The following is a 218,841-nucleotide window of genomic DNA, read 5'->3' on the forward strand; positions in this document are numbered from 1 at the left end:
CTTTGAATTGTGGCTTTAAATTATTAGTCTAAAGGCTGAAAAGTAAAGTCATCTTTGTCTTCACACAAAAATCTTACATTAACTTCACACATTAAGATGAAATAAAGCCTTATATATTTGAACATTTATATGGAATAGGTGTGGAAGGTGTGAACTATGTAGAGAAACCTGTAAATATATTTGGTGTACAAATACATTTTTATCTTCCTGTTTTTAATTCCTGAATATATAGCCAGAATTGGGATTGCTGTGCCATATGATAGCTCTATTTTGAGAAGCTGCTATAATTTTTTTCCCATAGTGACTGCAACAGTTTACAGTACCACCAACAAAGGGTTTCAATTTTTTCATATCCTTGCCAACTTTTTTTCTTTTGGTACTGGGGACTGAACCCAGGAGTACTTTACCACTGAACCAAGTCCCTATCTCTTTTATTAATTTTGAGGCAGGGTTTTGCTAAGTTGCCGAGGTTGGCCTCAAACTTGTGGTCTTCCTGCCTCAGCCTCCTAAGCCACTGGGATTACAGGTGTGTGCCACCGCACCCAGCCTTTTTGGGGGGACATGGGGGGGTGGAGGGGGTAATGACTCTCATAAAGAATATGGGATGCTCTTGGAGTTTTGATTTGCATTTCCATAATGATTTAATATACATATTCTTATATGCTTTTTGGCTATCTGTCATCTCTGGAGAAATGTCTTTTTAAGTTCTTTGCTTATTTTTAAATGGTATAGTCTAGCTGTAGGAGTTCTTCATTCAAGATATTAACCTCTTATGAGATATTGTGGTTTGCAAATATTTGCTCCCATTTGTAGACTGCCTTTTCATTTTGTTTCACTTTGTTTTCTTTGCTGCACAGAAGCTAAATTTGATGCAGTGTCACATTTTTGCTTTTGTTGCCTGTGCTTTTGGTGTCATATCCAAGAAATCACTGCCAAATCCAGTGTGGTGAAACTTTCTATGTTGTATAATTTTTGGTTTAGATTTTTGTTTTGAGTTGATTTTTGTATACAATGCGAAGTTAAGGTCCAACTTCTTTCTTCTGCATGTGGATATCCAACATTTATTGAAGATATCCTTTCTCCATTATGTAGCCTTGGCATCTTTGTTGGCGATTATTTGACCATGATAGAGTTTATTTCTGTTTTTTTTTTCTTCTTCTTCTAATCTATTTTCTTTTTCTTTTTCTTTTTTTTTTTTGAAGAGAGGAGAGAGAGAGAGAAAATTTTTTAAATATTTATTTTTCAGTTTCGGTGGACACAACATCTTTATATTTTATTTTATGTGGTGCTGAGGAGTGAACCCAGCGCCCTGTGCATGCCAGGCGAGCACGTTACCGCTTGAGCCATATCCCCAGCCCCTTCTCTATTCTTACACAGTGTCCTGCTTTATGCCTTGTCAGAGTTTTTGATAGCCACCTGGCTCTCTTGGCTGCTATTTGCATGGAATAACTTTCCATCCTTTTCACCTTCAGCTTATGCATGTCCTTGTATTTAAAGTTATTCCCTTTAGATAGCATATAGATTTTTTTAAAGTTTATTTAGCCACTTTGTCATTTAATTAGGAATTTTAATCCATTTATATTTAAAGTAGTTACTGATAGGGAAAGACTTTCTATTGCTATGTTGTTTTCTAAGTCTAATAGTTATTTTGTCCACTTTTACTCTTGCCACCTTACTTTGTGTTTGATTTTTCTTTTCTTTCTTTTTTTTTTTTTTTAGGTGATGTGTTTTCATTCCCTTTTCATTTTGTTTTGGGCATCTTTTATAGATTATTCTCTTTGTGGTTACCATGGGAATTACATAAAGCATTGTGGTCATATTTCTTGCACTTTAGGAGTCTTGTTAACAAGAAGTCGGGGACTAATCTGACATGATGAAGATTTGGGCTTACTTTTTCTTCTGTTAGGTGCAGGCTCTCTGCTTTAATTCCTAGGTCCTTGGTCCACTTTGAGTTGAGTTTTGTGCATGGTGAGAGATAGGGGCTTAATTCATTTTGTTGCATATGGATTTCCAGTTTTCCCAAAAAAGCAGCATTTGTTGGAGGAGGCTGTCCTTTCTCCAATATATATTTTTGGCACCTCTGTCTAATGAGATAACTGTATTTATGTGGGTTTGTCTTTGCATCCTCTATTCTGTACCATTGGTCTACAAGTCTATTTTGGTGCCAATACATGCTGTTTTTGTTAACTATTGCTTTGTAGTATAGTTTAAGGTCTGGTATTATGATGCCACCTGCTTCACTCTTCTTGTTAAGGATTGCTTTAGCTATTCTGGGTCTCTTATTTTTCCAGATGAATTCCATGACTGCTTTTTCTTTTTCTATTAGGAATGTCATTGGGATTTTGATTGGAATTACATTTAATCTGTATAGTGCTTTTGGTAGTATGGTCATTTTGACAATATTAATTCTGCCTATCTAAGAACAAGGGAGATCTTTCCATCTCTAAGGTCTTCTTTAATTTCTTTCTTTAGCATTCTGTAATTTTCATTGTAGAGTTCTTTCACCTCTTTTCATTGATTTCCAAGTTTCTTTTTTTTAGGTTATTGAAAATGGGGTAATTTTCCTAGCTTCTCTTGCAGAGGGTTTGTCATTGATGTACAGAAATGTCTTTGATTTGTGGGTGTTGATTTTATATCCTGCTACTTGCCAAATTCATTTATTAGTTCTAGAAGTTTTCTGGTGGAATTTTTTGCATCTTCTATGTATAGAATAATATCATCGGCAAATAGTGATAATTTAAGTTCTTCTTTTCCTATTTGTATCCATTTAATTTCTTTCGTCTAATTGCTCTGCCCAGAGTTTCAAGAACTATGTTAAATCAAAATATTTTCAAAGTGAAACTCAAGATATATCACCTTTGCTTCTAGATTAAAAAGCTAGTTGATAGTATTGTTCCTTACAAAATTGTTTTATTTAAAAGTACCATTTTTAAATCAGATTCTGTGGTATTACATAGACTATATTTGACTAGTGGATGTCATCAAGCAGACTGGACTGCTCTTTATCAGCCTTTTTGGTTCCCATTTACTTTTCAAAATCCAAGAGAGGTTCTATCCTAAATTGGTCTACCATGTACACAATATTAGTCAGTTTCAACTGTAGTTTTACCCTATGCCTGTTCAGTTAGGGTTGCTTATTCAGGTTTAGCATCTGCGTAGACGAAAAAGAGTGCTGAACTCTAGGGAGATCTGAGTTTTAGACTTAAGTTTTATCACTCACCTGTTGTCTCTTGATCTCATTAAATCCTCAACTCCTCCACTTCCTGTTACTGGGGTTTGAACCCAGAGATGCTACATACCCTTACCTGAGCTACATCCCAGCCCTTTTTAAGACAGGATCTCACCAAGTAGCCAAGGCTGGCCTTGCATTTGCAATCCTACTCCCTCGGTCTCCTGAATCTCTGGGATTATAGGCAAGTGCCATCTTATCTGACTTAAATTTCTTTTAATTAGAAAGTACATACTACTTGAACCTGACAATCCAGTCTTCCTGGAACAGCATTTAATAGGACAGTTTGTGTTGAATAGTAACCCATTATAAGAGTACAAAGATTAGTCCTTGCCAGGGTGTGCTTCTTAACAGATTTTACTCCTTTAATATCTATATTAGACTGGCCACAGTGAAGGGCCTTTTAAACATTGAGAATGAAGTTTTTCACCCTGTGAATAAAGGAACCTGGAAGTCAATGCTTTTTTTTTTTTTTTTTTTGGCAGTGCTGGGGGTGGAACCCAGGGTTTCATGCATGCTGGGCAAGCACTCTGCTACTGAGCCACACCCCTGTCCCTTTTAGTTTTCATTTTGAGATGGGGTATGAGTTGCTGAGGCTGACATCAAACTTGTAGTCCTCTTTCCTCAAATACCTTTGCTGCTGGGATTGCAGGTATGTACCATGGCACCCAACTCACATGGGACACTTCTATCCTGGCTCTGGTAGATGGGGGTCCTTCTCTAACTGGGTGCTGTGAATCACCTATTTTTTGGAAAACTGACACATTTCAAACTTTGATTCCATAAAACTTTGCTCCAGGAGCTCCATTCTGCTTTGGTTATTTTAAGGATAACCTCCCATAAATGTTACTAAGCCCTTTCCTCATTTCCTTAGAGCATAAAAAGCCTACATCTAACCTGTTTGGAAACCTCAATGCATGAAATATCAATTTTTTTTTAACCCTAAAAACAAAAGTTGTATTTATTGCACCCTTACCTACTGATCAAGGAAAAAAGAGAGCCAGAGTATTAAAACCATAGTGATGTTTACCTTTGACCTTGAGAATCTTGTGTGAAGATTTTGGGCACAGCTGCTTTTATACCCTTAACCAGATAATCAGGAATGTTGTCCTCCACCCAAGCCTGCAGTTCAGGTGGGATGCAGGTAGAGTAGTGAAGGAGGAAAGGGACACCCATGTGGCCAGCCAGATGAGTCAACCCAGGTGATCAGTGGGTGACAAATATTAACAGCTAGATGGCCCTTACATCTCGTTGTTTGCCTTTGAAAGAGCAGTGTGAACTCACCAAGCTCTTTCCTCATAGGACCTGGGGCAGTCTCCTTAAATATTCCAAGAGATGGATTTTTGTGTGCTCTTCCTACATTTTGTGTTTAACAAATATCTTGAAGGGAGGGGCTATTGATCATTCTCCTTAGAGCACTGTCTTGGTTACAATGCAGAGATCTAATAATAAGATTCCATTACCTTTGCAGGTTCTTTTGGACACCTTAGTCCAGTGCAGTGGTAGTGTTGCAACTGTAGCTAAGCAGAACATTTCCCTTTTGTTACAATGTGTCAGCACCTGTGAAGCCTTGCTGTGGCAAGTGTGGTGCTAGTGCCTGGTCTGAAACACTGCTCCTGGTCTTCTGGTTCAAACTCCATTCCAAGCTTATTTCTTCATACCAGATTTAAACCACAAACTTGGATTCATGTCTGTACATTTAGACTTTGTTTCCACCTGTGCTTACCACTCCCACCCACTCCTGGCTTGAACCTCTGATGTGACTTCAGCTGCCAGCTGAGACATTGAGTTTTGTATTGTTGCATAGTGCTTAAGCACTATGGGAATCAGATCTCATCAGCTTTAAACTGCATGTTGTTATGTATCAACATTATATAATTTAACTTCTTGGCTTTCTTTATTTGTAAAATAGGCTAGTGACACCTAATTCATGGGGTTGATGTAAGAATTAAATGAGACTACGAACATGGCCTTTTAACATGGTGTTTGGTTCCTAATAAGTAGTTACAGCCTTTTTCCTGTTTGATGAATTATTGTCCATTCCTGCCAAATTGAACTGAAGCACTGGACTCTGACCTTGACTTTACCTTTAGTATTGCATTCCTCTATCTAAACGTCTGACCTGGACCTACAGGTGGCTTTGTGCTCTAGCCATCCTACTCATCAGCAATCTCCAACTTTTGGTTGCAGTATCTGGACCTTTATCACCAGCTCAAATCCTTATTTGAATGAATTCAGTGTAGGGAGTACTCAGATCCCTAAAAGACTAGACTGAGTTCATATTCACTTTTTGGGTTTGCCATAAGTAGCCTGCATTGCCACCCTGCCCAAACAAGTATCTTCACTTGGAAGCCAAAAACCCCAGGGTCATTTTTTTGAAAGCTCACATCCCACCCATCAATGAATTCTGTGGCAGTATCCAAAATCTGACGTTCATAGCTGCCACATGATTCCCACCTATAGGACTATCTACTGCAGTAGCCTCCTAACTGGTCTCCCTGTTATGACCTTGACCATCTACAGTTTATTCTTAATATAGTAGCCAGATTGGGCATTTTAAATCCTAAATCAGACCATGTCACCCCTCTAGTTATTCAAAATTTGAATGACTTTTTCCCTTAGTAAATGCCATAATCTTAATTGAGGCTTAACAAGGTATTTCTCTGCCACTCTTTGTCAATCTGTCTCTCACAGCTCCAAATCACACTGGCTCATGGTTGCTTCTACCTTAAGGTGTTTACCAGTTGTCACTGCCTAGAAAGTTCTTAGCTCAGAGAGTTCTTCATTCTTTCAAAAGTCTCTGTTCAAACATCACCTTATCACAGCAGTGCCATACCAGTGCATGTAAGATAGCACATATCCCAGCACCCTTGTGCTTCTGCCCTGCTTGATTTTTCTTTCTAGCACATAACCACTGAAATGTTATGTCCTTCATAAATTCTTTCTCCCTCTACTTAAAAGTATAAACTCATTACTGCAGTTTCTGGACCTTTCTCACCAGCCAGGACCCAACACCTAATATAGGGCTTGGTATTTATTGGTTGAATGAAGGCGTGAAGGGGACCATGACGATTGTCTTCCAGATTCCTTCTGCATTGATGGTACTCTGGTGCAAGGACACCAATAGTTCTGAGGTTTGCTTACTTTGTGGATAAGTCATTCAACTATAATTTGCAGGGGGGAATCTGTAACCTTGGGATGACTCTACAGAACCAGTAAGCTCTTCAGTTGCTGTTCTAAGAGCAGTTAAAAATTCTCGGAAAACATAAGTCTGGTCTGGCCAGTTTATTATCCTTAATTGCATTTTCAAAAGTGGGTGCAGCTCGGGTTAGCAATTGTATTGCTCCTGAGTCAGCTGCTTGACTGTTTCCCTGTTCTTGTCAGAATGACTGTACCTGTTAGGATTGCACAACATGTTCTTGACCCAGTTAAGATCTTGCAATGCTGTTTGTTTTTCACTGTCTCTGCACTATCCTTGTTAATCGTAACCCTGGCAAATGAGCCAGGCCTGGATTATATGTCTAGTTAAGGATCACTGGTGACCACCTATGCTAGCCTTAGCAAAAAGGAGCAATTTCTCAGGATGCAAGAGTGACTCATGGATCATGGATCCCAAAAACAAGAGTCACAGGAAGGACCAGAACTAGGCTTCGGGTCTCTGCTCCTCTGCTTTGTTCATTCACGGTCAACTGGGATTTCTGATCCAAAAAGCTGGCGGAAGACAGGGCTCATTGCTCCAACTTCAATCATTACAACTCTATATAGAATTCTTCTGTCTGTCCATCCCTGTGTTTCCTTCTCCCAGTTCAAAGTTTCTCTGAAAAGAAATCACATTGGCCCACCCCAAGTTTAGTTAGCTGTTGCCAAGTGGCAGGGTTATGTTAAAAAAGCAGCATTAATGGGGGTTAAACCTTGTTGATGTGAAGTGGAAGGCAGACATTTTTAGCTAGCTGTCAATGGACCTGTAACATGGTAATAAGCTATCTCTTATCTATTGGTCAGCTTTCAGACATACTCTTTAGGTTACAGTTGCTCAAACTGGGCACACTGGGGCCCCAGGCATTGATGCCACTAGTTTCTCTCTTGGCTGGCCTTGCACATGATGATCCTCCTACCTTAGCCTCCTGAGTTGCTGGGCTAATAGGCATGTGTGATCATGTCTGGCTTAAAAAAGAATTGTTTTTAAAAAGTGAGGTAATGTTGAAATAAATTTTCTCATATATAATAATGTAACCCTAAAAAACTTAACCTGAGTTATTGGTTAGCTACCTTCATGCACCCCAAGAAAAAAAAAGGAATTCTAAGACTTATAACAAGAAATTAGAATGTTAATATTGTATCATCTGGATTCATAGATATCATATGAGTTATCTTATACATAATAATCAATTATTCAAGTTGAGGGTTCACAAATTATACATCAAAAACTTGAAGTTGTAATGTCTCAAAGAGGGACATACAAAGACACTCGTGATTTCCAGGTCTATGATTTGGAGTCTCATTCTCGCATGGCGTTCTAAGTGGTGTTGTTGTTTAGAGTCTGCTTCCATGTGTACTCAATGTGTCTAGGGCTTTCCTCAACTGACCAGTGGCTGAATACTAAGACATCAGGATGTTCTTTTATTTTTCACTTTAAAAAACAAGTAATAAGCTTATTGTTGAAAGCTAGAAGATGCAGGTAAGAAAATGAGGAAAATAACTATTATCCCATCACATGGGTATAATTACTCTTAATCACTGTTAGTATTTTGGGCTTTTCCATCTAATCCATGCTTATTACTTTATTTTTCTATTTGGTAAAAAGTAAAAATTCAAAGGTACCTGAAATAATAATTTCCTCTTTTCCTCTCTACACTCTCTCTTCCCTCCAAATATCCTAGTCTTCACAGGTAACCACTTTGAGGGCTTATTGTATATTTATCCAGAATTTTCCACACATATACAAATATATGCACTTAATTTTTTAAAATTGGAATATTATATGTACTGTCCTGCAATTTTTCTTCTCACATTTCAAGCATCTTTCCATATTAATGGTAATTGAGATATGCTGTTTTTAATGCCTCCCCAGTGTGCAGTTTTGAAGATAGATTGTCACTTATGTAACTAATTTCCTAGGAACGGATATTGTTTACTATTACAAATGCCACTGTAATAAATATTCTTCCTGTGCTTTTTGATGCATTTCTGAGGATACACTTCTAGAAGAAATTCTGGGACAAAGTTTGCTTCCACTGAACATTTTGATAGATCCTCCCAGGACTGCCTTATATCCTGTCTATATCAAAGTAGCAGATCGATTATTTTCAAAATCTGGAATTTCTGAGCTGAACTGTGCCATACCCACTGGAATTGCTGTTTAGCATTCCCCAAATTGCCTTCTAAGTGGCTGCACTATTTTGCTTATTTTTCCCCTTTCTGGACTGCATGGCATATTATTGGGGAGTTCATGATTTTCTTTTTTTTTTGAAGGACACCCACTAAATATGCCACACAGATTGCAAAAATCCTCTGTGACTTTGTATGTTTATAATAAATTATAATTGAAATGAAAAATTTACATATAAATTTTATAATGTCTTCATATGTATTTCAACATATAACTCCATATTTTAAAAGGATACAGAGAAATGTTCTTAAGCATATTAACAGGGTTGTACAATTATCACCAGAATTGCAGAACACCTTCGTGTCCCTTAAGAGAGACCCTGTCCCTATTAGCAGTCACTCCTCAATCTGTACCCCTCCAATCTCCATGCAACCACTAGTGTGCTTTCTCTAGATTTGCCAATAATGTGTTCATAAATAATGTGGTCTTTTGTGAATGGCGGCTTTCATTTACCTTATTGTTTCACTGATACAGTAGCATGTATCAACACTTCATTGCCTTTTTTTCCTGAATAATATTTTATTGTATGGATGTATCAATTTGTTTATCCATCACTTGGTAGACATTTGTATGGTTTTTACTTTTGGCTATTATGAATGATGCTGCTTATATGTTAATATTCAATTTTAAAATTTTAAAAAAATTTTTGTTGTAGGTGGACACAATACCTTTATTTTATTTTAATATTTAATTTTTAGCTTTTAGGTGGACACAATATCTTTATTTTACATTTATGTGATGCTGAGGATCGAACTCAGTGCCTCAGGCATGCCAGGCGAGCACTCTCCACTGAGCCCAAGCCCCAGCCCATATTAATATACAGTTTTTGTTTAGAAGTATGTTTTTAGTTCTCTTGGGTATTTATCTAGGAGAATTATTAGGTCACATGATAATTTTTTGAGATGTTAGACTCTTTTACACAAAGACTGTACAAATTTCCCTCCCGACTATTGGTGTATGAAAGTTCCAATTTCTCCATATCCTTTGCAAAATTGGTATTGCTGTCCTCTGAACTATAGCCATACCAGTGGATGTGAAGTGATATTTTATTGTAGTTTTGATTTCTACTTTTAAGATGACTAATGATGTTGAGAAATTTTGTGCTTATTGACCATTTGTATATAGTTTTTAGAGAACCGTCTCTCCAGAACCTTTTCTAATTGCATTTAATTGTAAGAACGCCTTACATATTCTAGATACAAATTCCTTATCAGATATATGATTTGCAAATATGTTATCCCATTCTATGGGTTGTCTTTTTTTTTTTTTTTTTTTTAGTTGTAGATGGACACAACACCCCCATTCCGTCTATTAATTTTTTGTGGTGCTGAGGAGCGAACCCAGTGCCTCACACATGCTAGGCAAGTGGCTACCACTCAGCCACAACCCCAGCCCCTGGGTTGTCTTTTCATAGGATAAATTGGGGAATATTTTTCCCTCTTCTAGTTTTAGAACAGTTTGTGAAGGATTGTTATCAATTTTTTGAATGTTTCATAGACTTCACCAATGAAATCATCTGGGCCTGGCTTTGTGGGAAGTTTTAAAATTATTGTTAGATTTATTTTTGTATGTGATGTTAAAATGGGTCTCTAATGTTTTTCTAAACAAATGCCAGTTGTCCTAATGCCATTTGCTGAATAACCTACCTGTTCCTATTGATTTTGAATGAACAAGTTTTGGAGATCATTTTGGATCTTGACTACAACTTTACTCCTATAAGTTACAAAGCAAATTTTGTTTATTAGTGGTTATAATGTTGGAGTCTTGAGAAATTCTTTGTCCCATTATAATGTGGGACATCAGGAAAACAGAAGGGACCAGGATATGGATCATAACTTCCCTGCCATCACAGTCGATGTGTTGGTGTGGTTGGGACTGCATACTTGGACCACCAATACCCCAGAGGCGTGTCTAGTGGGCTGGGAACACATCTCAGACATCTGCCCATCCACACACAGGTTCAAGCCAGGCCAGAGGTCACCACCCAAGTCTGCTGGCATGGATTCCAGCAGACTTGGGTGTTGACCTCTGGACTTTGGAGTCTGCTTGCTCTGTTGGGCCTAGCATGTTCTCTGTACCCCACCCTACCTTTGCCTTGCTGTTCTTCTCAGACTTTGGACTTGGCATCTTAACACACATCACAGTGGCCACACTTCCCTCCACCCTTGGGAGCAGTGTCTGGGACTTCAGATCTGGACACTTTTCTCCCTCTAGCATGTGCCTTTGCTTATCATCTGTAGAACTTGCCCTGACCCTCACTGCCATGATCATCCCACAACTGCTCATGATTTAGTCTGAATACATTTTGCTGGACCATGATGCCCGGGAAATATGACCCTCTGTTTGTCCCTGTGACATTCTGTCTCCTGATTCTATTGCGCATAGTAAATGCATATGAAGTCATGGGAGTAAATGAGAGCAGGAGGGCATGGTGAGAAGGGACCAGAACTGAGCCCTGTAGAACAGCAACATTCAGAGTCGAGAGACAGGAGGCACACAGCCAGCAATGGAGGCTGAGAAAAAGTGATGTCAAGGGTAGGCAGAAAATGAAGAGGACAGAGTGACTCAAGTCAAGAGATAAGAATTCTTCAAGCTGGGCATGGTGGTACATGCCTGTAATCCCAGCAGTTCCAGAGGCTGAGGCAGGAGGATCGAAAGTTTAAACCCAGCCTCAGCAACTTAGTAAGATGCTGTCTCAAAATAAAAAAATTAAAAATGCTGGAAATATGGCTCAGTGGTTAAGTACCTCCAGGTTCAATCCCCGGTACCGCCCCCCACACAACAACAAAAAAATCTTCAGCATGGAGGGAGGTGGTAGCAGGTAATAGTATCAAATGCGACTAAGAGAATTCATACTTTATGCTGATTGAAAAGCACCTAATGGATTTGGCCACCTAAAGATCATTGACTATCACATTTATATTCACGATCAAGTAACTATTGAAAGCCCCTCAAGGGCTCTCCAGTACCCTCCAGATAAAGTATCCTTCACACCAGTACCATCTTTTAACACTTCCACTCACCCAGGCTCCAGCAAAACAGAGCTATTGCAAGGATAGAGGACACATTCTCTCTTGTCCCTGTGCTGTTCCCTCTCCTACACCCCTTTCCTCCTTTCAAACTCCCTCTGTCTTTTAGGTGCTCAAGTATCATCCTCCAGGAAGCGTTCAGGCTGGGTTGGATGGCTTTCTTCTTTCTCTTCCCAACTGTGCTGGTATAGGTAAGGTTGTCTTGTCCACCTTCCTCTCCCAAACCTCTGGTCAGGGCCTTTCCCACTGATCTCTCATGAATGCAATGAAGCAATTCTTGGTAGTGGAGGTGGGGGTGCATCCTGCTTCTGACCAGGTAAGTAGACACTGGCAAGCCAAACTGGCCACAGGCCACAGGCCACAGGCTTTGGTTTTGTTTAAGCTGTAGGCTAGGTTTGCAAAGAGACTTGGGCCAGGAATGCAATTCCAGGTCATTAGGTTACAAAATTTCCAGTGCCATGAGGTCAGTGGCTTTCCACAGCACTACATCTGTCTCCCCACACATCATGGCCTCTGCATCCTTCCCCCACTCCCTCACATTACGTCCCTTCCCTCCTGCATGCACCTATCTTTTACAATTGTCTGAACCTGGTAACTCATACTTGCTTCTGCATTTATTAATCCCCTTTGGATCATCCCTTGCCTTCAGGTCTTCTGTGAAAAGGTCATTGTGAGTTTGCTGCTCTGGCTGGATGGCTAACTCTCCGAGGGCAAGGAACATCCTTGCCATTGCCCAGCCTAAGCCTTGCTACTCGCTTGTCAACTGGTTTCAGGGAAAATCAACTTTTATATTTTTAGTAACCAAGGAGGCAGGCATTAGGATGCCAAAATCTTCAGACCATTCTGACATGGTTCTTAGGCATGGTGACAGAATTACCTATGCAAGATTTTTCCTTCACAACACTAAAAATCCGACTCCAGGCTCATCTGCCACCTTGAGGCCAGGTGCCCCCTTGTGGAAAAAGACCCTCTCTTCAGAAAGGTCAAACACCACTCAGAAACCACACACTGCCCCTTGCAAAAAATTCTTCCTAGGGCTGGGGTTGTGGCTCAGTGGTAGAGCGCTTGCCTAGCATGCGTAAGGCACTGGGTTTGATCCTTGGCACCACATAAAAATAAACAAATAAAATAAAGGTATTGTGTCCATCTACAACTAAAAAAAATATATTAAAAAAAAATTCTTCCTGGGATTAGAAAGTAGCTTAAGTGCTTTTTAAAACGCAATAACGTATATTACTTTACTTTTGATAATAAAACCATAACTACTCATAAAGTTCAGTAAGTTGTAATAAAGAACAACACAATAACAAGCTCCAAACCCAAACCAAATCCTACCTTCCAAGAGAGCTAGTGGGGATATTTTAATGTCATTTATTCACCTAAACCTTTTTCTATGAAAATAAAGGAAATATGTAAAGAATAGGAGTATATACATAACACAGAAAGTAAAATACAAATGTAACAGCTGAGGTCCCTCCTCCAGGCGAGCCCTTGTCCTGGAAGTCTTCTGACTTATTGAGCCTGCAATCACCCTGGCTCACCCTCAGCGCTTCCAGCTTCCCCAGCCCGTGGCTTTCGTTTTCTTTAATGCCTAGCACCTTTCACCTACTGCACAATTTTCTTATTATGTTTATTATGTGTCTGTCCCTTACCTCTTGAATGTAAGAACCAAGAAGATGGATCTTCGTTAGTTCTGTATCCCAAATGTCCACAACCGTTCCTAGCACACACTAGGTGTTAAATAATGATTTGTAGAAGGATGATTTAACATTGAATATTATGAGTCTTCCATTTTTCATTAAAAAATTTATAAACATGGGCTTGGACTGTAGCTCAGTGGCAGAGCACTTGCCAAGCATTGTGAGGCACTGGGTTCCATAGAACAAAGGTATGCTATCCACCTACAACTACGAAAAACTATTTTAAAATAAGGTGCAAATGTGTAATAACTGGAAAGTGTATAATATTCCATTCTTTGCCTCTATCATGATTCATTTGACCTTTTCCTTATTATAGATTGTTTAGATTGATAGTTTTTCATCATGATAAATAATATTTTGACTTTTTTTTGTATGTGTGTGGGGCCGGGCATTGAACCCAGGGCCTTGTGCATGCTAGGCAAGCATTCTACTAACTGAGCTATATCCCCAGCCCCTAACTTCTCTTTATTTTTTATTATTTTCTTAGAATAAATTTCTAAAAGCTTAATTCTGGGTCACATAGTATTAACATTTAAAGTTTTTCTGATGGCCAATATAAAATTCATTTTTATAAAAATTATGCCACATTACAATGTATCACCCAAGTATACTGATATTGAATATATTCTTTTATCTTTTCAATCTTGGCTAATATTCAGGCCAAAAAAAAATTACACCTCAAATTAAATTTACATGTCTCTGATTTTTATTTATTTATTTATTTATTAAAGAGAGAGAGAGAGAGAGAGAATTTTAATATATTTTTTTTTTTTTTAGTTTTCGGCGGACACAACATCTTTGTTTGTATGTGGTGCTGAGGATTGAACCCGGGCTGCACGCATGCCAGGCGAGCGCGCTACCGCTTGAGCCACATCCCCAGCCTTGTCTCTCATTTTTCAAGTTAAAAACATTTTCATGAATATTGGCCATTTGATTTTTGCTTAAATAACATGCCAATTTATATATTTGCCCATTTATAAAAATAGAGATTTGTTTCCTTTTTGAACGACACTAGTGTAAAAGTGGTCCACTTTATGCTTTGACTATAGCCCCTGCTGCTCTGCCACTGCAACTTATTTTTGTTTAATTTATTTATTTATTCTTATTTGTTATATATAATAGCAGAATGCATTTCAGTTCATAGAACACAAAAGAGCTCAATTTTTTATGTCTGTGGTTGTACACAAGTAAAATCACTCCATTCGTGTATTCATACATGTACTTGGGGTATTGATGTCTATTACATTTCACCATCTTTCCAACCCCTATATCCCCTCCCTTACCCTCCTTCCCCTTTGCCCTACTAAAGTTCCTCCATTCCTCCCATGTTCCCCCCCACATCCCCATTATGGACCAGCATCCTCATATCAAAAAACATCTGGCTTTTGTTTTTTTGGGATTGGCTTACTTCACTTAACATGATATTCTCCAGCTCCATCCATTTACCTGCAAATGTCATGATTTTATTCTCTTTTGATGCTGAGTAATATTTTTTTTTGTGTGTATATATATATATATATATATATATATATATATATATCACAGTTTCTTTATCCATTCATCTATTGAAGAGTATCTATGTTGATTCCACAATTTAGCTGTTGTGAATTGTGCTACTATAAACATTGATGTGGCAGTGTCACTGTAGTATGCTGTTTTTAAGTCCTTTGGGTAGAGACCAAGGTGAGGGATAGCTGGGTCAAATGGTGGTTCCATTCCCAGCTTTTTTTTTTTTTTCCCAAGGAATCTCCACACTACTTTCCAGATTGGTTTCAGTAGTTTTGATTTGAATTTCTCTAATTGCTAGAGATGTTGAACATTTTTTCATATATTTGTTGATTGATTGTATACCATCCTCTGAGAATTGTCTGTTCAGTTCCTTGGCCCATTTATTGATTGGGTTATTTGTTGTTTTTTTTTTGGTGTTAAGATTTTTTGAGTTCTTTATATATCCTAGAGATTAGTGCTCTGACATGTGTGTGGTAAAAATTTGCTCCCATTCTATAGGCTGTCTATTCACCTCACTGATGATTTCTTTTGCTGAGAAGAAGCTTTTTAATTTGAATCCATTTCATTTATTGGTTCTTGATTTTATTTCTTTTTAAATTAATTTATTTTAATTAGGTATATATGACAGCAGAAATCATATCGATTCATTGTACACAATTGCACAACTTTACATTTCTGTGGTTGTACACAATGTAGTATCACACCATGTGTGCAGTCATACATGTAACTACGGTAATGATGACTATTTCATTCCACCATCTTTCCTGGCCCCATGCACCCACACTCCCCTCCCTCCCCTTTGCCCAATCAAAGTTCCTCCATTTTTCCCATGCCTCCCCCTCCCTGTTATGGATCAGCATCTACTTATCAGAGAGAACATTCAGCATTTGGTTTTTTGGGATTGGCTTACTTCACTTAGTATGATATTCTCCCATTCCCTCCATTTACCTTCAAATACCATGATTTTATTCTCTTTTAATGCTGAGTAATATTCTGCTGGGAGCCATTAGCCAAGTAGGTATGACAATTTCCTTGCCAGCGTACCCCATGTTGCTGACATGTTGCAGTGACATTGAATGTAGGTGACCTTGCTCAAGGACCAAGGCAGATTAGGGTGTTCCCGGTTTTAAGATAATCGTGTTTAGGGCGTTCCCAGTTTATGTTCCAGGTTTAAGGTTTAAGATTATTCCTGCTGGGAATAGGGCGTATCCTGCTGCCTGAGTTCCCCTTGAGTTCTCACGGGATTCAGACAGTATATTTTGGAGATAGAAGCCCAGTGGAGGTGGATTTGGGCAGAGAATGTGGATTTCCCCAGAACGTGAGTTCGGGAATAAAGAGTTGCTGTTTGAATCTACAAGCTGTGTGGTGGCTCGTGATTGTGTGCCCAGCCAGACTGCGGCATTTGTGCCCAGCCAGACTGCGGCAATATTCCATTGTGTATATATACCACAGTGTCTTTATCCATTCATCTATTGAAGGGCATCTAGGTTTCTTCCACAGTTTAGCTATTGTGAATTGACCTACTATGAACATTAATGTGGCTCCGTTAACTATAGTATGCTGATTTTAAGTCCATTGGGTATAGACTGAGGAGTGGGATGGCTGGGTCAAATGCTGATTCCATTACAAGTTTTCTAAGGAATCTGCATACTACTCTACAATTGGTTACACCAATTTGCAGTCCCGCTAAAATGTATGAGTGTGCCTTTTCCCTCACATCCTTGCCAACATTTATTGTTGCCTATATTCTTGATAGCTGTCATTCTGACTGGAGTAACATGAAATCTTGATTTGCATTTCTCTATTTACTAGAGATGTTGAACATTTTTTCTTTTTTTTCTGATTTTTTTTTTATATTTTATTTTTTAGTTGTAGTTGTACTCAATACCTTTATTTTATTTATTTATTTTTATGTGGTGCCGAGGATCAAACCCAGGGCCTCGAATGTGCTAGGTGAGCACTCTACCGCTGAGCTACAACCCCAGCCCTGAACATTTTTTCATATATTTGTTGATCAAGTGTATATCTTCTTTTGAGAAGTGTCTGTTCAGCTCCTGAGCCCATTTGTTGATTGGGTTGCTTTTTTTTTTTTTTTTTGGTATTAAGGTTTTTGAGTTCTTTATATATCCTGGAGATTAGTGCTCTATCTGACGTATGTGTGGCAAAAGTTTGCTCCCAAAATATAGGCTCTCTGTTTACCTCATCGATTGTTTCTTTTGCTAAAAAGAAGTTTTTTAGTTTGAGTCCATCCCATTTATTAATTCTTGATTTTATTTCTTACACTTTAGGAGTCTTGTTAAGGAAGCTGTAGCCTAATATGACATGATAAGAATTGGGCCTACTTTTTCCTCTATCTAGGGTCTCTGGTTTAATTCCTAGGGCCTTGATCCACTTTGAATTGAGTTTTGTGCATGGTGAGAAATAGGGATTTATTTTCATATTGCTGCATATGATTTTCAGTTCTTCCTGCACAATTTGTTGAAGAGACTATCTTTTTCCATATATTTTTGGTGCCTTTGTCTAGTATGAGATAACTGTATTTATGTGGGTTTGTCTCTGTGTCTTCTATTCTGTACCATTGGTCTACATGTCTATTTTGGTGCCAATACCATGCTGTTTTTGATACCATAGCTTTGTAGTATAGTTTAAAGTCTGGTATTGTGATGCCCACCTGCTTCACTCTTCTTGTTAAGGATTGCTTTGACTATTCTGGATATCTTATTTTTCCAAATGAATTTCATGATTGCCTTTTCTATGTCTATAAGGAATGATGTTGGGATTCTGATTGGAATTGCATTGAATCTATATAGCACTTTGGATAGCATGACCATTTTGACAACATTAATTTTGCCTATCTACGAGCATGGGAGATCTTTCCATCTTCTAAGTTCTTTAATTTCTTTCTTTAGTGTTCTGTAGTTTTCATTGTAGAGGTCTTTCACCTCTTCTGTTGATTCCCAAGGTTTTTTTTTTTTTTTTTTTTTTAGGCTATTGTGATTTCCTAATTTCTTTTTCAGAGGATTCATCACTGATATATAGAAATGCATTTGATTTATGAGTATTGATTTTATATCATGCTATTTTGTTGAATTCATTAATTAATTGTAGGTGTTTTCTGGTGGAGTTTTTTGGATCCTCTAAGTATAGAATCATGTCATCAGCAAATAATGAGAGTTTGAGTGTTTCTTTTCCTCTCTGTATCCCTTTAATTTCTTTCATCTGTCTAATTGCTCTGGCTAAAGTTTCAAGGACTATGTTGAATAGAAGTGAAAGAGGGCATTCCTTTCCTGTTCCAGTTTTTAGAGGGAATGCTTTCAATTTTTCTCCATTTAGAATAATGTTGGACTTGGATTTAGTGTAGATAGCTTTTACAATGTCGAGGTATGTCCCTGTTATCCCTAGTTTTTCTATTGTTTTGAACATGAAAGGATGCTGTATTTTGTCAAATGCTTTCTCAGTATCTATTGATATAATCATATGATTCTTTGAATCTATTGATGTGAGGAATTATATTTATTGATTTCCAGATGTTGAACCAAACTTGTATCTCTGGAATGAACCCCACTTGATCATGGTACATTAATTTTTTGGATATGTTTTTGTATGCAATTTGCCAGGATTTTACGAGAATTTTTGCCTCAATGTTCATCAGGAATATTGGTCTGAAATTTTCTTTCCTTGATGTGTCTCTGCCTGGTTTTGGTATCAGAATGATACTAGATTTGTAGAATGAGTTTGGAAGGGCTCCTTCCTTTTCTATTTCATGGAATAATTTGAGGAGTATTGGTATTAATTCTTCTTTGTAGGTTTTGTAGAACTCAGCTGTGAATCCAGGCTTTTCTTGGTTGGTAGGCTTTTGATGGTATGTTCTATTCCTTGCTTGAAATTGATCTGCTTAAATTGTGTATGTCCTCTTGACTCAGTTTGGATAGATAATATGCCTCTAGAAATTTGTTGGTGTCTTTGAGGTTTTCTATTTTACTGGAGTATAAAATTTCAAAATAATTTCTAATTGTCTTCTGTATTTCAATAGTGTCTGTCATGATATTTCCTTTTTCATCACAGATTTTAGTAATTTGGATTTCCTCCTTCCTTTTTTGTTAGAGTGGCTAAGGATTTGTCAATTTTATTTATTTTTTTCAAAGAACCAGCTTTTTGTTTTGTCAGTTTTTGAATTGTTTCTTTAGTTTTAATTTCATTGATTTCTGCCCTGATTTTAATTATTTCCTGTCTTCTACTACTTTTAGTGTTGGGTTGTTGTTCTTTTTCTAGGGCTTTGAGATGTAATGTCAGGTTTTTAAATTTATTGACTTTTTCTTTCAATGAATGAACTCCATGCAATGAACTCCTCTTAGCACTGCCTTCATAGTGTCCCAGAGATTTTGATAAGTTGTATTGGAGTTCACATTTACCTCTAAGAATTTTTTTTAATCTCCTACCCAATGTCTTCTGTTATTCATGTGTCATTCAATAGCATATTGTTTAGTCTCCAGGTGTTGGAGTAGCTTCTCTTTTTAATTTTATCAGTGATTTCTAATTTCTTTCTTATGATCTGATAGAATGCAGGGTAGTATCTCTATTTTTTTGTATTTGCTAAGACTTGCTTTGTGGCATAACATATGGTGTATTTTGGAGAAGGATCCATGTGCTGCTGAGAAGAAAGTATATTTGTTCCTTGACAGATGGAATATTCTATATATGTCTGTTAAGTACAAATTATTGATTGTATTATTGAGTTCTATAGTTTCTTTGTTTAGTTTTTGTTTGGAAGATCTATCCAGTGGTGAGAGAGGTATATTAAAGTCATCCAGTATTGTTGTGTTGTGGTCTTTTTGGTTCTTGTATTTGAGAAGGGTTTGTTTGATATATATAGATACCCCATTGATGGGGGCATAGATATTTATGATTGTTATGTCTTGTTGATGTATGAATCCCTTAAGCAGTATGAAATGTCTTTCTTTATTTCTTTTCACTAGATTTGGCTTGAAGTCCACTTTATCTGATATGAGGATGGAAACCCCTGCTTATTAACGTGTTCCATGTGAGTTGTATGTTTTTTCCCACCCTTTCACCTTTAGTCTGTGGATGTCTTTTCTTGTGAGATGAGTCTATTGAAACAACATAATTGGGTCTTTTTTGTTTTTTAATCCAATCTGTCATTCAGTGTCTTTTAATTGATGAATTTAGGCCACTGATATTCAGGGTTGTTATTGAAATGTGATTTGTATTCCCAGAAATTTTGGTTTATTTTTGGTTTTTAACTTAACTTGGTTTCTCCTTTGATTGGCCTTTTCTTTAGTGTAGTTCCTCCCTTTGCTGATTTTCATTTCCTCCTCATGGAATATTTTGCTGAGGATGCTCTGTAGTACAGACTTTCTAGTTGTCAATTCTTTTAACTTTTGTTTATCATGAAACATTTTTATTTTGTCATCAAGTCTGAAGCCTAATTTTGCTGGATATAAGATTCTTGGTTGGCATCCATTTTCTTTCAGAGCTTGGTATATGTTCAGGATCTCCTGGATTTTGAGGGTCTGGGTTGAAAAATCTGCAGATATCCTAATTGGTCTCCCCTATATGTGATCTGATTCCTCTCTCTTGTGGCCTTTAAGATTCTGTCCTTATCTGTATGCTAGGCATTTTCATTATAACATGCCTTGGTGTGGATCTGTTGTAATTTTGTACATTTGGTGTCCTGTAAGCCTCTTTTGTTTGATTTTCCAATTCATTCTTCATGTTTGGAAAGTTTTCTGAAATTATCTTATTGAAGAGATTGTGCATTCCTTTGGTTTGAATCTCTGTGCCTTCCTTTATACCAATAAATCTTAGATTTGGTCTTTTGATGCTATTCCATAATTCTTAGATATTCTGTTCATGGATTCTTATCATCTTCACTGTGTAGTCAACTTTATTTTCCAGACTGTATACTTTGTCTTTATTATCTAATGTTCTGTCTTACAAGTGATTTAGTCTCTTGGTGATGCTTTCTATTGACTTTTTTATTTGGTTTATTGTTTCCTTCATTTCAAGGATTTCTGATTGGCTTTTTTTTTTTTCCAGAATCTCTAACTCTTGAAGTAATCTTTTGTTACCTTTATTTGTTCCCTTCTCTCTTTGTTGTTGTGATCTATGGTTGCCTGTATTTGCTCTCTTATCTCTTTGTTGGACCGATTAATTTTTGCCTGTATTTGCTCATTTAAGTGTTTCTTTAATTCACAGATCATTTCTTAAAAATATTCTTTTTTAGTTGTAGATGGACACAATACCTTTATGTTATTTATTTTATGTGTTGCCAAGGATTGAAGCCAGTGCCTCATACATACTAGGCAAGCGCTCTACCACTGAGCCGTAACCTTGGCCCCTCACAGATCATTTTAATTATGTACATTCTGAACTCCTTCTCTGACGTTTTATCAACTGTGCTGTCCATGGGTTATGTTATTGTAGTATCTTGTTTTGTTTGGGACACTTTTTCCCCTTGTTTTTTCATGTTATCTATGTATCTTCCTTTCTTGCAGTGCAGATCTGAAGTATTACAGTTTCTGCCCTATATGTTATAGTAACCGTGCATATTATCTCTACCTCACCTTGGTGTTGAGCTTCCAGAATCTGCCAGTGACCTGCGACGGATGCTACTGGAACTATAGGTGGTGGCGGCAATAGTAATTGATCTGTTTAACTTGTGATTCAGTTTGGGCAAATCATGACTCTAGAAAGTTGTCAATGCCTTTGATATTTTCTATTTTATTAGAGTACAAATTTTCAAAAGAATTTCTAATTATCTTATGTATTTCTGTAGTGTCTGTTGTGATATTTTCTTTTTCATCTTGGATGTTACTAACTTGAGTTTTCTCTCTCCTTCTCTTCGTTATCATGGTTAAGATTTTATCAATTTTATTTATTTTTTAAAAGAACCAACTTTTTGTTTTGTCAATTTTTTATTGTTTCTTTTGTTCCAATTTCATTGATTTCAGCTCTGATTTTAATTATTTCCTGCCTTCTGCTGCTTTTGGTGTTGATTTATTCTTACTTTTCTAGGGCTTTGAGATGTAATGTTAGGTTACTTATTTGTTGACATGTTCTTTTTTTTTTTAAGGAATGAACTCCATGCAATTAACTTTCCTCTTACTACTGCCTTCATAGTGTCCCAGAGATTTTGATATATTGTATCAATGTTCCCATTTACCTCTAAGAATTGTTTTTATTTTTTAGTTGTAGATAGACACAATATCTTTATTTATTTTTATGTTGTGCTGAGGATCGAACCCAGTGCCTTGCATGTGTGAGGCAAGCGCTCTACCACTGAACTATAGCCCCAGCCCTAAAAATATTTTAATCTCCTCTTTGATGTCTTTTGCAACCCATTGTTCATTCAATAGCATATTATTTGATTTCCAGGTGTTGGAGTAGCTTCTTTTTTTTATTTTATAATTGATTTCTAATTTTATTCCATTATGATCTGATAGAATTCAGGATAGTATCTCTATTTTTTTATATGATAAGAGTTTCTTAATAAATGGCAGCATATATTATGCCACATAATCTATGTGCTGCCGAGAAGAAAGTGTATTCACTCCTTTATGGATGAAATATATAACTGTTATGTCTTGTTGATGTATGGTTCCATTAAGCATATGTAGTGTCCTTCTTTATCCCTTTTGATTAACTTTGGCTTGAAGTCTACTTTATTTGATATGAGGATGGAAACCCCTGCTTGTTTATGTGGTCCATGTGAGTAGTATGTTTTTTTCCCAACCTTTCACCTTCAGTCTGTGAGATGAGTCTCTTGAAGGCAGCATATTGTTGGGTCTTTTAAAAAATCCAATCTGCCAGCCTATGTCTTTTGATTGGTGAGTTTAGGCCACTAACACTTAGGGTTATTATTGTGACATGATTTGTTTTCCTGGTCATTTTTGTTTATTTTTGGTTTTTGACTTGACTTGTTTTCTCCTTTGATTGGTATTTCCTTTAGTGTAGTACCTCCATTTGCTGATTTTCATTGTTGTTTTTTAATTTCCTCCTTATAGAATATTTTGCCAAGAATGTTCTCTAGTGCAAGCTTTCTAGTTGTAAATTTAACTTTTGTTTATCATGAAACATTTTTGTCATCAAATCTGAAGCTTAATTTTGCTGGATATAAGATTCTTGGTTGGCATCATTTTCTTTCAGAGCTTAGTATAGGTTGTTCCAGGATCTCCTGGCTTTGAGGGTCTGGGTTGAAAAATCTGCAAATATCCTAATTGGTTTCCCCTATATATGATCTGATTCCTTTCTCTTGTGGCTTTTAAAATTCTCTCCTTATTCTGTATGCTAGGCATTTTCATTTATAATGTGCCTTGGTGTGGATCTGTTGTGATTTTGTACATTTGGTTCCTATGAGCCTCTTTGTTTGATTTTCCAATTCATTTTTCATGTTTGGGAAATTTTCTGAAATTATCTCATTGAAGAGATTGTGCTTTCCTTTGGTCTGGAACTGTATGCCTTCCTCTATCCCAATAATTCTTAAATTTGGTCTTTTGATGCTATCCCATAATTCTTGAATATTCTGCTCATAATTTCTTACCATCTTCACTGTGTGATCAATATTCTTTTCAAGATTATATATTTTGTCTTCCTTGTCTGAGGTCCTGTCTTCCAAGTGATCTAATCTGTTGGTGATGCTTTCTATTGAGTTTTTAATATGGTTTATTGTTTCTTTCATTTTGAGGATTTATATTTGTTTTCTTTTTCAGAGCCTCTATAACTCTATAGAAGTAATCTTTTGCTTCCTATATATGCTTATGTGGCTCTTTATCAAAATGATCTCTTGCTGCCTGTATTTGCTCTTTTATGTCATCTTTAATTCAGAGAACATTTTAATTATGTGCATCCTGAACTCCTTCTCTGTCATTACTTCTGCTGTGCTGGCCATGGATTCTAATAATATAATGTCTTGGTTTGTTTTGGACACTTTCTTTCCTTGTTTTTTTTGTTTTTGTTTTTTTTTTTTTTTTCATGTTGATTTTGTGTCTTTTAGCACTGTGGATCCAAGGCATTACAGTTTTTACCCTATAGGCTTGTAGTGTCCCTGCAGGTTTTCAATACCTCTCCTTTAAGAGGGAAAACAATGTGAACAGATCCCAATACAAACAATATACAACCTTACAACAAAGAGCTGCTATTAAGACGTTTATGGTTTTATCACAATATACAGAAATGGTGAGTTCAATTATTATCCACAGTATAAATAGTAGGTTTGCAAAGGGGTCTACAGTTTCTGGTGGTGGACAAAGAACCAGGGGTAAGGTGTAGGATGAGATGTTGAGGTGGTAGGAGGTGAGGATATGGAGTTAATTAGATCTTTGAAAGTGTGAAAGAGGAATCTAAAGAAGTTGGTTAGTAGCAGGAGAAGAGAGAGAAAGTGATTTTGGGGAGACAAGCAAGTGGGAAGACAGTAGAGTACAAAAGACAAACATAAATGTCAAGAAAAATAAAAAATGAAAAAATAGGAGGTGAAGAATATACAACACCACTGTATATACTATTCAGACATCCCAGTCCTCAATAGCCTAATTCATGAAAAGTACTTGGTTTCACAAATGTTGGGGATGTGTGGGTTGGAGGACAGAGAAAGAAATCTTGAAGGAAGATACAAGGATTGTTTTTCCTGGAGATCAGTGTCTTTCCTACTTCCTTCCCTTCTCATCTAGTGGGTGGGCTTGTCTGTTGTTTGCTGGTGTCTTCACCCTCAGGATGGTGAAGGTTATTAGGGTGGGAGGGTTGGTCTTGGGAGCAGAGCTCCTGGAAGTGGGATATAGCAATTGCTGGTCCCCAATGGGAGACTGCACCCCATGGATCTCCTTTGGGGCCCACTCGTGTGATGTGGGCGCCTGGTCTTATCTCCTTATATTGCCTGTAGACCTTGCAATTCCTGGTCTCTAATTTAGTATCTAAACTGTATCTCGCTCACCCCCTCTCATTCATTTCCCAATCAGGAACCTTTCTCTCTGAGGTCTTGTGGGCTGGGATCTGGGGGCTGCACACCTGTTGTGGAGAGATGTTTTATATTGGGAAATTCAGGACCTGGTTTTGTGAACTATGGATCAGCCACAAAACCTCATGCACTGTGCAGGGTTAGCAGCTGCTGGGGAGAGTGGGTAGTTGGAGACTTTCAGTACCTTGATATTGCTTCTAAGCCCCAGCAGGTGTTCCAAGCTGGGGGTTTCCCCAACTAAAGATGGTGACAAAGGTGTCCCAAGATGGAGGTGGCTGCTCTCAGCGATGGGGTGTTGGGTTGGGTGTGGCCTGGTGGTGGCATTGAGCAGCTTGTTCAGAGATGCATCTCTGTGGCATACAGTCTTGTGGACAACAGCTGTCTCTGAACCCAGTGCAGTATCTCCAGGTGCAGGTTACCATGTGTAGGGGACTGCAGCAGGGGTTGCAGTGCCCCAAGATGGAGGCAACCGAGGGAGCCCCATGTTGGTAGATGGACGTCCACACGGGAGTGGCAGCTGGAGTTCCTGAACAGGTGGTGGCCAGGAGTCCCGCATGGGTGCCGATGCCAGTGGTTCTACTCGGGCACCTGGAGATCCTGTGTGGACGAGTGGCTGGGAGTCCTGTGCTGAAGCTGAGACCTGGTTACCTGCACAGGCACGAAGGCCATGATTCCTGCATGGGAGCAGCCGTAGGGGGTCCTCTAATCACTTACAGAGAAACAGTATTCCCACCACTTGAATCCCAAGTCCCAGAGTGGCACAGAATTCCCAGGTCCCAGAGTGGCACAGAATGCAGCCTCCCTCTAGCCCACCATCTTGGAAACAGTGCCCCCCACAACTTATTTTTAAAAGGGGACTTGTTTTTTTTCTCTTCCTCTCTCTGCTCCTCCCTAGTATCTCCCCCTCCCTAATCTCTGGGGAAACAGGATCACCTTTATTCCTAATCCAAGACCCTTAGCCATGCTAGCGAAGAGAAGAAGAGAGAGAACTCAAATTACTAACATACGGGATGAAAGAGGCAATATCACAACAGACACTTCAGAAATACAGAAGATAATCAAAAATTATTTTGAATCCTTATACTCCAATAAATTAGAAGATAGTGAAGGCATAGATAAATTTCTTAAGTCATATGATCTGCCCAGATTGAGTCAGGAGGATATAGACAACCTAAACAGACCAATATCAATTGAGGAAATAGAAGAAACCATCAAAAGACTACCAACTAAGAAAAGCCCAGGACCGGATGGGTATACAGCAGAGTTTTACAAAACCTTTAAAGAGGAACTAATACCAATACTTTTCAAGCTACTTCGGGAAATAGAAAAAGAGGGAGAACTTCCAAATTCATTCTACGAGGCCAACATCACCCTGATACCTAAACCAGACAAAGACACTTCAAAGAAAGAAAACTACAGACCAATATCTCTAATGAACCTAGATGCAAAAATCCTCAATAAAATTCTGGCCACTCGGATACAAAAACTTATCAAAAAAATTGTGCACCATGATCAAGTAGGATTCATCCCTGGGATGCAAGGCTGGTTCAATATACGGAAATCAATAAATGTTATTCACCACATCAATAGACTTAAAAATAAGAACCACATGATCATCTCGATAGATGCGGAAAAAGCATTTGACAAAGTACAGCATCCCTTTATGTTCAAAACTCTAGAAAAACTAGGGATAACAGGAACATACCTCAATATTGTAAAAGCAATCTATGCTAAGCCTCAGGCTAGCATCATTCTGAATGGAGAAAAATTGAAGACATTCCCTCTAAAATCTGGAACAAGACAGGGATGCCCTCTCTCACCACTTCTGTTCAACATAGTTCTCGAAACACTGGCCAGAGCAATTAGACAGACGAAAGAAATTAAAGGCATCAAAATAGGAAAAGAAGAACTTAAATTATCACTATTTGCAGATGACATGATTCTATACCTAGCAGACCCAAAAGGGTCTACAAAGAAACTATTAGAGCTAATAAATGAATTCAGCAAAGTGGCAGGATATAAAATCAACACGCATAAATCAAAGGCATTCCTGTATATCAGCGACAAAGCCTCTGAAATGGAAATGAGGACAACCACTCCATTCACAATATCTTCAAAAAAAATAAAATACTTGGGAATCAACCTAACAAAAGAGGTGAAAGACTTATACAATGAAAACTACAGAACCCTAAAGAGAGAAATAGAAGAAGATCTTAGAAGATGGAAAAATATACCCTGTTCATGGATAGGCAGAACTAACATCATCAAAATGGCGATATTACCAAAAGTTCTCTATAGGTTTAATGCAATGCCAATCAAAATCCCAACAGCATTTCTTGTAGAAATAGAGAAAGCAATCATGAAATTCATATGGAAAAACAAAAGACCCAGAATAGCAAAAACAATGCTAAGCAGGAAGTGTGAATCAGGTGGTATAGCGATACCAGACTTCAAACTATACTACAGAGCAATAGTAACAAAAACAGCATGGTACTGGTACCAAAACAGGCGGGTGGACCAATGGTACAGAATAGAGGACACAGAAACCAATCCACAAAACTACAACTATCTTATATTTGATAAAGGGGCTAAAAGCATGCAATGGAGGAAGGATAGCATCTTCAACAAATGGTGCTGGGAAAACTGGAAATCCATATGCAACAAAATGAAACTGAATCCCTTTCTCTCGCCATGCACAAAAGTAAATTCAAAATGGATCAAGGAGCTTGATATCAAATCAGAGACATGCCGTCTGATAGAAGAAAAAGTTGGCTATGATCTACATACTGTGGGGTCGGGCTCCAAATTCCTCAATAGGACACCCATAGCACAAAAGTTAATAACTAGAATCAACAAATGGGACTTACTCAAACTAAAAAGTTTTTTCTCAGCAAAAGATACAATAAGAGAGGTAAATAGAGAGCCTACATCCTTGGAACAAATCTTTACTCCTCACACTTCAGATAGAGCCCTAATATCCAGAGTATACAAAGAACTCAAAAAATTAGACAATAAGAGAACAAACAACCCAATCAACAAATGGGCCAAGGACCTGAACAGACACTTCTCAGAGGAGGACATACAATCAATCAACAAGTACATGAAAAAATGCTCACCATCTCTAGCAGTCAGAGAAATGCAAATCAAAACCACCCTAAGATACCATCTCACTCCAGTTAGATTGGCAGCCATTATGAAGTCAAACAACAACAAGTGCTGGCGAGGATGTGGGGAAAAGGGTACACTTGTACATTGCTGGTGGGACTGCAAATTGGTGCAGCCAATTTGGAAAGCAGTATGGAGATTTCTTGGAAAGCTGGGAATGGAGCCACCATTTGACCCAGCTATTCCCCTTCTCGGTCTATTCCCTAAAGACCTAAAAAGAGCATGCTACAGGGACACTGCTACATCGATGTTCATAGCAGCACAATTCACAATAGCTAGACTGTGGAACCAACCTAGATGCCCTTCAATGGATGAATGGATAAAAAAATGTGGCATTTATACACAATGGAGTATTACTCTGCATTAAAAAATGACAAAATCATAGAATTTACAGGGAAATGGATGGCATTAGAGCAGATTATGCTAAGTGAAGCTAGCCAATCCCTAAAAAACAAATGCCAAATGTCTTCTTTGATATAAGGAGAGTAACTAAGAACAGAGTAGGGTCGAAGAGCATGAGAAGAAGATTAACATTAAACAGGGATGAGAGGTGGGAGGGAAAGGGAGAGAGAAGGGAAAATGCATGGAAATGGAAGGAGACCCTCAGAGTTATACAAAAGTACATACAAGAGGAAGTGAGGGGAAGGGGAAAAATAATATAAGGGGGACAAACGAATGTCAGTAGAGGGAGCAGAGAGAGAAGAGGGGAGGGGAGGGGAGGGGAGGGGAGGGGGGATAGTAGAGGATAGGAAAGGCAGCAGAATACAACAGACACTAGTATGGCAATATGTAAATCAATGGATGTGTAACTGATGTGATTCTGCAATCTGTATATGGGGTAAAAATGGGAGCTCATAACCCACTTGAATCAAATTGTGAAATATGATATATCAAGAACTATGTAATGTTTTGAACAGCCAACAATAAAAAATTAAAAAAAAAAAACAAAAAACCATGTCCTTGTTATTGGATTGGCATGGGGACAAGGATAGAGCTTTTGATAACATGAGCTCTTTATATATTTAATATTAACATTTACATCTTGTTAGATTCATCACTCATTTTGTCCAGAGTAACTTTCAACTTAAAAATTTTTTTAAACATTTAGGTGTTAAAAAGTTCTTTTTATACTTGAATTTACCATCGTTTTTCCTTCGGTAAGTATCTTCCTTTTTTTTTTTTTTTGGTTTTGTGGGTTTTTTTGGGTACTGAGGAATGAACCCAGGGGCAGGGATGGAGCTCAGGGGCGCTCAACCACTGAGCCACATCCCCAGCCCTATTTTGTATTTTATTTAGAAACAGAGTCTCACTCGGTTGCTTAGGGCCTTGCTAAATTGCTGAGGCTGGCTTTGAACTTGCAATCCTCCTGCCTCAGCCACCCAAGCTGCTGGGATTATAGCATGCACCACCATGACCAGCTTGCTATTTTTATAACTAGAAAGTTGTTCTAAATGTAGAGTTTTTTGGCTTTTATTTGGTTCTTATGTTTATTATTAATTTTTAAATTTATTTTGATTTACAATGTAAAAGACTATCTCAGTTGATTTTCTCCTGGAATGATTGAACTTCCAAATTTATTTATCAAATAAGCCTTTCTGATTGATTTCTGATTATTCCACTTTCATTTATAAAGTATTTAAGTATATTAGGAACTATTCTTTAGGGTAGATATTGATTTGCCAGTTTGTTGCAGCATTAGTACCATACTGTTTTGAATATTATAATTTTAATATTTGTATCTTCAAGTTTCTCCTTATTAAAAAAATTTTCAGCTACCTTCCATTTCTCCAAATTGAAATGAGATACCTAGAAGGGGATTCACTTCAATGAATTCAACACATACTTGGGAATATGTTCAGGCTGAGGATATCACCTCTGCACTGTCCTCTGCAGTTAGTTGACAGCTCACCACCTCCAGAGATGTGATTCTGTTTTAAAGATGAGTGAGCTAAAGTAAAACGAAGCTGGGCTTCAGCTCCAAGAATGTCTCCTTGAGCAATTGAGGGCAGGGTAGAGCACGAGGAAGGGAGGACATGGCTTCCTGTGCCTCTGGTAGGGGTCTGGTTCAGGAAGGGCCCTGAGCCTGCACCTGCTTATGCCCTCATGGATTTCCTGAGTCAGATCCTCAGTCAAGCTAGTTCCCTGAATTTTCTGTTTTTACAGAGTTTGAACACAGTTTCCAAATATATTTGCCAAAAACCCTAAATCAAAACAACTCCCCCTAAACCACACAGTTCCACACAGAAAAATCCAGATCTCTAACCTCTGGAGAGAAAAAAACCTCAAAGAATCTAGTTACGTTAGGGGTTCTCACTTAGCAAAGATCAGTGGGGACTCCCCTTTAGATGAGTCATACGTTCCCTGACCCATTTATTTTCTGGCCTGGCCTTGTAGGCTTCTGAGGGGACAGTCCCCAGGGTTAAGGGACCAGGAACAGAGCTGCAGGTCAGTCCCCACTTCATTGATTCTGAGATAGCAATTTAGGATAGAGAGAGAGAGATACTGAATCTTAAAGGAAACACTCACTGCCACTGAGATGTAGAAAGCATAGTTGTAAATCTTGAGCAAAATGCCTTGGCCCGTGACCTTTAAAAATAAGGGAAATACAGAAGTGCAGGGGAAACTGGTAGAAATTTTGCTGCTCCACCCTGGCTCCATCTCCAGACTGGCCCCTGATATAGCCCTTCTATAAATATTGGACCCCCAGTGCAAGTCAGGGCCACTTCTCACTCTAAAGACAGCCCACATTCTCCCTTGAATGTGTAGTTGCTTTCCTAAATAAACCTCTGTCTCAGCCTCTGTCTGGCTTGTGCTGAACTTCTTTTCCTTTGCACTAAGAATCCTGCTGATTCTGAGTTGAGTTCCCGCTGTCCTCTGGGAACTCCTCAGACCCTTCCCTGGAGACATCTCTTCCACTTCAAGCTGGGAAGTGCCTCATGAGGTTGTCGTGTGTCCTGCTGCTGATTCCCTGGGAGATGCTCCTTGCTCCGTCAGCATCCCATCCATCCCTGATCTCTGCTCTGCTTTCTGACAGAGAACAGCAAAGTTTGTCTTTCCTGGCCTCAGTGGACTAGGTCCCAGGAAACACCTACTGATGTCCACAGTCCTTTGGATATTTCCATATAAGCAAGCATCTACTCCATCTTGTGGGACAAAGAGGTTGGGCCTCACAGTACCCCTCACCCTTCATTTCATGGGATTCCCAGCACAGAAGCAACTCCATTGATTGAACACCACCTAACAGCAAAGGCTGTCCAGAGTCAACCCAGCACCACCAGGGCCTCAGAAATCAGACTTTTAATGTCACTCTTGCTGATTTGTCAGAGGTCTTTGAAGCTGAAAGCATCCTTGGCAGTTGCTGAGGTCAACCCACTGAGGACTGAGGAAGGCACAAGTTAGCTCTCCATTGTCTCACAAGATTTACAGCAGGTTTTTTTCTTGCATACATGTAAGAATAAAATACTGGTTAAATAACCTATGAAGCTAGGCACAATGGTGCATGCCTGCAATCCCAGAAACTCAGGAGGCTGAGATGGGAGGATCTCAAGTTTGAGACCAGCCTGAGCAATTTAGCAAGACTCTCTCTCAAAAAAAAAAAAAAAAAAAAAAAAAGAGAGAGAGAGAGAGAGAGAGAGGTGGGGAGGGGCTGGGGATGTAGCTCACTGGTAATGTGCCTCTGGCTTCAATCCCCAGTTCCTAAATAAATAAGTAAATAACCTATGGCAAAGCAGAGAGAGGCAAACACTATATGATCTCACCATATGTGGAATTTTAAAAAGTCAAACTCTGAGGTAGAGAGCAGAATGCTGGTTACCAGAAGTGGGGGTGGGTGAGTGGAAAGGGAAGCCAACAGCTAGTCAAAGGGTATAATGTTTCAGACAGGAGGAAGAGCTTCTGGTGTTCTGTTGCAAAGCACAGCTACTAACATTAATAAGAATGAATTGTATATTTTAAAATTTTAAAAAGATTTTAAATGTTCTCACTGAAAAGAAATGATAAATGTATAAGGTAATGGACATCCTAAATAGCCTATTTAGTTATTCTATAATGCACAGATGTAGTAAGACATCATATTGCATATGTAAATATATATAATTATTGTTTGTCAATTTAAAACAATATTTTAAAAACTTGGGCAGATCTCCTCTGGGATGTACTAATGGTAATATCTCTAACACCATGGAGTAATATATTAAATATGTTATTAAGTAGAAAAAGCAAGGTTAAAAACAGATAAAATGTGGCATATCCATATACTGGAATATTATTTAGCAATAAAAAAAAATACTGGTACATGCTACAACATAGATTAAGCTTGAAAACATGCCAAATGAAAAAAAAAGGGCCAGCAGGTGTGCTGACACCTACCTATAATTTCAGCAACTTAGGAGGCTGAGGCAGGAAGATCATAAGTTTGAGGCCAGCCTCAGCAACTTATTGAGTCCCAAAGCAACTTAGCAAGGCCCTGTCTCAAGATGAAAATTTTTTAAAAAGGGCTGGGGATGTGGTTCAGTGGTAAAATGCTCCTGGGTTCAATCCCAGTACAAGGAAAGAAGGAAAGCAGGGAGGGAGGGAGGGAGGGGGGGAAGGAGGAAGGCAGGCAGGCAGACCAAAGGTCCCATAGGTCCCATACTATATGATTCCTCTTACATGAAGCATCTACAATAGCAATTCCATAGGGAAAGAAAGTACCTTAGCAGCTGCTTAGGCTTGTAGTGGGGGAGTTGGGAGAAACAGGGTTGATGGGTACATGATTTCCTTTTGGAATAAAAATATTCTAAAATCGATTATGGTGACGTTTGCATGACTCTGAATATATTAAAATCATTGAGTAATACTTAAGGTTAATTGTATAGTATGTGAATCAATAAAGCTAAATATTAAAAAGTTAAACCTGGAAAAAAAGCAAGTTAGAGAAGTGTACAATATGCTCTTGATCTCCTTAGAAGGGGTGCTAAAACTATAATGAAAATTCACATCAGAAGGATAAAACATAAAACAAAACTTTTTTTTCCCCTTTTTTTTAACCTATGGGGAAAGAGAAGGGATAATAGAGTTGAAGTTTGGGGGATAGAAGCCAGAATTCTCTGAATAGACTTTCTAAATTTGTATTTGAAATCATGAGAATATTTGAATCATTTAAAAAACAATTCAAAATGAACTCCTACTTTAAAATCTGGAACAAGACAAAAGATATCCACTTTCACAATATAGTGCTAGAAATTCCAGCTACAGCATTTAGGCAAGAGAAGGAAGTAAAGGTATAAAAATAGGAAGAAAGAAATCAAATTATCGCTGTTTGCAGATGATATGATCCTGTATTTAAAAGATCCAAAAAAGATCCAAAAAACTCCACCAAAAGACTGCTAGATTAGCTGAGTGTTGTGGCACATGCCTGTAATCCTAGCAGCTTGGGAACCTGAGGCAGGAAGATTGTGAGTTCAAAGCCAGCCTCAGCAAAAGCCTGATGTTAAGCAACTCAGTGAGACCCTGTCTCTAAATAAAATACAAAATAGAGCTGGGAATGTGGCTCAGTGGTAGAGTGCCCCTGAGTTCAATCCCTGGTACTCGCCTCTACAAAAAAAAAAAAAAAAAAAAAAGACTGCTAGATTAGCTAGAGCTACTAAACAAATTTGCCAATCAGGTTATAAAATCAACATACAAAAATCAAATAGCTTTCCTATATACTAACAATAAATACACCAAGAAAGAAATCAGGAAAACAATCCCATTCATACTAGCCTACACATAAACAAACAACAATAACAAAACACTTAGGAATAAATCTAACTAAGAAGGGAAATGAATTCTACAATGAAAACTATTGAACATTGAAGAAAGAAAATTGAAGAAGACCTCAGAAGGTGGAAAGATCTCCCATGTTCATGGATAGGCAGAATTAAGATTGTTCAAATGGCCAAATTACCAACAACAGATTGAATTCAATCCCCATCAGAACACCAATGACATTCTTCACAGAACTAGAAAAAGAGTCCTAAAATTCTTTTGGAAGAATAGAAGATCCAGAATATCCAAAACAATTTTAAGCCAAAAAAGCAATGCTGGAGGTATCACAACACCTGACTTCAAATTATACTACAGACCTAGAGTAACAAAAACTACATGGCAGTGGCATTAAAAACAGATGCATAGAACAGTGGTACAGAATAGAAGACACACAAGCCAGGCACAGTGGCACATGCTTGTAATCCCAGTGGCTTTGGAGGTTGAGACAGGAGTATCACGAGTTCAAAGGCAGCCTCAGCAATGTCGAGGCACTATACAACTCAGTGAGACCCTGTCTGTAAATAAAAAATACAAACAAGGGAATGTGGCTGGCTCAGTGGTTGAGTACCCCTGAGTTTAATCCCCAGTTCCAAAAAAAAAAAAAAAAAAAAAAAAAGAATAAAAGACACAGACACAAACCCACGCTTTTACATCTGATCCTTGACAAAGATACCAAAAATATACATTGGAGAAAAGACAGCCTTTTAAAAAAATGGTGCTGGGAGCATGGTTGTCCATATGTAGAAGAATGAAACTAGACTCTTATCTCTCACCCTGTAAAAAATCAACTCCAACTGGATCAAAACCAAGGAATTAGACTAGAAACTATGCAACTCCTAGAAGAAAATGTAGGGTCAACACTCCAGCAAATAGGCACAGTCAATATGCCAAGAGGTAATAAAAGGGATAGTATCAAATTAAAAAGTTTCTGAACAACAAAGGAAATAAGAATGTGAAGAGAGAACTTACAGAATGGGAGAAAATCTTTGCTAGCTATTCTACTGAGAGAGGATTGCTATCTAGAATATATAAAGAACTCAAAAAACTTCACACTCATTAAATCAAATAACCCAATTAATAAATGGGCAAATGTACTAGACACTTTTCAAAAGAAGAAATACAAATGGCCAACAAATGTAAGAAGAAATGCTCAGCATCATTTGCAATTAGAGAAATGCAGATCAAGACTATACAGATTTAATCTCACACTAGTCAGAATGGCTAGAATACAAATAAGAGTAAATGCTGGAGAGGATATAAGATATAGAGAAAAATGAGCACTGTAGGTGGGACTGTAAATTAGTACAACCACCATGGAAATCAGTATGAAGTTCTCAAAAGACAAGGAATGCAACTATAATGACTTAGTGATGCTGCTCCTTGGTATTTATCTTAAAGAAAATTAAAGGCATCAGGGATTGGGGGTTTACTCAGTGGCAGAGTGCTTGCCTCCCATGTGCAAGGCCCTGAGTTTGGTCCTCAGCCCTGAAAAAGAAAAAAAAAGTGATAAAGAATTAAAGGCAGCATGCTATAGTGATATGTGTAGACCCATGTTTATGGCAGCACAATTCACAACAGCTAAACTGTGGAACCAGCCTAGGTGTCCATCAACAGATAACGGATAAAGAAAATGTGGTACATATACACAATAGAGTTTTATTCAACCAAAAAGAAAAATGCAGTCATGTCATTTGTAGAAAAAAGGATGGTACTTGGGAACATTATTGTAAATGAAACAAGCCCAAATTAGAAGGTCAAGGGTCATGTTTCATATGTGGCAGTTAGAGAAGAAAATGGAAAAGAAAGGTGGGGGTGATCCTATGAAAATCAAAGGGAGATCAGTAGAATAGAGAAAAAGGTGGGAAGGGAGGTGGGGATGGAGTGGGGAGGGTGGAGAGGAAGACTGGTCAAATTCTATTGTTGTGTGCACATATGACTATATAACAACACATCCCATCATTATGAACAACTGTAATGCATCAATAAGAAATGAACCCTAAGCAATTAGAAGCAAAATTAACTTCATATCAAGTTTATGGATAACTAAAGGAGAAAGAACACTTCTTGGTGTTTGAAGGAACAGAGTTTTAAGGAAGTATACTGATCACAAGTCCCTAATAGGATTTGTCCTAGGGACAAAAAGAACTGCAGAAATATCCCAAACTATTTTTAGTAACTACATCATTTTTGACGCAGCAGTATGCTTATCTTGACATTGTTGGATATATATTGCACAGAAAAGCCAATGAACGTTTGTGTATTGAGAAGTGGGATTTTTAGCATAAGAAATAGAGATGATTATCAGTAAAGTTAAATAAACACTGTATAACCCTGAACTGGAATGGAAAATACCAATATGACCTCATAATGTTTTCCTCTGTGTGTGTGTGTGTGTGTGTGTGTGTGTTTTGTACTGGGGATTGAACCCAGGGGCACTTAACCACTGAGCCACATCCCCGCCCCTTTTTAGATTTTATTTAGAGACAGGGTCTCGCTAAGTTGCTTGGGGCCTCACAAATTTGTTGAGGCTGGCTTTGAACTCATGATCCTTTTACCTCAGCCTCCTGAGACACTGGGATTACAGGCACCACCACACCCAGCTCATGATGTTCTCTTTATCCTTATTTTTTTTACATCTTCTTCAGTATGAGGGATTGAACCCAAGGGTGCTTTAACGCAGAGCTACACCCCCAGCCCTTTTGGAGACAGGTTTCACCAAATTGTTGACTCTAGCCTGGAACTTGAAATCCTCTGGTCTCAGCCTCCCAAGTAGCTGGGATTACAGGCACACACCGCTGCATCCAGATTTTTTTTATCCATATTTACTAACCTTTACTTTATCACTTATCCATCTACCATCTGTCATCCATCTCTATTTTCCTAGATCTGACCAGTGAAAAGCTTTGCCTATGTACATGGCTTTAAAACCTCACTTCTCATTTTCTACTGTGTTTATTTTCCAGCTCTGTTCTCCTGGAAACCTGGTAACAGCGGAATGTCAGTTGTGTTACTAGGCAACGTTGCTAGTGGTAAAAATGACCCACTGCATCTGGACAGCGAGGGTAGTGAATGAATGCAAAGAACTGGTGGGAAGCTGTGGCTTCTGAGTATATGATTCAGAGCTAGATATGTCCCTTGAGGCACCATGGGAGCTATTCCTGTTAAACTATTACTAGAAATATCAGGTAATGGGGAAATGAGGCTTTAATTTGCTGTTTATCTGAAGTTCCAATATAACTAGGTATCCTGTATTTTATTTGCCAACCCTATTTGGGGACAAGGGGCTAAAAAAATGTCCTCAGCTACCGCCACTAGTATGCTGTTTCCTGCCCTTGAATTTTTTTTTTTTTTTTTTTTTTTTGGTTTTGGTACTGAGGATTGAACCTGAGGCACTTAATCTTGGAGCCACATCCCCAGCCCTTTTAAATATTTTATTTAGAGACAGGGTCTCACTAAATTGCTTAGGGCTCGATAAGTTGCTGAGGCTGCTTTGAAGTCACCATCCTCCTGCCTCAGGCTCCTGAGATGCAGGGATCACAAGCATGAACCATTACACCTGGCTGCCCTTGAATCCTTTTTCTAAATGAAGTCAATATCAAGTGTGGCCTACTGTAGTCATGTGAGTCTAGAGGTCTAGTAGAACCTGAGAATAACTTCAAGGAAAGCATTGTCACCTGGAAAGAGTAACCAGCTCAGGGATATTAGCACCTTGAGAACCCAGACTGTGGTCTCTAGATAACTGTTTCCTATTTAAAGGCAATGGCTAATTCAAGACCACAGGCATGTGTTTCAGAGGACTTAGGAGCTTGCATGGAGAGGCTGTGATGAGCATAAATGAAGATATGGGGAGTGAGGGAGCATGTAGAAGAAAAAGGATCAACCATACGATTGAAAATCGTTTAAGCTCGGTGATGGGTATGTGAGGATTCATTATGTTATTTTCTCTAAAATTGTTTTTGAAATTGTCCATAATAAAGGTCTAAAAATAATAAAATAAAAAATGGTTGTACCAATTTCCACTCTGTGCAGGAGGGGTATAGAAGCATAATGACAATTTTAAGTGGCTGCATGGAAATGAAATATCATAAGTCATTTATATGTTCTATTATTTTAAATATACTTCAAAGACAATTTGTTTTATATAGGCTGGGAGTTTTGAAAAGTTTGCATATAAAGAGGACTTGAGTTGTAAAAAATTGCAGGGACCCAATTGTACATAAATATAAATGAGTAAGTAATCAAAAACTCTAGGTTCAGCTGGGTATGGTGGCGCACGCCTGTAACCACAGCAGCTCAGGAGGCTGAGGCAGGAGGATCACGAGTTTAAAGCCAGCCTTAGCGAAAACGGGATGCTAAGCCACTAAATGAGACTTTGTCTCTAGATAAAATTTAAAATAGGGCTGGGGATGTGGCTCAGTGGTTGAATGCTCCCGAATTCAATCCCAGGTCCCTCACACCACCACCCCCACCAAAAAAAAAAAAAAAGAAAAAAGAAAAAAAAAAAACCCAACCCTTTAGGTTCAATGAGTAAAGAGCTAAGATTCAGAGAAAATATCAATTTTACTCAAAAGAAGATAAGCTGAACCCCACTGGTAGTCAGGGGATGCTCGTGCCTCTGTATTCCCTTTCTTCTCTCTTCTAGGATCAGACAGGAGGTAAATCAAGCACCTTGGGTCCTCGGAAGACCACTTCTGTGGGGCCAGAGGCAAAAGCACCTTCCTGCCACTGCACATCCAGGGCTGCTGGGTGGCAAGTCAGGGCTCCACCTCACTGCAGGGGGACCAGACCACTGAAGCAACAGCCTAGGCTGTGTGGCCCTGCCCTAGACTGGAGAGGAGCCAGACTTTTTAAGACTTTGAGAGCTTTCTCTCATTCCAGCAGGTTGCCTTGGGAGAGCAGGGCTATATCTGGGTGTCCTTTGTCAGGAAGCAGAACTGCCCAGCACATTCCAGCCAGTTGCTCAGTCTGTGCCAGTCACCGGGCTACACTTGGCCCATGAAGTGCCCTCTCCTTCCTTCACTCTAGCACCACTGGCTGTCTTTTGGCCTCTTGTTTTGTCTATCCCCCCTCCCAACTTCCACCTCCATGTAGGGTAGGCCCTTGGTCTCAGAAGAAAGTCTCAGGAGTCAAAGGCCTCCCAGAGCAATTGCCAGTCTTGAGAGTTGCTCACAGTTACTGGAAAGCTGCTCCAGAAATATAAATAGTTGTGGTAAAGTCTGTGGTCAGAGCTGTCAAACCACAGTAAACCCAACTTCTCTCTCTTCTTTCTCAGATGATTTCTGAGAAATAGTCTTTACTCATTGAATAGCAAGTCTGTCTCTAGTGGGGGACACTTGTTTCCTAATAGTACACAGAGGACACAAGAATCTTGTGGGTGGGAAATGTCCCAGGTGCCTTCTTTATTTGACCTTTATCAGAGGAAATAAATTTCTTAGCCAAATTAGGCATTTTCTGGATATGCAGTGGGTGCTAAATATATATCTTCTAAATCAAATTTACTCTTACTTGATTTTGGGGGTGATGGAAACATACAATTACAATCATGCTGAAATGCATGTGTTTCTAGGAAGCTCCCAATTTTTAAGATGAAATAATCTTTGTGTTTTTATGCATTCTTTTTCTTCCTATTTCAAACCTTTAATTCCAGGGTGGTGTGCTGTGGGAGCACAGTTTGCAGGGTGATTATTTCGGATGAACATACGTAATAGGGAAGAGCACAAATGAATATGACTGTATTGTAGAGAAGAGCTTTTAAGTCTTTTCTCTTTAGGGCTGTTTAACAAATTCCACTGCTTAAATCAGTCCTGTGCAATTCTCTAAGCTCATGAAGAGCAGATGTGGCTTTGTGTGGTGAGGTTTCACATGCTCTCCCCACGTGGCCGATGGCACCTCATCTCCCCAAGCTCCTCTGTATATGTTACTCTGCCCACTTGGAAGGAAGTTCTACTTGGTTCTCCTAACCCTTTTCTACAGATTTTCTGAAGACACCAAGAGGGACCTGGGTGTTCTCCTGTCTCATCTTAGTTTCCCCACCTTGATAAGACATGGTTTCACATGACATCCATGATCTCAAGTCTCTCTCGTTCCCTCCCTTCAGTCAACCATTTATCAAATACTTACTGCCTGCAGAAATGTATCAGTTTTGAATATATTTGGCTCAAAGAACAGAAAAAAATCAACCTCCAGAAGCTTAGAAAATGACGATTCATTTTTCTCATGTAACAAAAATCCAGGGGACATGAAGTTTTTTTGGTTTGGTTCAGCGGCTAGAAAACATTGGGGATAATGTCTGATTATTTTGCCTTTCCTTTGTGGGCTCAACATAACTATTTCAGTTACATATTTATATTAATATTATAAGTGGTTTCATATTTATCCATATGAACTCATACTTAAGGCAAGGAGAAGGAAGAAGGGACCATGCCAGCATTGTCGTTCCCTTTGTATTAGCCAAGCAAAAGATTTCTCAGAACCCAGTTACATACCTTCACTCACATTTCCTTGGCGAGGGTATGTTATGTGACCACATCTAGCTGCAACTGTGAGATGGGAAAGCCACTACTTAGCCTTTCCAATTCCAAATGTGGAATCAAAGAAACAAGAAAGTTGAGACTAGGCAAAGGTGAGTCAACCCTCTGGGTCTGCAATGAGAGTCCTCCAATTGTATTTTTGGGTTTTTTCTTGGAACTTAACATGTCTGAAGTCAAGTTCCGCATTCCTTTTCCTCCAACCCATCCTTCCAGTTTCCCACACCCTAGCTCTGTTTCTTGCCTTCTGTCAAGGGTTCTCAACTCTAGACCTTGTAGTGAAAAATAGAAGGGGAAGACCCTTGACTAAAAGGCAAAAACAAGTCACTATGACTCAACTCCACAAATGACTTGCTTTGGGATCCTAAGTAAATTATTTGCAGCTTCTGAGCCTTGTTTTTTTTCTCACCTGCAGCATACCTTCTAAACATTTTTACTGCATCGGAATATTGAAAAATTTGGCTGAACTAACTACACCTGAAAGTTCCTGGTACAGCATCTGGCCCATATAGATGCCCACAAACCTTTGTTGCATAAAAAAACAAGGCTGTTGGTGTACATCTATTGGTCTGGGATGCCAGCACTCCTTACCCACCTCTCTGGTAGCATTACCCTTTTCAAGAATCCCCTGACTACATCTTGCAGTTATATATGGCTGGCTACTCACGGTGCCCCCACTCTTGGTCAAAGTGTGAGCACATGATCCTGTCCTGACCAATCATATCGCCCCATCGCCTCACACAGTGATCAGTGTGTGACAGGAAAGGCCAATGAGAGAACTTCTCTAAAAATCATATGTGTACCAAGAGACATTTTCCTTGGCCATTGGTTCCTCTGGGATTGTATAAATCTGAGGCTGCTTTTAGCCCTGGTATTCCCTTTCTCAGTCACACTGTCACCAAATTTTTAATATGTGCTGTGTGTTGGTTGGTGTGGATTTGTTGACAATTGGTGATAAATACTGTGATGGGGAGAAAGGGCTACTGGAGGTTATCTGCTCAAGACACAGGATATTGGTGAACTAAAGGGGTTAAACACAACCAAGAAGGCAATTAAGGGAATCCAGGAACATATGTGAGGGAAAAAAATTGCACTGAGTAAGATGTTTGCATTTTAAGTTTATTTTCAATGGAGGGATAAAACAAATGGCTGCGACTTGCTCCAATGATGGTTCCAACCTAAGTTCATCACCAGGGCTGCATAGAGTACGAATCAGCCGAAGCATGTGCATATGTACACACATCTGGAAAGCACAATTATAATTTACTGAACTTGAACAGTGCACCTGGCCATGATGGAACAATGGTTAAGGCACAGTTTTTTCCTCTGGCTTCTAAGCACCTCAGGCCATCTCAGTTTTCCTCCTGTCTCACCGCTTGCTCCTCTGGGGCAGTCTTTGCCGGACTGACTTCTCTACTGTCAAGAGTCACAGCCTCCCAACAAAGCTCCTCATTACTGCTCTTGCTCCTCGGTTTGTGGTCAGTCTGAGACGATCCTTGAAATCACATCATTTACGTGAATCCAAAACTGAACTTCTGAAGTCCCCTCCCTGCCCCCAACCCCCCCAAAAGACTTGTTTTGACTTTTGTCTCTTATTTCTCAGAAAATCTTATCACTTCCAAACTCAAAATATATCTAGAATTTGACATTTTGTCACTGCTAGTGTTAAAGTCATGACTATTTACCAGCTGTGTCAATTCAGTAGCCTGCCCACTAGCCTTCCTTTCTCTGCCCCTGATGATACCCTGTACACACAACAGTGTTAAGATTTAAATCACATGTCATTACTCTGCATCAGTCCCTGTCCCTCCTCAAGTGACAGCCTAAGTCCTTACCACATCTCAGAAGGCCACAAAATCTGCACTCTCTACCTCCCTCCTTGCCTCAGCTCAGCCCCTGGATTCCTCTGGCTCATTTTGTCCCCCGCCACACTGGTCCTGATACAATTCCTCAACATGCTGCGCACGCTTCTTTCTCAAGGCATTTTTTTCCATTTCTTCTACTTAGAGAGTTCTTCTCCCAGATGTTCTGCCTGGCTGGTTCCTTTGAAATGTTAAAATCTTATTTTCAGTGAGAACAACAACGCCTTCCCACGGACTCCTGGGTTCCCCTTACTCTGCTCTGCTTGTCTTTTTCTCCCCTATATAACACATTTCTTTCTTTTTTTTTTAACTTGCTTTGTTTTTTTCTGTATTTTTTATTGGTGAGTTAAAATTGTACATAATGGTGGGATTCATTGTTACATATTTGTGCCTGCAATATAACAATAGGATTTGGCCAGTATCATTCCCCACTATTTTCCCCTTTCTTCCTCCATCTGTGACAGGGAAGGATCTCAGGATAACAACTTTGGATTCTACAACATTCAGCCCAGCCAGATCACCTGACAGTGGAGTACACTGATAAGCATCCTTAAAGTTTTCAATCAGCATTTTACTTAGCCCATGTTTTTTAGATACAGGCAAACAATCTAAAATTACCAAATACCCAAGGAAAGACTCTAACATGAAAGAAAGAAAGAAAAACAAACAAAAAAATTAAATGATAACAAATGGTGGGAGGTGCAACTGGAACAAAGACTGCAAGAAGAATATTTAATAGCCCCCGAAAGATTATGCATTCAAGAAGCAAAAAGAATATGTTATAAGAAGGAATATTCAGAAAACAAAAAAAGGTCTAAGAAACTAAGAACATGAAAAGGAAAAAGAAAGATAAAATTGGAGAAATCTAGTACAAAACAAAACTCCAAAACCAAGATGTAGGAAAATAAGAAAAATCAATGAGACAAAGTAAACCCAATATCCAAATATTAAGAGTAGTAGGAGCAATAACACAAAAGTAATAAGAAGATCAATGGACTGAACCAAGTAAATCTCCCAGGATAGAAGAAAATGAGTCTCCAGATTGGAAAAGGTTTTATCTAGTCTCCAGAACAGTGGATGAAATTATACACCTGCATCATTGTGAAATTTCAGAATCCAGGGATCAAAGAGAAGATCCTGTAGGCTCCTGGAGAGGAGAAGAAAAGAAAAGAAAGAAAAAGAAAAGAAAGGAAAGGAAAGGGGAAAGGAAAGGAAAAGAAAAGAAAAAAAAACAGTAATAAAGGACTGTGAGCGCCAGGCATGGTGGCATACACCTGTAATCACAGCAACTCTGGAGCCCAAGACAGGAGGATCACAAGGTTGAGGCCAGCCCGCACAACTTGGCAAGGCCCTAAGCAAGTTAGTGAGACCCTGTCTTGAAATAAAAACTGAACAGGACTGGGGATGTAGCTCAAGGTAGAGAGCCTCTGGGTTCAATCCCCAGTACCCCCTTTGTCCCCCCCTCCCCCCCAAAAAAAGATCAGGAATCAACACTAGAAAGGAAAGAAACATGGAAAAATCTTGGAAACCAGAGGAAAATGGAGAGGCCCCTCTAAAATTCTGAAGGATAATAATGGACAATTTTGAATCCAGACGAAGCATTAATCAACTGCAGGGGTGAAATAAAGGTTTCAAAGCAAGGCTTCGAATATTCACCTCCTGAGTGGTCATAGTCAGGAAGATATCGGAGGGTGAGTTTCACCAAAATGGGGGGGTAGAGCAGGAAAGGCCAGTGAGGCATAGAAATAGCACCAGAGAAAAATGAGGGGAATCCTGGGTTTGTGACTCTGAGGGAACAGGATGACGATTGTGTGCCTGGCACGGAGGTAGTCAGTCCTGATGTGAGATGGGGAGAAGGTTCTGGTAGGTTCTTCAGGAAAATCAAACTTACAGAACACCCCATGTGAATAAATGCCAAGAGGAGATTTAAACATCTGATAGAGAATTTAAGGATGGATTACTGAGAAGTTTATAGAAAGCGAGTGCCAACTAATCAAGTAAAAAAACAAAAAAATTAAGGCAATTATTAACTCAAGGAAATGAAAGTGCAAGCACGAACTAATCATAGTTGGTTCCATGACTCAGCTAGGAACAACACACAAAAATCATAATGTAAAACATGAATATTGATTGAACTAAAATTATAATTATATTGAGTAGAGTTGGGGAATGGAAATTGTGTATGTGGCAAGAGACGGGGGTGGGAAGGATGCACCTATCACAGTGCAAAGACAAGTGACAATGTCACTAAATGCAAAAACATCAAGAAATAAAATCCAAGCACCCTACTTAAAGATAGAGCAAATCCTGAAAGAATCTATTTAAAGACTCGAAAGATGTCATGAGAGTGGGAAATGGAGGGAGGAGCCTAGGAACTGTTTTTCCCCAACAGACCTGATTAAAATATTTGATTCTGTCAATTGTAATTCTGAAAAAGTTGGTATTCATCTAATTCAAAGTGCATGTGCCTATTTTAAGTCTGTTAATAATGAAATCTTAACTAGGTTAATTAATGTGATTGAGCTCAAATAGAGTTTTATGAAAGGGTAACTATCAGATATTCGTTTAATGCTGTGGCTCAGCCCTAGATGTACAAGCAAGCACTGGCTGCAAGTTAGAGCCATCTGAGGAACTTTTAGAACTAGTCATGCCATGATCCACCTAAACCAATAAAATTAAATCCCCAGGACCAGCAGAGGCAGCCCCAATTTTATATGTACTTTTCATATGTATTCTAATATAGTCTAATGAAGACCTGAGGAAATATTTTTAGATTTACCTCTACATTTCTTTAAGTGCCACTCATGGGCTGCTCAATCAGGGGCATAGACTATTGAGGAGTTCTGGCCCCACTTTGAGGACAGGAAGGTGATGCACAAGACAAACTCCACCTCGGAAGCAGGACTGGAACAGGGTCTCCTGGCTCTATGGGGAAGTCAAGGTCAGTATTACTATAATCCCAAGGTCAGAAGAACAGTGACCTCTATGGCATTGGCACAGGATAAATTATGAGGGCTCAGGACATGCATTTATTCTTTGTCTTTGCATTTTCCAAACTTGTGAGGAAAACCAAATGCTGAAAGATTCTCTCTTTATGAGGTGGCCAGAACCTGGGTTAACCTGTTACTTAAACACAAAAGAAGAGAAAACCAAACCTTCAAAATAATTTTTAGCACATAATAAATTCAAATTTATGGCCCCTTCACAATCCCATACTTCTCTTTGAACTGCTAGGACCACCTTTTTTTTTTTTTAAAAAAATTGTTTTTTGGTTGTTGATAGACCTTTATTTTATTTATTTATATGTGGTGTTGCGAAATGAACCCCGTGCCTCACACATGCTAGGCAAGTGCGCTACCGCTGAGCCCCAGCCCCAGCCCCAGGACCACCTCTTATTAGTCATGGAGGCATGATGGCCCTAATTCATCTTATTTTTAAGAGCATGATTTATAGTCAAGCATTACATCAGTAGAAACTTAGTCTCCACTTGACATTTTTTTCATAAATCAATTGCAGAAAATAGCAAGCTCATGCCAGGATACCCAGGACTGTAGCAGGAAATCAAGATCACTATCATTATAGCCCAAGTCAAGAGGAATGAATGGCCTTCTGTGGCTCAACTCTTAGGATAGTTAGGGAGCCCTTACCTGAGGCATGGGATGGACACTAGGTTTCAAGCAGAATGGAGGGTCCCACCTAACTGAACCAGAGCCTCTTCCTATTTCCTTGCAGGCATAAGGGACCTGCCTGAGGCAGGGTCTGGATCAGGACTGGGCTATAGGAGCTGTGGCTAACGTTGTAAAGGTTTTACATGCAGGCCGTGTTCCAAAGGCTTTGTGCATATCACCACCACTGATGGGCTTGCGTGGATGACGTTAGATGACTTGTCACAGGGCTCAGAATGGCCAAATAAGAGCCAAAATTTACAGAAGGTTCACGCTGGGACAGAAGTAGATTAAACCTCCACAGAGAAAAAGGGAATAGCAGTGTCTGGGAGGAGGTAGGAAGTGGAGGCAGTTTGCGTTACAGTCCCCGGGATGAGTGTCACAATGCCACGTAACTACTTATACTCTAGGGGGCGATGGACTCCACCTCCCCAGCAGGCAGTGCCCAACCCCAGACAGTGGTACTTTGCCTCGGGATTTTCATCAACTGCAGTCATCCACATTTTCAATTCCTTTGAATTTCAAAGATTAGATGTTATTTTTTAGTTATGAGGTGTCCCCTAAAAGCTCATATGAGAGATAATGCAAGAAAGTTCTGAGGTGGTTATGAGAGCCTTAACTCAATCAACACATTAATTCACTGATATGAATTAACTGGGTTTAACTGTAGGCAGATAGGGTGTGGCTGGAGGAGGTAGGTATGACTTTGTGGTTTATGTTTAGTACCTAAAGAGCAGAGCTCTCTCTGCTTCCTGGTGGCCATGTCCCCAGCTTCTTTCCTCCTCCACACCCTTCAGCCCCGACGCTCTGCCTCACCTCAGGCCCGGAGCAGTGGAGTTGGCCCTCTATGGACTGAGACCTCTGAAACCATTAGTGCCGAATAAACTTCTAAAATTGTTCTTGTCAGGTCTTTTGGCCACAGCAGGAAAAAGCAGACTAAAACACTAAGACATGGTGAAGAAACAAACTGGCACTGTTAGCTAGTTGAGCAGAATCTTAACAGGTGTGGAATATCCCACAGCACAGGATGCAGGCTTGGTGTGAGAAGTGGCCAACCTTCATGGCATAAGCAGAGCACCATTTGGCTGCAGAAGGGGCAGAGGACCCTGTCTTCCAGCAAGTCAGCATGTGTAGTCATGTGGTCCAGGAAGCCAAGGGAATAGGGGCAGAAGTCTTCTATTTTAAAGAAACAAGTTGTATTTTCCTCAGATCTTGCTTGGGTAGAGATGAAGAGTTTCCTTTCCCCTTTGGGTGGTGTGACAGTGGTCCACTTTATGCTTTAATCCGTTTATGCTGGATGCTCTGCCACTGAGATAAGAGCAAAGGACTGATAAATTAGAGAATAAATGATTGGGTCCCTAAGATGGGGGCTAATTCAAAAGCAAATAAAATGCTAATACCTCCAGAACACTTCTCCCTCCTCAAAACCTATTGCCAAGTTACCTGCCTGCAGGGAAGTGTTCCTCCCAGCAGAGTTGTTAATGAGCACCTCCTGGGTGGCTCCTTTCCCATCTTTCGTCATTCCCACCTTTTGGCCAGGTAGGCAGGATGGCAGAAAGGGGCATGAGAAGAAATCTATAAAATCTATAAAAGGGCAAGACACCCCCACTCCTCCGGGCAACAGCTCTGGACCTCCTCCTCTCCAGAGGAGTCTTTCTCTCTGTTCTATCTTTTAATTCAAACTTTTTGACCTTGCCTTGGTGTTTCTCAGGTGTTTAATCTTCCACACCAGGGATACAAGGATCCAATCCTGATTTTCAAGACCAGTTTCACTACTGTGACTTATTTTTAAAAGGATGCTTCTTTCTCTTCCTCACTCCTCCTCCCTAATCTCAGGGGAAACAGGATTACATTTCTTCCCCATCCTAAGCAGAGTTATTTGTTCTTGAGCACACACCACTGGAAGTAAGTACTTCGAGGATGACACACGAAGACAGAAATGACTGTCTTCCATATTAATAAGTGAATTACAACTCCCGACAGAGAACGTGGATTGTAGCCTTTGAATCACCCAGTTCCCTCATGGGCAGAATGTGAGGATGGCCTTAGGCCTGAGCCTAAGCAACTCTATTTTAGAAACTCTAGTTTGAAACTTGGAGTATCACCAGGCATGCCTAACGGAGCCCCCCCAGTATGGCCCTCAAGCACAAACAAGTCACTTCTTCCCACCCTGACAAACTCGGAGTGAAGTCTCTGTTGTGCTGTCCTCCCCTGAGAAAATTAGGGTGGAGACCACCAGACTGGATGTTTTAACCCCAGGGTAAACGATGTCACTGAGAGACCTGGAACTGATAAGGATTAAAGGGGGGGGGTCAAAAGCCCCAAAATTTCATATAAATATTGGAGCAAATGAATAGACATTAAGCCAGCTGACACTGATGCACACAAGCCTGAGAGCCTGATGAGGACCTGGACTGACATCCCAACACTTGTCATCATTTGCCTGATCCTCTGCATTTTCCTCACCGCTCTCAAACTCTGCAGCCTCATCTTGACCCTGGTGAAAGCCAAAATTCTCCCTATGACCCTCTCCTCAACCGGCTGTCAGCTCCACCCCAAGAGAAGCCTGCCGTGGTTCTGATCTGATCACCATGGTCTGAGTGAGTGTGCATCTGCTGGACGTAAAGCCTAAGGCTTGAGACTTTTGATCTGATACTTGAACTTAGCATGCAGAGGGAACGTCTGTCATGAGCCAGTCATGATTAAGGGTATTTGTAGTGCTTAGAATCAATCTAGAATTGTTTGCTGTGAATTGATTATGTCTACCGAAGTGCCTAGCATTAAGGATTGTCATTTTCTTGATTAAGAACCTATAGAGTGAAATTGTATTGAGTGATTTGAGTGAATAAAGCATTGACTAGGGCAGAAATGCATGGACATTCTTTATCTCTACCCTCGATTACAGATGTCGCACCTTTTGCCCCTCTTGACACAGAATCATAGCCTCTGGGACAGGTGTCCCTTGTGCTTCTCCTTTGCTAGCAAAGCAATAAACCTTCTTTTTCCTTTTTCTCAAAGGCATGACCTCATTATTGGATTGGCATCGGGGACAAGGACTGAGCTTTTGGTAACAGTGGGAATGTGTAATACTGTGAAGAATAGTGTAGCCGTTCACGTAACCCAGCAATTCCATTCCTAGGCATATACCCAAGAGAACTAAAAAGGACCACACAAAAACCCATGAAAGAAGGTTCCCAGCAGCGTATTTGTAATAGCCAGAAAACAAAAACAACCCATGTGTCCATTAGCTGATGAATGGATAATAAAGTGCTACATTAACATAATGCAGTATTAGCTCCTAAAGGGATTGAGTACTGACATGTGCCACAGTGAGGATAAACCTGGAAAATACTATGCTAAATGAAAGAAGTCAGACAAAAAGTCATGAGTTATCTGATTGTTTACATGAAATGTCCGGAATAGGCACATCCATAGAGACACAATAGGGTAGTGGTTGCCAGAGAGTGTGGGGAGGGAGGATTTGGGAGTGATTGATAATGGATCTAGAGTGTCTTTTTGAGGTGATAGAAATATCTGGAATTAGATAAAGGAAATGGTTGTATGACACTGTTAATACACTAAAAACATGGAATTATCAGTGTGCTTTAAAATGTTAAAAGTCATTGTTAAACAAATTTATTGCAATAATAATGAACAGAAAAACTGAAAAATATACTCTTTTCAACAAGTTGTTATAAAAATAATGTCCAGCAAGTTTATTTTATATTGGTGGTGTTGGCAATCAAATCCTTGTCCTTACTAGTATTTCAGTAATATTTATATTTTTGTACTAGGGATTGAATCCAATGGTGCTTTACCACTGAACTACATCCACAGATATTTTTGAGACAGGGTCTAAGTTGCTGAGACTGGCCTTGAACTTGAGGTCCTCCTGTCTCAGCCTGCTGTGGTGCTGGCATTGTAGGCATTGACACCACTGTGCCTGGTGTCAGTAATATTTTTAATTTCCAAAACCTTTATTATGGGAGATCTTTTAAATGGTTGAAGGTCTTCCAAATTGGAGGTTTCTGTGTTTTCCTGTGAAGTTTTTTTTTTTTTTTTAATTGAACCCACAGTGCTTAACCACTGAGTCACATCCCTAGCACTCTCATCCCCTTTTTTAAAAAGTATTTTTTCTAGAGACAAGTTCTGAGTTTCTCAGTACCTTGGTAAGTTATTGAGGTTGGCTTTGAACTCATGATCCTCTTGCCTCAGCCTTCCAAGTCCTTGAGATTATAGGCAGGAGCCTTAATCTTTTAAAGTTTCGTTTTAGTTGCTTCTTCGATTCTGTTTTCTTGGGAGTGTTCTTTCTGCTGTTTGTTACTTCTATGCAGTTAGAATTTTCTCTCAATGTTTGGTGACTCTTGGGGGTTAGTTACTAGTTATTGACAAGGATCTAAATCAGTAGTGCTTAATCCTGGCTGCCAAGCAGGGTCATCTGGGAATGCTGTAGGTGGCAGGGGGACCAAAAATATTGGAATTTGGGGGGAGTTGGGAAGGACTGGCATTGACATAAAGACCCCATGTGATTCTTTGTGCAGTGGAGTCAAGAGCTCCTCATCTAGATTGGCCAAGGTTTTTGGGGCCAAGTGTGAGCCCTTGCATCCGGGCAGGAACTCTCCTTAGGTGTTGGAGAGGACATGGAGGAAAAGGACCACTTGTCTGCAAATAGGGGCTGTGTGGCCATCTGGGTCTTCTGTGACCTATGGCCCTCCCTGGCTGAATTCAGGGCTCCCTCTGGGAGCCTCCCTTATTACTACTCTCATTTCAGGAAGCTGTAATTATTTCTCAATCCACTGGGACACACCTAGAGCCAGATGTTTGGGGTGGGAGACTGGCTGCCCCTTGACTCTTTATGCACACCCCCCACCCCGTCACAGGACCTTGCTTTCCCATCTTACCATTATTCCACAGTTTTGTGGGAGGAAAACATCACGGGTTTTGAAGATGCTCTTTATTTCTGGAAGCAGAGCTAGAGATAGAGATCCTGGGTTCCACTGTCAATTCGCTCCCAGTGACATTGAATCTGGATAATCCATTCTCTAATAGCACCCCTCCCTACTTTGCTAATGTTGATTATCAAATTGTAATATACACATATACACACATTTGGGCTGGGATTGTAGCTCAGCGGTAGAGCGCTTGCCTAGCATGTGTAAGGCACTGGGTTTGATTATCAGCACCACATATAAATAAATAAATGTCCATTGACAGCAAAAAAATTAAAAATATATATACACATATATACTTATACACACATATATATGTGTTTACAATAAATACATACCTTTTGGTATTGGGTATTGAACCCAGGGGCCATTAACCACTGAGCCACATTCCCAGTTTTTTAAAAATATTTTATTAGAGACAAGGTCTCACTGACTAGTTTAGGGTCTTGCTAAGTTGCTGAGGTTGGCTTTGAACTTGCGATCCTCCTGTCTCAGCCTCCTGAGCTGCTGGGATTACAGGCATGTGCCACTGTGGTCTTTCACAAGCTGTCTGTGGGCTGTGTGTGGACTGTTGTGCATAGTAGTCTCATGGGGGGATAAGTCTGACATTGGGAACTCCCTGTGGCACTCCCCACAGGGATTGACCACCTGATGCAGGTGAACTTCCCCCCTCAAGCTCTGCCAAAGATCCCACACAGCACCTGAGATGGATGTGACCTACCAAGATGCCAATCAGCTTGTTGACTGCAAGACATCATAAGCAAGACTCAGCCCTTGATCTATCAGGAGCTTCACTTTCTGTAAATATTTCTGAGTATTTGAGCTTTGTTTTTATTACTAATTATTTGAGATTGTAGGTCTTAGGGTGGCTTGGATTATCCTGGGCAGAAAGAAGACCCCTTAATGAGAGGCTGGCTGTAGTCCCCTTGATAGTGCCTAGTCCCAAACCATTCTTAATTTTGTTTTTAATTTGTAAAGTTTATTTTTTACAATGAATCTTCTTCTGTGGGAAACCAGTGACAAAAGATGAGTGTCTGTACTGGGGTCCTAAGCAAATACAGAGGATATGACAGCACACCATAACAGATACACGGCAACCACCGAGAAGCAAGTCTCACAGAATAGTCAGAGAAAGAGAACTTGGGTGTTCTTATAAGCTATTTTGACAAGGCAAAGCCAGGATACAGGTTGTCCCAGATCCACCTCATGCTGAACAATTCTTCTTCAAAGGTCTGTCTAGTACAACCAGGGGACTGGTTATTAGGGCCTCATATTACATATAAAGCCATGATATTCAAAGATGGGAATCACTTGCTTAGAGCTGACAAGTGCTAAGAACAATAACACTAGTTTGACATTCAGTACTTGTGTACTAGGCTCTGGGCTAAGAACTAAGAGAAGACTTGTTCCATCATCAAAACAACCTCAACTTGTAAGTACTATTGTCAACAGGCACTTTCTCCCTGATGAGGTAAGAGAGGTTAAGGGAGGTTAAATAACCAGGTGTTGGGATTTCTGTCATGGTTCTCTCTAATCTACTCTTGAGTACGACCATAAGTCAAGGTAGCCACTCTCTAGGAGAACCTGGACCAGGAGGTTCTGGTGTGCCAGTCAGTGAGACCCAATGAGGAAAAACTGAAATGAACGAAATAGAAGAAATTTGTTACTTACAGATCCCAGAGAACTTGGGAGCACTGACAGGAAGTCTGGAGGCAAGAGCAGGAGAGTTGTGGGACCATTCCTTTATTAAGGCCCCAGGGGCTTTACCTGTTGGGCTTTCCCGTGGGCGTTGTGATTGGCCAAGTTTTAAGTGACTCTGGTGTTATCCTTGTCAATGGTTGTTGGGCATGTTGCGTTTGGTCAGTGCAATGAGGAACAAGTGGCTGTACCGCAGTCTGTTGGGGAGGAGAAGTTTCAACCAGGCCAGCCCTGGTGGGGTATGGCTGGGTTTGGAGCAATTTATGTCGATGCCAAGGCAAAACAAAACTATATTAAACACATTTGACAATTTGGCCACTGTCATTCACTTGAAAAGTGGCAGAGCTGAGGGCAGAGCAGGCAGGGTCCAGGGTCCAGGATCCAGCCCAAGTCTTCTGAGTTTATCTCCAGCATGGAACCTGGGAGTAAGACTCAGTGGACAGCACAGTGGCTGAGATAGCCAACTCAGAGGTCAACTGCCCTTTCTTCCAGAGCTGGTCACTTATCAACCGAACCTCTCAAAGTCTGTTTCCTCAGAGGAGCAGGGCTCAGCTGTGCTGAATATCTGACAATTAACCCTTCTAAGTTATTGATACTCATGAAAAGAGGCAGAAAGGAATACACAGAGGAGAGCTTAGATAAAAGAAAAAAAAAAGAAAAATTATGTACACCAATAATTCAGTTTTTAAAATTCCCCAATTAGCCATTGAAAAAAAAATCCAGAAAAAGTCAAGTTGATTTTGCCAATTTTCAAATCAGAAAGCAGAAGCTCAAGGGATAGAAGGGAAAGTGGGAACATGATTTTCTCAGTCCTCTTCTTACACGACCCATCAGGTTCCACAGTCGATCATGTCTTGAACTTGAGATGCTTTCTTCTCCTAACTTTCAGGGCTGCAGTCTGGTGAGGAATTTGTAACTGTCGATAACATTGATGTTATCCTTAACTCTTTAACTCCCACTGAATAAATATTACTTTTGAAATCCAGCCTATAGATTTGAGTCCCTTCCTAGTATTAGTTCTATACAAATAAAAAGGATGTGTCCCGTGGCAGAGTGCAAGCGTTGGTCACAAGAGTGAGACAGAGTCCTGAGCACGAACAAGGTAGCTCAGAAGGCAGAGGCAGTAATGACACATATGCGTAATCAGTAGGAAAGGGTGCCCTGTGACCATCTGGAGCAGGGGGCCTCAGAAGTCCCTGTTACCTGCTTAGGAGCTGGAATGGGAGTATCTGATTAGCATTGCTGCTCAGATTCTTTCCCTGATCTTCTACCAGATGCTGCAGTAGGTGCTGGGTGTACAAATGAACCAAGTAGGGCATAGGCTCTGCTCTCAGGAGCTTATGGTCAGATGGGATGAAACAAATCCAGGGCTACAGTTTGAGTCATATTTTACTAGTTTACTCCAAGTAGCAGAAATGCAGATGGATTTGAGGTATGTAAGGATAAAATGTGCCAAAAAAGAGCTGGAAAGAGATTCTAAGTTCCTAAAGAAACACAGGACCAAGAAAACCTTCTCTACCACTGACCTACATACCCGGCCATTTTTATTTTTTTATTTTCAGAAAGTGTCTAAGTTCCAGAGAATGGCCTTAAACGTGCTATCCTCCTACCTCAGCCTCCTAAATTGTTGCGATTACAGGCATGCCCAGTGAGGGCAGAGAGATTTTGATGAGGAAAGAATATGTCCTGGGAGTGATACCAAATACTTAGGTATGTGCTGGGAAAAGCAGCAGGGAGATAAGGAAGTGGGGTCTCAAAGGACTCCCAGATTACAGGGAAAGTTCAACTGGGGGAGGAAATTGAGTTTGAAGCAAACAACATTCACCTAGAAGGCCCAGCCAGCATTTAGAAATGCAGGAAAAACTTGAGATAGCAACACATAGCCTTCAAAGTAGCCAAGGAATGGAGCCTCAGGCCAAAAGTCCTTACCTCCAAGACCACAGGGCTGTCACATTGAGATATGCTATTTGAGGGACCTACTATGTACAGGCTGACGGGTGATATCACTAAAAATTTGCACCCGAGAGGCCTGAACTTCCACAGCATCCCATGCCACGTCATGCTAATCTTTCTTCCTCTTAGTAGGCCAGACCACTTAGCTTATGGAGCGAGCTAGAAAACAAGTGATTGCCACATGAGAAAAATACTTCTTTCCTGTGGCTAGATATTCTATTTGGAAACACTTCCTGAGACTGCCAGGCTCACCACATGGTAGTCAGCACTGCTTACCTTCAGGAGACAGTTTCTTGCCTCAGAGGATTAGTGCAGATGTATTTAATCCCTAACGGACTCAAAGAACTGAGAGTCTAGGTTAAATTCTGACCAGAGTAATATCTCCGTCTCTTCTTCCTTTTCAAGTGGGGGGAAAATGCTAAAAGAAAAGGCAGCATCTATTGACTGGAAATCAAGGGAGATCCTGGTAGACAGGGGAGAGTTATCACAACTATTTATGAATTTATGCAATTAACTAAGAAGGTAAGGTGTAAGTGTTGGAAAAGGAAGCTAGTTAGAACTAATGAGCATTCCAAACAGCCAGATTTAGACTCTAAATTTCTTTTTATAGCAGTCATACCAAATACTTAGGACTCAGGACTGAATAGTTTCATGTGTATCAACAATTGGTTTAAATAGAAAAGGAAATCTGGGTCCCAGGTAGTTTTGGGCATAGTCACATCCTGAGACGGGAGCTCTAACACCAGAGCAGTTTCCTGGGGGGGTCCCTAGCATTCCGTGTGGTCTTCCCTTCATGTAGGCTCTCTTCACGTGGTGCACCAGAGTCTTCCCCACAGAAACCCAGGGGCCGAGTCCTGTTAGCTTGGCTCAGGAGTGGGCTCTGTCAGGCCAGATATGGATCGTGTTTCCTCACGTTGGGGTGGTTTAAGTGGGGAAGAGTGGAACCCACCAGAGCCACATGGTCTGAGAGGAAGGAAGATGCCCATAAGAAAACTGAGGTGTTTGCTGGGCATGATGGTGCGTGCCTGTAATCCCAGTGGCTTGGGAGGCTGAGGCAGCAGGATCGTGAGTTCAAAGCCAGCCTCAGCAAAAGTGATGTGCTAAGCCAAATCAAAACTACTCTAAGATTTCATCTCACTCCAGTCAGAATGGCCGCTGTTAAGAATACAAGCAACAATAAGTGTTGGCGAGGATGTGGGGGGAAAAGGCACACTCATACATTGCTGGTGGGTCTGCAAATTGGTGCAACCAATCTGGAAAGCAGTATGGAGATTCCTTAGAAAACTTGGAATGGAACCACCATTTGACCCAGCTATCCCACTCCTCGGTTTATACCCAGAGGATTTAAAAACAGCATACTACAGGGACACAGCCACATCAATGTTTATAGCAGCACAATTCACAATAGCTAAATTGTGGAACCAGCCTAGATGCCCTTCAGTAGATAAATGGATAAAGAAAATGTGATATATATATACACAATGGAATACTACTCAGCATTAAAAGAGAATAAAATCATGGCATTTGCAGGTAAATGGATGGAGTTGGAGAATATCATGCTAAGTAAGCCAATCCCAAAAAACCAAATGCTGAATGTTTTCTCTGATATATGGATGCTGATCCATAATGGGGATGGGTGGGGAGCATGGGAGAAATGGAAGAATTTTAGATAGGGCAAAGGGGAGGGAAGGGAAGGGAGGGTACATGGGGGTAGGAAAGATGGTGGAATGAGATGGACATCATTACCTTAAATACATGTATGAAGACACAAACGGTATGACTCTACTTTGTGTTCAACCAGAGACATGAAAAATTGTGCTCTAGATGTGTAGTATGAGTTGAAATTTGTTCTGTCATATATAACAAATTAGAATAAATTAATTTAAAAAAGAGAATTCCTTCTATAAGTAGGGAAAGAACAAAGAACAGACCACTATCTTTGGATAAGGATGACCTTCTTATAGAAGACCCAAATACCAAAAGCCATAAAGGAAACATTTAGGATTACAACTTTGGCAAGAATGTGAAGAGCTAAGCATCCACAACTTTGGACTGGTAGAGCCAATTTGAATAATAAATTAGTGGAAGCCAATTTTGGATGGGGGGGTGAGGAATTGAAACCATGGGCACTTTGCCACTGAGTTACAGTTTCAGCAGAGGCTGCTCTTGAATTTACAATTCTGCCTCAACCTCTCAAGCCATTGGGATTACAGGTGTGCACCACTACATGCAGAAGTAGCAGCCAAATTTACACACACACATAGAATTCTCTAACATAATCAGCATCTGTGAAAGGGTATGCACATATACACAAGAAATCCATGCAACCTTGCTTCTAATAGCCTGAGGTAGGAGAAACACCCTAAGGCACCTAGCAATGGAGGGATAGTTAAAGCAGCTAATCCTGCCATAGGGGAGAATACTGCATAACAGATCTGCATGGCAGAGCTTCATGCTCTGAAGTACAAGAGCTCATAAGACTAAGTCAAAAGAGCATGTCCACTTTTATATAATGCAAGTATAACAGTGGCCAGGAAGGCCTAGAGGGACATGGCACAGCTGATCACCTTGTAAGTGATGGGTTGATTGCAGAATGGAAGGTGGAACAGAGGAAAATGATTTTTATGAGCTTGTGTGGTGATTAAATGATTTAAAATAAAGCATTGTTACATATTATATATTTAAGGAGGCAATGAAAAATGGTCATCGAGTTCCTCATAAAAACAAAGGAGTATTGAATCACAGGGAAAACCAACTAAGTTTCTTTAAAAATATACATTTATTAAAACTTTGAAGTTACTTAAAATTTTGTTCAAGTCAGAGGAAAAAAAACAATATTAGCTCTATAAACCTAGATGTCCCAGGAAGTAGATATCAAAGGATTTAGGTTTCAAAGAATTCAATTTCAAAGAATTCCTTATAAAAGGATTAATATCACATTCCTTGTTGCATGGGACTTAGGTTTCTCTGAGGATCATTTTGCCCTGAAACCACAGCCATGGTGAGTTACCAGCAGAAATGGTGGATGGAGAGGAGAGGTTTCTATTCATTCATCCAAATGCAGCCAAGAGCACATTTCTCAGTTAATGGAATGCAGTTTCTTCTGCAGTTCTTTGGAGCAAAGAGCCTTTAGACTCCCTACTTCCCCCACTCAGAAAAGAGCCTCTGTGGCTTAGTCCTCACACCTGAGTATATGCTGAAACATTGGCTGAATCATCACCGCAGGACATCATCACCGCAGGACTCCCTGTAACATGGGGGTAAAAATGTCTCTGGGCGGAAGTTTTCCTGAGTTCTTGTCTTCTTATCTAAAATTGTCACTTAGCTGGTCATGGTTAACAGATAAAAATGGGTTAAAAATGTTAGGAAGTACGATAAAATCGTTTGCAGAAATAGATGAAGATAGTTGCTAAAAGGCACGACATAAAAATCTGGACCAGAAGATTTCTCCAAAATGTTAGTGGCAAGGGTGTCCTAAAGAAGTCACAAAAGCCATCCTACAAGGGACAGAGAGAAGAGAAGAATTAGGTTTCACAATGCTCAAAACCTGAGCTCAAATACACAGGAGAGGCTGGGTGTGCAGCCCAGTAGTAAAGTGCAAGCATAGCAATGCACAGGCACTGCATTCAATCCCTAGCATAAAACCAAAACCAAGCAAACAGAAATATTAAAAAACCCAATATGCAGGAGGTTCTAGATTAAACAGTAAAATAACTCTTGTATTAAAAAAGAAAGGGGATTCTGACAATAGGCAACTTGTAACTAGGAACCCATCAGAATTTGTAAGAAGTCCAACATAGTGCACAGAAGCAACCATTTAACTTTGTCACCTAGAGCGGGAACACTCTAAATGGAAGAAGGGAGACTGCCATGAGTAATCATGCTCTTTTCTGAACAAAGAACCTATGCTATTAGGGAACTGCTAAATCACTAGATTAAAAAACTATCACCTGAGATAATAAGGCAAGAGGCTCCATTTAGGAAGGGAATTAAACTCCAGGTTGTGGCATTTTACTTCTAGCCAGAAAATAAAGGTAAATCCTGTTTACCCAGTAGGATAATTTCCCACTTCTTGATGTTAAGAGATTATTCCTTAGTCACTATTGATTAGCAAAAAACAAAAACAAACAAAAATAAAAACCAACACCCGCCTAATTTCCTCTTTAGGTGCAGAGAGCCTCAGGGGTTTTCAGAAACTCAGATAAGGGAGTTCTCTTGCCTTCACTAAGGCCAACATCAGGAATAATGCAGAAGTCAATGCTCACACTTCAAGTGACTTCCTCCCCAAAGGTACCCCATCTGTTACCAGAGGAAGGCTACATGGAAATTGACAGACTAATTTTTTTTTAAATTACCAGTTTCTATAGTTTAACTGTATTTATCCTGTAATTTGGGTCACTCCAGTCCTGATTTAAGACTGGTGAGAAGGGGATGAAAGAAACAAGGGGTCTAGCTCAGAATCCAAGAGTCATACTGTGGGCTTAAGTGGTCAGCTTTTCTTGGTTCCAGGAGCTGAAAATTAAGAATCTCCAGTGTAGTGGCACACGCCTGTAATCCCAGCAGCTGGGGAGGCTGAGGCAGGAGGATCTCAAATTCAAATCTAGTCTCAGAAATTTAGTTAGGCCCCAAGCAATTCAATGAGACACTATCTCTAAATAAAATATAAAAAAGGGCTGGGGATGTGGCTCAGTGGTTAAACACCCCTGTGTTCAGTCCCCAGTACCAAAAATCATCATCATCATCATCATCTCCAACCGAAAGTCAGGGGCCTGGAAGGTCCCATCAGCAGGATTCAGGGGATTAGAAATGAAGGACACCGTGTTGGGATCCCCACTGGTGACCACACACCCTGCCGGATCTTTCTCCAAAAGTCATTTAACAAGCAGCAGGAGCCCAGCCCTGGCCTGGGCTGCATTATTGTTGACTTTACTAGTTGGGAATCCCTACATGAGTGAACCCTGCAGACCTAACAGAGTTTCCTAAAAGCTAGTTAAGGGGGAAGGTCAAAGCTTGCAGACCCAAGTCATGCTCAATTAATTGGAGCCGTCTAGCAAGCTCAATTTCTGTCAATCTGACTGCCAAGAGAAGAAACCCCGGACATTCACCATCCTTTCCCGTGCTGCTGAACCCAGACTTTTCACTTTCAGAGAACTCTCCCCCCCACCGGGGCTGATGGGTCGGGGTCCCCCTCAGTGCTAGCAGACCTGTGCTGCGCGGTGCTCACCCAGCCGCCTTGAGCCTCCAGCCAGGCGCGGTGCCGCCCCACGAGCTGAGCACAGAGCAAGTCCACGAGACGCTGACAGTCCAGGGCAGCTTGGTCCCGGGTGTGCGGCCCGTGGGTGTCCTGCGGCTTTCTCTCCAGCAGCGTCCCTGCGAAGGTCACAAGCATCACCACACGGCCCCAGTTGAGGGCCTGGTTGTCGGAAAGAACAGCCTCTGCCATCTGTGCCATCAGCTCGACACGGTTACCTGGGTGCCCGCGGTAGAGGGAGAAGAAGGGCTCGTATTGCTGTTGTAACCGGGCGGCCGCGGAGCGCAGCAGGGCGGCCTCGGGAGTGGACGGGGGCGGCTCGGGGGTGCCCGGCTCCCGGGCACAGTACTCCAGGTAGTCGGTCAGCAGCTCGGCGGTGCGCTCCTGCAGCAGGTCTGCCATCCTCTGGCCTCCGCACGGGGCCTCGACCCCCGCCTTTTCTCTAGAGCCCACTGCGTCTGCCCCAGCTGGCGCCAGGTTCCTGTTTTTTCTAAGGTCGGGAGAGAAGCCTTTGATGGGAATCCCACTTGCACCTGTGACATTCCATAAGCGAGTCCCAGAGGTTTGCGGGAGTTCGCGTGTGTCTGTAGAAATCAGGAGCAGTGCGAGACTGGGATTATTGCTTAGTTCTGGGCCTGGGGATTAAGAACCAGAGCTGACAGTCCAGAAAGCTGGGCATGGCTCTTGCCTTTCCTTTAAGGCCACACACAGCCCGCACTGACTGCTCTCCAGCAGCCATTAACCAGCATCTCTAGATTGGAAGAATGCATTCAGGTGTGTGTTGATTTCTTTGGTTGGGTGTGGCAAAACGGGCAGGAAACAGGGCTAATTCTCCGGGAGGCTGCTACAGTGCTGTATTCATTTGCAGACGTTAAGAGCCTGTGGGGTGCTAGGCCTTTCCCTCTTAGCACTGGAGATGTGATGAAGAACAAGACATATGGTTCCTGACCTCAAGGACCTTAACTTCTAGAAATGGGTGGACACAAAGGAATGGACCATTTCTTTAATTATAATTATCACTATAATAGGAGAAGTTGAAGTATTCAGTTATTAGGAGGCAGCTCCTCCTTGCACCACCATTCCTATATTGCTTAGAGTTCTCATTTCTTTTACTGACCAATCCCTCATTATTCCAATCTCCTGATACAGTAAAAAATCTTCTATTAAACTTTTTCAGTTCATATTACTCTATGGTTTCTTTCTCCTGATTGGACTCAGACTGATATAGAATTGGTACTAGCAGTGACATTTCTCCAGTTCAGTGGTCTGGAACATGTTTTAATACCCCTTCCAGAGTGAAAGACAAATTGCTACATCTGCATCACCTACAAGAAAAAATAAAGAGGGGTTGAGGTTGTGGCTCAGTGGTAGAGTGCTTGCCTAGCATGGGCAAGGCCCTAGTTTCAATCCTTAGCACCACATAGAAATTTATTTAAGTAAAATAAAGTAAAATTAAGTAAAATAAAGGTATTGTGTACAACTACAACTAAAAAATAAGAAAAAAATAGTGAAAGAAAGAAAAAAGAGACACAGCATTTATTAGTTATCTTAGTGCATTCAAATAACTATAACAGAATACCATAGACTAGATATCTTATGAAGAAGGGAAATTTGTTACTTAAAATTCTATTGGCTGAAAAGTCCAATGTCAAGATGCTGACAGATTCTGTGTCTGACAAGAGCTCACTTTCCTGGATCATGGCAGTTTTCTTACTGTGCCCTTACATTGCAGAAAGGGTAAATGAACTCTATGGGGCTTCTTTTATAGGGGCAGTAGTCCTATTTATAAGGGTTCCATCCCTTGATCTAATCATTTTCTAAAGTCCCCCATCTTTAATACCATCATGTTGGGGTTTAGAATTTCAGCATGAATTTTGGAGGGATACAAGCATTCTGTCTGTAGCAGTAGGCCATTTAGGTTTCACAGGCAACATATACCACATTTGAGTGTTCTACTTCAACCCAGTCTACAGGCTGGTGAATTGGGGACTGCAGTAAAAGAAAGCTGTGCAGAACATGCAGGCTGCCATGAGGCTACTCCACCTCTTGGGTCTTATGATCCAGCAGATCTAATGGTACTTGCTGTGTCAAAATATGCTGTATGCAACCTCTGGTAAGCACTATTAGGCAATGGTTGGAGATCACTAGAATTTTAGCAAATTCTATTACTTCTTCTGAAGATGACTTTTCTCCTTTTGTGAAGTAGGCTGTGGCTTTCTACTGAGCCTTGGTAAAGGCTATAGGCCTAACCATAAAGAGACTACACAGCTTGAGTCCCATCTGAACTCAATGTTGTCTAGACTACTGAGTCATAAAGTGCCGCAGTCCGGCTGCAGCAAAAAACTGGGGGGGGGGGTGTGACAAACAACTTGTGTACATTGATACAGCAGGAGTGGGAGCTGTTTATTGTAGGACAGGAGGGGTATATATACATTCCACACAGCTTATCTTAATTAACATAAACTAGATACAGCAGTCAACCAATAAGGAATCTCCACACTTAAGGGCTCGCTGGCGTTACTTCACAAACCACTCCCTCTGGCAAAATGCCAGGTGCCATCTTGACTTGTTTACAGAACTTAACAATAAAGCTGGATGTATAGAGCAGCAATCTGTCATCAAATGGGAATGGCATATGAGAGACTGAACTCAGGCAGGTTGAGAAGGAACAAGTATATAAGCAGGTTGCCCAGACTCCTTCAACCCCAAGGTGCTTTGCCTTGTGTATGGTCTCTTGGGGTGTTGTTTAGGGCCAGCTGATCGAGGAAAACTCAAGCCTGGATTACAGATGGTTCCATATGATAAGCTATTTCCATATGAAAGTGGATAGTGCCAGGCATGGTGGCACAGACCTGTAATCCCAGAGACTTGGGGGGCTGAGACTGGGGGGCTATGAGTTCAAGGATAGCCTCAGCAAATTAGCAAGGCCCTAGGCAACTTATTGAGACCCTGTCTCAAAATAAAAAAATAAAATGAGCTGGGGACTTAGCTCAGTGGTAAAGCACTCCTGGGTTCAATTCCCAGTACAATTAAAAAAAAAAAACTGAATAGCTATGGCATTCACTCACACTTAGGGGTGACTGTGAAGGACACTGGCAAAGGAAAATTTACTCAGTGGGCAAAAATAAGAGTAGTATGTTTGGTTGTCTACTTTACCTGGGGTGAGAGATGCTTAGAGTACAGATCTACACTGATTCATAAGCATTCCTGATAGTTTTCCTAGATTGTCAGAGCCTTTAAAAAAAAAACAAAAACAGGAGTGAAAGACCAATGATAAGGAAATACTGGGAAGATGATTATGGCAGGAGGCCTCTGAATGGGCATAGACTGTGAAGGTATTTGTGTGCTGTGCGAATGCCTGCCAAAGGATATCCACTGCAGAGACTCAATCAGGTGGACAAAATTAAGCACTCTGTGAAATGTCAGTCACTCTCTACCTAGCTGTTTGCTCAGTGAGCAGGAAGGTCATGGCATCAGGGACAGAGGGTATGTACAGATTCAAAAACATGGAATTTCCACTATAGAACTTGAGCTGGCTAATGCTACTGTTAAGTGCCTGATCTACCAATGGGAAAGATTCCCATCAGAGTGAGCCAAATGAGATATGTTGTAAGAGAATATAAATCTATACTCATCAAATTCCTATCTGAACTGGTTTTGATATCTTGTTCCCTCATTAGTTATTGAGTTAAATAAAAGTTTTGATATTTATTTTTTTATAAAAATATCATATATGCAAGAGAGTCATGATTCTACTATTCTGAACAATATATTTTAACAATAAGCACAACTTTTCTTAGATTTAGAGTAGCTTGAGAGTGAGTGGGAAATATCTGGTCCTGCCATTGGTAACTCTTTTATCAGTAGAACTAAACAATAAATAAATAAATTATCCCCCACACAGAATTTCCTATTCACACATAGTGCCAAGAGGCAGTTTGTAGTCAGACATGATTAAAATCCTGGCTCTGCAGCTTTGAAGCTGTGCAATCATGGGCAAGCTATTCAGCACTCCTGACCTTGATTTCCCATCTCAAAAATGAAGATAAGGAAATGTCTGCGTCCCGGGACTGTGGCCAGGAGTACATGAGTTGGTGTATGCAGAGTGCTTAGCACAGTGCCTGGCATGCTGTAAAAGCTTGGTTTTGCAGAGAAGTTTTTGATATTCATATGAATTAACCAGGGCTCCAACCCAGGCTCATTTGTTTTACTCAAACACGACATACAACTGTCTTATCTATGTGATTTCTGTTTTTTTTTTTTTTTGAAATTTTGCAAAAAGCTTGTAGCTGCCTTTTATTTTTCTGCATTTTTAAATAAAAGCTTTACTGAGATATAATTTATATACCATAAGACTCACACCTTTAAAGTATATAACTCAGTGATTTTAGTGTATTTAGAGTTGTGCAATCTCACCTCCATCTAATTTCAATACCCCAAAAGAAATCTATTCAGCAGTCAAACTCCACCTCCAGCCCTAAGTAACCACAAATCTACTTTCGGTCTCTGTGGATTTGCTTATTTGGACATTTCGTATAAATGGAATCATATAATCTATGACTCTTTGTGTCTTTCACTTGGCACAAAGTGTTCAGGGTTCATCCATGAGGTAGCATGAGTCAGCACTTCACTCCTTTTTATTGCTGAATATCCATTCAGCTGTTGTTCAGCATTTGGGCTATTTCCACTTTTGGCTATTATAATGCTGCTATGAACATATGTGTTTGGGTTTTGTGAGGACAAACTTTTCATTTTTTTTTATTTTATTTTATTTTTTTTTAGTTACAGATGGATGCAATACCTTTATTTAATTTATTTATTTCTATGTGGTGATGAGGATCGAACCCAGTGCCTCACACATGCTAGGCAAGTGCTCTACCACTGAGCCACAACCCCATCCCTAAACTTTTCATTTCTTATGAGCAGAGACCTAAGGGCAGGAGGCTGCCTGTTACTGTGGAAAACACATAGGCTGGAAACAGTGACCTCAACTTTCATGGTTTCTTGTTTATGACAAAGTCAGGCATCCACAGTGGTGTGTTGGTTAGCTAACCTCAGGTTCAGAGACAAGCACTTCCTGTTGTCAGTTTTCACATAAGTGAGATACCATTCTTACATTCAGTTATTTGTATTTATTTATGTGGGTTAAATTAACCATAGCACCATTTCTGATCCTGTCACCTCACTGGAGGCTCTGCATCCTTTATGTAATACAAAATATAAAATAACTTCATATCTTTCACCAGAATTAGCCTGAGTTAGCCCACAGGGGGCCATAGTCCCTGTGGCTGTTAGCAGTTCTGAAAGCTGGCCTGGCTCCAGACAAGTCCTGTCTAGAAATGAGAAGTCAGGGGTCTGCTCTGAAGAGTGACCCAATTCTCACTCACAGACAGGATCTGGAGACAAGAAGATCCCCCAGGGGGCTTCCTCATCATAATCCTGGCCCCCTTTGTGCCTACCCAGTGCAGCCAGAGGAGCCATATTTCACCCTGCTGTTGACTGGGAAGGTTCTCAGCAGGCAAGTTTAGGAAATGAAGATCTACAGTAAATCCCTGTTCAGTCAGTTCTCCAGGCCTGGGAGAAACAACATGGCCTCAACCCCTGCCTCTGTTAATCTTCCAACCTATCATTGCTCTCCCAGGATTCTAGAGGTCCTCCTTAGAAAAGGTTTTAAGCAGGTCACAGGCTCCAGTTTCTCTTGGGCCCTTCTGACTGCCTCTCTGGGACCCTCTGTGACTTCCCATGCTGCCCAGGGCTGCCCCAAGCCTCCTCTGAAGGCCTTTCCTAGAGGCTAGCTCTCCTTATTTATCCTGGTTTCTTCTTTTCGAAGCTCTTCTAAGGCCTTAATGACCCCCAGGGAGTTCTCACTCAGAGGTGCCTGAAAAGGGCCCACTAGCTTCTTTTCTTTCTTTTTTTTAAAAAATATTTATTTTTTAGTTGTAGTTGGACACAATACTTTGATTTTATTTATTTTTTATGTGGTGCTGAGGATCGAACCCAGGACCTTGCCTGTGCTAGGCTATCACTCTACCGCTGAGCCACAACCCCAGCCCCTAGCTTAAAAGTATGAACCAGAGCCCCTGAAGGGGTGAGAGGGAGGAAGCCAGGAAGGGGATGAAGAGAGGAGAGAAAAGATGGTGAGGGGAAGAGAGGAGGAAGAGAAAAGAGGTAGGGATAAGAATAAGAAGGAAGGAGAAAGAGGGAGAATGAGTAAGAGGAGTGAGAAGGGAGAGGGAAGAAATAGGAAGGGGACTGGGAAATGACAGAGAGGGGGCCAAAGTTTTGAGTAGGCACTTCACCTACTTTACTACTGTCCCATTTCATAGATGAGGAAACTGAGGTTGAAAGATATTTAGAATTATCATGTATCCTGCATAAGTGATAGAGCTGGGAACCCAAGGTCCTCATTCTTTGTCACCATACCGCCCCTCCTAACTTATGGAGGAACCTAGTGTCAGTGGGGCCAACTTCTAGCTAGCTGGAATTACATAAGCCCAGACACACAGGCCTTTCCAAGGCCTAGAACCTTGTGCTGCCTTTAAACCACCAATCACCGAGAGGAGGGTGTGGAAAGGGTTGGAGGGGAGAAGAGAAGTGGACATGGAGTGTCTGCTTCTGGCTCACCCCAGAACAGGGAAGGTCACTGGGACCCCAGGTTCTCACAGGCCGACTGCTTTCTCTCTAAAGCAGCTGATATGATTTTGTTCCACAAATATGTCCCACAAACACTGTTGACTCTACACATCCTTTCTGCCTAAAGTTTCTCTCTGGCTGGGGAGGAGGTTCCCTGAGGCTCCTTTCTTGCCTGGGACACATCCTTTTGGCCCCTTCACCACAAATGGTTCAGCAGGTTGTCCTCAGGTCTGCTACAAAAAAAGAAAAATTGATTCAAAAACTACACTCAGTATTATTTTCAATATGCAAAATACAATTTATTACATGGAGTTTACCCTTGAGTCTCCACATGGCATAGTATATTCCAAATAAAGAATTTCACCAATAAATACTAAACAGCACCCACTGTGAGAACATGGACTTTGGGGAGAGGTGGCTTCCTGCCCAAGGCATTCTGTGGAATACTTTCATCTGGCCTTGAAGTTGCTCTCTTGGTTGGAAAATCTTGGGCTACTTTGCAGGTGGACTGATGATGCTTCCACCCCCAAACATGGACACTTGAACTTGCTTCCCTGAGTGCAGTGGGCTTTCCTTTGCCCTGTGTTTCTTCACTTCTGGAAGCTAGCAGGTCCAGGTCAGAGTAGAGACACAGGTGTGTGGAGAGGGAAGGGGGTGACAGCTCGAGGTCAGTGAATCCCAGGCAAATTCTGGGATGTTCAGGAGCAGAGCTCATCCCTTAGGGTTGACCCTGTCAGCCGTTGGACGATTCTAAAACATGGCTCCTCTGAACCATGCTCCCTCTAACCCTGAGCTCTCAGGAGGCAGGAAGAGGCCATTAATCTTTTCCTCTCTACCCTGGCCCTGGTGTCTTATAAAACCCTTGGTAAATATTTGCTCTGCAAATGATTAAATACAAGTATTGTGTTTATTTAAAGTGAGTTTATAGAACAGCTGGTCTGCTTGATTTTGACTGGTGGGCCCATCATGATGCTTGAATAGTTTTGAGGGTGGGCTTGGCACTCCCACCTCCCCAGTGCTTATGGGAGTCCAGGCCTTTCCCATGGCTGTTCCAGCTCCAGCTGTGCAAGGGCCTCTTGGAGAAGCAGGCCCTGGGGCTGGGCCGACAAAGCCAAAACTACCACTAGGAAAAGGGCTGGGCAGAGCAGAGAGGGGACTGGACAACTCAGGGGATGTATACAAATAGCCTCAGCACAGCAAGCACCTGGCCGGTCAGACCCCAGGCCACCCACAGGGCAAGCCTCACCTAGGAAGGATTTGGGTCTCTGAGGTGACCTTTCAGTCCCCTAAGTAATGTATCTTTTTGTATCCACCTCTCCCCCCCTTTTTTGACAGGGGTCTGGCTATCTTGCCCAGTCTGATCTTGAGCTCTTGGACTCAAGCAATCTTCCTACCTCGGTTCCTGAGCAGCTGAGACCATGGATGTGTGCCACCGTGCCTGGGCACATGTGAACTTTTTGAATGAGCAGCTTACTAAAACAAATAGATCTCTACACCTTAAAATTAAAACAAAGAAAGGGAAAGAAAGAATAAAAGGAATCTCATAACAAAAAGTACTTGGCATCTTCTAGAAGGAACTGCTGAATTTCAAATAAAGACAAAATGTTCTTTTGATATTTTTCTCTAAATATATGATGAATAAATACATTATTATTCAAGATCTATCCATCAATCTGTGTATGCAATTACAATTGCAGTGCAATATATATGAATATAATTTATATGGAAAAGATCCACTTTGATCCAAGTGTTTCCACTAATGCTACTAATAGGTTTTTAAATAAGTTTACTGTCCTATGTTCCCACACAGGAAGGTTTTGCTTGCTCTCAGAAGCATTGTGTTACAGACAGCATTCAGCTCTTCCCTCAAATGAGGAAAAATGCCCTAATACATTTATTTAGGCATATACAACATCAGCAATGTAATTCATGAATCAAACATCCTGTCTGTTTTATGCATATTCCTGCTTCATTTATAACAGTGTACACAGACAAAAATGTTTTATCTCAAAAAAGATGACAGGAGACTGAAAAAAGATAATTTTATAATAAAAACACATTTTTAAAAAGTGGTTTTGTCCAATAACATTTGGAATTGGAATTTTGTTCTGTCACAGGCCAATTAACACATTCCTCCTTAGACAGTCCATAAAACCAGCACTTCTAGAGCAAGGTTCCAAAAGTCACAGTGTACGCTAAGAAAAAGCAGATTTTAAAGTGTTCTGAAAATGAATTTGATTCAAGGAAGTAGTATGAAATATTCAATTGCTGAATTCTATGGGCAACAGAATGAGTTGAATTATTTAGAATAAACTTGAAGTTATTTAGAATAACCTTAAAAATGGATAAACTTTATAAATAGGTCAAAATGAAAAATACTGTTCTTCAAAGTATTCTTGTAGTGCTGAAGGCTCATGAGAATGTATTTCCAGGGGTGGTGGTTTTAGCAGTGATGCTGAAGATGCTTAGTGAGTTTGAGCTATGCAGCTGATCTCTTAAGCTAAACTGCAAGAAACCCTAAGCTCTTCTAGAAGGTCTGTCTATTTACAGGTGAAGATTTCACATTCCATCCTCAGGTACGTATGTGTGAACTGTGAGATGATGATTATGCCCAGACCTGTGAAGACAGATAATTTTTAATTCCTTAGTAGTTAACAACTTGTCTGACTTGAACTTAAGGAGATAAAATCAGTCTATCCACTTGTATGCACACGGCACACGCATGAACTCACTCCATCCAAACTAGGGTACTCACGTGCCTTAGGAGGAAAACATTTCATTCCCAGCCACCTGAAGGTGCTTCTGGGGATCTGACTCCCCTGTCTCTTAGTTAATCATCCATAGGCATCTGTGGCCTCTTACTAGAGACTGGTAGCTCTTTCAGATTGAGATCTGAACCATCTGTACCCCAACAGTTCACCGTGTTCGTCAATAAGACACTTAGATGAACTCACAGAAAACTTTTTGTTTTAGGAATTTTGTAAAAATTCTTTATGTCTATTTATCCTAAAACTAGACATTCCATTTGCCCACTTTAGAAATAATGTCCAAGTCTCAGGACAACTCAGAGCATCAAATGACTGTTTACTCTACCAGTCTTTGAAATCCTTCCCTCACCCAGGTTCCAGCAATCTTAAAACTATCATGCCACAGACATGCCCAATCCTAACCAACTGCCTCTGTCCTAAGACCTGCCTTAAGCCAGACCCTCACATGTGCCTCTGCCCTCCCCTTCTGAGATGCTACTAAGTCTCTGTCAAGTTTGTGATCCTTCACACTGACGTGTGGAATAAACTTGCTTTGCTTGATGAATAGGCTATTTTGATGATACTTTGAGGGAGCCAAAGGTGGACAAGGTCATGGAGCTTGAGAATTTGAAGAAAGCCACGAGGGCTTGTTTCACACACACAATTTGTAAGACCATTTTAGGGGCTTCACAGGCTTCCTAAAGTGTCTGTGGCCTGTGTCCCTTGTCATAACAAGGTCATCAGTAAGAAGAACACAGCAAAACTGGGAGGAGAGGCTAGAAATCTGGTGTGCCAAAGGTTAGGATCACAAGAATTGTCCCTCAGGGTCAAAGGCAGCATTGTGGATTATTGAGCCCAGCTATCCCTCAACTTGACACCGATACATGGTTGTCCAATCTGTGCTTGAACACCTACCTGTGCGGATGGGGCCCTCTGCACCTCCCCACGAAACTCCTTGCCTCTATGGCTGCCCACAGAGCTGAAGTGATTGCTGCCTGGCTGACCGGCCCATCTCAGCCTGCTCTGCCCTCTCTGCTTTAAGGAAGGCTGGTCACTTCTCCCTCCTGTCACACACAGAACAGTAGAAACACATTTCACTTACTCTCAGGGTATGATCCCATGATCCTGAGCAGAAAGCAGTCCCATCAGGAGAAACTCGGAGAGTACTGACGCGGTTTTCGTGCCCAAACAGGATGGAGACTCGGGTGCCTTTGAGAACATCCCAGACGTTGATGGTATAATCATTGTATCCAGCAAAGAGCAGGCGACCTTCAAGTGGGTGATGTGATGGTTATTAAACCAGTTTCCTCCCTCCTGCTTTTCTTCCGTCACTCACTCGCACATTCATTCACTTATTCATTCAATCAGTAAATAGTGACTTAGGCCACGATGTGCCAGGCCCTGTGCTTTGCCTTTGGGATTTAAAGAGGAAAAAGCACAGTTGCTGGCCCCATGCTGGATGTGCGGCAGAGAGAAATAAATCACTGTAATATCATGTGACCATTCTGTAAGGACTTACGTGTATGTACAGGATATGGGACCCTAGAGGAAGGGGGACCAAGGGGCAAGGCGGACAAAAACAGATCATTTTGCCAGGTGTGGTGGCGCACCCCTGTAATCCCAGCTACTTGGGAGGCTGAGGCAGGGAAATTGCAAGTTCAAAGATGGTAAAGGCAATTTAGCAAACCCTGTCTCAAAATTAAAAATAAATAAATAAATAAAAAGGGCTGGGGATGTAGGTCCGTGATAAAGTGCCCCGGGTTCTATCCCCCAGTATCATACAGACACAGACACACACACATACACACAAAGGGCAGTTGAGGAAAATGGCACAAATGACAAATGTGAGTTTAACATAATGGTTCACAGAAAGTTTAGTTAGTGGGAAGCTTGACAGAGAGCTGGGTTGCATTCAGGTCCTGTCTTATAATCCTGGGGAAGTTTCTGAAATACAATCTTACCACTGAGGGAGAAGTCCACGCTGGATGCTCCGAATATGATACTCTCTTTGGAATAGATGGCGACCTCCCTGTCTGCTCGGAGGTCATAGAGGCGACACTGAGGTACAAAGAAACAGACAAAAAAGCACTTACTTTTGGCTCCACTTTGGTGACATAGTGACCCCAGAGCTTCTGGTGGGAGCTGGTGGCTTATATGGTTTGACAGATGAGGTAAAAAAATCTCTTTAGCTTTCTCTTCTACTATTTCATCCCTCAGTTTTGACTTCTATTAATCTCCATGGATCATTAGAAACCCAAACAATCAGTACATGCAGAAAATTTCTTCAGGTACAAAAACAAAAATGAAATATATTTTCCTGATAAAGGAAATATGGTTATTGTAGAAAATTCAAAAATATTTAGAAGTGCATGAAAAAGGAAATAAAAGTCACCCCAAGTCCTAGAGATATGCTAATGTCTAGATTGTTTCCTTCAGTCTATTTCTATTTTATATGTGTATATATAAATGGGGTAGATTTTTAAATTTTTTATTAGTTATTGGTGGACCTTTATTTGTTTATATGTGGTGCTGAAAAATCAAACCCAGTGCCTCACACGTTAGGCAAGCACTCTACCACTGAGCCACAACCCCAGCCCAGGGTAGATGTTTTATTATTGTTTATAGTAACATTATAAGCATTATTTAATTATCATTAGATAATCTTCAAAAAATTCACATGGTTGTCAAACATCCCTCATGTTGATATGTTAGAATCTTTTTGGTCACACCCTGTTAAGTGCTTGCTTGTGACTAATTTTTCTCTATAAATAACACTATCGTGCTGCCTTGTATAGTGGTGTACACCTGTAATCTCAGTTACTTAGGAGGCTGAGGCAGGAGGACTACAAGTTCATGGACACCCTGAGCAACATGGTGAAGATCCTGTCTCAAAATAAAAAAGGTGTGGGATATAGCTTAGTGACAGAGTGATTGCCTAGCATGTGAGAGACCCTGGGTTCAATTTCCAGTACTGGAAAAGAAAATCTATTGTGAGCATTCTTATGTAAAAATCTTAATACACCTCTGAAAATTTCCTTAGAATAGTCAAGAGGTAGAATTTCTAGAATAGAATTGTTCTCAAGAAATGGCATGCCAAGTCAAAACACAAGGATGTCTTAAAAGCTCATAATTTCTACTGAAAATCTTCCCTTCAGAAGGGTGGTACCTACAAGCCTTACTGGGGTTTCTCCAAAGATCCTCTGCCTCACCAGCTCCACCCCTGGGCAATGCTTGGCTGATCCAACAGGCAAAACAGGCATCTGAATATATTCAAGTTGCATTTCTTTGATTATAGATGAATTAAAAAATATTTTTAGGTATTTATTGGCCATTTTGGATTTATTATTTTGTAAATGGTCTATTGTTATCCTATATAATAAATGAATAAAGGTCCATCAAATGTGGTATTCAGCTTATTGATTATGTAACCTCTTCACATCTAAAGTATTTTTACTTGGTCTATCACATACATGGCAAGAATTTTTCCAAAATGTATGTCCTATCTTTTTTTTTTTTTCTGGCACTGGGATTGAACTCAGGGGCACTCAACCACTGAGTCACATCCCCAGCCCTATTTTGTATTTTTATTTGGAGACAGACTCTCAGTGAATTATTTGGTGCTTTGCTTTTGCTGAAGCTGGCTTTGAACTCTCGATCCTCCTGTCTTAGCCTCCCAAGCTGCTGGGATTACAGGCATATGCCCACATGCCTGGCTATGCCCTTACCTTTTGTTACATATTTTTTGATATAGAAAAGCTTATGATTTTCATTATTACCAAAACTCTTAATCTATTACCTTGTAATTTTTTATAGCAGCAAATCAGAATGAAACCTATTATTTAACAAGATATTTAACGTGTTTTTTTTTTTAATTTTTAGGAACAGGGTCTCACTCTGTTGATTAGGCTAGCATTTAACTCTTGGGCTCAAGTGATCCTCCCACCTCAGCCTACCAAGTAGCTGAGACTTACAGGTGCATACCACCAGGTCCTACTAATACTTGACATTTTTGAGGGCAGCCAAAATATATTTTTGCCCTCAAAAATTGATAAACATAATTTGCAATTAGTATCAAAGCCTTGAAGCTGGGTCTACTTTTGGCTCAGCAAGTAATATCTAAGAGTTCTAAGGAAATAATAAGAAAGGTACACAAACATTTACTTAGAGCAGTATTTTTAACAGGGAAAAGAAAATGAGAAAATCTGTCCATAAATCAAAGCCTGGTTAAATAAATGCTGGCATGTCTATATGTGGAATGCTATTAAGAAAAATATAATGTAGACAAATATTTACCAGTATGAGAAGACGTTTATAATCCACTATGTGAAAAAGGCAAATTATAAAGCATTTTGTTGAAGAGACAAAAGACAGGAATTTATCTAACTGATTTTTGTCTTAGAGATATTAAGGTAATTTAATTTTTCTCCTTAAAAAATTAGGTTTTTGGGGCTGGGGCTCAGTGGTAGTACACTTGCCTGGCATGTGTGAGGCACTGGGTTCAATTCTCAGCACTGTGTATAGATAAATAAAATAAAGGTCTATCAACTACTAAATTTTTTTTAATTAAGTTTTCTTCACTGAATATACATTACTTTCATAAGAAGCTATTTTTTATAAGACAAAATTAATTTAGCATATCTCTCTTTCTCATAGGAAAAGTTTTTCAAGAGCTTAGAAACATACCGTAGCATCATCTGACCCTGAAGCAAAGGCGTCTCCACTGGGATAGTACCTGCAGAGAGAGTTTGGATAGAAAGCATTTAATCCAGAATGGTCATTACTGTCCCTTGACACCCATAAGAGTCCTCTGGGATGGCTGTTCCAGGAAGACCCTCCCATGTTGCTCATCCAAAATCAGAACCTCCACCTCTAGGGACAGAGGGACATTCGTTAAAGAGACCTGAAGGGAGGCTTCTATGGCAGGTCCAGTGACCTCTAGTTTTCTTCTCTGTCAACAGGGGACAGTGACACTGGCCTTGCAGAGTATGAATGAGGAATAAATGAAATATGTGTATTTGCATCAGGCACTGAACACAGAGCAGGTGCCCTGTAGATGTGGTTTCCCTTGATCACATACCTATTTCCCGAGAGTGGGCTCAGAGCTCAAGGATAGCCACGTTCAGCTGTCTGTGCTGTCATGTACTACATGTAGCTGTATCTTGCCTAGCCTTAGTTTCTTCAGCTAAAATTGAGGATAATATCACATATTCCCTGTTGGGAAGACCGAATAAGACCCAGCATGCAAAGAATTTCACATGGTGCTAAATAAAAAGCATTCAATAAGCAACTATTACTGCCATGTTCACTCTTCTCAATGATAGGTAGGAAAAATGCGTAGATGATGGGCTGTGGGCAGAATCAAAACAGAGGTCTCCAACCTCCACTCTGCCAGCACTCAGAGGTGTCCCCACACCTCCTGCTGCACCCTCTTTCTTGTACAAATGGCCTATATCCAACAGCTCTATAAAGGCTAGAGCAGAAGATCTCTTAAAACAGCTTATGGAATTACCTCTCCTACCTGGGGGAGTTGAAAGTAAAGACATTTGGCAAGAGAGAATGAAGCTTGACTTTGTGTGACTAACTTATACCAGTCTGAAAGCAGGGGATGGAGAACAGAAAGGCTAGATGGCATGTGCTAAGAACTAGAAGCTCTGTTCCAATCAGTCTGTTGTCTTGTGAGCTCATATTTTTGAAAGTACTAGAGATTCATGGAGTCTGACACACCAATATTCCAATGTCAAATTAAAATGATATCTAGATTATACTTCATTTGGGACATCATGGGCTATGATTTCCTTCTGCTGGCAGGAAATTTAGGGTTCAAGTGTAAAATGGATTATCTGTAAGTGATGTTTGGTGTGTCTGTCTCTTTCCCTCCCTGTCTCTCTCTACTATTGCTGTGGTTAAATATGAGCAGGGTTTTTGGTTGTCAACAAACCTAGGAGGTGCTACTAGAATTCAGTGGCTGGGGCATCCAGGGATGCAAAATGTCTTACAAGGGCCAGTCCCTCATGATGAAGAAATGTCCTACCTAAAACACAAGTAGAGTGCCCCACTGAGAAACACCAACTCCCCTCTTGGCTCCTGGCAGAATGAAAACTATGTTCTAGTTTTCCTGCAGCCAGACTGGCCATTTAGTCTAGTTCTAGCTAATGGGATGTAAGCTGAAGTGATACCTTCAACCCTCCTCTTCTCACCCGCTGGGAAGGAGACCCAGGGGAAGGCAAGCTGGGCCAAAGCACCATGCTAGGAACAACAGGGTTTCAAAGAGACAGAGTGGGCCATCAAAGCAGCTCAGACTTCAGTGTGACAATAAACTTCTATCTTGTTTAGTTACTGTTACTTGGATCTCTGTCACATGAGCCCATGTCCTAACCATTCCGTGTATAGCCAAGGGCATGCTAAGAGACCAATGACAACACTTAGTGTGACCTTAGCTTTGGAGGGACAGTATTCAGTGTTTGCCCTGGCATCCTGGACACAGCGTACTGGATCAATCCCCATAAAATCTGCCTGATGAATCTCAGCATCAATTTATAGCATTCTATAAAATAAGTTAACTGGGATTGCACTCTACACAGAAGGAATGTCCACTTGATAGGTTATATTTTGTCTTTACCGACAAGAATAAGGTCTATTTCTCTACTTATCAATATCTTTAAAAAATTTCTTATATTAAGAATTCATAAATACTTAATGTTTGGTTGTATTTACCCCTCTGATTTCCTCAGCAGAGGAAACGGATGAATACATTGGCCATACAGTGTGGCCCCTGTCACCAGAGGACATCTAACTCAGTTCTGGGAACTCTTCAGATCCTGAAGAGATCTGGAGACCTGAGAGTCTGATGAACATTAGAGGAAGGAGTCAGGGTAGAGGGCACAGCGTGGGTGAGAGAATGTGCACTTTAAAACTGTACTTCATTATCATTTATTTTTGAGGCTTTATCTTCCATCATGCATCTTACTCACTTCATTTGCTCTCTGTAGTGTTTCTAGATTGATTTTCCTTGATTGTCCAGGTAACTACTACTCATTTGCAAAAAGGAAGTCTCTTTCTTTTTCCTTACCCCACATTTGACAGCAGGGAGTACTGAAGTAAATAAGTATTCTTTTGTTCTTGCTTTTAAGAGAAACAAGTTTAGTATTTTCCCACTAAGTATAATGAACATTCTTGGGATTCTGAGTATAATGAAGATTCTTTAAATACTATCTCAACAGTGGTGTCTTCCATACATGTCACATCCTGACCTCTCCCTTAGAATCCCATTCACAGATTCTGCTACCTACTTGACATCTTCCTTGGATATCTACTAGGCATCTCAGATTGAACTAGTCCTGAACAGAGCTCCTAGATCCATGTGCAAAAGCATCTCCTTCCTGCACTTCCTTTAGTCTTCCCTGTCTTAGGAAATGGATCACTACTTACTGCCCGGATAAAAGATTTTTGTTCCCTAAGTTCAGGGTTCTCTCATAATGCATCCTGTGAGCGTGCAGGTATTATTTGGCTCTCTGTATGTCACCCTGGGGTGACTTGGGCTTAAGTAACCAGCACAAACATGCTGATACTCTGGATATTGCCACTGCTGTTAATATAAACTGTCCTTCATCTTTGAGTTGTATCTTCTAGCAGCATCTATGAGTGATGGCAGCCTAACTTGTTAACTTTCAGGTAAGTAAAATCTCAGACCCTTGATAATTCTTGACATTTCTCTGTCTCCATCATGTCTTCCTTACCTTCAACCACCATTTCTTTCTTGAATTCACACAACCTTCTAAGTGGTCATCATACTGCCATTCTTGCTCCCCTATGATCTATATAGAGTGTTCTTTTCAAAGTGAAACATGATCCTGTTAGCTACCCTGCCCCTAAACTCTCCAGTGGTCACCTGGCCTTTTGTTAGGTCCCTCGACATCTCATTTCTGTGTTCTTCCCCCAACTCTTCCACCTGCAGCTTGGCTCTTTTATTATTCTGGCCCCGATTTCAGTGTTTCCTTCTAGTAGAGGCTTTGACTTTTTATCTAAGAAATAGCCCATCCCATCATATCTCCCTGTCTTACTTTTCTTCATAGCATTTATTGATATCTCAAATTAAACTGCACTTTTATTATTTATAGTTTATCTTCTCTAGCAGAGAAAAGACCTTGCCTATGCTTATCTTATTCACTACTGGCAATCTCAGTTATGAGAATGATGTCTAGTATATTAACACTCAGTAAATATTTGCTGGATGCATGAGAAATACTAATTCAACTTAGGGAGAATAGCGATTATTCCTAAAGAAATTAAATCAAAACTCTCCATGTGACCTGGAGCGCAGATCATTTCTATCACCTTCAGCCTCTCTTGCTGAGTAGTCCCTCTCAGCCAAGTAGATGAAGCCTGAAGGTGGTTCCTGGGCTGGGGACAACCCAAGCCCAGGTAATACTGACAGGACAGAGAAGTAACAGGAACACTTTGCTTACTGACCTGACACTGTTGATGTCAGATTCGTGTGTTTCAAAGGCCTGCACACACTGGCCAGAGCGCATGTCCCACACCATGGCTTTCTTGTCACATCCCTGCAAATGTAAAATTACTCAGAGTTATGGCACTGCAAGGACTGTCTATAGACAGAGCAGGAGTCCCAAGACATTTTTTCTGAGAATAGCTACTTTTCTCAACCAATAAACCCTGAGAAAGTTACACTAGGTCTTAGAATGGGAAGGAGCAAGGCAGGGGGGCACCCAGCTTTCCCCGTTAGCATGTTTTCTTCTTTCCCACATTTCTGAATGGAGGTGACTCTCCAGAGCCTCCTTCTCACCCTCCTTCTGGGCATTTCCCTGCCCTTCACTTCCCCTTCCCTTTATCTGTCCACCTTCCTAAGCCCAGAGGACAAGGCAGGCAGACGGTGGTGCATGGTGGGTTCTCTCTGCTGTGACACTAATGAGTGGGTCAGCAGGGCTAAAGCTGAGCAGCAAAAGTACCAGCTCTGTCTGAGGTGCCCTTGGGCCACCTGCAGCTCAGCAGCATGCTGGGCTGGGAATTGGCAAACAAGAGCTTAATCTTGGACCTGCCATCTTAGAAGAGGCACCTGCTGGGCTTCCACCTCAGCACTTGGAAAGGCACCACACAGAGGATCATAAAATGAGCCTTTTCATACCATGCTATCAGGATTCTGGGAACAATTTGATAAATTCCTGCAGAGCAATCCTGTTACCAAGCTTAAGTGGTAAAATGCAGACCCTCAACAGTCAAACAGAAGCAATGGTTTAAACTTGATGTCCAAGTTGCGGCTTCAACGCAGAGCAAAGGGTTCAATGAAGCAGCATAGGGGCTATCTCGGGGAGACCTGCTGGGGTGCAGCACTCCTAGTGTTGCTGAGATGAGGACAGTAAAATCAGGAGTGTCTTCACATCTTTAGTGGACAATAAATCAAATGGAGTCTAGTGCTCTAAAAGATAATATAGTCTTCAGTAATAATGATAATTTAAAAAAAAACCCCTGTATAGTTGAGCAGTGATAAACACAGTTATATAATCACAATGGGATAAAACCTACAGATGGTCAAATACCCATGAAGAAAACCAGGGTCCATGCCAATGATTCCCGGGGCTGAGGCATAGGCAGCCTAAAGCAAAGAACCTTATGTCTCTCAGGAGCAAAAGTCATGGGACAGACTGTGTGTCACTGTCCTTACTCACCACTGTCTTCTAAGTGAGGTGAGTCAGGATTGGGGGTCAGGTTGGCCAGCTCTGTTCTGACCTTTTCCTGGGCTGCCACAGAAATGCCTCAGCACAACACAGCATGAACTCTTCCATCTACTGCTGGTAATGTTTCGAGGAAGTGGGGGTAGTTCTATTGCATATTATGATAAATTTATAGGTGAAGATATTTGAAATCAGGTAGTGAATCCAGGAGCCAGGTAGCCTAATTCCTAGTCTAATGCTGCACTGTGTTATGTGGCCTTGTCTTTCAACTCTGAGCCCTCAAATACTCTGGTCCCTGTACTCTGGAGCGGGAGGGGGTCGGTGGCCAATAGACACAGGGCTGGAAGAGTTTTCGACAGCTCTGAAGTTCTGAGCACATCTCTGTGCCACCTCACCTCAGTAGCCATTGCACCTGTGTGGTACCTCATCTCTAGTGCTAATACTGTATGGCAGATATGCACCTTGAGTTGAATCATTTACATGGGAGAACATTCCAGATCTTTCTTTAGATGGCTGAATGTCAGCAGCAGAACAGAAGGGGGCCTGGAGCCAGTGTTGCCATTGTGGTAGGAGCTGGGGTGGTATAGGGAGCTGAGGACTCTTCCTGCAGCTCCTTCTACGGAAGGAGCAAGTCTGGTTCCATGAATGCATAAGAACTGCCACCACAGGCCTCCCTAATGGACAAAGGACCATAAAGATTTTCCTTGGGTTTTTACCCCAGACACAAAGGTGTTTCCGGTTTCTGAGGGGGCCAAATCCAAGCAGAGGACATCAGCCCCGTGCCCATGGAAGCTCTGCAGCAGCTGCCCGCTCTCCACATCCCATAGGGCGCATGTGCCGTCGCCACTGGCTGTCAGGATCTGTCAGCAGAAAAGGACAAGGGAGAGTGTTGGGGGAAGTTCATCAGAGGCTTAAAATTCTCCAGAAGTCTGTCCAAGCAGCCTCCTTAGACAGACAGACAGACACAGACACAAACATACACACACTCCTTGGTGGATCTAGATGCAAGCACAGAAATCTCTCTTGTAGGAAGGTCTCTGGCACCAGCACAGTCATTGAATCATAGATATCTGTGCCTGTTTTCCTCAAAATGCCAGTGGTCCCACTGTGGTACCTACAGGGCTCCACCGCTGGCTGCATGTAGGAGGTGCCCTATGGAAACCTGTCAAACAGATACCACTATTGTGCAGGCCAGACACTAAAGTGATTCTCAGAGGTGCCCACAAACCACTGGTCTGCTTGCTGATCTAAGAAGTCTAGAGTGGGGCTTAAGAGCCCATATTTCTCCTACACTCTCGGTGAGGTTGTGGCTGGTCCCTGAATTGTACGTAGAGCAACAAGGACCTAGGCAGCTGTTTGTCAGGTGCATTCTCCTGCTGCTGCTTCTGCCAGAGCAGGATGTGGCTCTAGAAGCTCCCCAGGATCGCTGATGCGTGCTGGAGGACACTCATGCACACACAGGTTCAGTAAACATTTGCTACGTGCTGATGATGTCTGGGCCTTGTGCTGGGGCATTAGGACTCGCAGAAAGATCCTGTGATGGTATCTGTTTTCCCAGAGCTTGATTTAACAAGACTGGAGTGAGAATGGAACCAACATAATTCCCTTTTCTGTGTTAACTTGAGGACCAGGCATTGTTTTGTTACTATGCTAGACAAAACTAAGACCATTAAAAGGACCTGGATGCTTGCTCTAGGAATACCTGCTCCTGGAAGAAAAGACTGTGAACCAAACAGACTTCCTTATCAAGACTAACCATGTACTCATCAAGACTCCAAGACCTTCACTGTGCTCACCAGTCCACAGCTATCATATCTTAAACAAGTTTCCCATCAGCCTGGACCCTGAAACATGGGGAGAACCCTCCCCTGATAACCCCATTTGAGATACAACAGATGTGATGGAGCTGAAGTGCTCCCTAACTGCAGGGGTCTAATAAACTCAGCTCTGCTTGACAACATGTTTTCCTGATGGTTGCCTGGGGGCTGAAATCATCACCAGACAATGCAATGATCACTGGCAGCCATGTGAGAAGTGCTGAGATGCAGGCAGTACCTGAAGAGCCCTGACCCAGGGACAATGTCTTAAGTGGCCTTACAGGAGTGACAGCTGGCCAGACCAAGAGAATGGGAGGGAAGGGTGACCCAGGAGGCGAAGGTCCGCTCTGAAAGAAGATGAGCTGCACCAGACTGAGGACCTCAGACTGTAGGTGAGTAGCTGTGGAAGCTTCTAGCAGAAAGCAAGAGAAAGGCACCTTCCAGGAAGTCTGCTGGAGGCCAGTGCAGCCACCCAAGTGGCCTCTGTGCAGCTGCCAAGCACAGAGGATGGCCAGAGTTCAGGGGAGCCCTGGTGCCAGGGAAAGGCCTGGGTGGAGGTGGAGTTCTGGTTGTCACCACTGCCAGTGCATGGGAGGCTTGGGCTGTGGCTGAGCACAGCCTACTGAGGTTGGGAGAAAGCTGGTAGGGACTCACAGGGCTCATGGCCCACTTAGGTCCTGCTGGTTACATCACAGAGCCCTGGAGCCTTCTTTGTATGCAGCAGAATAGGCGATCACCACAGTTAAGTCCTGAGAGCAGAGCCTCCTACTCCTCACCTCTGGCTGCCCCACAGGGTCAAGGTGGCTACTTAGGGCCAAGGGAAGGACACAGGGACATAGCCCCTCCAGGGCTGTCAAAGCTGATGCGCTCACTGTTCCCATCCCTCTGCTAATTTCCAGGACTGGTGAGTTCTCCCTCCTCTCCCCTCCTTCCCCTTTCTCTTGTCCCTTCTTATATGTTAGATCTATCATTTAAGTGTTTTTTGTTGTTGTTGTTTGTTTTTTTGGTAGGGATTGGACAGATTACAAGGAGGGGAATCTGTTCCCACCCTGGCCTTACTGTACTGTGTTGGCTTGGGTTTCCTGATGGAGAGTCTGGGGAGGCCAGGATCTCCCTGAAGCCAGGAGAGGATACTCTGAGGTTCCTCCCCAGCTCACCTGCCTCCTGGGCAAAGCCGCTGAGGCCCCACTCAGGGGCAGCATTCAAATTCAGGGGATCTCCAAGGCTGCAAAGCCCCTGCACCTGTGCTCAGCGCTGCCTCTGGCCCTGACATCCCTTGGGAGGCCTGTGCACATTCAACAAGGTGACTTAGGTTGGTAAATGTAGCTCATGAACCCTTAGACTTGAACCAAATATATATATATAATTTATTTATTTAAAAAAAATTTTTTTAGTTGTTGATGGACCTTTATTTTCTTTGTTTGTATGTGGTGCTAAGAATTGAATCCAGTGCCTCATGCGTGCTAGGCAAGCGTGCTACCACTGAACCACAACCTCAGCCATATATATATATATATATATATTTTTTTTTTTTTTTTTAATTTTCCATCCCTGGTACTAGGGATTGAAACTAGGGCCCCATGCATACTAGGCAAGTGCTCTACCACTGAGCTACATCTCCAACCCTTGAAATAAATCTTAATTTGGGTACCAGTGTTTTGAAATGTGCTCCAGATCCTTTCAGTCTCTCCTGGCCCACACCCACTAGTGGATGCTCCAGTCTTTTCCTGTCCTAACACTTGCAAAGGGTCAATAACATGACTTTTTATGGGACACTAGTTCCAAATAATCTGCTTCAAATGATTACCCCAGCCTAGCTCTTTGAGAGATTTTTATACCATACTCTTTCACCAAAGAAAGAGTTTTTAAACATCCAAAGTAAATTCTTAATAGGGAATTTTTTTTTGTTTTAAATTTTTGTGATTTTCATTATAATGTAAACAAAAATAAATTTTAAAAAATTCCAAATATTTATTCAGACAAATGCACTATACCAAATCCTAAACTCACTGTCACTTGTTTGTTATGGAATGTGGAGTCATAGCAGCCACTTTAGTTTTTGTTTATCATCCTAGATCCTAGACATGGAAGACAGCTATAAGACTCATTAGTTCAGTGGTACCAAACCATGAATCACCCATAACGCTTTGTGTAATATTACTGAAATAATATCAGGTAATATTTATTGATATTTACCAAGAACTATGTTATTTTATATAAATTATCTCACTTAATCTTCAGAAAACCTTAGGTGGGAAGAATTTACTATCATCCTTACCTGTAGTGAGAAAAACAAATGACACAGAAGTAAAAACCTTACCTGGCATCACTATCTAGAACACCAGGGAGCTAAGACCTAGCCCCTGCATTGCCCCCTGGGCTTGCCCCCTAGAGGAAGGCAGCAGGGACTTCCCTCCATCTCCACTAGCTGCAGGTTAGAAAGTACTTTCTGACACAGGTGTCCCCTTAGCTCCTACTGCCAGCACCTGTGACAACAGAGTGAAGGGGATGGGTCTTCACCAGAGGGACCTCAGATGGTTTCAACCCACTGATCTTGAATCCCTCAGAGCCTCTCTTTATCCAGACTAAATGTCCTGTGTTGCTTTGGCTGACCCTCAGGCTCAAGGACATTTAGCTATGGCCATTGCTGGTTGCAATGCCCCCTACTGCGCAGGTCTGTGAGACTCAAACAACAGGTGCTCGAGTTGCCCATTGGTGGCACCCCAAGTGTGGACATTCCTTCCACCAGTGACTGAATAGTTACAGATACCTGGACTCCCTACCTCCAGCCTCACCTCTCTCCTGACATCAACCAGCTGAAGTCAGAGCAGCCTATGGACTCTCCTTAAACAACCCAAATCTGACTCACACCTACAATGGTTCCTTCTATAGGGCCCATCCCTGGGCTCTGCCACTGCCAGCCTCTAGGGCTGCTTTCTTCCCATGGGCTCCCTCACACACTGTGGCGGCCTGAGGGGGCAGCCATCCCTTCTCACAGGCAGGGCACGTTTGTGATGCCTTCTGGCTCTGAGCTCCCCAGTTTCCCCCACTGTCTAACCATTATTGATTCTCTTGGAGGTTTCTGAGGGTGAGACTGAGCTTTCTGCCCCAGAGTCAGGTGGTATCTGTCAACAGGGTGGTAGGCACTTAGGCAGGATTGCTGAGTAAGTGTGAAAAAACAAACCATGGAAGGCTTTTTACAACTTGCTAAGGAAAACAGTGTAAGTTTTAGGGTTGTATTGCTTTTGCTGTGGTTTATTGAAAGTAGGGCACAAATTTAATATCAGAAGCATTTAGATTTTGCAGTTGTTAAAACAGGAATGTAAAGTTGGATATGAGATGTGTGAGGAGCACCACCCCGAAGCTCAGCCAAGTTTTACACAAGTAAGTGCCCTAAAAACTCCATTCAGACCAGGAGATAGCAAGTCCCACCGCCCCAGAAGATTCCCTGCCTACTTACCTGCATGTCAGAGTTGGTGAAGCTGCAGGCCGACAGGTAGTTGGTATGCATAGCTACAGACTTCTTTTTGGCAGCCATGTTCTCATTTTTGTCAAATGTCAATGGGTACACAGAGCACTTATTATCCAAACCACTAGCACAGAGGGAAACAAGCATCAGGGTGAACGCAGATGAACAGGATATGTGTACTGTCTTTTTTGTATACACTCACACAACCTTTTCCTTAGCAGTATCACACACTGTAACCTTCCCCCCAACTTTTACTTTTAAGATTTTCAAACCTGCAGTAAAACTGAAACAAAACAAAAAACCTTATATCAGAATCCTTCACCTACATTCATTAAGTAATATTTTGTCATGTTTGTGGGAGCAAATTCTGAACCCTGGGAATGCAAACTGCAGACATGACTTTTTATTTCTAAATACGTCAATTTGCAAATTTACATCTCCTAAAAATTATAATGGTCTCATATATATCTACTACATCTTTATCACATCTGGAAAAATTAACAAAAATTCCATAACATTATGTAATAAGTCATCCATATTCAATCTTCCTCAGTTGTCCTCAGGATCCAGAATCCAATGAAGGTTCACATCTTACATTCAGTTGTTACAATTGTTTAAGATCTTTTAATCTAGAACATACTACCTTTATGTTTTGCTCATGACAGGAGATCTTAGGTCAACTATTTTATAGAAGGTCACACACTCTGGATTTGTCACATTGGTTGCTCAAGCACAGGCTGAGAGTCCCTTAGCCAAAATGCTTAGGACCAGAAGTGTTTCAAAATTTAACTTTTGAAATATTTGCATATTTAAAAAATTCTGGGGAGGGGACCCAGGTCTAAACATCAAGGTCTTTGTGTTTTATATACACATTATACACATAGCCTGAAGGTAACTCTATACAATACTTTTAGTGTACCTATGTGTAGACTGTGACCTGAAATAACAATAGTAACAGATCACAACACAAGGAGAAAAAAGTCTATAGGTGTACAGTAACACTGGGAGAGGAGATTCCTCCTTCCAGAAACATACCAGCCAATAGAGGTAGAATTTTTCTACTTGTGGTATTATGTTTCAGAATTTGGGGTACTGTGGACTTCATTATTTCCAGATTAGGGAAATTCAACCTGTATAATATTTTTGGAAATAATAATGTAAAGGTGATGTTGGGTACTTCTCTCTTGTTGCTCCACTTCAAAAATCTTGTGATACCTGTTGTTCTAAGATTGGTGATGCTTACTTTGACTACTTAGTGAAGGTGGGCCTCCACCTTCCTCTCCAAAGTAAAGGTCATTAGTTGATCACAAGTAATAATCTGTGGTGTGGTATTTTGAGACCATGAAAATATCCTCTTCGCCCAAAGCCTTTCATACAATGGCTTAGTGTGATCAGCCTTGCTTGAATCAAATATTACTGTAGGGATACAAAATGGTGACCTTCTGATTTGATAATGCCTTTTGCATTTATCAGCTGATTTGTTTCTGGAAGGAAGAATTGCCTCCCCAGTGTCACTGAGCACCTACAGACTTCTTTTCTCCTTGTGTTGTGATCCATTACTATTGTTATTTCATTTAAATAATTATTTCAAATCGTCCCAAATTTGGAGTCAAGTCAGCTCTTTTTTTTTTTTTAAATGACCCTCAATTGGTCCTTGAACCTTTCCTCCCTTCCTCTCCCTTCTCTCCTACTCTTCTTTCTTGTGCTAGGGATTGAACCTACAGGATGTTAAACACATGCTCTACTACTGAGTTACATTCCCAGCTCTTTCCTACTTTCTGGAACAGGAAAATATCCCAGGTTTATTATTTTTCTGCACCAGACCTAACATCAGCCTTTAACCAAGGATCCCTGTTTCCCTTCAGTAGGGAACAAGCATGGGGTCACTCTTTCTGAGGCTCTGGGGAAGCTCAGGGAACCCTCTACCTTTCCAGAAGTGGAGCTGTATGCTTGGGTGGTTTATTATTAGCAATCTGCTCTGGCAAGCTTGTTCACAGATGGTGCGGTTGAGAATGATTTGCAGTAGGCTGTGGTGATGAGCAAGTGCGCCATGGGGCAATGTTCTCACCTGAACCTTCAGTTGGGGACGTGTCTTCCCCAGCCTGAAGTCTCATAATAATTTCTCTGTAGCTTTGTTGGAACACTTAATACTTAAGGTTATTTGCATCGCTAAGAGAAGCAGAGTTTTGCAGAGTGATGCACTTGGTATTGAATCTCTGCTTTAGCACCCAACTAATTTTGTGACCTTGGTTGTTTTATAAAACATGGCATAGGGGTGGACTTGTGAGGATGCCATGGTCAGGGAATGTTATGTTAGATTTGCCACCAGAAACTTCACCACAGTTGCTCATGGTAGTTCTAGGGAAGGTCTGGGGGAGGGGGAGACACTACACTGAGGATTCAGTATTTCCCAGTTTAGTCTGTTGCTCTCCCATCCATCCCCAATTAAAAAAAAAAATGCTTTCACAAATATGCACACTTTCCTCTGTTTCCCTTCTCTGAGCGATCAGCAAGGTAGCAGTACAGGTACTGACCATCCCCATTGGCCAGGGCCAGGGAATCAGATGACTCAGATTAGGGCACCTGTGAGCTCTCTCTGAACTGTTTCTGTACCAGTGTAAGGCACCAGGAAGCTATGTACCAGGGCCTTTCACAATCCTTCCCTCCTGTCCCCCTGCCCTCATCGAAATCCTTTCACTGGGTTCCACTTAGTGAGGGTCATAATAATAGCCTACAGCTTCACTTTTCAAACTATTATTGAAGACATTGTTCATTCTATTATTATCTGCATTGTAAATTACAAAAGAATCTACCCAATATATTTTTTACCCAGTATATTCTTTCTAAAATTTAGACCTGATACCTAATATTTCAATATCAAACACTAAAGAATTATGTGACCCATACAACTTTAGGCATTTGCCAAAATACATACCCAATTAGAAAAATTACTCTAGGATTTTTAAACTGTATTTATTATACCTACTAAGTGGTGAAGAGCTGACCTGACCTAAGAGAATTTTTTTCCTTTGCTCCTGGGAGGTGATGTCTGGGCCCCTGGAATGTCCTGCCCGGTAAATGTCTTTGTTTGCCTGAGGGGCTTTGGCTACTAAACAATCTCATAATGTGATTTATGACGAGAGCTTTGGGATATGTCAGTTCCAACCCCAAGAGGAACTGCAGACTGAAGGTATGAGCTGGAGACTCATGCAGGCAATGTCATCGAGCCCCAATAACCTGGGACACAGACGGCCTAAGTGAGCTGCACCAGCTGGGGATCTTCTGTGGATATTACCACACTGTGGCCAAGAGAAGAGGCCCTGGGGAGAGGATGATTGGAAGCTCACCCTTCCCAGACTCTACCCTACGCCTTGTCCCTTTGGATGGTCTGGTTTCTACCCTGCTGTGATAAAGCTAAGACAGGAAGTACAGCGCCTTCCAGCCTGAGGGTGGTTGTGGGGACCTCTGAATTTGTGGTTGGCACCTGCAGTGAGGACAGCCTTGTGGGGACTGTGCCTCCTAACTGTACAGCCAACAGAACTCCTCTGCACCAACCTTATAATTGTGGCTGCTTCTCTCTCCCTCTCTCTCTAAATGTGGCCCGTATTTGGCACATATATACGTCTATTTTTTGTAGCCACGTCATATTCTTTTAGAAAGAAAATGGGATGAATTTTATATAAATGAGCACCCAGCTATAAAATGGAGACATGACATACTTTTGTTAATTAAAAAGTTAGAAAATATGAAATACACGTGTATGAGCTCTAGGGACTCATGTGGTCTTGACACTTGGAAGGAAAGAGTGAGAAGATGTCCCCAAGACAGCTGCACAAAGGGAGCGGACACTGGTGAAGATGGTTGGTATGACTCTGGCTGGGTGACAAAAGTTTTTCTAGGGGCCCTGAGTTTTCCCTTTTAAAATGTCTTTTTTTCTGATTATAAAAATAACATATGCTTATTTAAAAAAACCTAAAAGTAGAAAATATTATCAAGAAGAGGAAAATTTCCCATAGTCTCATCATCCAGAATGAACTACTATCACAATGGCTACAGTTCATCCCAGTCTTTACTTTGTCTCTTTTTTCAAATATGGCTGAGAGAAGCATTTTGAATGGTTCCAGAATTGTTTAACACAGGACAGGAAATTATGTATATTTCAATTCTAGCCATGTAAAACTGAGCTCCAGGAGAGAGGAGAATAAGGCACAATTTTCCTAGTAACTTTGATATTCTTTTCACACACTGTAATTGAGAACTTCTCTTTTTACTGCTGTATAATATTTCAATCAATTCATATACCACAATTCACTCATTTTTTGATGAATACATTGTTTCCTTTCTTATTTATTTAAAAAATGCTAAATAAATGTTATTGTTTGCATGGCTTTTGTACATTTTGGGTCATTCTTTTCAAACGAATTACTAAATGTGGTCACTGCAGCAAAGCTTACAAATTTTTCAAGGCATTTGAAATATACCACCAACCTGCTTTCCAAAATGTTTGCACCAATTCACAGTCCCACCAACAGCAGCTGAGAGAACAGGGGACAGGTCTGGACTTACACTTTTGTCAATGTGCAGTGAGAATCATCATGAAAGAGAGTTTTGTGGGTTCTTCTTTGATAAAGTTCAGGGAAGGATTTAACCCATTGTTAACAAGTAGTAACAAAACTTATAAATTCTCATTTGTTTGCTTGTTTTTGCCAATAGAAAAGTATTTTGTGACTAACTGGAAATCTGAAAAGCTTACCCGCAAGCTATGGCACATCCCGACGGGGCGTAAGCACACGCCATCACCCACGTGCAGGGCATAGTGACCGCGTGCTCCTGAAACACAGCATGCATCGTTCCAGAGTGAGCGACAGGCTCTTCTGCACAGGTCTTAACATTTAACTTTTACAAAAGAGTTCCCACTGAGTCACCTCATAGTCTCAAAGGGGAGAGCTGTAGGACAAAGGTGGGCTTGGGACTGACGAAGGGTCTCAGCCTCCCATCATCAACTAAACTATGTCCTATATTCTAAAAGTAAAAAATCTCAACTAGAAAAAAATATTAATATGTTTACTTCTTTCTAAGTATTAATTAATATTTTACTCTTTTTTTTTTTTTAATTTTGGTACCAGGAACTGAACTCAGGGATTGCTTAACTACTGAACAACATTCCCAGAACTTAGAACTTTGTTTTTTATTTTGAGACAGGGTCTTATGGCCTTTCTAAGTGGTGGAGACTGGCCTGGAACTTGTGATCCTTCTGACTCAATCTCTAAATAGATGGGATTACAGGTATATGTCGGCATGCCTGGTAATATTTTATTTTTATTCATTATTTTGGTGGTGGTGCTGGGGATTGAACCTAGGACGTTGTGCATGTGAGGCAAGCACTCTACCAACTGAGCTATATCCCCAGACCAATATTTTACTTCTTAATGTTACATTCCCTTTGTTCTTCTGCTTCACTACTGGGGTTCCTTTTCTTTGAATCTGAATATGTATCTGCATCTCCTTTCAGGTAAGTATTTTACCTTACTGACTCTGATTTCCATTTTCCATGTAGAAATTTGCTTACTGGTGAGTAAGCATAAGTCTCTGCTCACTATAGGTCCTGAAACCATTTCTGGAGAGGGGTACATGCATGGGGGTGACAGGAGGAGGAGGGTGATCTTGGGTTGTATGCATGGATCACAGAGAACCTGTAAATGGAAGCATTAAGAACTAAGCAGACGGGGCTGGGTTTGTGGTTCAGTGGTAAAACACTTGCCTAGCATGTGTGAGGCCCTGGGTTCAAGTCTCAGTACCACATATAAATGAAAATAAAGGTCCATTTACAACTAAAATAAATATATATATTTAAAAAAAATAACTAAGCAGAACATCCCTGGCTTTTGCCTGGTGGCCCAGTCACTATGTTTTCCTGCATGCAGATAAGCAAACAATAAAAACCATATCTCTTGGACACTCGCGTCATGATCTTAATTCCAAGGAGCACAGGATATTGGTCCTGGTTTTGACAGTAACAACATATGCAACCCCATGTGGAATGGACATTTTTCCTGCTTGTCCCACGTTGTCTGCCTATGAATCGAGGGATGGGACTAGACGATTCCCAATGGACATTAGAGGCCAGGTGTTCTTTTCTGTTGTGAATCTCCATGTTTCTGTGGGGAAACACAGACTTCAATACTGCCTGCCAAAATCCTGTTGTCACAGTCTTGCAGCCTTTCAGATGCTAAGAATAACCCACACCCTCCAATGAACGGAGCTGAACTGGCCGCTCTCAGCACAGGGCCAGGGCCCTTTTGCTTACCAGTAATGGCTATGTTCTCTAAGTAGCCACACAGCATCCCTGAAGCTCCCAGAAATCAGCCCGTGCCCTATGCCTAAGGTGCAAATAGAAATGATTGCACCCCTCGGTGCAGAAGATGCTGAGGGACGCCAGGAGAGGCTGTGGCTTGCAAGGAGGTAATGTGTAAGAAAGCCTGTTTAGATTGCTCTTTTTATTATTCTCCAGGAGCCTGACCATTAAGGACTCTGTTCTACAAAATGGTTCTGGTCCCTCACTGGATTAGATCATGTAATAGCTGCTTACCATGACATTTACTAACACAGTCAATGATGGGGAGCATGGATGCTATTCAGCTGCCCCTGTATCAGGAGCTATAGGTCTCCTTTTCTTATATGGCTAAGAGGAAGATCTCCTTTCCAAATAAATATTGGAACCCATATTTAATACACAGTTCTCCTACTGCAAACACTGTATGATACAGGCATGCAAATGCCTACGCAGAGAGCTCAGCCTATATGTTATGTTAAGTCTAAATCTAGACCTAATTTTAGGCATGTGTGCCCAGACCAGACTCCACAGTATCACATGATGGTTCAGTTCAGTCGCACAGCAGCCTCAGCTTTCCACCTGTTCATTTCCACTGCTGTGGAGTCTGGCCCAAGGTACAAGGGGAAGAAATGACGGAGGATTTTGGTACTTCCCATCATTACTTGGAAGAAAAATAGTAAAATGCAGTGGGACATGTGAATGTGGCAGTTTTCTGTGCTATGCCCATTCCCACTTTAGCAGTAGTGCCCTCTATAGTAACTACATGTTCTTCTCAGGGTGAGGGAGTTCTCGAGAGAGGAACAAATGCTGCTCTGGGCTGGCTGAGCTGCTCAAATGTGGCTGGGCTTTCCCTGGGCTTCCATGTCTAGAGGCTGAGTGGTCACTCACAGTGGGGCCCTGGTGGAGGATCAGGATAGGGCACCTTCAAACCAGGCAGGATACTGAGATTCCCTGATGTGCCTGGGAAGGAGGCCTCACCTTGTTGGTGGTGAAGGAGTCCCACACGATCACCTTCCCATCCTGGAGGGAGAAGAGAAAACAGTTCAGGGGCTGGCAACAAGTTCTCTCAGGTAATTGCTGAGAAGTCTGTGTCAAGCTGCGTCCAGCAGGACAGTGAAGTGGAAAGCTGGTGCAAGTACCTGGTAATCGAGATCCGCCAATCTACTCATGAAAAAAATGGAGGTGGGGAGAGGCTGAACTTCCCAAGCTGGCGAAAGGCCCAGTTTTCAACCCTACATTCTCTGAATCAACCTGAGTACAGAAAGCAAGGCTCAGATGCTTCTTCTATACTGCTGATCAACCTACACAAGCTGTTGGTATAGCTGTCATTCCCCCCTATTCTAAATGTCCAAAAGTTAGGGGAGTAAAAATTTAAAATTACCTTTAGGTGCCTGACAGGTAAACAATAAATCTCTACATAATCTCCAATACTTCATCCCCTCTCCCATTTCCTTGAAGTTCATGTTCCCTGCGGTCCACTTCTCCAGGTGCCCAAGGACAGCAGAGCTCCCCACTCTGAGATTTCACACCCAGAACAATGTGCAATATGCTCCTATAACAATGGGGAGCCCTTTGGGCAGTTGTTCAGTGAACAAAGAGCACCCCCTGTCAGGGAAGCTGTGGGCTACTGATTTCACAAACAATATGGTTACTTTCCTTGTGACTGCTGGTACCCATGCTGGGGGTGTAGGGCATGACCACCTTGCCGTCTATTTGTAGTATAAACCCACTGGAGGTAAATCTATGAGTCCTGCCCCCTACAAGCATCCACCTGCCCAGATCATGACGGATAGTGGAAGAGGGTGGACAAGTTGGCCTCCTTAAGTGCATGGTGTTCCTGCACATCCTCAGGGATGGTAAATCTGCGCTCTCTGTGGCAGGCTCAATTTTTGAATCACTCAAGCATTTGGAGCCAAATCTGCTGAATGAGCTTGGGGGAAATCAGAAGAAAATGCCACCTACAGGCAGAAGCAAGGTCTGATTTCTAAAGGGATGCAGCTTCTTGCTTCACATGATCTGATGGAAAATTTCTGGATTAAGGTGTGTGGTTGAGGAACCTTGAAGCTAAGTCAAAGTTGGTCATTTGGGGCCTTTCAGGATCCCTAAGTGCAGTGATTCTTCTGGTCTGAATTCTGACTAAATGGCCAAACACAAAGTGTGGGTAGCTCAGCTAAGCCTTCTGTGCCTTAGTCCTCCGTGCCTAGAGCCTCCACAGACTGTTGTGGGGAAGAGTACTGATGTCACCTCACTTCCCATGTCCATGGCTTCCTCCCCCTCCCAGCCCACTGATCTCCCTGTGTGCTCTGGAATTTCATTAAACTAAATGTGGTCCCCTCCATGAGCACAGATTTATATACCAGGGGCCTACATGCCTGGAGAGATTGTGCCTTCCACCACAAAGCCTAATCCTACCCCATCAGGGTGACTAATCTCCTGCCTTTTAAGGGAGAAAGTTGCTAATGAGTCAGTCTGTTGCAGAGCTTTCCTGAATTTTCCAGTTTCCTCCCCACACCCACACGCTCCTCCTCCTACCTCTCTGCAGCAGAGGAGGATGTGCGGGCCTGTGCTATTGTGGCCCTGGCCTTCCCACTTGCAATAGGTGGTGCATGAGCGATAGAAAAGCTGGTATTCCATATGCTTGTAAGGATTTAAAAATCCAAAGAGCTAGCTAGGTAGCACCATGTACATCTGGATAATCACTTTGTGAAAATAAACATTTGAGAAAAAAGAAAGGTTAGAAAGAAATGCTGCAAAATAATAACAATGGTTGGGACAAGGCAGTGGGAAGAAAACCTTTTTGTTCTATTTTTCAGGGCTTCTTTAATATGCCTAAGTGATAAATTTATTATTGTCAAAAATACAAAGCAGGTAAATGTAACATGTTAGGTTTGTAGATAATATATGGTAATAACTGTCCTGTCCAATTGTAGGCTGACATAAATGTTATAGCTTGTGGATAATCTAGGATATGTAATTTTTATACTTACAAGTTATTAAGAAAAAATAAATCTTCTTTTAAAAAAGCTGAGCAAAAGCCAGGGGTGACAGAAAACCTACACTGACCATAAAAATCTGATTTATGGAATATCTTATTGAACTTCAGTTTACAGTTTTATGTGTAATACATATAACATAAAAACATGTTTAAAAAAAAAAAAAACAGATGTAAAGGTTACTAAACTGTGGGAGCCAGCCTCCAAGCACCTCCCCATCATCCCAGGTGATGATATTCACACTCCCTAACAGAATCCTCTTCCTCATATCAGGCCTGTTCTGTGTGAACCACAGAATACATTATAGGGATGGAATGTCATCCTAAGGCTAGGTCATAAAAGAGAGCATGGCTCTGCCCCTGTTTCCCTCTCCTGGGTCACTTGTTCTGGAACAGACTATCTATGTTTTGAGTAGAACTACAGATAGGTTCACATGGGAAGGAATGGAGGCCTCTGGTCAATAGCCAGCCATGTGATCAATGCATCTTGGAAGTGAGTCTGCACCTCAGTTAAGGGGTCAGCTAACTGCAGCCTCATCAATGTCTTCACAGCAACCTTGTGAGAGGCCCTAACCAGAATCAACACCTGGATGCTTGATTCTTAGAAACTGTAATAATAAATATCTGCTGTTAAAACAGTTGCTAAATCTTGAGGTAATTAGTTATGCAAAAATAGATTATAAATTGATAAGTTGTAAAACAAAATATATAAACTACAAAAAATAAAAATGAAAAAAACAATAATTTCCAAACACACATCTTTAATTTATTAAGATATAAGAATTGATAAACTCTTAAAATTAAAGAAAGTATTGGTGGAATCTCAATCACTTATGTCCTTGATTCGGGGGTGAAAAAGACTTTCAAAACTGCATTTGCTCACAAATAGGACCTTGTAACATGTTCAGACAGAAATAATCTTAAATGGCTCATGAAAGAAGTCAAATACAATCTACAATGTTCCAACTATTACCAATTTCAAATCTACCCAAAATAGTGAAGTTCTATAGTGTGCAAGAGAATTCTTTCTGCTAAATCATGTCCTTTGGAGAATAAGCCCCCCCATAAAGATCAGAAGATGGCTTTTGAAAAGGACAGCTCTGCTTTCTCTTAGCTACAAAAGCAGAAGGCTGCTCAGGTCACTCTCCAGGTGCAACGTACCTGTGAGGAGCTCACGATCCTCCTCTTATCTTTGCACCAGTCCATGCAGAGAACTTTGTTCCCATGGCCTTTGAGGGTCCTTCTGGTCTTCATGACAAACTGGCCCAGGGCCTCCACCCGCTCTGCCACCTGGTGCACTGGAATGACAATGCCACAATCAATCTTGAGCCCCAAGCTAACTCAGCAATGACACTGGCTTTGCGGGGGTGAGGATGCTGTGCATCATCTGTGTCACAGCTTGATTGTCCTATTCTACACATTATGCCTTTGCAATACTCCCTTCTAAGGTCAGTTCTGGGTATGGATAATACAGTCATGCTCTCTTTGTGTTTAAGGTCTTCCAAAGTACTTCAAATAGGTGCATATTGAGGGATTAACAAGACGCCATATTTGTAGAGCACTCTATAGAATCCTCCCACTTAAGGGCCTTGGCTCTGAGAGGTGGGCAGGCAGGCAGTGGAGACTGCTATCCCCATTTAACAGGCAAGGACGTGGAGGCTCACAGAGGCTCTTTGAATCATACAAGTTCATAGGACTCACTGGTAGCCAGATGGGGACTTCTGGTCATTTGATTATCACTTTATACTCACAAGGAAAGCTGACCTTATAAAAATTGTCCCATTAGGGCCATCCTGTGCACCTTGCTGCCTGACAGAGGCACCATGTCTAACTGATCCTCGTGTCTAGCACAGGCTTGGCATATGGTAGGTGCTGCAGCAAGAATGAAGGGGAGGACCACCAAGCAAGCTGTCAGCAGAAGGCACACCTGTGAGTTTACTGCAAATCTTGGAGTCCTCAGAGAGAACAATGTAATGGCCTAAAAGTCTGAACACATCCTCTCCCTATGTCACCACCTACACCAGGGACGAAGCTCCCAAGGTCAGCTTCCCATGGCCTTGGACCACATCCTGAGACCCAGGGAGAGCTTCCTAGGGCTTAGAGAGAGGCTATGACTGATGAGTCTAAGAGAGAGAGAGACAAGTTCACAGGGGCAGAAGAATCACAGGGGCCAGCAAGCCCAGGCCTTTCATCACACAGGTGAGGAAACTGAGATCTGCAGGGAGCACGGGTTCTGCTGCCATGGGCAGCAGTCGAGGGTGCCCCTCCCTTTTGGGTCAGTGAGAAGTCAGTCTCCTACCCCCACCTTCTCCTCTTAACCCTCTTGGTAGGCATTCCTGCAGACAGGTGGGGAAGGAAGGGTAATCTGGACCAGTGGACAGCCTAGGAGGGGCACGGTTCCTTACAGACAGAGCAAGGAGTGATGAGAGGCAGGGAGGTTGACCTGCTCCCCCTAGGAGTGTGGGAGGTTGATGGGGAAGGGGAGGGAGCAACCTGCCAATGGAAACCAGTGACAGGGCAGAGATGTGGTTTGGGCTGAATGACAATAGCACCCTTCTGGCAAAACCATCTTCCCTTGCCTCTCCCTAAACACCACAGTGTGCAAAGAGCTATCTTCAATAATATTTAATGATCACAATCAGAAAATTATTGCTGAAATAATACTACTGTCTAAGCTAAAGACTTATTGAGATGCTGCCTATTGTCCCAGCAATATGCTTTATAGCAAAGGAAAATCCAAGATCGAGTGTTACATTCATGAATGCTTCTCAGCCCCCAATTATCTCACTCCCTAATTTGTTTTTTCCTGATGCTTATTTAGGATTAGGTTTGGCTAAGGCATATGTGGCAGGGATGTGGAGTTCCTGGGGACACATGTTGCCATCAGCCACTGCTATGGGCGGTAACCTTCATCATTTGTTTAAGGTAGCACCTGCCAGGTTTCTTTTTCTTTTTTCTATCTTTCACTATCTTTGTAGTGAACAAGTGTCTTGTGGGGATGTATTCTGAGACTGTATAAATACCATGGTATTCCTCAGACTCTGATGTCCTTATTGTGAATCTCATTAATTTCTCCTGCCTACCCTAGTTATTGGGCTGCTGATTAGAAAGTGGTGACTTTTCTAAGTCCACCATCCCTTCTGCATATATTAGTTGGTTTTCCAATCTGAGGAGGTGCTTTTCCTCCTCTCACATTTATTTATTCATTTATTTATATTAGCATGAATTCTTACTGTATTCAATAGGTATTTATAATCCATTACTAGCGCTATTTACTTTGATGCTGAAACTGTTCTCCTTGCCCCCTGGGAACCCCTTCTGCAGGCCTGTGACTTCCTGACATGCCCCACCGTCCTTGGTGCACTTCCCACTCTGAGCTCCTGTTGTTCTTTCCCTGTCCTGGAATCAGTCACTTCTCCAAGAAGTCTTGGTTCCTCTTACTTGCCCCACTTCTGTGTGATGAAAGAAAAGAGTTGTGCAAAAAAGTCTTTGTGAGAACTCAAAACTGGAAAACACTTGCTACACTCTGAAGTGCTCCATTATGCCATTGCTCCTGCTGAAACACTGAATTACTGCCACCAACAGCATGGCAGTCTTATTGATACACTGTTCACAAAAACACTTGAATGAAGTTTAAAAACAGACTGATGTTTCTGAATTCTTACAAGCCTTTTACACAAGCCTGTATCATCAGTTCAGCATTGTGAGCATATTCTATTTTAATATTTTACTGATATTATACTGATATTACTGCTGCTTCTTTCAAATTCAGCATTAGGACAGCCATAGCTTTTTAACATCCCCCTTAAAAAAAGAGATGACTCATCAACTAAAATAGAGCCCTCCTTACATAACATGAATTTGAACATATCCCAACTATTAATTACTTTTTCTCACTGCATTTTCCCTTCCCACATAGAGATTCACTCCCAACCCACTCCATCCTGTTTCTGTCTGCCAAGTTTTGCAACCACTGAATTCAAGATTTTCTTAAAAGTTAAATATCAGAAAGTAAAAGGAGATCTGAAAATGAGCTAAATATGTTTTGTATTCTGTTTGGGGGAGCTCAGTCTGGGGTACATGTGGTTTCTTTTTTGCCTTCTGATGAACCATCCTTCCAGGATATAAGTTTTAAAATGAATTTTTTTAAAGAAATGATGACCACAACCGTCTGGTTTCTGCAAGAAGAATGGCAACCTGGTGGAAAATTCCACTAGAAGCTAAACTTCAGGAAGACAGGGGTGCTGTCTTGTTGGAGGCCCCCTCGAGGCATAACCGGAGCAGGTAGTTCCGAATTCTGACCATGGGTTTAGGCTGCTGGGGTCAAAGCCAGGCTCTGCCACATGCCAGCTGTGCAACCTTGAGTATCACCTTCCTTGTCCCACCTTGCTTCTCTCGTGGGGTTGCCGGAATGACTACTCAAGCCTGGCCAAGGGAACACGGGGTAATTAGCTGTGATCTTCTCCAGCTCAGGTACCCTGGAATACTTTTTTTTTTTTCCCTGATAAAATATTATAGGTTTATTTAAAACTTAATTCTCACCTTGAGTATGCAAAATACAAATTCCACAAAAATGTTCATTTTACTTTGTAGTTTGCAAATATGCAAAATTGAAGTATGCTTAAATTTATGGTACATATCGATTAAGGTAAAGAACTATAGAGAAAAAAAAATATTTGTTCTGCTTAAGGCATACTTGGGAATAGATCATTGTACAAATTGTTGCACATCTGAAAGCACAGTGCATAACAGACCATCTGCATAAAAATGTAAAAGAAAGAAACCTGGCGTATTCCCAGTAATACTTAATTGACATATTCATAGTGCTTAGTATTTACTACACTTCAATCAACTGTAGCAATTCTAAGCAGCAGTTTTTGATGGAGCAACCAAACTTGTAAGCCCCTTTCCCTGCTTTTTCTGTACCTCTCTTACACTAGCTCTTAGCTCTCATTGCTACATCAGCTGCCAAGCAGCTCCTCCAGTCATCAGGGCAACTCATGAGCACTGGGGGAGATACACTTGGTTTCAGGCCCACTTCCTGATCTGCAGAGGAACTCAACATGCAGCCCTTTATTTGGGGTGGGTACTGGGGATTGAACTCAGGGGCACTTGACCACCAAGCCATATCCCTAGCCCATTTTGTATTTTATTTAGAGACAGTGTCTCACTGTGTCGCTTAGTGCTTCACTACTGCTGAGGCTGGCTTTGAACTCCTGTCTCAGCCTCCCAAGCCACTGGGATTACAGGTATCCGCCACCACGCCTGGCACATGTAGCCTTGCTAAAAGTTCCTTCTAAATGTTGGCCTTTTTCTGTCCCTTGAGAACTTGGACTTGACCTTTACTACACACAAATCTTAATGCCGTATACAGACAGCTTAAGCTCTCTCCTGGATGATCCTGGTTCAACATGTGCAAGGCTGCCGGATGGCCAGATGTATGAGATTCTGTCTAGGCTCTCCCTGGAGTTCAGAGTCAGGGGAAGAGATGGAGCCATAAGATAACTTCAACCTAACATGTGACTTGCTAAACTAGACGTGTGGACACAGGGAGTATCTGCCCCAAAGGGTGGGTGTTGCACTGGGCTTTCTGGGGTGATATTTGAGATCAGAAAAAAGGACAATAAGATGATTCAAAGGTAAGAGGGACTAGGTGGGCACTCTAAGCTGAGGAAATGGCAAAAGCTAAGGCCCAAAGGTATTATATTAGTTAGGTTTTTTTGTGGCTGTCACCCAAATATCTGACAAGATCAGAGGAAAAGTTTTTGTTGGACTCCTGATTTTGGAGGGTTAGGTCAGCCGACTCCATTGTTTTGGGCCTGAGGTGAGACAGAAAGCGTGGCAGAAGGGCAGGAGTGGAGGAAAGCTGCTCAGCTCATGGCAGGGTCAGGAAGCAGAGAGGGGAAAGCAAAAGGGCCACAGGGCAGACGAACCCTTCCAAGGAACACCCTCAGTGACCCACCTTGCCCCACTTGCCTACAGTTACCACCCAGTTAGTCCATTCAAACTAAGACGGACCAGTGAGGTTATAGCTCTCATCATCTAACAAATTCACCTCTGAATATCCCTATATTAACACAGGAGCTTTTGGGGGGCACCACATATCCAAACCATAATGGTCAGTATGAGATAAGCAAATGTTTTTAGGGCAGTACAAGCAACTTAATCACAGTAGAGGACTAAGGGTGAAGAATGGGCACAGGCAAGTAATGGCTTTGTATACCCACAACAAAGCTCCCCCAGGGACAGCAGCCTGTTGGGGAGTTGTCATCAGGGGCATGACATGGTCAGATCTGCCTTTTCATGACTTTCTCTGGAGCAGTCTGGAAGAGTGTTGATGGAAACCACACTGGAGGAGGAATCCAGTTAGGAGACTCCTTTCCTTGGCAGATCCCTCTCACTGCTCTTCTCTATGGTCCCTCCAAGATGTGCCTGAAACAGCCTTGAAGCTACTCCAATAGGGGCTGCTCCCTGGCCCCATGCTCTCCTTCCCATGTCCCTGAAGTGGGTGCTGTCATTCTCCAAATTATGAGGGTGATAGAGTTTATCCAGATGGGGCCTTAGAGACAGCTTATAATTGTGGCAAAGACTAACTTTTCGCCAAGACATAGCTTCCTCTCAATTTTCAGAGGATAGTTTTGCATTTATTTTATAATCTATGCAATGTGATCCTAAAGCAAAATGTACAGCATGCAGATCCACCACCAGAATTCAAACGATGTAAATTTACAAAGTGAAAATATGTGACAGGATCCTTCTGATCATTCCATAAGGCCACCAACAAAAGGACCAGGGCAGGAAGAAACTCCAAAATGTCCCTGAAAATGAACGTTCTGAAACTGAATGCTCATTGTAAACAGAGAAGATAAGTTCAAACACAAGTGAGATGTCTTAGATGGAAAGACAGAACTATTAAAAAAGACACTGAATTGTTTTCAAAGGTTTGTACTAATACAGTCTTTTAATAACTACCATTTAGTAGAACAAGAATCAAGGAGGAAAATTATTCAAAACTAATTTTTGAAAACTCATTCAGTCTGGTTTTACCCTAGGTAGAATGGGATGGGATAAACTCACACCCCTCAAACATAGGTTTGAAGGGAAAACATTTACAATCACAGTACCTTTCTTGTTTGTGTCAGATTTTTTTATGGTATGTCTTTATTTTATTTATTTTTATGCAATGCTAAGGATCGAACCCAGTGCCTCCCATGTGCTAGGCAAGCACTCTGCCACTGAGCTATAGACCCAGCCCTCCCATCAGAGATTTTTGAATTGCTTTAAAACCATACATTATCCACAAAGAAATTCCATCCCCAGTTCCCCGATTAAAAGACCGAAGAGTTAGGTTGTAGTGCAATCTTGAAGACAGTCCAATATAATATTAGGTTAATGTAAAAACTAGGCTTGAATTCTACATCCAGTACAGTCCCAAGTGTGCTATAAATATATACACAAACATAAAAATAAGCTATGAACTATATCAAAAAATTGAAAGGCACTATTCTACATGGTGGAGTTATGAAAGATTTGTTTTCTTATGTATTTCTAAATTCTCCACAGTATTAGTTTATTATAACAGTCCACTAGAAACACTTACATTAGCTGGCACATGTGTAATTATGAATGTAGAGCAAAAGGCAGGGGAGAGGAAGTGCAAGGCAGAGGGCTCTTGTTCCCAGCAAGAGCAGCAGGAGGAGGCCGAGAAGCAGGAAGAGGGGGATGGAATTCTAGAAGCCTCTGTAAGTAGAGCATGGTTACTTAGGACACAGAAAAGTAAATGAACATATTTGCTTCAGACTAATCTAGAAGTATAGTTTTTCCTAGATTTCCCCCCTAAACCATGATATCAGAATATCCAAGGCTGCAGCCATAAAGCATTAGAGAATAAAACTTTTCAGGTCAGGTGCAGTGATACATGCCTGTACTCTCAGCAGTTTGGGAGGCTTAGATAGGAGGATGGAAAGTTCAAAGAGATGTGGCTCAGTGGTTAAGGACCCCTGGGTTCAATCCCTGTTACTCCACCCCCCCAAAAAAGAAAAAAAAATTTCACAAAATTATATCTAGAAGAGACAGAAAAGTCTGTAGCCTCTGATGATGAATTCTGAGATTCACCCAAATTTAATCTGGATTTGTTCTCAGAGAAATTAGTTTCAGTTGCTTTGTTACTTAACAAAGGAAGCTGCTGCAAGGAGCCGGGAACCTGGATGAAGCTCCCACACAGTCCAGGAGGCTATTATGTATATTGGATGAAATGAACACTGTGTCCTTCCTGCTCTGTCTGCTGTCTGTCTGTCTTCCAGATCATTCCTCAGCCTAATTTCAAATTAAACAGTCTTTAAAATTGAACTGTCTCCCACCTCTTTCTTCCTTGATCATATTTCCCATTTCAGGATTTTTTCCTATTTATTAAAAAAGGAATAATGTGCTGATGGGTATAAAATGAAAAGTGTCTCCATTAGTGCATATTAATATGGCTTGTTTAAGCTAAGGAAATCAGCTTACATATACTTTTTGGCACATTTTTTTTTTACTTACTAAAAAATGAACTTCTTTTCATACACGCATACATGGATTTACTTTTCATTCTTTTAAATGCAAATCTCAGCTTTCTAAAAGTCAAGTACAGTGAAGGAAGAACTATACCCAAAGCCTGTATCTTGGCTTTCCTTCCTGTTCTGCTCTGAAATCACTGCAGCAATCTGCCCTTTCATCTGGAAGGGATGGGTTTGCTGGGAGAAGAAAACTCTGTGCTGGAAACGGAGGATGAAGCAGGAGACCCTAATCCCTAAAACCTGGGATTATGCTACCTTAAATGGCAAAGGGACTTTGCAGATGTGATTAAATTAAGGATCTTGAGATGGGAAGATTATCTGGGATTATCCAGGTGAGCCCAATTAACCACAAGGATCCTTTTAAGAGGGAGACAGCAGGGTCCAAGTTAGAGAAGGGGATGTGACATCCGAAGTTGTGATCAGAATAATGTGGTCAATGAGTCAAAGAATGCAGGTGGCCTCTAGAAGTGGGGAATGGCAAGGAATGGAGTCTCCTCTAAAGGCTCCAGAATGACCTCCTTACTGATTTTAGACCTCTGACATCCAGAACTGTTAAATTAATGTTGCTTTAAGACACTAAATTTGTGGAAATCTGTACAGCAGCAAGAGGAGACTAATATAAGCTATAGCCATGATTGTAAATGCCTTAGAATCAATCAAGGAAGCACTCACCCATAGCAGAAGGTAAGTAGCAGGTGACAAGGGAAACATCTAGGGAGAAGCAGGAAGCTCTGGAGGAGTGTGGGGAGAAGTAGAGTCCCCTGGAGAACAGGGCCTGGGCTCTGAGTTTGAGGTAGGCTGAATTCTCATCAGATGATTCACATTAGCTATTTCTGTGTTGCATGTTGGTCAAGGGCCTGACTTGGGGATGAAGGTCCAAAAGCATGGACTAAAGGGACTAAAGGCTAAAGGGATGGGAGTTGAAGAACCAAGGCTTTGGAGTCAGGAAACCTGAATTTTCCCCTCCAAATTTATGAGCTCCAATTTTGTTGCACTAACTTTTCAGGCAAGGATCTGAGATAACAGTAGGGTGACTAACCATTCTGGTTTGCACAGGACTGAAGGGCATTTTAAAACCCAGTCCTAGACAAACTGGGATGAGTTGGTCATCTTAGAGCTTATGGTATAAAGGAGTCTCAGAATAGGGAAGGGGTTACAGTGCAAAAGTGCAAAATGCAAAAATGTACAGCATCCAACACATACTGCTCTGGGGAATAAACCATGACCCTCTGGTGTACAGCCGTATACCCTAACAATACTACAAATCTTATGTGTCTGGTTTCATGTTCTCAATTTGCTGCAAACTCCTTAGACTCCACAATGGGACATGTCTGTTTGGGCCATCATGAAGCAGGCAGGTAATCTCAATGGGGTCTGTGTGTGTCAGAAACAGATCTATCAACTAAGAAGCTGCCTGCCACATACTGGTTGCTCTGGGAGATACAGGAAAGTACCCGATGCCTGTCTCTGCTTTGGAGAGTAAGCCAAATTCAGCTTCTGCTCCTCCCCAGCTCGACAGACTCTTCTCCCCCAACCCTAGGCTCTTGGCCATTTGTTTAATGGAGAGAGAGCCTAGTGAAGGCAGTCTAATTCCCAAATTGAATCCTGGCCATCCTCTAACTAGTAGCATGATCCCGAGCAAGTGTTTTGGCTTTGCCAAGCCTGTGTATTCACCCTCCCAGATGGGGGATACTAGGTTTCCCTACATACAGGGAAAAATGAGAGCACAGCTGTTTGATCTTAGCAGGGGCACCAGCATCATGTTTCCAAACTGCAGATTACCCCACCTTTCTTCCCCTTTCCCACCCTGAGTGCTGAGGGATGAATGTGCTTCTTGTAGAAGGAAGCAGGATTCTGGGGTAGAGTGTGGTGAGAACAGCTAAAGGGCAGGCTGTGGGACCAAGGCAAGCTCTGGAATCACCTGGGGCTTTAACTTCCAGTAGGAACTGGAGAGCGGTGAATAATGGGGCTTTCCACAGTATCTGATAGGTTGCTGCAGAGAATCCTGTACCCTAGGCATTGATATCTCATGCTTCATGGCTCTCCCTCAAGCTGTCTTATTCTCCCACAAAACACAGCAGGTAGAGTTATCCCATTCAAATTAGATCAGGCCTCTCTCCAAACCCCGCAATGGCTTCTCAACTCACTCAAGGTCATAAAGCATTAGTCCCCACCCAACCCCACAAACCTCCCGCCAGAAACCCCACTCTTTCTACTCTGCCCTTTGTGTACTCCCTCTAGATGCTCTGGTCTCCTGGTTCTTCCTCAGACACATCAAATACTCTTCCCCTTCCTGGGCTTCGCAATAGTGTTCTTTTTGCTTGAAATGCTCTCCCGTACCAGCCATAGTACTCATGCTTCCGTTACTTCAGGAGGGATTTTTGAAGATTCAAAGGCCCTTCTCCAGGAGGCCTGCCGATGCCATCTTCTCTGAAGCCTTCTTCTGCTCCCTCATACCTCATTCCCCACTTTCCCCCTTTTCTCTCTAGCCCATATCATCTAGCCTATCACTGGTTTTACCTATTGGTCACCTGACTCCCACTTGAGAATGGAGGTTCCACGAAGGAATTCATTCGCTGCAGTATCCCCAAGGGCTGGCAACAGGGCCTGACTTCATGGGCTGTCAAAATGTGTTGAGTTGGTAGAGTGCTTGCCTTGCATGCACAAGACCCTGGGTTCAATCCCCAGCACCACACACACACACAGTGTTGAGTGAATGGGAGACTTGGGCATGTGTAAATGTCAACAGAAGAGGTCAGGGGAGATGGAATAATCGACAGGCTGTGTTAACTGAAGACCAGAGATGATGAGAACCTAAGCCTGGGGGATGCAGGGAACTGGTCCAAGCCAGGAGGGGACAGATGTGAAGGAAAGTTTGTAAGTGTGAACTGAGAGGTGGTAGTGGTGTGGAGGGGTCAACTTACTGGCTTCTATTTTCTGTGGAGGAGGAAGTGAGAATACAGAGATGGGGGAGAGAGGAGTCAGAGTCCTGCACAGAGGTGCAGAAAACCTAAAACTGTCATGGTGGGGAGCTGACCAGGGAAACTGCTGAGCAGCTCTGGGAGCCCAGGTGACTTAGTGAGTAGAATAATAATGGTATTCATGTGCTTCCTGGTGCTTTTCTCCAGCAGCGTCAGTGTTCAGGAGCAGGAAATGAAGGATTCATCCAGAGCTGAGGTTTTACCAGGCAGCTCTGATGAAGAGACAGGAAGGCCAGAGTTAAGGTTATTGGCAAGATTGTTGCTGAAATGCTGGACCAAAGCATCCATGCTGAATTTATAGGGAAGAGAAGAATGGACAAGACTGGGAGACTGAAAGAGAGAAAAGGCGGGGTCCTAAAAGATCTCTCCTGGGAGAAACTGCTAAGAGCAGGTTGCAGCAATTAAGAGTTCTGGGAGGAGGAACACTGACAAGATCCCAGGTGCATATGGAATAGGAGGTTGTGGTGGAGTGAGGGTCTTATGTCATAAGGGCTACCCTTGTGAGGCTTAGGATCAAAAGCAAGACCCAAGACACAGTCTTAAGAAATGCCTAAGTTAGGCTGGGGTTTTGGCTCAGCGGTAGAGCGCTCGCCTCGCACGTGCAAGACCCTGGGCTTGATCCTCAGCACCACATAAAAGTAAATAAGTGAAATAAAGGTATTGTGTCCAACTACAACTAAAAAATAATAAATATTTAAAAAAAGAAAAAAAATATGCCTAAGTTCTTAAGAAACAAGGGAGCCTGGCTGGAGGTCAGGAGATGACATATGAGAAAAGAGAAGAGATCAGTGGGTGACAAGAACCTTAAAGGAAAAAGGTTTTACAAGGTAATGCAAGAAAAGTGGTTTAGAAGCTGCAGGGAATAAGGGAGAACACATATGGGAATAGACCCTTCCACTGTGGATAGAGAACCCAAAATTTGGGCCCATCCCTGGATGGTACCCTGCTCTTGGCAGGCCAACAGCAGCGTCCACTTTTGGAATGAAAATCTACCCTCTGGGGTTGCCTGTTGAAAAGATACATCTCATAGTTCTGGCCAAGGAACAGGTGAATAATGGAGGGAAAGAGAAAGTGGAAACTGGTGCCCACATTTCCTTTCTTCTTGTCTTGGATACAGAAATGATATGTGGAGCTGAGGCACTCATATTATAGTCATGGGGCAAAAGTCAGTGCTGTTAAGTGTGGAGAAGGCAGGCAGAGAGGCCTGGGTCCCTGATGGAATACTGAGAAGCTAAACCTCTTGTAATATAAGAAAAATAATTCCCAATTTACTTAACTACATTATTTTGGGTCTATGTTTAATTATAGTTAGACACATTTCTAAACTATATAGGGACTTAGTGAATCTTTTACTTACAGAGGCCCGGAGGAAAGCGTTACTCAGCAAGGGGAGCTGCTGTCTCCTAAGCCAAACGGTAGGAGATAAGACCAATGTCCCAAGCCTGGCCCTTAGCCCAAGTTCTGCCAAGGAGGAACCATTTGACCAAGAAAAGGAAAAGCTTATCTGGCCAAGTCATTGAACCTGGCTCTGTAAGTCAAGTGCTCCCTCAAAAAGATCAGAACTGGCTCTGAATCATCGTGGTGGTCAGTAATGTAAGTTTATTTAACACTTCTATTGCCCTTTTTTGCCAGTCTCTGCATCTGCGAGAGCTACTCAAACTGCCTTAAACAAACTAATGGTTGGATTTGGTTAGTTTCTGCGGCTTCCCTGCAGTGCGGACAATAGAAAAGTGAGGTATGAAATGGGTGTCTCCATCCTTGTAAATGCAAAACTAAAAAGGACACAACAGTGATGGAGAAGCCAAATAAAGATTTAAAAATCAAAGCAGTTTTATCCCTAGGCCGCGCCCACACGGGCTCTCAGCACTTGTCACCACTGGCATCCTCTTACCCCGCCCGGGAGGGGCGGTCTGCATCTTCCAGGCAGGTGATGACCAGAACCGGTGCCAGATCCTCTGCCAGCCAGGGACCGGGACTCTGCAAGGTGCCCTGACCATCCAAGGCCCACACCCCACGCCAGCGCGCCTGGGCCCGGCCTCCACCTGCGCCGCGCGGGCCTGGCTGCCCGTCCGGTTCCCCCGGCCCCCTCCCGGTCGCAGCCCCCGCCCCGGCCCGCACTCACGCTCCACGTCGTGCAGCTTGGCCCGCTCCTCCTCCAGCTTGCCCTTGAGGCTCTCGGCCTCGCTTTTCAGCGACGCCAGCGTCTCGTTCTCCTGCAGCCCGTCGGTTGCCATCTTTGCGCGCGGACACGGCCGGGAGGGAATCGCCGAGCGGGGATGCGGTGAGCGGGCGGAGAGGCCGGGCGGGCGGGCGCGGAGCCGCGGCGGGCGCAGCTCCAGCCGCGGTGACCCCCGAGCGCCGCCCCGCGGCCCCGCCCTCCGGCGATGACGCGGGCAGCCGCGGGCCGGCTGCGGCGCAGACCCCCTCCCTCCACCCGCCTTGCCCGCGCCCCTCCGCAACCCCACACTTGTGCCCCGCGGGGTGCCGCGTTAGCGCTGCTGCGCCCACAGCACCCGGGAGAAGCGAGCTAGGGTCGTGCCCATCTTAGTGGCGGGGGGGGGGGGGGACTGAGGCTCAGAGATGAAACGTGACTTGCGGGAGACCTACGCGGGGTGAAAGGTCACGTTGGGGTTGTAACTCTGGACTCCCAGCTCCTGAGCGGGGCCTTGGTGAAGTCCCAGAAATACCGTCCTTTCCCTCCACCACTCCCAGGGACTTGATTCGCATCTGGTGGCTCCTGCTTGCAGAGAGGACAAAAAAGGAGAGGGCCAGGAGGCCTGGCCCACGCCTCTGATACTTGCTCTGACAATGGCTAATTCTGCAGCTTCCACCCCAACAAATCTTTTTTGTTGACTCAAATATACAAAAACATAACTAGTTCTGGCTGCTGAGAAGCTCAGTGGTCTCTGAGACATTAGGAGGCCACCCTTAGTTTTGCTTTTCCTTTCTTCATTGGGCAATCTGGCTCCTGTCCTGGGGGCCGCGGAAGGGGTGGTGTGGGTCAGAGGGCCTCTGTGCACAGGCTCAGCCACGGGGCTTCTAAGCTCCTGTTCAGCCATTTGGCTAAGGGTGACTTTTGAGAACTCTTCCTCACCCCTAGAATGAAGGGTTGCTACATTTTTCTTAAGAACTCGAATTAGTGTCTTAGGGACAACACATCACCCTCTCTCTCCCAGGCATACTTCGCTGTCCTAAGGGCTTTAATGAATAACTCGCTTGATGCTCCCAAGAGTCACCCTGAATGGGCACTATTATCTCCATTTTACAGATGTGGAAACTAGGCACAGAAAAGCTCAGTAATCACTCAGGGGTCACACTGCCAGAAAAAGGGAAAGGCAGGATTTGGACCCAGCTAGTTTGGCTACATCAACAAGCCTTTGGACTTGGGTGTGGACCATCCAGCCCAAGCCTCCTTTCTTCCCCTTCTCTGAGGCATTCTTAGGTGAAGAATGGGAAGGAAAATCAAGGTTATATATCCTGGAGAGGACAAATGGGGTGTGAAAACTCTTAGCAGGCTTCTCCATACATAGCAGATGATCATTAACTGCCAATTCCCTTCTCCCTGCCAATCAATATAGGTTTATTCATCATTTATCCTTAGCATTTAGCATAATACTGGCATATGGTTGGTATTCAGTTAATGCTAGTTTATCGAGTGGGTATATAAAACAATATATAAAATATAAATGTATATATATATATAAATTATGTCATTAAAATAAGTACATAAATTATGTAAATAGAGAAATGTTTTTATACTATTCAAGTATACATTTAAAATAAAAATAAAATGTGAAGGCAAACTATTACATCTGTTTTTGATCTGAAGTGCCACAAGATTAAAGGCTGGCTTAGGCTCTGTCTACATTGAACTTCCTGGGAGCAAGTGTTGGCTCTGAGATGTGGCCTGGAGCCATCTACTTCTCAGTCTCAGGCTCCTCTTCTGTAATGGGGTAGCACCTTCTTTAGACAATGTAGAGCATTCAGAGCAACAAGTGGCACACACCTTAATATTGTTGAAGCTGTTTGATACATTTGAATAATCCACAGGAAGTAACTTAAATGGGACAATAGATTATGGGGTGCACTTCCCACAGGGCTATCTCAGGAGGCCCTGGCAAGGAAGCATCGTTTCCTAGTATCCTTAGACTGATGCTTCTGAACCCACTCTGGGTTGTGTGTAGCCCAGGGTCTCCCTGCCTGTGGAGACTGTGGTGGGTGGCACTTGACACTGGTGTTCTCTGTAAAATAAACCCCAAATAACCTCCAGTCTGGAGAATCTACCATCTAGAGATGAAGTCATGATTGCAAAATGCCTTCCTGTACTTTGGTGTTAACTCCCTTTTAGAAGTGGGGAACCTGGAGATCAGAAAAGTTGGGGTCAGCTACATTTCAGCTGCGGTTGAGTTATAGAGTCACCCCTGTTCATGAAAAGGGTCCTTTGAGGGGCTATGTCTACATGATCTAGAACATCTGGATGAAAAGCCAACTGTCAGTCACTGGATGTCTCCTCAGCCATAGGAATATTTGGGAACCCCCAAGTGCTTGTGGTGGACATGGCTGGTGCTTGACCCCTGGAAGAGTCCTGGCAGGGCCTCTGAGCTGGGAAGAAACTCCCATGCAACAGAGGGATTCTGGGCTCCTCTGCCCACAGAGGAAGTTGTTTAAAACCAGAAGACTTAGATTAATCAACAGAAGGAGGGTAGCCCCCCCACCCCAAGCAGGTTTGTTTTAAGAACTGAATGCCTGCAGTTTTACAATTTGCAGAGCCAAGTTTAGAAAAAAAATGTACTACAGGTAGAGTCCCATTACATGGAGCCCCAAGAGACATCAGAATTACCATGTTGTACCAAAATCTTTTTATGTTTACTTGCCATTTGCTTTTTGGGAGTGATTTTTTCCCCATATTTTTTATTGGTGCATTATAGTTGTACATAATGGTAGGATCCATTTTTACATATTTGTACATGCACACGACAGCAGTTTAGCCATGTAATTTGGCCAATATCATTTCCTGTATCCCCCTCCGCTTTCTGTACTAATCTTTGGAAGTGAATTCTGAAATATTTATTTATTAATTGTAGTTGGACACAATACCTTTGTTTTATTTATTTATTTTTTTAATGTGGTGCTGAGGATTGAACCCAGGGCCTCACATGTGCTAGATGAGTGCTTTACCACTGAGCCACAACCCCAGCTGCCCCCCGCACCCCAAGTAAATTCTCTTTTCAACTGAGTAGAAGCCAGGCATGGTGGTGCATGCCTGCAATCCCAGCAGTTTATGAAATTGAGATAGGAGAATCATGAGTTCAAAGCCAGCCTCAGCAATGGAGAGTTGCTAAGCAACATGGTGAGACCCTGTCTCTAAATAAAATACAAAATAGGGCTGGGGATGGGGCTCAGTGGTCCAGGCCCCTGAGTTCAATCCCTGGTCAAAAAAACAAATTCTTCTATTCTATTCTATTTCCTCTGCCCTCCCCGCCACCCTCCCCTCCACATACATACATTTTTAAAAAATTGGTTGATATTGTGGGAATTTCCAGTTGGGGTTTTCTGGATGAGTGCTTTACCACTTTTCACCAGGTGGGGGCTGTGCTCAGCCACACTATTTAGCACAGTTTTGCAAATCCTCTGAGACATGACTAATGCCTAGAATTTTAGCCATGCTGTTGGACACGTTTACTGCAAGATCTGAAATGTGTGCGTTAACCACCTCTGGTGAGGACATGATTTTTGTATACTTTGAAAAACAGCTCACATATTTATTGAATGTTTTTTGTACTGGGGCTATTGAAACACCTTATTAAATGAATTCATTGGAGCTTCACAGATTCCGCCTGATGCAGATGATAATAATGTTCTTATTTTCCACATGGGAAAATGGGCTTCAGGAGAGTAATAAGAACTGGTGGCACCTCCACCTAGAACACAAGCAGGACTTGCACCTTATAGTCAAACACCAAAGTCAACACCCTGTGCCCCTGTACCACACTGCCTCACAAGCCTGGGCATGTGTTCTGTAAATTGATTCTATGGCAACTAATTTTTCACAGGACTGTCATTAAATATTGTTCTAAGACAGGTAATTCACAGTTAAAAAAATAGTAGCACTTACAAGTTCTACACATATTGAGCAGTAGCTGAGTTGTTGTGATTTCTTGAAAACTGTTCTCAGAGCTCTTTGTTTGAAACATTTGTCACAGGAGCCAAATACATTAACTAAGAAGGTCTGATCACACATCTTTCACCCAAGGTGTTGCTGAAAGGAAATAAGAAAGGGCAGGTATGAGAGAAAACCAGTGCTTTTAGATTTGTAGCACCTCTGCTTCCTTCTATGATGGTAGCTGCTTAGACCTATACATGTGGGATAAATCACAGCAGTTAATTTGTAACCTTTGATTTATTGCAATATACTGGGTCAACACCTGAGAAAGCACCAGGGGGTAGTGTTCTTTTTAAGTCAACATGTCTAACTGGTTGTTTTGGTGACTTGCGGAACCCTCTCAGTGGATCTTTGCAGCACAATATCAGTTCTGTGGGGTTTCAGGATGGAAAACATTGTTGTAATGAATACTAAATCTAAAATTTTAAAAACCATTCCTCCTCTCTGGGTGAACTTTTGGAGTAAAGACAAGAATCAGGAAATGGTGGAGTCTGATCCCAACCAAAAATATGAGGCCGAATTAGTGTGGAGTTGGTTCCCTGCAAAGCAGGCATCCCATTTATTAACAGGAAGTCAAACATCTAGGTCCTAATTTGCACTCAAAAGTCAAGGTGGGCCCAGGCCACCCAAGGGAGGGCATCCTTGGGGGAAATAACACCATCTAGTGGCTGAAGATACAGGTTCTGGCTGCCCAGATCCCAGCCCTCTGGTCAGGTGAGTTCCTTTACCTCTCTGAAGCTTTTATTTGCTAGTCTACCAAATAGAAATCTCAAAATCTTTCCTCATAGGATTGTTAGGTGAATTTTAAGATGCAATGCTTAAAGCACTATCTCAAGGTCAGAAATATAGGGGGTGCACCATTGACGTCATGCTAACCTGTGAGTGGTAGCAACAGTAACAGCAGCAGCTTTGTGGAAAAAAAATAATGCAAAGAAAAGAGCAAAAAGAGCCTATGGCAAGACTTGGTGAAGGCCCAGACCAAAGCAAGGCAGTGGGGTGGCCTTAGACCATGCTTAGAAAGGAGCAGGAGAGGGGGCTTGGCGGGAGAGAGGGAAGAAGAGAGGAGATATCTACAATATGGCCTAGGTTTCTTTTGGGAATTCTGAAGGACTGTGATGTATTGTTGGAAATAGGACAAGGCAGTTAAGTGGGGGAGTTTAGTAGGTGATCCAAAGAGGGTTAAGATTCAAAGAAATGACTCCTTGAACAGATATCTGGGGGCTCTGATCTGAGACTTTCTACACAGCCACACTTGAAAGGGATGTTTTTGTGGGGGAGACGACAATGGGTACACTTCTGAGGGAAATGTCTTGTAGAGGTCACCATGGGGCTGGAGAAGGAATGGGAGCTCATGAGTTGGGGGAACTTCCATAACAAAGGGGCAGGGAGGGGCACAGCACTTGAGCACTCTAGGTGACAGAGGAGTAAAGGGCAGTCCCTTAGAGAGCGAAATTACAAGGCAATCACTTACTGACTGCCACAGAGCACTTGGCCCTAGCCTCTCACAACTGCCCCAGGAGGGAGGGAGGCAGGACATCTGTGTCACAGCTAAGGAAATGTGGAGGGACTACACAATGAGGTCAGTGATGGAGCCTGAGCCTGGATGTAGTTTTACTGCAGAGCCAGTGTGATCAAGTTGTTTTGTTTTGTCGTGAAAGGAGAGTTTGCCCATCCTGGGGCTCAGTAAACATCGTCTCCCACTCCCCTACCCTGCAAAGGCTGCCGGTTTTAATGTCAGGCTGAGGACACCCAGTAATAGCATTAGAACAGGCTTTAAGCAGGAGAGCAACATCATTCCAGTGGATTATTCCAGCATTTGTGCTTGCAGAAGTAGGTCAGAGTGAAATGGACAGCAGGGCAGCCAACAAGGTTAGGAGATTATTTCCATGTTACAAAGGAGAGGAAATGAACGTTGGGCAGAGCAGTAGCTACAGGAATGGAAGGCAAGAGCAGCCCAAGGGACTTGAAAGAGGGAAGAGGAAGTGATGGGAGATTAGGAAAATAGAAGCAGAAAAAATCGCCAATGTTCTTATTGTGGGTAGAGACAACATTTTTCTTCTCTATGAATTTTAATTTTCTTCTCTATGAATTTTAATTTTTTTCAAATTATAAAAACTACTTATAATATTCATTACAAATAATTAGGAAACTATTTACCTATATGGCCTACACCAGCAACTGACCTGTTAACACTTTGTTTTCTTCTAGTATCTTTATAAGCATATATGTGTACACTCCTTATATACTATTTTGAACTTCTAGATTTTGCTTAATATGTGTTTTCATCTTTGCATGTTATTCTTTCTTTCTTTGGTCCTAGGGATCAAACTGAGGGCTTTTGGTGTGCTAGGCAAGCACTCTACCACTGAGCTACACCCCCAGTCTGGGAACACCAGTTTTTAATGGAGATCTTAAGTTTTGAGTCATTTCAGTCTTAAGTCATGTCTCATAGCTAGAATTCTAGGCCTGGGTGGTTAAAAAGGGGAATACTATAAAACAAATCCAAAGTGTTTTTAAACTACATATGTTACTCGTGTTCACTGTAAAAAGTCTGAAAAAAACTCAAAAAGGTTTAAGGAATTAATTACTTATAATCCTCACTACCAGAGGGGCTCCTTTTCATATTTTGATATATATGAGGTAGATGTTTAAGATCATTGGGGGTCATACTGTTTATGTATATTGTTTCTATTTCTATATCCTGATATTTTCATTTGGTATTTGTCATGAGCCATGTTTCATTTTAGTATGTTTCATTATACATATTGTCAATAATCCTTTTTAGGATGAGGGAATTTTTCACAACTAGGGCAAATACCTCAAAGAATATTTTGACAAAAAAAAGTAAAAAATGCTCCCATTTTCACTGAACTTAACTCTGTTAATACTTATAGATTTACCTTTTTTGGCAATAGCTTCAGTATTATTCTATACTATGGAGTGTCACAGTTTATTAAACCATCCTCCTATTGTTGGAGACATAGGGTATATTTCGGTTTTTACTTTAAATGTAGTACTCCATTAACTCAATTAAAAATGGGCCAAGGACCCCTCCTGCACTGCTGGTAATAATGTAAAGTGGGGTAGCCATTCTATAATAGTGCAACTGTGGAAAAAAAAATTGTTATTACTCAGAAAGTTAAATATAGAATTGCTACTATATGGCCCAGCAGCCCAATTCTAGGTATATACCCAAGATAAGTTGGGAGAATTATTACTAGCTAAAAAGTAGAAATTACTCAAATATCCACCAGCTAAAGAATGGATAAATATGTAGTATATCCATATAGCAGATTGTTATTTAGCAATAAAGAAGAATGAAATCTGGTGTGACATTGATGAATGTGGAAAATATTATTTTGTGGGAACTGTCTGAAAAAAGACCACATAAGATCCCGTTTATATGAAAGGTCCAGGATAGGCAAAGCCATAGAGACAGAGAATAGCTTAGCGGTTGTTGAGGGCAGGGGAGGGAGGGGTGGAACTGGGAGTAACTTGCTTGATGGCTATGCAGTTTCTTTTTGAGGTGATGGAAGTGCTCTGGAATCAGTGGTGAAGATTGCACATCCTTGTACATATGCTGAACACCACTGAATCTTTTTAAAATGGTGAGTTTTAAGTCATGTGTTTATATCTCAATACAAATTATTTTAAAAATGGGCAAAAGACTTGAACAGGCACTCCTCCAATAGTCAAAAATATAAAAATGTGCTGGACATCATTGGTCATCAAAGAAATGCAAATTAAAACCACAGTGTGATACTACTGCTTACATATTGGAATACTTAAAATAAAAAATATGGCCATATAGAGTAGCGGTAAGAATGTGAGGAATTTAACTGTCTTTCCTTGCTGGTGGGAATGCAAACTGGTACAATTACTTTAAAAACTGGTTGGTTGGACCTACTAGTGTAAACATGCATATAGTCTGTGATTCAGCAGTTCTACTCTTGGGTATGTAGTCAACAGAAATGAATACTTATTTCCTTAAGAAAATATGAATAAGAATGCTCTAATACCTTTATTCATACAAGTCCCAAGCTAGGAAAATTAAAATGTTCACCAGTGGTAGGCCAGAAAAATAGTGATCTGTTCAGACAACAAAAAAATGAATAAACTGTTGATACATGCAACAACGTGGATGTATCTCGCAGGCTCCCTACAGCTATAACACGTTCAGTGTCAAAAACCTTCTATCATATACCACAATTTCTTTATCCATTCATCTGTTGTTGCACACCTAGGTTGGTTCCATAGCTAAGCTATTGCAAATTGTGCTTCTATAAATATTGATGTGGCTGCATCATTGTAGTATGCTGATTTTAAATCCTTTGGATATATGCTGAGGAGTGGGATAACCAGGTCAAATAGGGATTCCATTCCTAATTTCAGAGGGATTGCACCAATTTGCAGTTCCACCAATAATGTATGAATTCATGCAACTTGAAGAAAATGAGAATATACAACAACAAATAAACTATAACCCAGGTTCCCACTATATAGGAAGCCCCTGGGAACCTTGGTCTGTATGCACCTGGACACCCTGCTTAGCTTTTAAGAAAACCTGAGTACATTCACCCGTGCTTACCTTCCACAGAGTCACACTTGGAACCGACCAGCCAACAACCAACTGACCAACTAGGCAGGAAGGTGAGAAGTTTCTGCTGCAGTGTGAAGGTGTGAAAGCCACTGGCCCCTAATCTCCTTATGTAGGTATTACGCTCAGGCTTCTTGTTCCTCTCCACCTGCATGACCATGCTCACTCTTGGGCATTCACTTACCCCTTGAACCTCCTGGCCATTCACATGGCTAGGATCTCAGTTAATCCCTGAGGACCACTTCATGGGCCCAATTCTTTGCCCTCTGTAGGATGCAAACTTTGGCATGTTTGATCCCATGAATCTGCATCCACTCCACTGAGCAACCCTGGGACTGCATGTGGTCAGCATCTCTCAGTGTTGCCCCCACCCCCTTCAGCTGTTCAGAACTGATCAAGATTATATGGTGAGTGCTTTCCCCCTCCCCTTCTGTACCAGTAAACTCATGGGCCTCTACAGGTCTCCTTGTCTCCAAGCAAGATCTGTTCTTTCTCATGACTGACTGCTCTCCCACACTTTGGATCCCTGCCACCTCCAAAAGGACTTTACTCCTTCAGTTCTCTCCCATCTCACAAGCATGAAGATAAATGTGGGGTGGATGGGGTATGACCTCCAGTGGCCCACAGGACAACAGAAAAAAAATGGTTAATGTTATTGGTTTACAGCCCAGAATAAGCACTAACACATAGGCATGAATCCTGAGGTGGGAGACAGAAAGGGAGAGTGTGGGAAGGTCTAGACAGGGCACCAAGGCTCAGAAACTGAGACGATTCCCTGCCCAATAGCCCCTCTTTTTGATGCACTCTCAGAGCCCCATGGAGACACAGCCAGAGCCAGTTAGGATGTTTACTTCTTCTCTGAATATTTCATATACTTTAAATGAGATATTTTGAATCTATAAAGATTCTAGTATCTTTCTTACAACCCCTAAAGAAGGACATAAAACTTGTGCACTGAAGACTTATAATCTAGCAACTATAAGAATCTGACCCAATTCATCTTGTAATTTATTTTATTGAAGTATTATAAAGTTCCATTTCTCATTGTTTTATATACAATGTATTGAAGTGAACTAAAGTAAATCATTTATAATTTGAAAAGACATTAGTACATAGTAGGGTGGCATTGCTTCATCATTATGTGTTATTCCCACTCCTGAGATGTACGTCTCTAGTGCAGAATCACAGTTTTGCCTGAGACCTTGTCAGAGGCACAAGGGGGTCTGGGATTCCTCGGGTGTATAAGAAAGTGGTAGATCCACAGGTCACAGGTCAGGAGTATACATCAAAGGAAACTTTATGATCTGAAGGGAAGGAATGAGAAGGTTTGGGGCATAAGAAATAGCCAGTTTCCATAAAATCTGGGAAACAGATTTCTCAAAAGGGAAAACTGACACAAATCTTCAGTTACTTTTATTTACTCGTTGGTACCAGGGATTGAATCCAGGGGCCCTTAACCACTGAGCAATGTCCTCAGCCCTTTTTTCATTTTGAGACAGGCTCCTGCTAAGTTGCTTAGGGCCTTGCTAAATTGCTGAAGGAGGCTTTGAATTTTCAATCCTCCTGCCTCAGCCTCCCAAACTGTTGGGGTGACAGGCCTCTGCCACTGCACCTGGCGTCTTCAGTTACTTTTAGTAAAAAATTTAAAAATATATTGGGGTGCTGATTAGGTACAGAAAAACACTTAGGTTGCCTTTTTTAAACTTAGTTTTAAAAGTTATTGTATAAAAATATTAAACCATGAAAAAGTATGGCAAATATGTTGGCAGATACAATTTAAAGAAATATTCTTTCAGAGAATATGGTAATTGGCACAGCAACTAAGTCTTGATAATATATTTGTTTTAAATAGATTATATATAAAATACTTCTTATGATTAATTTGAGATTGAGTATTCTCTGAAAAATTAGAGGAGTCTGAAATAAGAAAAAAAAATATATATATATATTTATGCTGAGCTGTTTTTAGTAAAACTTAAAAAAAAAAAAGTCATTGAAATCCCTCCCCTCCCAGTAGGCATAGGGAAAGGGGACTTCGGGTGGGTCTGGTGGCCAAATAAGACTATTTCTTGGAAGACACAGCCATAGAACCAATTTGTGGCTTCATAAATGTCCCTGAGCTTCACAGGAAACTCAAAAACGTTAGAAACCACTGGTCCCCAGATCTCATTGCCTAGTGTGGAGCCCTGTCATAAGACAGATTAGATCAAAGGCATCTAGAAGAAAATATGATCCTTCCAGGGATTCCAGTAAAAGCCAACTGAGATTCTGAAGTGAGATAGGGCCTTTCCAACCACAGCTGGCACATGTGGATTCTTACAAAATGACAGCAGCAGCAGCACCACCACCACCACTGTGAGACAGAGATGTGGCCAGTTGGGAAGAACTTTCTTTTCTTCCTGAAATCACATTCCAAAGCATTTCCAGTTTCAGGGAATAAACCGTGTTCTTCATCTGTGACTTCACTCAGGCTTGGAGGAACCAGTGCATTGACCTTTTCTCCTGCTATAATCTATTGAGAAAGCCTAGCTTGAAACTGCTGGGGATCTGAATCATTTCCAGAGCATGTGGAGAGGCAGTAAAAGGAAATGTGACTTGAAAGAGGTATTTGGTATCTAACATCAGCTGTGATGAATCCTCCCGGCTATTCAGAAGTGCCTGAAATCAGAACCAGAAGAAAAGTGAGTATGGAAACCAGCGCATTCAGCTTCATTGCTACCTGGAGGTCAAGAGCAGAGAAAACCCAACAGCTGCAGCTTCAACGGAGAACTCCTGTCCATATCCTGTCATCTCACACTGTTCAGCACCTCAGCTCTGAGACACAAGGTCTGTCCAGCTCTCATGAATCCTTTTGTTCCAGAAGTGAATTTCCCAGAGGATGGGCTGACTGTAAATCTGTTTTCTATTCTTACGTATTCTCATGGCATAATTCTAAGTGCAAACTTTGGGTCTTATGGCTGCTTTATATTCTTAAAAATTATGAGGACTTCTCACACCAGTCAGAATGGCAGTCATCAACAAATTCTGAAGAGGATGTGGAGAAAAGGAACACTTACACTGTTGATGGGATTGTAAATTAGTACAACCACTATGGAAATCAGCATGGAGGTTCTTCAAAAGACTAGGCAGGAACCACCATATGACCTAGCAATACCACTCCTTGATATTTATCCTAAATAATTAAAGTCATCATTGTACGGTGATATACGTATACCCATGTTTATAGCAGCACAGTTTGAAATAGTCAAACTATGGAACCAGTCTAGGTGTCCATCAATGGATGAGCAGATAAAGAAAATGTGGTATATACACAATGGAGTTTTATTCGGCCATAAAGAAAAATGAAGTCATGACATTTGAAGGAAAATGATGGAACTAGATAACATTATGTTAAATGAAAAATCAGAAGGTCAAATGTCACGTTTTCTCTTACATGCAGAAATTAGAGAGGAAAAAGAAAAGAAAGGAGGGGGCAGATCTCATGAAAACCCATAGGGAGATCAGTAGAGGAATGGGACCCAGGAGTGGGAGGTGGGAAGGGAAGGAAGAAGTTCTGAGGAGTGATATTGGCCAAATTATATTGTTACAATATTGGCATGTATAGATTTGTAGTAACAGATCACATCATTATGTACAATTATAATGTACCAATAAACAATGTGGAAAAAATTTATGAGGACTCCAAAGAGCTTTTATGTATGTGGCTGTAATTATTGACATTTATTGTATCAATAATTAAAGTAACAATTTAAAATATTCACTAATTCATTGGGATAATAATAAATCCAGTACATGTTACACATAACATTTTCAATGAAAAAGAACTAATTTTCAAAAAAAAAAGACTTAGAAGTGATATTTCCTATTTCTATAAATCTCTTTAATGTCTGATTTAATATAAGACACATGACGTAAGATATTATATCTGCTTATGCACTCGATCTGTTGTGAGATGTTATTTTGGTTGAAGTAGATGAGAAAAATCCTGCCTCATCCAGGTTATGTCTTTGGGAAAAGGAAGGATTTTGCAGACCTAGGAAGCAGTCTCAAGGACCCCTCCCCCCACCCCAGAACCTTCAAACCAAACTTGGGGAACTGCTGTCCTAGTTCACTGGGGAAAGAAACTTTAGGGATTACATAAGAAAACCAGATATGCAGGTCCCTGTTTCTATTCAGCTGTGCCCATCTGTGCTGTATTTCAAGACCAATCAGAAACAAGATGGGCTGAAAGATCAATCACAGCAGCTGAGACCCAGTTTGAGTGTTTTCATTCCCTTCCCACCAGGACTAAAATGGATTCTGAAAGCTGGGAACATTTCTATTGCCTTTGAGCTGGGTGTCTTTCATTTGCACGTATGGTAAAATGCACTTTAACCTTGGATTTCAAATTAATTATGTATCAGTGGCTTATATCATCCTTAACAGGTAAAATTAAAAGGCACATCCTGAAGAATCTCACCTGTACTTTTCGAACAAAGGATGGAGTCACTCTTTTCTCGAAGTCATCTATAGGTGTGTATGAATTAAGGATCTTTATGATCTGCAAATATCACATAACATGGTATTAGACCACGAAAGACAACACTCTGATCATGTAATAACAGTCATGGAATTTTGAGAACCACAGTTCGTTCTTTTATACTGTCATTTGGCTCAGGAATCATGTTTTCTATTTCCAAGAAAAGAGAAAACAAGGGGAGAAGGGTGTAGAAGACAAGCAAATACAAATAACATAATTAGATGACAGTAAAGGAACCCCCCTTTCCAACTTCCCTGCCTCCCATGTGAGCACCCTTCACACATGCACATGTATGAGTTTAATGGCCAGAGAGATATCACATACGTGTTTGTGTTTTGAGGCTTAGAGTTAGAATCTAATATATATTTAGTAGGCAAAAGGGTGGGCCCTGGGAGACAAGTGTGCTCTGTGAACACAAAGTCCAGCGCAACCCGGCTGACTGAGCCAGGAAAAGCCATGGCAATCCATGATCTGTCCTAGAAGATCCAGGGAGGCACTAGGGAAGGCTGGTCACCTGCACAGCTGACAATGAGGTGCAGCGTTCGTAGATCTCCTTGGCATCGCTGTCTGTGGTCTTCTTGACCTGGAGCAACCAGGCTGCCTGAGAGAGGGGCTCCAAAGTTTCCTTGGCTAAGCTGTTCTGCAAATTCTTATCTTTAAGCCATTCTTCTAAGTAGCTGATGTTACACCTGGAGTGAAAGGCAGAGGAGCACAGAACACTTCAGGGAAGATGCCAAATCCCCCAGTGTGTCCCACACAGTTTACAGAGATCTTAGGAGCTGGGTGCAGCAGTCTCATCTCTAACAGGAGGGGATGGATGAGATGACCAGCTTTCTGGATCCATGGTTCTAAGGGTCATGTTGGTCTGAAGTAAGGAGCTGGAATAGCTATGCACTTGAGGGAAATCTGAGTAAAGAAAAATGACTACAGTAATTTTCAAAGTTCAGTTTTGAAAAATCTATAAAAGGACCAAAACAGTAATATTTGAAGAGAAGATTTCTGTAGGATAAAACATTGATTTCTTTTCCTGAATTGGCAGAAATGTTTCATTTGGTTGGAAACTGCTTTCGGTCAACTGGGTTTTCATTCTTGTTTCTGTCGCTAATTATTACAGGTTTACGAGTTAAGAGGCACTGATTTTAGCGCCACCAATCACTGTTGAGCTTAGGAATTCATCAGCTTCTCTGGATATGATGAAAGTGTGGAGAACATTCATACATTGCAAACACATTGCTAATGGGAAGGTAAAATCACACAACTGCTGGGAAAGTAATCTTGTAGTTTCTAGAAATTAAACATATAGTTACTGTATGACCCAGTGCTACAGTTTGGATCTTGGATGTCCCCCAAAGACCCATGGTCCCTAACAGGTGGTGCTACTGGAAGGTGGTGAGACCTTTAAGAGGTGGGACCTAATGAGAGGAAATTGGGTCACTGGGGGCATGCTCCTGAAGGGGATCCTGGGATCCCGGCCCTTTCTCTTCCTCTCTTTTTGTTTCCTGGCCATCATGCACTCTCTACCATGATATACTGCCTTGCCACAGGCCCAAAAGCAATAGATTTCTCTATCTGTAGACTGAAACCTCAACCATTCTGAGCCAAAATACAACTTTGCTCTTTATAAGTTGATTACCACAGGTATTTTGTTATGTTTTTTGACAAAAAGCTAACATACCAGTGATTCTAATAATAGATATATACTCAAGAGGACTAAAAATATGTCCATATAAAAAACTGTACAACAAATATTTTAGGTCCATCAAATGGACCTAAAATTGTGAAAACAACCCAAATGTCATCTATCAACTGATGAGTGGGTAAGCAAATCGTAGCATATACAATACAATGAGATATTTTTCAACAAGAAAAAAATATTAGGAGTTGATATCTGCTCCATGGAAGAAATTCCTCTTAAGTGAAGGAAGCCAAACACAAAGACAGCATATTTTATGATTCTGTTGATTTAAAAATGTTTAAAAATACACAAAATATGTAGTGAAAGAGAATATATAAGTGGTTGCCCAGGTTGGTGAGAGTATGTTGGGGTGGGGTGGAGTGTGGGTGGGGGAAAAGAGTAGCTGCTAATGTGTATAAGATTTCTTTTTGGGGTTGATGAAAAGATTCTAAATCACATTGTGGTGATGCTTACTCAAACCGCTGAACTATTTGCACTTTAACTTGGAAGAGCACTACGATATGTAATATCAATGAAACTGTTAATAAAAAGTTTGAGTATTAGACATCAATTAGGTGATCCTGAAGGTCGATCTCAGTTGATCATTGAAGTTATCTCCAAGGTCAGTTCCAGCTGTGGCCTTCCAGATTGGCAACTCCCCATGTGGGTCTTCTCTCTAATTATGAACTGGGGCAGTAATGCTGACTTATGTGCTCCATAGGGACGGAATGAGTACATTGGTCTCCTTTGTTGCATTGTTGCAAAGAACTAGTTTGAGTTCTTATGACTTGCAGTTTTTATTGCAACAGATTCTTAATGGACTTCCCATCTCACCCCTTCCAATCCACCCTATTCAATCCTGCCGTAATCCTTTCTAATTCTGAACTCAGCATGCTAATCCTCCCATCTGTGAATGTGTATGCGGTTCTGGTTCTTGGGGAGAGAGAATAAGCATATTCCATCTTCTCTCTCCCACTGAATGGGGTATAAAACCTGGACAGACTGCATGGAGCAGCTGTCTAAGGTCTCTGAAAGGTAAAAAGTAGCAGGTGTATTGAGGAAGATGACCAAAGTTTAAAACACTTCCAAATTGACAGTGAGTTTACCAATTTCTCTCCCATTCACTGGCTTGAACTCAATGCAGCCTGAAACTCAAAAGTGGGATTAAGGCTGGGGTTGTAGCCCAGTGGTAGAACACTTGCCTAGCATGCCTGAGGCACAGGGTTCAATTCTCAGCATGGCATATAATAACTAAAATAAAGATCCATTGACAATTAAAAAAATAAAAAAAAGTGGGCATTAACAATAGGGGACCCCTGGTTCTGGCTGAAGAGCTAAAAAGGAATTCCCAAGGCTGAGAGAGGGAGGGTGGAAATATCCTGCTTTTATATTTAGTTCATCACCATCATCATTATTATCCATAAGACAACTATAACATAAAGTAGGGAGCATAAAGGGGCTTATGTAAGATTTTTATAGTCCACTTGACATGGTAAGATTGATTCTCACTAAAAATTCTTCAAAAAGATATGGTTAAAATGCACTAAGTAAATTAAAAGAGATACTAAAAAATGTTCAAATAACACTAAAGACAAAAAGAAAAAAAAGAAAAAGAAAATTGGAGAAACAAACAACAACAAACAGAAGGATACTGGGAGTGGGTGGCACACACCTGTAATCCCAGTGATTGGGGAGGTTGGGGCAGGAGGACTGCAAGTTTGAGGTCAGCCTCAGCAATTTAGTGAGCTCCTTAGCAACTTAGTGATACCCTGTCCCGAAATAAAACATAAAAAGGGATGGGGATGTAGATCAGTGGTAAAGTGCCCCTGGGTTTAATTCCCAGCACCAAAAACAAAAACACAAAGAACAAATAGAAAATAATGAGATGGTAGACCTAATTCTAAATATATCAGTAATTACATTAAATTAAGATGGTCTAAATATCCTATTTACGGAGCACAGATTGTCCTGTTGGATTTTAAAAAGTACCCCAACACCCTAATATATGCTGCCTATGAGAAACTCACTTTGAATATGATATATGTAGATTAAAATAATGGGAAAAATATACTATGAAAATGCTAATCAAAGAAATATGGAGTAGCTATGTAATTTCAGATTTAAAAAAAAAGAAGACTTCAGGGAAGAGGAAATTACCAGGAAGGGATAAAGAGGAACATAACATAATCATAGGAGGGTCAACTTACCAAGAAGACAAAACAATTCTTAATAGGTGTGCATCTAACAAAAGCCTTCAAATAACCACAAGCAAACACAGACAGATTGCAAGGAGAAACAAACAAATCCATAAGTATAGTTGAAGACTTCAACATTTCTGTACTAATTATCAGAACTGGTAGAAAAATTAGCAAATATATAGAGCTGAACCTATTCATCAACAAACTGTGTTGATTTGATATTTTATTCAAACATTAACCCAATGCCATGATATGCATTCTTTCCGAATGAACATAGAACATTCACAAAAATGGACCATATTCTGTGTTATAAAAGCAATTATAACAAATTTAAAAGAATTGAAATCATACAAATTATGTTTTTCTTAACTGTTAATAAATTTAGAAATAAAACTGGGAAAGTCCTGAGCAAAGTGGGATGGTTGGTCACTCTGGTGTCATAATCCATGCCCTTAGTCCCTGGGAACTACCGTTCTACTTTCTGTTTCTAAAGCATGTTCTGTGACCACCATGGAATTAAATTAAACATCAAATAACAGAAAGATGATAAGAAAGTCTCCAAACACCTGGAGATTAAACAACACAGATGACACTTGGGTCAGACAGTAGGCCTTAGGGAAACTTAAAATAGATTTTGAATCGAACAAAGATGAAAATATAAACATACCAAAATCTGTGGGTTGGAGCTAAAGTAGAGCTTAGAGGGAAATTAATAGCATTAAAGGCTTATGTGGAAAAAAAAGAAAGGCCTCAAAGTCAATCATCAAAACTTCTACTTTAAGACACTAGAAAAAGCAGAGCAAAATAAATCAAGTCAGCAGAATGAATGAAATAATGATGATAATATGAGAGATCAAGAAAATTAGAAACAAAAGTAGAGGAAAATCAATGAAACCAACAACTGGTTCTTTGGAAAGATCGATAATATTGACAAACTTATAGCAAGACTGATGAAGGAAAAAAAAGAGAAGTCACAGATTTCTGATATCAATTACTCAAAAAGGCACAACATTACAAATCCTGAAGAAATTAAAAGCATAATAAAAACTTATTAAGAGCAACTCTATGCATGTAAACTCAATAATTTAGATGAAATGCACTGATTTCTCAAAAAGCAGACAACCTGAACTCACCCAAGATGAAATCTACAATCTGCATAGTCCCATGACTATTAAATTGAACTCATATTTTAAAGCCTCTGAAAAAGAAAACATCTACTGTAGCTGCTGAGGAGGTAAAGTATGCATGGCTCACCAGGCCTTCCACTCTCTGTCTCTAAAAAGTTCTCCCATCATTCCTGGGTGCACAGTTCTAAAGGGGCTTTTCATTCTCTGTCTTTAGTTTTTCCTTCATTTCAGCTTGTGCTCATTGAGCTACTTCTTGATCTGTTAAAATCCTACCTGTCCTTTAAGACCCAAATCAATGCCTTTTATATTCTCCCCATATTTCCTCAGGCTAGAAAGCAAGGTATTTACTTGGGCCACATTTTCTAGTTCCTGTTCTGGCAGCCAGAAAGCAGAGTCAGTTTTCAAGCTACTCTATGCACTATATATACTTTTCATTGATTCTGATTTTCTACTTGTTTTCATGTTTTGTTGCTTATATTCATCAAAAAATCTTTTGCATGCCTTGCTTATGGCAGGTGCTTAAATATATGAATAAGTGAATGTTGTTAAAATGTACATGCTACCCGTCGCCTTCTAACTCTGGCACCACCTCTAGCTTGCGGAGTTCCAGCCCAAGGAGAAGTGGGGTAAGTAAGCAGGCCTTTCTACCGTGGCTCTTACAAAGTTACTCAGTGGTTGAGTGCCTCTGAGTTCAATTCCCAGTTTGAGTGCCTCTGAGTTCAATTCCCAGTGAGTCATGCATCTCACTCATGTCTCCTTTTACTCAAGTCCCCATTCAGTTTAGGTGTATGGCTTTAAAGAGGGCTGCAATCTATCTCAGAGGGCACAGGGCATCTGCTTAGAGCTTGCAAAATAAACAGAACTCTTTACTTTCTCAATGAAGAGAAAAAAACCCTGCAAAGGCCAGTCCTTCTGAACACTCCTTTGCATCTACAACCTGGTGTTATGGGAATTTGTCAGCCAGCTTTGTGGGGCTGCCCAACTCCAAGTTTCACTAGTCTAAAGAGATATGATGGATGCCTTACATTTATTTCTAGGCTCAAAAGACTCTGTCACCTTCCCTCACATTACCATCATCACCACCCCCAGCTCTCAAATCACACACAGGTGCCCACTTCCTGTATACATTCTCCGAATCATAAACATCTCCCCTGTAGCTCCACTGTTACTCCTTTGCCCACTTCCCTGCCTGGAAGTTCTTCTCCTTCAACTTTACCACTCAGTGCAAACTCTCTGGCTTTCTCAGTTTTCCAACCACAATAATGTCTTTTCTCTGAAGCATTTCCTGCACCACTTGCTTGTGATTTACATGGTTGTATTGAATTGTTATTTAGCTGCTTTGAGCTTCTCAAAGGTGGAGATCCTATAGACTTTTCCACTGTTCCCTGTGTTCTCAGCCTGGTTTCTCCACAGATAAAGTGGCCAATACTGGTAGAGTGTATGGTAACCCTGGAAGGCCAGAATTTAAAATATACAATTACTGGTTCTCAGCTACAGTCACTATGCCAGAGCTTCAAGATGGTGGTGTGGGGGGTGGGGGTGGGGGACATGCCACCATCAACATCTCCAAGGCTCTAAGTGTCCTGCGCACTCCTACAGTACCACCCCTGTGCATCTGATGCTGGGGTGTGTGTTGCATCTACACTGGGAATTGAACTCAGAGGCACTCAACCACTGAGCCACATCCCCAGCCCTATTTTATATTTTATTTAGAGACAGGGTCTCACTGAGTTGCTTAGCACTCTTTCGGGCCAGCCTCCCCAGATTAGCGGCGGTTTATGGGCTTTACCTTATCTGCATCCCTTTCCTGCAGGAGCACATGTCCTTGCGCAGGAAGAGGCTATTCAGGGTGACTGCCCCAATCAAGAAGAACAGTTGCTTCACTGCCTGCCTCACGAGCTCCGGGTCCAGGCCATTCTGGCACATGGTGGTGTAGAAATAGCTCAGCTGCTGCAGGATGGAGGTCATCGTGTAGGCGTCCGTGTCATCAATGCTGGATGACCGCTTCCGGAAGCCCGTGGGCTTCAGGCCGGAGATGCCCTGCAGACTCTCATACTCCAGCATGCCGGGCACTAAGGGGAGAAATAGAAGCACTTCTCACACAGGGGCACGTCAGAGAACATGTCCCACTGCCTTTGTGTGTCTGACGAAGGAGATGGCACACTTTCTTACAAGAGTCAGTGGATGTAGTTGAGATAGAAAAAGCAAGAGTCAAGGATTTGGGAGCATGGGGGTGCTGGGCAGGGGTGGGGGGATACAATGGACAGCTCTCCCGCAGGGCCAAGCTCCTTACAGGCTTGATGCCACTCTTAACTCAGAGGAAGGAGAGCTGTTCAGCAATAACTCAGGGCCTAAGGCATTTTAGTTTCAGAAAACTGAGCAAAGTATACAAGAATTTAAATGGGACTTTTAAAGCTCCAGAAATAGCTACCTAAGAAGTAGAGAGATCACATCAATAATAGAAGCTCCCATGTTTTCTTTCAGGATGGATCATCTTTACAGAAAGAAAACTACCAGCTGTGTACTATTATTAATGGAATCATTTTGAGCAAGAAAAGAATGAAAAGGTGTGCATTTATGTTTTCTTGGTTTTTAAAATTATGTTACTCATAATCAAACATTCCTAACACCAAGCCTATGTTTTAAAAAGTTTCAGTGTTACTATGAATATTTTTTTGGTCATCAACTCTCTTCTTACCTATTATTGGTTGGATGTTATTTTCCATTATGATAATGAACTGATGATATATTCGTATGGCCACATCACTAAGAATCTGTCTGTATTCTGAAAGGTCAAAATTGTTCAAGCAATTCTTATTCTGATGTGGACTGTTATGCTTCATAAATTCCTGAAAGCAATTTTGAGCATATTGATATTAGAACACAATAGATACGTAGAGAATTGAAAGTACTATCTCTACTAATGATATTATAATCAGCATCTACTATAGCTTGTACACCTTAAAACTTCATGTCTGCTTTGTTTCAAATGAGTCCTTGAAGTTTGGGGTAATATTTATTTTCTGTTAAAAAATGACACCATTTTCCTTAATGATCTTCCAGTCATCCTGTCACTGCACTTCCTTACAAACATGCCCTGGAGCCTGGGACTAAGAGGAAAACAACTCCCACAGAAGCTCACAGAAAAAACTGCAAAGCTCCCAAGGAAACCAACTGCTGTTTAGAGGTCTTTAGATGGAGTAGCCTTACAATTACAAGGTCTAGATCAATTTGAGATGTTTTAAAATGTATATTATGGACTGAATGTCTGTGTCTCCCTCAAATTCATATGTTGGAGCCCTAATTCCCTCTAATAGGTGTGGCTATACTTGGAGAAGGATCCTTTAAGGAAGTAATTAAGGTCAAGTGAAAGCCAGGGTGGGTCCCTGATCTGATACGATTGGTGTCCTCATAAAAAGAGACAACACAGGGCCCACTCACTCACCCTCTGTCATTCCCTCTGCACACAGAAAAGGACACAGGGTGAAGGTGGCTCTCTGAAAGCCAGGTACAGAGCCCTCATCAGGAACTGACAATCTGTCAGGATGGTGAGAAAACAAGTTTCTATTGTGTAAGCCACCTGGTCTAGGGTATTTAATTTAGTCCCAAATACACTAACACAATATATTTAATACGTTCAAAGAGATTTAAAAAATTAAAAATAGGACATTATGATAAGAGGTAGTGGGAAAAAACAACAGAAATTTAGAAATAAAAGTATAGTAAGTAATTGAAAAATTACTCAAACTTAGAAAAGAGAACTCCCTATGTGGCTAAAGGACACAAAGAAAGAACCCTAAAATAAATGGTGTTGAATAATATCCTCTTCCATTATCATCTCACAGATGCCAGTTTGTCTTAACTAGACTGATCCATGGTACCTCCTGCCCTTCCTCTTACCCCTTGGTGATTTTTAGTCAGATTTTTTTTTAAGTTGGAGATTCTTATTTCTCTTTTTGTTTTCTAGTACTGGCAGGATTATTTTTATGCTTTATTTTACCTTCACTTCATTGGAATGATTGGCTATCCACATGGAATAAGATATGAGATCATTACCTCACACATTATTTGGGATTGATAAAAATTGCACCAAGTTTGGAGAGGTAAAACCATAATTGTGGACTCTAAATTCTAAACTGTAAAATTCTAGGAGGGAATATATTCATGATCTTGGGTAGAGAATTCTTAAGACACAAATCATGAAAGAATAGGATTAATGGATTTAGTACATAAAAATAAAAAAAGAACTATGTATGACAAAGGACTCCATAAAGAAAATTAGAAAATAAACCACAGTACATCCATCATAATATGTAAAAACTTTCTACAAACCAACAAGAAAAACATCAGCTCTAAGAAAAATGGAGAAAATATGTGATTAGGCAATTTAAAAGGAAACACAAATTACCAATAAGCCTCTGAAATGATGCTTGACCTCACTAGTAATCAAGCAAATAAGATTCAAGTAAAAATGTATCATTTTATATTCATGAAAATTGGTAAATAACAACATGTTAATACTAAATGTTGAAGGTCTGAGACATTGGAAGCTTCAGACATTGCTGGTGGGATTATAAATAGTACAACCATTTTAGAAAGCCACAAAACCCCTAAGGGGCACTTTGTTTTTTTCATTCAATGAAGTTTTTCTCTGTGAGTTCTTGAAAGTGAAGAACTACTTCATGGCATCAGCTCCAAGAAGCAGAGTTGGATTGTAAAGGAATTCTATTTACAAATCGTGGAAAAACAATCAGAATCTATAGAGAACAGCTCACAAGAAATAAGCACATTGGACCAGAGGCTATATTTTGGAGTCATAATACCAAAAACTTTGAAATGTCCCAACCAGAAGGACGTGGCCTATGGTGTACACCCGAGTGTCTGACAGGGGACATGCCTCTGGTCTCTTGGGTGAAGGGGAAGCCAGAAGCCAGTTGGAACACTGGCTGTCTCTGGAGATGAGTGTCCCAGTTCCTAACCCCTATGTGAGCTCTGGATCAGGAGAAGGTCAGAGGCCAGCAGTCAGCACAAGACACAAAGCAGGGCAGTATCCTACCTCTTCTCCACTGTACTGCTTCAGGCAGTTGAGGAAGTGACACGTATTGGAAAGCCAAAAGGACAGCATCTCAAAGTCTTCTAAATGGTCCTAAAAAAATAAGATAACGCTGGACTTGGTGATGACTGGTGTGTCTGAGCCAAGAGCAGATGTATCTTACCTGTTTGGTTCATTGTTGGCTTTTGAGCAAAATTAACTTTTACTTTTATTCACTAAAGCCTCGATCAAATTTATGCTGTAATAATAAGAGCTTCTATTTCTATAGTAGGTGCATTTTGCAACATAGTTCTGTGCCAATTATGTCTGTAGTTATGAAGCCTGCAGAAGGCACTGCAGGAATGCCTGAGAAATGTCAGTCTCACATTCTGAACGGGAGGACAGATATAACAGATGTAGGAACAGATAAATAGGTGGTCAAGTGCCCACATGATTGATGTAGACCATGCTGCAAAAGCTCAGAGGACAGAGAGATGATGGGGAACCACAGGGGGTGAAAATCTCATGAGAGAGGTGGAAGGATCTGCTTCTTAAAGCACAGGGTGGAGAGAGGAAAGCCGTGGAGAAGGAGAGCAGGAGTGAGCAAGAGGCAGAGGCACAGTGATCATGATCAAAGAGGTACAAGGAAGACTTGGAAAATCCTGGAATTTGGAAAACAAGGGAGAAGTGTTTCAAGAAGACGGGTGATAATACTTTAGTCAATTTCAGGAGAATAAAAACCAAAGCAATACCATTGGATTCAGTGGAGGAGTTATTTTAGGTATTTTAATAGATTGTGGGGTACTACATCTTTGTCATTCCAGATTGCAAGGAGTGATAAAGAGAATTGATGGAGGCTCCTAGTAGAAGCACTTTGGCAGGCAGAAGGGCGGAGGAAAAGGAACAGTGGCTGAAGAGGACATGTGGCCCAGGTGAGCACTGGTGTATTGGAGGTGGGGCAGGGGCAGGTCCTAGGCACAGACAAAGGCAGAGGGAGGTGTCCATGGAGAATTTGAGACTGAAGTTGCTGGCAAGAAAGGGCTTTTGTAATTCTCATGCCAAGCATCTTTTGGTGTATAAATATTTAGCTAAACATTTCAGAGCATCAAGATGAGATAAATATTGTGTGCCTACGGCTGGAACACAATGTGAGTTTGTCTTGTTTTAAGAAAACTCATTTATGAAAACATGAATAAGGAAAATGTCAATTTAAGGAAGCCCTTTCAACAACATTCCACTGACTCTATGAAGATAGTGACTATAAAGAGTATAGCACAAAGCAAATGCTCATTTTCTTTAACACCAGATGAAAAATGAATTACTGGTACAATTTTTTTTTCTTGGAGGAGAGGGGGAAAATGCCCATATTCTGACCTCTCAAACATCTACTTTTTAAAAATAATTCTTTCCTTTTGTTAGAGTAATTTAAATAGGGTTTAACTCTTCGAGAAAATATATTTTGGGGATGGGGTTGTGACTTAGTAATAGAGCACTTTCCTAGCACATGTGAGGCACTGGGTTACATCCTCAGCACCACATAAAAATAAATAAATAATATAAAAGTATTGTGTCCGCCTACAACTAATTTTTTTTTAAAAAGAAAATATATTTTGCTAAAAGTGAGGTAAGTATTCCTTCAACTAAAACATTCAAATATATCCCAACATCAAATGGTGCTTCTCTTTTGGAGGGGCATGAAAAACAGTGGATCTATATTTTATTGTTCCTTTTTCATGTGGATCAGTATGTTATAATAGCTAGAAACTTGGGCTTTTAACTGAAAACTGGATGGTTATTTCCTAGAAAGAGAGAAAACAGATTTGGTACTAACTCCACTTACTGTGGTTAATGGAATTTTCTAACTGAACACACATAAAGTCCAGCTTTGTACTTTATCAACCACCCTACCCATGCTCTGGTAGCTGGATATCCCAGGATCCAGGTTGAACCAAGCATTACCTAAGAGCTCTTTTTATACAGAGCTTCCACCCCTGTGACAAGGATCTGGTCTGTTTAAAAAGATATCTGAGTCTTAGTTACAATTATTTTCTCATTTATCACTTAAGAGTTTCCAGGAAAAAAGAAAAAAATAAATCCAGTAAGTGCAGAATGGTTTTAGGAATATGTTGCAGCTGGAAAGGAAATTGACAATGAACTATATCTTATTGTTACATCAGTATTCACATAACTCTTTTCCTTTTTATTGTCACTTTTTTTTTATTGCCTACATGTCACACCATGAGAAATTTAGATAGTAACTTCTGATTACGCACTACACATACAGGATCTGTATCCCATGGTGGGACATAGACAGATAGGCATGGATTCCCTACCACCCAGCAGCAAACTCCTGTTGGTGTAGTTGCCCAGTCTTTCCATTGAGGAGAATGTCCTAGGGATTGGCATTCAGCAAGCTGGAAGGAATCTGGGTCCCTGCATGACTGTGTGGAGCACAGCCTTCTTCCAACATAATGGCTCATTATGAGAAGAGGAAAACCTCCATTTTCTTTCATGCACTGCATATTTGGGATGGGTAGATGGGAGTGGTCTCTCAGCTACAGTAGCTTAGCCTTATAAAGCCACTAACCTAACAAAGACACAGGTCATCTTCATTTCTGGACTGGGGAGAACAGTACATTATGTGATTTTAGGAGGGAAAAGTGTATCATTGCCAAAGGAAGAGATGAGTAATTTTTCACTTCTTCCCATTCCTCATCATTCATGCTTGCTACACTGTTAGAACACATATGCCTCACAGCTGGTAATCTCGAAGCTATTCTATTCTCCTAAGGGAATAGAAGTAATGAGGTAGTAGGTCATAGGTTGTAGTCTCACTGGTAAGGTTTTGAGGTGCTAGGGGTTGAACTTAGGGCCTCATACATGTTAGACAAGAGCTCTACCACTGAATTATATCCCCAACCTTATTTATTTTATTTTGAGACAGGGTTTCACTCAGTTGCCAAAGCTGGGCTAAACTTGTGATTCCCCCTGCCTCAGTCTCCTGAGTAGCTGGAATTGCAGGTGTGCATTTCCATACTTAGCACTTCTGAGATCTGTTGACAGATTCTTGTCCACTTGTCTTTCCCTGACAGCTTGACCTCTTTCATTAGTTGGGCCTCAAACTGGTTTGAGGAATTATGTGGCTCACTCAAGACTGGACACTAAGGGTAGGTAAAGAATGGGCATCCAGTTGTTCCCATTGGTGCACACCGAGGGCCAATGTCAAAGGCGATTCCTTACCTTAACCACCTGCTTGATGCCATTAATGGTGCTGTTCATGAGGGACTTCAGCATGTTGGCATCATTTAAAGAGTCTGCATAGCGTACACACATGAACAGGATGTGAGCCGGCAGTCCGGGGATCATGTTCACAACCACACCACGGGGCTTCAGATCTGGAGCAGAGAGAGCCAGTGAGGACCAGAGCTGATGGGTCAGCTCTCCTCCTGAGGACCCTTGGTTGTGGGCAGGGGATTTGGTCATTTTTCTGCACTTCATGCAGAGCCTGAACACTCAGGGGTTTCTTTTCTCTTTGAGGAATTCCTTCTGGGTCCTCTCTCTGGTGCCACCTGCTCCTCTCATTTCTCATTTTCAAAGCACTCTCTCTTTTTTAAAAGTCCAGATGAACGACAGAAGTTGTAATTTTCCTTGGTGTGGAGACCCTGGATTTTTGATCCCCAATAGAAAAAAGGAACCCAGTATCATAAACCCCTACCTCAATTTCTTTGATAAGGATGAAAAATGATCTCAACAACCACAAGAAACCACCTTGAATAGGAAATCCAGGGACATAACAGTGTAGATGAGTCGAGCCTGGTCTTGGGTAGAAGAGAATGGCAGAGTGACAGAATGAGGCTGAAGGAAAGACAGGCTTCATAGAAAAGGAGCTTGTTGCTGCTGCATTAAGCCATGGGAACAAAGAAGAGGCCACTACTCATGGTATGCCAGTGAGGGTAGGGAAGGGAAGGGTGGGGGTACTTCATGCTCTGAGGGGGTCATTCTGAAGAAGAGGAAGTAAGACTACCCCTCAACTTTCTATTTAAAAATCTTGGGACTAGCTACCAGGAAGGCAGCTTTTCTCCCTTCTCCTGGAAAACCACTTGGAGACTGTGGAAGATTGATTCTAAGACCACTAACCCTCATGCAGTCTGGGATGTTCCTAGAACTGGGGTTTGGCTGGGCAGCTCCTATCACAATGCCTGTAAGTGGATTTCTCAGCAGAAGTCAAATAGTGCACAGAGCCACAATTATGACCACTGTGGCTCCTGTGCTGAGACCCAACGATGAAGGCAATGTTTGGAGATATTTTTATTGTCGTGACTAGGGGTTGATACTGGCTTCCAGCAGGCGGAAGTCAAGGATGTGGCCCACCTCACTCCCTCAATAAGGAGTATCTGGTCAGTAGTGCTGAGGCTGAGAAACTGCAAGCTAGAGGAAGAAGCAATGAAGGAAGAAAGAGGAAGACATGGGACTTGCCCTGCCCAGGACTTTGGCATTGACTGATGTTTGAGTTTTCACAGAGAAAGCAAGAAAAGCAGAGTTCCAGGTTTTATTACCAAGAATGAGGTTTTGAATGAGCTTGGCCTCGTCTTCTCTCTTGTATTCCAGCATTCCAAGGTACTCCTTGGGTCCCGAGGGCAAGTGTACATCACTGGCTGCAGACAGAGGCGAATAGTCAGCTAAACACACAAAACGCAACACTCACAGATTTCTTAATGAGACTTCTCCATCTGCTCTTGCCCCGTTCTGGCTGGTCTGCTTATGAACTTCTGTGGCTTTCAGATATAGTGAAACCTCACAGTATCTTGAAGATTTTCTCCCAGTAGTGATTTCTGTCTGTGAATATAATCAGTGAGCTCAGCTGCTACTAAGAAGGCTAAGTGGTCTCAAAGGACCCTGATGAGCACCTGATAGGTCTCCAGCACAGCAGGGATAGGAAAGAAACCAAGATGCTGCCTGTCTTCAAGGTGCTGATGCTGTAGTGAAGGAAACGGCCCAGGAAACACTTGTTGTGCAAACTACCAAACTATACAGACGTGACCACAGTGACGGAGTTAAATTTTTTTTTTGATTGCTGTGACAAGTTATCCAAAACGTGGTGACTTAAAATAACATTTTTTTTTTTTAGTGCTGGGTATTGAACCCAGGGCCTCATGCATGCTAAGCATGCTGTTTACCACCGAGCTACTTCTCTAGCCCAGACAACACAAATATTTAATCAGATAGTTCTGAAGGTCAGAATTTTCTGAAAGCTAAGCCAAAATACCTGGCTCCTGGATAAATAAATTGCTCCTGGATTCCTGACCCAGAACTGTGTTGTTAAATGTTACTTATTGTAGGTTTCTAAGTTTGGGGGTAATTTGTTGTATAATTTATTGCAGGAAAGCAGATGAGTTCTAATTTAGACATGCTGATTTGGAGGTACTGATAGAAAAGCAAAGGAAGTAGTGTTAAAGGCAAAAAAGAGCTCGGATGAAGGAAAATGAGTGAAGATGAACATGGATTTTGGTAGTTCTTGGGTAGAGATTGTAGTTCATTCATTTATTTGTTCCAACAGTGGGGACAGGATGAGGGGTAAGAAAGGACAGAACTGGTTGTGCTCTCATGGGGCAGACCAGCATATATCATTTGTTATTAAAGGGGAAAGAGCCTCAGTTTGGTTTTGGACATTTCAGATTTGAGGTGGGAGTTGAATACACAAAAATAAAGAGGCTCTTCAAAAAAAAAATTAATAGAGTCCGGTGTGAAGTGCATGCCTGCAATCCCAGTGACTTGGGAGGCAGAGGCAGAAGGTTTGCAAGTTTGAGGCCAGCTTCAGCAACTTAGCAAGACCCTAAGCAACTTAGTGAGAACTTGTCTCAAAATAAAAAAATTAAAAAGGCTAAGGATGTGGCTCTGTATTTAAGCACCCCTGGGTTCAATCCCCAGCTCCCAAAACAAAATGAAACAAACAAAAAACAATGAATAGAGAAAAAGGAATAGACAGTTACAGATACAACCTGAGCAAGAAAATTTGAGAGGAAGAGGAAAAGTAATAAAGGACAAAAGAGTGAAGAGTGAAAGGAGAGAGCTGAAGACGGGCAAAGATCAGGGACTGTGAAGCAGAAAAAGGGAGGAGAGGCTTTGGGTCCTTTCCCCAGGGGCTCAGAGAACGCTCTAAGTGTGAAGTTCAGTCAGTGTCTGCCTTCTTGGTTCTTATTCCTCTCCCCTAATAGAAATCGGGATATTACTGATCCTACATATGTGACAGGGGAGAAGGTGAATTTCAAAGCGGTTAATTAAAAAACTGCAGTTTAATTTTTAAAGGGGCAGGGCTAACAGAGGAAGAGGTTACAAGTATTTATCATAAGACATCAGCTGCAATGACATGAGCATGTCTCGCATTATCTGAGGGGTGGTGAGCTGTCTCCCTGCCTTGAAAGACATTTTCTTCAGTGCATCACTAAGCCCTATATGTGACCAGTTGAGAATCACCACTTTAGGTTTCCTACGTGGCTTTGGACCATGTAGGACATACACGATTCAGCACATGTTGGCCTTAGCTGAAAGCGCCAAAGAATAAGTACCTTCCTACCTTTTTCAATCGTCTTGGTTAGAGTCTTGACTTGATCTTGTAGCTTTTTAATCACTCTGTCCTTCATGTCTAACTCTTCTTCAAGGTCCTTCAGAAATGAAAAGAAACAAGGACATTAGTATAGAAGCACCCTGGGTTTAGTGTAGTCCGAGCTGTGCTACCATCACCATTATCTAATTCCAGACATTTTCCTTGTCTCCCAAAGAAAGTATAACCTTTAGTGGCCATGCTTCTCAGTGATCACTAATTTTTTACTGTCTCTACAGATTTGTCTATTCTAGACAATTCATATAAATGAAATGATATACTATGTGATATTTCATGTCTGGCTTCTTTCACATAGCTTACTGCTCTCATGCATGCTGTGGCTTGCAGTTATATTTCATACCTTTCTATGGCTGAATGATATCCCATTGTATGGGTCAACCGCATATATCTTGTTCTGTTTTCCTCTTACTCTTTTTAAAAAATATTTATTTCTTAGTTTTAGGTGGACACAATGTATTTATTTTACATTTATGTGGTGCTAACCCAGTGCCTCATGTATAAGAGGCCAGCGCTGTACCACTGAGCCACAATCCCAGCCCCAAGAAATCAGTGACAATGAACTACTTGTGTGTAAGACTCTAAGGGGAGAAATGCTCTGGAGAGGTGAAAGCCACTGACCCAATGGAGAAGAATTAGCTTTTTTTTTTTTTTTGATGGTGCTGGGGATTGAACCCAGGGCATTATGCATGCGAGGCGGGCACTCTACCAACTGAGCTACATCACTCTTAGGTAATGGTCCATCAAAGAGAATTTTAAAACACGAGTATAGAAACGTGGATCCTCCAGATGTCCGAAGCTGGAGAAACTGATGAGAGATGTAAGCCCTGATTTTGCCTCTCCTTCTTTATAAGGAGGTGGCCTTGCCCATGATGAATTTGGCTAGTCTTAGATACCTAGAAATATTTCCTGTAGAGAGCATCTTCTTAAGTTCTCATGGGTACAGTTAGATCTCTAATAATTAATGTGTAGTTTCAATTTTGAATTTGACTGAAGGATTATATTATAGGTTGAACAGTGTTTCCAAAATTTATGGCTCCCCCAAATGTGACCTTATTTGGAAACAGGGTCCTTGCAGTTGTAATTAAGCTAAAGATCCATATAAGGTCATACTGTTAAGATGGGCCCCAAATCCAATAAGAGTGTCCTTTTCCCAAAAAAGTACACACAGGGACACACAGAGAAGGCCACGTGAAGAGAGGAAGAGGCTGAAGTGTGACGCTGCCATGAGCTAGGGAATGCCAGGAGCCACCAGGGTGATGGAAGAGGCAAGGAAGGATTCTCCTCAAGAAACCTTGGAAAGCATGGCCCTGATTTCATACTCTGGCCTCCATAACTGTGAGAGAATCAATTTCTTTTCTTTCTTTCTTTTTTTTTTTTCTGGCAGTGCTGGGGATTGGAGGTCAGGCAAACACTCTACCACTGGCTCTAATACAAGCCCCCAAATTTCTGTTCTTTTAAGGCACCTCATTGATGGTGACTTCTTATGACAGATCCAGGAAAGTTACACAGATCAAGTCTCATTGGGCAAAATCTTCCACCTAATATGGCATGCAGAAATTATATATTTTTTGTTTCATATTCATCTGATCATTTGTAACATGTAGGCTCACTCATTGGTTCAAAAATAGCTTGTTGAAATGAGCACACTGGGTGCCTATTCCCTAGCTCTAGGCACTGCAGAAGAAACAGGGCTCCCTCTCCCTGCCTGGGAGTACAACCAGACACGAGAGGTGGAGGACTCAAGAGAAGGGCACTGATCATGACCCCACTGTACTCCTGGGGAATCAGGAACAAATTCATGCAAATTCCAATGAACTCAGGGAATACACCTGCTTACAGCCAGTGGGTGAAGGATCACAGGGGACAATGTGCACATAACCCACTGCTCAGCCTCTCTCTTAGGCTCCACTGACAGCCACCCTCCCACAAGAGGCCTGCATATCCCCCTCCAGTTCGGGTAGCCTCACATGCATATGGCAGGCAGACAGTTGCTTCTTTGGTGGTATTTGAGAATTCTATTCTCTAAGAAAGTTGTACTTGCCTCAAAATAGATGGCCATCACTTAGGGGCCACTGACTGGAATTTGTTATTTCCTATTAAATGTCAAACTCCTGGAATTCCTTTGTTTAGATGAAATTACTCTCTTAAGTTAAATCTTGACACTGCAAGACATGCTTTTATCCTATCCAGGCTTTTCTGTGAGATAGGATATGGGGGCTTGACAACAGAAAGAAGGGCTCGTGAGCATGTCCAGACTGACTTTTCAGAAGGGGCCAGAGAGGGTCCTGACTCCAAGGAAGGATCCTGTCTTTTACTTCATGCTTCTCAGTCTTGTGGGATTCATACACCAGTACAATTTCAAAAAAATAGCTGGGGATTAAAATAGGGCTGCTAAATTTCATTTTGGTGAGGGCATTTAAAATTTGGAGAGAACTTTATAAAATTTAAAGTCTTCCATCTGTTGTCATGGTCATTTCATAGAAGAACAGTGTGACTCTCAAAATTATAGGTGATTCATGCTCCCAGAACAAGCATGGGCTTCGTGAGGGGTACGTTCTGCTCAGCAAAGTGCTCACACATCAGCCTTGTCCTCCAGGTGCTGGAGACCAGGGCCCCCTTGTCTCAGACGGTGCCATCCAGGAACAGCACTCAGGAAACAGGGTCCTGTGAGGTGTAGCCTCTCCTCCCCTCTCTGCTGTGCCTTTCAGCAACTGGAATTGTTCTCACCCTGTTTTCCAAAGAGAGACGAGAAGCTTCCTGCCGAAAATCACTCCCAACTTCACTTTCGGTCTCACATTGCTTCTTCAGGTGCTCGCTGGCCTCCTGCAGCTCTTGGATCTTATCCATCAGCTTCTCTTTCGCTTTGGTGTGTATTTCATTCTGGGCTTCTGCTGCCCTGGGAGAGACAGAGGGACTTCTCATATTAGTTTGACCATCATGCCAAGCGCTGGTGTTTCCATAGAAGGAAAAACACCGGGGCCGATTTGCATGTTAACACTTACTTTCTTTGTGTTCCTTCCTCTTCTAGACGGCGATTTAACTGATTAGACAATTCTTCCAGTTTTCCTGTAGTGAGAAGAGCTGTCAGTGCTGTGGTGGGCTATCTCACGGCATTCTGATTTGGGTTGGGCATTATTTTCAGTTATCAGAGGTTCTAAACTGCATTCAGGCAAATGTTAGGTTTTGTTGGATCTGAACAGTGTTTTAAATAATTTGTTAAACCCTTATTTAAAAGTTATAATATTTCATGTGAAAAATCTAGATTTTCTTTAAAGATAGGAATATCCAGCAATGTTGGGGACCATCTTCCCACTTGGCAAAAATCAATGGAGCCTCGAGGAAGCTGTCTCCTTTAAATGCCCTCCAACTGTTACTGTACCTTCCACTGCCCGTGCTGGGAGAATCAGAGCTTAAAACCCCTGAAAGCAATGACCTTTCTGGCCCTAGACACCCTGCACACCTTTGAAAAGCAGGCCCGTGAGGGTTCCATTTACCTTTCATTTTCTCAGTTTGTTCATTCAGACGAATTTCAAGATCTTGCTTCTGTTTCTCCAGCTCTGAAATTTGCTGTTTAAAGTCTGGAATCATCTTTAGAGAAGAATTATAAACATTAGACTAAATACCTTCATCTATGAACTTTACCATCTCAGAAATAAACTATACTGTCTCTGTGTTCAGACCATAGAAAGTGTAGTTTTTTAACGGGGCCAGCTGAGGTGCCCTACTGGATTCCCTCCCTCCTCCCTCCTTCCCCCCACTCTCATTTTATCCTTAAGACCTATATGGTAGTCTCAAGAGATTCCAGCATGCTCAGAACTACACTGAGAGACAGATGTGCAGTGCAGCAGATGTGCACTGTGCTGAATGGAGGGAGGGGTGATGTAAAAGATGTAGGCAGCTTTTTGGTCCAGACCCAGAGACCCACTGTCCTCATCAGGGAATAGAAAAACAACAACAACAACAACAAAAAAACATTTCAGGGATGAGAGGTGGGAGGGAAAGGGAGAGAGAAGGGAAATTGCATGGAAATGGAAGGAGACCCTCAGGGTTATACAAAAGTACATACAAGAGGAAGTGAGGGGAAAGGGAAAAATAATACAAGGGGGAGAAATGAATGACAGTAGAGGGGGTAGAGAGAGAAGAGGGGAGGGGAGGGGAGGGGAGGGGGGATAGTAGAGGATAGGAAAGGCAGCAGAATACAACAGACACTAGTATGGCAATATGTAAATCAATGGATGTGTAACTGATGTGATTCTGCAATCTGTGTATGGGGTGAAGGTGGGAGTTCATAACCCACTTGAATCAAAGTGTGGAATATGATATGTCAAGAAATTTGTAATGTTTTGAACAACCCACAATAAAAAATTAAAAAAAAAAACAAAGTGTGAAATATGATATGTCAAGAACTATGTAATGTTTTGAACAACCAACAATAAAAAATTAAAAAAAAAATTTTTTCCACTGGGGGGGAAAAAAAAAACATTTCAAATCGTTCCACTGCTACTTCTGAATTCCAGGCCACATATGGCTCCATTAGTGTAGGTCTGGAATTGTCCACTGTGCTCCACAATCCTTTATCCTTTTCTATCTGTTATTTCTTTATAAATGTCCATCAGCTCTATCCTTAGCCAGATAAAAACTTGTTTTTGTTGTCTAAGCTTTATATAAACACCAGTGACTTAGAATTGCAAATTCCTCATTAAAGTTTTATCCAAAGGATATAGGAAGACGTGAATGTCCTTAATGGCTGTTCTACATGTCCCGCTCCTGTCTGTTCACCTGTTGATGCACCCAGAGAGTTCCTAACTCTCCCAGGTAGAGGAGGAGATAGTAAAGAAGTGGAGGAGGAGCATACTGAGGTGGGGTGAGAAGCCTGGGCGAGCGCAGTGATCTGGAAGCCAAGAACAGCCGGGAGGTGGGGAGTGGTCGACGTCATCAGAGGCTGCTGAGAACCCGTGGGGGTGCAGGCCGATTTGGCTGGTAGTAGGGGCATGTGACAGAGCAGTGTGACCAGAGAGAAAATGAGAGGCTGGTAGAGAAAGTATGATTAGATGGCCTTTGAGAAGTCCTTCAACTCTCCAAAACAATGGGCTGGTAGCCATGGAAGACATGAGGTTAAGAAAAGCATGGTTTTTGAGTAACAAGATTCTGAAAGTATTTTTCCATGCCAGAAGGTGTGGGTCAGAAGAAACAATGAGACAAATGCTGTGGGTGAGAATGGGAGTCACTGAGGAGGAAGCCTAGAACAGGTGAGCCTCACACCATGAACCGAATATATTCCCTTCTCAAGAACCAAGCTTCCACCTTAATGTCGGTTTCTTTCCAAGGGCTTAGGGCTAAATTTAGGTACATGGATTTAAGGAGACACACACATACATAGAATTTAAATCCAGCATATGGTAATCAAACCTACTCTGAAATCAAACTGGTCTCTAACCTGGGGTCATTTTACAGTTTTATCTTCTGATAAAAGTATTATTTCTGGAAAAAAAATAGTGTAAATCCCTTGTTCAACTGCCAAAAAACTGAATTTTACTCTACTGAGGAATAATGTCTCCAGGATAATGGCCACGGCCAGGGACCATGGCTGAGATGATACCATGTTTTCTGATGTCAGCCTGGCAACTTCATGACGGATACTTTCATTGATATCATTCTCTTCTCTAAACAATTTCTGCAGGTGGTTGATTTCTTGACTTAGATGCACCACTTTGAAGTTCAGAGCTTCAATTTCCTTTTCATAGCAATCTTTCTGAGACTGGAAATGGTTCTCCAAAACACTGTTAAAGGAGGATCAAGAAATAAACCACAGGGCCTCTGTTCTGTTATGCTGACTACTGTGAGGGTGTATATATGCAGCAGTTATGAGGGTCATGATTGCAGTTGACTTATGAATATGCATGGTTACAGGCTATGATGTTAGAGATTGTCATTATGGGGTCCATCTGGGTAGTTATGAAGCATTGTGTGGGGTTAGCATGCAGTTAATAATAAAGAAATTTCATTTTAGAAGTTATTAAATTACATTTTTTACTTTCTTAATAGTTAAAAATATATGCCATGGCCAGGCTCAGTGGTGCACGCCTGTAATCCCAGCGGCCTGGGAGGCTGAGGCAGGAGAATCACAAGTTCAAAGCCAGTTTCAGCAAAAGTGAGGCCCTAAGCAACTCAGTGAGATCCTGTCTCTAAATAAAATACAAAATAGAGCTGGGGATGTGGCTCAGTGGTCTAGTGCCCCAGAGTTTAATCCCTAGTGCCCCCCCCCCAAAAAAAATTATATATATGTATATATGCGCTATGTATGGTGCTACAATTGTGAAAACATTTCATTATGTGTGGGAGACCAACCTTACATGTGACTGGGTTACACTCCCCGGCTGGGTGCTGAGGCGCTTAGTTGTAGAAATGTGGCAGAGCTTTCCCCACCCTTCTTGGGTTCGAGGGTCGGTGTCTCGTGCATGGGTGTATCTTGCTACAGCCCCATGGGTGAAGCTATGCTCACCTGTTCCTTTGTAATATAACCCCTTGCCCTGTTTAGGATAGAATCTTCCATGGAAGTGCCTTGTGTGTGTCCCCTTCTCTTACTGTGCCCTTGGGTGTGGCCTACCCAGGTGTCAGTCAACCTGCTGACAGTGGACATCATGAAGATAGACTCAGCCCCCTGAAACCTGACCCCTTGCCTCATTTGAATAGCTTCTCCTCAATAAAAGGGGTCAGCGTGTGCTGTCTCGCTCTCTCTCTCTCTCTCTCTGCAGACCCTTAAGTTCGGAGGAGCCGTCACAGCAACCCCAAAGAAAAAGGTATTTGTGTCTCTTGTGTGGTTATTTTGCGCAGCCCATTTAGCCCAGTTCAGCTGGAGTGACCCCTGAGCCTTTTAGTCGTGAACAGAAACCCAGCAATTATGCATTATGGGCTTTGGGTGGTGGCAGTGTGTTGGGGTGGTGGGATGTTGGTGGTGGGATGGCTGCGTGTAGTCACAGGGATATGTGGGAACTCTGTATCCTCTGCTCAACTTTGCTCTGAATCTAAAATTGCTATAAAAAACAAAGTGTATTAATTTAAAGAAGACAAAAAAACTCCTTAAATATGCCCACATATCCACAAGCAACAGTGACTGACTTATTTGCTATAATTAGCTTTTACTATATAGGCTATAGATTTTATTACTAGGCAGTTTATCCAATGAAAAGATTATTTCTCATTACTAAAATAATTACCTAATTCTCAGAGATATTTCAAGTAACTATTAGATTATTCTCCTGTAAGAACATACTTTATGTGTCAAATCTACAAAAAAGATAAGCTTTTGGCTTTTCAATAGTCTATTATCTCTGAAAAATAAAACAGAACCCTGAGGGAAATTTCTTACCGTGTTGCTTTCTTTAGTCCTTCATAAGCAAACCAAAGTTCTCCATCCTCATTTAAATGTTCCAAATCTTCCACAGAAAGCCTGGAAAATAAGGAGGGTAGGAAAACTCTATCATCTCTCTCATGTTTTACATGTTTTCAAATGTTTGATGATGCAGAAATGATTACCTGCTTCTTACGTCTTCAACGTCATAGCTCTCGAGAAGTTGTTTGGTGATCTCTGACATCTTTTCTAAAAAGAAAAGGTAGCGCAGTATAAATCACATTTGTACATGATTTCTCTTCTCCATGACATTGCTGGGGACCAGCTAAAGAACTTACCAACTGTTTGCCCAAGTGACCAACCAACCTCCCAGGTATTCAACCAACTAGCTATCCAAGCCACCAACCGACCAACTGAACGCATACCAGTCACGGGCGACATCACTTCTGCAGGGACACACCTATGATAACTCGGCCTGAATCCCACGGACAGTGACTTATATCTTTGTTACCTCTCATTTCTCGTTTCTGTGACTGCACGTGTTTTTCCACGTCTATCTTCTGGGTCTGAAGCAGCTCGATCTCCTTCTCAAACTCAGAGATGGTCTGAATCATAGTGATGACAAACAGGTGGAGAAAAAAATATTGGTTATGCTTTGCCTGGGACAAAGGAGCTCTTACAGGAGTGGGTGGGGGCAGGTACCCTCCTGGAGTGCCTTCCTAAAATCTCAGAAAGCCATCAATGCTTGTAACAACTGCCCTTGATCACGGTTCACGGCTCAAAATGCAGTTGTTTATTCTCAGATCTACTTGATTATATCAGTAGAATTAGCTTCTGTATTACAGAAAGGAAGAGATAACTACTAGAGCTCGCAGAGGAGTGGGTAGGGGCCAGCTGGAAAAGTAAATCACAGGGACGAAAGCTCTCTTTCAGGGGATAACGTCTGGGAGGGGCGGTGGGCAGAGCTGCCATCTTCCTGACTGTGGGTTTGGGCTACAGCCAGGCTTAAACGTGGGACAGCGGCCTAGGTAGGGTGATTTCAGGTAGTCAGGAGGGCGGCCTGGGCACTGGGGTCCCTGAGGGGCAGCTCCGGTGGTGGAGAGGCTGTATCCTCCCTTAGCCTGTGAGCTCAGCTCGAGGAAGGATCATGGGTTTGTGCTTTTGTAGCTAAGAGAGACATAAAGATTCTTGGGGCAGCAGAGGTGAATCCCCTCTCCTTGGTATTTTCTGAGTTAGAATTCTGACTAGTCAAGGTCTCCAGCTCCTGAATCCAGAAGGGGCAGGGAGGGGGATCAAAGTGACATTTACTGAACGCTTGACCTAGATGACCTAATTCTCCTAACAGACCTATAAGGTGAGTAGAGAGATCTTTTATAGATTAAAAAACAAAGGGACACTGATGTAAAGGTTAAATGGCATGTTCAGATCACATGCCAGGTATATGGGCAAACTCAGGACTATCCAGGCCTAAAGCCCTGCTCTTCCTTGTAATATTTCGGTGAATGTTATAGGTCACACTTGTATTATGCATTTTAGACTGACTATAACACAACTAACTTGATAACAATGGGTTATTTTCTTGGAAAATCAGACATCTTAATGTTATTACATTGGGGAGCTTGATCTAGAGTTTTAGCTACCAAGGAGGAAGTGAGTGACATCTACTGGAGCCTCACTCCAAGTGCAGCCTCCTGATTTCCCAAATGTAAGAAAGGCTGTAGCCAGATGGTATGACTCTTGCAAATTGATGTCAGTCTAATGTGATTGTTCAGAATAAAGAAGGCATAGGATTATGTGGCTGAAGGTGATGCTTTCTGATCATGTGTCCTGTATCCTACTTTCAAACAATTGGAGACCAGGATTCAGAAAAAATGGTCAGCCCTGCTAATAGAGTTCAGAGGCTACCCAGATGTAATTCCAGAAGTTCTTATATAAAAACTATGCATGACTATTCCAGGACATTTATGCAGAATATTTGCATAATTTTATAAATATTCTACTAATGTGTTCACATATTTACTAGAAGCTTAAAAGCTCTCCAACTTTACAATGAAATGTCTTGTATTTATGAACATAGGTACACATAGGGTTACATTTTCTGGTAGGGAAACAATTAAGGTAAGCCTTAATTATCCAAGCATGGGTCATTGCTTTGTTTGTTTAAAAAAATTTATTCTTTCTAAGAGCTTTTTATTGTTTCCCAGGAACATTTATATGTTTTTATGATAAATAAAATATTAGACAACAGCTAGTATTTTTGTATATGATTTAGCAGTTTAAAATGTCTTTCTATGTGGATTTTCCCTCTCCACTTTTTAATTTTTAATGTAAATTGACATAGTATCGTTGTGTATATTTATGGGGTACAAACTGAAGTTAAGATTTTAAATCAAGCTAATTAACATATCCATCCCCTCAAATACTGGTCATTTTTTTGTGGGGAGAACATTTGAAATGTACCCTCTTAACAATTGTGAAATGTGCAATACTCTGTTGTTAACTATACTCACCATACTGTGTAACGGATCATTGCTTTGGGGGACTTCTGATGAGAGTTTAGATGGAATATTCTGATATAAAGTAAGTTAATTTTGATATAGGTATTTATAGATGTATAAAATGATGGGTTATATAATAAGGGCTCACTTCAATTTATAACTTGATTTGGAAGTATTCTTTAAATCAACATATTTACATAGTTATCTAAATATGTGTTGGTGTTTCCCCAGCACCACACACACACACAAAAAGTCAGTTAGAAAGCTGACTTTTAAACTATGAAATCCAGTTTCATAAGGGGCTCCTGCTCAGAACCTGGTGGACTCAGGCTCCTCTGGCCTTTGGCCCTGATGCCCAGGCTCTCAGTTGTTCAGGAGGGAACATGGAACAGCTTCTACAGGTCGGATGGTTTCCAGATGGCTTCCCAGGGGAGTCTGAAAGCCAGAGTGTCCCACCTTAGCCTGCTTGCTCAGCCGAGCCACTTCCCCCTTGAGGCCATCTGAGGTGACGCGCTCCTCCTCCAGCCGATGGTGGAGGTGTGTTTTCTCATCCTTGAGAGCTTTAATTTCTTCTTTCAGAGATTGAATCTGCTTCTCATAGTCTTGTGTTTTCAACTCAAAACTTTTTTCAAGAAGTCTAGGAAGAAAATGAAGAAAACAACTTAGAACTCTCTCTTCAGTCTTTAATTAGAACAAAATATCATTTTGGAAATAATGAAGAGACCCCCCCACAGAAGAGGAGAAAACGAATTGGGACCTATTGTGATATTTCTACTAGCCAGTGGGTTTATTTGAGCAGACTGTTTCCTGTTCCCCTAGTTAAAAGAAACTTCTTATACCTTCTGATCTGAGAAGTACAGCTTTGAGATGATCATGCACAGGGAACACAGGACCGGGGCTGAACTTAAGACATAGTGGGGGGCTGGAATACAGCTCAGTTGGAGGAATGCTTGTATCGAATGCACAAAGCCCTGCATTCAATCTCCAGCAAAAAAAAAAAAAAAAAAAAAGACACAGTGGTTGCTGGGGCTCTGCATTCCTAAGCCATCCCTGGGTTCCATGCAGTCCTCCTGAGGGGCCCCTTCCCTCAGCAAAGACCTTGGCACGCTCTGTCAAGTCAGCTCCTTGCCAGTTCCAAGGATCCTGTAGGGGCTTGGTTTGGTCCTAAAGAAATTAATACAAATTGAGCACCCCAATAATCTGAAAATCCACAATCTGAAATCTCTGAAATCTAATATTATTTGATCACAACATGATGCTCAAAGATTTCAGGTTTTTGAGCACTTTAGATTTTTAAGTTAGGAAAGTCAAAGCAAAGACTCCAAAACATAAAAAACTGAAATTTGAAGCACTCTGACTCCAAGCATTTGAGATAAGGGATACTCAACCTGTAGAGCAATCTGATAAGTCCAAGGATTTAGCTCTTCAAAATTTTTAGAACACATTGCAACAAATGCAGGTTCCCTGATCTCCTGCTAACTGCATGGGGAAGTTGTGTATTTTATTGTCCCACTGTCTCAACCTCTGGTCCCTAAGAAACATGACAAGAATGTCCCATCTCTTCCCAAACCCTGCCATGCACCACTACTTTGAGGTCTAAACACACACACACACACACACACAGAAAGATTGAGAGGGGGAGAGAGAGAGATCTAAAAACCTTTGAGTTAATGGAGCAAATTTGACTGGGGAAGGGAGGGGAGGGAAGGGGGCATGGGGGCAGGAAAGATGGTGGAATGAGATGGACATCATTACCCTAGGTACAGGTATGACTACACATATGGTATGATGCTATATTGTGTACAACCAGAGAAATGAAAAGTTGTGCTGCAATTGTGTACAATGAATCAAAATGCATACTGCTATCATAGAGACCTAATTAGAATAAATAAATTTTAAAAAATGGGTAGAAAAGTGGAATACTAGGCCCTATGACTCAAAGAATTACACATGATCTCAGCCTTCAAAAATGTATAATCCAGGTAAGAATTTCTTTGGTGATGACTGCCTTGTCATGTGATTGGTAACTAGAGGCAGAAATTTTCAGAGTCAAGAAATTGCTCTATCTTCTTGACCTGACTTATCAGTGTTTTTACCCTCAATGTACATGAAAGCTGAAGCTTTTACTTTGACTTACTTATCTATAAATAAGATCTTTAAAAAATTATTATAAAACTCTCCTGTTTTGAAAGAATCCACTTGAAATGTATTTCTTGGAATCTACTATTTCTACACTGAATTGATATTTCTGGCCCTGTGTGTACTGTGTATATTGTGTATTTCTTGTATGTGCATAAATTGCATGCATGTACAATTTAAAATAGAAACTGAGGTAAAATTGAGGTTTTTCTATAGTAAAACTATAGTCATTAATGGTTATATGTGCTCTTGCGAACATAAACCTAGGAGGAAAGTAACTAATTTTGTGTAATAAAAAAGAATCTAAACCAGAAACAAACAAAAACACTTTGAGTTGATTTCCTTGAGAGATGGGAACCCAAAATGACATCCTTGGAAATTAGCAAGGGGTTTGATATTGACATAAGAAAGGGGACTGACTGGTATAGTCCAAGGTTATGGGGACCTACATTATTTATTTATTTATTTTTGTACTGAGGATTGAAACCAGGGGCACTTAACCATTGAGCCACATCCCCAGCCCTTTTTAAATATTTTATTTAGAGATAGGGACTTGTTAAGTTACTTAGGGCTTCACTAAATTGCTTAGGCTTGCTTTGAATTCATGATCCTCCAGCCTCAGCCTCCAGGGCTGCTGGGATTACAGGCATGTGCCGCTGTATCCCCCGCCTACCTTAGTATTTGTAGGTGGGTTACATAACTTATTTTCTGGGACAGAAATCAAGTTAACAGGTACAGCAGGTGAGGGGAAGAGAGGGAAGTATATTTCTTTGGCCATAATTTTAATTCTTTGATTTCATGGAAGTTGGAGCAGGTGGTTGTCTTTGAATTTCTCACTGTCTTAACAATAAAAAGCAAGAAATTCCTAGCCATCTACTGTGCCCATCTGGCAGAAGCTGTAGGAACAACTTCAGAACCTGCGGTGTCTGAAGGCGTATGCTGAGCTCTCACGGATCTCAACATCTTTTACTTCCTAAAAATATTCCCACCCGCCCTCCTGTATCTGTGATGCACTATCTGCAAGCTGAGAAGCAAAGCAGAAAATACCAGAGAGGAGGAAGAGGTGGCTTTAAGTCAAACTAGATTTCATACATTCTTTGTCGTTCTTCTTTTTGTACATCATCAAAGAGCTGCTTGGTGAGGTTGTCCATTTTTTCTGTGAAAAGAAAATGTTCTTTGAAATATGACTGCCAGACCAATGATGATTGTCTTATGTCACATTCAAGAAACTGAGGATGTAAGAACAACCATGTGGCATTTATTTCTAACAGTGCTTGAGATAGAGTGCATGCCAATTTTTTTTTTTATAAATTAGAAATGTAGATGAGAGGGTTTCAAAATAATAATTCTCACCAATCTGTCATGTTGGAATTTATGAATAAATAGTTTCATTTCTAGTACTTTTATTGGCCTGAATGTTAAATGCTTTTTAAAAATAGACATACTGGCGTTAGGACAATAAATATTCTTAGAAATAAACAGAAACCTTTCGGGAAGAAAAAATCACAAATTTATCATAGGGTTTCTCAGTCTCAGCACTATTGGCACTTGGAGTGGATGATCCTTTATTATGGAGAGGGGCTGTCTTGTGTTTTGTAGGGTTTTGAGCAGCATCTCTGGTTTCTACCCTCTGGAAGCCAGTAGTACCTCTGCTCCAGTTGCGACAACCAAAAATGTCTCCAGACCTAGTCAAAGGTCCCAAGGAGCGTGGAGAGAGAAAAAGTGCCCCAGTTGAGCACTACCATCAGTGTTAACCAAGAAAACACGAGTGTCTATTTCATTTGGGCAGCAGAAGAACCCCAAAATGGCAGAATCTCAAACACAAAGTCTGTAGGTTAAGGGGGAACTTGACAAGTAGGAAACCACTGGTAGGGCTCAGGATTTTCCATGGTTATGACAACCCCACATCCCCAATATCCCTCTACACAGCAGGGGCCATCAAGATGGGGGCTTGCAGATGCAGCCTGTCAAGGTGGCATCCATCTTTGCACTCAGCTAACATTCCATCATCTGTAATAAAAAGGGTAGAGGTAGGCAAGCTTAACTTGACTCAGGTTCAAGTTTATCCCAGACCCATGATCCCTTCTGTTCACCACCAACATTTCCATGGAATCCGAGGACCATGATGTCAGCCCTATGAGACAGGGTGGGGGGCATGCCTCCTTATCAGCACCCCAGTTCCTTTCCTGCTTGTCCATCTGGACCCAGGATGCTTACCTCCTCCTCACTGACATGGGCTTCTCCCATGCTCTGCCCTGAGTTCCTCCAGATCCACCACCTGCTGGCTGGGGTGTATGCAAGTCCTCCAACCTGAACCCTCATGTCTTTGTGGCCTCATGGTGGAACTCAAGGAAAAGACCCTTGGCTAAGATAATTAAGTATGGGGACTTCAACTGCCAGATCAGGAACCACCAGGCTCACATTCCTGTTGCCTTTTCTGGGATTTAGCAAGTACTCTCTATTCAAATTTGAGCTGGAAAGATTCAGGTGGATAGAGTTAGGCTAAAGGTAGCTGTTCCATATCCTCAAAGGAAAGTGTTACCCACTAATCCAAGGTCTGCCATCCCTTCAGAGTCAGGACAGTGGCAGATAACATGGGTACCACTTAGACTAAGTAACCCTGATTATCGGAAACTTTCTGTGCATCTTTGATGAGCAACAAATGTCACTGCAGCATTACCCTGACTGTGCGTCACGATTGCCATGGTGTTTTAAAAATACATGTCTGAGCCATCCCAGTAACCACCACCACCCAGACACCCATGCACACGCGTGCACGCACACGTTTCCTGATGCAAATGCTCCAGGCTGACAGTCCAACCATCTGTGCTTTGCAGAGGGTCCGGGGGCTCTGAGGCATAGGAAGGGATTGCTTTGCTGTCTGATAAGAGATGGAACAGATATACAGGGGAAGCCGCCACAGTTAAATATAATATAGTTATAATATAGTTATTTCCTGTGAGGTTAAAAAATGCTCGCGATACTAAGTACACCCAGAGACCCCTGATTCTAAAATGACTGGTTTAGTGAGTGTATGGATTTATCAGCCATCTTGAGTTTTACCTTTCAACTCTTCAGTCTTCTCTTGAAGCTTCAACTGTATTTGCTGTTTCTGTATTTCCAGTTCTGAATTATGCTTCTGAAGCTTTGCCAATTTCTATTGGAGAGAAAGGAGAAAAAAAAAAAGAAAAATCTTTTTTCAAAATCTCACTCCAAGTTTGTCACTGCTGCCTTCCTCCATGAAAAGCTCCAGGCTCTCAGGCTGGCTTCTCCCCATGGCCCCCGCCCACCAGTAACAGCCAGCACCAGCCCATATGCAAGTGCTCCTAGCCCAGTAAGGCTGACACCCAGGACAAAGCCAAATCCAATGTCTCTTCAATGTCAAGGAAATGACAATGTCCTCCTCCAGAGCTTCTTGACAGCCTGGGAGCTTACACATTTAATATAATATAATTACTTAATTTATGACTCAGGAAGCACATGAGCATGGCAGAATCTCTTTCAGCTTCTCCTGGTGAAGTACCTGCTAGGCTGGCAGCGGGACCCCTTAGTGCTGATGGCAGGTGACTAGCAGTTCTGGTAATGCCAGTGGCAGCTGTGTGGGTACACCTGGGCACAAAGTCACAGGGAGGGCAGAGGGGCTCCTTGTTACCTGCTATGGGTGCGAAGGACTTTGGAAAGTGCAGGATAATAGATGGTAATAATAAAGATCTCCTCCTTTAGAATATGTTAGCTCAAGCAAAGGCAGGGCCTATGATGGGTGTTTGGCTAAGTTACTTCACTTGACAATTTTATCCTCACAACAACTCAGTCCCTAATTGTTATTCCTGTTTTACATTCAAGGAAACTAAAGTTCAGAGAGGATAAGTGACTTGGCTAAGGCTGCCCAGCCAGATGGCAGCAAAGCCAAGATTTGAATCTAGGACATCAGGGTTTGGGGTCTATTGCTCTTTTCACTACACCACAAAGATGAAAATCTTCTCCAAGCTTTGCAATGAGGTTCAAGGAAAGATACCTTCAGGGCAGGCCTGATGGATGAGTGACGGAGGATCAAGGTTATCCTAGAAGAGAGAGAAGCATCCATCCAGGGCTCCTTCTCAGTCTTCTCATCACTTTGTAAACATTGGGAGGAGAGAAAATCTGTGCTTCCTGAAGCATTAGCCTCCTCCCTGTGTAGACTCCAGTCCTCTGGCCTTTCTTCCCTGTGGTCCCACCACTAAGTCTGCTCCGCCCTGTGGTTTACAGTGCTTTACAGTCTCATGTCCCCCATGGAAAATGCACGTGGAACCCCACAGCCACCCTGGCCCTGACCTCTTCCACTGTATCCTTGTATCTCTTGCCCTTCTCCTCGTAATTCTGCCTGTGGGTGGCCGCTCTTTCCAGCTCCGTTTCCAGCTTCTGAATCTTCTCTATGTCACCGGCCCGGAGAGCAGCCAGGCTGGTCAGCTTCTCCACCAGCCCGTGGTTCTCTTTGTTCTAGAGAAAAGAAAGCTCAGCGGGTCAGAGGTTTATTGGAAATAAAGAAGCTTTCTTATGAACCTGTAACGTGGCCTTACTGGTCACATTTGTCATTATGTCCATGTTTATTAGCATCTTCACCACAGTGAAACGAGTGAGGCAGATCTTGTCAGGGGACTATCTGCCTGAGTTGGTGGCTCTTTTGATGTAGGGCCCATCTGATCCTGGAGCTCCAAGACAGCTTCAGTGTTGTGGGCTAAACTGTGTCCCCTCAAAACTCCTAACCACTAAACCTTGGATATGACTGTATTTGAAGATATGTCCCTTAAAGAAATAATTAAGGCAACATGAGACCATTAGGGTGGGCTCTAATGCAATATAATTGTTTTCTTATAAGAAGAGGTTAGGACACAGACACACAGACGGAAGGGCATATAAGGACAGAGGGAGAAGGCAGTGGCTACCAGGCCAGGAGGGAGGCCTCAGAAGGAACCAAGCCCACCAACTTCTTGATCTGGGATATCTGGCTTGCAGAACTGTGGAAGAATGCATCTCTGGTTTTGAGGCCACTCTCTCTGGAGTGCTTTCTGATGGCAAACCCATGCACTTAGAAGGGAGCTCAGGCAGTGTGGGGACCCCACCAGGCACTGCTCCTGTTAGGCCATGGCTGTGTCTAAGCACATCCTGTGCATCTGATAACATACAGACCTGCTGCACAAGAGTGTGATAAAGAGAAACTGCAATAAAACCTCAGGTTTATTCATTGACTCATTAAGGACCCCCATGATGTTGTTTAGGATTAAGTTTAAAGTTCACTGTAGAAGAATCTCTGTATTATTAGAAACAGATCCAGGAGTAAGTTTTATATATTATAATTCACAGCTCTCCACTGGCTGAGAACATATGGATTTTTTTTCCCCTACCAGTGGAGAATCAGATGGGGCTGCAGCAAGGCCCTAAGGTACCTGTGGGCAAGTTAGAAAACAGCAAGTCCTCTGAGCTGACAGTCTTGAGGGATGCCGGCTCCGTCTTTGTGCATGTTAGAAAAAGGCACCCTTGCCTCAAGCAGCACAGCTTCAGATAGATACAAATTTCTAGCCAGACTGGATTTAGGCCCACTTGCCCTCTTGGGCACTCGCCCTTCTGCAGTGAGCAACCTACACAACCATGTGAAGCAACCTTTAGAGTGTAATCCTGCAACCTAGCCCAGGAAGTCCTTGGAACCTGTTTGAACCTCCTAATATGGGCACACACCTTAATAACAAAGATAAGGATCTGATCCAGAACAAAATAAATCTATGTGAGAAGTATATATGGAACTATATATTATGAACACCTACCTGATCCTCTAGCTTTTTCTGCAAACGCTGGACCCTGTAAGTCAGCTGAATGTTGAGCACAAATCGTCGGATATTCTGGAATCTGCGCCTGGCCAGCCATGCCCGGGCATATTTCTGAAGGATCACAGCCTTGTGTTCCTCCAGCATCTTTAAAGCAAGATTTTGTAAAATGTAAGCTGGATCTCCACTGCTTCTCTTGCTGACTCTTCCCATGCTGGAAGATGAAACTACCAAGGCATTCCCACATTCCTACTGTGCAAAATATGAGTTTCTTGCCATCAACCCACAGAGCCCATCTACCTGGACTTCTCAAACAACCAGCAAATCCCAGTTGTGGCAGATGGGTGTGAATAGACGCTCTCACACCCAGGAAGGTCTTCATGCAGAAAAACCCCCTCACCACTGGTGGTAAAAACCAGCATGAGTCCTGGAAAACCCACCTCCCAGGAAACACTGTACCTTTCGATACCTCCTCCTGGCCAGGAATCCTCGGGTGTAGGCCTGGATGGTGATGGTGGCCACGCGGATCAGCTGGTATAGATTGCGGACCAGGTACCCACGGCAGTGCTTCTGAATGATGATGGCCGCCCAGGCTTCTTTCAAGGCCAAGGCAGTGATAGCTTTCCTTAGTTGAAAGAATGTGGGGTCATTCTGTTGTCCACAGTGCCCAGCTCTCGCTACCCAACTGCAAGCTTGAGCAGTTTTCAGTAGGGAGTGTCCAAATGTCTCTCATCTCTACAGCTGAAGGCTTTAAGTGGTTTATCATAATATGAACTTGAGGCCTGTCCTGGTTACCTTTCCTTTCCACCCTGATCTGGCTATGGGTCATTTCAGGCACTGAGGGACTACAGGAGGCCTTTCATGTGCTGATTATTCAAGCCAGCTGATCCACCTCCATGCATGTCCCCACAGAGACAGTGACACTGAGATGGTGCACCAGCATTTCACTTGCTTATGCACAGATTCATCAGAGAGATCAGGCTGGAGGCTGTGTAGATTAGGAGTTAGCAAGCAATGGTCCAAATCTGCAGCCATCCGTTACTGTCCAGCCTTACGGGAACATAGCCATGCCTATTGTTTAAATATTGCCTATGGCAGCTACTATGGTTTAGATGTGGGTGAGAGTTCACATTCTAGAAGCTTGGTTCTCAGTGTGATGTGAAAGGTGGTGTATATTTCAAGAAGTAGACCCTGCTGGAAGGAATTGAGTTATTGGGGATGCTGTCCTTAGAAGGGAGCCATGCTGGTCTGACGGAGTAAGTCAGCTGTCATGAGAACAGGTTTTTATAAAGAACAGCCACCTAATGCAGTGACCTCTGTGCTTTCCTGTTTCTCTTCCATGTTGTGATACAGCCAAGGTGGCCCTTCTCAGAGGCCAAACCAGTAGGGCTGCCCCATCCTCTAAAACTGTGAGCTAATTAACTTATTTCCTTTATAAAGTACTCAGACTCAGACTTTTTGTTATTGCAACAGAAAATGAACTAATACAGCTGCATTCTTGCTATGATGGCAGAGCTCAATAGCTGCAACAGAGGCTATAAACCTCTAAGGAGTCAAATGGTCACTATCTGACACTTTACAGAAAAATTTTGTCAAGTCCCGAGTAAAGGACTGTAGGTAACAAAAAAATCTTTCCTTCAAAACTTACAGTCTCATGGAGCTGACAGACTTATAAATGGCTAGGAAAGAGGGAAAATAAAATAACTTCTACACAGATCTATAAGTGAGAGAACGGGGGAAAAAGACTAATTCTATTTGGGGAGAGATGGCAGATGAGCTGCTATTGAAGGAAAGCAGGATTTCTGTCGACAGTGACGGTTGGGGAAGGCGTTTCAGGCTAAGGCATTAGCATAAGTAAGGGCACAGAGGCCCTGCAGTATCTAAAACATTCAGGAACAAGGAATTTGCTGGACTTGCTAGAGTATAGGATACATAGAGAAAATTAATTAGTACTCAATGTGATTAGAAAAGTAGATGGGACCATTTGTTATTTAAAAAATATATTCATTAAGTTGTGACAGCCATTGTGCTAGGTCCTGGACACAAGAGGGATGGATAAATGTGGCTTCTGTTCTCATGGAGCTTTTGTTCTTATGAATGCACAGCTAAGGTCTCTACATGGAGGTTGCTATAGTTTGGATCTGGAATAGTCCCCAAAGGCCCATGTGTTGAAGATTTCATTCTTAGCCTGTGTCACAGTTGGGAGGTAGTGGACCCTCCAGGAGATGAGGCCTAATGGAAAGGAGTGAGGTTGTTGAATGTGTGCCCTTGAAGGGGATATTGGGTCACTTACCACTTCCGGTCTCTTCAGTTTTTGGCTGCCATGAGCTCTAGCCATGATGTACTTTGCTGCCACAGACCCAAAGCAACAAGGCCTAGTGACCATAGATTGAAACCCATGAAAGCGTGAGCCAAAGTGACCTTTTTCATTACTGAGTTGATTTTCTCAGGTATTTTGTCACACTGACAGAAAGCTGACTAACATAAAAGTAAATGCACAGAGGGTTTCAAACACCATGTAAAAGATGGAATGTGTTCCGCAGGAAATGGGGAACCACTGGAGGCACTAAAGACACAGTAGAACAGCAGTCCAGACAGGCCCTACTTAAGGAAGATGAGGGAAATGTGGTAGGTTGAGCTGATAAGTGTAAAGTAAGCAACCATGAAGGCCTAATCCAGGGGAGGAGCTGGAGAGATGAATTAGGGCAGGCCCCAAAGGCAAATGGACAGAATTATCAGGTCTGGGTGACTCCTGAATGGAAAGGGAGTATGGGTTTTGGGTAGAAGATAACTCTATGGTTTCTTGCCCTGGAGACTATTGTTATTAACTGGACCCAGAAGCATAAGAGGGCAGGAAAGCCTGGTTGCGTATGGTGTCCCCACCTGTAGAGAAGCCCAAATACTGCTGGAGGTTGGGCCTTGCCTTAGTTTGCATCTGGAATGTCCTCCAAAGGCCCAGATATTAGAGGCTTGGTCCCTGGCTTGGTGCTATTGGGAGGGGTGGGAGGTCTTTAGGTCACCTCAAAGGGAATTGTGGAACTCTGGTCACTTCCTCTCTTTTGCTTTCTGGCCATGAGGTAAGAGGTTTTGCTCTGACACCTGCTTCTGCCATAATATGCTGCCTTACCACAGACCTAAAACAACAGAGCCAACTGACCATGGACTGCAGCGTCTAAAGGTGTGAGCCAAAATAAACCTTTTATCTTTATAAGTTGACTACTTCAGGTGTTTGTTATAGTTATGGAAACTGACTACCATAGGCCTCAAGCTCAGGAAGAAGTCAGACTCAAAGATGTAGCTTGACCCGTAAACCCCACCTTCTCAGCTCCGGGCTCCTCAAGGAGGGAGGCAAGACAGTCATTCAGAAACACACAATCATCAGGGAAGGCTGCCTGGCCCCACGCTCTCCAACAGGTACAACAGAGCCAGGGAATGTCACAGGATGATCCTACAGTGGGTCACAGTTCTTCTGGGCTCTTGGGCCCCTGAAGGAGGGGTAGGATGGGCATGGTTGGTGAACTCCCCATGGGGCTGCCACTCCTCCTTCCCAGCATCTTGCCATTGGTCCCTTCTGTGCACCCCCACTCTTGCAGGCAGGTAATCCGGGGATATTTATCTTTATCCATGGCCTACACTAGGGTCCTACTGGTCTTGGGCGTTTTTAGTTCCCATGGGAAGGGACCCTATGCCTCTGCCCGGCCTCAGTGGGAGCTCTACATCCTTCAGTAACACCCTGATCAGGGTTTCCTCCCCTCAGGGTGGTCATCTCTGCTCATAGGACACCAGGCAGTCAGCACTACCTGTCCCTGAGGGAATCACCCTTCTTATCTCCAGGGTCCCAGACTTTAAATGCGATTTGCACTTACATATCTATACCCCAGGGGCAGAAGAAAAGTCCCATGTCCTCTATAGTGCCTCCCCCTGGAGGTGACCAGCAAAGAAAGCCCTGCCATTCGACAATGCCCTCGATTCCAACATACCTCACGGTTTGCTGGCCCCGGAAGTACTGCTGGATGGTCAGGGCAGCTTGCCTCTCTCGGAGGAATTTTTTCCTCTGAAGCCAGCCACGGACATGCTTTTGTATCACAATACAATCCTGCCTCAGTTTATCCAATCGGAGTTTCTCTAAGTAAGCCACTTGACCCGCTCTGAAGAAAATTTTGGTTTTACCAAACTGGTACTGATTAGAATCCTGGAAGAAAAAAAAATGTTATAATCAGAAATGAAATCTTTCAGATCTGACATGATTTGGAAAAGACATTTTAGAGGCTCAAAAATTCCAAAAATATTGTTCCTTTTTTTTTTTTCCTTTTTTCTTTTTGGTACTGGGGATTGAACCCGAGGGAACATTACCACTTAATTACACAGCCAGTTCTTTTTTATTTTTTATTTTGAGACAGGGCCTCGCTAAGTTGCTGAGGTTTGCTTCAAACTTGTGATCCTCCTGCCTGAACCTCCTGAGTTGCTGGGATTACAGGCATGCACCACTATGCCTGGCTAACATTGTTACTTTGACATAAAGCAGAAAAATTCTAATCACAATCTAGAAACTTAAAGTTTCTGTTAAAGCTCCTTTGCAGAACAAATAGGGTTTAGGGGAGGGTGTCCGTTGGAAGGCAGGAGGGATGTGTGTGCTCTCAGTGATTCTCAACTGGGCTGCGGGGAATGTCAGCCTCCTCATGTGGTTTCCCTACAAGGGTAGGAGAACCTGGAGAAGTCTGGTTTTCTGTCTTGATTTTGGGTTCCCTTCACCACCCCCTTTGCTGGCCATCATAACTTCCCTATCTCTTTCCCATCCTAATTCACCATTTCAGCAATTATCTAAATCTACCCTAAGTGCCAGGTCTGGCGTCCACTTGTCTTGGTGATTTCAGCTGCCCATATCCTAAGAGCCAGGTTCATGGAGGATTGGATTAGATTGTGGGAGAACAAAGCAGCATAGAGGGACACTGGGAGAAGCCAGTGTTCGAATTTGGCATCCTAAAGAAGCCTGCTGTCTGGAGCTCTTGCCCAGTGAGTGAGTCCACTCTGGTCTTGCTCAGGGCACATTCCCTTTCTTCTTAGGTGTCCCTGACAGTTACAGCCCTGAGGCTCACAGGCAATGATGAAGAAATACATTTGAGAGACATGCTGTTTGGGAAGAGCCCGTGGTTCCAGAAGGTGAGGAAGGCTGACCTGGATGAGCCTGTGCAAAACCACCTTGCACACCTGCTTCTTATCACTGACGGCGAGCTCCTGCGGGGTCATGAGGATGCCATAGCGACTGTAGAACTCGATGTACGTCCACCTGCAAAGTCAAAGGGGAATCCAAGCCAGGCATCCAGAGAGAAAGCTCTTGGTGTCTGCGCACCCTGCTGCCTGGCCTGCCACCCAGCTTGCCATAGGAGTGGGGCAGTGGATTCTGCTCCAGCAATTCTGACCACGGGTCCCCTCCATGGGACGCCACCAAGACCACCCCAGCACATGCGCTGCTCCTGGACTGTTTCTGTTAACTCCAGCCCCACTACTGCCCTCTTCCTCCCCTTCAGCTTGTGTTCCCAGAACACTGGAGAGGCAGCAAGCAAGGAGCATGGCCAGCAGCTGAGCGGGGGCTCTGGGGTGCTGTAGTGGCTTCTGTCCCACTCACGACCTCTCTTTCACCTTCTCTGGCCTTCCCACAGGACAGTGGGATGAATCTTGGGTGCACCTGGCAGGAGCCAGAGTGTGAAACAAACCACACGGCAGCCATACCCTTGGTTCTCGGCACACGCTCATGCTGTCTCCCCAGAGGGCTGACCACCTACCTGGAAGGATAGCTCTGCGCACTGATGCGAATTGTCTCCAAAACACCACAGGCTCGCAGCTGCTGGACGATTCTTTTGGAGTCAAACCTTGAAGAAGCGGATTTTGTGATGTGTCAAGTGTTGTAACTGATGGCACACCCACAGCAGCTATAGCAGAGCTGTAGGGACTGCAAGTACCAGGCAGCAGTGTCTAGGCCTGTTGTCCCCATGACAGGCAGACAGCCCCTGTGTGACCCAGTCAGGGCTGTGGTGGTGAGGTGAGGACAGAGCACTGATTGTGGAGGAGATGACAGGTCTGTGGGGCCAGGAGGCCTTTGGTTTGAACTTTGAATGACAACCAGGTGGAAAGAAATGTGTGAACTGGACTGGTTTTAGTACCCATTTAAAGAAGGAAAGTCCTTTACAAAACACCCACAGGTGGCCCTCCAGCATCCCCCTCTAACCCTGTAGGTACCTCTAGGTACTTTTTTTTTTGGCACTAGGGATTGAACCCAGGGGTGTTTAACCACTGAGGTACATCCCCAGCCCTTTTAATTTTTTTTTTCTTTTTTTAGACAGGGTCTTGCTAAGTTGCTTAGGGCCTAAGTTTCTGAGGCTGGCTTGGAACTTGTAATCCTCCTACCTCAGCCTCCCGAGCTGCTGGGATTACAGGCATGAACCATCATGCCTGGCTTCTCTAGGCACCTCTTTTAGCCCTTGGGGCTCCTGCTGGAGCCCTGGGAGCAAGTCTGATATCTTGTGTCATGTGTGAGAATGTATCTTTCAGCCTTCACAGCCTTTCTTCTACAAACACTTGTCTTCTGATAGCCAAACAAATGTCTTGGCCTTCTAGGCTGCATACCTTTAGTTGAAGACTGTCATCCCTTTGCTCAACTCTGGAGAACAGGTAGCTAAGCCAGAGGGGTTGTGCTAACATATGAAAAGGGAAGCATTGTTTTGAGTCATTAATAAAACCAGAAACACCATGCTGTTTCTGTTATGATTGCTCTTTAGTATAGTTTAAGGTCTGGTATAGTGATGCCACCTGCTTCACCCTTCTTGCTAAGGATTGGTAGTATGGTCACTTTGACAATATTAATTCTGCCTATCCAAGAACAACAGAGATCTTTCCATCTTCTAAGGTCTTCTTTAATTTCTTTCTTTAGCATTCTGTAGTTTTCATTGTAGAGGTCTTTCACCTGTTTCATTAAGTTGATTCCCAAGTATTTTATTTTTTGGTGTTATTGTAAATGGGGTAGTTTTCCTCATTTCCCTTTCAGAGGATTTGTCACTGATATACAGAAATGTCTTTGATTTATGGGTATTGATTTTATATCCTGCTACTTTGCTGAATTCATTTACTAGTTCTAGAAGTTTTCTGGTGGAATTTTTTGGGTCTTCTAGGTATAGAATCATATGGTTGGAAAATAGTGATAATTTAAGTTCTTCTTTTCCTGTCTATACCCCTTTAATTTCTTTCATCTGTCTAATTGCTCTGGCAAGTGTTTCAACAACTATGTCAAACAGAAGTGGTGAAAGAGGGCATCCCTGTCTTGTTCCAGTTTTTAGAGGGAATGCTTTCAATATTTCTCCATTTAGAATGATGTTGGCCTGGGGCTTAGCATAGATAGCTTTTACAATGTTGAGATATATTCCTGTTATCCCTAGTTTTTCTAGTGTTTTGAACATGAAGGGATGCTGTATTTTGTTGAATGCTTTTTTCTGCATCTATTGAGATGATCATATTGTTCTTATCTTCAAGTCTATTGATGTGATGAATTACATTTATTGATTTCCATATGTTGAACCAAGCTTGCATCCCTCTAATGAACCCCACTTGATCATGGTGTACTAACTTTTTGGTGTATTTTTGTATTTGATTTGCCAGAATTTTATTGAGAATTTTTGCATCTATGTTCATTAGAGCTATTGGTCTGAAGTTTTCTTTCTTTCTTTCTTTCTTTCTTTCTTTCTTTCTTTCTTTCTTTCTTTCTTTCTTTCTTTCTTTTTATGTGTCTTTGCCTGGTTTTGGAATCTGGGTGATATTGGCCTCATAGAATGAGTTTGGAAGTGCTCTCTCTTTTTCTATTTCCTGAAATAAATTGAGGAGTATTGGTATTAGTTCTTTTTTAAAGGTCTTATAGAACTCGGCTGTGTATCTGTCCAGTCCTGGGCTTTTCTTGGCTGGTAGGCTTCTGATGGTGTCTTCTTCCATTTCATCACTTGAAATTGATCTGTTTAAATTGTGTATATTATTCTGATTCAATTTGGGCAAATCATATGACCCTAGAAATCTGTCGATGCCTTCGATATTTTCTATTTTTTTTGGAGTACAAGTTTTCAAAATAATTTCTAATTATCTTCTGTATTTCTGTAGTGTCTGTTGTGATATTTTCCTTTTCATTATGTATGTCAGTAATTTGAGTTCTCTCTCTCCTTCTCTTCATTAGCATGGCTAAGAGTCTGTCAATTTTATTTAGTTTTTCAAAGAATCAACTTTTTGTTTTGTCAATTTTTTCAATTGTTTTTTTTTTTCCAATCAAAATCCCAGTGACATTCCTCATAGAAACAGAAAAGGCAGTCATGAAATTCATCTGGAAAAATAAGAGACCCAGAATAGCTAAAGCAATCCTTAGCAAGAAGAGTGAAGCAGGTGGCATCACTATACCAGACCTTAAACTACTACAGAGCCATAGTAACAAAACAGCATGGTATTGGCACCAAAATAGACTTGTAGACCAATGATACAGAATAGAAGACACAGAGACTAACACACATAATTACAGTTATCTTATATTTGACAAATGTGACAAAAATGTACATTGGAGAAAAGATAGCCTCTTTCACAAATGGTGCGGGGAAAATTTAAAATCCATATGCAATAAATGAAACTAAACCCCTACCTCTCACCATGCCTAAAACTCAACTCAAAGTGGATCAAGGACCTAGAATTAAACCAGAGACACTGCGTCTATTAGAAGAAAAAGTAGGCCCAAATCTCCATCAACTTCCTTAATAAGACTCCTATAGTGTAAGAATTAATATCAAGAATCAATAAATGGGGTGGATTCAAACTAAAAAGCTTCTAAGACAAATAACCCAATCAATAAAAAGGCCAAGGAACTGAACAGACACTTCTCAGAAGAAGATATGCAATCAATTAACAAATATATGACAAAATATTCATCATCTCTAGCAATTAGAGAAATACAAATCAAAATTACTCTAAGATTTCATCTCACTCCAGTCAGAATGGCAGCTATTAAGAATACCAACAATAGTAAGTGTTGGCAATTATGTGGGGAAAAGGCACACTCAGAGATATGAAAAACTGTGCTCTCTATGTGTAATATGAATTATAATGCATTCTGTTGTCATATATAACAAATTAAAATTAATTAAAAAAATAAAACTTCCCTTTCCCGTTTAAAATAAAAAATCTCTGTAAAAGAACATCAAAGAGTGATTTTAACAAGGAAATACTAGCACAAGTTTTAAAGACAGATCTTTTCTTGTCCATCCATTTGTAGGTTGGTGTATCCTACCATATAACTTTCTTTTTTTTTTAATTTTAAATTTTGTCTCTTAGAATTACAGTAGGAAGACTCATATGGACACTTGGAGGATCCTTATGAGACAAAGGATCAAACAGTAGACTTGAGACTAACAAACTTCACTATGATGGCATCTGGATAAAATACAACTTCTCTGGAAGTCTCCTATTATCTCAAGGGGTTCATCTCAACCTCAAAGGCCCCCCTCTGTCTGCAAAGCACAATGATTTGGGCTTCTGCAATTATTACCTAACAGGTTACTGAATTCCAGTTACCACCTATTTAATAGAAGTAGAAATTTGGTTTTGTATACATGAGTGAATTTAACATTTGAAAACCACTTGCTCCCGTATTGTAACTTGAGAAGTTCTGTTTCTTTAAAAATCATATCACTTCTTGGTGGATACTAATATTCACTTTGGGTGAATACTTGTTAAACCATTTCTATCTGTGTTGATATTGGATTATTAAGTACCACAAGAGAGCTGTCTGAGAGCTTTTGGGGAGCAAAATCATATGTATTACAATAATTTACCTCTCAACAGTCTATTAATATAGTCAGGTGGCACTTACAAGTCTTTCCTTGCACTCAGCTTTGTTAAAGTAGTAAAGATTAAAAACTAATTATGCACATAACATTAATACCAATAGTTGTAATTAACTGTGATTTAGAATACACTAAATAATAAACCAGGTTGGAAGTTTTAAAATGTTATGTGAATAGTCATTAAGGTGTTTTTTTCTATTGCCTTATTCATTTTTAGAAATACATTAAATGAGTGTTCTTATTTTTAAAAGCAAATTAAAGTCATGCTCAGCCCAGAAAAAGAAAAAAAAAGCATTCCAGAAATAAAGTAAAGTTTACCATAATTATTAGCAACTTCTCCAACATCATGAGAGAAACTGCTTTCTCAGTGTTTTTGTTCTCTGAGGTGTAAAAATACTTACTCAAAGGGCAATTTCTCATCATTTGGCTTGATGCATCGAACATAATGAGGTGTTGTGGCATTGAGGGTCTCCATGAGCAAGTACAGAGAGCTGCGGAACTAGGAAACAGGACCGGAGATCAAACATTGTTCTGAAATAATTTAATGTTTAGATCAAGGTAAAATGAAGTCCAGTCTTGGTAAGTTGATCAATATGAAAAGCTAACTTCACACGTATATTTTGGAACATTTCAGACCATGACTTTGGATGTTAGCATGACACACGCTCTGTCCAGTCCTCCCCGAGAGCAGAGAAATGGTACAGCATGCTGCTATGCAGGGGGGTGCAGCTTGCTCAGGTGTGTGCTGCCTTGGCATTTGGAGTATGATGGCAATAAACTTTTTGCATTTGTGTGTGTACTGGATTTGAAGAGGCCCATGATCTATGGCCAGGTCTGAGGTGTGGGTCCTACGAGTGCCTAACTCCCTGATGACCCCCTTGCCCTTAGCATCTTCTGGTACCTTGCTCCCAACTGTGGTCCGGAAGTGCTTGCTGTTCGGCTTGATGACTTGCTTAGCAGATTTAACTGTGATCATTGAGCCAAAAGGGGAAGAAGGAATGGGATTTTCTTGAAAAAATTTGGCACAGAGATGAAACTGAAAGTAAAAGAGAGGATTTCAACATCCAAAATGTCTGCCCACAATCTTCACTGGTGCAAACCAAAAAGTTACAACAGCCATCTGAAGTAGTGGGTAGTACAGTAACAACCTCAGCCACTATCTACAGCCAGAGCTCAGGGTCATACTCACTAGGGGTGGCCCATGGCTTCTTTCCCAGGACAGGGGACATAGAGGACAAGTTTAATGTCTATATCTGGATATCATTCCAAGGGTCAGAAAGGTGAGACACTTCTGTTCCCACTTGGTGCCCCGGCTCACCTGGAATCTCCTCCTTCCTTCCCATCCTTGCAGATCCAACCCCTACCTAGCAGTTGAGGCTCTATTAAAATGTTTTCCAGCTGTGTTTTCCTATAAAACTCTCCCTGATGTCCAAGATGAGTTAATCCCTGTCTTCATCTTCTATTTGTACCTATTTTAAGGCAATTGTTACTTTCTTCCTTGTATCAGTTATTCCCTTAAATATCCCTCTTGTCTCTGAGTGAACCTCATTTTTTTTTTGATGTTGGACCTCAAGCATGCCAAGCACATGCTCTGCCACTGAGTTGCTCTGCCAGTCCCTGTTTCATTCTTCTAAATCAGACATTGATGGTGACCTTCAAAGCTGAACTCTGCCTAATGTGTCCTTGTATGCCCTCAGGAATGAATGAATCAGAAGCTCCCACTGTGTGCTCAGTAGACACACCCATTTCTGTTTCACCATCCTTTGCCTTCATCTTCTAGACTGGACCTTGCGGCGACTCAGCTTGGGGCTGAGTAAATCACTGGTAAATTAAATCCACTTTTTTTTCCCTCACAAAAGATGCAGTTCGTTTCAATATTGACTGCTCTTTCATAAGCCAATTTTAATAACTTCAGTTGTCATGGCCTGGCATCTATTTATAATCATCTGTGCAAGTTCCTGGGCTCTTTTGGGAAATTGCCAAAAAACTTGAATATCAATAATGTGCTCAGATCACCACAGAAAAATGAAGGCTAATGCATGAAATATTCTCAAAATTTCGTAAAGAAATATCTAAAGTAGAAGAGAAGAAGCCACAAGCCATTCTTTTGGTGACACTATTCATCATAGAAAGTTGTGGACTTGAGGACCCTACACATGCCAAACAGCATGTCCTTCCTGAGCAGTCTCACTTGGCATATTTTCGTTGTCTGTTAGTACTACCAAACCTGCTTGTTTGCACATCCATCTAGAGGGACATGGCTCCCTCTAGACCCTGAGCTCCACCAGGGCAGGAATCTGCTGGCTGTATCCTCAGAAATTAGAACCGGACACATGGCAAGTGCTATTGAAACAAGTGAATGTCTGAATTAAAGGTGAATTGTGATTCCCTGATTGGGTTAGCTGTCTTCCTCTCTGGCATCTGCACATTTAGTTTCTGATTTGCATATAATTGATTTACAATGCTTTCAGCTGCTAGAAGGATGTTTTACTCCCAATTTAAAAAACAGTTATTTTTGGCCAGGCATGGTGACCATGCCTGTAATCCCAGTGGCTTGGGAGGCTGAGGCAGGAGGATTGCAAGTTCAAAGCTAGCCTCAGCAACTTAGCGAGTCCCTCAGCAACTTAGGGAGTCCCTAAGCAACTCAGCAAGACCCTGTTTCTAAATAAAATATTTAAAAAGGGCTGAGGATATGGCTCAGTAGTTAAGCGCCTCTGGGTTCTGGAAAAAAAAAAGGTTATTGTATCTACGAGCCAACCACAATTTGCTATAGCCTAGACAACATGTGTACGTCCCCCCATTCCCTCTCTCTCTCTTTCCTGATATATATCTAGATCCGTATCAATTATGTAATGAATAATATTCATTACCCCTTAGGACTCCACAAACCTTGCTTGCTCTCAGGGTTTCAACCAGCATGTCATAGACAGTGTCTCTGTTCTTCTCGAGGAAACCTTCACATTTATACTCTACCTATGCAGAGAAAGGGATTGATTATTTTCAAAGAGACAGGATGTAAGTACAGTGGTCATTTCTTTCCTTTTCTCTCTTTCTCCACCTACCCCCTTTCCTTTTTGTTTCTGTCTTTGTGGTGCTGGGGATTGAAGCCAGGGCTCATACATACTAAGCATGCACTCTTTCACAGAGTTACACCCCAAGCCCTCCTGCTGGGCGATACCCAAATCCTCTCTTTAAAAAAAAAAATCTTAAGAAAGAGGCTTATAAAGGCAATCTAATAAGGAGGTTCCTGTTTATCATAGCAATCCCTTTACAGGTTAGTTTAGGAAGTGGGGGATGGGTCTTCTGATATACAGAGCCAGGTGCTCCTGCGGACACTGACCACACTGCACTCACCTGTGGGTGCCCTCTGGCCACAGGTGACCACTCCTTTCCTGTAGCATGTGCAGTTCATACAAGAAAACCAAGCTTAGGGCTGCCTTTGCTTGGGAAACCACCAACAGGAGGAAAAAACTGAGTGGTGACCATTGGGTCCAATGCTGTTTTCGTAAATGAGCATCCATATGCAAGAAAGGAAACAAAAACTACCCACTGCCCACTGAGCTGAGCGCTCACTGAGCCCTCAATGTCAGGCTGCGAGTGGGTAAATGCTTGCAATGCTTAAATTTGGCTTAAAAAAAAAAAAACTCCATGTACTTTCTGGTTAGTAAGGCTTCTCAAATCCCTCAAGCAAATCCAGGGTGGCTGTCTAAACATTCAAAACCTCATAGTTTCTGCCTCTGGATTGTAAGATTCAATATGATATATATATATATATATATATATATATATATATATATATATATATATATATAATTAAAAATTCGTAAATATATATATATAATAAATTTAAAATACACCAGAAATTAATTATAAAGCTGCAGATGTGGCTCAGTAGTAGAGCATTTGCCTAGCATGTGAAAGGCCCTGAGTCTGAACCCCAGCACTGCAAAAACAAAATTTTTAAGAGTTGACTCTGAGCACACAGGCCTTTGGGGGTGCTGAGGTCTGGAGCAGTGTCACCTGGTAGCCCCAAGGTGAGGAAGAGTCCTTGCTGGTGGATTAGGAACCAGGAGCACTGGCTGTTTGTAAACACTGCCCTGTGAATGAAGTGCATGGGTTGTTGCACAAATTCTTCCTGAATGATGGTGAGAACCACTAGTATAAATGGACGGAGGTCTACCCAATAGAGAGCTTTGTGGGTTGAGGGAGACCATTTGCAGACCCAGTGGTCCAAGCAGCTGGGTGCCTTTGTGGGACCTCTGGGATTGAGGGATTACGGAGCAAGCTGCTGCATGTAAGCCCAGCTACCTTGATCTCAGAAGGGTTTTATTCCTTCAGCTGATTAGACCCAGAATCTAATCTAACCTATAGTGTGTATGTTTGTTTTTTTTTTCCTCCACATAGTCCAAAATGCTGCTAGTTCTTTTAAAGGGGTACTTCTTGGAAGTAGTAGATGAGAGAAGGATATGTATAAAAACTATGAATAAAGATAGACCCTTGAACTAAATCTCATGTGATTTTTATGGAGTCTAATTGTTTCTTCTTTTCCTTTTCCCCACAAAACTAGAACCCTGACATTATGAATGACAGTTTGGCATACCATCATTTATTCCATAGACATCTTTTCAGGAACCCATCTGAAAGACTCTAAGCATTACATCATATTTAACAGTACTCCTCTGACCCACAAAGGTGTTACCCCTTTCTAGGTCATTGTCCCCTCGTCCAGCCCCCAGTAACAGCCAGCAGGAAATGGACAGAGAGCAGGAGTTGCCCCAAGGAAGGGAAACAAACAAGAATGTGCATTAATAAAAAAGGAAAACCACACACACAAAAAGAAATAGCTTTCATCACTGAAAACAGTTATTCTACTTGATTATCCCAAGCTTATAGAGAAAAAAAATTGGAAAAGGTTAATGGATTTACCAAATGTCAAAAATCAAAATTCTAAAAATCAGAAATAAAATCCATTAATGACACATTTGTCTTTAAAGCAGTCCAGTTGAGATTTGACATACTTTGTAATAAAAACAAATTAAGCATCATTACCTAGACACATTTGTGCAGGTATCCTTCATCAAAGCTACAAGCTACGTGGGATTTGAACCCCTTCAGAAAAGCTGCAGCCCATTCCTTTGGGAAGCCGCACCGTTCCTGGGTAGAGAATGCGCAAGACCTCACCGTACCTTATCGGCAAAGTGCTGAATGATAAAGGATGCGCTTGACATTCTGGGTTTTTCAAATAAGGAGTTCTTGTTGACAAAATTATTATACAGCTTTTGAAGCCAATTTTCATCAGTTCCATGTGGTAACTGGAAGAGAATCGCAAATCAAACAGCAAGTAAGAAAGTGAGAGATGAAAGATGATGGAGGTGAGAAAAGCACTGATACAGGTGGAGGCCCTCCCTTCTTGTTTGTTTGTTTGTTGATACTGAGATTGAACTCAGGAGTAGTCTACCACTGAGCCCCAGCCTCAGCCCTTTTTATTTTTTATTTTGATACAGGGTCTCACTAAGTTGCTTAGGGTCTTGCTAAGTTGCTGAGGCTGGCCCTTGAACTTGTGATCCTCCTGTCTCAGCCTCCCAAGTCACTAGAATTACAGGTGTGCACCACCACATCCATCTCCTCCCTCTCTCATTAAAACAACAAGAACCCTGTAGACATTAATCTATCTTTGATCTTAATAATCTTTAGGGTAGTTTCTAAAATTATTGTTGACTAATAATTGTGTATAATTTGTGGTATGTAGTGAGATTTAAATGGGTATACCAATGTCCTTTTAGAAGAACAGAACTTTTCAAACTAAGTGGAAATGGCTGTGTAATCATTTTTTAAAAATTTCTGCAACTTGTGCAAAATAAAAATGGGCAATATTTTGTGATTCTTACAGAAGAAGTCTCAGAGTTCAGGAAAAACACAATGGGTCCCATGACAGGAGCATGGCTTCCTTTTCGGCACAGTGGGTCAGAACTGGCACCTGCCTGTGTCCTCTCCAGGTCTGCTTCAGAATAATGGGTTTTTTTTTTACCTAAGTAACGACCACCTTGAATTAAGATCTTACCTCCTCAAACTGAGCTCCTTGTAAAACTTGCTCTTGATGCTGGTGATTTTGAAACTATCAGTTAAATTCAGCCCAAACTCTGTGACTTTAATACCTCACTGTGTCTCAGTGACTTCTGCATTAGGTGTTTATGATTCACCTAGGAAATACCTGTGTAGAATAGATATAAATATTTCCTAGCAGCTTTGGCCTTGGCACCCTGTACCTTGTGGATCATTCCAGAACACTTGGCCCTGATGCCTGCCCTTTAATTCTACATACTATAAGGGCTGAGGCACAGGTGGCATTGGAAAGGACAATTTGTGAGAAGAATCTTGGAATGGAGAATTCTAAGGAGAAATCACCAAAAGCCTTCAATGTTATTATTATTATTATTATTTTTATCTTTATTTTATTTATTTATTTTATGTGGTGCTGAGAATTGAACCTAGAGCCTCGCATGTACTATGTGAGCGCTCTACCACTGAGCCACAACTCCAGCCCCATCAGCATTATTTTTAATACAATAAATCTTTGGGAAAAAACAAAAACTATTTTTAAGTATCAAAATATGTCATTTATAGCAAAAACATTAACACTCCTTGGGGATTATTCTGGTGGAACACTGTTGGACTGACCCACTGTACAGCTGCTCCTCCCAGGACAACTCCTAGAGACCTCTTCTCTACATCATATGGTGTTGATTTTTCAGCTACACCTCCTGGTGACTCACAAGAACCAGGAAAAGAAAACTCATTTCTTGTGAGTCATTAACAACAGCAGGGCGTCATCTGCTGTTTCCAGGCCTATTTTGGGCACATGGTGCACTAGGGTGCAGCCTCAGAGACCACCTCCTTGCTGGACGTCACCAAGATGTCCTGTCTGCTGCCCAAGGGTGGCATGCATTTGCCGAGGGAGGGAGGGCCACCTGGCCCCTGGGGTCCTGTCATCATTACTGTCCCAGAATTAATATCCCATCAATTAGGTAAGACATAAGACTTTACAAATATTGCTCAAAAATAAAGGAAAAAAAAGGATAAGATCATTAAAAAAAAATTTTTTTAAACTTACCAAACATTCTTCATCCAGTAATTCCAAAATGCCCATCTTTGCTTCAATTAGGTCAATAACTGGCTGGTTGTCATAAAAATCTATCAGAGTCCAAGGGATGTCTTCCTTCATATATTCTTCTTGTTCAAGTTTAAAGACATGCTGGGTTCCCAAAAGTTAATATGGTAAGTAGAATATTGGAGCATGCTCCCAAAGAGCAGGGTGCAAGCATTTGGGAAAATAGATAAAGGATTGATGGTTACATTAAAGTTTAAACAGAAAGATCTTTGTTGGCAACCCCCTTTTTTAGGACCAATGTCCCGAGCTTCTAATGTGGGTATAACTGTCATTGTCCCACCGGGTCTCAGTGGGTCCCCACCTCCTAGTGTCACCACCATCTCAGCATGGTACTCAGTATGGTCCTGGAGGCCCTCCCTGCTCCCAGCAGATTCAACCTCTTGGGCCTGCAGCAGACTGGCGAGGGGTGGGCAGGCAGGGGCAGCTATCTGAGGATGCTTGCTGCACAGCCATTGTGAGAAACCCACAACTTAGAGATCTGTGTGGACCACTTGTTGGGGCCATGAGGGTACTAAAGAGGCTTCCCAGGGGACAGGGCTCATGCTCCCCTGGAGGACAAAAGAAGTTTTGGCTGGCAAGTGGCTGGCTGAGGGGAGGAGCAAGAACAGCAGAATTGCAGTGAGGATGGTTCAATAGGTGGTTGAGAGGTGAACCTTGTACAGGTTTAGGGTATCACAGTGACGAGGAGGTGATGAGATGGCAGAGGATGGCACAAGTCAATTATACAAGGCCTTCATGTCCTCCCTAGAGAATTCAGGTTTTGTGGCCTCGAGCCAATGAGGGATAAAGCAGGAAGGTCAGGATGACACCTGGAGTGGCTTTGAAGAGGGCAAGACTAGAGACAGTAAGACTCAGCCCAGGGTTATTTGGTGGCTGAGAAGCAAAGCAAGGACTAGGGGAAGGGGAGGGCTGAGGAGAAGGGAAGAGGACAGGGGACAGGGTGAATGGTGGGCTCAGGACACAGGTCAACCCTGTTGGTTTAACCACGAAAAGGAGCAAGGCAGGTAGGAGGGTGAGCAGGCTAAGAGGGCAAGGTAGCCAGTTCATTTCTGAACTTGTTCCTGTTGAGCCTCGGAGCATCTGTGCAGCCCAGCAGCAGCCAGATGCACAGCCCAGAGATGAGAGTCCTCAGCAGAGATCATGTGACCTGTGAGGGTAACACCCTGTGGGGACAGGGGTCTGCACGATGACACAAAGATGGAGGAGAGGAAGGGTGTAAGCCAAAGCCTGTGGTGTCTCCAGTGTCATGCTGCCTTCTCCTGGGGGGGGGGGGGTTGTGTAGGAGAATGAAATGCCCAGATGCTGGGTACTAACAGTGATAAGCTTTCCTTGGAGTAACTGTTAGGATTTTAAAATGCATTTTTTATTATGAACAGGAATCAAACTTCTTTCTAAGGAAATGCAGCCAAAGTTTAAGATGGAAGCTAAAGGACAATGCTAGTGACTAAAGCATTTTAGCTTTTCAGATTGCTCTTCAATAACCAAACCTCAAAATGAGGAAGCCGGCATAAAAGTACCATACTAGCTTGTGATAGAGCCAACACAGACTGATATCCAGCAATCCTTAATTTCATTGATCTATGGTTAGAAGCAAGGCATAAGTGCTGCAAAGGAATTTTAAAAAAAATGAATTCAATAAAATTCCTGAATCCAGGGTACTTAAGAGGTAACAATTGTATTTAATACATATAGCAATATCAAAATGCCAAAATATCCATAAGTAACACATAGCCAACAGTTTTTAAGTGTCTTATCTATCTTTGTATCTCAGCACTCAATTCAGCATCTGGCATACATACTCTGCACTCAGCAAATTTGCTTTTGAATAAATGAATTTTCCCACTGTGGGAAAAATTGGAATCCATCTCTTGTCTCTCTTTCCACCAGAGGACATATTTGATTCTGTAATTAGGAAAGTACTACCTATGACTTGCTTTAAATTCAGGTTGCAGAAGCTCATTCCCATATTCCTCAGCCATCTGCTGTTAGTACTGATGCACTGAGGCAGGCACTGAACCAAGAGAGACAAAGAACACAAGACCTGGCCTCTCTGAGTGCCCACGTGTATTTAGAGGCATGCATGCAAATAATGATAATTCCATGTGATAGAAGCAAGCACAGAAGAATGTTTCCTAACCCCAAAAAGACAGAAGGCAGCACAGAAGACCCTCATGGAGAGTAAATCTCAAAAAGCCTGAGTTCTCCCAGTGAAGATGAAGCAATGGGGAAAGGACAGGAGCAGGTGGGTTAAGGCAGATGCAAAGATACAGAGGCTCACAAGACAGTGGAGTCTTCCGGAAACTAAATGGTTTATCCTGGCTGCATAGAGGGTCCGGGCAGGTGATGACCCAAAGCTCAAAAGTTGGCTGGAGGCTCAAAAAGGATGAAATGAAAGACAAGAGGGTGCTATTTCAAAATATGGCCACAAGGTGGCACAGGGACTCAGCATGAGGCTCCCTTAACAATTGGGAAATTTGAAGATGGAGGAAAGCAAGACCAGGCCTCTTACTGGCTCAGGGCTGAGACCTAGTTCCAAGAAGGTAGAAAAGTCACCTACCAGGTTAAACTGTTGTTGCAGCTTTTCATTAGCATAATTGATGCAGAATTGTTCAAAGCTGTTCACATCAAAGGTTTCAAAACTGAAATACAGTTTAAACAAATTTAAATTTAAAGAAAGGAAGTAGGACATATGCATCCATTTATAGGCAAATGGTGTGTGTGTGTGTGTGTGTGTGTGTGTGTGTGTGTTGCTAGGATTGAATCCAGGGGTTTTATTTTCCTTTCTGACAAATTTCATAGCTTAAAAGTTTGCTGTTTTCTCCAAGTTTTAAATATACCTCTAGGCTTCCAGTTTTAATATCCTGGAAGTTTATAAATTACATTTTTCCTCATTATCTCCAAGAGGGAATCTGGTTATGTACAATACACCTACCCAAAGCCAGGCATTTAAACAGGCATGTCCCAATATGATGTACCCATTTAATCCATTCAAGAATGATGCCAGCATTATCATCCTCTTTTTATAGACCAGGAAATGACTCTAGAGGTTGGGAAACTTGCCTGAGATCACACAGCTTGTGTCAGAATTTAGCTGTGAGCCAGACTGACAGGACTGTCCATGCTTTCAGTGAGAAAGTCATGTGGGTCCTATATCCTCACTCCCTGCCCACTGCACAGAGAGTCAGCATGAATTTCCCTCCCCAAGGTTGGATTTTGCAGTTCCTGGAAGGAAACGACAAGGTCATTTAATATCCCATGGCCCCACAGACCCCACATGGGGCAGGGCACAAATGGTCCTGCCTCCACTTTCAGGCTTTCAATAGCTGTCTCTGTGGTTGCCCGGGAGTTGCAAACTCAAGAGCCTGGAGCAGCCAGGCAGGAGGCACAAATGGGAAACAGGCTGACTATCACACAATAGTGAACTCCGAGGAGCCATGGCAAATGGGATTGTCCTAGGGGCAGCTGCTACTTGGCTCCTGCCAGCTGCAGCAGCCATAGATGAATGTAGGCTGGGAAATTAGATCACCTGATTCTCAAGAAAGAGCAGAAATCTGAACTTTTAGGTGAATCATTCCCTTTGTAAAACATGGTGCAGGACAAACAAATCACAACCCCAAATCCGCCACCTGCCAGAGGAGCACCCTGCTGGGAGGAACTGGCTCAGGCTTTTAGGTGTCAGCACATACACACACACATCAACTCCTTTCACCTTAACTCCGCCCCATGTGCAGGACTCGGTGACCCCACTGTTCAGAGGGGAAGGTGACTATGGCGAAGACCTGCAAGTGCTGCCAGAAGGCTATTTGGCCCAGTTCCTGGTGCCTCCAAAGGCTTTGTTCTTAATTGCTCTAATCCTGAGAGATTCTGCCAGCTCCAACCATGGGGCCCCCGAGTCTCACTTGACTGAGCCATTTTGGCTCAGTTTAGAATTTCCTGGCCAGTTAAGGGCCTGGACCGTCCTCTAGACAGCTTCAGGGGGACTCAGAGCAGCAGCAGGATGCACACAGCTCTGTGGCCCTGTTCCACCTCATCTTCGGTGGTTCAGAAGTCTGGAGGCTGATCTGGACAAGGAGGAGAGAACTGGGGGAGAATCAAATGGGCCTCATCATGCTCCAAAGCCCACAGCCAGACCAAGGATGGGGCTTTCCAGAACAAAGCAGAATGTCAAATGTCAGTGATTATTTTCATGCACTCTAAACTGAAATTTCAAACAAAACCTATGGGAAGACCTAAATTTATGACTTAAAATGCCAGAGGCTTGTTGAGTAGAATAGCACTTTGCAGTTGGACAACACTGATGGTTTTCAAGGTCCTTCATAATTTTCCATTTCAGTAACCCTGTGAGAGGCCTGTCTAACAGACACAGGAACTGAAATTTGGAGAGGTCCTGTGACTCCCTGGGGGACACACAGCTGGTCTGCTACCGAGCTTACTCCTTCGCTCTGATTCTCAGACCCAGTTCTTTCCAACCAAAGAACATAAGCACACCGCAGGCTGGCGAGTCATGGCCTTTGTTTCACTTGAATCTTAAACCTCAAAGCTCACAACTTGGGCTTTACTCATCTTCAAAGAGTAAAGAGTTTACTCGTCCTCCAACGCTTCCTTATTTCCAGGTCAAGCTGAGCTCTCAGAAGTTTCGGGGTCTGCACTGGTGAGGGTTAGTCTGCACACAGGCATGCTGGAGAAAGAGGGAAAGATTTGCTCCACGCTAGAGCTCTGCCTCTTTGAGGGGGCACTTGCGTTTTAGAGGGTGACCATGAATTCATGGGTGGCAGCAGCCACGTGACTTTTATAATTTCTGAAGAGGAATTCCATTTTTAAATTAAAATTGTAAATATAAGCAAACAAGTTCTTGTAATTCACAAATACTCTTGCTCAGGTTTGTCTGCTTAGATGAAAAAACCAAAGTCTTTATTTCGGTGGTCCACAGGCCCATTGGACCCGGGTCTGGCTGGCCTGCCAGGCTCCTCACTCGCTGCTCCTTCACATTCCCAACCCGCTCACCTCCAGCACACTCACCGACTCCCCCAAGGTATCAGCCCTGTTCCTACCTACCTGTATGCCTACCCACTGAAACTAAGTCCCCAGAGGGCCTGGACTCTGCGTCTACTCTGTTCCCCAATTGCAGCCCAATACAGTAACTGGCAAATGTTTGTTTATTGGATGAAAATAGGAAATAATATATTCTTAAGTATATTATACATAAATAATATATTCTATTATTTATTTACTTATTGGCAGTGCTGGGATTGAACCCAGGAGCACTCTACCACTGAGTACCACCCCATCCCTTTTTACTTTTTATTTTAAGACAGAGTTTCACTAAGTTGCTGAGGCTGGCCTCAAACTTGCTATCCTCCTAACTTAGTCTCCTGAGTCACTGGGATTAGAGGCATGCACCTTTATTTTTAAAGTTAGTTTTTAAAACACAGAGAAGAACCTGGAATAACAATAGTCACAAATTCCCATCATAATGAAAGAGACGATTTTAAACCAGCCTATTACTTTTTTTTTAAAGTTTACTTAAAATTTTACTGGCTGCTCAAATTCTTTCTTGGAACAACATAAGGTAAATAATTTACCAGACTCTCCCAGTAATGTATTAGTATTTTATAACTGTTGACAGAAACCATTATTTGGGAGCCATATGTGTTAGAGTCTAAATAAACAGTAACTCTTTTGTGGCATTGTCTCTCCTGAATCAGCTGTGGGAAGAGCTGACTCTATCTGGGTGAAAGCTCAAGGGCTTGGCAGTGGCCCCTACACCCTCCCCATGTCCACAGCAGGCAGCAGCAGGGGCGTGAAGTCCCAGGGCACAGCTAGCTCTCTCTTCACATGGGGAGAGTCAGTTGAGCTGCTTGTCACCAGGGTGTGGGGACTTCCAGTCTAGGTGGAATACTCTACAATGCCTTTCATGGGACAAACTTCCCCTTCTCCTCCTGAAAAGCTGGGGGTGGTGGGTGGTCCTGGGGGAGGGACAGAGCATCTGGGGTCAGTTGCTAACAAACAGAAGCCTGGGTGGTTGACAAACCCCTCAAGCCCTGCTCCATGCCAGCTTCTACTCTGCCACTCTGTAGGCATCCTCAGCTGGAGCCGGATCTGAGATTCAGAAAAGCAGGGTGGGTAGAGAGAAGGAAAAGAACAAAGTCCAGGGTGAGACCAAGTGTAGATCTCGGGGAGAAGGGGTGGAGCTTATCATCCCACCCTGGGAAAGGCTTTACTTAGGCTGGTGCAAGTGAGAAATTGGGTTTGAATCAGCCTCAGGCCCTGCAGCATGGCCAGGAGCTGGTCAGCTGTGACTGTTACTTCTGTGAACCAGAAAAGTGCTGCAGGGCTGTATGCCTCAGGGGCCTCTGGGGGAAACAGAAGTGGGCTTCACAGCACTGAGCTCTCCTGCCAGTGGGGCAGCCGTGAACAAGGTATGGACTCTTTCCAAGCCTTGATTGCCGCAACTCTAAAACGAGGGCAGTCGTCATGTTGTTTAAGGACTCAAAAAGAAAGCGCATGGAAACCTATGGGTGCTGGCATGCGATGAGTGCTTGATGTTGGCCGTGATTAGTTTCACATTTGTTTATGCACTCTGAATAAAAGATACCATGATCCAGGAGAGTGCACTTAGTCTATACATGGAAAACAGAGAACCCCATCCTCGTAATCATGAAAAACACAAAATTCAAAACAGAAGGAAGTGGTCATTGACATCTAAGTGAGAAAAAACAGGCTCACTGAAGAGAATCTTACCCATAAATGTCCAAAACACCAATAAAAGTGTGCTGCTTGCCTGAAAACTGCAATGCTTGGTTAATTCTCTCCACAATGAAGTCAAACAGGTGAGCATAGATCTTTTTGGCCAGCGCATCCCTGGCATTGATGGCCTGGGGCCTGGTCATGGGTTTCACCACTGTCTCAGAGGTTGTGACAATTTTACGGTTGCATAGCCACTGAGCGACTTTGCTATTCTCCAGACCCAGGAGCTCGCAGAACACCTTCAGGTGACTGTCATCCTCCTTTAAAAGCAAGAACAAATCTTGTCAGGACTGCTCAGACATCTAACGCAGCACCACCCCACCAGTCCTGGTCCTTGTCCCTTGCCTGCACTGGGGCCTGTGTGAGAGTGGAAGAGGAGCTGGCAGGAGGGAGACCAGGCCTAAGGTAGTGGAGCAAATCAAGAGGGACTCTAGTGACACGAATCCCGCACCTGTCCCTGAGCAGGCACCATGGCTGTGATGGTGGGCCCACCAGGGCTGTGTCCCACCTGTACATCTTCATTCTGGTCAAAGAGCATCAATAATGATAGTGGTCATGGAAGCTCCTGTGCACGTGGAACCAACCCCCAGCCCTCTCTCTTCCCTTGGCACCACACCAGGTCATCTGTCAGGATGTGCACCTACTAGCCCACCTAGTGTAGTCAGGAGTCTACCTAGGTGGGCTGGCCCAGGAGGTGCCTGGATGTTGTGGCAGACAGAGCTAGTGGGGTTTTCTCAACTGGGCTAGCTCTTTAGCCATCATGAGGGCTGCAGTGGGGGACTTATCCTGAATGCACCAAGCAACTCTTACTCCTCCTCCAGGTCTGGGCAGCAAAGCTCCTGTTTATCTTCAGCCAGCGTGGACTGTGGGCTCTTTCCACTTAGCCTGGGGATGTGATGCCATGCAACTGAGCACCATGGATGGTCTCAAGCAGGGGACCTTCCATCTCAGCCCAGCAGCGTATCCATGTGATTGCTTCTTAGAAGCATCAGGATAGGGTGGAGGAAGCAATCTAAAAAGACCTGCCACCTCCTCGCTGTCCACCCAGCTGCCTTCTGACCAACACCACGATAACTGGTGTGCCTGACCTCCTTGCTGGAGAGGGGACTGGCAGAATCATTGGTTTCCTTCCTCCTAAGAAGGAACAAAACCTTTTAAGTAAAAAAAAAAAAAATCAGCTATAGGTGAGGCTAGGAAGGAAATGCAAAGATGCAGCAGTTTAAAAAAAAAATTTTTTTAAAGGTTTCAAGTGAATTTAATTTGGCCAACATTCTAAGTGCCTGATGTAAGTGAGTTATATGTGTGTACCAAAGCCAGACCAATGATTATGGAACTGGCAATTCTTTCTTTCTTTCTTTCTTTCTTTCTTTCTTTCTTTCTTTCTTTCTTTCTTTCTTTCTTTCTTTCTTTCTTTCTTTTTTCCTAGTGGTACTGGTTTTTGAACTCAGGGCTCTACCATCAAGCTACATCTCAGCCCTTTTAATTTTTATTTTAAGAGAAGGTCTCAATAAGTTGCCCAGGCTGGCCTTGACCTTGGGATCCTCCTGCCTCAGCCTCCTGAGTGGCTGGGATTATAGGTGTGCACCCCTGCATCTGGCTAGGGCTGGTAATTTTCTACAAAGATTCTTAGAATACTTAACGAAGAATTTCTCGTCTACCGATTTTAATTTCTCCTCCAAAATGCCACCTTTTTGATAAAATTCATGAAATAGAGCTCAGTGTGACAATATTTGTTGGGTGGAAATCACACTTTTAGTCTATGAGAGCTTGAGAAGACAAGGGGCAGAAGCTCAGCTTCTCTGGGATAAACGAGCAAGGAAATAGGGGGACTGTCACTTCAAGCACATTATATTCTCACCCTGGGTCCAGGTCACCTCTCCCAACTTAATAGTCATTTGAGAATCAACTAAGAGGTGAGGTCTGGACACTACAGGGATGGAAGGGGAAGAGTTGGAGCAGAAGGAGAATTAGTTCCTGGCCAGAGGCCACAGGACAAAGCACCCAGCCAGAGTGCGCCCTCCACTCTGACTGGCTCTTTCCTCCCAAAACTGCAGGTGCCAGAGAGTTGAGAAATCACAGGTTGCACAAAATTATTGACTGTTCCCATCGGTTATTTTGGGGACATGAATAAAGACACGGTTATGGGCTGTTTGTGTACCCTGTAAAATTCACACATTCAAGCTATCCTCCAGTGAAATGATATTTGGAGCCAGGGCCATTGGGAGGTAATTAGAGTTAGCTGAGGTCATGAGGGTGGGGCCCACATGATGGGTTTTAGGAAGAGATAGCAGAGAGCCTGCTGTTTCCACCAAGTGAGGATGCAAGATGAAGGCAGCCATCTGCAAGCTAGGCAGAGTGCGCTCACCAGAACCCAGCTCTGCTGGTGCCCTCATCTCAGACTTCCAGCCTCCAGAACTGGGAGAGAGCAAACTTCAGTGGTTAAAGTCACCCAGTGTATGATTATGGCAGCCAGAGTGGACGAAGACAGACGTAGTAATACAAAAATTTATAAAGGTGTGCTGATTTTGTGCTTCATGGAAATGTATTTTTACTACCTGTTGTTCATTTTGTTCTCTTCTTCATGTGGACATTGATGAGACTAACCAAACACACCCCCTACCCAGGATCTCTGCTCATAATATTTGTTGCAGAACAGACTTCTGCTAAGTGTTATCTTGTGTCAATTCAATACAGTAAACTATTGCAGAATCTAGGTGGGAATATATTCTCAGAGAGGGAGCTGGCACTCTGATGTAGATTAAGACCGGTGTTAGGATGTAATGTTTTGGCCAAAACTGTTCACTGCCCTGAAGACCCTACATGATCTGCAACACATACTCCCTGTTTCTGGTCTCCACCACCCTGACTCACACTCGCCACTCTCTAGATTTGCTGACTTGACTTTTGTTTCTCAGATACCATCTCTTTTCTGAGGGTCTGTGCACTAGCTGCTTCCTCTACTTCCAAAGTTCTCCCCCTAGATATAGATGTGATTTGCATCATCATCTCCCTTGGGTCTCTGCCCGCAGCCACCTTATCAGAAAGGCTCTTTCTGACCACCCTATACAATAGGCACGGCTCCCGTGCAACCCAACCCTGCTTTATTCTCCTTCATGACAGACATCATCAGCCCTGGAACTTGCAATGGTTTGTTGTGACTTCTGCCCTCCCTCCCCCGATCACAAGATCCACAACAGGATTTTTATGTTTCAGTGCTGTTCTCCAGAGCCCCTGGAACAGAGTGGATGCTTCATAAATATCTGTTGAATTGAAGGAAAAAAAAAAAAAAGACAAAACAGAGAAACAACCAACCCCCATCTCAAGGGGAGGAGGCTCTCTTCTTTGAAGACAACCCCAGGAAACCCTGGCTTCCTTCTTCCTGCTAAACCAGTCTGCCCAGCTGGTCCAACTGAGCCTGGTGCTAATGCAAAGGCAGCTCAACTGTGAGCCCTGCTTCCCACAAACCTCCCACCCAGAAAGGACAAACAAACAGGACTCACACTAATGAAGGATCTCTCGTTGCCCACTGCTGCGATCTGCACGTTGCCCAGGTGCAGGATGGCTGCCAGGATCTTAAAAACATCCATCTGAAAATCCTCCTTGAAACCTGAAAACAAATATTTCCCCAAATTAGGGATGCTGCATCTCTTTTCTTCCTAGTAAGAGAAGCACCTGGATCCTTTCAAGACCCTCTGGTACCATCAGTGCCAAAAGCTGGGACAGGGAGCATGAAGCGGGCCCAGGGACAAGCCGGCTCACTGTTCTCTCAGTCAACCCTCCTGTACACACAAGGCGAACACTGCTTCCCCTCTGCCATGGCTGCCGGGGAGCAGCGCAAAAACGAATGTCAGAGTAGCTGTTGTATGTGGGGTTCCTAGGAGAATCAGCTCTTATTTATTGTGTGTTTTCTTTATTTAGAAGGTTTTTCTTTTCTCTTTCTGCTCATGAGTCCCTGGAATTCTCTTTGAAGTGAGATGCCGGTGGGATCCCATCTGCCCCTCTGGATTCTCTGCTGTCAGGAAACTGACCTCTGTGGACCAACGCAATGGGCTCTCATGACCTCTGGCCCCTGGCTGGGTTGGATTAGTGGGGAGCCCTAGCAGATCAAAGAGAAGGAGGAAGGGAAGTTCTAAGCATGTCTTCCCCTGGCCCTAGGGGAAGTTGCCTCTGACCGACTGTGTGGCCAGAGGTCCCCACTCCTGACCTGATACTGACTTGATCTAAATCTCCTTGAAGGCTCTCAGAACACTTCTGGGCCTGAAAAGGAGGGAGCAGAGAACAGCTCTGCTGCTGTCCCAGGGTCTCCACTGCCCCTGGGTCTTGCCTAGGCCCCACCTACTTCTTTGTGTTGGTCCCTTCATAAGTAGACCTATTTTGAGTTTACTGCATGTTTCCCCAGGGCCTTGACTGATGTGGGTGGAATATGAGTTATGAATATATTACACATCCAGTCCTCGTGAGAGGATCAGCACACTTCCTAGAACTGCAAAGAAACGACATTAGCTGCTGGCAAGACTTTGTTATTAGCCCTGAAAATCACAATAAAGAAGCTGCCAGCTGAGAGCCGGGCTTTGCTGGGTCAAGTTCCCTCCAGTGTGTGTTAGTGGCAGTGTGCTGAGTCCAGGAGAAGGGACAGACACCTGGGCTCTCTCATAGCACTATCCAAGCTCCTGAGTCCACACTGGAGTGGAGGCCGATGCCTCCCCTGACTCCCTCTAAGCAAAATGGAGCAGTTCCCGAGCCCAGAGAAGAGCGACTACCACCCACTCTTCTCACTTGAGGAAATCTGGAATATTTTATTAGCAGGTAGGTAACATGCTTACATAATTCCAAGACCTAATGAGTCTTCTCTACTTCAAAGCCTAAATAAAGCTGAAATCCCAAAAGATTCGAAACCAAAAATATCTGGAAGACTCCAGCTCAAACCCAGTCCAGGCATTTGCTGCCTTCCCACTGGAGCTAGCTAACCCCCAGCCTCCCCTGCCACACACACACACCATGAAGGACAAACCTGTCTCCCAGGTCATCCATGCAATAAATAACAGGTAAGTAAGGGGCGAAGCAAAGCAACTAAAAATGCAGAGACTGGCACTCCTATCAGTTCTCTGTGATCCATAATGAAACCCTTCACTACTCCATGCCTTCTATAAAGAAAAAGTACTCTGATGTGACGTGTGAAGTCAAAGTCACACGAAAGTAACACCGGCCTGGATTAGACTATGAGGAGCAGCAGCCTGGTGGTGGTTCTCCAGCCTGAGGTCCAGGCGAGGCCTGGCCATTTCCAGGCTGTTCTTTCTGTCAGAGGTCAGAGGTCATGGCAAGGATCAGTGGGTGAATCAAATGAGGAAGAAAGAGCAGAGGAAAAGTGCATTCTATCAAAACTCTTAGCCTTCCGCTTCCTCAGGGGGCTGCTTCTCAGCCAGCTGAGATACCTCGGAGCAGGACCAAAAGGAAAGCGAGTGGGACCCCAGCAGTCCCTGTTCTCAGTACTTCCATCTAATGCTCAGGACAACTATGTGAAGTGCTAGAATTGTTCCCATTTTACAGAGGAGGAAACGAAGGCATAGAAATGTTAGGAAACTCACCCAAGGTCATCCTAGGTGTTTATTATATAGGCAGCTTAGCACCAGTGCCCACTGCAGTACGTGACAAGACCTGCAGAGTTCATCAAGCCATCCTGACTTCACCCCATTCACCCCAGTGTGTTCTAGGACCCGGGGCCAGGCAAAGGAAAGGACTTTGAGCAGAGTCCAGAGGCTCATTCACTGGGCATGGTGTGGAGTGGATTTGAGTATTGAACTAGATGGCCTTGATGCTAAGTTGCCCATTTCTCTAAAACAAACACCACCAATAGACGAGTCAACCAACAATCATTAAGCACTTTTTTTTTTTTTTTTTTTGGAACCAGGGATTGAACTCCAGCCACATCCCCAGTCCTTTTCATTGTTAGTTCTGAGACAGGGTCTCGCTAAGTTGCTTAGGGCCTCAATAAGTTGCCAAGGCTGGCTTTGAACTTGTGCTCCTCTTGCCTTAGCCCCTTGAGCTGCTGGGATTACAGGCCTGTTCTACCATGCCCAGCGAGCAAATTTTAAACAGGATGATGTGCCCAAGTGTGTTATAAGCCTCCATATGATTCAAGATAGGCATTCTGCCCTGGAGATGATCTATAAGAAAGATAATACCAAGATTCAATCAAAAAGACAAGTCAATGGGACCAGAAGTATAAGCAAGGGATTTGCATTGTTAGATGTGCTGTTCTAGGTTTCCATGGTGACAGAGAAATCTCATTGCTGTGTTGTATAATAAGGTAGCTGTTAGTCACACATGGCTGTGAGCACTAGAAACATGCCTAGTACAACTGAGGAATTGAATTTTACATTTTATTTCACATTGATTAAAAGTAAATGGAACAGTCACTTGCAGCTGTGGCTTCTGGGTTGGAAAGTACAGGTTTAGAGATCATGAAATTGACATAGCACTCGACCACTGTTTGTGGGGTCATGTGATGATGGCAATCTCAGGGTGACTATGAGGTTATCTGGTCCCATCCTACACAGTCAATGGACCTCTGGCGCCTGCCTGGCATGGGGTCATTGGGAGACTTCCAAGTTTAGACAAGACACACTGGGATGAAGCAGGCTTCATAAAACCCACAGATTATGAGAAAACCCTAAAGAACTCAGCATCCATGTCCACTCCACCATCTAGGATGAGGGTCAGCAAAGGTTTTCTTATGAGGCTCTGCAGGCCCTAAGGCCTATGTCACTGTTACTCAACCTTACCAATGTAGCACAAAAACAGCCATAGATAATACATAAACAAATGAGGATGGCTGTTTTAATAAAGTTAGATTTTCAAAACTTGCCAGAGTGTTCACCCTGGGTCTAGGACATTTTTTAGTGATTGCTTTCATGGAAGTGCCCTGACCTCTCACACTGACACAGCATGGCACAGCTCCTAGACCACTTTAGACATTGGCTCTTACTCCTTGTAGCATCCCTAAAGAGACCTGGCAGCAGTGATGCTGTATGATTTCTGAGGCTGGTTCACAGACAGTCCTGCATGTCCCATCTAAACCTTTTGCAAATGGCTCTGGAGGAAGCTGGTTACAAATAACAAGTCTGTCTACACTGAGGCCAGCATGCTGTGAGGAAGTCCAGGGATAAGGCCACTGAAGTGAGAGATGCCCACCCAGCCCCAGAAGTTCTAGCTGTCACAGCCCTCAAGAGAGGAAGATTCAGAGGATCCAGCTCCTGCCACCGTCATGTGAGAGTCCCCAAGTAAGATATTCCCCACTGAGTCAAGTCAACCCAGAAGCAAAAGATATACTAAGGAGCTGTCACTTGAAGCCACTAAATGTGGAAAACAGCAATAGATAATTGGAATAACTAGGTATTTTCATATCTCTACTGTACAGATGGAGAAACTGATACCCAGAAGTAATGACTGACACTTACCGGGTCACAGGCTGATCTCATATTTGCATAAAAAAACTGGAGAAAATGCTTGACAACAAATAAATAAATACTAAATTGAAAGGTCTAATTGCCAATACAAGGCATTGAGAGGACACGGAAATCATCAACTATCATCTTTAAATAACTAGTCCTGGGAATGAGCAGGTTCTGCCATGGTCCTAGATTTCTTCAGCCACCCCTGCCCCTGGCTGAGGACCCCTATCTTTCCACCCATCTACCACATACAGCAGGGTGGTAGCCCTGTTACTAGGCGAGCGGGTTGCTGTCCTCTACCTCTCCACAAAACTCTGAGAGCTGTGTCTACAAATCTAGGCCTGTGTGCAGGGCTGGGACAAGGGCAGACCAGGTTAGGTGCCAGGGCCACCCCCTGTGCTTTCCGACTCCGAGAGTGAGTACCTCTCTGGCCTCATCCTAGTCTCAGCTCTCGTGGCATGGAAATTTGTGGAGGTAATCTAATTTGTGTGATACAATAGGAACAACTGCTGCAAACTGCTGAGGTTCCATAATTGTAAGCTGTGTGAGAAGAGGAGATGGTTTAATGCAAGTAATGGTTTGAGACGGGACAGTAGGTGGGGGAGAGAGAGAGAGAGAGAGAGAGAGAGAGAGAGAGAGAAGGCAGGCAGCAGTATTGGCCAAGCACCTGCTGGGTGATGGCTGTGGCTAGGGCTCTTATGTACATTTCCTTGCCAATTGTCATGAAAGGTCAGGGATATTGCCATTGTATAAGTAAAAAACTGAGTCTCAGAGAGAGCAACCTCCTGAGTCATGCCAACCAGGATGTCAATTGAAAGCCTACACTGTATTTCCTTTCTGTCATTGCTCTGTGAGGAGGAGGGAGTGAGTACCCAGGAGGATAAAGGGAGAGGGGCAAGGCTTGGGTTGTGGCTCAGTGGTAGAGCACTCGCCTAGCATGTGTGAGGCTCTGGGTTCGATCTTCAGCACCACATAAAAATAAATAAATAAATAAAGATATTAAAAAAGGGGGGCGGCACAGTCAGGGCAGGCACGGGGACCAAGGTCTCCTTGAACTTGGCCGGAGCTGGGCTAACTGACCCTTTCTCATAGCCATGCTTCCTCTCAATGGAGTGTGTTACACAAAAATTGAGATTATGGCTACAACTATTTTAAGAAACTGTCAATCAGTACCAAGAGTGTTTATCTTATTAAGAAATGTGTAAATCACTCTTCTTGCAAGCAGTTTTGAAGGAGCAGAATCTGAGAATAATTTTGCTTAGGAAACCGTCTGGTTTTCACTCTGAATTATCCAACTTTACTCCTCTTTCCTATTACTTTGTTAGATTTTAATCTCAAATTCTTTGAATTTTACCTTCAAATATAGCTAATCAGGCCACAGCAAAGGAAACAGTGGTCTGAGATTTCATTAAGATGTAAAATGGCTTATCCTCTCACACTCATCAGAAGTTTGACAGGCGGTTACAGGTGGATGTCTAGACACATATAAAATGAGAATGTAAATGACTATTTTTATCCTTCTGAACATGAGCTCCGTGTGGGACAATGACTACAGAGGAAGACCGAGTGAGACACCTTGCTCCCTCAGGGTCTGCATCCAAGTGAGTTATTTGGTTTTTGATATAAACATGAGATATTTAAGACCTCAGAGAGCAAAAACCAGTTCTGCTCCACCTTAACCACGTGATTTTGGGTAAATCACTACCCACCTGTAGGCCTCAGTTTGTATTGTAAAATGGGAAAAATACCAATACCCCCTTCATGGGGTGGTGGAAAAGTTAGAATGAGTTAATACAGGTGATAAAGTGCTTTGGATGGAGCCCCATGCATGGGAGGCTCCACAGAAGTATTTACCATCTCATTAGCCTCCTTATCAAGACCCTCTGGAGTCCAAGTGGGGTCAACAACTCTCTTCTGAACTGAACCAGAATTCTACGTCACCACTTTTCTCCATAGCAGCTCAGAGAGCTTAGGAGCATCCGCAGGGTGTGAAGCCCATGCCTCTAACAGCCGGTCAGCAAGCACGAGGGCAAAGTGAGGGACTTCTTGGCTCTTCTAAGGGCCTTGGCCACTTAGTCTGCAAATATGTTCTGAGTGGCTCATCCTGAAATCAGAGTTTACTAGGAGTCTTCAAAACACAGAGATGCTGGAATCCCTGAATTTTCTCTTCTTTCTTTGATTTTCTTTTTCTTTTCTTTTTTGGGAAATGGCTATAGCCTGGAGTAGGATATTTTTACTTACCCAGTAGCTTGAAGGTCTTCTGAGTCTCTACCATGTCAGCTCGGTCATTCACACCCTCGATGACAGTACTGCCTCCCATTCTTGTATAATTAAATTCTTCTGCACTCCCTGAGACAAAAAAAAAAAAAGTAAGATATACATAGTTACCAGACACAAGAAGGGAAACTCACACTGGATGAGCTATATTCAAACACTTCACATGCCCTCCACTTATGCCTTAGGATTCTACATTGCACATGTAGAAGCTGAGGCTCCAAAAAAGCAAATGACTCTCAAGACCCCACAGCTGACAGCAGGGCAGGAATTTAGGCCTAATTCTAAAATGTTTTTCTGTTCCTGCATTAACACTTTTACACAACTTTATTGAGGCTTATTGAATATATAATAAACTGCATACATTTAAGATGTACAATTTGATGAGTTTTGACATAAATATGCCCTTACAATGCCACCACATATGCACATTTAATATTCAAACAACAGAGGACCCTTCAGAAAGCTCTTGTACATGTTTGCTTCTTATATTCTGTTGGTATTAAGCCTGGGTATTATCTTCATGTAAAATCTGCAGAAGCTTAGATTCTAAGAGCACAAGCAACTTCTCCAGAATGAGAATGTATGAGTTCAACTCCAACACACTCAAAAGTTACCTCTGACAATTCTCACCCATCAGAGGAGAGAGGGAGGAGAGCTGTGTCAGCCATGGTGAAGGCCATCAGTGCTGAAGGACAAATAGCTGTACATTTTAACTGTCCCTGAAGCAGAGTTAACTATGACTTCAAATAACAAATGGCCTCTAGCTTATCAAATTATGATAGAGGGGCCTTGTTTAGGAAGATGGGGTGAAGCCGTACATGTTAGAAAAACAACTCTCTAAGGATGCTCCAATAAAAATGAACCTTGGAGACTGCAGCAGTAAGCAAAAACTAGTTGTCGGCAGTCTTTACTGAGGTGATTCTAGCTTAATGACCATAATCATCCAATAAGTTGTGAGAAGAACACCCCCAGGGCTGATGCGACTCCTGTCCTGGACTCACCCTCCACCCCAACCAGAATCTATTAGGTAGATGCATAAACTCCATCCCTGAAACCAAAGGATATTTTATGTCTTTAGACAAAAGACAAACTTTTCAAAAGTTGTGTTATACTAGTAAGAAGAAATTAACCAACAATTTAAACCTTTGCAAAAAAGAGATATTTCTATACACCATTCATCACATACCCAGTTTAAGATGTTTAAATTCCGACTGTTGTGCAGACGCGCAAAGCTGATAGAAAATGTGGTAATTCCGTTCATTTTCTGACTGTAGAATAAAGAAAAGACCTCAAAATTATACCAATTTTTTTCAAGTAAAAGTTCCAGGTTTATAATGAGAGGAGTTTAGATGGCTAATTTGGATGGACAGTTCTGTTCATCCAAATTAGGATTAGGGATTTAGCTCAGTGGTAAAGTGCCCCTGGGTTCAATTCCGTCCTCCAAAAAAATTTTTTTTTAAGTCTTTGCATTAAAATTATTGGAGCAGTATTTAGTAACATCCAAGACCATGTGGACACTCATGTTCATGGCCAGCGCACAAGCAGGCCTGTCCTCTCAACTGAGTGAAAACTGGGTGGCCAGAGATCTTCTAAATAGTGACCACGAAGAAAAATGAAAACATTCCATGGAATGGCGATGATGTAATTCATACCAGCTGAAACTTTTAAGAATTCCTGAAATACAGTACAAGGTTTCCCGATGTTCTTCTAGGCCAAGGCTATGAGATGTTTCTATATTTTACTGATGAAAAAGCCTTTCTCCTGGCCCATTCCTTCATTAGCTCTAATCCCATTCCTTCCCAATATGAAAACCAGGCCAACTGCTTAACCTATTTCAGTTTTTATCTTCTAGAAAGATAACTTGATTTTTTTTTCTGGTATTGAGGATTGAACTCAGAGGCACGTGACCACTGAGCCCCAGCCCCAGCCCTATTTTGTATTTTATTTAGAGAAAGGGTCTCACTGAGTTGTTTAGTGCCTCACTGTTGCTGAGGCTGGCTTTGAACTCATGATCCTCCTATCTCAGCCTCCTGAGCCGCTGGGATTACGGGTGTGCACCACCTGCACCTGGCAGATAACTTGATTTTTAAACTATAAGGATTTTTTTCAAATTAAAAAGCCACAGCCTTTTTTCTCAATCATATTACTACTCCACTGATACTGAACCCACCCATCCACCAGTTTTTGCTCCTAATACATGGAGGAAAAAAAAAAAAAGAACCTGAACTGCAAATGAAAAATGAGAAAACATGACTCTTCAGATATCAGAATAATATAGGTTAACTGTTAAGTATATACATCTATGTAATATTTTAGAAGTTGTGAAAAAGGAAATTTAACGAATACTTTTATTCTTACTTGAAAGACAACTCTGGATTTCTCCAAGAGGTAGGTTCTCATGTTGGCTCCTATAATCTGATTTCTCTCATCAAAGCTGATTTCTGTGTACTTCCCGAAACGACTGCTGTTGTCATTGCGTGTGGTCTTGGCATTTCCAACAGCCTATAAAACAGAGGACTTTCTTGAAATAGAGTTTAAAGATCGATTCTGAAGGCTGAGGCAGGAGGATTGCAAGCTCAAGGTCAACCTCAGCAACTTAGTGAAACCCTTGACAACTTAGTGAGACCCTGTCTCAAAATGAAAAATAAAAAGGACTAGGGATTTAGCTCAGTGGTAAAGTGCCCCTGGGTTCAATTCCCAGTACCCGTCTTTGCATTAAAATTACTGGAACAGTATTTAGTAACATCCAAGACCATGCTCTGGGGAGCAGATCTGACTCTCAGAGAAATGTCTGGGGTCAGAGAAGGCGAAAAGCAGCTGGAGGCACACAGGGAACATGGCCCAACATGCACACCAGTCCTAGGCTCCTCTCATCCCCGCTGAGAAACATTGGGGAGGAATAGAAGAAGCATGGGTTTTGCCATTTTGTGGCCATGGGGTCCATTTCTGCTCTCTGTATAATGTTGTAAAAGTTATTTCAGCTGGGTGTGGAGGTGCACACCTGTAATCCCAACAGCTCAGGAGGCTGAGGATTGTGAGTTCAAAGCCAGCCTCAGCAACTTAGCGAGGGCCTAAGCAACTCAGTGAGATCCTGTCTCAAAATAAAAAAATAAAAAGGGCTGGGGATGTGGTTGAGTGGTTAAGTGCCCCTGGGTTCAATCCCTGATTTAAAAAAAAAAAAAAGTTATTTCATATATCCAAGTCTCAGTTCCTCTATCTGTAATGTGGAAATAACATGCTTCTTTACCGTTATGGACTGAACGCTTGCGCTCCCACCTCCAATCCATGCATTAAAATCCTAACCCTATGTGTTGGTATTAGGAAGTGCTACTTTTGGGAGGTAATTGGGTCATGAGGATGGAGCCCTCACAAATGGGATTTAATATCCATATACAAGGGACCCCAGAGAACTCTTGTTCTCATTTTTAGCCCCATGAGGGTACAGTGAGAAGATGGCCCATCTGAACCCAGAAGAAAGTCCTCACCGGAACCCAACAGGCTAGCATCCTCACTTTGAGTCTCCATAACTATAAAATGCATTTCTGTTGTTTATAAGCCACCCTGTCCATGCTACTTAGTTATAGTATCTTGAACTGACAGTTGGGAGGAGCAAATGAAATAATATGAAGTGCCTCAGTTCATCCATGTTCCAAATATCATACATGCTCAATTAAAAGTTCACATCCTCCATTCAACCTGTATTTTTTTTCAAAAAAAATTTTAGACATCGATGAACCTTTATTTTATTAATTTATTTATATGTGGTGCTGAGAACCAAACCCAGTGCCTCACACATGCTAGGCAAGCGCTCTACCACTGAGTCACAACTCCAGCCCCTCAACCTGTATTTTAAACCTTACTCCCTTAGTACTTCCCTACTCAAACTTTATTTTCAACCAAAAAAATTCTGCTCTTTCAGACCTCCCACACTGTGGGCCTGATTTGTGCTTTCTGCTTCTGTTCTTGAATTCCATTACTCCTCTGCCTAAGCACCTTACTATGTTCCATGCAGAAGGACTCTTCTTGTGCACACACACTGCTCTTCCTGCCCAGGTCATGATGATTTTGTCAGCATGTTTGCTGTGCACTTACTATGTGCTGCACACATGATAAGCATAAATGAACCAATTAGACATGATTCCACCTTCATGGAGCTTACAGTCAAGTGGAGAGACAAACACTAAATAAATCATAACTCAGCATTGCCCCTTGACAACTTTCCTGTTGCCATCTTGGATGGCAATTTGTGTTTCTATTTAGCAGCTTATGGCCTCGCTGAGTTGCTGAGGCTGGCTTTGAATTTTGACCAAAGCCAGAAGAATCAGCTTGCAAAACTCTTGAATATGGCACACTTAGCTCATGAAAATTGATGCCAGCTGGCTGGAGAGCACCAGTGGCCTCCGTGCACCTGTGGTGGTTATGGAGGGCATCTTCCCTGGGACATCAGCAGCAAACAGAGGACTCCTGAAATCCAGTCATAGAGTTTCTAGCCCAGCAGGTAGAGAAGAGCCTTGGAGGGAGCAAACTCTGCCCCAATCTCCTTCAGATCCCCTGGGGAAACCAGGTCCTTGTTCCTTCCCACCTGACTTCTTTGGTTTTTAAAAGATGGGAACTTGCATTAGCAAGGACTACATACACACACAGGCCGACCCACATCTCCACCATGACACACTGCTGCCTGGCCCCCCACCTGCCTCCTTCCACAGGAACACACCTCGGTGATGGGATTGGATGCCAGGACCTTGTCCTCCACATGAGCGTTGCTGCTGGACTTGCTGACGGTGGCGAAGTACCTCATGGCATAGCGAGCAGACACCGTCTTTCCAGCTCCCGACTCCCCGCTCACAATTATTGACTGATTTTTATTGTTTCTAAAGCAGATAAACGAAAGAGTTTTAAAATATTATTATTATTTTTTCTTTTCTCAGTGCTGGGAATCGAACCCAGGGCCTTGTGCATGACAGGCAAGCGCACTACCACTGAGCTACATTCTTTAAAACATTAATCTCTTGCCCTTAAAAAAATGAATTCTGCCTGGACAAAATCCAGCGTAGGCCACATAGTGGGACTTTTTAAAAAAATAATTAGGAATAAAAGGGACAATATATATTAAGAAAAATACAGACAAACCTGAAGGCAAACTTTGTTTTATCACTATAAACATTTCAGTGAATTTCTTTCTAGTCTTTTCCCCCCATGTGATCATGCAGAACACATGATCCTGCTACGTTCCCCGTTGAGGGTCCCCAAGCCCAATCCCAGGTTCATTGGTCCACTAGGAGGACTGAGCATTCCAGCATGATAGCCATGCCTGTGGCTCAGATTAATTATAGCAGAGGATTCAGAGAAAAGTCAGCAAAGAAGCACAAGGGAAATCAAAGGAAACCAGGTGCAAACTTCCAAGAGTCTGTCCCCCCCCCCCCCCCAGTCCAGCGACTTGCGACAGGCCTCCAGCAATGAATAAAGGCACAGGTAAAACTTCCCCTCCTGGGGAAGCTCGCTGGGGACCCTTTCCACCCTTGGCCTAACATATACCCAAATCCCAGACTCCCAGAAGGAAAGCACCTATTCAGCAACAACCACCCTGTTCACACAATGTACCCCATTTTCAGTACAATGAATGGGCCACTTCAGTAGTTAGGAAGTGGTGGGAAGTGTCCTGAAGTCCGAGGCTAGCCACAGGCCCGCCTTGACAGCAGACCTGGAAGCACAGCAGCCTGGCCTGTCAGCCCCTTTGTGCACGTTCCGCTGAAATTCAAAACCACCTCAGATATTATTTTTGAGAGCAATTATTCTGAATATGCTCAGGAACACGTGTACCCTATAAACCAATGTGCTGTTACATAATTTCTCTAAATTAAAAAAAAAATGCATTGAACTTTTCATGCCACAAGAAGGTGGTGATCGAGTGATTCTGTTCTATGAATCGAGCACTGCTTATGAGCCAGATGCTTGCCGAACACTTCACACACATTCTCAATTAAACTTCAGAAAAATCCTAGGACATATGCAAATATATTTTGCAGATGAGTAAAATCTGTGCTTGTATGTCATTAAACACTGCCTCCTTGAATAGGTTTAACAAAAAAAAACTTAAAGCATTTTACCATGTAAAATCAGACTTTCTCCAATCAAGCCCACTGCAAGAGAAACGTGCTATTCCCAGACGGGCAGGACTGACTTTTAACTCTCCAGAAGGAACAAAACCCAGGAAACTCAGTCCAGACAGGTCAGTTATGCTGTACCAGTCACGGGCTACTGAGTACAGGTCATCTACTCAACAAACCATCCCTCTGGCCTGACAGTCTCCTTCCATGAGCCCAGCCAGCAAGTGCAGGGAGGGCTGGGCGAGCCTGAGGAAGGCCAGCCTGACAGGAAGCTACCTGGCCATCTGCTTGTAGGCCTCTTCTGCCACAGCAAATATGTGTGGGTCCATGTCGCCCATGTTCTGCCCGCTGTAGGCATGGATGATGGCATCCCCATATATGGGCAGCTGCTTGTAGGGATTCATGGCCACCAAAATGATTCCTGTGGAAAGACATGAGATGCAGTTACAGCAGTCTTACAGTCACCCACTGCTGTGATTTAAAAGTGTTCCACAAAATTCACCTGTTAGAAACTTGATTCCCACATTCATATGTTAGTGGTATTTGGAGATGAGCCTTTGGGATTGGGATTAGATGAGGTCATGAGGGTGGGGACCCCATGATGGCATCAGTGGCTTTATAAGAAAAGGAAAAGACCTGAGCTAGCCCACTTGCTGTCTCACCAAGTGATGCCCCATACCACGTGATGGGTGCCCTCGCAGATGCCGTGCCTTGCTCTTAGACTTCCTGACCTCTAACCATGAGCCAGATAAACTTCTATTCCTTTTTAAAATTTTTGGTGCTGGGTACTGAACCCAGAAGTACAAACCACTGAGCCACATCCCCAGCCCTTTTTTATATTTTATTTAGAGACAGTCTTGCTGAATTGCATAGGGCCTTGCTAAGTTGCTGAGGCTGGCTTTTCGATCCTCCTGCCTCAGCCTCCTGAGCCACTGGGATTAGGGGGTGTGTGCCTCCACATCTGGCAACTTCTATTCTTTATAAAATACCTAGCTTCAGGTATTTTGCTATGGCAACAGAAAACAGACTAAGACACCCATCTCTCCAGGTTCTTTTAGGAAACCCCAGCTCTGCCACTTAACTAAACTAGCTTGACTTTGTCAGATCACTTGATGCTCTGAATCTTGGTTCCCTGATGATCACCTGTATCTCTGGGATATTCTGATGTTTGAATGAGACGAATGAGATGACAGGTGGGAAATGCACCCAAACTGAGAGGCTTTTGTTATTTGCAATGTAACTGTAATAACAATACCAGTGTCCCAGTAAGTGATCAATGTATCAAATCCAGTGAAAGACTTAAACACAAGCCTTGTTATTTTGTTTTTCTAAGCAGTCCAGTCTTAGTTCTTGTGGACTCTTCTCCCCGCATAGACACTTTTCACAGCAGATTCTAGATGCTCAGTTTAAACATGATAAAAACAATCGGGAAGCTCTAGACAGCAGGCGTTCAGGTTCAGATCCTTCCTTACCGCTGTAGGTGTAAATGAGTTTGGACTCTGCAAAGCGGATTCTGAGATTGTGGAGCACTGCAGGCTCGTGGAGATAGCTGAGGGCGGTGAGGTCATTCTCGCCCACAAGGATGTCAGGATTCCTGAGAGGAGGCAGTGATCCTGGGTCAATGGGATAATCCAGCTCCTGTGGGCAAAGACGAAATTAAACTTTTGAAAGGACAAGACTTTTGGCATTTCTGCAGAACCACTGGCTTTTTTTCTATGTACCTCCTGTAGACTCATCACTGACACTGAAAAACAAGCTTTCAAGTGGAGCAAAAAGAAAACCATCTTCATAGGCATCTATTGGAGCAATAAAAAGTGGGAGCCAGAGGACCAGGGCACTGACTGTGTGCTGGGGGCAAGTCGCTCACCCTCTCTGGGCCTCCCTTCTCATCTGTGAATAGGGCTAAACCAAATTGAGGTAAGCAGAGCTGAAGAAGCTTCAATGCAGGGTGACAAGGAAACTAGATGGGCAGGGACCCAGGGACCTCACCCCAGTTCTACTACAGGGACTCCACTTGTTTGTGGTTTTCATTAGAAAACAGGGTGCTGCTGCTAAAATGACAGATATCTTCAGGTCACTTACAGCTTCAGGGTGGCAAATTTCTGGTCAGAGTTGCTATGCTTGGTGGTGAGAAGGGTCTGAAGGAGGCTTTGTGGGTGGTGGTCTCGAGACAGGCCGATGGTGCAGGCAACTGCTATCTTTAGCCTCCTGCGGGGTGCCCAGCGTCATGGCTCCCCCTTTAGAGCCCTGGACTGAGTAACTTTCCCAGTGGGCCCTTCTTCTGCCAGATTTACCTACTGTTCCCAAAGTAGCTGCCTGAGCAGAATGAAGACCAGGTTAACATCCCTTGTTAGCATCCATACCAGAGACCACTGGGTCCTCCAACTGTCAGAGTAGTCTAGGGCCACTCTTATTTCATGACTGGGTAAAGTAAAGCCCAGAAAGGTAAAGTGACTTGAGCAAGGTCACCCGGCAAACCTGTTTCTGTTCTATTTTTCTAGGCTGGCTTCCTGGCATTTAGTCAGTACCACTGTCTTGCTTTTGATCCCCAGTCCAGGGCCAGCTGTCCCTTGGCAGGTGCCTCATATACTGCACTCATGCCAAGCACTTAGCACTGATTTCTTTGTTTAATCTTCAAAACTGCCTTCCGAGGACAGCGTGACTACTCTAATGAACTTTAACAAGACAGGTTCGGGAATGGATAAAAAAATGTGGTATTTATACACAATGGAGTATTACTCTGCATTAAAAAATGACAAAATCATAGAATTTGCAGGGAAATGGACGGCATTAGAGCAGATTATGCTAAGTGAAGCTAGCCAATCCCTAAAAAACAAATGCCAAATGTCTTCTTTGATATAAGGAGAGTAACTAAGAACAGAGTAGGGACGAAGAGCATGAGAAGAAGATTAACATTAAACTGGGATGAGAGGTGGGAGGGAAAGGGAGAGAGAAGGGAAATTGCATGGAAATGGAAGGAGACCCTCAGGGTTATACAAAATTACATACAAGAGGAAATGAGGGGAAAGGGGGAAATAATACAAGGGGGAGAAATGAATGACAGTAGAGGGGGTAGAGAGAGAAGAGGGGAGGGGAGGGGAGGGGAGGGGGGATAGTAGAGGATAGGAAAGGCAGCAGAATACAACAGACACTAGTATGGCAATATGTAAATCAATGGATGTGTAACTGATGTGATTCTGCAATCTGTATACGGGGTAAAAATGGGAGCTCATAACCCACTTGAATCAAAGTGTGAAATATGATATATCAAGAACTATGTAATGTTTTGAACAACCAACAATAAAAAATTAAAAAAAAAAAAAAAAGACAGGTTCGGAAAGACCGAGCCTGCTGTCCAAGGTCACATGTCAACATGGGCCTGGCTCCAAAACCTGTGCTCTTTCACTACCTCGGTGCCTTCCATCAGTGCGGATGGGTTTTGATGGCTGGCAGTTGGTAATCCAGGACAATGGAACACAATCCTGGAAACAGCCCTTATTCCACCATCAACAGCACAAGTCCCTGTGTGGATCAGGCCCAGTCAACAACTAGTTGCCAACTTGTGTTTTGAGAATAAAATTCAGAAAGATGTTTTTCATATAATATGTTTTACTTTTCCTGTTATAATTTTTCTGTTTTAAACCAACAAGCCCTGTTTCCTGTTTGGCCATTGTGTGTGCGATGTGTGAGAGAGACCAGGGAAGAAGGGGGATGTGAGCTGGTCTTTGAGGGGAGAGGTGTTGGCTGCTGGAGGCAGAGGTGACATTTTCTCACACAAAGCAGGCTCTGTCCTCCAGGTGCGGCTGGGGCTGAGGTAAGAGCAGCCTGGCCCTCTGCTATCCTACCTGCCTCTACCTGGGCCGCTGGATCAGGGCCTTTTGAGCAGCCACCGCAGCTCCCTGACCACTAGAGCAGCACACTGCCTCTGCACCTGCTGTCTCCAGATTCTTCTCCCAAGATGAGGCTACTGACCCCTAAGGGGCACCTCGATCGTGCTCAGGAGGATCTCAGTAGAAGTCATGAGGCGATACTGGTGGGAAGGGAAGGGAAGGCTAAATGGCACTGGGGCCTTCTCACGCAGGTTCTTGCACATGGACGCCACCTGGGTGATCTGTGTGATCTCAGGACTCTGTGATGGCACTGTCATCAATTCTTTTTTCATATGAGGAAGCCGAAGGGCCACTGTCACAGACTTAGCAAGCGGCTGTACCAGGACTAGATCCAGCCAGCTTGATTCTGGAGGATATGCCTTCCGCCGCCATGTTTGCCTCCTTCCCAGGACCTCAGGAATGTCTCCCAAATCCAGGACAGTCTGATTGGAAATGCATTTTGTAATTTCCAGCATTCAATATTCACCAGGTATTCCTCAGACCTCCTCTGGTCAACACCAGAGCACAAATCTTCTGTCTAGCTCTGTATCCAGAAACTATTCTAAAGACGTAAGGTCACCTGGCTATGGATACCAAGGCGTGTCATTATGGTGGGAAAAGGACCACTCATGATGGCTGTTTAAAGAGGACGCTGAAATCTTCAGAAGCTGCACAATCAAGGGGCACAGGTAGCCTAGAGAGGCCCCTCACAGGCTGTCCCACCATGGAGCCCCCGCTGACACTCATGACTCATTGGGGGCCTCTCCCTCACCATGCCAGCACTGACAGAGGCTCTGCCTAATGTCACACATAGCTGCATGTTCCTGTCCTCTTGTGCTGGCCACGTGTCCTGTATACCTACAGACAGACTTTCTCTCCCTCCCGACTCCTCCCACATCTCCTTCTTCCTGATTTCTCTCTCTCTTCTCTTCTTCCCATTTTGACTTATTTTTTTTTCCCCTAATTGATTATGCCCTGGGCTCAAATTACTTTCCTCCAAGTTACTCATCTTTGTTCAGTTTCTCTGCTGAGACTCACGAAGCCAAAATAACTCATCACTTTTCAACGTTCAGCAAACAATGCTGAACGCCTGGAAATGCGGAGGAGGGGCACAGAGGCTGGCGACTGCATCTGACCCCACTACAGGGAGAGGCCTGCTGATGTGGAACAGCACGGGGTGGGGGGGCACGGTATGAATACCTCAGGGGGTCCACAGCACCAGCTGGCCTTCCTGGACTGGAGCTGGTGCCCTCTCCTGGGCTGCTCCCACAGGACCATCTCCTCCCTTCACACCACATACCCATTACCACTTTATACACCACTGTAGCTAGGAAGAGCAAGGACCCTCACCGTTCCATCTTCTAGCAGGAGTTGCAGGACTTTGTCACCAACTCTATAGTCCTTTGCTATTTCAGCAGACTTCCAGACTTCTTCAGGATCAGGAATCCAAACCCTGTTGTACTGCCCAACAGAATAAGATGGACTCAATTTCAGCACTTTAAAACCCATAGCACACACAGATCGTTAGATGATTGGATGCAGGAAGGCTTCTTTCTGTCAACTAAGTTCCTTTGTTAGGAATACTTCTTACCTACTTTTTACTGATGAGACATTTTTTAGTGCATTCTGCAATCAGTGTAGCTTGATTTGATAGGAAATAGATCTCCCAAAGCATCCTAAGTATACATTGAAAACTGAAAGCCTTGGGGGTGGAAAGGAAGCCCGAGAATCCCTTCCTGGAATTTGTGAGTACTTTCTGCAAGAGTCAGAGCAGAGGGATTAAGTTCACCACGGATGGTCTACGGGGGTTTAAGCCAGACACTTCACTTCTAGTGTCTTAATGTTTCATCCATAAAATGTGCACAATACCTACTTCATGGGCTTGCTGGGAGGCCCAATTAGACCGTGCACTTGAAAGCACTTTGTAGAGTGTCATGGCAATTTCCTTCCAGTGACCCCATCACTGTCTCATCACACTGGGAAGCAGCAAGGATTCCTACCCTGGAGATGCCAAGTCCAGAGGTAGCTGCCCAGCTCCATTCCCAATAGGCAACTGGTACACTTGGCTCAGTGCTGATGTCCAGGTACTCAGGTATAATTGAATTGTGTCCTCCAGAATTCATGTTGAAGTTCTAACCCTCTCCCCATTTGACTTCATTTGGAGATTGGGTCACTAGAAGGTGGTTCATTAGAAGATAATTCAAGTCAAATGAGGTCATAAGGATAGAGGATTGCTTGAGCCCAGGAATTTGAGACCAGCCGAGGCAACATAATGAGATCCATCAATTAATGAAAAAGGAGTAAGAATTTAAAACAAAGTTCAGGCCACAGTAGTTGACTAGGAACATGTTGGATGAGGAACGTATCTGTTAACTCAAATTGTGTCAATCAACCAAAATAGAAAAAGAAAGATAGTCATTGGTTGATATCAGTCATATCAATCATGTCTATGTGAGTTATCTGAATTGCCTTAATTGCCTCCTCCACAGCTAGCAACCAGAAAGAGCTTGCTAAATGGACATGGGACCAATAAGTTTTGACAGAGAAAGAAAACATGCAAATGGAAGAATGAGCTAGAATGAGCTGGCAGGCAATGACACACTCTTGTGCCTCATAAACAGACACACCTCACACAGACGCACACCACCCACTCCCACACACGTCCTTGTTGCCACGGGCTACGGGTTTTCTACCTCAGGTCTGCTCTTAAAAATACTTACTGATGACCCCATTAAGTGGAGTATCCCAATTTATCAAGAATTGGCCATGACAGAGTTTCAGAGCTAAAAATATCCTTGGAGACTATCTAGTCCAAGTTGTTTGTCCAACTTCTTAAAACTGCAGAAGCGTATTCCCAGTGATAGTGGAGCCCACCATGGGAAGCGGGTGAGAGTGGAGGTGCCTAACAGGAGTCATGGGCGGTTGGGCCCAGGTCCTTCTGCGGAGGCCTGGGGCTCTGAGAGGTAAGGTCCAATCACTAAGTCAATCAACCCTTTTGTTTTACTGATTACCCAACACAAGCCCAGGGAAGGCAAAAATTCCTTTGAGACTCATCGAGTCTCAAACATAATAAACAGCATTAACATAATGCCAGGACACTGGTAAAGCCAGAGCCTGTGACTTCAGGTTTGAACTCCTGGTTAAGTGAGTTTGGCCAGAGAGAGAACCCTGAACTCCTAGCAGCAGCCACTCCACCTGTGAGTCTGCATTGCTCTCTGAGAAATAGTTTAGGATTTGTTTCAGCTAAAAGTACTATTAAATGACAGGTAGTGTTAGGATAGGACGCATGTAACTACTGGCGGCTTCTCCTCTGTGCCCCAGTGTGGTAGGCAGCCCACACCCTGCTGGTCCTGGTGCCGCTAATGCTATATGCGGCCAGGTGTTCAGAGCCCAGCAGTGTAACCCAGCCTGGTAAGCAAACAGGAGGCAAGTTTACTCAGCCCCAAGGAAGTTCCACCCATTGGTTCCCTCCCACCTTCCTCACATTCCTGTACCCAGAGGCAATGCTTCAAGCTGCAGGGACAGCTAACTATGCAGTGTTTAGACAAATACAAACTCAGGCCCTGCAAACCATGTGACCAGCTCGTGCATGAGTCCCTGAGTGTGGTTCCTTCCTGTGAGGCAGAAGCCTCTGGATGGCTGTAAAAGCTGCTGCAGAACCAAAAGAGAGGAGAGGTCACCGCCTGAGCCTTTTCTGGGACTCCTCGTGGGGCAGACTGGGGAAGGAAGCGCAGGCTCAAGTCCACAGAGGCTCGGGAAGTAATATGTGCTCTCGAACATGCTGGATGCCCTAGTCCTGGTGTGCACAGGAGATGCTGCTGCCTGTCTGAGGGGTCTTCTGGGACTAGCCACGGAAGTGGCTTGAAGACTTACACAGAACATGGAGTAGTATGAGTTTCTTTCCTAGAGCCACTTTCTTGACTAGAAGGGCATCTCCACATTTCGGGTCAGCCAGGCTGACCCTGGCATATGCCAGCTCTATTGAAAACAAACAGCACTAACATAATGCCAGGTTGTAGTGATGGGTGCTCACAGAAGGAGGTCATACCATGCAGTTCCAGGGGCTCATGTTGAGCAGATCAGATCTAGCAAACTGAAGACACTGTGCTCCTTATTGTCCTCCTTTTCATTTGTTTCTCAAAGGCCCCTTCCCCAGGTTCCTCTATCTCCTCTGCCCCATGTCCATGTCTCCCAAGATCCTTCCTGGCCTCCTCTCATGACAGGCTGTTTCTGGAGAGTTCTATCCATTTCCATGGCCTCCACATCTACCCTCACACCTGCACCTTAGACACTCCCAGTCCAAATCTCACAGTGGAACTCTAGACCACATCTCTGTGGCCTCCCAGACATCAGTCCCTAAATGTCCTTGGATAGTCACAAATTCCCAACTCAAAAGATGATTCTGCCTGCTCCAAATCTGCTTCCCCTTCTCATTTCTCCTTCTCTTCATGTCAGGAGACAATGCTATCTCCTTCTCTGTGTCTCTGCCCCCAACAAGTGGTCACCAGGTGAAAAGCCTGCCCACTTCTTCAAGAGCTCTCACCTCTCTGCTTCTGCCCACAACCCCTCTGCCACAGCCCTGAATAAGCTCTCCCCTCAACATTCTTGGGCTGCTGCCTCAACCAGCTGAGCACCAGGTTTCTTTGAACACACAGACCCCTTCACCCACCCTTATCAGAATTTCTGCGGGTGTGGCCTGGCAAGAAGAAAGTCTGAAAGTCCCCCCACCCCATGGATTTTGATGAACGGCTAGGCTTGGGGAGCCACTGTCCTAGCCAATTTTCCTATTAAGACCTCACCCCTTTTAAAATCCATCCTTTGCATGTTGCCATTCCAAACCCTTAGCAGTTTCTAGACTATGACCAACTCTTTTTTGGCTCTCTGCTATGTACTTCTATTCCTTCCAACCCAGCCCACCCTGCTTTTGCCTACAAGTAAGCAAACCCTCCAAGTAGCCAAGAGTCGATTCAAGGACCCCCTCAGCTATGACGCTCTCTCTGCTGCCCTCCACCCCAACGGGGCTAGTGCTTTTTCTGCGGAGCTCTTATGCCCCTCCCCAGGTGTCTGAGTTACCTCCTCATCTGCTCCACTGGCAACTGTGCCTCAGGACCCAGTGTGAGGACTTCCCACAGCCAGCATTCCATACACATGTGGTGAACAAAATCTCAAGTTCCCAGGAGTTCATTTGCATCGATTAAAGACTAAATCTGGTCTTTCATCTGTATTCTTTGTAATATACTTTACAATAAATGAATAAAAAGTGAATTAGAAAAAAGACTAAATCTAGTCTTTTAGGTTCTTTGACTTTTAAAAATAACTTCTTGGAACTACTAATAGAAAATACAATGGATAAATCTAATTTTCTAGCATCATTAATGATATATGGAGAAGTTGTTTAGAATAGCCAAATGGAAAATGACTACACTGAACTTTAACCTTATTTTACACAGGGATCCAAGACTACTGGCGAAGATGCTCCTTTTGACTTGGCACATCTGAGATTCAATAGAACTTCTTTGAATATATTTGAGTACAAGTAAGAGGAATGGATAATTATTATAATCAGTGAATCTGTGGCTAAAGGCTGATTACCTGAGTCCTTGGTAATGAGCAAGAGCAGCATTTTATTTTTCTAAACATCTCTAGAGGGCATAGAGCTCTGCTGCCTCCCCTCCCACTTATTATTCACCAATGTCTTAAATGAAGAAAACAGAATATGTGTGTGTGGGATAAGCAGATGAAATGATAAGTAAAGATGACTAAGATTTAAAGGGTTTGACAAGTTACAGAAACTCTGGGCAATAACAAGATGAAAATTTTCATATGACTATTACAATAAATACAGTATTTAGGTACTCAAAATTCACTATATTCTAATAGTATCAATATAAAAAATAATGAAACTCTATTAAGGATTATATATCAGGTATTATGCTAAGGGCTTTACACACATTATTTAATCCTTAGAGCAACTTTCTAAGCTGAGAACTTGCCTAGCACCACCAGGCTAATGAGGGGCAGGACCAGAACGTGACCTGATGCATCACGCATACACAGAGCTTTCCGGGGCAGAGCATGTGCCAGCTCTGCTGAAAACAGCACTAACATAATGCCAGGCTCTCCTGAGGGGTGCTCATAGGAGGACATACCACAGTTCCACAGGGCTCATGTTGAGCAGACCAGATCTAGCAAACTGAGCCACTGAGATGGACATGGAGGTACTTAAATTCATCCTGGATGGCAGGGGGTCTGGATGATGCCTTTAGAGAAAAGGCTGGTGGTACTGTGGCTCTCCTGAGCTCTCAGTCCAATTACCTCTCATCTCAGCAGATGCCAAGGGCTCTCACCTTCTTTCCTTCTCTCTAAAGACCTCCAAACCTTCACCTCCTGTCACCACAGCCTCAGGCTCCCCTCTCCCTGGAGGCACACCCAAGTCGGCTACCTCTCTTACAACTCCAGATGGTTCCTTCCTCTCAGCTCACAATCATGTCAGGATCCAGTTCTACTGACAAAAAATCGTACCACGAACTTCCAAGAGGCCAAATCTAACCACCCTCTTCAGCTTTCATCCTGCTTGACATCTCTGCAGCTATGGGAACTGACTGTCCAGTCTTTAGTCATTGACATGCGTGGTCTTTTCTTTGTTAACATATTTTCATGTTTACGATCACAGTATATACAATTTTTGTTCTCTCGTTTTTCATGTACTGCAAGCATTTTCCCTGTCGTTTCAAAGTCTTCATTAGCACTTTTAATGTCTTCCTACTATCAGATCATGTGGGTCTTTTGTAATTTGCTTAACTCTCTGGCTGGACATTGGAATTAGTCCCATTTTAGTTATAACAAGGAATAAGGACAAATTAGAAGGTGCCGGGGAGGTCATTGGGAGGTGGATGGACTTCCCACAAGTTCTCTGTGTGTGGGGAGAGCCTTTGAAGAGGTGGAAGACACTAAAGGTGGTGAGACCCAGAGCGGGTAGTGAGAGGCATCAAGACATGGGCTTTTAATCCTGGCTCCGTCATTTCTATGTAACCCTGGGCAACTTACGTGACCATTTCTAAAACTGAGATAACAACATCTAACCTGTAGAGTTGTTTATTTGAATTGAGAAAGAAAAGGTACATATAGTTCTGGCACCTAAGAAGTACTGGATTTTATAAAGACTGCAAGACAGAAATAACCATCATCACTGCCATTTTCAAACCCATAGCTTTTTCTGTCCCCCACTCCCCTCTGGTATTGGGGATTGAACCCAAGGCCATAGCTTTTCCTTAAGCAAAATAAATAAATAAATAAATAAAAAATCATTCTTGCACTTATGTTCACATCCAGATTTATGGAGCCCCCACTGCTCCCTATTCCCTGGAAGCTCTTGGTCAGTGGGGCAGACACAGTTAAAGGCGATGTTGACAGGCTGTGTGGAGGGGCAAGATGCAAAGAATTCTCAGAAGTCGTGCCCAAATGGCATTTGAAAGGTGCAGGCACTGTGAGCAAGCCAGACAGAGGAGCCCTATGTGCCAATACAGGGGAGCGTATGCACAGGCAAAAGCACTGAGGGACGACCAGAAGTTTGACAGAGCAGGAGCCGAGGTAGGAGAGGAGAGGCAGGGGCTGGGAGCTGAGGCAGGGGGAGGGCCCAATGGCTGGACAGCAAGTCTGAAAGGGACCAGGACCTCCAGAGGGCTTCACGTAGACAATGGCCAGACCAGTTTTTCTCAGAGAGATCGTGAATAGTGCAACTGCTCCTCTGAACATTTCTAAGGCCCGTGGCCAAATCACTTTGAAAAGAGATGGGTCATATTCCACTTCACGGGCAGCAATCACTCCTCTCTCCAGACCCCCTCTGCCCCATTTGGTGCCTCTCTTTTTGCAGCTCCCCATGTGAGCCTTCCTGTTTCCTCCTCTGTGATGGCTCAGCTCGGGCCCTCTGCTTCCTCTCTCTCCCTGAACAGATGCACTCCCCAGTGTCCTGTCCTCAGCCCTCTTCTTTCTCCCTGGCCAGGGCCTGTGCTGCCTTGGCTTCACTGACTGTGTCTGAGCAGAAGACTCCCAGCCCCTGGCCTGGCCATCCTCTGCAGCCACCTGGACTATGGACTCTCCCTGGAGGCCCTCTCTTATAGGAAACCTGTCTTACTGCTTTCCTCAGAAATGTGTCCTCCTCCTGGGGTCGCTGCTGATGTCAACAGTGCCCCTGCCCTCATTCACACAGGCTCTACCCTCTGTGTCATCATTGTCATGTCCTCTCCCTCATACTTCAGGCCAGTGTTCCCTTCTCACCAGCCTATACCCTCCGTGGCCAATACTGCGGTTCTCATTCTTTCCTGGAAGGTTGGGATGATGGGACAATTTGGTTACTTGACCCCAGGTCACCACTGGCAAATTCACTTCCTAAAACACTGACCTTGATTCTGCTGTCCCCACCCCAAATCTCCATGGTAATGTAAAGCCAGCTCTGGCTGCCTCGGCCCTTCCTTCTCAGCTCCGTCTCCCACCACACTCCCAGTGCACTCTAGGCCTCAGCAACGGAACTACTTGACATTTCTTAGTACTTCCTAACTAGGAAAGTCCTTGAGAGTGAGTCAAGGCAACCACTTCTTTTTTGAATCTTTTTAGGTTCCCCCAATTATAATGCTTTTGCATACAGAGAATAATATGTGCCTTATCATATCACGTGCCTGTCTTCAAGGGCTAATGCAAGAGGGGAGATTAGACAGGGACCAGGCAGGTGAAGTGGGTGAGGCAGCCTGGAGATCACAGGGTGGGTGCAGCAGGCACAGGAACTGACTACTGTGCAGGAGTTTCAGAATGGACAGTCCATCTGTCACCCTGATGCAGGGACACTGTTTGCCTCTGAATGAAGAAGTAGGTTTCAGGCTGTTCTAAAACATGTGGTTTACATTGTGCAGGGAAACAGAGCAGCCCTTGTGTTTAAAAGTGAACAAGCTTCCCCAGTAGCAAACTTGGATTTAGGATAATCCTGTGGGCTGGCATCCCAGGACCATTAGCTGGATTGCAGAGAAGAAGGGTGGCAAGGAAGCAAGGGACAAAGTTTAGATTTGTCTCAATTTAAGAAAAAAACTCTAACAAAGTAAGATCTCTAAAACCTAGTCAGGCAGCCTCACAAACAGGGAGCTTCCCACCTCCACAACTGACAAATGAGCTGAATGACTGACTATCTGGAAGGGAGGCAGATTAAGGATACAGGTGACCCACAAGAATAGCCTTGGGTTATTATAGTTTTGTTATATTTTGCAGAAGGGACAGCCATCAAGAATCCTTCATCTCTGGGATTCCCAGATTCTCTGTCCATCCAAGTTTGTCTCTCTGTAACTCTCTCATATCTGTTTTGCTATGTTATACCTGGCATCTAGTAGGCATTTAATAATCTGAGATTTGTAGTGCTTGATGATGGGGTCTTTGAATTGTCACCAATTAAGCACAGTGTATCACATCTGTGTATTTTTGCTTCAGGAAAAAATTGTTACTTATAATAAGTTAATCATCAATAATTTTAACTCCTAAGAATAGTTTTTTGTTGTTGGTTTTGGTACAGGGGATTAAACTCAGGGGCACTCAACCACTGAGCCACATCCTCAGCCCTATTTTTTGTATTTTATTTAGAGACAGGGTCTCACTGAGTTGCTTAGTGGCTCACTTTTGCTGAGGCTTGCTTTGAACTCGTGATTCTCTTGCCTCAGCCTTCCCCAGTAGCAGCTGGGGTTACAGGCATGCCACACACACACACACACACACACACACACACACACACTGCTTGCTGTTCAGCTAAGAATAGTTTTGTCAACAATTCTCTTCCACTTCTAGTAATTTAAAGATTTAAGCACTGTTGGATATCTGATAGCTCACAGTGTCACTGGTAAAAGTATTATAGAGCAGAGCTAGGGCAATTCAAACACTGTCCACTTAAAATTCTAGTTAATGGAAATGCGTTAGTGTGGAAATCCCATTGTGTTGATTTGTATTTGAATTGTCACCAATTAAGCACAGTAGAAGAAAGAAGTTTGCTTAAACTATTGAGAGATTAGTCTTTACAGTGATTTTTCTATGTGTATCTACCATGAAATTGCCTTTTAAAATTTAAAAATAGGGCATGTGTCAGGAGAAATTAATGGATTCCCATCCATCAGAAGTTTGGGGACTCCAGATTTCCAGCCCCAGGGTGTAGGAAGATCTTTTATACCCCTTATCCAGGTAATTGCCCAATCTCCTCTTAGAGGGCCTGGGCACTCTGTGGGAGTGAAGTGCTTAACCTGAAGGAGGAGGTTTTAGAGGAATGCTGTAGAGTGATTCTCGGTCAGGGCATGCAAAAGGTGCTTTATAAACTGAGTATTACCTAGATGTTAGCTGAAGGGTCTGGGGATGCACATTAGGACTCCTGGGTTCCCAGGAGCGCTCAACCTCCACAGCAGACATGTGGCCTAAGCAGCTTCAACTCAGGGCAGCAGATGAGTGTAAATGGACAAGCAAGCCTTTTGAAGACAGCGTTCTCGAAGGCATCCTGAACATTGCTGACATAAACTTGTGGGCCACGTTGTTCAAGGGGCTCAAGAGGATCGGGAAGATTACAGAAGCTCCCAAGTATCTGAAGTTTCTACATCCCCGTGGGCAACTCTGATTCCATGGGGGGGGGGGCGGAGGAAGGGGCTGAGGGGTTACAGGTAAGGGAGGGACCCCACGCACAGTGAAGGCCGGGCCGCCCACTTGGTCTTCCTATTCCCAGCGGACCCAGGGGCTCCCGGGGGCGCCTTTCCCACCGGCGGGGACCCTAGCTCCTGAGAGGTGCCGCTTACCTGGGCCCCCCAGTCCCGCGGCCCACCCGCGGGCGCGCCAGCCCCTCCCTGCGCCAGGTGTTACAGGTGCGGCGCGGGCGCCAGTACAGTCAGCATTGCGCGGGCCCGCGGCCCTTCAGCGCCCCTCCCTAGATCGGGCCGACCCTCCTACCTGCGTGTACAGCTCGGCCACCGCCATGGGCGAGAGCGGCCGGGCAGCTCGACCGTCGTGAGAGTGCGAGCCTCGACGGAGGGGCTGCGGCTCTGCGGGCGGGCGCGGGGACCCCCAAATCACTGCAGGGCCATCTTGCCCAGAAGTTTTTCAGCGACCGACTGCTCACTTTCGCAGCGTTGACTGCGAGGGGAGGAGAGAAGTCGCAGGATTGGTCCTTCGGGACCAGCTCCGAGAGTGCACACTGCCATTGGCCCGGGCGGGGACGGCCAGCTGGCAGGTGTTGGACCTTGGAGCGGATCCTCCGGGAGGGAGGGCAGCAGCCGCCTCCGAGGGCTGGAGCTCGCCCCAAGGCAGGTAACAGGAGTGTCCTGAGCGCTCCCGCCAAAGACTGAGCTTCCTCGAGTCACAGTTTACTGAAAGGAGCAAAGGTATAAACACACAGAAAACCCAGGAGAATCAACAAACGGATGGAACTAAGTTTAACAAGGTGGCTGTGTTCAAAATCAAATATAAAAATGGGTAATCTACTTTTTTTCTGAGCATTTTATATATAACAATAACAACAACAAAGGTATTTACGATATCAACGAAAATGTAAAGTAGCCAGAAGTTACAAAATAACAAAAATGCATTTTACCTTTGTGGAGGAAATGTTTCAATTTCTCTAAAGGGCACAAAAGAGGGCCTGAATAAATGGGGACACATGCCATTTTCATGGATAGGTATACTTAACATGGCAAAGGTGTCACTTCTATCCAAGTTAATATATTAACCCAATATATTGTTATAAAAATCCTAGTAGCAGTATGTTGTACCGTGATTTAATATTTTACAATATATTTACAATGATTTTATATTTTTATGGAATAAAAACTCGCACGTAACTAAGACAATTCTCACAATAAAGATCAAAGAAGAGAGATGCACTCTATTATACAGTAAGGGACATAACAGAGCTATATTAAAACAGTGTTATACTCACATGAGACTGGATACATGATGAAGCATGATGGAATACACCAACAGGGCCCTACATTTTATGGTATCCTTGAGCCAGACTGAGAAGAGATTATTTAATAAATAGGCCCTTTATGTGGAAAAATAAATTAAAAAAATCAGATCCATGGCAAATGCTGCATCCAAAAATAAACTCCATATAGATTCATGATTAATACTTAAAAGTAGCTGGGTGTGGTGGCACAGGTCTGTAATTCCAGCAACTAGGAGGCTGAGGCAGGAGGATGGCAAGTTCCAGGCCAGCTTTAGCCAACTTAGTGAGACCCTGTCTTTAAAAAAGAAAAAAAAAAAAAGGCTGGGATTGTGGCTCAATGATAGAGTGCTTGGCTAGCACGTGGAAGGCCTGGGTTGGATCCTCAGCACCATATAAAAATAAATAAATAAAAGTATTGTGAAAAAAAAAGAACAAGGCATATAGCTTAATAATAAAGTGCTCCCGGGTTCAATCTTGAGTAAAAAAAGAAATAAAGAAAGTCACAAACTTAAAAGTAAGTAACAAACTAAAACCAAGAAATTATTAGACAAAAAAAAAAAAAAATCAGTGACAATGTCTTCAAAGTGTTGGATTGTTACAGCTTGAGAATATTTAGTGAAAATAAGTTTAGACAGAAAAATTCTCAGTCACTTTAACAGCAAAGTAAGTATTCATCACAACATGGTTATAAGAGTTGAAAACACTTAAATGTCCATTGATAGGGAAATAAATAAAATAGGAAATACAATGTAAAACCCTACAGCTACTAGTAGGAATGGACATGATCTAAAAAACAATGTTGAAATAGCTGTCTAGTGTAAGTCTTTATATCATCTAAAGACTCATAAAAACTGCAATATTAGATATTGGTTATGGATACAAGTACATGTAAATAAAGGTGTGCATGATAAATGGCAAAGTCATCCATTAAATGTGCAAGAGTGGACACATATGGAAGGTGGAGGGGAATGGTAGGAAGACAAAGAAAAAAGGGATGTGTGTGTGTGTGTGTGTGTGTGTATAGATAGATAGATAGATTGATAGATAGATAGCCTGGCATGGACCAATAATGATAGATGCCACAAATGAAGGATTAAGGTACATTCAATTTTGTGCACCAATTGTCCAAATAATTATATAAAGAAAAGCCATAATGTGGATACTGTTGCCTTGCTGCTTAGAGTTAAGAGGAAATCTAATTGGTTTCTTATTTAAATAAAAATTTTATTGAAGAATAACATATACAGAAAAATGTACAAACATTAAATGTCTAGCTTAATCTATTTTTTTCATTGGAATGTATTAACACATCTGAGTACTACTAGACAACCACCAGCTCCAGATGCAGAACATTACTTTTTCTGTATCTACTGAGGTGATCGTGTTCCCCCCTCCCCCAGGCTCACTTTCTTTACTTGTAAATCTATTCTTTCTTTCTTTCCTTCCTTCCTTCCTTTTATGGATTGAACCCAGCCCTTTTTATTTTTTATTTTGAGATAGGGCCTTGCTAAGTTGCTGAGGCTGGTCTTGAACTTGAAGTCCTCCTGTCTGAGCTTCCTGGTTTGTGGGGTGCCAGGTGTGCACCACCACACTCTGTACTTGTAAGTCTTTTCAGATTTCCTAGGTCTCATTGAGTCAGTTTTCATATTTGTGTCTAAGAATTTGTCCATTTCATCTCACTTGTTGGCATTACGTTGTTCATGGCCCTCTGATCCTGTAATTCTAACTTAGTAGTGTCTCTGTAGGACTAGGGTGAGGCAGGTGAGGGGCACAGGGTACAAGATTTAAGGAGGAACTCACTGTCAGATGCTGAAGGCATTTGCATGACCTTGAGGACAAGCACATCCTTAAATTTATACCCTAACCCCCTTGCTCGCCTCATTCTAGTCATCCATTAAATGTGCAAGAGCGGCCCTACCCAGGAATAATGTTCCATCATTCATTCCTGATTTTAGGAATTTATATCCTTTATCTTTTTGCTTAGTCAACCTGGATAAATGTTTATCAATTTTGTCCATTGCTTTCTTTGATTTTCTGGTTATTTTCTAAATTTTGTTGATTTCCACTCTAACCATTTTTTTCTTTCCCTCAGCTTGCTTTGTGTTTACTTTACTATTTTTCCCCTAGTTATATTTTAAATGTTTTTATTGGTGCATTATAGTTATGTTATAGTTAAAGCAACATCCTGGGGTTTCATAAACTGACTTTCAGACCACTCACGTATAATCAAATCAAGCCTTTATTGAAGAACACCGGTGGTGACTGACCAGAACATAAAGCTGTTTCCCTGATCAGCCCCAAACAATTGCAAGGGTGCTCCTTATAAGCCTGAAAACCACAAAAGGGACGTTTGGGGGTCCAGCCCATGCAAGCAAGCCAGGTTACAGAAGCGGGAGAGTGCAGTGAGATGGCAGGAAGCTGCTTAACCAATCACAATTAGCCCAGTCACCCGAGTTACAGAAACAGAGCCCCGTTACCCTATTACAGAAACAATGCCCCATTAGATAGTAATGTGTTCTTAAGGGTTTCTACAGCAAAAGGAAAAGAACAACTTGCCCAGTCATGACCTTTCTATTTGGCATGGCTGTTTTACAAAATGGAGTTACTAAACAAAATGGAGTCACTTTGGCTTGACTATCACAGTTATACATAATAGTGGGGTTCGTTTTGATATAATCATAGGTACAGATATAATTTGCTCCACTTCAGTCCCCAGTGCTTCCTCTTTCCCTCCTCTCCATCTTCCCCCTGTTCACATTCCTCTCCTCTACTGGTCTTTCTTCTATTTATTCATGCTTTTTTTTTTTAAAAAAATTATGCTTTACAGAAAGAGGTGAAATTTACTGTGGTGTATTCATACATGTACATACCATAATTTGGTCATTTTCATTCTGCAGTTCCTCCCTTTTCCTGTCCCTCCCCCTCAACCTCTTTCCTCTACTCCACTGATTGATTGCCTTTCTATTTTCATGTCCTCCTCCCTGCTGCCAGTTTTTTTTTTTTTTTTTTTTTTTTTTTTGGATTGAACCCAGTGCCCCATACGTGCTAGGTGAGCTCTGTACCACTGAGCCACAACCCCAGCCCCCACCCCTGGCCAGTTTTTAAGGTAAATTTAAGTTACTGATTTGAGACACATCTACTTTTCTAATAAAGGCATTTCAAGTTATGACTTTCCCTCTAGGTCTTGCGTTAGCTACATCCCATGCTTAGTTTTTGTTTTTCTTCAGTTGAAAATATTTTATAATTTCCCCTTTTTTTTCCCTTCATCCCCTGTATTATTTAGAAGTATATTATTTAATCTTCAAATATTTGGGAATTTAAATTCTTTTCCTTTAGCTATTGATTTCTAATTTAATCTGTTCTCTACGTGGTCAGAGAATGTACTTCCTGTGATTTCAATGCTTCTCAATGCAATAAGACTCGCCTTGTTGTCTTGCATATGATCAATTTTTCCTGGAAAGAGATCCATACATACCTGAAAAGAACATGTGCTCTGCTATTGTTGGGTAGAATGTTAAAGAAATATGTTAGATCAGGTAGGTTGATAGTGGTTTCAGGTCTTCTATATTTTTGTTGATTTTCTAATTGTTCTACTAATTTTGAGAATGGAATATTGAAAGCTCCAACTAATACTGTTCAGTTTTCAATTTTTCCTTTTGATTCTGCCCGATTTGCTTTGGGTATCTGGGGAAGATATTCTAGAAGGTATGTAGACACTTTTTTAAAAACAAGGGCTCAGACACGGTTTACTTCTTTCTTACATAGTAAGTGGGCAGAGGAGTCCATTTGAGGGCGATGATCTCATACTAGGATCAGGAGCCTTCTGTCTTGTGGTGTTACTATCCTCAGAGGTGCCATTCAAACACATGGTCCAAGATGTTTCCTCACATGTCACATTCAAGTAAAAGGGGCCTGGGGAGATCTGCCCCTTCCCAGACCACTTGGTCACGTGGCCATATCTAGCAGCAAAAGAGATTGGGGAATATAGTTTTGTCTGAAAGAAGGGACAAGGAACAAGCTCTGTTCATCTTTGGGAAACTCTGGGTAAACTGGAGACTGAGAGGATGGCAAGGGACATAGTGTAAGTGTGTCGTGGCGAATGGGAATCAAGGAATACCAATAAGCTCTAGATCTGACAAAAGACAGATCTAACCAAGATCTGAGCCAGGCTTCCCATACCTTGAGTGGCCAGACCGTGAATCTCCATGTAATACTGATAGGTTCAGTTCCTCTTATTTCTGCTTCTCTTATATGCTTTCTTTTTTCAACTGCCTGCCTTTATCAATTTGCCTATTGTACATTTATAATTTTTATATCTTTCCCTCTTTCATTGTTACAAAATGTCCTTTTTCTCTTGAAAAATTTTTTCTTTGTCTTAAAAAGTCTATTTTGTCAGATATTGGTATGGCCACTCTTGCTGCCTTATGGTTATTATTATTATGGCATATCTTTTTCTTTCCTTTTCTTTCAACTTTTATGTGTATTTGAATCTAAAGTGTAACTTATAAATAGTGTAGACTTTGTCCTTGTTTTTTAATCTAGTCTGACAATCTCTGCTTTTTGAATGAAGCATTTAATCCATTCATATTTAATATAATTATTGATATGCTTGGATTTATCTCTAGCATTCTGTAGTTTTGTATATGGTACATGCATTTTTTTCCTTTGTTTCTCCTTTGCCACCTTTTTGGTTGATAGTGTTTTTTTTAATAGTGCATCATTTTAATGTCCTTCCCTTTTTAAAAATCTTGTTTCTTGAGTTAATTTTTTAGTTTTTCCATTAGGGATTTAAAATGTGCATATTAACTCAGCATAAATACTTCAAATTAATGCTGAATATTTTCTAAGGCTGCTATAACAAAGTACCACACACTGAAAACATCCGATTTATTCCCTGACTATTCTGAGAGTACCACTGTTACTCCTGGCTGTAAGGTTTGACTGCATACCTCTCCAAGTGGAGTGAGCCCCCCACCAGCAGCAAAGCTGTTGATTCTCACAGTTCGCCCAGCTCTGGCAGAACTACCATGCTGTCAGATCTGTGGAAGAAGAGGGTGTTGGGAGCAGCACCAGGAGAAATTGCCAGACTCCCACTGTTCTTACCCAGAGCTCAGTGTTTTCTCATGAATAATTTCTACCAGTTTGTTGTATACTGTTGGTCAATTTTCAGAGCACTGACATTGTTGTTTTGACAAATTTTTAGTGTTGTCTTTACTTTGAGAAGAGAATTTATTGAGCTCCTCAGTCTGCCATGTCGAATACCAAACACCTATTTAACCTTTTTAATTGAGATATAATTCTCATACCCCAAACTTCACTTACTAAAGTATATAACTTGTCTGGGCACAGTGGCACACATCTGTAATCCCAGCTACTGGGAAGGGTGAGGCAGGAGATTTGTGATTTCCAGACCATCCTGGGCAACTTAATGAGAACCTGTCTCAAAATAAAAAAGGGATGGGGATATAGCTCAGTGGTAAACATCCCTGAGTTCAATCCCAAGCCAAATCCACCCCCTGCCCTCACCAAAAAAAACCAACCAACCAAACAAACAAACAAAAAACCCATAGTGGTTGAAAGCAATTAGTAATATGGTTGGAGTAATATCTACCATATTTGTTACACTTCTATTTGTTGCCCTTGGACTTTGTCCCTATTTTTGTCTTCTACTCTTTTTCTGCCATTGGTGGACCTAACTGAGCATTTCATATGATTCTATTTTTCTCCTTTCTTAGCATATCAGTTATATTTCTATTTTTACTTTTATTTGGTGGTTGCCCTAGAGTTTACAATATGCATTTGTATTTAATCCCAGTTCATCTTCACATTACTTTACAGGTAATGCAAGTACCTTATAGTAACAAAATATTCCAGTTCCTCCTTTCTGCCCCTTGTACCATTGCTGTCATTCATCATCTTTAATAACAGTTTCCTTTAGTTTTGTGGACATATTTATAATGGCTACTTTGCAGTCCTTGTCTGTTAAATCCAAATCTGCTTGCTCTTATAGGCAATTTCTATTATCTGATTTCTCACCTACATACAGGTCATACTTTTCTGTTTCTTTGTATGTCTTGTAATATTTTTGTTGGAATTTGATAAATATGGTTAACAACTCTGTTTTTTTTTCCTTCTATTGCTAATAAACTGGGTTTGTTATTTCCCTTTTATTTTAAATGACCTGGGGGATTATTTCTATGACATCTACCTGCCCCCCAACCCCAACACGTACACAGTTGCTCCTCAGGGGCTGTGGCCTGACCCTTCCCACAGTCAACTGGGGTGCCAGATAGTTCAGGCAGGACTCACTTTGTCTCCTTCCTGAACCATCCAGCTGTTGAGCTGCACTAATTGCTCCTGACTGTCCTACTGTTTTTCACATTGCCACGGGGCATAACTTGCTTCTGAAACTAATACATTATCAAAGGAGTTTTAGGCTCCTTTGAAAGGATAGTTACCAAGCTCAATCTTTGAGACTTGTACTGATCCATGGGGACTCATCTTGGCTGTCTTCTCTAGGTTCTCTACAGATCTCCCTGGCCTACAGTTCAGTCTGTATCTACAGTGAATCTATCAATTTCTCCCTAATTCTTGTTCACTACAACCTCCACTATTTGTGAAGTGACCTTAGGTTCAAACTTCTCTACACTCTATTGTAAATGAAGTCAGGTTCTTTAGGAAGAAATGTTCATGGCCTGCTGTTACCTCTGAGCCTTTGCTCTGGAGCTTGGGTGAGGACCAAGATCCCGTTTCTCTCCGAGCAATGCCTCTGCCTAAGGGAGCTGGAGTGCTCGGTGGGTGGGAAGTAACAGACTTAAGTTTCCTGGCTTGGCCTTTCCCAGGCACTACTTTACAAGCCTGTCTTTGCTCACCTCACTTCCTATGACCAACCCTTTCCCCCTATGTTTTCTACCCTCCCTTCTCTCACTTTCATGAGGTTTTTAATAAAAGCTTCCTACTCCCACTAGGGGCTCCAGCCTTCACAATGACTGTCATCCTGGACTCAGGCCATTCAGCCCAGAATCCTGTTTTCAGCAGACCAAGGAAGGGTATGCTATGAACAGGAAACTGGTTTCCTGGATTATAACCTGAAGGTTTGATACAACCCAGTTCTTCTTAGTTGTTGTTTTTTTTTTTTTTCCTGGTCACAAGCAGCATTGACCAAATTGTCTTCAAATTCATTGAGGTTTCTTGATAATACCAATCTTAGGAAAGGAGTTTCAGAAGTTTGCTATTGATGACATAAACTAGAATTTATTTTCCAATAACTTTACTATAAAGTTTCAAAATGTGTCCACTTATCATAATATTTAAGATCTGGTAAATAATTTGTTTTCCTTTTCTGTACCAAGCATGATATTATAGCACTTGCTCACGTTTGTTTGCCTTCTGGTCTTCACTTCTTCAGGCTGAACTGTCTCAGGATGTTTAAACTGTTCTTATGGACAGTATCCTTTTCCTTTAAGTACCTTCCATCCTCTTCTGAGCATTTTCTATTCCTCTGTGTGTGCTTGAAATCCAGTGCCTTAATTTCCCACAGTGGGCCAATGTGCTAAGAGGGACTTATGATAGGTTTTTATTTTTTCCCCTTTATACTATGTCCACCACATTTTGGGTCCAAAAGCATAGTGGCTGCCTGTTTAGTGGAAAAACTACATGTATTCCTTGTGGTAAACTGTTCCAAATTCTTTAGTTGTGTAATTCCTGGCTTACTTTATTTCTCTGTACACTTACACTAACTGATAAGATCACCCTGGGATGCACAGCCCCAGAAGTACGTGGCACACACCACGCACACACACCATTTTTGTCCTGTTCTCTCTCATTCAAGAGATGCAGTAGAGTTGACATGGGTTGCTTTCTTTTCCTGTCAACTACATCCTGACTTCCCTATGGTGAGCCCCCACTGGGTCCTGTACTTTTGTGAAGATGACTCAAGTTTCAGGAGTGGTGTGGCTCAGGTGAGGCCACTCAGAGCACTCCACTCCCCGGGCACAATGAGCGAGTGGGAGATGGAAGCAGAACTCAAAACAGGCAATGAGATTCTGAGAAAGAGGTTGGAAGGCAGAGTCAGAGAATGAAGCCAAACACTTTTGAGGGTCATCTTTGGCACCACTTGGGGAGACATTGCTAAGGATGAAGCCAAAATGTAGGAAAGCGAAACAGCAGTGATGCCAATGCTTGTGCACCTGGATATATCCTTTAACTTTATTTGGGAAGCACGTTTCATTCTCTATCCAGCTGGTTTGAGTTTGTGTTTTGTCATGGCCTCAGAAAGAATTGTAATGCATGTATCAAAACACAATGGTTAGAGAGTGATTTTTATTGTGGGGAGATAACCTTGACTCAGTTCCAATTTATTTAGAAAAAGACACTAAAAATTTGACATTTTATTATTTGTAGCATCCTGGGTCCCACTAAACTACAGTCTATGGGGCCACTGCCTGAATCTAATTTCAATGCTGCTGTATTTCTAGGGCCTGCCATGGTGCCCACGAATTTCCTTAATAAATGAATGGGAGTGTCATGGTATGGAGGTGGGGGGTGTATAATCTACATCAAAACCATATATTCACTTTTCCATATTATAAATGAAGATGAGACTAAATCAATCACAGATCTGAATAGCCCTGCACTTTTTCTTTCCTAAGGTGTGTATCTGTCACGACCCCTCGCCGGCAAGGGAAAACACGACACAGGATTCTTCTTTCAGCAGTTTATTCAGGCCTTGTTTCATGTATCATCTTCTAGTGACCCCCCGCCGAGCGCCCAAGCATAGCCTAATAA

The 218,841-nt window shown here is 42.3% G+C and overlaps 3 protein-coding genes and 1 long non-coding RNA gene across 8 annotated transcripts; 1 reads left to right on the forward strand and 3 right to left on the reverse strand.

Annotated features, from left to right (window-relative positions):
* Nucleotides 1-57,033: 57,033 nt before the first annotated feature.
* Bcl2l10 (BCL2 like 10) lies at nucleotides 57,034-66,453 on the reverse strand. Its single transcript, XM_046461598.2, has 3 exons — nucleotides 66,308-66,453; nucleotides 59,657-61,008; nucleotides 57,034-57,929 (listed from the first exon to the last, which is right to left on the reverse strand). Exons 2-3 carry the CDS (start codon nucleotides 60,083-60,085, stop codon nucleotides 57,795-57,797), a joined length of 564 nt encoding a protein of 187 aa, XP_046317554.1. The 5' UTR covers nucleotides 60,086-61,008; nucleotides 66,308-66,453; the 3' UTR covers nucleotides 57,034-57,794.
* Nucleotides 66,454-66,590: 137 nt separating this feature from the next.
* On the reverse strand, nucleotides 66,591-107,156 carry Gnb5 (G protein subunit beta 5). Its single transcript, XM_046461597.2, has 11 exons — nucleotides 107,023-107,156; nucleotides 94,526-94,662; nucleotides 91,351-91,392; nucleotides 88,792-88,868; nucleotides 84,030-84,162; nucleotides 79,469-79,612; nucleotides 77,533-77,624; nucleotides 73,747-73,795; nucleotides 71,025-71,121; nucleotides 70,166-70,332; nucleotides 66,591-68,933 (listed from the first exon to the last, which is right to left on the reverse strand). The coding sequence occupies exons 1-11, from the start codon at nucleotides 107,132-107,134 to the stop codon at nucleotides 68,922-68,924; spliced, it is 1,062 nt and encodes a 353-aa protein (XP_046317553.1). The 5' UTR covers nucleotides 107,135-107,156; the 3' UTR covers nucleotides 66,591-68,921.
* LOC124104582 (uncharacterized) lies at nucleotides 107,066-118,265 on the forward strand. Of its 3 annotated transcripts, none has more exons than XR_009228398.1 (5): nucleotides 107,066-107,181; nucleotides 114,578-114,671; nucleotides 115,661-115,772; nucleotides 115,933-116,067; nucleotides 118,131-118,265. It is a non-coding gene; the product is annotated as an uncharacterized LOC124104582 (long non-coding RNA). The 3 variants fall into 3 exon arrangements; XR_009228399.1 differs by having other exon boundaries at nucleotides 115,661-115,776; nucleotides 118,088-118,213; XR_006855468.2 differs by having other exon boundaries at nucleotides 118,088-118,213.
* Nucleotides 116,656-209,282, reverse strand: Myo5c (myosin VC). 3 transcript variants are annotated; one of them, XM_046461370.2, is made up of 41 exons: nucleotides 209,061-209,281; nucleotides 199,452-199,562; nucleotides 195,705-195,870; nucleotides 194,509-194,653; nucleotides 192,840-192,996; nucleotides 190,484-190,627; nucleotides 189,312-189,393; nucleotides 188,090-188,197; nucleotides 181,898-182,004; nucleotides 178,392-178,657; nucleotides 174,208-174,289; nucleotides 171,594-171,734; nucleotides 169,669-169,794; nucleotides 167,372-167,455; nucleotides 165,384-165,518; nucleotides 164,884-164,981; nucleotides 160,403-160,489; nucleotides 159,795-159,906; nucleotides 158,600-158,811; nucleotides 155,079-155,244; nucleotides 154,620-154,766; nucleotides 153,133-153,297; nucleotides 151,885-151,978; nucleotides 149,914-149,977; nucleotides 147,139-147,319; nucleotides 144,696-144,789; nucleotides 144,370-144,433; nucleotides 144,203-144,283; nucleotides 142,433-142,613; nucleotides 140,328-140,421; nucleotides 139,836-139,899; nucleotides 139,561-139,729; nucleotides 136,786-136,873; nucleotides 134,768-134,866; nucleotides 133,452-133,606; nucleotides 130,236-130,325; nucleotides 127,878-128,028; nucleotides 126,969-127,251; nucleotides 120,694-120,868; nucleotides 120,120-120,200; nucleotides 116,656-118,318 (listed from the first exon to the last, which is right to left on the reverse strand). In XM_046461370.2, exons 1-41 carry the CDS (start codon nucleotides 209,085-209,087, stop codon nucleotides 118,166-118,168), a joined length of 5,229 nt encoding a protein of 1,742 aa, XP_046317326.1. In that variant the 5' UTR covers nucleotides 209,088-209,281; the 3' UTR covers nucleotides 116,656-118,165. The 3 variants fall into 3 exon arrangements, with proteins under 3 accessions (XP_046317326.1, XP_046317327.1, XP_046317329.1); XM_046461371.2 differs by lacking the exon at nucleotides 199,452-199,562 and having other exon boundaries at nucleotides 209,061-209,282; XM_046461373.2 differs by lacking the exons at nucleotides 188,090-188,197; nucleotides 189,312-189,393; nucleotides 190,484-190,627; ... (3 more) ...; nucleotides 199,452-199,562; nucleotides 209,061-209,281 and adding an exon at nucleotides 183,983-184,106.
* Nucleotides 209,283-218,841: the final 9,559 nt, after the last annotated feature.

Source organism: Marmota monax, unplaced genomic scaffold (assembly GCF_021218885.2).
Source record: "Marmota monax isolate L192 unplaced genomic scaffold, Marmota_monax_Labrador192_F-V1.1 WCK01_AAM20220418_F8-fsc00001, whole genome shotgun sequence".
Taxonomy (NCBI): Eukaryota; Metazoa; Chordata; class Mammalia; order Rodentia; family Sciuridae; genus Marmota; species Marmota monax.

Excerpts from the sequence above, each read along its gene's own strand:
- Bcl2l10 (XM_046461598.2), bottom strand. The coding sequence starts at position 60,085 with ATGGCAGACCTGCTGCAGGAGCGCACCGCCGAGCTGCTGACCGACTAC. Across the intron at positions 57,930-59,656 it reads TGGAGGCTCAAGGCGGCTGG|GATGGCTTTTGTGACTTCTT; the intron begins GTGAGCACCGCG and ends TGTCCCTTGTAG.
- Gnb5 (XM_046461597.2), bottom strand. The coding sequence starts at position 107,134 with ATGGCAACCGACGGGCTGCAGGAGAACGAGACGCTGGCGTCGCTGAAA. Across the intron at positions 91,393-94,525 it reads GGATCGTGAGCTCCTCACAG|GATGGGAAGGTGATCGTGTG; the intron begins GTACGTTGCACC and ends TTCTCCCTCCAG. Across the intron at positions 73,796-77,532 it reads TCTGACATCAACAGTGTCAG|GTACTATCCCAGTGGAGACG; the intron begins GTCAGTAAGCAA and ends CTCTCTCTGCAG.
- Myo5c (XM_046461370.2), bottom strand. The coding sequence starts at position 209,087 with ATGGCGGTGGCCGAGCTGTACACGCAG. Across the intron at positions 190,628-192,839 it reads CATCCAATCCCATCACCGAG|GCTGTTGGAAATGCCAAGAC; the intron begins GTGTGTTCCTGT and ends TCTGTTTTATAG. Across the intron at positions 155,245-158,599 it reads CGGGGCCAGCAAACCGTGAG|GAAAGCTATCACTGCCTTGG; the intron begins GTATGTTGGAAT and ends CTTTCAACTAAG.